The following is a 285,873-nucleotide window of genomic DNA, read 5'->3' as shown; positions in this document are numbered from 1 at the left end:
CATTTTCCTTCTCACCCCCACTGGGACTGGTGGACTTCTTCAGCTCCTCTCCATCTTTCTTAGGGGTGGACAGACAAGTCACATCTTCTTGGTTCCCAGCCACGCCATTTGTCCTTGCGGCACACCCTGTTTCCATTGTGCAGAGGGATGAATTGGCCTTTCTCTACCCTTGCTCCTTTCTCAGCCCTCTAGGCACGGAGCAGATCTTTGGCCAACTGCTCTTCTCTGTAGAGCAGGCAACCTTGCTGGTGGTTGGGTCAGCAAGGAGTGGAGGCAGAATGCAGGAAAGCCTCTGCCTAAATGACACACCTTGAGCTGCTGGGAGGTGGAGAACACCAGAACTATGCTGGGTAGAGCAAGAGAGAGAGATGTTACAAAGGGATCAGAAGCCACAGCTGTGTGATTAATTATACAAGGCAGCCCACACCCAGAACATTCTTGCCTAACCAGGTTTTGGGAAGAAGGATTGTTTATATCCTTTTTTTAAAAAAAGAAAAATAATTTTGATTAAGACGCAGCAACTGGTTCTGCAGCTTGTTTCGAAAATAATTACTTTTTTTGCCATCAGGAGCTGAGCTTACCTCCTTGCAGATGTGGGTAGGGCAAGAGAGTGTGAGGTCAATGACATCGGCTTTAACTGGGTCTCTCTTGTGCACTCGCATGTAATACTCACACACAAAATAAGGTTGAAATTAAAATGAATATGGTGAATAAAATGTGTTGTTGTTTAAGATGGGATCTCCCTAGGATTTAAGGTGATGAGTACAGGTAGGGGAGAAAATTAATGGATCATACTTGGTATAAAATGATCCTAGTATTTTTATCGATTTAGATTTTGATGTCATATAAACTTCATGCCATGGGGCATGCATCTAGAGCTTTAGGAAACTCTGCCATGCATTTAAAAAAAGAGAACAATGTGGGCGATACAACGTAAAAATCAATCAGAACCTCAGCATGACGTCTTCTCAGTTTACCGCATATTATGTGATCGCCAGTCATGTGACCAGAACAATTTTAGCCCCCTTTCCACCCCAACACACTTTCACGCTGGACAAGAATCAAACTGTCCTCTGCTGAGGCCTCTACCAGCAGCGGGCCTCAAAGCTGAATACATGACGATTTCAGAGCTTGCTTGGCAGAGCTCAGGCCGGCCAAAAATAGTGTTTTCTGTGGACATTTTTGAAAAAGATAAGAATTCTTTTCTTTTTTTTTTTTTTTCTTATTTTTTCCCTGAATTTTCCCTTAGAAACTTTGACTTTTTTGTCCAAATAAAATGAAAGAGTTGTGGCGGTTGGGGTTTTGTTTTCTTCTCTTTTTCCCCCTTGGAAAAGGGGAGAGGGGGCAGGGAAGGAGAAGAATTGGCGGAGTCCCCTACAGTTTTTCATTTTGATTCAGATCACATTGAACATTTTCAGTTTGCGTGGATGAAATATTTTGAGCAATACCAAAATTTTCCACAAAAGGGTCGTACTGGTCAACATGTCAATTTCATCTCCCTCCCCGTCCCCTTCCAGCTTTTTAATGATAAAATGTTGATGAGCTGTAGACGTGGAACAGTCCAAAGGCAAAGGCCCCTGTGCTTTGTATCACAGAAAAGTGGGGCTAGTCCATCCCCCTGCACCAAGGCAGGATTAAGTATACCTTCAGGGAGTTCCAGAGATGGAGCCGATTCTCCTCTCGCATTGATTTAATACTGATTTCACTCTGCTAACTTCAGGGGAATTACTCCGGATTTACACCCAGTAAGGGTGTCCAGCAGGCCTGTGGTCTGTGCTTAGTTTCAGTTTCAATACTAAAATGGGTTTATTCCTTTAGGATGAGAGTGTCATTTTTCCCCATAATACTTTTTATTAGAGAGGCTCCACACCAGAACCCCAAATCTAAGCACCCACACTCTGAAGGAAGTTAGGTCAAGGTCCATACTTTGCAGCTGGTCTGTAGTGGGTAGAACCGAAGCCGTGAATCTGAGCAGCCTACGCCTTGGATCTGGATTCCAGAAATTGCTCAGTCCTCAATTCTTATCTTTTTTAATTAAGGATTTTATCAGTGCGGAGAGAGACAAAGAGAAAGAAAACTTAAAAGCAACAAACTGGTAGCCTACGAGCTGAAAGGATCTCAGCAACAGCCCTGCGGAACTGAAAGTGATTAAAGAACCTTCCAGGGTGGAGTAGTCTGTTCTCACATGTACTGAGAAAAATATGCAGAGCTTTTCAAACTGGCATTAAAGCTGAAGAATGAAGACAATAGACCAGCTCAAAGAGAGGCAATTGGGTTTCTACCCCTCTGGGTCTGGTTAGGAAGTGCAAAGGGTTATGGTCCAGATTCTGATCTCCGTTCCTCTGATGTAAATTCAGAGTAACTCTGTGTCGTCTTATAAACCTGCACAATTTTAAAGCCAGTCCTATATTTTGAGAGGGCCTGGCTCCTGGTTTTTTGAATGTTTGGGGTTGGCAGCACCGGGCGATGAGGAGGGAGTGTTGAATGCCAGAACTTTGTACATGCTAATTCTGCCACAGTGGGAGCTAGACCAGTAGTAATGAAGTTGTGGAGGTTTTAGGGGGCAGAAAACCCTGCTGTGGCTAAGGGGCTGTGTATGATGAGCACAGGGGAGATGCGTTTGTTACAGCCTCAGCCAGGGAGCATTTGCTCTTTAGCTCAAGCAACAGCAGTTCATACTCGTCAGCTCCGAGGTCCCCAGTTCACTCCCTGGTGTGTCAGGCAAGATGGTGACGGTCATGCGTTTACACGCGCACGCTCTCTGTGTTCCTGCAGAATCATGCAGTGCCTCTAACTGCTACCCATGCAAGGAGGGGGAACTATTCTGATCATAGCCAATGGACTGTAGTCAAAAGCAGACAGGCCTACATTATATCTGCTTGCTAGCTTCCTGCATGCTGGGTTGTGTTTGCCTTGAGTCGGCAGAGTGTTTTGAGCCAAAAGCATTACTAGTATTGACTGGCTGCTGTACGTTAGTTCTGTGTAGTGTCAGCTTTGCCTACCCCCTTCCGGTCTCTGCTGCTTGTTGCAGAATCCCAAGCTGTCCTTGTCAGCCTGTGGGGTGCTCCAGGTTTGATAACCATAGCTATATCGTGCCCAGTGAGTGAGGGCTAAATGCAACCCCCCTGCCCTCCCCCCCGGCCCCCACGCTGCCCAGCTTCCTGGCCAGGTTGCTTCTGAAGGGCTGCCCTTGGACATGGCTGAAAGGGCTAAAGGAAAAGGCCGCCACCTTTGCTTTTCCATTGGTGCACCTCACTTTCATTGAATGACGGTCAGAAAACTCCTCGCTGACACGTGACCCGCCTCCCACTTGTTATCTTTGGCCTCTGCTGTGGATCGATCCTGTACTCACCTATCTGAAAGATGAGCCAGACACAGTCTTTCTGACCTCGTTGTTAAGCACTGCTGTAGCAGCTTGACTGCAAGGGGTGCCCGTGCCGGGGAGGATGGTGGGGAATTCTGAGGATTAATAGCAGTCCCCGGCTGGTAGCTTTTAGGGTGGGCTGTGTCTTGACTCCCAGGCTATAGCTCCCATCGGTATTCCAGTCAAGTCAGGCCAGCCTACCGACGCTGCTCCACTGGGGCACAGCTGTCTTTTTCATAGGACAGATTTGTGGTTACTACAGGCTGTATCTATGTCCTGGGGGTCATCCCAGCCCGAGGAGACAGACTCACGCTAGCTCTGCTCCAGCTAGCCTGCTAAAAATAGCTGTGTGGCCCTTGCAGCGTGGATGCCAGCTCGGGCTAGCCACCCAAGCTCAGACCTAAGGGGTCAGGCGGCCTTGGACGGGGGCGGATAGCCCACCCTGCCACCAGTGCTACAGCGTCCATTCTGCTATTTTTAGCACACTAGCTCCTCACTGCAAATAAGTAAATTCTTAACCCAGTTTAGGCAACTCTGATTAAGGTAGAAGTGAAGACGGCAAACTGGTTTTTTTTAATTCAAATTAATAGCTTGAGTTTAATCCCTGGCTTCCCTGCAATCTTTAATTTGAGCTGCTAACCTGAGTTTAAAACTGAGCTTTCATGTCCTCACTGCTATTTTAGCCTGAGTTAGCTAATTTGGGTTAGTTACCCTGAGTTAGCACACCTTTCTTTGCATAAAGACATGCCCATTTCTGTCAGATGTGTTCATATTTGTTTAGGGTCTATGTGTGTTTTGCCCAGGGCACCCCAATATTTCCTGCAGGGTGCATCTATGTCTCATGCATAGTACACCGCATTAGGGATAGTGTAAACCCATTTCTCCCACATATAAGGCAGGGCACAATCCCTGACTCACAGGCTACACCCATGTTTGGAGCTTTTAAATTGCCCTTCAGCACCTTTCATCTGAGGAACTCTGGGCCCTTTATGTATATGAACACACTCGGCTTCACAGCACCCTTGCAAAGTAGGTCAAGGTTACTAACCATGTGTAAAATTGAAGGAAACTAAGGCACAGGTCGCAGAGGTGTTTAAAAATTTTCAATTGAAAAAATGACATCAAATCAGCTTTTTTAAAAAACGGTTTTGTGAAACCAATTTGGATTTATTTATTTTTTTAAATTGTTTTAAATGTTTTCATGGACACGACTGCCAAGAAATGGAGCCTCTTAGGTTTTTTCAGTGGTTTTTTTTGGTTAGGATATTTATTCATGGGTTTCTTTCCCCCCAATTTCTTGTTGGATTTCCAGTTTTGGTTTTACTCCCTTGCACTGACTCTCACAGCAGCCCAATGCTGGGAACAGAACACCACTTGCCTGCCTGCCTGCCCTGTGCTTTAACCACTGGACTATGCACCCTCTCTTTACACACCTTCCTCTTACCGAGGATACGCCAATGTGCTTTTGTAAGGGAAGCCCCAATCTCAGGGAAGCTTGTGGTGAACAAATATATAAATAATCCATATTGCCATCAGGGTCTGTATAAATCAATCCAACGAAAAACAGAGATAGTAATGATTCATGACCATAAGAGTGCTTTTCCTAGATCCATTGTACGGTGCCTAATTTCCAACTACAGCAAGTAAAAACAAGTTCAGAGGCCTCATTCCACTCTAGTTCACATCAGTGTAAATCAGGAGTAAAGCCACTGAAGCCACTGGAGTTACACTAGCATAAAACTTGTGTGAAATAAGACTTAAGTGCAAGGCTTGTTTAAAATGTGAGTCATGATGTGGGGGTTTTAATTATAAACCTGATCTCAGAAATCTGTAACAAGCAATGGACCAGATATATCCTCATTAAAGTCAACTGTACCTTCTTGGGAGAGGCAGCTAAGCCAAAGGGATGCAGGACTAAATTAGTTGTGTGAGTTACATGATTGGTGTAAATGGTTAACTAGTGCAAAACAAGTGTGACAGTGAGGAGATGGGGCATGGGTGGTAGGAAGAGTCACTAAAAGGAGGATGAGAATGCTTAAATTAGTTACACTTGATTTTCACACTCACTGAAGGCCAAGTACCCAATTCTGAGCTCAGTTATACCAGAGTAACTCTACTGACATTGAGTAATTTACACTGATGAAACTGAGAGCCAAATCTGGGTTCCATGATAGTCATTGGGAATCTTTTCATTCATTTTAATGGGACCAGGATTGGTCCCTGAGAGCAGAATTTGGTTCTGGTTCAATGCAAGTTACGCTTACTGGCCTTCGTTCCCATTAATCATTTGTTATATTGTGGTAGCACTGGAGTGGCCCAGTCATGGGCCACAGCCCCTTTGTGCTAGGTGCTGTTCAAACACAAAAAGACCATCTTGTACTAATGCAACACTCATTTATTTCAGTAAAGTGACTCCTGGTTTACGCCAGTGTAACTGAGGGGGGCTTCCTGCCCCTTTACAGTTAACAGCAACTTAAACTCCTTGTCTGTGCAATTTATACCCCTGTAATTCAGAGCATGGCCCACCCCAAGCATTCAAAAGTCATGGGCTAGCCCCTGCCTCAAATCATGAAATTGGCTTAAAAATAATAAATGTTGCACTTTTGTAATTTGCCTTCTGGGGCTCTGAGTCTGTAGGGTGAGGTTTTGAAGCTTTTCTCTGCAGCTGTGTTTGTGTGGCTTAGCGGCAAGAGCACAGGGCTGGGAGTCAGGAGACCTCATTCTGTTCCTGGCTCTGCTGTTGACCTGCTGGGTAGCCATGGGGTAAAATGGAGATAATGATACTGACCACCGTGGTGAAGTGCTCTGAGATCTATGGATTACGAGCGAGGTGGTGGTGGTATTATTTATTAAAATGGCAGATGAGATTCTCCCGTAATCATAGGATTCCGGGAGCTGGGACTGTAAGAAAAACAATAAATATCTAAAGACTTGGTGCAAGAAATGGCTATACTGAATTTACAGTATGGAAAACCAAGGAAGCTACAGCATTTATAGCAACTAATCCTCTGGCTCCCTGTTCATATTATTTCTGAGCTGAGCTCAGGATCAATAACTGTGTCACTTGGGATCTAACTTTGTGCTCAGTTACATGGCAACTCCCGTGTGGAATTTGTAGCATGTAACCAAGAGCAGAAATTGCCCCTCATGGTCTCATTCTGCATCAGTTTGCAACCCCATACAGGATTTGAGCCTGTCATCCAGGATGTGAGCCTGTGCCGAGTTCATTCCCTAGCATTTATATCGTGGTTTACATCTTCAAAGCACTTCAGAAACATTAGCTAATTAAATAAACCTCATGACAACCCTGCAAGGGAGGGAAATATTTTCCCTGTTTTATAGATGGGGAAACAGAGTTGCTCTGAGGTGAAGTGACTTGCCCTGGGTCACAGCCAGGAACAGATCTCTGGACATCCCTGGTCCCGCAGGTCCTTTTTCTTGGAACACATACATCATCATGTCTGTTAAAAGAAGGATCCATCTAGCACAACAGAAACTGTCCCTCTCTTTCAAATGGAGCTGGAGGAAGGAGCTTCTGAGTTTGATAATAGAACATACAGTAGGGGAGGTAACAGCAAAGAACAAGTCCCCCTTACTCCCTGCCCTCCCTAGACTGATATGGGGGGATCTCCACTCTCTACAGCACCCTGCTAATTCCTTGGCACCTCTAGTCTTTCACTAAGTCGGGGAGTGAAGACAAGCGAAGCTGATGACACGGGACGTGATTCATGCTTCAGGGAGTTGGTGATGGGAAGGCGAAGTGGGGATGGCGTGAGTCAGACCAGGAGAGGCAGGCTGTAAAGAGGGGGAATGAAGGAGAGGGAGGAGTAAAGGTAGAGAGAAAGGGGAGGGCAAAAGCAGGACAGAGGGAGAAGGAGGGCAGGGACAGCCGAAAGAAGGGCAAAAGAAAGATTGGAGAGGGGAGAGAGTCCCTAGTGCAGTGAGGCCATCTGTATCCTTCTGTGTTCATCTAGCAGATGGCTGGTTTCCTTCCCGGAGATATCTGGTGCTTGGTAACAGGGCTTGATTAACTCTCCTCTGGGCCCAGGGCTACTAGATTTTGTGGGGCCCCTGGGGGTTTGGAGTGTGGGAGTGAGCTCAGGGCTGGGGTGGGGGATTGGGGTGTGGGAAGGGGTACAGCTGCGGGTGTGGGGCCAGGGATGGGCCAGGGGGTTTGGAGTGGGTTCAGAGTTGGAGCAGGGTATTGGGGTGCAGGAGGGGGTGCAGCACCAGCTGCGGGGGTGGGGCCGAGGATGGGACAGTGGGTTGGGGTGTGGCAGGAAGTTCAGGGTGCGGGCTCTGGGTGGGAGTTTGGGTGCTGGAGAGGGCTCCGGGCTGGAGTAGGGGATTAGGTGCAGGGTACAGGCTCCAGCTGGGAGGTGCTTACCTCTGGTGGCTCCTGGTTGGCAGTGCAGCGGGGCAAAGGCAGGATCCCTGCCTGCCCTGGCTCTGTGCTGCTCTGCTCCCCGGAGGGGCCAGGCCGCTCTGCGCGGTGCACGCTGCCAGTGCTTGCAGGTGCTGCCCCCGCAGCTCCCATTGGCCGTGGTTCCCAGCCAATGGGAGCTGTGGAGCCGGTGCTGTGGGTAGGGGTAGCACGCAGAGATTCCCTGAACACCCCTCGCCACAGGGGCATGCTGGCAAGCTGACGCTCATGGCTCCAGCCCCGGGGGGTGCGCTGAGGCTCAGGGTCCGGCATCCGGCCCTTGGTGCGGAGACTTGCCGCAGGCCAGATGAAAAGAAGCAGCGGGCCACATCCGGCCCATGGGCTGCAGCCCCTAAAGCCCCAGCGTTAATCTGGCCCTTCTTGGTGAGGGCAGTGCTAAGTTGCAGAGGCAACCAAGCACTTGGCAACCATTCCCTCGGCAGCGCTGGTTTTGGTGTTACAGGAGCGTGGCTTTCTCCTCCCTGAGCTGTCTGGGCCTGAGCAACGAGGGAACAGAACAGCCCGGTGTGGGGGAGGCAGTCAGGCCTGGGAGAGGCACCCCTGGCAAGTCCACAGTTGCAGGGCAGGCTGTAGGGCTGTGAGGGAGAGGGGGAAATCCTAGCGAGGCATCTGCGGTTTGTGCTCTAGGACCACGTGCAGTAGGGTGGCAAGTGCTTTGCACTGATCCAGAGCTCTGGGGGGTGACGAGCTTCTCCTGCTTGTGGAATCAGGTTCCTTCCCCCGGCCTCATCATTATGCCCATGGCTGGCACCCCTGCTGGTCCACCATCCCTTCTCCTCTAGAAGCCTCCATCTGCATCCTCCAAACTCCCTCTACTGTTCTGGACACCCTGCTTGCCATCCTTTAGCCTCATGGGACTGGATCCAGCTTGTCAGAAAGGCAGAGCAGCATGGGGCAGGTAGCAGGGGCCCTGTAGGTTGACAGAAAGCGAACTCCTGCCAAAGGCAACAGAGTTGGGGAGGCCTGGCTAATTCCAATAGACTCCTAGAAACTGAAAAGCCCCGTTAGCCCATCCAGCCCTCTGTTCTAGCTCAGCTGCTGGGTTCTGGACCTTCTCTGTTCCTCCGTCGGGGTCCCAGGCTTTGTCTGAGCGAGGGCCACCACCCCATGCTGCCATCATACATTCACTGTGCAACCACGACCACATCCTGGACTGAATACAGTGCCCCGCTCTGAGGCTGCTGCAAAGGGTGTCAGTGAGGTGGGGGCGGGGAGGGGTTCCTGGCAATCTGTGTGCAACGCCCTTGGAGAGGGGAGCCGTGAGGAACGAGTCCAACGCAAACAGTAAAGGGCTGTGAGCTCAGCTATTGCGTCTCATTGTTCAGAGGAGTTTTCAGGCTGAACCCTCCCCCCCCCCCCCCCCCGGAAGTTAAATGGGGAAAACGTGTTGAAACAGGGACACTTATTCGCTTTGTGGCTGGGCAAGACAAACATTCAGAGCCTGTTCTCCCTTCCCCCTCTGTTGCTTACAAAAATTCTGAATGCTGGAAAAATGAGGACAGCTGGGGAGAGGGGTGAAGGGGGAGAAAAAGAACAAGGGAGAGGAAAAGAAAGGAAGGAGAAAAGGGAGAGGAAAAATGAGGGGAAGATGGGAGGGGAAGAAAAGCAAAAAGATGAGGAGGCAAAAGAATAGAGCTTGGGGGCCTGATCCTTCTCTCATTTACCCAGCTGTAAATCAGGAGTAACTTAACTAAAGTCAGTGATGTTACACCAGAGGAAAACTGAGATCCAAATCCGGCCTTGTGCCTGTCTGAGAGCGAGCAGGACCCTGCTTCGCATATCGACGCCTTGCCCAGGCTTGCTTGGCTTCGATCAGCATTTTTCCTCCATGGCCATGTTTCACCCTAGTCTTTTATGAGTGTTTAGCTGGTGGTGACAAGTGCCTGTGAAGTGTCTGTGGTGAGCCAGTGAGCCAGGGATGTGGTGCCTCTCACAGCACGGCTGCATCTAGAAGAGGGGAAACGTGCTGTGCTCCCAGACCCTGGAGCACCCATTTATTCCTCCAACTGCCCTGGCTTGCTGGCAAAGTGCAGCCAAGAGCTCAGACTTTGCTGTTCTGATCCTGAGTCCACGTCCCCCTTCTCCCCCTCATCCTTTAGAGCTGGTATTTGCCACTCTCTCCCCCATCCTGCTTCTGGCCCAACAGTCAAGTTATTCACCCCATGCCCTCATCCTTTCGCTACGTCAGTAATCCTGCTATTGACCCCTGTGCACTCCTAGCCTGCTTGTAGCAATATATTCTAGTTGTTTAACTCCTGCCTCGTATAAATCTTGGAAAAAGCTGGCCACTGCCCTCACAGTCCCAGAAGAAGCTAGCTGGTGTTCTTCAGGATGGCAGACTGTAAAGTTCTCAAGCCTCGGGAATGTCCAATGGGAGCCGCTGGCACAAAGCCCACGGCAAGGGCTGACCCGTTGCCTATTACAGTAGATGGCAGGGTGCCCATAGCAATGGTAGTCAGCTGTATCCTTGCTGACAGTTGTCACATTGCCATCTCATCCCCCTGGCAGGGTTTTCTTCATAGCTAGTATCGCTACGTTCGTATCTTTGCCTATGACAGCACGGGTTCTGGGGTAACTGCTGCACAGTGCCCATGGCAAAAGTTGGTAAAGCCGTTGTGACAATGCATATGGTAGCAGTTAGTCCATGGTCCGTGGTAACAGACCACAAAGAGCCCAGGGAAGCAAGGAGTGCAGCAGCTCTGGCTTTGATGAGCACCACACATGGTGTGATGCCAGCCATCCATATAGCAGCAGCAGCAGTCAGTACCCATGCTTACTACTTGCCATGGGGGCAGCCGGCATAGTAACAGCGTGTTGGCACAAAGGCAGGAGTCGGCATCCTTGTTGGGGGCTTCACCAGATGGCACTGATCATGGCACATGTTTAAAATAAGACACAATTTTCATCCCTGGTTCAACTGAGCTACCATTGGGGATGGATTAGGCCCACTACCTATAGGAAAGCAAAGCATGGCTTCCATATGTGGCAGGCTTAACTTGGTCAGCAGCCAGAGAATCTGCCACTGGCTATAATAGTTCTGGCTTTTATCTAGACCGATCTCCTCTGCCATAATATATATGACTCAAGGGCCGAGAGGCATGATCACTTTCTCCGAACTGAAAAGGTTGGCTCCAATGTCAGGCCACTAGGTGGCTAGTACAATTGTGTCTCTGGTCTCTACATACCCATTGAGTGATGATAGGGAAGAATCATTCTTTCTGCTCTCAGAATCGCTGGCTTAAATTCTCTGGTCTGTGTTATACAGGAGGCCGGACTAGATGATCATGAAGATTCCTCCTCTTCTGAAAATCTGTGAATCCGGACTCTTGGGTTCTGTTTCCAGCTCTGACGCGGATGCGCTGGCTGACTGTCAAACCCCTTTCCCTCTCCATGCCTTGATTCCCCCACCTCCACCATGGGGTTGGGGGGATAAGAATTCCTTCCCGTCTTTGAGAGGATTTGTTCCTGAATGTTTCTATTGAGCTTCCAACTCCTCAAATGGAAGGCTCTCTAAAAGGGAGCAAAGCGTTCTCCTTATGTTGCTTGGGATGCTTGTGACAGGAAAGGCCTGGCTGAAAAATGCACCTTGCACAAGACTCAGAAAGCTAATCAACATAAGCTGAGATTTCTCAAAGCTGCCTATGGGACTTGGACATCCAGTTCCCATTAAAACGAATGGGAAAGGGGTGTCAAATCTGCTTTGGAAATCTGTCCCCCACCCCCACCCCACCTCCGTGGTGCAGACAATGTAGCCCAGGGCAGTGGCTCTCAACCCTTCCAGATTACTGTACCCCTTTCAAGAGTCTGATTTGTCCTGCGTACCCCAAGTTTTGCCTCACTTTAAAACTACTTGCTTACAAAATCAGACATAAAAATACAAAAAAAATCACAGCATACTAGTTCTGAAAAACTGCTCACTTTATCATTTTGTCTGCATGAAATTTTAGTTTGTACAGACTTTGCTAGTGCTTTTTATGTAACCTGCAGTAAAACTAGGCAAACATCTAGATAAGTTGATCTATCACTTGCAAGATCTCTGTGTACCCCCAGGGATACATGTACCCCTGGTTGAGAACCACTGGCCTAGAGAATAGAGCATGGGACTGAGACTCAGGAAACACTGGGATCTATTCTTGCCTCTTCCACTGGCGTGCGGTGACCTTGGGCAAGTCAGTTCACCTCTCTGTGTCTCAGTTTCCCCATCAGGATACTGGTACTAACCTCCTTTTGTAAAGCGCTTTGACATTTACCAGTGAAAAATGCTATATAAGAACTAGGTATTATTATTTATTATATTTGACAGCCTGGAGTGCTCATTCAGGGACCAACAGCAAAAATGTCTCCACATATCCCACCCAATGTAATAGTGCACAGAAAGAGATGGGGGTGTTTGAGCTAGCCAGGTCCCGAATCCTGTAGAACCTGAGGTTCATAGCAATACCTTGAATTGCTTGTCCAGAGAAGCAGATGGGAAACTGGAGCACAGGGGTAAGTATGTTCATGTCCAGCTGCTGCATTCTGTGCCAGCTCATCTATCCATGAGGTCTGCAAGAGTAACCAAATCCCAGAATGGAGGTTTCAAAGGAATAGAGGACTTTGTCAAGGTCCACACCAGAAGAGGTCACAGCTAGAGGTGCTCAGAAATGTTCTGCTAGAACACTTTTCCACTGGAAAATACTGAAAAGTTTTGCAGGAATCTATTGAAATTTTTGATGGGAAATTATCGAAGTGTTTCATTTCTCCTTTATTGTTTTGACTTTTGTCATTATTGAAACATTTAGACTAGTATTATATTATATATTCCATTAATTATACGTCAAAAGCATAAGGTCAGAACCAAATATTTCAGAATATTTCATTTTGTGGAAAACTTTTGAGATTTCCACTATTCGTCCCAGTTCAGACAAAACAAAATTTTGAAATCTCAGTATTTCCTGTGGGCTGGACCTTCATTTATTTAACCAGCCCTGGCCACAACCTCTTAGCTCACCATGGATAAGAAAGGTACTGCAAGCCCCTGCTGCTGCCTGGGACCTGAGTGTGATCTCCACAGGGATCTCATGCGTGCTGGCAGGTAATGCAGCTCCAGGGGAATGTGATCTCTAAGGGGCGGGGAAGGGAAAGCAGTATTGGGTGCCAGGTAGCTAAAAGCAACACCTGGCTGGATGGCCATAGCAAAGCTCGACAGTGTCATCTCCGTTGCCCCAGCGGGGATCTCACGGCTGGCTGTGAGTGCGCGCTAGCTGATGTTGTTTATTAAATTAATTGCAAATAACTTAGAGGCTTTATCAAGTCTGAACTCAGCCCAGCATAGCATCATGGGACTGGCTGACGCCCAGGAGGGAGTGCAAGCAGGATTGGCCGTGGGTGGGTTGATTCCCTAGATGAAAACAAGGTTGGGCATGCATTCCCCCACCCACTGGTTGCTGCTGCCAACCTGCCCAGTCCCCTTGTTTCCTCCCAGTGCCCATTCCTGCACAGGGAAGAGGGTGCCACCGAGGTAGGGCAGAAAAGCTGCGGGCGGAGAAGAGAGGTTTGGGGTTGAACTGTTGGTGGATGACCCTGTCAGCCACAGGATGATGTTCCCACCTGGATGTAGCCTCGGCCACCAGGAGAAAGACACGTGGATGGGGCAACCTGGGCATGCATCCGCAACCCCAATTTTCTACCCTGCCTTTGAGACCAGTAGAGTCTATCTCAGCTCCTCTCTTCCTACTTCTTGCATGGGGTTGGGATGCTGTCAAGCCACAGGAGAGAGGCAATGTGTGTGTGCGAAGAGGAGCCCTTGCAATCTAGCTGAGGTCGAGAACATCCCAGGTGTAGCTCCTGGGCAGCGAGTGAGGAGAGTGTCAGCTGGCGGAGCAGCAAGTTTAAGAAGCAGATAAGGATGGGGAGGGGGATTCCTGCGGCTCTTGCCTGGAGGGCTTTGGCCATCAATTTTCATTTCAAAGTCCTGTTCATCACTCCCTCTGCCAGCTGTGGGTGAGACTACAGCAGGAAATGCAGAGCTACCCCCGAGATGCACCCACCTTTGCAATGCTTTGTTTATAAAGCAGGGCCCATTGTGCTCCCGGAAGTAACTGTGCTAAATCTACAAACTAATATCCCACCTCAACCTCCCGTCCCACTCCACCCACTAGGGGAAAAGCCTGAAAGCCAGGTCCTCTCCCCAGGCCCAGCCTGCCTTCCATGCTCTTCACACATTCCTCGCCCAAGGCCACACCCTCAGGACTGCAGGAACGGTGCTCCAGCTTGGCCAGTGGCTCCATGGAGCTGCCTATGCACTGGCCACACCCACACTCTTCCCCACAGCCCCAGGAGACCCCCATGGTGCTGTGGAACCTGAAGGGACCGTGCGCCCTGCGTGGATTCCCTTCACACTCGTCCCCCGCCTGGCAGCGGAACCTCATCGGTTCTGCTCTCTACCTGCCCCAAGTAAACAGATGGAACATATCGTACTGCCCTGAATGTCATTAAGCTCAAGCCCTGAATGTCACCAAGCACCAAGACCTCCAGCCCCCAGATCTAGGGACCAGCGGCCAAAGGGTCCCAGCTGATCTCAATGAGACATAAGGATGCAGGGTGTCTCCCAGCTAGTAAGATCTGAGTCATCTCGGTCTTTATAGTCCAAAGCCAAGGCCTTGAATTGCAGTCAGCTGCAAACGAGGAATGAGTGCAGCCATTGGAAAATGGGTTTAATGCACTGTCTGTGGGCCAGCAGTGCAAAGCAAGTAGGGACATTGGCCATGTTCAGCATTAGCTGCGGCTTCTGGGGGATGCTCGAAGGGGCTGCACAAGGGGGTCTTGTTCTGTGGAGTGAAGTGGGTGTGACCCACACCAGGGCTGTGGGATGTCTCTCTAGATCCCGAGTGTGTGCAGGTGCCTGGGAAACCATGAACGCTGGCTAATCTTGCTAAGATGAAACGCAGTATGTGTGGTGGTGTGGGGTGAACACTGCATTATCTTGGTTGGGCAGGAGGGAGACCTTAAGGAGCACAGGAGAGTCCAGTGTTCTCAGGGTCCCTGAGAAAGCAGAAGGAACAGACAAATTCCCATCAAGTCCCTCCCAGAACCCTATGGCAAAGCCTCTGCTTTTACTACAAAGGGCTAGTGCCCCATCCTTTGGGTTCAATTGTTCACCCGCTCCACCCCAGGAACGGCCTGAGGCATATGCCTAAGGCTAGCCTTAAGGAACACAGTCCTGGGATTAGCCTAACCCGCAACCACTGTACTTCATTGTCCTTTCAACAGAGCGCTGAGCCTGGGCCATCCCTAGGGAATATACACCCTGGGATTCACCTGAGCAGCCACTAGGTGTCCCCAGCAGCCCACAGAAAGAGCTACACCACTGTTAATAAAATACCAGTGTTCTGCAAAATGCAGGATTGGTGGGGCAATGGGTTTGGAGAGTAGGGGGTGCAGATAGCTGGTTTATCCTGTTGTTTGGGCAGACTTCCTCCATGATGCCAGCAAAGAGGAAATCCTGGAGCAGTCGAGAGCTGGTCTAGAAGCACAGCACATAATTTCAGGCTTGTTGTGGCATGGCTCATGGGGTTTCGGGGTCTTGGTGGTGAATGCTGGGCAGGCTGTGTGCAATGCCACCTCCAGTGAGACTCACTGGCTTTCTGTGTAGCGTTTTCCCTTCTCTAGTGCCTGCCAGCTGAGGCTCTTGCAGCAGGGTGCAGATGTAAATGAATTCAGCCTTACACCACAGCATGCAAGGTGGGTAAATATCCTCCTGCTCTGATTGGTGGAGAACCCTGAAATATACGGAGGGGAGATGGCTTGCCCCAAGTCATAAGCAAGTCAGAGGCAGTGTTGGAGACAGACCCCAGATCTGTGCTTTAGCCACTAGAACATCATCTGGGTCTTCAAGGGCCAGGGCCCTGTTTGAAAGGTGAAAGCCCTATCTGGGTAGTGCTCCCAACAGGACTTGGAGACAGGGCTCTTTGTCCAGCTGTGGTGGCAGAGGATCCATCCATAGGCTGTTTAGTCACTTGCAAAAGCCAGATGCTCTAATGCTGTGGTGTGGTCCATTTCCCCACTCACCAGATCTAGCGCATACAGAAACCAACAAGCAGTCCCATCTGGTAGGTCTGACAGGCAGCCTCCCTCTGAGGGCCTCTCAGCCTCTGCTCAGGAGCCAACCCAGCATGGGAAAGGTCAATTACATCTAACCACAGGGGCCCCAGAGAGTCACAGGTAGGTCAGGGAGTTAGTTTCCTGATAAAATGTTGTGGCTCTTTACATTGGCTTTTATCATGTAAACAATAGCTGAGAGCTAGGATCAAATCCCAGCAACAAGATTCATTATAGACTGCCCTAGTCCCATGTGCACTGTGATTCTCTCTCACGCACACAGAGGGTTCAATATATATAATGCATTTCTATTTTACTACTACTAGCCAGACAGTGCCTTTTAGATTTCTATACCACCTTCCAACCTGAAGGATCTCAGAGCACTTGACAGGTGTAAGTAAATTTGTGCATGTGTGTTTATAAAATATATACACCACCACTGCTGTTGCAGCCAGCTCTAGGGTGGAACACCAATGCTGTTTAATGGTGCCCAGAAGAACAGCTTAGGGCAGGAAGTGAAGACAAGTCTGGTGTCTTGCTGAAGCTACAGTGCAAATATAAGTAGTCAAAACTGGAGTGGGGTATTTTTTCCCTGAGCCATATTGTCAGGGACCTGGAGATGTTTTTTGTGGGGATAGGGTCCCTTCCTCTGGTGCTCTGAGCAGAGATCCTTTCGTGGGTCCCCCATGATTAAGTAGCTATGATTGCATGGGGTTCCTCAGGTGTTTGAGGCCTTTATTCCATCTCCTACGCAGTGCTGGGCCTCACGGAGCACCCACAAACCCAAATTCTGCCACCAGTTGTCAGGGGCGGTTGGGAGGTTTACCCTGCCGCTGATAGCAGAAGTTCATCCCGCTTCTTGATCCTGTTAAACCGTCTCTGCCAGAGAAACTTTCTCCCTGTGGCTCAGAAAAACAGTGCAGCGGAAGAGAAATGTTGCCTATGCAATGAACCAGATTCCATCAGTTGTTGGGTATTTCCAAGGTACCTTGGAAGAGGTTACTGCCAGCCTCCCTACCCACCCACCCATTCACTCTCTCGCTGCACAGTGACACCAGCTGGATACTGTGATGTCTTATCAATACAAAAAGAAAAGGAGGACTTGTGGCACCTTAGAGACTAACCAATTTATTTGAGCATGAGCTTTCGTGAGCTACAGCTCACTTCATTGGATGCTGTAGCTCACAAAAGCTTATGCTCAAATAAATGTGTTAGTCTCTAAGGTACCACAAGTCCTCCTTTTCTTTTTGCGAATACAGACTAACACGGCTGCTACTCTGAAACTTATCAATACAGTACTCTCATCTCTTTCAGAAACACAATGTAAACATTTCCAATGAACTGCTCCCAATAGCTGTGTGTTTGCCAAGTCGAGTCACCTGCCTTCGGAGCTCTGGTTAAGAGAGAGTATTTTTTGTTGCTGTTTGCAGAGGGAAACGAGTAAATACCATCCCCTTTTTGTGAGAGCACATACACACGCACATACACGTCCATCCCTACCTACCTACCTGTCAGGTACTTAGTCTTACCACAGGCTGAGGTGGGAAGATATTTGTTGGAATCTCTCGTTGAATGCATGGGAGCACATTGCAGCTGGTTTGTTCACATTTTTAACTGGAATCTGGCTGAGACGCCAGGGTTAGCCCTCCTGCCCTTGCAGAAAGTTCCAGGGGAACTTTTATAGTCCATCTTCTCAGACAATGGATTTCCCTTCATCAGAAGATGGTACCTCTGGTAGTGCAGCACCACCCGAGCACCACGCTGGGGCGCTGGCTGAGAGGGAAGAGCACCTACAGTACTGCAGTGGTGTCTAGGGGCACCAGTCAAGGAGCATGACTCCATACTGTACAGACAAGCAGTAACCCAAAAATCTCACCATCTAGGTTCTCAACAGCACTGACCCCTGACTGCCATATTCACTCATTGGGGTCGCTGGTGTAATTTACAGCAGTCTTCAGACTGCTGGGGGACCCGATCAGGACGCAAAATGCGCATGATCTGGGAATCGTAAAGGGAGCTTCAAGTGTTAGTACTCTTCCCAGCCATTGTGCCGGGGGCTTCTCAATCACAGCCTAAGAGAGGGCCCTCCGTTTTCTTTGGTCTTTCCTCATCCACGTAATGACCCAACCTGACCCTTCTTTACCTGTGAGATCTGGCAGGATCAGAGTCCTAGGTAGCTTGGCTGCTTTGCGCTCCTTATAGTCAAAGGTGGGAGTGAAGGGGAGGAGGATAAAAACTCATAACTTAAATTAGCCTCCCAGCTGGTCGCTAAGCTTCCATTCACCAATTCCAAAAGCCGGTCCAATTTCTTCTCTGGTTACAAGCTTTGCTGAGAGCCCTTGAAGCCTGGTTTAAGAATGGAGTCCATCTAACTTGGCGCTGCGATAATTTATTTCACAGCCCACGCTAGATTGTTTTCTCAGATGGGTTTGTTACCACCCATCTCCGGCTGTGCATCTCTCTCTTGCTCTCAACTTACATTTTACAGATATTTTTCCAAGTCAGTAGAAATAATGCCACATACGGCCACAAGTGGTTCATTCTGCCAGCAGAATGCCTCCTGCTGTGAGCCAAAGCTAAACTAAGCAAACAGTATCACTCAGGAATCTGGCACGGCTCCCACTTCAGCAGGCTGAAGGAATAATGCTTTAAAGATGCAGAGGAGGAAGAGCAGGGAGGAGGGGTTTTAAAAGGGGCCTCAAATTCAGTGTGGTGGGGGGGGGGGAATGTCCATTTTAGACTCTTTGCTGGAGGAGTTTTGCCTTGAGGAAGCTATGCTGATGCAGGTGATGTAAGAAGGTGCTTGCACCAGTATGATTTACCCTGATAAATTATTATTGCAAACCCCATTTTGTACTGGTAATTGGATCTACATTTGCATCACTATAACTTTCCCCAGTCTAGCCAAACCCTTACCAACAGGGGCTAAAAGCAATGCCAAATAGTAAGATCCTTTACAGTTAAACGGTGATCCTTAATTTTTTACTGGTACCCACATGCCATGGAGGCTGGTTTCTAGATGGATAGACTAAATAGACCTCAGGTAAAGAGAGGAGTCGAGCAGAGAGAGACAAAATACGACTTTATCTACACTGTGTATTTGCCTTGCTTCCAATCATCGGCAAAGCTACCTCCAGTGAAAGCCTCTGCCATAGCATGTGCAAACCAGCATAAGCCAGGATTTACAGTTCATCCTGGATTCAAGTGGGGTAAATTGCACCCATACAAGTTTCACTCATCTATGCTAGGGGTGTGCAGTGGTGCAGATGGAAGGGGATGGGTCATCGATGGCTGGAATCTCGGATCTAGACAAGACCTAAAACAAAGGGGAACTCCCTCAGGCATACAGGGAAGACACCACCCCAAGTATCACAACATCATCCTGAAATACTTGACGCATCATTCTAGTCCTTTCATCTGAGCATTTGGGACCAATCAGCGCTAATCAGAATGCACCATCCCCTTGCTCCTATGCAAAAGAGAGAGAGCATGTTCTACTAGGGGACTGAACAACGGATGGGGGGCTATGACTCATGGATTCTGATCTTGGCTCTGCCACCAAACTGCTATTTGAGTGCTAACCCTGCTGATCCTATCCTGTAGCTTATCAAGTTCTCAGCTGTGGCCAGGTAGGTTCATCTCCTTGATCTTTAACTGCACTTTTTCCCAGCTCTCACTGCTTGTTGATTCTTCCATGCATTGGTTAACACCACTGGCTCACTTCATTGGAGTCAGTGGGTTTCTACCCATTGTAAATCAGAGCAGGAATTGGACTGTGCATTTTATTCACAATGATGCATTGGGTAGGAGGGTTTAAAGGGGGGTACTACTGATCAGAAAGGCGAGAGTGTGGCTGATTGATTGGAGATGTATGGCTGTAAACACTACAATTGCAGAGTTAAATGAAGAGGGAGGGAGTGGTGTTCAGTGAACAGAGATTAGGACTGGGCGTCAGGACTCCTGGATGTGGTGTATTGAAAACAGCATTGAAATTACAAGTTGTCCCTCTAAATTTGTAAGGGGTTTCCTGGTGCTGCTTGCAAGCTAGGAAGTTCTGTAGGGAAGCATGTGATCTAGCTTGTTGGCAGTCAGGCTGCCAAGAGCCAGCCTAGAACAAGATGGGGTAAGTTGTGCCCCTTTGCCTTAAGGAGCAGTCTGTTTCCCCCGCCTTGGTTCTTGTGTAGTAGGTTCTGGTTTTAAGAAATAAAGTAGGGTTGTGCTGTAAACTTCCAGAAAGATAAAAACATAAAATACTCTAACTTCTCTGGGTGTAAGCTGAATTTAACCCTGGGTTCTATTCCTGGCTCTGCCCCAGACTTCCTGTGTGATTGTCCCCTCTCTGTGCCTCAGTTTCCCCCATTAGGACATTAACCAGCGGATTGTGAGGCATAATGAATCTGGGATGCTCAGGTGAAAGGGGCAAGAGAAGGTGCCCAGTATGATTAAGGTAGTCATCATTAGGCACTGCTTCTTTCTGTCCTTAACAAACTCACTTGATCTTTCCCTTCCCCAGTGCCTCCAAATTCTCAAGCATCCAACTCCCCACCTATAGCCTACAGTAACCTAACTCTGTTCTTCTCCTGTGCCCTGAATTCCCTCCCATCACTCAAGCATTTTACTCAGTGGGGCCATGAGTTGGCGTTCACCCATTCTGACACATCCCTTTTTTCCAACCATGTGAAAGGTATGGGGTGCAGTGAGAGGAGAAAGAGAACTTCCCCTTCCCTGTGTGGGTGGGATGGGAATTCTCCTGAGATAGGTAGTTTTTTCTGGTAGCTGTCTAGGGGCCCACACCTGGAAGGAGGGGAAGATAAATGGGAAGGGGAGCGGTGAGGAGAGAAGCTAACTCTCGCTAAGAAAGCGAGATGTGAAACCCACAGAATTTCCTGTCAGCGATTTCTTGTGCCCTTTGCCATTGCCCTGCAGCGGGTTAGAATTTGTGGAAGGTGGGGAGGAGAGAGTGAGGAAAAGGAGGAAAGAGATAATGATGGAAGATGGGAAAGGGAGATAGAGTGCTCTGGTCCCTGGAGGTGTGGGAGGTGAAATTAGCTGCCAGCAGTTTCTCAGGAGTTTTATAGCAAACTTGGGGCCCAGAGGCCTGGAGAGGATTCTGTGAGAGCCCCCGTTTGCCATTGCGCACGCAGCTCTCTTGAAGCTTGGCTGATCGAGCCCTAGAATGATCCATCCTGAAGCATCTGGCCAGCAGAGAGGAACTGGAAACTGGTGGCAGAGAAGCAGGAGGAGGAAAAGATTCTCGCTCAGATGGAGGGGTTGACTGTCTTTACCTCAGTTAATGCCTGGCAGTGCCAGAGAATTTGCCCAATGCTCCGTGACAGCACACAGCCACTGCGACCATACCTGACTAAGCGAGGTCAGTCCCAATCAGCATTGGTGACTTTCCAATCACCCCTCTGGTGCAGAGAGTGGGGTGAGTGACCATATGGGAGGACTGGCTGTTTCTCTTCATTTCAGAACATAGTTCAAAATTGCCCTCTTTCTTTATACAGCCCACTCTGGACTTTCTCCAGCCTGTCTCTCTCCCCCCCTCCACTGGTCCCTTCACCACTGCTGGGATGAGACTCTTCTACTATGCAGCCTCCGCCGTCAGGAACAGCCTGCCCTGTCTCATAGATTTTCCACCTGTTTCCAGCTAGCAGCTGCAGTCTCTCTTCCCTTTCTAACCCTGAATGCTAATTCTGTGGGTACCACTGACTCCCCATATGACCTTAGCCAGTAGAGATCAGTCCCCAGGGGTGAAACCCTGGCCCCATTCAAGTCAATGGGAGTTAAATTCCATGGAGTTAGGATTCTACTGCCTGTCTTTGTAGGGTGCCTGGCACAATGGGGCTGATCCTGGTGGAGGTCTGTAGATGCTACAAATGTAACGATAATAATCATCAGCCTCACAATCCCCCTGTGTGGGGGTCAGTGTCGTCATCACCATTTTACAGGGGGAAACTGAGGCACAAAAGGGCAAAGCCACTCGACTGAGGACACTGAAGGAGTCAGGGCAGAGCTGGAATTAGAGCCCAGAAGTCCTAACTCCCACTCTCCCTCACAATTACCAGTACCACACTGCCTCCCTAGCTGTTACCATACTCCCCTGCCGTTTTGCACAGAAAAGATGGTGCTTTGTGTGCTTAGCTGGCATGTTCTGGTGGCATTCGAAGGGGGAAAGGGGAGGGTTTTGCTAGAAAGTGGGGGAATAAGCCAGGCTTGTTTGGAACTTCCTGAGCAAGGCTGCGTATATTTTTTAAGACAAGTCCCTTCTCTCCAACCCAGCCCCCCTTTCCCTATTATGAGAGGCTGGCTTCTTTCATCTGACAGCGCCTCTTTCCTGCCAGGCAAGGCTTGTTAGCTTTAGCTGGAACAATTTCCTTTGAACTCGGCTTGAATTAACATCTCCATGGCAATGGGATCAGGGCTTTGTCTCTCCTGACCTGCCCTTCACCCTCAACTTGAGGTTTTGGGGGTGGAAAGGGAATAGATGCCACCATGGCCAAATCCACCACCTCCTAGGGGAGAAAATCCTGAACTGCACCTGCCCCCCTCTGTGAGGGCGACCTGTGCGAATGCTCTGCCCTCATTCAACTCTCCAGGGGAGAGGCGGGTTGTGGTGTGTGAGGCCGTGGCAGGGTTAGGAGGGATGTCCAGGGTCAGGGAGCTCCTTCCCGGGTCTGGTTGATGTCGCTGCGGAGGTTTGGGGGTGGGGTGAAAGAGTTTTGTTTCACTAGACTGTGAATAATCATAGGAAACAAATGGCAAAGATTTTCCTGGAGTGGGAGTCCCAGGCAGTAAGCCGGTTTTGCGGGAGGAAGGCAGCGCTCGCAGCTGCCCTATCCCATCTCCCACTTCAGCCATTTTCCTAAACTTCCATCTGTTTCCTTTCTCTTCCTCACTACCCCCTGCCACCCTGCCTCTGTCTCCCCTTCCTCTCTGTCCCCCACCCCACCGTCTCCATTCCAGTGCTCTAGTCTCAGGGTGTTGTACCATGCCCATCACCATGGTATCTGAGCGCCTCCCAGCGGTGCACTGAGTGACATGACCAGCATATTCCATCCGTCTCCCTGGTCTCACCCCTACACACACAGTCTGTCGCTCCTTCCTTATCTCCACATTTCTTCCTCCATCTTTTATTTTCCTTTCTCTTTTAGCAAGGGCCCCACGTTTTAAAAAAACAATCTGTGATTCGGGTGCCAAGAACTGTGCTGGATGTACAGCCCTTGGAGAGCAGAACCCTCCATTTAGCCACCTGCCAGACCCAACATGGGCGGCTTGCCCCTTTTCCCCCAAACCACCCCTCTGCTCTGGGGTCTGATTCTCCTCTTCCAGCGGTGTAAATCAAGATGAACTCCACTCAAGTCAATGGAGTTACACTGGTGTAAAGCTGGAGTAAGTGAGAGAAGAGTTGGGTGCCCAAATTCCCTGCCCTGCCCTTCAGGGATAACATTTAGGAGGTGTCATAGTAGCAGCCGTGTTAGTCTGTGGGAGTCCACACCCATGACCCATTCGTGGCCTCTCAGTTGGGGCCCCCATTCCAGTGGGAAAAGGACTGAGAGCCACAAATCCAATGTGTCTCCCACAATCCTCTCCTCTTCCTCTCCCTGCTCCCAAAAAGAATCCCCCACTTTCTGTTCATTATGCAACGTGACCTTTATAACAGCTAACAATGTGCTGACCCCGGAGGAATCTGGGACACAGGATAAAGGGCTGCTTCATTCCCTCCCTGTCTCGCCCCCACTCCCTGCTTGGGCCCACGTAGGTCATCCACTTTGGGATTATTGCACTCTCAGAAACAACATGGGGTTTTCTTTCTGGCTGACGGAGTAGGAGCTCTTTGTAGCCAAGCCCGTAGGTGGGGAAGGGGAGGCCTTTGCTTAGCATGGCGGGTAACTTCTTTGAGAGCTGTCTCGGGGGAAGTAAAACTCAATTTCTTTTTGGGCTGTGGGTGTCCAGGACAAGACGGGGGTCAGGAGCAGCTGGACATTAGCTCATGGCCTGAGGAAATGTGGAGGGGGGGGAGGGGCAGGGGGATTCATGTGAGCGAGGGGAGTGAAAGTCAAGGCTGTTGCAGTTGCTTCCCCCACATGGGGCCAGTGAAATCAAGAAGCAAAGCAAGGTCCTTTTTTCCCTATCCTAGTCTGGGAGCCTTAGGAGGTTAGGAGAGGCCAATCTTAGGCTTGGACTTAGCCTTGCCAGTGTGGGTGGATGGTAGGGGAAGGAGAGCCCTGGTGCTCAGATTTCGAGGCAGTCCTGTCTGTTGGGTTTCCTCCTCAGCCTCCCACTGCAGCTAGATCACGGCAGGCAGTTTTCATTCTCTGTTAATGAGAAACTTCTGCACTTTGTCCCTTGAAACGGAGCCATGTTCCCCATGTGACTGTGGGGAAGGACTTCAGCTCTGGCTGCTCGCAGCAGGAGAGAGGGCAACAGCTAGCTCTTCCCATGCATGTACATGGGCGCTGGGGGGAGAATCCATGGCAAGAAAGGCCAGCCTTAGACACCAGCCTATGGCCAAGCGCTTAGGGATCCAGAGCTTACCCTGAACCGTCCCTACGGACCCGGCGCTGATGCAGCAACTCAGTCTGGCACCACCCTTCCCGTCTTCTGTGGCTGTAGGATGCAGGGGTTGGATTTCCATGTGTGCACATGTAGATATGTATACACACACCCTTTCTTTCTCTCTCTCCCCCTCCCCCGCCAGCAGCTTGGGGCCCCATAATTGATATAAACTGGCCAGATGGCATCCTGGTGCTTCAGATCTCAGGTATTGGTCCCCCAGGTATTGGTAGAGATCCAGCTCTCCCAACAGCTGGATCGTAGCTATAGTTTAGGGCAGGGGTGCTAAGCCTGAGGGTCGCAAACGGGAGTCAGGGGCATGTGACCATCTCGCCTTTCTCATATCAGTAAAGGGGACAGGGTCCCAGTATGGAAAAGGGAATTGTGTTGTGGAAAAGGTGGAGAACACCTGCTTTTCAGGAGGCTTTCGCAGACTGGGCACATGATCTGGAAGCGTCATCGCATGAGTCTCTGCATCTCTCACTGATCTGCTGTGGCCAATCTCCTGGGCTGATCACTGGGACCAGTTACTGGGACTCACTGTGGCAGAAAGAGAGAATTGTTCTTGGCAGATAGGGCCTGATTTACAGAAGTGCTGAGCCCCGAGAACCCACTCAGTCAATGGAGCTGCAGGTGCCCAGCTCCCCACCAATCAGGCCTGTAGTGTTTGATCTTTTCAGCTGGGTTGTGAAAACCCATTTCCAGTGGGCCGAGAAATCCAGCTTCCAGGGGCTGGAGTCCAAAATCCATCCCAGCTGGGCTAAGAATCTATGCTGACATTCCCCTCCCCCAGGTGCAAGCTGAGTTCACACCTGTAGGGCAGAGTAATCCGGTCCAGGCTCCACCTCGGCATCCCCAGCTCTAGGTGGGCACAAGAATCCATTCTGGCTCCTTCTTCCAAGTGACTAAACAAACTGAGAGGAGCCACTTTGGTCCTCCTGTGGGTACCCGTTTCCTTAGCCAATGGTCAGCCAGGACCCCTGCCCCTCAAGTGGCCATTTCTTCTTGTGCAATACTGAATCAGGGCCATTGACCCCACCCCCCTCCAACCCACACCTGCTGCACCCAGGGGTGAACAAACGCAGGACAGGACAACGTGTGTACAGAAAAAACAAGGTGCCAACTACAGCCGAAAGGACTCTAGCGCTGTGAGCGTCCTCTCAGCAGTGTCCTCTGGCTGCCTGCAATGTAAGCTGCTCTGCCAGCGCCCTTGGAGTGCTAGCAGGGACAGAGGTTTCCTCCCAGCAGTAGCTCCTTGAGTCTTTCCTCCCTGTTTTGTGCTCTTCTCAGGCGCTCACCATCCACTGGGGTCAGACACGTGAAGGGTCATGTTATGCATCACGTTCAGTGTAAAAGGCGTTGGTCCAACCAGAAAGGTAGGCCCCAACCCCTGCTGCTCGCTGATCTGAACCCCTTCAAACTGTGGGGTGCTTGACATCCAGATCTGGAGAATCCAGGTCTGAACTTTGGCTTCAGCCCAGTGTGGGAAGGGTGTCTCCTGCTCTAGCAGAGACGGCCTTCGCCTGGAATCAGGGACAAGATTGCTGCTTAGCTAACTTGGGCTACTCTTCTCTGCATCGAGGACAAAGCATTGTCTCTGGTGCTCTGAAGTGTTGACCAGTGACACAGTTTGTAGAGGGCCGTTGGTCTTTCCTTCCCTACACCCCTGTCCCTTGATAGAGGTTTGGAGGGGAGGGGAGGGGAAAGCAACAGCGAGTTCTCAGCCAGCTGTGAATTTTCACTGCAATCTGTGAAACTGACCCACAATCAACAGCTGCATTTAATAAAGCGTTAGAGCTGTTAGAGACACCGTGGCAGTCAGGGAGCCCTGCTGAATCACAGGGAGCATGAGATCACAAATGAAAGAGGCAGGATAAGAGCTTTGGGAGAAGCCCCTGAGCTTGAAATAATTGAGGGGAGGGGGACAAGGGTTGGGGATGCTGAAAAAGAAAGGGAACCTTGGAAAGTGACTAGAGAGAAGGAAAACATGCTTCTGAAACTCTGGCCCAGCTCCTGGCTGGCTGGTTGCCAGTGTATGGTGTGGGAGTTCGGGGGGGTGGGGGAAAACGGGACCTGGCAGCATTAGGTTTCTTTTGCTGGCCTTGTGCTTCTCTCACTTTCAGTCTCCCAGGAGCACTGGCATTAAGGCCAGCTGAATGGTGATGAAGGGATTTTTCGCTCCGGCTCCAAAATGCCACATCAGCAGCAAGCTCGGAGCTGCAGGATGACCTCAATGAGGAACAAACTGTCTCTTGTTCAGTCTCCAGCTTCCTCTGCACATGGATGGGGGTGGGACCTTGAGCTCAGAGGGAGAGAGAGATGGGCTGGGAGATGAGACACGTGGACTCAGGGACTTGGGAGCTGCAGCCAGAGTGGCAGGTCTTTGGAACAGACAAGGGCAGGGAGAGGGGTGACTGACTGCACAGACCCAGCCCGGAGGCGTTTTCTTTCTATAGTCTCCAGCTGGCTGGATTTTTGGCAGCATCCAGGAAAGTTGATAACAAAAGTTAGGCCAGAGCTGGGATCAATCAGTTAAGCAAGCCCCGAGGTCTGGAACTGACCCAGCCATGCCCTTCCCACGCCTTTGATTAACCCTGTAGCATCTGGGCTATGACCTATTTCAGCGTGGGCTCCCCTCCTCTCTCTAAAGGACTTGGGATCCTGGTTCTCCTCTCACTGACTCCAGTGTAAATCAGCGGTATCTCCACTACAGTCAGTGGTCCCCGATCCTCATTGCTCTGCTAGGTGAGTGGAGTGAAGGTGACTTGATCCCATGTATGTGCTCCCAATATTTTGGGGCTGTGCAGCCCCCAGTGTAAGATAGAGCAGCCTCGGGGTTGCTCTAGCTTACATCCTTGTGACCAGACCCTGCGCGGACTCTGAGGGGGTGCCTATACTGCAGTCACAGGGTGTGATTACAGCTCAAGTAGACATCACTGAGTTAGCTTTGGGTCCCAGAACAGTGCGAGCCTCAGCACTGGCTGTACGGACCCTCCCCGAACGCGGTGTAATTATTCACAGCGTTAGCTCACGCTGAAACTTTCGCTGCCGCAGCTTCACTGCTCTCAGACCCAAGCTACCTAAATTATGGCTAGCTCTGGGTACATTACACTGGTGGTTGCCGTCTAGACGTACCCTGAAAAGTAGAGAAGAGCTGTCGTGCAGTGTGCTCCAGCCATGCCTCTCTCCTCTCCTGACTTGCCCCTTACACCTGGGGCAGGAGCTGGGTTGATGTAGAGCCCTTATGCCAACTCCGTGTGGGCATGGCAGGCTACCATGCAGGGGTTATTCTCCTAGGGTTGTTTTCACCCACTTAAAGAGCCTTTTGCTGTGCTAAAGCAGTGAAGGGGCTTTTGCAGAAGTGAGGATCAGGCCTGCAGTTACCCCATGGGGGAAAGCACAGCTGGATGGGATCTAGAGCAGGTCAGGAATTGTTTGTTGTGTTTTGTTTTTTGCCCTGTAAACATTTTTGGTTTTGTAGAAATGTTTTTGTTTTCATCAGTGTTTTCCTTTAAAGTTTTGTTGTTTTTTGGGGAGGGGGTTGAAAAACAATATAAAAAAATAATAATCTCAGGGTTTGGCCACAGGACTTTTTTTTGTATTTTTTTTGGGGGGGGTATGAAGACCCCTAAATTTTCTACAAAAACAGAAATGTTTTCACAAAAATTCCCATTTATTCTAGAAGCTATTTTTATGCGGGGGGGGGGGGCATTTCAACAAATAATTGTCTTCCAGCTTTGGTCCCATCATGCATGCGCACAAAACTGAGCCCAGGGCTAGATTGTTCTTACAGCATAGGTCCTATTGCTTTGTCCTGTCTGGTTCGAAATGCTAGTTCGAAATGCTCCCACTCCATCTTTTGGGGAGAAACGTCCAATCTTCGGTGTTTCGCTGTGGAAACTTCTGAAATAAGAGTGAATTTATTCCACAGTAACTACTCCACCTTGAAAGCACATTATAGTTATTTTGTAACAAAGTGACTTTTATTCCAGATCATAGTGTCCACACGTGCAGCTATTCCACAGTAGCCATTTCACAGGTCTGGCCAGAAAACAAGAATTCTAGTTTGCAAAAAATGTCCAGGTTTCGACAGTTGTTTTCATTCTGCATTGAAATGAGACTAGAGCGTTTGAATTTTTTCAGTCAGCGGAGAGAGAAGGGGAGACCCACTCGAGAACCGCCAAACACCTGGTGGTTAGCATACTAACTTGGACATGGACCCTGAATCCAGCAGCACAGAGATTTGGACCTGGGTCTTCCACATCCCGCATGAGTGTCCTAATCACTGGGCTCCTGGCTGTCTTGGGGCAGCGTTTCTCGCATATATATTTTGACCAGAAATTCCATTTTGGATCTGAGAAATCTTCTCAACAAAAAATGTCCTTGACATCTGTGTGTTTCCATGACAAGTGGATTTTGGTTTGTTTTTTTTGGTGAATCCTAGAAAAGTTTTGTTGAAAAATTCCTGGTTAATTTTCCCGTGGCGCCAAGCCCGAAATGCCCCTGTCAGAAATCAGAACCAGAACCAGTCTCCAGGCAACCTGACTAGCACAGCTGGCCGGTAGTAAGCTGCCTCATTGACTATACTGCCTGATTGGTAGGAAGAATCAGCAGACCAGCTTTTAAGCCCAGCAGCAGCAGTTTAGTGGCCACTTGAAGCACTTGCCCATGGCTGTGATAGCTTCTGCCTCTGATCCAGCCCTGCTTTACTCCAGGTAACCCAGCTCTGGGCCTCAGCTCCAATTCCTCAATTTTGACTCTGGCTGCAACCCTTGGCTCTGGCAGCTGGCCTCTGACTCCAATTCTGACCCATGGTTTAGGCATCTGGCTTCTGACTCTGACCCTGGGCTTCTGTTCCTGGCCACCAACTCCTGCTCTAACCACTGGGAATGACCACCCACATCCTGGTCTCTGACAGTTCCCTTTCTCAATTGCATCCTGTTCCTCCTAATTATCTGGATCCACTCTAAGCAGTCCCGCCCCTGGGTGTGCAATCCTTCAGCTCTCATTCATGGGAGCAGTCCCCACTGGGAGCACTCAGGTGAGGCAGAGGTGCTGGATTGGACCCTTGGTGTTGTCCTTTTCAGGGTCACCTATCAGGTCCCTCCTTGATCGTCATCCTCACTGGCAGTCACCGTGCCAAGCTATAGATGTTTAATCATATTTCATTAAATCTCTCTCTCCAGCCCCTGATCGTTCTGTTTGGCCTGCAGGAGTACCAAGAAACACCAGTCCTGGCCCAGGACCCCGCTATGGTAGGTGCTGTACAAGTACAGAACAGCAAGAACCTGCCCCAAAGACCTCACGTTTTTGTGCCAAGCCCAGTTTGTCCTTGTACCAAGCACACAGCGGCTCCCACTAGCAGGACATCAGCCACATAAAGCTAAGGTGTAGCCAGTGTGCCCTTCCTCTTGGCAGTGTCCTCATTTCCCCAGTCTCCCTCCCTTCTGCTCCCCAACCAGAGTTTCCTAATTTCTTCCACTCCCAGGACCACTTCCAATGCTGGGATTCAAGCTCCCAAGTCTGAGCCACACCCACTAATACCCCAGCACCACCATTCCCACTCCCAGCCTCTAAGCACAATAGGATCCAGGCAGCAAGGGCTCAAGGACGGGGAGATGTCACTGATACAATCCCTGCTTGTGTTTACCTGCTGCTGGCACTGCTGGGCTATTGCCATTTTGCAGGTAGCCAGGCCTCCCGGGATCAATTCACGTTACCACCAGCTTGGAAAAAATGACTCAGTGCCCGGAAAAGGGGGCTGCCACACGTCTGAATTACTAGTGCATTCACAGAGGAGGTGCAGTGTGTCACAGGAGCTGGCCCCAACTGGGAGATTAGTGGGTAGAGCTGGATAGTTGTTCCCAGGCGTTTGCAGAGGAGCTGTGCTCAACACTACCTAGATTCTCTGGGAAAGGAGGCGGGCGTATACCACTCCCTGGGAGAGAAGATATGGTGGTGGGAGAACCAGTGCATGAACTTGAAGAGGGAGCCCTGGTGTAGGGCCTGGGCCATGACCTGGGCTGTGGGCTGGGGTTGGCAACACGAATGGCAATACAAAAGCGAATGGCACGGTGGCTGAGGGAACAGCTGCTGAACAGAGAGGGCTGTGTGCATATTGCCCTTTGTGTGTCTCATCGGTGGGCACATCTCAGGGTGGCGTGAATAGCTCTGGATGCAGCAGATGTGTCATGGAGTATGTCTGTTTGTGTGTCTCCTGGTGCAGTGTGTGTATCTTGGTGCATTGCAAGTGGGAGACAAGGTGTGTATCTGTGTACTTGCATGCCTCTCGAGGAGGCTGGGGGTTGCGTCTTGCAGTGTGCGTTCGTGTATGGTTTTGTGCCTTTGTGTCTGTGTGTGAGAGACTCCAGATCCTCAGCATCTCCAGCTCCTTGGTTTAGCCCTGCTCGGGTCCAACGCTGACAGATGTGCTCTTTCTGTTCCAGGGCCCTCCACAGACCTCCCAGAATTTTTCCAGAGGAAACTATTAGAAATATTTAAGTCACTGCATAGTTCAGGGGTTTATAACTGAGCAGAGTGAGCTTCACTGCCCAGCACAGGTCTGGGACTGTCAGTGAGGAAGTGGAACTGGCTAGGGCTTTGTAACTGCCAGTGAGTAGATGGCACAAGGCTTCATAACTGAGCACGTGGAATAACTGAGAGTGCAGTCCCTAGAGACCCCTTATTAAAGAACCCTAATCCTCATGTAGTCGACTGAAGAAGTTTTCATGAAGGTATAATGTTGGGTGCTTCTGGGTTTTAATTTGCTGATTATATCCCAATGACTATTTCGACACCTCTGCTTAATTCCACATGCAATGCCCCTAGCAAATGCTGGATGATTAATAGCTTTGGCTGTGAATCTTTGCGAAAGGCAATGGGCCAAATTCAGCTCTCATTTGCACTCGGGTAAATCCATAGGGTGGATATGACAGTCTTGCTCACCACGACTAGTATGAGTAATTCCTCTGATATCATTGATGGGACTAATTGTGGCATGAGATACTTTTCAGTAAATATATCAGAATCTGGTCCATCGTGGTAACTCTGACTTCCGTGATTAACACCACTCTAAAGGAGAGTGCAACTGAGCCTTTTGGCTATCTTTTGAGTGCTTGGGGTGGTTAGTTACAGCCATCGGCTAGAAAAGAAGGAAGCATTGTCTAGTGAATAGAATAGGGAGCTGGGAATTGGATCTCCTGGGTTGTGATCCTGGTTTTAACACTAATTTGCTGTGTGACTTTTTGATCAAGTAACAGCCATATTTTCACTCATGTCTTGGCTCCCCAACTAGGTGACAACCTGTGCCTAACTTTCAGAGGTGCTGAATGCCCACAGGTCACCTTGATTTCAGTTATAATTTGGAATGCTCAGCACCTTTGATAATTAAGCCTGAGGTGTGTAAAAATGAGCACTCAACAATTGAGGCTTAGCGTCGACACTTCTGAAAATGTTTGCTTAATTAAACCTTGGTGTGCCTCAATTTCCCCATCTTTAAAATGGAGCAATAGTTACAACTATCCCATGTTTCAGAGTGGTAGCCGTGTTAGTCTGTATCAGCAGAAAGAACGAGGAGTACTTGTGGCACCTTAGAGACTAACACATTTAGTTGAGCGTAAGCTTTCATGGGCTAAAGCCCACTTCATCAGATGCATGTAGTGGAAAATACAGTAGGAAGATATATATACAAAGAGAACACGAAAAAATGGGGGTTGCCATACCAACTCTTAATGAGACCAATCGATTAAGATGGGCTATTATCAGCAGGAGAGAAAAAAACGACGTTTGTAGTGATAATCAGGATGGCCCGTTGTTACTCACACCTTCTTATCACTGCAAATGTTGTTTTTTTTCTCCTGCTGATAATAGCCACACCTTAATTGATTGGTCTCGTTAAGAGTTGGTATGGCAACCCCCATTTTTTTCATGTTCTGTGTGTGTGTGTGTGTGTGTATATATATATAATATATACCTACTGTATTTTCCACTGCATGCATCCGATGAAGTGAGCTTTAGCCCACGAAAGCTTATGCTCAAATAAATTTGTTAGTCTCTAAGGTGCCACAAGTACTTCTATTCTTTCAACTATCACATGGTTTCTCTAGTAAAATTTCATTAAGGAATAGTTATAAAGCACTTTGAGACCATGTAGAATATAGGCACACAAAATGAAATGTGTGAGTCTGAAGATGACATGAATAAGATTTACTGCTTCCCTGTCTTTAAAAGGTATCTTTGAGTTTGAGGAGACATCAAATCTGATGAAGTGAGCTGTAGCTCACGAAAGCTTATGCTCAAATAAATATGTTAGTCTCTAAGGTGCCACAAGTCCTCCTTTTCTTTTATCAAATCTAACAGATTCCCTCATTTCATACGAAAGTTCCATGGAGGTGCTCGACACATTTTCACCAAAGTTTGCATGGAAAATTATTTCTTTCCAGGCTCTTTCACAATCTAGATGTTTGTTGTTGTTTTTAAAAAGTTCCCATGAATTGGGCATTTTTCCCTCTGGGGAAAATTAAATTCAAACTGTTGCAGGTTTTCCAATGAGCACTGATTTTTTTTGGGCACAAATAATTTTTGAAATGACACAAAAAACATGTGGCACTTTTTTGCTTGACAGCAGGACAGTTTCTTGGAGTGAAAGGGTCAGATTTTCAAGTTAAACACGACCACCTGGGACCATTTTTGAGCATTCAAAATAAGATGTGAAAACCTCATTTTTCTAAGAGTTTAAAACAAAGCTGGTTGAAAAATTCTGAAATTCAATTTTCTGATGAAAATCAGAAAAGCTATTTATTATTATTATTAATTATATTTGTGTTGTGATAGCACCAAAGAACCCCAGTCCTAGACTAGGACTCCCTTGTGCTAAGAGAGCTGTACAGACACAGCACAGAAAGGCAGCTCCTGCCTCAAAGAATGTACAATCTGAAACCTGGTCTTCACTGCAAACAACAACACGGTGTGAGTAACTCAGATTCAAATCCTAGTGAAGATTGATTGGGCGAGTCATCACTGCGGTGTTAACTCAAGCTGGATCTCAAGTTTTGCCCCTAACTTGGTACCCGTTCACACACGCAATCTCTCGCTTGAGTTAAGTGGGTCTTTAGTCTCGACTCCAGGGCAGAGGATGGGTTGAAGTTCAAGGTGCTGGAACTAGTAACGCAGTGGGGATGCTGCAGCTTGAGTTGCAACTCCTCAGCAGCTAATGTAATCATTCTGCTAATCCAGCCACTCTGTTGCTCATGTGAAACGCAGGTCGACGTATGAATGACACAAGTTGCGAAAAATCCACACCCCCTAGTGTCGCCACCATCCTAAACCCCGGTATACACGCAGCAAGGTCAATGAAAACATTCTTCTGTCGACCTAGCTACTGTCACGCAGGGAGGTGGAGTTACCAGTGATGGAAGAACCCTTTCCATCACTGTAGTAACTCACGCATAATGTCTATGGTACATAGCGATGCCTCTGTCACTTCCATGGTGTAGACGAACCCCGGCATTCCACGCTCAGTCGAGCTAGCCTGAGTGGAGTAACTTGAGTGTACGAAGTCAAGCTAACTGTTGCAATGAAGGCTTTGGATAGCAATGAGACATGGCTGTTGCCCTAGAATTATATGCCTTGGGTGTGTTATAGGGCATGAGGCTGAAAGCTAAATGCCTTCAGCAACCCAAACTGTGTGATTGAAGGATCTAAATACACACCCTGTTGGAGCTTATTGTGGTGATTGGGAGTGGTGATTGGTGATTGGGAGGGAGTGCTATTGTGGTGTATTGCTTATTGTGGTGGTTGGTGATTGGGAGGGAGTGCTAAAAGAGAGATCACTTTGTATTGCTTTCCCATTAGATTGCTTTTGTTAGGCTTGCAAATGCAACAGGCTATAAGGAGGTGAACAACGTTAGCGTTTCTGTAACATCGTTGGCTTTAAATATTAGAGCTAATTTGGACGGATGTGAAAACACGCTAATAATCCTCCGAGGAGTCTAGGGCTAAAAACATTGGATGGGAAGTCAGGGGGTCTGGGATCTATTAGTGGCTCTGAGGTGGAGTTCCTGGGCAAATTTCTTCATCTCTCTGGGCCTGATTTTTCTGCCCTTCCTTGCTCCTCATCATGGAGTCAATAACCTCATGAACACCTGGGCACAAGGGGTGTGAACCACGACCGTTCAGTGCTGGTAGTTTTTACGCTTATTTTGCAAAGGCATAAATGATGGCTTGGAATGTAGCTACTTGGATACCTTGGTCATAGGCATAGTAAAAGAACCGAAAGATCCAGGGCAGTGGTGAATCAGGCCCTCTTTTTTTGTTTCCATATCCATAAAACTAAGATGAAAGTACTTGGTAGTGATCACCATGAAAAGTCAACATTTGGTAAGGGATAGCAAGAAGGTATCACAGGAGGAAACTGCAGGGTCTCACTTATCCCTCAATAAATAACTCTTCCATATCACTTTTCTTCTGTAGATCTTACTTACTTTCATTTGTAAAGTACTTTATCATTATCCCTACTTTGCAGATGGCGAAACTGAGGCATAGAGGAACTGACTTGCTATGGCCCAAGGTCATATAGCTGGGCCATAGCAGAGCAAGAATAGAACCCAGGTGTCCTGACTCCCTGACCACTAGACCAGACTGCCTCCCCTGCAGGCACACCGTTTGCAATGTTGATTTTCTGATGGCAGCCACCATACCTACCCTAAAGAAGTGTCTGTCTGTTAATTTGGATTTCTAGATATGTGCCTGTCCTTTCACTCAAGGCTCAAGTGAATTCAAATTACATGTTCAAACATTACAAGAGTCAGCAGTAAACACGCACTGAACTCTCCCCATCCAAGATAAATGTATTAGGATTAAAAAAGTCCACACATACACGTCGGGTTGGGTTCTTTCCCATACACACCCATTTAATCAGGCATCCCCCGAAAGGCTAAATTTATTCGTGGCTGCAGAGATTTTTCAGAGCTTCAGGGGAAAAGCATTGGGGTTGTTTGTTCGTTATCCCTTTCCATTATGTTCATCTCCTCTGCACCCCACTGTGCTACCCATCTTAGACAAACAGAATAGAGCCTGAATTAGACAATGTTGTACAGTGGGGTGTGAGTCTTTCCTGCCCTCTACTGCAATTGGCTAATGCCCTGTAGTATGACAGATGATTAACTTCTTTCATCCTCTATAGCTGCAGATGTTGTTATTGCTAATAAACTTATCCAGCCCCTCTATCCAGCCATCCACATCCTTTGTTGGCCATGCTTTCTTTCAAAATGTCCATTTTATAAATCACTGTGATTAGGTTTATGTTGCTCTTTGTTATATTTATACCACTCACGTTAGGTTTTAGATTGCTTCCATTATATCTATATATTGCTTTCATTATATTTATGGTCCTTGTGTTGCATTCGCATTGCTTTCCTTAGATAGATGTCATTTCCTAGCATCTATCAGCCAGTCACACGGTGTACGAGGCTTAGGCCTAGATGGTCTGTAAATGAACAGGAAGACACGAAGACTTACTTTTGTTAGATTTATACGATGTAATTAGATTTATATCCCTTCTGACTCTGAGTTGCTTCACTTAGATTTATAATATCTCTTCTCTTAAGCTTTTCTTGCTTGGAATAGATTTATATCCATTTTTGTTAAATGTATATTGCTTAAGTTAACACTGATATCCCTTTCGTTAGTCTTTGGTTATTTCCAATTCGAGACTTCTTGGCTCATTTCAGCAAATACCCAGGCCTGGTTTTCCATTGATCTCCAGAGAGTTTACTCCAATGATTTCAGCAGAGTCATGCCAGATTTACACCAGCATAAATGAGAAATAGGACCAGATCCTCCAAGCACAAGGTCTCCCATTGGGTGCTCAGATACCATGATGATGAGTGCAATACTAGACAGACTTCCTGAGACTTTCCAACATTTCGCATGCTCCCATTTTGTGTTCTGTCTAAATCTAAAGGTACTTGCTGGGCAGTGCATAAAATAAACTTTATCTCAAGTGACGCTTCGGGCTGGAAGCTCAGCAGACGTAAATAGCAGATGTATAGCTTCACTGAAGTCACCAGAGCTACATCAGTTGAAGACCTGGCTTTACATATCCTGTCCCTCCACAGTTACGTGAGACAAAGAAATAAAACAGAAGGGATACAAAACCCTCATGCTTCGGGGCATATGGCAACCTCTGACTGACAAAGGTCAGTAGGAAACTTCCCCTAAGAGCTGTTGTTTCATACATTCACTGCAGGATATCTTGTACCTTCTTCTGAAGCCTCTGGTGCCAGTCACTGTTGGAGACTCATTGGTCTGATCTGGAACAGCTGTTCCTAGACCTTTTTGGTGACATCCAGTTTTATTTCTAGCTCCTTTGAGATCTGCATCATATGGAGTTACATTTCCTCCAAGGTTTTCTGTACATGGTGGATTTTGGCCATCGGCACCCAGCTGCTGGGTTAGATGCCCCTGTTCAGAACCCTGCTGTAGACATGCTAAAAGCCACAGTTCGCACCAAGGCTTCTTGCCCTGGCTTGAAACTGGGATAAGCTGCACCACTACAATTCATGGCATATCCTGTTTACATTAGGGGTTTGCACCCGTTCAGCTGCACCAAGCCTGAAACTGAAGCAAACCTCCAATGTCAACAAGACTTCCATTGCCTGTAAACTGCAAATACTGTTATGAGAATGCAGGATGTTTAAACACACAGTCTCACAGTGCCAACATCACAGGCAGTCCTAAGGTTTCTACTCAGCTTGGCACCCGCACCATTGCTGTAGAGGACTGGCATATCTTTTAGGAAGATTGTTCTGTTTCTGAGGACATTGGAACGTGTGTTTTGAACGGGACTATTTTTCCCGAGGGTAACTCAGTGTTTGTTTGGAGCATGGGAGTATTTGCCATCAAACCAGCAGACACACATTTGGGCTAAGGAGGGAGAAAGACACAGATTTCACCTGCCTAGACTCCTGACCCTCTCCCCACACACTTTACCCCTCCCTCCCCTGCACACCCCCCACCTGGTCTTTGAAGCATGGAGCCATGGGGGAGGTGGGCAGGCGGCAGTTCCACTCTTACAGAAAGACTGTTGTTTGATAGTCAGATCCAGATGTGAAAGGAGGAGTGAGTTGCCTGAGTGTAACAGAAGCAGGCTGGGGGAGGGGAGAGAAAGAGAGTCTGAGTCTTCTGTTTAAACCAGTGCAAAACCACTGAAGCCAGTAGAGTTGCCTAGGTGTAACGGATCTGAATTTGTCCCATTGGGGGCAAGTTACATTCAGTCCCCTCCCAAAAAATGGAAGTTACACCAGAAAAGAGACTAAATCCTCATCGTGAGCAAAGGGAAAGGGACGTGATGAAATGCACATGCTTTGCTCTTGTTTTCTGTTCTGTGCAGGAAAAGGGACATATCCATTTCTCAGTGACACACCTGTGCAAGGTCACTGAAAAGGCGAGTGTAGTTTGGCCTGAAGTGGTTGAACACTTTCAAAGAGGAGGCAGGAGCTATGGTCAAGGTACAAATGCTTATTCACTTTGCTCCCCTTCAAAAGCAGCTCTTACTCACACCAGGCGTCCTGACTCATGGGAATGGTCTGGTGCCACAAGTCCTCCTTTTCTTTTTGCGAATACAGACTAACACGGCTGTCACTCTGAAACCTGTCAAATAGCCCTAGGGGAATTTTACAAACATTTCCCACTATTGCTAAGCCCAGTTCAGCTGCATTGGTGTTAGTAGCACTGGGAACCCTAGTCGAGATGGGCCTCTGGGGCTCTCGGCAGTACATTGTACAATCTTGCACCATGTAGAAAAGGCGTGCTCTGAGCATCACACCCCACAGCACATCTAAAGTAGGACTCCTAATTTTGATCACACTGATGGGGATGAACCAGCTATTTGAACTTCTCACATCAGCGAGGGTTGCAGGGCTGGACTTTAAATATGTCCAGAGTTTAAACAAATGTCTAGGGTCTGCTTTTACTCCCACTGAAGTCAAACTCAGTAGCAATTAAATTCCAGTGGGGGTCCCAGGTCCTTAGCCAGTGTAAATTGGCAGGGCTTCATTGACTTGAATGGCACTACACCAGCTTACTCCAGCTGCAGATCTGACTGCAGTGGGATCAGGATTATGCCCTGGAACATTTTTGTCCTGTCCAACATGTGAGACTGCAACTTCTGAAAACAAACAGCTTTTGCACAAGCTTAGCTCAATGTCTCAATGAACCTGTGTTTAATCAGAGCCTCAGAATCGCTGTCAGAGACTCTGTACCTGAGATCTCTGGCTATGGAGGCGTAAGCACCCAGCTAGTCTTCTAACCCTCTGCTGCCAGAAAGCATTTATTTAATTGCTCCTGCTCTTTTATGCCTCTCCACCTTTTGATTCCCTGGTACACAGAGTAGATTGGTTAAAAGGTCAGAGATGCAAAGCACTGGGCACTGCTTTGAGCAAGGAAAACATTTTGAAAATACCATTCAGAACCTTGTAGGTAATGTTTAAGCAAATTGGGGGCATAGAAAAAACATTCTAAAGAAACAGTGAATTTATTTTTATTAATGAAAAGTAACTTGAACTCTGCTTCCTTCCAAAACAGGATTTGAACTGATTGCCAAATCTGCAAATCAAGCTGTGTTCTTGTCACCTCTGCCACCATCACCAGTAATAACTAGGACTTTGCTTGATGCGGCCCAGAGTCCGAGAGAATCCAGCTAACCCTCCCATTGCTCCGTCGGCTCCGCAGTGCTGCTAACCATAGCAAAATACTGATATTTTTGTCAGTAAAATCTGTGGCTGTGACTCAGAAATACGGAAGGGGCTGGATTCTGATCTCAGTCACACATTTGTGTAAGTCTGGATTCACACCAGTGTAACTGAGGTCAGAACCTGGCCCCAGGTGCACTGGTGGAATAAGGTGGTTTGTTTTTGTTTTTTACATCGACCATACAGGTAGCTTTGTAAAGTGGATGCTAAGGGATGAGCAGTGCTTAATTTGTGCTGGGGCTTGCCAGGGCTGAACCTCTAGGCTTGGTAGTTCACAGCCCCAGCACCTCTGGGCTTGCCATGTCAGTTATGAATGTAAAAAAATTACTTGAGCTCCAGCACCTCTTTCATTACAAATTAAGCACTGGGGATGAGGGAGTAGATGCTTCAGGGCAATACTACTGGAATAGAGAATTCTTCACCTTCCAGTCTCTGGTCCAACTCCTGTCCAGGTCATTAGTGTTTGGTGACCAATATGGACTGAATTTGGTGGCCTTCTACTCCCAGGCATATGGCCATGAGAATGGGCCCTTTACTTGGGTTCTATAGATAGTTCCGGCCTCACCCCTTCATTTTGTGGATGTACCAAGGACTTTCAGCCTCCAGGGCTGTCTAGCCAGCAGCTTTCAGCAATGCAAAGCACGTGCTCGGTGAAGGAACCGGGCCCAGCGATTCTCCAGCACAGTGGAATCCTGGGTCCCCTGCCCCTCATCTGCATCCTCCTGTCCTAAATCTATTGTAGCTTAGTGCAGCTATTTAGGGAAAGTGCTGGAGGAAAAAGTGATCCCAAAATCTGGTTGTCCTTGTGTGCACACTTGCTGAACTCTCCTCAAATGATGAAGGAGAAATAAACCTGATGATCCCAGAGCAGGAGAGGAAAGTGCTTCGTCAACTTAGGGCAAGGTGCCCAGCAAAGGAGGAGGAAGTGGGTGGCTAGAAATAACAGCTAAATGGATGAGCAATCAGGGCAGGGCACAAGGACTGCATGCTGCATGATAGGATGTCTCCCATGTGTCTGACAAGCTCTTGTACCTCAGAGATTAAACGGCTTTTAGACACTGCCTCCATTGGGTGAGGAAGGCATAGGAGAAAGGAGTGCACAGCAGAGGCTGCTCCCAGGGTATTAGATCTGAAGCAGACACAATGCCACCAAGAACCTTGAGGAAGTCCAGGCCTGAATAGCCCCCACTGTGCATGAAGGGGCGTATGATGCAGTCACACCCCTCTGTGGTGGCCCAGCTCAGCTAGCGAGCATGAAGGCAAGTGGGATCAGGACCCTGCTCTTTCCCCCACTCCTCTCCTTAGAAGGAGTCTAGCACCACCATTTGCAGTCCACTCCCCCAGTCTTTGTCTTCCTGTTCATTTACAGACCATCTAGGCCTAAGCCTCGTACACTGTGTGACTGGCTGATAGATGTTAGTAAACAGCCATGTGCAGAGCAAAGGCTAGGTTACTGATATATATTTTAGCATGTGAAGACCAGTAAATCAAATCTAAAGACTAAAACAAAAGCTGATATTATTTGTGCCCTGTGACTCCTATGAGAGCAGCTCTCATAAGTGCCCTTGTTATAGCCTCCTTGCCTTGACATGTGCTGTTTCCCTGCTCTCCAGAACGACCATTGGAAGAGAAAACACCCCCTGTTGTTGTTTAGTGAGGTGGAACTGGGCTCTCTTCATTGCTCTTTAACTTCACTTAGGGACAGTGATGAACCTGCTAACCTGGGTACAACCTAAAGCCTGGCTTCAAAATGAAGCCTCCCTGGAGATCCAGGCGACGGTTCATGGGTCAATGGTTCCCCCGCACTCAGTGTGATTGCATGGGCGTGACCGTGACTGAGAGCAGAAGTAAAGAAGTGCAGTGGAATTGGCAGATGCCTCTGTTCCCACCCAATTCCAAAGGTCAGCCACTCTTTCAGATTCTGTCTGGAAGTTGGAGAAAGTATACTACAGAGCCGGGGACAGGTGTGATCTTTGACAGTTAGTCCCTCCTTAGTAAGGGAAGGAATTCACCCTTCTGCAGAGGGCCAGCATGAGAACTATACACGCTCAGGCTCTGTTTTGAATGAGACTGCATTGTTGCATAGACCTGAGGCTGGCTCGCTGCATTGCTGCTGCATGCAATTCCCAGTCCACACGGCTCATACTACTGGACTAGTGGGTACCACTCTGGATTGGGACTCAGGAGACCTGGATTTTATTCCTAGCTTTGCCAAGGACATGCTGGGTAACTTTGTGCCTCAGTTTCCCCATCATAAATGAGGATAATGATGCTGATCTCCTATGTAAAGTGCTTTGAAATCTCTGATGAAGAGCTCTATGTAAGACCTAGGTGGTGTGTGTTTTGTTTGTTTAACTGATAGGGAAAAAAGAATATACATAGAGCTATGCAGCCGCTAAAAGAAAGAACGGCAAAGAGCCCTGTGCCACAGGACTCTTTGCCACTTCTACAGATTCAGGCTAACACGGCTACCCCTCTGACACTTAAAAGAAAGAAGTGATTCAGAGATGGATATTTAACTGTCGTCTGAGACCCAAAATGAGGACCAGACCCCTAAATGAAGGACATGATAGACTTAAAATGCTGGGAGATTCATTTCTTGGACATAAGTAGCATTGTCTCATAACCTTGAGTGGCGCGATCCAGCATTTCGGAGGCAAATAAGCTGACAGCAGTAAAGGCAAGGGACAGCAGGTGCATGAAAGACAACAGCCTGGCCATAAGAGAGAGGCGTGGGGCCGCATGTGTCTTCAGAGACTGGCAAACCCCTGCAGCACTAGAGCCCGTTCACACAGGACCAGCCCATTTTCTAGTTGCCTGTCTGCCGCCGAGTTGCTGCGGTGAACCCCTCCTTGCACTTAGGATAATGAGAGATACAGACTGTTACGCAAATGAGAGTGGCTGGCTAGGACTGTTAACGGGTTTGTCTACCTTGCCTCGGGAAAGTTAAGATTAATCAATTTAAGGTGTGAAATTAATGTATATAAATTCAAGTGCATTAAATCCCCACCTGGCCACGCTCACTCAGGAGCAAAGTGGGCCTTAGTTGGCTGTGATTTCTGAAGTAGGGAGCAGAAAACTTTTCTGCACTACCCAGCTCTTTGACAGCCTTGTGACTGTCTCCACAGAGTGGAAATCTTCACAGGGACCTTTTCCTGGAATAAGCAACTCAGTCATGACAAAGAACCTCACTCTGACGGTTGCCTAGTTTGTTGTTACTTCTATCTCTGAAAAGACTTTGGTTTTATGATCACTGTGGGAAACCACTGTGTCTTACTGAGCGTGAATGGGAAATGATTGCTACCCCTTCCATCGATGGATGGGATAAACATCAGACGCCAATGGTTTCTGGAATACTGATTGATCACTTACTTCAAGATGAGATTAAAAGAGAGAGAGAGAGAGAGAGAAGGCCTGATTCCGATCTGATAAACCAGTGTAAATCAGAGAAACTCATGTTTTTCTGTGGGAGAAAAGGGCACCGTTTAGGGCATGGACTGGGAAAAAGATTGCCTGTGGTAGCCTGAGAATGGGAGAGGAACAGTAATTTACAAACTCTGTCCTGCTAAATTATTTATTTCTTGTGCCTCTATTTCTGTTTGTCTTGTCTATTTAAGCTCTTCAAGGTAGAGCCAAACTTCATTTTTGCGTTTGTACAGCACCCAGCACAATGGGGCCATGATCCCTCATTGGGGTTCCTACGTGCTCCTGGAATGCAAATAATAATAATGATCATTCATAATTAAAATCCATAATGTTAATCTCTCCATTTACAGCAGTTTAAGGCCTATATATTTTATTATATATTTTTCAACTCTAATGTTAGAAGGACATTAAGGTTGGGAAGTCAAGCATTCAAAAGTTAGGAAATGCCAGAATTAAGGTTGCCTGTGCACCCTTAATTCAGCTCCCTTGAGTATGCATATGCATCATAATACAGCCTTTCATTACATGATCCCATGCTACCTTCTCAGAAATTCCATCATATGGAACACTAATGATCCCCACTTTTAGTTTTCAGCAAGGACCTTTAGAGCCACATTGCAGACATCTACCACTTGAAGTAACAGAGTAAATGGTAGCAGTAGTAGGCTGTCATCCTCTGAGGGCTATCTTTGTCTCATTCACTGCAAGAAGGCTACAGTAAGGCAAAATGGGATCTTTACTCTGAAGTTTTGTTCTGGTCTGAGATTTAAATCTTCTCCCATTTCTAGCAGTAGCTCCCTGCCTTCTGTTTGGAGTGTTGTTCATCTGAGTTTAGGCCCTGATCCTGCACTCAGATCCTCCTGGAAATCAACGGGGCTCTTCATGGACCCGAACATCTGCCCATCTGGAATTGATTGAAAAGCTGAGTGTAACCGAGTGCCAAATTGGAGGCTTACAGTGTAACCAATTCAGGGCAAGAGACCATGGGATAGATTCAAAAAGCAATGTGCAGGCTTGTGGGTTACACATTCTGGTAAGTGTGGGTGAACATAAATAAGGGACTCTAGAGAAAATCTATATTAGTGTAAAATGCACACTGCAGGGGCCAGAATATATGAAATTTGCATCAGCACAGACCTCTGAATTTGGCTCCTTTTCTACAGTAAGGGTTAGGGTGTTCAGTACATCATAGTAATTTTGTCAATTTATAATTGCTCATTTAGAAATAACTTTTTTTCTCAGTTTCTCTGCTAGATTTGTTTTTAACTGCAGCTTCTCAATTGTATTCCTGTCAGAATTAAAGGGGGAACCAGTTTCTGGCTGCAGGAAAGAAAAGAAACTTGCAGGATGGATCCTGACTTGAGGACAAAGGGAAATTTTCCCAGTCAGCGTAAATCATCATGACACCAGCATGACACCAGATGACAGGGTGAGTGGGGGTGTTTGGACGAGATAGTAATTAGGAAAGAACTGCTCCACAAAGCTGCCTTATTCTCTTTCCCTTCCAACCTCCCTCCCACCGCCCCAATTTGGCTGCAGGAGCAGCTTGGAATCCCAGCTGGGGAGCAGCTGTGGGCTTGCACTGGTCCTTTAAAGGCGGAGGTGCACTGTCTCTTTAAGTCAGGTCTCTGTGGGTTGTGTTTAGTGAAGGAAGTGACGGGGTGGATTGAATGAAAAGAGAAAAACAGAATCAAAGAGTCCCAAGTAAGGGACAGAGGGAGCTGGGGCAGCGCTGCTGGGGGAAAGGGAAAAGACAGGCTGGACATGGTGGGGTAGCAGGGCAGGAGGAGGAAAGGTGGTTGCCAAGGCTCAGGGCGCCAGCCCCCGGCACCTCGTGCGGGCTCCCGCCGGTGCACTGGGAGGTGTAAAGTGCAAGCAACAGCCCATGTGCTGTCCAGAGTCCAGGGAGAGAGGAGGAGAGGGGTAAGAGGAGAGGGCTCCGGGGGGTGGAGGAGGAGGAGGAGAGGGCAGAGGGTGCAGCGAGGGGAGCTCCCAGCCCCGGGGGCTCTCTCTGCTCTGCCAAACTTTCAGCCAAAGTTTGGAAACTTCTTGGGGAGGGTTGTCTCGGGAGCCTCCTGTGGGGGGCAGCGGGGTGCCTGGCTGGGGGAGCTCAGGCAGCTAGAGGGGGTGCCGGTGGGCGGAGTCTGGGGGTAGCAGAGGGGGCGAAGCGGGGGACTGGGGCAGGGGGTGCGCAGCCTTCGCCCTCTCTGGCTCCTGCTGCCGGGGATGCGCTCTCAGGGCTGCGGGCTCCCTGCGCTCCTGCTGCTGCTGCGGCTGCTCCCGCTGGCGCCGGGGCCGCTGCCCGGCCGGGCTGGCCCCGGGGCGCTGTCCGAGCTGCGGGTCCGGGTGCGGCTGCCCGATGGGCAGGTGACGGAGGAGAGCCTGCAGGCGGACAGCGGCGCCGACTGCATCAGCCTGGAGCTGCGCAAAGGGGACGGGACCCTCATCACCCTCACCGCCGACTTCCGACAGGTATGGGGGGCAGGACCCGGGATGGGGGGGCCTCGGACCCCCACAGAGGGGGGCAGGACCCGGGATGGGAGTGGTGTCTCGGACGGTACAGAGGGGGACAGGACCGGGGAGGTCTCAGCCTCTCCCTGCTCCTAGAAAATGATGCATCAGGTCTAGGAGGCTGGAGTGGGTCTTCAACTCTCCACTCCCAGGGTCCAGGGCGTGTCACACTGGGGAGGGATTTGGTGACCGCTGAGCCCCACATGGGGCTGGGCCACCTTTGGAGCCCTCAGTAGCTGCAGCAGAGGGTTGGGAGTGCGTGTGGGGGTGCATGGACCTTTTCCCCTCTGTGGGGCTGAGGAGCTGGCCCTGCCCCCATTACCACACCAGGGGGAGAGGAGCAGATTTTTGTTCCCTTCCAGGGGCTTGGGGAGAATCCCCCCCTGCTGAGTGTGCGTCCCTTCCTTTCCGCTAGCCCAGCAGGGAATGGAGATGGGTAGGGGTCTCACTGTTGGCAGACTGTCCTCTTCCCTTCTGGTACTTGCACATCTCCACTGCCTCTTGAGGATCTGACCCATGGACTTGACCCTTCCTCCTTCCGCAGCACCATGGGAGAACATGCTGCTAACAGCCCTCCCCCTTCCCCTGTTCCCCAACCCTATGGAGAGGAGCTATGGGATAATCCAGAGTGTATTTTGTTTATCTGGCCTCCCTGCCGGGATGGAGCAGATCAAAGGGCTTCAGCCTGGGAACGCTGGACATGACATCTCATGGGAGACCAGTGAAGTGGGCTGAGCGGGTCTGTGTTTATATAGATTCTCAGGCAAGACTGGCAGGTCAGGAGTCCGCTTTAGATGGGGGAGGTGGAGTGGGGTAGTATTTGTGAGGAAAGGCCTGCCCGCTCTGTAACAAGTTCTGTGCAAGGGTAGGTCCCAGTGTGGTTTTCATTTATACATTTCTCTGTTCTTTTAAAGGCAGATGAATGTCAGTCCCCAACTTTATAGCTGGTGGAAACTTAGGTGCAGAGCAGGGAAGGAACTCGACACTGAGGCAGGACAGCAGCAGGGCCAGGGATGGAACCTAGGCCAGTGCCCTAATCTTTCCCTGAATCTGTCCCATCTCTGTGAGTGTGGGAGTGTGTTTATCTGTGGTTGGGAGTGATGGAATCCCCCCTGCCTTTAGGAGCTGGGGGCATTTAAATCGGTGAGATGGGATCCCATCTATCTTTTGGAGCTGGGGGCGGGGGGGGGGGGGCACGGTTCTGTCTTAGTAGGATACAGCCTTCCTTATATGTTGTGGGGTAGCCTTTATAGGTTGGGTTGTCTCTGGGTAGAACAGCACTTTGTGGTGTTTCCATCCTTCTGTGGAATTGGATGAGCAATTTCTATCTCCATGTGGGGTGAATCATTGGGATGTGTTGGAGGACTGACCCAGTGAGTTGGGGGCAGAAGAGTGCTCTCCGGGATTGCGGCTGCAGTGAGGGTGAGGAGACAAACTCTGATGTTGGTTGAAGGAAAGGGTGACTTTCCCCTCCTCCCCCACCCCATCCATCTTGGTACAAGAGGGAGTCTGTGCAGGGGAGCTGCCATTCTCTCTAAGATGAAGCGTGAGAGCCCATAGCTCATTGCAGCAGAAGGGAGTGTCTATGCTAGATGGGCTTCTCTGGAGTCTTTGCTAAGCATGAGTGGATGCCATGGATTTTCCATTACACTAAATGGTGCACCGGAAAACGCATTTTCTTTACTGCTTTGTGTAGTGATCAGCTGGGGTGGTTAGTGTATTGTTTTGTCCCAGCCCTTATTTCAGGACTGTTTACTCTGGTTTCAAGTGAAAGGAAGCTAAAATCTCAAACGTAATGGGTATCGTGCCCAGATCTCCTTAGAGTCTTGCAGCTATCTGTATGGGCAGTCATGACCCCCTAAACCCCCATGCTCAGCAATGTACAAGATTTTCACCCCTCCCCCCCATCCCCAATACAACATTTGGTCACAAGTCCCTGCTTAGCCTCTTTTCCAGACTATCAAATGGTCCCAGGTGGAGGGTCTCAGCCAGTTCCTTGTTGGAGCACATGTCCGAATCTCAACCCACCTCCTTCCCCAGTTGTCACAAGTTAAACCTTCTTCTCTGCAAGGACTAAATGGACCGTGGAATCTGAAATCACATCCCATTCTAACAATGGTCACTCCATGTCAGGGATAAGGCAAATGGGCAGGGGATGGTGGTAGGAGGGAAGTTTGCTGTCCATGCTGTGGGGAAAGATCTTCACTCAGCCAGGCTGCCAAGCCAGCACCTTTCTTCAGCACTGATAAGTTACACTTATGTAAGTATCAGTGATGTGCTGGGAGCTGTATAACACACAGAAGTAAACACCCCCTAGCCCAAGGAACTTACACTGTAAAAGACACAGAGAAGATGGGATGCCCTGGGAAGCTCAGAGAAGGGAGTTAAAATCCATAATCAGTCCAAATTGTGTATCACTGCACTTTTTTTTTTTTGCCAAGGAAAATCCATGCACTTTACAGATCCTCTAGACAGACTACGGGGGCTGTGGATACCCCCATGGGAGCTCTGGATACCACGTGGTGAAGTGCCGATGCTGCTGTTCATGCTGGCATCCCTCCCCACCCCTTCATCTCTCCTGAAGATTTGCACTTGAGACTTGTCTGCAAATCTGAAACCTGCAAGAAAACCTCTCCCCATACTCAAAGCACTCAGGGGACAGTTCTTAATTTGACATCAGCTCAGAGCTGGCATGTAATTTTTTTTAAAATGGCTTCGCTGGAACATGGTTAAATGGGGGGGGAGGGGGAGAAAAAAACCCAGCCAGATGTAATGACCTGAGAAATAGAATTTACAATGCCGTGAGAGCTGCCTGCCTGCTGGGGATCCCATCAAGACCTGTTTTCCTGGCCTCTGACAGGCATTACCATATTTAACTCTGTTCTGCAGTGGTGTCCTACTCCATGGTGTTTCACAACTTCCCCTTGCCCGCAAGAAGCCCTTGCATTGTAACCCTCTGGAAGTGCAGATAGGGTTGTTGATTTGGGTTTCTCAGTGTAATTTTGTGATTGCAATGCTGCCAAAATCCTGGCTTTTCACACAAATGATTTTTCCAGTTCCCTGGCTTGTGCTGGGGAAGATTCCTGCTTTCCTTCCCACCCACCCGCCCATCTGTTGATGGAAAATGGTAGGTTGTGAAATCAAGAGGAAGGATGGCCCACTGGTTAGGGTGCCAATCTGGGACTTGGGGGACCTGGTCCTGCCATAGACTCTGTGTGCCCCAGTTCCCCATCTGTAAAATGGGGATATTTCCTGATAAAGATTGCAAGGCACACGGATACCGTGCTAATGGGAAGCCATATAAGTACCTAAGCACCATATCTAGAATCATCTCCTTAGGGATACAGTGTGAGCTTGATCCTTTGGGACTTTCAAAACTAGACTGGACCTGTGCATTGTATTGGTGGGAACAAGCCTGTACTGTCCCCGGGGAAGTTATTGCACAATCTAATCTGTTGGTTTCTGCTGTGATATGACTATCAACATGAAAACCATTTGCTCAACAATCTCTTTACCTGTGTTAATTGCATGAGGTTCACCTTGATGCAGAGGGGTTCAAGGCTTATGCAGTACTTACCTGCATTTACGCCCTGTCTTGAGGCCAGACATGGGACTTTAGCGGTGCTTGCCCGTGGCCTCTGCATGAGGTGAATTTGTCTCCAATACAGAATTGAAACTGAAAGTATTTTATAAATCCAATTGACCTTTCGCCACTTCAGTTTACTTCTTGCACTTCATTTATCCTGCCAAATGAAACCCATGATCCGATTCCCACCAACTGCGACTTTTGCCGCAGCAGCACCCCGGGAAACACCCCCAGTGTTCCCCTACTGCCCACCCCTGCTGAGAGGCATGTCAGGGATTGGAAGGATAGTAGCTGCAACACTCTTGTGCTCAAGCAATTCTGCCCCGTGGAGCAGTCTGTAGGCAGCAGTGAGTTAGAGAAGCCCTGGGGCTGCTCGGGATTTACTGGCCATTGGAGCAGCACAGAATCTGGGAGGTAAATACATGGCATTAAAGCAGACGTTCTGAGTGTGGTTAATTTCATGTTCTGGTTCTCCATGGCAGTGAGCTCTGGTTGGAAGGGCATTAGACTGCATCTCCAGACATGTGGATTCTGATCCCGGCTCTGCCACTGAGCTGCGGAGTGACCTTGAGCAAGTCACTTCACCTCTCTGTTTCCCTCTCTGTAAAATGGGGACAATAATGCATTACCCACCTTTATCAACTGCTTTGAGAGCGATGGGTGAAAAGTGCTGTAAATCCTAAGTGTGTATTTTGACAGGTTTCAGAGTAACAGCCGTATTAGTCTGTATTCGCAAAAAGAAAAAGAGTACTTGTGGCACCTTAGAGACTAACCAATTTATTTGAGCATAAGCTTTCATGAGCTACAGCTCACTTCATCCGATGAAGTGAGCTGTAGCTCACGAAAGCTTATGCTCAAATAAATTGGTTAGTCTCTAAGGTGCCAGAAGTACTCCTTTTCTTTTTAAGTGTGTATTGTTATTTATTACCAGGCACCAGAGCCTGAGATGTCTGGGTTTTTAGCACTGCAGGGGAATTGCTGAAGTAACAATACTTGGTTGCATTTTTGAAGGAATGAAACATTTCTGTTTCTGTTTTATGGCTGGTTATTTAAAAAAACCAATAACCTAAATGTTGAGTCTAAACTACTTGGCAGCCTCTCTGCAGAAGTGGTTGGGTTTTCACACTGCAGCCTGGGAATGGGGTGGGTGGCTTACACTGGAGTCAGCACAAGGATGCAAATAATTTTGTCCTTATAATTACTGGCAAATTAGTGCATGGAGCTGCATGTGGAGAGGGCAGTCGATTTTAACCCTTGCAGTGCTAGGAGCTTCAGGTTGCCAACAGGCTGCTGCTGTTGTATTCAAGACGAGTAATTATTTGGAAAAAATAAGATTCATACAAGAACCAAGACAAAAATTATGCAGTGCCAGAGTGGTACCTGTATTTATATGCTTCTGACACTTAGCAAGTGCTAGGAGCCTACAACAGGAAATTTAACACATTCCATCAGCAGTGCTTGCTGAGAACACTTGGTGTCGTCTAGTGGGATAAAGTAACTAATGCTGATGTATTACAAAGGAGTGGCCAACAAACTGTAGAGACAATGGTTTGAGAAAGAAGGCTGAAGTGGTTTGGGCATGTTGTATAGGTGTCAGGGAAAAAACCATATTCCTAGACAAGCCTTTGCCTTGATACCACGTGGTGGAAGACGGAAAAGAGAGGGACAACAAATGACATAAGAAAAAACCCATTGAGAAAGATGCCGCTGTCATGGAAGCAGACTACACTGGAGCAAGAAATGTGGCACTAGACAAATAGTGGAAATGCTGGATTGTCTCGTGTCACAAGGCACGAGAACATCGCATCTACTGTTGTCTGTGCTTAAGGTCGCTGCCACATCTGGGCTTCATTGTGCCAGGTACTGTACAAACATGGAGTAGATGATAGCCTCTGCCCCAAAAAAGTTTATGCATTCACTTTGGGAAACCTGCTCTTCCCAAATTTCCTCCCCCGTGGAGGAAACTATCCTAATTAATGCTGATAAAATCGTGGAAGGGATATTAAACCTCTTGCTTCAGGGCTTAAGCTGGCCTCTGACTTTAGAGATGAGGAGGGGCAGTTCATCCTACATCTGTTACTGCAGGGATCTTGCACCTGCACCGGAAGCAGCTGGAGCTGGCCACTGTCACTGGCAGGAGACTGGCCCGGATGGTCCTTGGGTCTGATCCAGCCTGGCGATTCCTGTATTCCCCTAGGAAACTTGTCACCTGTAGCCAGGTGTAGAATTTGGGGGATATAAAGTGGTCACACAGCTAAGGATTGGGGCAGGAGGCTGTTGTTTTCTTTGGGGTGCGCTCACTCCCTTGCTTGTGTGTGTACATCTGTGACCAGCAGGCATAGGCAGGGGTGCTGGGACGGTTTTTATAGTGAGGCTGCTGAATGCCATTGAACAAAACCATACACCCTGCATATGAGGGAAGCCATGCATTTGGTTGCTATTATTACTTCAAGCTAGGGGGCACTTCCTTACCCTGAGCCTCCCTACTTTCATTTGGAGAGGGAGAATGCGTAATAATGTTATAAATCCTGCTCTTGGGTTGCTAGAATGCACAGTGTCACTGTCTGGACCCTCTCCCATTTAGCTGCACTGTACTATAATTGCCTCTGTCCTGGGATGTGATCTCCAGCTCTCTGGCTGAACCTTTTTCAACGCTTCAGAGGCATTGTTTCACAGAAATCTCTGCAGTCGGAGCCTTCAGAGGCATGATTTTCAACAGCAGAATCCAAGATGCAGAACAGTGCTGTTCCAGGGTGCACTTTTCAAAGGCTTCCTAATGGTGCTCTGGGACTCTGTCAAAGAACAGATGACACCAATTCCCTGCAAGTTACTGTGAGATAATAGGAGGCTTTTTAACTCTCTCCATAGGAGGGATGGAGCAATTTGGGAGTTGTAACCAGGCAGACTAGAAACCACGATTCAAGGTCTCCACAGGTCTCCCTCTGTGACGTTAAACATTAAAGAGTTTATGCATTATTAAAATATGTATTTTCTAGGGATTTGGTATTGGAAGGGGGCAGTTTACTAGAATTCTGAGTTGGTGGTTATCCTGGGGCGTAGTGTTGCCATCTGAAAACGCTGTATTTTAATCAAGCCGATCATTTGAACAGCAAGAATGATTGTCTCTTTTATCTGATACTGTATATTGATCTGGTAAGCTGAGCACAGGACTGGAAGGCCACAACTTCTGAGTTCTAGTTCCACTTTTGCCACTGATTGACTGCCTGTCCACCTCATTTTGTAGGTGTCTAGCATGAGATGTTTAGAGCTTGATTTTTTTTTGAGAGAGAGAGAGAGAGAGAGAGAGAGAGAGAGAGAGAGAGAGAGAGAGAGGTGCTGAGCACCCACAGCTCCCATTGACTTCACTTGGAATTCCAGGTGCTCACTACTTACCAAATCAGACCCGTTACTGGGTACCAAAAATGGAGGCATCTGAAATTCCTTACCACGCTTGCAAATGTGGCCTTAACCTCTCAACCACAAAGTCCCTATTTGTAAAGCATTGTTCTTATCTAGAGTACAGTACCTCACATGGATTTCATGACGATCCATCAGTTAATGCTTGTAAAGTGTTTTGAAAATCTAAAGCACTGTGCAAGTACTAAGCGTTGTTTGTTTATTTCAAACAACTGTGCAGTAACTGGTCCAACTTTCCGTTACAAACAAGGGACTCTGGTTGCTCTGAGTTTTACCCACACAACCCAGTTAGACCATTTCTACCTGGAGAATGTGATAGAAGAATAACACCCACTATCGCTACACTAGCCAAATTCTGCTTTTGCATCTATCTGTCTTGGGTACTTACCTGGAACCTATTACCCTGGTATCTCAGCATCTCACAACCCTTGATATATTTATCCTCCTAACCCTGCTGTGAGGCACAGCAGTGTTGTTATCCCCATGTTACAGATGGGCAACTGAGGCACAGAAAGGCTAGGTGACTTGTTCATGGTCAAACAGCGTAGAGCAAGGAATTGAAGTCAGGTATCCCAAGTCCCTGGATAGTACCCTAATCAACTTCCTTCCTCTGTGTGGACGTACGCAGTCCCCCTTTCCGCTCAATAGGAGCCAAGTATGTGAATCACTGTCCTAAAAGCTTTAGTTTCTTGAGGACTGGTTTGCTCCACTCAATGTGGAACTAAGAGGCTCCGCTCAGATCTAGCCAGCCTCGGTCCTTAGTCCCTGTTGGGACAGGTTGACAGCAATGGAGTGTGCCTTGCACCTGGAAAAGAATGTGAACCAGTCACTCCTTGATCTGCACAAGCTGGCAACTGACAAGAATGACCCTCATTTGTGTGACTTCATTGAAACCCAGTCTGAATTGCCCTCTCATCCCAGAAGATAGTCACTATAGGAGAGGGACGAGGCCAGGTTTGAGGAAGAAGGAGATGGAATGAGGAAAGAATAAGTGGAGGACAAGGGGGCTCCTCTAAACAGGATGTCCTCTAGGGGAGTATAACAGGGGTCAGTCACTGCAGGAGCACCTCCTCATGGCCAGCTGTGGCAGCTCTTTCCCTCTGGTGCCCCATGCTGACCGTCACTCCGTCACTGGGGTGGTCTCTCTTCTGTATCTCGGCTCTCCAGCCTTGTCACGATATTAACATCCACCAATTTTAAGGTAACAAAGCTCAAAAAACAAAAGTCCACCAAAGGACTCCTAAACCTTATACCAGGTCTGCAGCCCCTGACTCTGGGCCCAATGATCACCGCATCCATCCAGGCTCCGAATTATCTGTATCTCCTTAAGTCAGGGGGCTTTATGCCACCTTCCCGGTGGTTGGTAGAGGAACCCAGGCCCTCCCTCTGCTCTAGGTTCCAGCCCAGAAATCCTGTAACCAACAGCCAAAGACTGCAAATTTCTACCCCTTGTGGCAGTTTCCCTGGACTTCTTCCTACCCAGCCTTCTCAGGCTTTCTTCCCTGCAACTTCTTGCATTGACCCTTCTTTCAGGGCTAGGATCCCTGGGCTTTATTCTCCCCCTGGGTTTCCTCCTCCCAACTTCTCTGCTCCCAGGGAATGACTGCAGACTGCCTCCCTGTAGCCCCCTTCTGAGACAAACTTCCTTCTTTATCAGAACCAGCCTGCTCTTGCCCTGCTGGATTTCATGATCAGCTGAGCGTGGCTGTCCCTCCTGGTGCAGCCAGGTGGTGTAACTGGCCTCGCAGGCTCACATTAACCCATTCTTGGCCTTGGTGGGCTACATGCCCCACCATATGGCGCAAGTACGGGCAGTCTGGGCCTGGGGGACCTGCTGCACCTCTCTCATGGGGCAAAAGGGCTTCCCCCCAGGGCAGGGATGTGGCGACGGCATAGCAGTTAGGAGGAGCTCTAGGGCTGCCTGTTCTTTAGCTCTGCCAAGCAGTGTGAAACCAAATTCTAAACAATGGTAGTAACTGTACTAACCGCACCTAGGTTCAGACTCACGGGTCAGGGCCAGGGGTTGACAGCACCTCCTGAAAGGGTTAATGTGGAGAGCCCTTGAGAGAGAGTATCTGGGGAGGTTCAGGTGGCCTGTTGGAACTTGTTCCCATGCCGGGAAGTTTTACAGAAATCCCCGGCTGGTAACTATACTGTGCCCTCCATTGACTTGGCCAGAAACTCACTCAGCACTGAGTCACCTCACTCCTCTGGCAGGACCAGTAGTGAGGGGGCTGGGGTTGCAGTCAGTAGGAGGAGCAATTACCGTCACCACTCTCTGCACTTTTGTAATACTACAGAGTTTACAGTCGTGTTTCTCAGTAACCTCTACTGGGGTATATTTGCACCCAGGGCTCTGCGCCTTCTATCAGTTGGGTCTCATTGCAACAACTGGTGTCCCTTGAGAAACAGTGATGGGATTCTGGCAACTACTGGTTTTAGAGGACCAGCCGCTGTGTGACCCGTCCCTGCTCAGCAAGTCATGAAGCTCAGGGTTTAGCTGATCGCCATATTTGGGGTCGGGAAGGAATTTTCCCCCAAGGCAGATTGGCAGAGGCCCTGGGGGGGGGGGGTTCGCCTTCCTCTACAGAGTGGAGCACGGGTCACTTGCTGGAGGATTCTCTGCGCCTTGAAGTCTTTAAACCATGATTTGAGGACTTCAGTAGTTCAGACATAAGTTAGGGGTTTGTTACAGGAGTTGGTGGGTGAGATTCCTTGGTCTGCGTTGTGCAGGAGGTCAGACTAGACGATCATAATGGTCCCTTCTGACCTTAAAGTCTATGATTCTATGATTAAGCCCAGAATCCATATGAGGCCTAGAAGCTGTTTCACCTGGCTGCCGTGGGCAAGAAGCCAGCGCAGTCACCATCCGTGCGACCCCACAGGTGAGCTGTGGTTTCTCTGCTAGGCTGAACACGTGGTCTGTGGCATTGTTCTGAGAAGGGAGGTCCAAGGCAGTGACCCCAGCTGGGCTTAGGACTTAGAATCTGCTCTCATGGGGTCTGTCTACACTGCAGCTGGGGTCGAGCCTCCCAGCCCACGTAGACGGACTAAAACTAGTAGTGCAGACAGTGTAACTCAGCCCACCCAATCCCCTGCGTCTGAATTCGGGTGGCTAGCCTGAGTCTCCACTAGAGCCACGACATCCACACTGCTATTTTTAATGCTCAAGCTTGAGTCCAGCTAGCATGAGTCTGTCTACCCAGGCTGGAAGGCTCACCCCTAGCTGCACTGTAGACAATACCGCTGGAGCCTTAATCCTCCAACCACATCTCTGCCCTGGATTCTGCCCGGGTCTCCCTGCTGGCTCGCTGTAAAGACTTGGCCACTATAGGCGAGAGGCCTGAGCCCAGCAGGAGGCAGCCGCGGCTCTGAGGAAATTGGTCGCCAGTGCGGCACAAGGATCCTCTTTCTAGACTCTGAGACTTCTGGGGTGGGAGTTGGATAGTGGCAGGTGAGGACATGCAGGGCCAACGTCCTGCTGTTTCTGACGCAGTGAAGCTGGGGGCGGTGGGTGAAACATGGTTTATTGAGATCCATCTCAGGCCACCAGGCTAAGGCCTTTCCGATTCTGCTAATGGAGTATTGGAAAAGGGAAGGGCTGGCAGAGGAGCGCAGGGCCCTCGCCAAGCCTGGCCTGTAGAGTTCACAGGGAGAACTCTGGAAGGGGAATAATGCAGGTCGGTGCGGGGTGGGAGGGCACTGCTGTTGTCTCATGGACAATACAATGGAAGGGGCATTTAATCCGTGAAGACCCCCTCTGATATCCTGCCTGCATCTGCTCCCCCTCTTGTGTGATCTCCTTTCCCACTGCTCTCCTTCTCCCAACCCCTCTCTGCCCCATTTCCCTGCCCTGTTACCCCCTTCTTCTCTATCCCTCTTCCCCCTCCTTTCTCTGCTGCAGGATCTCCCTGGCCCTCCTGTATTTTCTTTCTCTTTGCCCCCACTTTTCTTTTTCTCTGCTTCATCCCTAGCCTTTTGTCCCACCTATGAGACCCTTTAATGAAGATGCTTGCAGCAATCCAGACAAGAGGCCCTCCGGTTCCCTTGGCTCTGGCCACATGGAGACTACGGTCTATAAATCACCAAGCACACACAGCTGGGTAGATAAATATTTAGATTGGCTTGGCAGCAGGGCTGGGTCACAGGCACTCTGGTGTAATGGGAACGAGCTCACAGAGGAGGGGAAATATATTGAAGATGCACACAAAAAGACCAAACAACAGCAGGAGAGGAGCCGGGAGTGTGTGTCTGAGGATGATCCAGGATGAGACAGGGTCTGAGAGAGCCGGGGGCTTTGTTAGTTTGTGGCCCCCACTCTCCTGCAACTGTACTTGGCATTCCAGCCTGTTGTGTGTCCATGTGGGGTCAAACCCACACTGATTCACCCCCCCCCCCATGCAATCCCGTTGAAACCCCTGGCATCACGGACAGGGGCATAGATTGAATCAGAATCCAGCCCTACGTGTTAAAAGTGTAATCTCACATTTCCTTCCCCTCTTCCTGGGCATCAGGGCTAAATTCGTCTGAGGTGTAAGCAGGCTCCTGCCACTGACTTCAATCCTATACCACTGGGTCGGGTGATATTGTGCCTGATTCTACCAACCCTGAACTTGCTCCTCCATCTCTTATGAAGAGATTCTCCATCTTGCCCAGGTGCACAGATTTCCAGGTGCATTTGTGTAACTGCTCCTGCTGTGGTTTCATGGCAGGGTTTGAACCTGGGATCATCAGTGCTAAAATCATGAGCTTCATCCACTTCCGCTAACGGCTTACAGCTGTTAGATGCAGCAATAGACTCATGGACCAGCCGTTAGAAAGACAAAGACCCACTTACTGATGTACACGTACCTCTGGGTAGGTAGATCCCGAAGAATTCGGCAGCTCCGCAACGTCTCCATGTCAGTCTGCAAATCTTACCTTCAACCTGGGGATTTAATTTTTTTCTAATCCCTTGCCCATGGGCAGCTAAACTTCCAGATTTCATTGTCTGGCAAATATATATAATGTGGCTGTCTCGCTGTCAGCCTTGGGTCTCATTTTTCTCGAGTAAATTAAAATGAAATCATTCTGTTTGGGACTGTTGGGATTTTCATTTTTATTTGCTGGAGCCTCACTCGGCCTTGCATGTCATGGGAGGGCAAAGCGGAAGAGATCAAATCAAAACCACTGGGCCTAAATTTAGAAGACTCTACAGTGAATCTGGGCCATACCACTGGGGCCAGGTTTAGACAAGAAAACCTTCTCATTAGAGTAATTGAAAAACAGGATGAATTATTTTCCCCACGAACATTTTTGTGCAAATTTCATCCTTTCTTTTTTTCCTAGGTTAAAATTTGAAATATTGGCAGTTTCCCTCTACCCTACTCCCCTCTGCCCCCCTCTCCCCCATTGTGCTGGTTCATCCATAGCCTCAGGCTTCTAATTCCAGATCTCAGGAAAGATCATCGTGCTATGCTTTTTATTTTGGAAATGATACTTTCAAATCTTGCTCTTGAAGACCCAAAAGACCACAGCAGCCTCTAGCTCTGAGCCTTTAAAGCGACTGTGAGTCATTTCAGGGGTATCCCCTGTGCGTGGTGGGTTGCCAGTCAAGCCTGAGGACTGAAAGCAATGATAAAAAATTATCAAGTCCATGGACTAATTAGAGGAAATTTAAAAGAAAAAAAATCCATTTCCTGCTCCTCTTGTTCAGTTTCCATTTAATAAATACACCCAGCAAAATCCCTGCTACGGCCATTGGAAGGGAGCCATATCTCTGTCTGCAGCTGTTCTTTCAGCTGTCCAGATGTGCCCTGAATTCCACATCCTTTTGTTTTCTGTACGTGGGAGAGGCGACAGTGAGTAAGTTGAGGAATGTATGAACTGGCCCGGATGGTAGCCCCAGAGAGGACATTGCTCAGAGCTTTGATTCCTGCTCTGGATGAAAGGAGGTCTCATCCAAAACCTTGTGAGCCAGGTAACGGGAATGCCCCAGAGATCCTAACGGGAAAGGTCTTCTCAGCAGCTTGGCGTGCCTCTTCCTGGTCAGTGCGGCTTCTGCCCACACTCCCATGGAGGTTGGTCTTAACCGCTGTGTTCTTTGGTGGATTCCAAAGGAAGTGAACAGTGTTCTGCTCCTCTGCTAGGGAAATGCTGCCTCTGTGACATGATCATTCCTTCTGTAAGTGAATTTAGCTCTGGAGAATGGTGCCAGATTAACAGCCAGGACACAGAGAATCTCTGTCCATAGAACAGATACAGCAAAGAAAATAATGAATGCAAGCTTTCCACCCCAGCCCATCCACACGCTGGCCTGCTAATATACCTCCATCTCGACCTGGGAGAGCCTCCTCTATGGATGAGAATTCAGTATCCGTGATCCATTCAGTCCTTGGCCTTGCTGCTGAAGTGCCCAGTGTGGGTGTTTAATTTAGTTTCCAATGTGACTGTGTGGTTTTTTGGTTTGTTTTTTGTGATGCAGACATCCGTCCCCTAGGGACTGGACTGCGGTCATTTCACACAGGCAACCATGGACTTACGCTGCTGCTCCAGCAGTGAAATGCTCCTGCATCTCCCATTACCAATCTCCCTGTGATACCAAAACATGAAAAAAGAGCCTTTTTCATGGAGAGTATCCTGTCTCTTTCCTCCTACTTCTCAGGAGCTGGCTTTTTTCTCTCTGTGTGCAATACATTCTTACTAGTGATGTTCCAAAGGAATGAGTCCCCTTTACCTCTCCCTCCTGCCAAGGACTTGAATGCCCTCAAAGCAAAGAGCCAGCTCTTCCTATGACATAAATTGGCATAGCTTCATAAAGTCAATGGAGCCTGTTCTGACTTACACCAGATGTGGCTCTGGCCCAGAGAGCTTTTTCATATAGAACGAGGTTGTTGTGAGCCCTCAGTGGAGGAGCTAAGCGCCGGTGTCCTGAGCTGAACTTTGACACATAGATGACTTCTTAACCAGATGCAGGCCCTAGCTGCAGGGATCATGGGCTGGAATTCTCTGGCCTGGGCTATGCAGGAGGTCAGATGAGATTTGTCATAATGGGTCCCGTCTCGCCTTAAAATCTATGAATTTCGTCTCTGCTCTGCCATTCGTTGGATCCAGAGATGAGCATCCTGTTGGCTGGCCCGTAGACCCACATGCCCTGAGACCAATTGCCAGAGAGTGGGTGGGGAGGAGCCTGAGTAGAATCAAGATAGCAGAGTCCACGGTAGATAGTGCGGCTTTGCCATGCTGGGAAGAGCGTGTCAAAAGTTTTTCTTGTGCACTGAGCTGACGGGGAGGGGGATTTACCTTGTTTAACAGCTTGCTGATGAGGTGAGGGCCTGTGCTGCAATGATGGCCCATGATATTTTTAGTTGTTGATGGCTAGGAGCTGTGACCAGCTGCCCCCGCAGGGCTATGATTACAGCTCAAAGATAGCAACTTGGAGGAAAAATGCGCCTCTCAGTTTGTACATAGTGTGAAGAGGCAGGATGTGGTGTCAGATGTTTGTCCTTCCTGCGAGGAATGGTCGCTCTTTGAAGCCAATGGACGGTGCGGGGAGGGAGGGAGGGAGGGAAGAGGAATCTTTCCATTGACTTTGCTGACCAGAGGGGTGAAGGTTCTGGATGCTCAAAAGCCACGGGGAGACTAAGTGGCAAACTCCCCACCTCTCCAATGTTCCTCGCTAGCACAGCTCTGCTGGAGCTACACTGCCATCAATCTTCCCCTAGCAGCAGCTGCTCCCAAGGAAAGCCCCAAGGATTCGTCAAGGGCCAGAAGATGGACCATGTGGCCAAAAAGTCCTTCCCCCCACCCCCAGTCCACCCACTCTCTGCCCCTTCCACAGGTCTAGGGTCCACACCAAGGCAAAGATCTCTTCAGATTTGGAATGTGGAAGGACAATGCTGTGCTTGTGGACCCACAAGCATGCTGTGGACAATGCTGCAAAGCAATCGGAGCCCTCATTGCAAAACAGTGAGGTGGTGACTCCAGAGATCAGTTGGCAGCTCCATGAACGTGTGAGCATTGCTGTCCTAGTCTGACAGAGTAGCAGACCGGTGGAGCTATCTTTGATTTGCCCTCTCTAGGGGCAGAAGGTCTGTGGCAGTAATAAGGCAACGAGCACATTGTCAAACCCTAGATAGAGAACACTGCCAGCTAATGAAGATTCTCCTTCAGCTTGTGTTCTTTGCCTGAGAGCCTGGGGCGGATACCCCAGTTTCTATCCCTATCTTGTGTGGTTTAGCTGGCAAGGATGATTTGTGACCCACAGGCTTGATACCATGTAGGAAAGCCTGTTTTATTTGCATACTGTAATCCGATTGGATGAGTGTCGTAAATTCTTTGAGTTTTGTATTATGTTTAAAGTGATGGGGTTGGAAATATTTCTCGGCCTGGACGCTGGCATTGAGTTGGCTGCCTTCTTTATTTTTGTTTTTGTAACGCTTTAAGAATCCCATTCCCCTGGCTGGGACACGATTTGCATCACAGGAGTGAAATATGACTTTTTACTTTGGTCCTTCCTAGCAATGAGATTTGCCCCATCCCCACCTTCTGCCTTTGCTCCATCCATGGAACAACTAATCTTTGATGCCCAGCAGAGGTTCATGTCTAGCGCTGTAACTAATGGATGCTGGGGGTCATGGGATCTGTTTAAATGTTTCCCCTTCGCTGATGCTGCTAAGACGTGACCAGGTGACTCATCCCTCTCATGGGTCTCTGGTGACGTCCCAAGGGACACTGAGCCGGATGCTTTCCTGTGAGCTATTTCTACCATAGCAACATCAGTTCCACTGTATGTGCATCCAGCAGTTCTCCTTTCCAATTTCCTCTGGGTGACTCAGAACTCCCTCCGCGCCCACTTGCTCACTGCTCTCCAGAGGAAACCTCTGTCGTCCCCCACTGCTATCCATAGGTTTTCCCACAGCCCGCTCCCCTTGCTGTCTTCTGCGATGGCATGTCCCATGCTCCTGCAGTGGGAAGGAAACCACGGCGCGTGATGGCTGAGGTGGGGTGCACTGTCACATGGGATGTAGGTGGAGGATGTACAGTAGGAAGTGAGGGAGTTCTTTCCTAGTAGATATGGGTGGGGAATTTGGGGGTGCAGGAGTGGGATATAATCTGTGGGATATTGGGGTGCAACATTGAGCAGTGACGGATGGGAAATGGGGTGTCCTCTCATGTGGTGCAGGTCTGGGATGTACCAGTGAGGTGTCTGTTCCTGGAAGAGATGGGGAGGAATGAAGCATCCCATCCCCAAAGGCGCAGGTGTGGGGTGCCCCCTATACAACAGTGGGGTATATCTAATCCCCATTGTGTCTCTCCATTTCATTCCTTGTCCTTTCTCTCTCTCACTCTCCCTTCATTTCGCTGTAGTCTCTTACTCACTTCCTTCTGGTCACACTTCACTGGCTGCTGCCAGGACCGGCTGCGTGTCAGTAACGGGAAGAAGTATGAAACCTGCTGTTAACACCATCAATAACTGTCTCAATGGAGAAGGGTGGGAGGGGAGAAGGGAATCTGTAATCCCTTGCCACCTCACTGACATTTTCTTTACAGGCACTGGAAGGAGAAGCAGCTGCAGGCATTTACCCCGGGGAGCCGTTTCTTGTCTTTAACCCACTCCTTCCCTTCCAGGCCACTGCTGCTTCTCCGAGTCAAAGCCAGGCTGCTGCACACAGCAGTAGGGTTGGGTACTCTTCAGGATAGCACCCCCTCCTGGAAGGAGATGGATCCACAGGGAGAGCTTCCCCTATCTAAGGGCCAAAACACAAGCATTCTGGGCCCAACCAAAACAGGAAAGAATGGGGCACTCGCTGGAAGGGCACCCCCTATTGGTGGGGGAAGCTGAGGATCATTGATTCATAGGAGAAACTGGCAATCCCTAGAGAGTCAGTGTCACTTCTTGGTATGGAAAAGGCATAGTATGAGACAGGTGTATGTGTAACACACCTAACTGGGGGCTCTGTCTGCCTCTAGTGGTGGCTGGTCCATAGATAGCGGTTGATAGACCTGCTACCGCCTTGGCTGAAAGTTTTTAACCCAGTTCAATTCCCCGCGTTACTGGGTGAGTTGTCGGTAGTGGGGATTGAACCTGTGATCTCTGGAGCTAAAGGCATGAGCCTCTATTGCAAAAAGAGCCAGCTCTGTTAGCTGGGGTTGCCACATACTCGTCAACCTATCTGTGGCCCCGCCACCACTAAAGGGGGACAGCGTCCCACTGAATGGGCTGCGGGTGGTTGAGTGGTTCAGGGAGGGAAGCCCATTTCTCTCTGCTCCTCCTTCGCGTAGCACCAGGGATGTTCTCACAGATGTGCAATGGAAGGAGGAAAAGGAACGGGGTGGTTGGGCATGCACATCTCCCCCGACCCAGTGAGGCATCATTGGGCACCTTCTCCCCTGAAGGAGGTTTGAACTCCCCCCGCCAGTCCCTGAGGATATGGGCCAGAGGACTCTGGTAAACCTCTGTGGTTTGTTTTTGTTTTTTTGTCAGGAGGTGAAGATTTTCCGTGCTCTGATCCTGGGGGAGCTGGAGAGGGGCCAAAGCCAGTTCCAGGCACTGTGCTTTGTCACGCGGCTTCACCGCAACGAGATCATCCCCAGCGAGTCCATGGCAAAGCTGCGGCAGGTGAGGGGCAGCCCCACATGTGATCCCTGGTCTCTTGGAGCGATGTGCTTTCCTGCAGGGATAAAAGCCAGTCAGGGCCCCTAACCTTTTCAGGTACCGGTCCCAATTTAGTAACCTCAGATCACTGGCCCAGCCAACGGTCACCATTTCCCAGTGCGTGCTGCAACCAGCAATGGCTTAACCCTAGGCTAGCACAGCCCCTATTCCATCAGCGGGGAAGAGGATAGCAACAGGGGCCAGGAGTGGCCAAGACCTCCAGTTTGCCCCCCCTCTAAATAGGCAGCACCCCCCATGCTCCTTACTGAGGTGTCTATTCAATGCCATCTCATGGAGAAGAGCGCCACCTACTGAATTGCCAACACTTCCAGCAGCCCCTGGAATTTCTCTGAAAGAAAAGGAGTACTTGTGGCACCTTAGAGACTAACCAATTTATTTGAGCATGAGCTTTCGTGAGCTACAGCTCACTTCATCGGATGCATACTGTGGAAACTGCAGCAGACTTTATATATACACAGAGAATATGAAACAATACCTCCTCCCACCCCACTGTCCTGCTGGTAATAGCTTATCTAAAGTGATCATCAGGTTGGGCCATTTCTCTGGAGTCTCATTCAAGTGCTGGGCAGGCCCAGCCCTGGCGTAGCTTGGAGGTCAGCTGGGAATCCCAGCACAAGACAGGCCAGCTGCATGCCTTTTCTTAGGTTTGCATAAAATACTGATGTCCCAAAAGAACTAATTTGGGGGGGAGGGGAAGAAGACGCTGACAATACTTGTTACCCATAATGCAGCAGGAATTAGATTCGAAGTAACTTTCTCCTCGCCAGAAAAACCCCAAGACGGTGCGGCAGGCGGAGGAGGTGCGTGGGCTGGAACATCTCAACATGGACGTAGCGGTCAACTTCAGCAAAGGGGCCCAGCTGAGCCCCCACATTCACAATGTCTGCACAGAGGCCAAAGAGGCTATTTACACCCGAGAAGAAGACGTTAAATTCTGGCTGGAGAAAGGTAAGAATCTCCTTCGGCACTGGGCCCGCTAATGCTCAAACGGCAACCTGGTCTGCAAGCCACGATGATCTCCCTCTCTGCATTGTTGGTGGATAATCTGGTTCATGTCAATCCCTTTCACGTACAGCTGGAGTCTTGGTGCACACAGATCCTTTGCATGCCAGTGGACAACTGGGTGCACACAGATCCCTTGCACACTGCCTGGAGGAGGACTAGTGGTTAATTTGCTACACATCTGTTTTTCACATGCTGCTCTTCTAATGAATCCAAGCTGAGCATGTTATTTTCTGGGGCCACATCTCCCTAGTGTGAGACCCTGCTCCTCCCACGGCCCTACCTAGTTCCACATCCTAGACCTGCCTGGGCACAGTTATCAGATCTTGTCCCCTGGGCATGAGAAGAACATTCAGTGATTTATGCCGAGGCCATAAGCCAAGTGCAGGGAAGGCAATTAGTGCTAATTAAAGGGGTAGCTTCTGTGATTTGGACACCTGTCCAATGGGAACTGGGCTGAGCCCCCACAAACCTCGTGTCATAGAGGGGCTTACTGAACAGCCTGTCTCTTTCAGTCACTACCTATAACCTGGGCCAGATCTGAACTGGTGCCTTACAGGGGAGAAGGCCTGTAGCCTATTCCCAGCCCCCTGAGCCACCTAGCCTGCCTGCTTCTGCATGGGCCAGTCTCCTAATGGTTCTCCTCCGATGCACCATAGCAGGAGGCAGCATCCTAAGCCAGGTGTGTGTGTCTCCCTTTTCTCCCCCAGGGGTGGATGGCTCCATGTTCGAGGTCTTGCCCCAGTCGGCCGACCTGCCCGACCTGCAGCGCTGCAAGCAGTGCTTGGACCGCTGGAAGCCCTGCATCTGCAGCTACTCGCTGAGCATCGAGTGGTACCCGTGCATGCTCAAATACTGCAAGAGCCGCGATGCCAGTGGCAAGGTCTCCTCCTACAAGTGCGGCATCCGCAGCTGCCAGAAGGGCTACAGCTTTGACTATTACGTGCCGCAGAAGCAGCTGTGCCTATGGGATGAGGAGACCTAGCGGGCCCCGGCCAGGCCTTTCCACGTGGCATCTCTTCTGCCTCCCGCTGTGACGCTCTGGGTGGAGCTGGCTGCCTGGAGGGGGAGTTGGGCCATGGAGGTGCCTTGTGCCATGAAGGATTTGTGTATGCCTCTTTCCTTCCCACTCCTCTGGGCCCCCTAATGCTGCCTCACACTGTGAAAACTGGCTCACCTTGCCAAGTATTAAGACTGCCCTGCCCAGCTCCTATGGGCATCACTCACCTATGGCAATATGGGCCCAGAAGGGGGCAGGGGGGAGGAGCTTTCGTGGGTGGGAAGAGGTTCGTTTTGATCTAGCAAGTTTGCCCAGCTCTGGGGAGGAGACGGACTAGCTGGGGTGTCGGTGCCAGGACGGAGCCTCTTCAAGCGGGGAGCCATTTTAACTGTAGCCTCTCAACCACCAAAATGTGACCCTGGTGCTTTGTCTTAAAAACACACCAGCCACCGGAGGGGGTGGAGCTCCGACCCCTTCCCTGCCTCTTCGACCTTCCAGCGACACCAGAGCAGTATTGGCCACCAAAGGGGGCCAGATGGTTTGTGGGGTCACACCCCAGCAAGGGGTGGTCCGAGGCCCACAAATCCGGAGCCCTGCTGTGGTCAGTCCGAGTTTCACATTGGATGTTGCCTGGGGGAGGGAATCATACGTAGCAGGAGTTGCTGTAAACCCCACCTCAGCCCCTGAAAATTGAAGGGCTCTAAGTAGTCTCTGGTTTGGCTTGTTCTCATGACCCATCCCTGCCGGGGACTAGGGTCCTGCATCCCACTCGCTTCCTATTAAGAAAGACACGTCCACACATTTCTGCCCACCCCTGCAAGACTGTGATTGTGATGGGGAGAGAAGATCCCAGGCTGGGTTTGCCCCCAGACTTTGCGGGGGGGGGGGGGCGTGGTGCTGATCTCTTGGGGATGGAGAGACTCTTGGATTCTGTTCCCACCTCTGCTGCCGAAACCACTGTGTGAGCTTGGGGTGAGTCACGCCACGGCACTGCCTTTGTTCCCCTCGCTGTAAGAGTGGGGAGGATGATGAGACTGGCTCCTATGTAACGTATTTGAAGATCTTCAGCTGAAAGGCGCTCCCTGAGTTATTCTTACTGTATTCTGCCCTCCCTAGGGCTGGAGCATGAGGGGGAAATATTGATAGGGTTCGCACGTACTCTAGAGCAGCTGCAATTTTTAACCCTAACCCCTCCTGCTCCGCACCCTCCACCATGTGCCTTTTTGCCTAAAATCCAGGCGTTTCAGACCAAAAAAAAAAGCTATTTTGAGGGGGGGTTTTCTTTTTAATTTGCTCATAGAACTATTTTTATATCAATCTCTTAATGGGAATGGGGGGGGGGTTAAAAAAAATATTGCCACAAGAAGTAAAACCAACAAAAAAAAAAAAGAGAGAGAAAGAAACTTGAAAAGATTTTTAAAGCAAATTATTTATCATTTGTAAGATAGATAAATGGATTTTTTGATGCATCTCTAGCATCAAAGTGTCTCCACAACCCACTCTCAGCCTCCTCCTGTTGTCTGGTTCCATTGGATTCAGGGCTGTTTCCTTATGGTGAAACTCCAGTGGTATCAGAGGTAGAATTAGAGCCAATTTCCATCTGTACGGTCAGCAGTCCCTTCCATGATTGCTGAATCCAGGCCAGGATTCAGGGAGACCTGGTATGATGACACTAGGCAGCTGTCTGGGTGCTAGAGAGGAACCCCAGGGTCTGCCTGGGTCCAGCAGCCTCAATAAAGAATCCTTTATATTCATTACAGCTGAGTCCAGTCTATTGTTGATATGGCCAGTGTGGGGTGAAGGCTCTGGCTTAATAGGCCTTTCCCATCTCAAAGCACCACGATCCCATGACTGGTGCAGGGAGAAATTTGGGCGGCTGCTTCCCTCTGGAGGAAGGCAGGCTAAGAACAATCCTTTATCTTCTCAGAGAGGCTGGGCAGTAGCTCAGCTGCCTGGAATCTGGGGCCTCGGGGCAAATCACTCTGTGTGTCTGCCCCATCCCTTGTCTTCCGCCACAGTCCATCTGAATGGCCAACCTTTCCCTCTTCCACCTTTAGGTTTCCATTCTCTGCTTCCTGAGGTCCTGCCCTTCATTCTACAGGGTCATCCGAGGATTGTCTCCCTCCATTCTGAAGGGAATTTAAACCATGCACTTGGCTGTGGCTGCCAGTTCCTCACCTACCACGGGTGGGCCAGGAAACCTACATGGTTCTGCTGTTCTATCCCACAGGGACACCGGGGGGATTTTCAGCCATGGTGCAATAGAGTTAAATCCCACAGGGCGGCAGGAGCACTGGGACAGTCTCTGCCGTTATGTCCCCTCCTGGGGAGCCATGGGCACCACCCTCACATCAGTGGGCACCATACCACTCTGCAGCACGGGGGTTGTCTCTCTAAGGTGTTCCTAGAACACCTATCACCAGGGTATCTAACCACACATTTCCCCAGGTGGGCATTGTGGCCCCTCTGCTGCCATCTCTTCCACCATCTTGCCCCTCACTGCTCTGAAGGGTCATGCCCCACGGGGGGGGAGGGGGGGGACGGGTGTGCTGCCTGGCCGTCACTGGATGATGGACTCACTCTCTGATCTTGCTGGAGAGAAATTCTCCCTCCTGTTGGAGATCCCTGTGCTGCTCAGTCTTTCCCTCTCCAGACCAGTGGCCCAGGCTTCGACTGATGATCCAGAGCTGCAAAGCACCCAGCCGTGCTACTGACTTGAGTGTGTGAGGGATCAGTGGGCTGCACTTACGGGTGAGTGCTTCCCCCATAACTGTGTGAGATCACAGCTCCCTGGCCAAATACAGGGACACCCCATCCACTCTGCCAGGATCTGGAAGGCCTTTATCTGCCTGAGGCTGGTGTTCAGGCCCTCAGGCTGCTGTACGACAGTCAATGACCGTCTCAATTCCTGCAGCAAGGTACACAGCTGCTTTCACCACCCTCTGGTGGGCCTTAGTGCTGGGGCTTGGTAGGTAAGTGAAGAAGGAAACTGACTTTAAACCACTTTGGTTTCTACAATGTATTTGTCTGCCCTGTGTTCTGATCTGGAATCGATGGGGTTTCAGGAATCTATGCCGTCCCCTCTGTTAACAAAAGTTTGGGCTGTCCCCTGAGGCGGGCTATGTACCCAGAGACCATTAGATCTTCCAAAAGAGCTGCTTGGAAGTCTTCCTGCACTGCTATGCTCCAGGGGGTGGAAACCAGCAGAGGCCACATCCTCAGCTCTGGTAAATTAGCATAGCTCCCCTGAAATCTGTTCACCTCCCAGCTTGGGAAGCTGACTCGCTGGTTTACCTAAAGGCTTTTGCTGTCTCCTTTAGTTAGACAAGAGGAGCAAGGGGCTTGCAGTGTGGTTTTGGAAGTCTCCACAAGAGTGTGCTGCTGGCCTGAATTTCCCCAACACTTCTTTTGCTTTGTGCATTGAGAATTAGGAAAACATTTGTGCAGCTGAAGGAAGAATCTCTTTCAGCTGGGGAGAACGTTTGTGGTAATAAATTTCCCAGTTAAGAGAATTCAGTCAGTAAACCCCATGCACTAAAGACTTTTTTTCTCTTCACTTTCCAAATTAAAAAGATACTTACCAATCTTTGCAAGATCTCTTGCTACTTCCATAAGAATGGGAATAATACATCCAGTAGAGGAATACATTTCATTTGGCACAAATATTTTCTTTACAAAGTACTGTACAGTCAACATTACTGAAAGGCAGCTGGCACACCGCAAGCTGTGTAAGAACATTTTGGCTCAGAATAATAGGATAAATCCATGCTCTCAGGAAAAGCATCAGGATATCTTTACCGTTCATGCAAATCTGACCTGGAGGCTTGGGTTTAAGGTTCTGTGTGAAAGGCCATGCTCTGTAAACCAAGTGTTATCCCAGGGGGTTTATCCAAAGGAGGTATAGATGTTGGTGGGTGGAGAGAAAAAAGCACAAGTAATGATGAGTGTGGATAGGTCGTTCACAAAGCGCTTAATTTAATGCAAATGTAATTCACCCAGTGCTTTCCCCTGCCCTGTTTTACCCAAAATCGACACATGTTCTTTTAAAGAGTGTTTTTTATTAGGGTCACGAGCGGATAATATAAACTATTAAGCACATTACATGGCAAAGGTTAGGTTGCAATAGTTTAAACTAATCCAATCCCACTTTGAAATGGGAGTAGCTTAAAACCACTAGGGGCCTTTTAGTGTGGCAGGGTCCACACAATGTGGGGTGGATTCACACCTAGCTTGCCACAAACTAAATGTTCATGCAGACAAGTTCAAGAAGGTTCCAAACTTTCCAAAGTGGCCATTGCTCTCACTTGCTCCCGCTTGGGTAGGGAGTTGAGGGCCCAGCTTGCATCTTGACTTTCAGCAGTGCTACGCATCACAACTCCACCTGAAATTAATAAGAACTACCAGTGCTCAGCAGCTCTTAAAATCAGCATCTCAAATTTGGGCCCTGGGAAACTAAGGCACCAAAAATCACTGGCTACTTCTGACAGTGTTGGCCATGGACTTTACTAAGGGTGAAACCAACTAGAAATCATTCTAACTGCCTGAATAAGGAAAAGGAATTATATCCACGCTCTTCTTCATAGAATCATATGGCTTTAAAGTCAGAGGGAACTATTATTACCATCTAGTCTGAGTATTTTTGTAATTATCCTGTAGAATTCTATAGCAGGGATATAATTCTTAATTTAATGGTGTGGAAAGGCTATGAAATACTATAGAAAAGCTATCCTTTTCTAGTAGAAAATGGAGTTTTTTCATAATGAAAAATGAAATTGGAGTAAGTCCAGCTAGAAGCATGTGGTGGTAACATTCGAGTTAGACTGTATTCTGGTGCTGCGTTCAGCTCCAGAGGTGGCTGCATGCATATGGAGTAAAGGATCGAGGAAGAGAGCGTCAGAACTGAGCCCACCCCTTAGGAGCTAATGGCTGGGTGTCCAGCAGCGGGGAGTTCCCGACAAAAACTCTTGGTATCAAGTGGGGGAAGGCTGCATGTGTAACCCATTGGTCAGCATGTGCGGTGTCCCCCTCTGTGCCCAATCCACACAGAATACAAGTCGGGAGCAACTCCCAGCTGTAGGGACTGGTGCTTTTAGTTCAGGAGGTCCCTGGTGTCGGCTGAGATGTGGGGGTGAGTCACACATGTATTGGCATCCCTGATAGCAATGGAGCAGCCTGATCTTGCCCTCTCTGATGTGGGCAAAGCTCCCATCCTAACTAATGGGAGCAGGAAGGGTTCCTCCCCTTTGAAATTGGCCCATGAGTACCTAAATATGGATTTAAGCCTCCCTTCAGCCCCCCCAGCTTTGAAAAGGTTCATAGAATTCTTCCATCCTCCTCCACCCTGACTTCCCCTCTGCTTTTCACCCTTCATCTCTCTGCCCTGTTTTTCTCTCTGTTGGCTGTTTCTCTCCTCCGCTAGGGATTCCCGCACCGTCCCATCCTTTCCCCGGTTTCTCCCAGCTGGAGAATCTGACTCAGGCTCTCAAACCCAGGGGGCTTGGCGGTTGGGCAAAATGATCCCGCCTATCCCCAGAAGAAACCTGTATTTCCAGGGAGCAGGAAGTGCGGAGTGGGAAAGCAGAGTGCTCCAGAATGTGGTCTAGGAGAGAGAAATGAATGTGTGATAGCTTGCACCTGGCAGCTCCTGAGAGCTCGTAAACACTTTTCAGGATGGATTCCCGGTATGAGGCCTGGTCAGATCTGAGCTCAGACATTCAGCTACAAAAAAGAGTGAGAGCACTTAGATCAGAAGACCTAGGTTAGGGAGTGGTGCCAGCCTGGGTGGAAAGGAGAGGAGACCACAGACAATTCTGGGAGCAAATATCACTCTGAGGGCGCTCTACACTCCAGAGTGAGATCGACATATGGCACTTTTTGTCAGCCTAACTGTAAGGGTCTATGCTAAAATGTCGCTCCCGCCAATGTCACTCGCTCTTTACACCGACTTAAGAACGCCACCTCCCCGAGAGGCGTGGTACTTAGGTCAATGTGGTTAGGTCGATGCAGCGTCCGTGTAGACACTGCGTTGCTTACATCAACTCTTGCTGCCCTTTAGAAACCATCCCACGATGCCCTGCGCTGGCAGTTAAATCTGTGCAAGCTCTCCTGGTGAGGATATGCGCCGCCGACACAAGGAGCGTAGTGTGGACGTGTAAAACCGATTCAGTGATGGCGGTGGCTGTACATTGACATAACTTAATTTTGTAGTGTAGGCTTGCCCGGAAGTGGAGTTCAGGGTGGCTTCATGGCGGGACTCCCAGCTCCCTGAAATCCCAAATTTGAGAGCTGAGCGGGTGACCCTCTAAGCCTGCTGTGGTCCTTTAACAGACACTGAGGGGAGTGTGTGAAATCTCGATGAGTGTTGTGGGCCCACCCAGGTTGCCGAGTGATTGTGTTCTGTGTGGGCTGGCACCCATCAGGGTCCTGATTCTGCTCTGTGATCCAACGTAAATGTGGAGTGACTCCGCTTGAGTCAATGGTGTCACATCAGCGGGGATCTGGTGTCGGCAAGAGAAGGATCTGGGCCTTGTGAGGTCACCCAACTAATGTGGTTCTATCTTTCCGCTCTCCTGGTGTAAGTACCTCCGTGGATGGGGGGGGGGGGGTAGGAAGAAGGGTATTGGCCTCATAGAGAGGCAGCAAGGCCTACTGGACAGAGCACAGGTCTGGCAGACAGGAATTCCTAAGTTCTGACCATGACTCCACCTCAGCTCTTTGGGAAAGTCACCTCGTCTCTCTGTGTCCCCCTTTCCCCATTGTACAGATGGGTACCATGCAGGTTCACGCGTTAATTACCCTGGTTCTGCAGGGTTAATTTAATTACCCTGGTCCGGCAATCGGGTCCGCCTGGGAGGACCCCATGGCCACATGGATCCCCATGGGGTACAGGACTGCAGCCCCCTGGATCCAATGGTGGGAGTGGGGACCAACGTCTGTTCAGGGCTTAGAAGATCAAAAACCTTATCTAAGGGCTGAGCAGCAGTATAGGCAGAATGCTGGCTCTCGGGCCTTTGATGGCTTCCATCCAGCAAGCCCAGGCAGGTGTCTTGGCCTTTCTTGTCTGCACTGAGGTATGCGGGAGCCCACCTCATTTCCTACAGGGATCTAGGGCTCTCTGATGGTGAAGTCTCAGCAAAGCCCCTTCTTTTGCAGGCTTGGCAGTGGAAAGGAGGCAGGTGCTCCGAGATGTGGACGCGGCGCTGAGCACATAGAGATGGCTGCCTCCTTTTCCCGAGCACCCCACTCCCTGTTTAGTGCTGCAGGGGTTCAACAGTTCCAGAGTTACTAATATGCAAATCCTGGCGTTTTGCATGGGCTGCATGCCAGGATCTCGGAGCAGCAGCATGCTGCCAAGCAGGAGGGCGGGGGGGGGCGTGGCCACAAGGGCACAGCATGCTCACCTGGCTCAGTGTGTCGCCGGGCAATGCAGGTGTAGGTGCTTTGGAGCTGACTTGAGCCCGGCTTCAGAGGTGGGGGCAAACTGGCAGCCCCACAGGCCAGTGTGGGGCTGGCTGCAGGAGGCTGGGCGCGCTGTGGATTCTGTCCCACCAGCAGGATGGTGAATCTGGATTCTGTGCACACGGGTAAGAGGGAGGGAGGGAGGATGGTCTCTGGGGTAACCCAGCAGGAAGCAGAGGTTTCGGAGTCAGGTTGGGGGTGGCCTGGGATTCCACTGAATCAGGTCCCCTGCCATGTTGAGGCAGGTGGTGGTGCTGAGGATAGGCATGCCATGAGTTAGCAGCTCCGAGGGGTTATAGGTGCGGCGGCCGTTGAAGGATGCGGGGGTCAGGTTTGGTTGCTGAGAGCTGGAGAGAGAAAAGGGGGCAGGTACGACAGAAGGAATGGGGGGGACTGGGGGAGAGGGAGGTGTTTGGGTGGATGGGGCTGGGGCAAATGATGACGGGAGTCATTGAGGGGAAAGGAAACTAGCAGGGATTGTCAGGCAAAAGCCTGACTGGCTGAGGTGGGCGTGCTGGGGCTCACGTGCATATCTCCACTGCAGAGCTCCTCTCCAGCTAGCCTAGCGGCAGAGAGGGTGGCTGCTCTGAGGGGTTGTCTACACTTGAAACGCTACAGCAGTGCTGCCCTCGCACCTCAGTGTGAAGACACCCGCTAGGGCAGGGGTTCTCAAACTGGGGGTCGGGACCTCTCAGGGGGTCACAAAGTTATTACATGGGGGGGGGTCGCGAGCTGTCAGCCTCCACCCCAAACCCCGCTTTGCCTCCAGCATTTATAATGGTGCTAAATATACGTGGTTAATTTATCAGGGGCGGGGGGCTGCGCTCAGAGGCTTGCTTTGTGAAAGGGGTCACCAGCACAAAAGTTTGAGAACCCGTGACCTATGGGGACAGGAGGGATTCTTCCACTGCTGTTGCTAGCACTGTCTGGGCCGTGCGGTGGGTCACTCAGGAGCGTGCGTTTTTCAGACACAGCCGGCTTGGCCTAACTTCTGAGTGTAGACCTGGGAAATAACCCTCCAGCCGCACAGCATGGCTGTGTTAGCAGCTGAGGCATTGTGCTCACTTTAGCTGCAGCCTGTCCCCCACCGACAGGCCAGCCAGCTCGCATTAGAAGCACCACTGTATTCGAGTTTAGGGGGTTTTGTGTATGGACAGGACTCGAGTTAGGGGCAAAGCTCAAGTTAAATCTACAGGGAAAACAAGCCCCTAGAGATCCGGCAGGACGTATGCCTGCTGGAGTACATGCAGGCATATGTCCGTGTCGACGTGTGTGCTGGTGTATATTATCTGGGGATGCATTTCTTTGCTGGTGTGGAGAGCTGCGTGCATCCGGGCATAGGCTAGTGTCCGCATCCGAGCGTAGGCATCTTTGGGTCAGTCCATTGTGCAGCTATCAGCATGGGGCACTTCAGTGTGTGTATCTCTGTGGGTGTAAATACACACACACATCCCTCCACCCCCCCACACACACCCCCCTGGTGACAGGAGATTGCTAAGCCCACTGCTGTGCACTGTGACACTGCTGTGAGAGTACCTGGGCTGGGGGTGTCATTTTAAACACAGGGGTTTATGAGAGCAGGAGGGAAACCGAGTTCAGTGAACCGGCTCTGCCCAGGGAGGGACAGAAGTCCTGGTAGAAGGGGGAGCAGCTCCATCAAAGTCATTTGATTTTCACCCAGGCTGGATTGGGCCTGATACGTTTGATCAGGGCAGGCTTCTCCCTCTCTAAACCCTCTCATGCTCTTGGGGTAAGGCTGAGCACCCTGCCCAGTCCTCGGGGCCAGATGTTTACAAGGTAGCCATGGATTTTTGGGATCCCATGATGGGCCCGATTTTCAAAATGTTGTCAGTGGGAGCAGACAGTGCTCAGTGGCGCCTTTGAAAATCAGGCCCAAGGTGTTCACATGCACACAAAAGTGAAGGCCCTCAAAAATCTGTGGCTTGTCTACACACACACACACATACACGCCTTCTCCATGCTATGATTAAAAACAATTTTTCTGTACATTGTGAACGTTCCACGGACCCTGTCCCAGAACTGCAATGAAATGTTGCATGCACCAGTCAGGGTTCCCAGCCTTCAGAGGGTGGCAGGAGACCCCCCCCCCCCTGCTCATTTCTCTCATCACAGAGAGCGGGGCGGATTTGGCTGCAGACAATAGAAGGTGGATTCTTTATTGAGGTGGCTGGCCACAGACCTGACCCTGTGGTTCTCTCAGGCTCCCAGACAACTATCTGAAATCTGAGTGGCTTCGTGTTACCTCACCGGAGTTCCCTAAGTCCTGGGAGTGGACGGGACTGCTGACTCCAGCTCATCACTCTGCTTTTGAATCAGGAATGCCATGGTGTCGTGGATGCTGCTGGTTGCTCAGACAGCCCCCGCTTGACCAAAAACCTTGATGGAGGAAGTTAAAAGCAAACTGCCCCAAAGCCCATTTAGGTCACTAAAAAGACTCCCATTCATTTCAATGTACTTTGAACCAGTCTCTGAGATTTCACCTCCCAAGAGCTAAAGTTTGAGGTTCTTTTTTTCTCCAGAGCAATGGATGAAGATTCAGGGACCTGAAATAAAGCAGGGACCCGTTGTCCTTACACGCTGCACTGGCCCTTGAGCTATTTGAATGTTGCAATTAAAACACCCAAATCCAGTCTCCTATGTCAGCAATAAGTGAGGGAGGAAAAGGATTTTTTTCCAAATAACAAGAGCATTGACATTCAGGCTAAATATACTGGGCCAGAACCTCAGCTGGTGTAAATCAGCAAAACTTATTGACTTCACTGATTTATACCTGTTGAGGATCTGACCCACAATCTGCGGGTGATCTAAAGATCTTTAAAAAGTATTGTTTTGATTTTAAAATCAAATCCCCAGCCACTCTCATTTAACCCAAGTAGTTAGGTTTTTGTAAGACTTTAAAAAAAAAAATCTATGATCTATAGAAATGTCTCAATGGCTTGTTAAATTCCAATGAAAACTGTTTGTTTTTGTCCAGATGGAAACCTTCCCTCTTATGGTTTGCAGCCTAAACTCTGCAAATTGTCCGGCAGGAAAGACAGCTGGTGAAAGTGGTTACATACAGAAGTAAAACTGACTAATAGAGCTGGGCAGGGAACTGGTTTCCCATCTCTCAACCATTTTTTTTAGATTTTGAAAAAATTTCCTCTCCAGAATCTGGACAAAAAAGCTGAAATCTCAAAAATATCCAGATATTGAGAAATGTTTTGGTTTCGGTTACCTGAAACGTGGATGTCAAAACGTTTTGGTTTGATTTTGACCATTTAAAAAATAATTAAAACTATTAGCTTAAATTTCAAAATGCAAAGAACGCTAAGCCTGGATTTTTTTCCATTTAGAATGCTTTGACAACTTCAAAGCTCTTCGGGGGGAAAAAAAAATTGTAATTGAAAAATTCATCAGACATGAGCCTTTCCACCAAAACGTTTTGTCAGACAATTCCCAACCAGCTCCACTGATTTGGCTAGTTTCGTTGTTCAACCAAATTCCCTGCTGGCGTAACTGCCTTGAAATCAGTAGACTTCCACCAACTGAGAAATGTCTTTTCCATTTATGATAGGAAGGGTGTTCAATGTTTTTAAATATTTTTTGCCATCTGCGGCCAATGTTTTCTCTGTGGGCGGGGGTGGAGTATGTACTAAAGGCAGGGTTCTAAAGCCACATGTAGGCACCTCAATAAATAAGGTTGGGCCAATCCTCAGTGGTACTGAACCTTTGCAAGTCCCATTGACTTTAGGGCAAGTTGTGGGTGCTCAGCACCTGCCATGCTCCCCAAGAGCACCAGAGTTGTAAGGCCCCTCACCGCTACTTGCCTCTAACATGAAGCAGTCTTATCTTTGCCCACTGTAGCTCAGCTCCCTGAAACCAGCAGCCTCTGGCCACACAAGCACTGCCTTCCAGGTCCCCGAAGGCCGCCCCCGCTCTCTTTTCAGCTCATGATTGGTGCACACCATCCCATGAGTGCTCAGAGTGCTCCCTGCGGCGGCCAGCCCCTGTCACTGGCCACTCACAGAAATTACCAGGTAAGCTGTGCTGAAGGAGCACTGTGACTGGCACAGCTCGGGATCAGGTCCTTTCTAATGTCTCAGCACTGGCCTATACTTACAGTGAAACAATCGTAAATGTATTACTAAAAGTTAAGATTTAAGAGTTCGAGTGAGTAAGGATTATAAGTGGAAATAGAAATAGTTGCACAGGCAAAATGCAATCCTAGGTCTACGCTTATGAGTGATTCCCTTTCCTGTATAACAAAGTAGATTTTTCTCCCAAGGAGCCATTCTTCGACCGAGCTGCTAGTTTTCAGCCAACACCAGGATCCAAGCATTCATGAACATCCCAGGCCCGTCGAGAGGTTTCCCCAATGCCTGAATCCCAAAACGTGTTACTTGTCGCCCAGTTCTAGCCCACTGAACCTTTGAAGTGCACCATCAGATAAGACACTTCTCCCCCTTGCCTGTCTGTTCCTGTTAGTTACACGTCTTGCTGGTCTTTATTAGCATGCAGTTCAAACTGCAATTGGCAGGCCTGTTGTGAAGTAGTACAATGCTTCATTTACGTGTCAGTGAGCTAGATGGACAAAGTCTTGGTCTGAGACCGAACCTGTCTCTGCTGGAGACACCTACCTCAATGCAGACTCTCTGGATATATTTTTCAGTACCTACACTCAACTCCTTGAATAGAAGCCGTACGCCCATCACGTAATTGATATTAATGACCAGCATAAGCTTCGCTTTCATTTAAGGTCTTACCTAACACTCTTTACGGATAAATACTCTGACAGCCATGGGTTAAGTACAGTGAGTTTGTCAGGCCTGATAGGAGTTCGTTTTATAGCCCAGTGAACCTGTTGGCATTGAGTGGTTCAGAGGATCACAACATCTTTGAAAATCAGCCTGCTATCATTTAGGTGCCTAAATATGGGAGTAGGAGCCTACCTTTAGCTCCTCGGTTTGAAAATATTGCCCTGATATATGATCAGATTTGGGAAAACGTTTGGCTTGTTTGTTTGTACGGGTTTTAATTTGCAGGGGGTGAGGGTGGGAGGTATAAGGTGTTTTTTATTTGCTTTTTGTGTTGACAATGGATGGAATTTTCAAAGGCGTCTGTGTGAATTAGAGAGGCAAGGCAGGTAAGGCAAAATATCTTTTATTGGACCAACTTCTGTTGGTGAGGTGCCTGTGTGAATTCGGTGCTTATGTGCATTGGGAAATTCCGTAGGCTCCATTTGAAAATGTCAGCCAATATAACTTTTTGCTTAATAGTGCCTCTTTAAGCCAAAGGCCAGATCTACCCTTGGTAAAATGAGCTGACAGGTTTTGGGGTTTTTTTTAAATGACATTGTGATACCAAAGAGACAAGATGGATGAGGTAATACCAGTCCAATAAAAGATATTTCCTCACCCATCTTGTGTGTCTAATATTCCGGGACCAACACGGCTGCAACGACGCTGCTTATCATTATAGAAGTAAAACTGGACTCAGTCATACCAGCAAAAAGGAGTGTTTGCTAATATAGCTTATTTTATTTGTAGAACTGATATAAACTATAACAGCAAAAGCACTATGCAGAGAAGTTGCCTCTCCACAAAGAGGATTTGCTGGGAGACCTATATCTAGTCAGCAAACCTTTTCTCATGTGGAGTATACCACAGTGACTGCCTTTAACTCAGGACATCCCAGCAGGCAAGGGCTTTAAAACAGATCCACATCGTTATTTTCCCCATTTATTTTGATTGCCCTGCTTATTCTGTGTGAAATGTCCTAGCTAGCAAAGCTGTAGTGGAAACACGAAACTGTAGGAAGATTATGAATTTAAATTGGCTTCCAGTCTAGCCACAGACTTTATCTGGAGGAATTGATTGTTTGCTGCAAGTTTATTGATGTGTCTGTTTTATCATGCAGGCTAAATGTCGCATGTTTATTGGGAGGGCTCTTAAGCTGTAAATAAACAGGTGTTTCCTTTAGCACAGAGCAGCCTGGCATCTCCTTAGCCATCTACACATGGGTTTATTTCTCGCCAGCTTTAAGGGAATCCTCCAAGGATGTCAGCAGCAGCATCATTTCCAAAAATCAGGAGCCAGCTTCCCGCAAAAATTATGAGATTGTCTTAAAAATCATAAGATTAAAGAAAAAAATTGGGGTGGGGAGGGGTTTATTTGCTTTTTGCTGTTTGAGCCTGTGGGGGGTGGGAAGGGGGTCACTTTTTCTGCTTCTCAACCACAAGGGCTAGAAATGTACTTACTTGAGTCTCGGAAAACTACCTGACTCCAGGAGCTGGGACTTTAACAGAAGCAGCAAATATCACAAAGCTGGCAAGAAAACCATGAGAGTTGCAGCCCTGCAGCTGGGACCAACCATCTCCACCCAAAAAATTACAACAGAGGGCCTGAATCCTCTCTCCTGCTGGTGTAAATAAGGAGTAACTCTCCTAAAACCAACGGAGTTATATTGCTGCAAACAAAATCCGAATCAACAGTCCAGATCAGTGGCTTTCAATCCATGGTCCACGGACCCCTGGGGTCCACAGACTGTCTAAGAGCTCCAAAGGAGTCCGCAGCTCCATTCAAAACTTTTTAGGTGTCCGCAAAAAGGTTGAACACCACTGTCCTGGATATTCAAGAAATACTAGGCATTTTGGGGTTTTTTTAACTGTTTTTTAAATGGCGTTTTTATCCAAATGGAAATTTCCATGTTGGTTTTGTATTAATGGGGGTGGGGGTGGAGATTGTTGCAAAAACCATTTTTTGCTTGTTTGTTTTTAGTTTTGGGAGCTTTTCTATTTTTGTTTTGTTGAAACCCCAAAAACTTTTGAAAAATAATTTTTTTTTTTGACAAAACAAAAATCTGTTTTTGTTTTTTTGTCAGTAGGTTTCATGGGAATAAAAATCACTTCTCAATCAGCTGTCACCTCGGTCTCAGCCTGGGATTCTAGGCAGGACGGCAGTACAATTGGTTATATTCTTATTCTTATTATTGTCTAAAGACCCCCAACCAAAATCCAGGCCCCAGTGGAGTTTTGGTAAGAAAGAAACCCTTTCCACCGACTTTTTAATTTTTATTCCGGTAGAAAACAGCTTAAAAAGTGGGGGTGTTACTTTTCTCCTCCACCAAAATGAAACCTAATTTTCCATTTTGAAACCTTTTGTTGGCCATGAAAAATGTTGACCACAATAAAAAAAAAAAAAAACAACTTTAATTTGGTCAAAAAAAGGCATTTTCTATTGAAAAACGAAAAGCTTCATTGGAATATTGCCAAGCAACGTTAGCGTTAGTAACGATGGGGATTGGATATGAAAGCAGTATTAATTTCTTCTCTTTCCTTGCTGCATGAAAATAATTGGTTTATGCTTTTAAAAAAGTTTGCCTAATTCAGGCAATGTCTCTTTAAGGGGAAGGTTTCCACCTGCTTCTTTTATCCCGGCCAAACTACTTGAGTGCACACATGTAGCTTGCACATGGTATTATTATGACCTCATGCAAATCAGCCTATCTCCTCAATGAGGATTGGCTGCTGGAAGCCTATGCAAATTAATCAGTTCTTCTTTTTTTTTTATTTGTCCAACTAGGTTGGAAAGAGTTAAAATTCTCCTGGATGGGGGGGGGGGGGGGTCCATGTGAATTTGACTATTGTATTCTTCCTTCTTCGATTGATTCTGTGCTTCGGCTCTTTAATAAGGGAGGACCTAAACGGCAAGTTTGGGCAAAGTTGACTATTTCTCCCCCTTCCCTTTCTTTCAGCTGTCCCTGAAGAAGGTTCTGACCCCAGGCGTGGTGGCAGCTGTCACTTTAAGGGTAAATGTTTGATTTATTGACATAAAAAGGGCTCCGGCAGAAACGCTGGAGTTAGGTGGCAGATTGCTCCGATTGTCTTTGGGACGTCACTATGCCATGAAGTGGTATGCTCTGTGTTTTTGGACATTAAGGAACAAGCATGGGCCTGGGGAGGATGTGGGGGGAGCCGTGATCAAGATGAGGGCGAGACGGAGAAAGGCAAATTGAATTGGGGAGGTAACTGGCAGGAGCGAGAGAGACTCACCTCTAAAGTATTCCCTCTCCTGCTCCATCTCCTCATCACTGTGCGAGCCTCTTTTAGGGCCCATCTTTACTGTATGTTTTGTACAGCACCGGACACGTTGTTGCTAAACGAACGATGGGAGAGGGGGAAAGTTGTGGAAAGAAGTCAGGAGAGTCAGTGATTGAGCCCCAAACTGAGGAGCAATGGTAGAGCCCTTTCTCCCTGGGTAACGCAGTCAAGAAACCAGTGTAATAAACTCTGGGGAAAGGCCAATAAGGAAAGGAGAGCTTGCCCCCCGATTGCCACTCTGATGCTGGAAACATACGACGCAAAAGGTGAGAAGCCCAGTGGTATATTGAGGAGGGAGAAAGGAATGAGGGACATGCGGAGAGCAACAGGAGGGAAAAGGTGTCCTCAGAGCTGATGAATATTCTATGCTGAGGAAGCAAGAATTTGAAAGTCTGATGGCTTATTGTAATTACACATTGATTTGCGTTGTTCAGTGGAAGCCACATGTGCCTGTTGCCTGGGTCTGTTATTAAAATCAGTTGTGCCTTCTTTTCAGCACTCAGGATGAGTGGCAATGTGGCAGACTCCACAGAAGCGCAGAATGAACATGACCAAGTGGAACCAGGTAAGAGACTATCCCAGGACGTGGGGTGCTCGAAGTGGGAGGCGTGCATTGTTGGACGTTGCATTCTGTGCTTTGCGTCCGACTCCTCAAACCAGCTTGTGTGTTGGTCAAGAATCCACACTGGGGTAAAGCTGAGCTCACACCCAGATGGGAATGAAAGATCTTTTCTTAATAGCTGTTAACCAGTTCAAAGCTCAGTAATGTTCAACATGATTAAGCACCAAAAGAGACGGGCGGTCAAAGGTTTAATAATGTTAATATAGTCTTGAAGTACCCAACCTTGCACAGATAGCTCTTTATTGCATTTCAGGGCCTGTTCAGGAGTCTTTACTCAGACAAAACTCCCAGGGTCACGTTCCTCCTTGGTGTATATGTCACTGGAATCAGTAAAGTTACAACAGGGATTAATCTGGCAGTCATTTTACTTCAGTGCTTTGACTTAGGGACAAAGATTCCAAAGAGCTCCGGGTCAGAGTTAAAAGTGGCTGGCACTCACAACTTGGGCCAGGTTTTCAAAAAGGCTTCGCTTCCACAAAATGTTTACCAAAATTTCAAAACATTCTCAGAACCCAGCAGCATCCGTTGTGATGTAGCCAGATACTCCAAAGATCTTGGTACAACATTACCTATCCAATGTGCCGGGCTCTTTTGCAGCTGAAATCAGTAAAGAATCCCTGTCTGCATTACAACCAAAACAGAGTTTTAAATGCGAACAAGAAAATAATCCTAAACACATTTTAATAGGACGTGAACTAGCCCTTTATTCAGATATTAGAATTTAGAAGTGGAAAAATTCTGTTGGGTTAGCCAGGAATGCCTCCTTTAGTTAGTGCAAATTTCTGTATAGACGGGCTGGGTTAGAATCCTCACTCCACTGAAGTCAATGTCAAAAGTCCCATTTCAGGATTTCACCCCAGATTTTCAGAAGAACTCAGGGCTAGATTTTTAAGTGTTCTGTGCTCACAATGTGGGCCAGATATTCAAAACAGCCCTGAACCCAATGTGCCGCCAGTCTGGCCTGTTATGGTGCCTACACGGATGTTGAACTCTTGTGAAATTCTGGCCCTATATTTCCTGGAAGATAGCAACAATCTCTTTTTAATTGTTTCAAGCCCGGGGATCTTTAGCTCATTACATGAGTCAAGCTCTCTTTCTAGTATCAGTTCTTTACATAGTGATTGGGCTTGATTTTGATCTGTTGCACTTGGTTAATTGCAGAGTAATTTCTGCTGAAGTCAGTGGAGTGCCATTGATATAAAACTTGTATAGCTGAGATCAGAATTGGGCTTACTCGATAAAATACGTTCATTTTAAATTAGCTTAGTAACTAGGTGTCTTTTAAACCTGAAAATAGATCCTCCTTGTAGTGATGAGTTGGAAGTGAAAGTGCGCAAGGTAAAGCACCTTTATTTAAAAACATGAATGAATAATCGGAGATGAATGAATACTGCTTTGAGGGCCTTGAAGCCATGCAGAGAAATACAAATCTGTAAAGATCTTCCATTCAGTCGTGGAAGAAATGCCTCTGTTCCATCAGAAGAATGAATTGGTTGGTAATTTTTCAGAGACTCTCTTAATGCAACCTCTGTAGCTGCCTGATATGTTCAGGATCTTCAGAAGTGAACAGACTAGGGGGAGATTGTGACAACATGGGAGCAGATACTGCAGTGAAATTCTAGCTTCTCAGTGTTGCCCCCAGGACCTTTGCCCAGCTACAACAAACCACCAAGCCTGGATCCTTTGAATTGCTAAGAGCTCTTGGCTCCCCTTTCCCCCCAAGACCACAATGGAATGTAAGGGTGCTCAGCGCAGGATCGGGCTTTCCGGCTGAGTTTTGTGTGTCCGATCTCTCCGCTGATGCCAATGGATCTAAGCCAATTGTAGGGATCTGGCCCTATATTTGATTTTTTAAAACCTGTTTTTAGCTCTTATTCTGTGAATTAATAAATAACCAGACAGTTTACTGAACTTCCTCAAAAAAGTTCATTTTATTTTCACTGATTCACGCTGCCAGGGGAAGACGATTGCAATTCATAATAGTAACCTATTTGGCTTATGAGCTCCAAATGGAGAAATCCTCCTTGAAAGGCTTGTTAATTGAGGGCTGGTTTTCTTCCATTTTTAAAGGATCTAGTAAGTTGGAACAAACCAAACAGCCCCCAAGGAGTCTTGCCTCCTCACAGGAAGAGTTACCAAGCTACAAATATTGTAACTATAAAGAATGGAAAATTACTAGGGCCAGATTTACAAACACCTAGAGATGCAGATAGGTACCTACTGGGAATTGCATTTATTTTCATTGACTTTTAATGGGAGTTCGGCATCTGGGATTTTCTAAAGTGCCAAAGCAGGTTAGGCACGTATCTGCCTCTTCAAGCACCCAAATACCTCGGTCGATCTGGCTCTAGTTCTAAAAAACACAGCTAAAGGCTCTGATGGGAATTGTCAACAAAATCATAACTCATGACTTTTCCCTGTGTTACCAGAATTGGCTGAAATATGATGACCTATTTTCGCAGAGGGGGGAAAAAAGTATTAACTAAGGAATTTGTTTTCATTTCGAAGTGTTCCAAATGGACCCATTTTTCGATTTTCTTTTTCAAAATTTCCTCCATATTTTCTATTCCCCGCCCCCAAAAAACAAGTTAGTGAAATGTTTCCTTTACCAAAAACCCCTCCAAAAACTGGTGCTAACTATTTAGCTATAAAAACCCTTTGCGTTTTTATTTTGTAAAAAGGCATGACATTTTTGACGCAAGAGGAACCATTCTGACAATGTCGACAGTTTGGGATGAGAAATTATTGTTTTAAAAAAAGGCCTTTCCTGCCTCCTCCGCCCCAACAACAACAAAAAAGTCTTACAAAATTTCAACCAGCTCAGTGTTACCCCCAGCCACTCGGGTGCGTCTTCAGCTCCCCTTAGTGCTAATAGGAGGTGAGTGTGCTTAGCATCTGACAGCAGTGGGTTTTTAATTGCAGTGTAGACCTACCCTCAGTGCACGAGCTCAACGAAAGGTAGTACACGCATGTCTCCTTGAGCTGTAAATTATACCTCTAGCTGCAGTGTAAGTATACTTACCTGAGTCACTCAAGAAGTCTGTGATGGAGCCAAGAGTTATGCCTGGGTCTCCCAAGACCTAGGCTAGCGCCTAGGACCATCCTCCAATGCTTACTTCCGGGAGGAATCCCTCTGACTCCTATGGAGTGCCCTATGCTAACGAGGGCTGTGCTACATGGTCAACTCACCAGGCCTGGGACTGCCTCTTTCTGCGTGTTTGAACGGCATCTAGTACAATGGAGCCCCGTTCTCCTTTGGGGCCTCTAATGGAGTAAGTGTGTGCAGCTGGGCTGGGGACTTCCCTTGTCTTTTTCTGTAAGGCACCGCTCTGTGCTGTGGGGCTGCCGAAATGCTAAATCATCATCATCCTGAAATGAGTGGGGGGGATAGATAGCTGCAAATGAAAATATGGGGGTAGGGACAGACCCCTCTGGTGTGCTGGATCTGTTGGTCTGGGCTGAGAGAGAGTGTGTGTTTTCTCTGGGAGAAAGAAGGCAGCCTGAGGGAGTGGAGCTTCTGAGGGAGTGGAGCGTCTTTCTCTCTCGTTGCCTCCTTTACTGCCTGTCCCTTGGTGCATCTCTGAGCCCAGGTCCTACAGGGGAAATTGACACAGGCCATGCCAGCAAATATTGGGTTGACTTCAGAGGGAGTGGAGGGGGGTCAGCACCAATCAGCGTCGCCCCTGCTCTCCAAGCCAGCAAGCAGAGGGCTGCGCCGTCCTGTGGTTGTCTAAACCACCAGTATATGGTGTAATGAAATGACTAGATGAGCTTCTCCTCCATTTATTCGTGTCAGGCCTTTGCTGTGCACTCTCTGCTCCGATCAGAACCGCAGGTCGCACCAAGCAGAGCTGCTGCTTTGATTTCACTAAAAGAAAAGGAGGACTTGTGGCACCTTAGAGACTAACCAATTTATTTGAGCATGAGCTTTTGTGAGCTACAGCATCCGATGCATCCGATGAAGTGAGCTGTAGCTCACGAAAGCTTATGCTCAAATAAATTGGTTAGTCTCTAAGGTGCCACAAGTCCTCCTTTTCTTTTTGCGAATACAGACTAACTCAGCTGCTACTCTGAAACCTTTGATTTCACTGGAGCTCAGTCGGGATTGTGGGGTGGGGGAAGCCAAGGTTTAAACAAAAGTGCATCAGGGAAACACTTCAAACACAGCTGTCAGCAGCTGAATGGCTGCAGGCACTGGGAACATCTTCCATCCCCACCCCGCTCCACCTGGCAAGTGGGGAGCTGCACAGCCGCGCAGGAGACCAGGGCGAGCACAGCGTGTGGGCATCCTAGAACAAGGAAGACACAGCTCTCTGCAGCCCAGCTTTGTCTGTTTGTGCTGCCAGTCGGGTGCACCCCGCAGGGCCCTCCTGGACAGCCCATGGCTCACAGGATGGCTCTGTGCCGCTGTGCTGATGCTGGGTTCCCGGGGGGGGGGGGCAAGCAAAGATCTGGCCAAGCTCCCATCAAAGGCAAATCAATTGCAAGTGCCCGATACCTCTGATAATCCCTGAGGAGCCTGTTTCCCTGGATTTGGGAACCAATCTTCTCCCTCTTGAATCCTATCCTGGCCTCATACCAACATCCTCCCACTGCCCAGGTCCTCCTCTGTGCCCATCTGCAGAAGATGTGAGTTGTCACAGCCCCAGCTAGGGAGCTTCAGCTCAGGTGGTCTCCAGGCTGTTGGCCAGGGTGGCTATCACCCAAGCTTTACTGGCAGGAGACTTGAGAGACTGGAGGCAGTTCCTGAGATGGGAGGCAATCTCTGCCACCAAAGTCACTGCACCAGGCAAAACTTCACAAGCCAAAAGCTCTCCCCTTCTCTACTGTCCACACTCAACTGCTTTTGGAAGTCCTAAGTGCATTAATCTCTATCCATTTTGCTGGGTGCTTAGGGTCTTGCAAAGAGGGCAGGGGAGCTAGGTTCAATCCCCAGCTCTGCCACAAATTCCCTTGGGAAAGGCACATAATCTCAGTGCCTCAGTTTTCCCATCTGTAAAATGGGACAATAAACTGTTTTCCCTCCTTTTGTCTAGTTAGATTGTAAACTCTCTGGGGCAGGGATTGTGTCTCCCTGTGGCAACGCCTATTTTGCCGTTGGAGGTGGAATTTCCTGCTCAGGAAGACGTACAAAGGCTAGCTTTGATCAAGCTAGTGTGCTAAAAATAGCAGTGTATCCTCTGCTAGCTGCCCACGTACAATCCTGTCCCCTGGTCCTGGGTACATACTCAGGCAGCTGTCTTGCCAGCCATGGCTACGCTGCTATTTTTACCTGGCTGGCTCAATCAAAGGTAGAGAAAGTACATCTATACAGACGCAGTGCAGACGTCCCCTGAATACCTGTATGGCACCTAGAGTAATGGGCCACTAATCGCTGTTGGGGGCCAAAGGTGCTGCTGTTCATAATAAGGGTCAATTTAAAGCTAATTGGCTCAAGACTCAATGGGGTAGGGAGTCTTTCACCTCTAGGTCAGTGGTTCAAATGCAGGCCAAGGGAACAAGTCCTCTCATACTGCTACTCCGACGACTCATGAAGTGAGTTGGTGGGTTCTCAGTCCACCATGTAGTGCAAAGGGGCTCACATCCCACCATCCCGTGCAACTCCCCTCAGCACCCCAATGAGTTCTCCTGCCTCTCCCACCCTGCACAGCCGGGGGATCAGCCCCAGGGCGGGGCCCAGATAGAGAAAGGCAGCCACAGCCAGCCATGAAACAGCTGGTTGCTATGGTGCTGGTGTCTGCTCGGGATTTGCATACGGCTGCTGATTTGCATTGTGCAGCTGTGTCTAAGGCAGGAGAAATTTCCATATGCCCAGCTCAGAGGCAGTTGGGGTGTGGGGAGCGGCATAGGAGGGGGGTTATTTGAAATTCAAATGAAGGTGATTAGGGGGTTTTACATCCTCAGGAGGGAGAGGACAAAAGCGGGGGATGGGGGACAAAGGCTGATTTTATTCTAATCAGGACGTTCTCAGAGGGGGGCGAGCGCACCCTGTGCTCTCGGAAGAGCAGGGATCTTTTGGAAGGGCGGGCCTGCTTGCCTCTTCTTCCGGACCCCTCTCCCCACGCCTGCAAACTGAAACGCTGCCCATGGAACAAGTCTGCTCGGAGGGCGGGGGGGTTCCTTCTGGAACCCGCCTGTGTCCCTCCACATCCACCTGCCTCCTCCCCTCGTGTAGAAATTGTGGGTCCATCTGGCAGGTGAGGGATGTGGAGACAAATGTTCTCCAAGGCGTTTGTCTACACAGGAGAGGTACACGGGTTTAACTTAAATCAGTTTTTAACCTAAATGGGTTCACCTCCACCAAAACAAGCCACTCTCAGCACTGGGAAAAGCTGGGGGGAGAGGGGGTGTTTGCACCAGTTACGTCACTCGATTGGAATTCGCACCTGTAGCATCTCTCCCATGGAGACCAGCCAGACTCCAGCATTGGCCATTAGATCGTTTGTTAATTGACACCTGAAGCCCTGCCCGGCTTCCTCAAGAATCCTATGGATTCCCCCCAGAAATATTGCTTAAATCTAACCTTGAAGAGGGGGCGATTCCAACCAGGGATGTGGTGATGTAAGTGCAGCATGGCCCCCCTGTAGTAGGTTTCAGAGTAACAGCTGTGTTAGTCTGTCTTTGCAAAAAGAAAAGGAGGACTTGTGGCACCTTAGAGACCAACCAATTTATTTGAGCATAAGCTTTCGTGAGCTACAGCATCCGATGCATCCGATGAAGTGAGCTGTAGCTCACGAAAGCTCATGCTCAAATAAATTGGTTCGTCTCTAAGGTGCCGCAAGTCCTCCCCCCTGTAGTAGTGGCTGCAGTATTGAATGTACCTACCTCGCTCTGGTGTCTCACTCCCCTTGCTCAGCCTATGCTGGCCCTCATTTATCCTGCTCCTCCCTGTTATCTCACTCTCCTTCTCCCATAGCCTATCCCTACCCACTCGCTGCTCACCCCTCTGCCCTCCTCTCTTCCCTGGAGGACTCCTTCAGCCTGGATAATGTGGGAGGGAAGCATCTGTCTCTCCCGCTCCTTGTCACCCTATGGCCTTGCTCCTGAGCACATCTCCATGCACTGGGTTAACTGGTCATGTAAAGGAGGAAGCTTTAAAGGCACTTCAACAGACAGACCATAAATGGGGAGTGGCTGATGCCAGTCTGACTGCTAAGCACTCCAGTCAATAAGATTATTCATAAGCAAGGCATCCACATTCCCAAAAGCAAGAGAGAGGCGCGAGGCGGTGTTTCTTTCCTGACTCCGGTGTGGTTTTTGAGAGCTAGCTACTCTGTGCGCCAACCACACAGTAAACTAATCGTGCGGGCTCTGGAAACTGTGGCCCAGGTTGCCTTTTGCACGGAGATATGCCTGGCAAAGGCAGGGGTTGAAAGGGGGCTGTTAAGTGGGAACTTATGCCTCCCTGCTTTTCCTGACATGTTTGCTCTAGCCCCGCCCCCCATCTTAATTTAGAGCATCTTAGTCACTGTTCTAACTTACACCACCGGGATGTGATCTCTAAGGGATCATATGCCAGCCGTAAATTGTATAGCCCAGGCAAACTCCATCCAGCATGCTGCCATGATGTGTGTGGGACAGCTCATGTAAGAGCGAACGATACCACTTGATGCCAGCTGATTTCTCCCCTACACTGAGGATGCTCTCTGCTGGCCATTTAGGCCCAGATTCGGCCATTTAGGAGCACCTGAGTGGTGCACAGCAGTAGTACAGGAGGAGAGGATCTGGGCTATTAATTGAAGTAACTGGAGGTAAGGTGATTTACACCAACTGAGGATCTGTCCCTTTATGTTTAGCAACGGACTAGTAAAACTGGACCATCTTTTTGCTCTGTGATTGTACAGCACCTTGCATGAGGGGCTCCTGGTCCAGGACCAGGGTCCTAGGCATTGCCACAATACACCTAATAAATAACCATAAAATAATGTAACATCCCTGATTGACATTGTTATCACTGATATAGCTGTACTGTATGACATCCGTTTCCAACCATTAGTACAGTTACTTATGTGTATTCTGCTATCATCCAGAGACATCAAGACCTGGGCCCCATTGTGCCAAGCTCTGTACAAAGGCATAGTAATAGGTCACCTCTTCCCCAGTGAGCTTACAATGTATGTTCAAGGGATGGTTGGGTCAAATTTGGCCCCATATGTTGATTATAAATAAATGAACTTTTACAAAAATGGAATATGTATTGAAATGTTTCCATGCATTTTTGTTTGTTTAAACAAGCCATTCCCTTGTGTGTATGCAATTCAAACATAGCCCCTTTGTTCTCATGCATGAGAACAGGAAAGTGAAAATGACTAGCAGCAGGCAGTGACCCGGGAGACTGTTGTCTCAGCACTTCATTGTCTTGACTTAGAGCTATGCTCTAGGGGAGGCAATGTGGCTTCATGTATAGCATAATGGGCTGAAGTGCAGCAGATCTGGGTCTGTCCCAGCTCTGTCACTGGATTGTTGGCTGAATTTGGGCAAATCCGGTCACTGCCTGGTGCCTCAGTATGCCTATCTGTAAAATAGGGATAATGCTGCTGACCTCCTCCACTGTAAAGTGCTTTGAGATCTACAGATGAACATGAGTATGGCAGCTAGGTGACGGTATTGGCTCAGCCACAAGTTGATGGTCTGGATGCAGGAATCACCGGGTAAAATCTCCTGCCTATTCAGGCATTCAGATTAGATGATGGTCGCTTCCAGCCTTAAACTCTATGAATGGTCCAAGCTGAGTGAGATGCAAAGGCAAACAATGTCACTACCCAATTCTTTTCATTTTGATCATTAAATTCATTTGTACCCTTCTATTTGTTCAATTACTTTTAACTGGATCCTTAATATAAGAGTCCATTTCAATGCAGCTAAGAGGTTTTGCTCCTTTAGAATGCCATTTATAACTCTAATGACTGCTGCTGGGGGCTTTTCCTTCCCCACTGCTGAGTGAGCATTGAATATCATATGATAGTCAACATGATGGAGCTGATGGGAGCAACAATCATGACACTAGACAATCAATGTGAGCAAGCCAATTTCCTAACAATTTGTTTCCAATTTATAAATCATCCCACTGCAATAATTTTCTTCCCACTGCCCCCTGTGTGATGCTGCCACGCCATTTTACTGGATAATAATTGCAGCTAGCATACTTAATGTCTGTCTGGCATTGTTCCTTCCTTGGCATTATTCCTCTTTCATTGTTCAACTGCACAGAATGTAATTCTCCAAAGCAGCACATGGAAAATCTCTTCCCCCCCCTGTGAATTGCCCAGCCCCTCCTTGTAAAGATTTAACTTGCCCTCTGTGTGCAGTCCAAATCTGAAATTTCCTAGTGACCAAATCCCCTTCCATTCTGTGCAGCTCATGCAAAATGTAGGGTGAATTAATTTAGGTTTTGGGGGAAGCATTCTGTCTACAACCCTGATCGTGTAATCAGTATGTGGACAATAGATTGCTTTCTTGGCAAACTGATGCCCCCTGCAGGTAACTAGCGCATGGTCTCAGAAGATGTCGTAAGACCGATTGTTGTGTCATGAGGTAACTGTAGCTTGTGTTTTCTTGACTCTTGATTCCTTCTCTCTCCATTGCCGTGAGAGCTGGCTGCCTGCCTCCTCTACTTCTCTATTTGTCACAAACAGGAAGTTTAAGAGACAGAGAAATTCTGCAAATGAAACATCCCTGCCCGCTAGCCATGTCATAGGCCTGACCCAGCTTCTTCATCATGAGGGGAAAAGGGAGAGAAGACAAACTAACCCAAGGAGTTAGCAGTAATAGATCTTGTGCTTTAACAGGGAAACAGCAACAGAATTTCCCCCCACAGGCCCATTGCCTCACATGAGAAGCTAAAATGCAAAGGGATGCAACCCAGCCACCCCAAGGGAAGCCCAGTATCCTGTCTTCCAACAGTGGCCAGTGCCACTGTATCCAATGGCTCACCCTTGTCCTATGCTTGTTGACACCCTCAAAAAATTCTAGTAGATTGGTGAGGCATGGTTTCTCTTTACAAAAGCCATGCTGACTCTTCCCCATCATATCTGTGTGTTCTGGTCATTCTGTTCTTTAATATAGTTTTAACTAGTTTGTCTGGTACTGAAGTTAGCCTTACCGGCCTGTAATTGCCAGGATTGCCTGTAGAACCTTTTTTTAAAAATTGGTGTCACATTAGCTATCCTCAAATCATCTGGTACAGAGGTTGATCCAAGCAATAGGTTACGTACCACAGTTAGTAGTTCTGCAATTTCATCTTTGAGTTCCTTCAGAACTCTTAAGTGAATACCATCTGGTCCTGGGGACTTATTTCTGTTTAATTTATCAATTTGTTCCAAAACTTCCTCTACTGATACCTCAGTCTGGGACAGTTCCTCAGATTTGCCACCAAAAAAGAATGGCTCAGGTGTGGGAATCTCCCTCACATCCTCAGCCATGAAGACCGATGCAAAGAATTTGTTTAGCTTCTCCACAATAGCCTTGTCTTCCTTTAGCGCCTCAATTGTCCAGGGGCCCCACTGATTGTTTGGCAGGCTTCCTGCTTCTGATGTACTTAACAAAATTGCTGTTAGTTTTTGTGTCTTGTGCTAGTTGCTCTTCAAATTATTTTTTGGCCTGCCTGATGATACTTTTACACTTGACTTGCCAGAGTTTAAGTTCCTTTCTATTTTCCTTAGCAGGTTTTGACTTCCAATTTTTAAAGGATGCCTTTTTGTCTCTGTTTCCTTTACTCTGTTGTTTAGCCAGGATGGAATTTTTTGTCTTATTTTTTAAAGAAAATTATTGTTTGGGGTATACGTATAGTTAGTCTGTATTATCGTGTTTTTTAAAAGTTTCCATACGGCTTGCAGCCATTTCTCTCTTGTGATTGTTCCCGTTTTTGAACTACACAAAAGTGAGGAGCCTAATAACATGTAAATTAAAAGGAAGTTAAATGCTACTGTGGTGGGTTTCTTTGGTATTTCCCCCCCTACAAGGATGTTAAATTTAATTACATCATGGTTGATATTACCGAGCAGTTCAGCTATATTCACCTCTTGGACCAGACACTGTGCGTCACTTAGGACTAAATCAAGAATTGCCTCTCCCCTTATGGATTCCAGGGAAAGCTGTTCTAAGAAGCAGCCATTATTGGTGTCTAGAAATGTTCTCTCTTTATCACATCCTGAGGTGACATGCTCATAGACAACATAGTTGAAATCCTCCCTTGTAATTGGGTTTTCTGTTTTTGTAGCCCCTCTCTTCTTCAGTTTTTCACAGTCACCATCGCCATTGTATATTCCTACTGCTACACTCTTCTTATTCAAGTGGGAAATTTCTATCCCTAGAGAGTCTATCGTACTGTTTAATTCATGTACGATTTTTACTATATTTGACTCTGCTTTCTTTCACATATAGGGCCACTCCCCCACCAGCATGATCTATTCTGTCATTCCTACATATTTTTGCACTGGTTGTGATGGTGACACTGGGGATCCAAACAGGGGTTGCGCTGGTTATGATTCTGACAGCGGGGATCCGAACAGGGGCTGCATTGGTTGTGAACTGTTTGCCTTTTCAGTTGTAAACAAAACACTCCCAGCAAAAAATCCATCCGGAACCCTGCTGCTGCTCTCCCCTCCCATCCCTAGAGAAACCTCCCCAGGCAAACTCGCACCAGAGCTGGTGCCAGCATTATGCAAAGCAGCCACATACCTGCTGGCTGCCAGGTGGACCAGGGAGAGGAGTTGGCTCTTTGCCTGAAGTGTTATTGATAGCCGACCATGATTATTCCTTCCAACCTGAGCACCCTCAAAGTGGGAGTTGGGGGAAGTACTCTGAGGGTTGGGGGAGATGTTCTCAAAGCACGACATCCCCTCATTTCAGTACCGGGAGCTTTCCCAGATTGCCACACACCCTCGTGATTAAAGAGGGCTGGACTCACTCTGCCAGTTCAGACCTTGCTTGGAAATGAAAGGTTCCAGCTTCAGAGCAGAACTCCAGGCTTGGGAGGTTTAGGTTCCTTCTGAATCTGGCAGAGCACCAAGAGCCAGGTTCTGAGCTGATCTGAACCAGGGGAGCACCGCTGAAGCTGATGGAGCAGTGTTTTACAGCAGTTGAGGATCTGACTCGTTCATGTGGTTTCTTTCTGGGTGCCTAATGCGGGGCAAGATTAGCTTTCAAACAAGGATCCTTACTGCTTGTGCAGCATGTTCCTCTAGTGAGATTAAAGAGGATACTACAATCATGCAAGCCTGTGTACATCGAAACTAGATAGAAACATTGATTTATATTAGTTCTTGGGAAATCATTGGCTTAAATAAATGGAAGAAAGGTTTGTTTGTTTTTTTTGCCTACCCTCAGATTTGTTTCCAAAGGAGCCAAAAGGAGTTAGGCACCCAATGCTAATTGACATTCCCATTGGGTGCCTAATCCCCTTCGGCTCCTTTTGAAAATCCCAGCCCAGATGTTTTGTACAAACTAACCCCCTCCCAGCTAGTGTCTTTTATAGTGAGATAACTGAGTCCAAGAGCCTTAAAGATCTTGAAGGAGCAGAACAGAAAGGGATGGATAACGGCCAGGCAGACCCAGCTGCCTGTGTTTGGCGGGAAAGAGCAGAAGGAGGAAGGTGTGATGCTGAGAATGGCAGCACCTATGAGACATGAGCCTTTGTTGGAAAATTTGGATCCAGGATCTGAACTCTCTAAAGTTTGGGATTCTGATCTGGGAGGTTTGGCTCAAGCCATTGTAGAGACTGGCTGAAAATTCAGGTCCAGGTTTGAATTCCAGATTCCAGTGAACTCAGGGATCTGGGGGCCGGAGGTGAGGGGAGGCGGGTAATATGTTGATCATCCAAGGGAAATGAGTGAGGGCCTGTGCTGTGTCTTCGGGTTGGATCCTGTCTGATTCCCCTTGGTTTTGCCTACCTGCCCATGAATCAAGGAGTCGCCTTTTTAGCACAACCCCACAGCACCTTCCATTCCCTTAGATCTCCTGTAATTACTCAGTGCCACAAATTCCCTCAAGAATGGCAGGTGAACAGCCTCATCACCTGTTTGCCAGCCTCTCCCACAGCTTCTCTGCACTTGCTTCCTAGTTGCTGGATAGCCAGGGATTAGGGAACACCCTCCCTCGGTAATCTCTAAGGAGGCTGCTTGCTCCCAAGCCCCACCTCTGTTGAGCTCCCCTGTGACAGTGCAGTGGGAGCATCACCCGGTGAGAACTGGTTCTATTCATTTCAGTAAAGACTTGGTACCTTCGGGAACCACCGAGTTGCGCAACACCCACCTTTGTAACCGCATGATCTTATTTTCATTGCTTCCATCCTGCCCCCCGCCCATCTCCCTGCCTTTGTTTGCCACACTCACTTGTTGCATCTTGCCCTGCACTGAACTGTATGCTTGTCGGGGAAAGGAGCGGGTCTTCATGTATGTTTGTACAGGGCCGAGCACAGTGAGGCCTGGTGGGGTCTCTAGTCTCTATAGCAACACCAAGATTCATTCTTATTCTTCTCGTTGTAGGAAATGAACGAAATGGGCTGGACTTTAACAGACAGGTAAGATCTACCAAACATTCCTCTCCTTTTGCGAGGCAGGTCGTTGCATTTGCTGATCTCGTTGGGTCCCCAGAAACTGTCCCTCGTTGGTCAGGATGACTGATGCTGCTTCTCTGTATTGGCCTTTCTAGTCGATAGGCAATTGGTTGATTTAAGATTTTGTTTAAATCCATATGAACTTCTTTTTCTTTTTAATCATACTATGAAAGGGATTTTTGTTCCACTGTGGGAGAATCCAGCCTTGACTCCAGGGAGTCACAGACGTTCTATTGTGTATGACATTGTCGCCCTCCACCCAGAGGATACGTATCTGGGTGCATGGGGCCTAAGTGCGAGGGACAGGCATGGTGAGGGTGGTTTGAGTTCTGGCAGCTCCTGGGTCAACACTATGTTCCTGGGATGGGGAGCTGAAAAGCCGCAGATTCCCCTGCAGATTTCCCTTTGCAAGATAACCGAGGGCAGGAACATCCGACAAACATAGACTGCCCTGACATTTTAAAAAAGATCTGTTTCCAGATATAAGTGAATTCATCTGAACATGAGTGGGTCTCAAGAACCATCTCCTTTGCAGCCTTCCCTGGACTCTTCCCTGCCACTGTGTTCTACTCAAAGTTAGGTTCCTGGTTGTGGTATCTGCTAGGGCTGTCAAGCGATTAAAAAAATTCATTGCGCGATTAATTGCGCTGTTAAACAATAATAAAATACTATTTATTTAAATATTTTTGGATGTTTTCTACCTTTTCAAATATATAGATTTCAGTTACAACACAGAATACAAAGTGTACAGTGCTCACTTTATATTTATTTTTATTACAAATATTTGCACTGTAAAAAACAAAAGAAATAGTATTTTTCAATTCACCTAATACGAGCACTGTAGTGAAATCTCTTTGTCATGAATATTGAACTTACAAATGTAGAATTATGTACACACAAAAAACTGTATTCAAAAATAAAACAATGTCAAACTTTAGAGTGTAGAAGTCCACTCAGTCTTACTTCAGCCAGTCACTTAGACAAATAAGTTTGGTTACAATTTGCAGGAGATAATGCTGCACACTTCTTGTTCACAATGTCGCCTGAAAGTGAAAACAGGTGTTCTCATGGCACTGATGTAGCTGGCGTCGCAAGATATTTACATGCCAGATGCACGAAAGATTCGTATGTCCCTTCATGCTTCAACCACCATTCCAGAGGACATGCGTCCAAGCTGATGATGGGTTCTGCTCAATAACGATCCAAAGCAGAGTGGACCGACACATGTTCATTTTCATCATCTGAGTCAGATGCCACCAGCAGAAGGTTGATTTTCTTTTTTGGTGGTTCAGGTTCTGTAGTTTCCACATTGGAGTGTTGCTCTTTTAAGACCTCTGAAAGCATGCGCCACACCTCGTCCCTCTCAGATTTTGGAAGGCACTTCAGGTTCTTAAACCTTGGGTCGAGTGCCGTAGCTATCTTGAGAAATCTCACATTGGTGCCTTCTTTCTGTTTAGTCAAGCCTGCGGTGCAAGTGTTCTTAAAACATCCAACATGTGCTGGGTCATCACCCAAGACTGCTATAACATAAAATAAATGGCAGAATGCAGGTAAAACAGAACAGGAGACACACAATTCTCCCCTAAGGAGTTCAGTCACAAACTTAATTAATGCCATGTGCGGTGGGTATAAGAAGCAAGGGGAGGCGGTGCCTCTCCGAGTGCAGCCATCCCTGCCGCCCAACACCTGGGCTGTGGTGACCCCCCTCCCTGCTCTGACCCTTCCCCGAGGCTCCCAGGGGCTGCTGCTATCTTCTCAGTCTTATCATAGAACCATAGAATATCAGGGTTGGAAGGGAGCTCAGGAGGTCATCTAGTCCAACCCCCTGCTCAAAGCAGGACCAATCCCCGACTAAATCATCCCAGCCAGGGCTTTGTCAAGCCTGACCTTAAGGAAGGAGATTCCACCACCTCCCTCGGCAACGCATTCCAGTGTTTCACCACCCTCCTAGTGAAAAAGTTTTTCCTAATATCCAACCTAAACCTCCCCCACTGCAACTTGAGACCATTACTCCTTGTTCTGTCATCAGCTACCACTGAGAACAGTCTAGCTCCATCCTCTTTGGAACCCCCTTTCAGGTAGTTGAAAGCAGCTATCAAATCCCCCCTCATTCTTCTCTTCCGCAGACTAAACAATCCCAGTTCCCTCAGCCTCTCCTCATAAGTCATGTGTTCCAGGCCCCTAATCATTTTTGTTGCCCTCCGCTGGACGCTTTCCAATTTTTCCACATCCTTCTTGTAGTGTGGGGCCCAAAACTGGACACAGTACTCCAGATGAGGCCTCACCAATGTCAAATAGAGGGGAACCATCACGTCCCTCGATCTGCTGGCAATGCCCCTACGTATACATCCCAAAATGCCATTGGCATTCTTGGCAAAAAGGGCACACTGTTGACTCATATCCAGCTTCTTGTCCACTGTAACCCCTGGGTCCTTTTCTGCAGAACTGCTGCCGAGCCATTCGGTCCCTAGTCTGTAGCGGTGCATGGGATTCTTCCGTCCTAAGTGCAGGACTCTGCACTTGTCCTTGTTGAACCTCATCAGATTTTTTTGGCCCAATCCTCCAATTTGTCTAGGTCCCTCTGTATCCTATCCCTACCCTCCCGCGTATCTACCTCTCCTCTCAGTTTAGTGTCATTTGCAAACTTGCTGAGGGTGCAATCCATGCCATCCTCCAGATCATTTATGAAGATATTGAACAAAACCGGCCGCAGGACCGACCCTTGGGGCACTTCCCTTGATACCGGCTGCCAACTAGATATGGAGCCATTGATCACTACCCTTTGAGCCAGACTATCTAGCCAGGTTTCTATCCAGCTTATAGTCCATTCATCCAGCCCAAACTACTTCAACTTGCTGGCAAGAATACTGTGGGAGACTGTGTCAAAAGCTTTGCTAAAGTAAAGGAATAACACGTCCACCGCTTTCCCCTCAGCCACAGAGCCAGTTATCTCGTCGTAGAAGACCATTAGATTAGTCAGGCATGACTTGCCTTTGGTGAATCCATGCTGACTGTTCCTGATCACTTTCCTCTCCTCTAAGTGCTTCAAAATTGATTCCTTGAGAAGCTGCTCCATGATTTTTCCAGGGACTGAGGTGAGGCTGACTAGCCTGTAGTTCCCAGGATCCTCCTCCTTCCCTTTTTTAAAGATGGGCACTACATTAGCCTTTTTCCTGTCATCCGGGACCTCCCCTGATCGCCATGAGTTTTCAAAGATAATGGCCAATGGCTCTGCAATCACATCTGCCAACTCTTCTTCCTCTCTCTCCTCCTCCACCATACCCCCCTTCCCTTTCAGAGGTCCCCGCAGCTGCCGGCCTCGTCTCTCCACCTCACTCTCCCTCCCCGTGGCGAATGGGGGTGGGATGTGTGTGTGAGGATGTGAGTGGCAGGCAGGGAAGAGAGGAGGTGATCCCTGAATAACTTTACACAGTTGAAAAAGCCTTCCAGAGACCTTGTAGCAGATCACTGAAACTGTTAAAGGGCCATTAAAATGGTAATCTCTGGTCACGCAATCACAGACATGAAGGTCGCTATCTTAAAACAAAAAAACTTCAAATCCAGACTCCAGCGAGAAACTGCTGAATTGGAATTCATTTGCAAATTGGATACTATTAATTTAGGCTTAAATAGAGACTGGGAGTGGCTAAGTCATTATGCAAGGTAGCCTGTTTCCTCTTGTTTTTTCCTACCCCCCCCCCCCCCGATGTTCTGGTTTAACTTGGATTTAAACTTGGAGAGTGGTCAGTTTGGATGAGCTATTACCAGCAGGAGAGTGAGTTTGTGTGTGTATGGGGGTGGGGGGGATGTGAGAAAACCTGGATTTGTGCAGGAAATAGCCAGACTTGATTATCATGCACATTGTGTAAAGAGTTGTCACTTTGGATGGGCTATCACCAGCAGGAGAGTGAATTTGTGGGGGTGGAGGGTGAGAAAACCTGGATTTGTGCTGGAAATGGCCCACCTGATGATCACTTTAGATAAGCTATTACCAGCAGGACAGTGGGGTGGGAGGAGGTATTGTTTCATATTCTCTGTGTATATATAAAGTCTGCTGCAGTTTCCACGGTATGCATCCGATGAAGTGAGCTGTAGCTCACGAAAGCTCATTCTCAAATAAATTGGTTAGTCTCTAAGGTGCCACAAGTACTCCTTTTCTTTTTGTAAAATGGTAATGAAGCCATTTAACAGGCATTTGCCAACTCCCAGGAAGCCTTTCCCTTTGGCCACATTCAGCTGGCTTTTATACTGTAGGAAAATGTATGATTTGGGGTTAAAAACAGTTTCCAAATTCTTGATCTAGTCATTTTATTCAAACCCAGCTTAAGTAAAAGAGTCTGTCGGGAATTCTGTGTAAGAAAGGTGATTAAACTACTGCCCTAATGCAGGCTGTCAATGACTGACTTTTTCAAAAGGAGAGATTAGGCTTCAGTTTGGCGCAGGTAGCGTGAAAAGCCATGTCTCTCTCTCTACAATATACACTGGTCAAATTCCCTGCCATGCCGAGGAGAATCCATCTGGCAATTGATCTATAGCTGTTGTCTGTTCCGTTCCCTTAGAGAATGTTCTTAGTGCTTTAAGGTGAAAAGGGGGCAGGGTCTCACAGCGGGGAGTGGGGGCATCAGCAGGGTGAGGAGGCAAGGGGCTAGCCAGCTGCACGGCAGGTGGGTGGGGGTCTTGTGGCAGGCGGGGAGGTGAGGAGGCTCGCAGCAGGTGGACTAGCAGCAGGTGGGTGCAGGAGGAGGTGAGTGGAGGGAGGTCTTTACTGGAGGGGTGAAGAGGTGAGTGGAGAATCAGCGGTGGGCGGGAGCAGGGGCAGGGCCTGGGGCGGAGAAGGGATGGAGCGTGGGTGGGGCCATGGGCAGAAGAGGCAGGACAAGGAGCTCGCCTCCCCCAGGGGAAGTTTCACCCACCGTCCATGATTAACACATTACTTTTTTAACGAGTATCATCAGCATTGAAGCATGTCTTCTGGAATGGTGGCCAAAGCATGAAGAGGCATACGAATGTTTAACATATCTGGCATGTAAATACCTTACAACGCCAGCTACAAAAGAGCCACGCGAACGCCTGTTCTCACTTTCAGGTGACATTGTAAATAAGAAGCAGGCAGAAGTATCTCCCATAAATGTAAACAAAGTTATTTGCCTTAGCGATTGGCTGAACAAGAAGTAGGGCTGAGTGGACTTTAGGCTCTACATGGTTTTGTCTTTACATGGTTTTGTTTTTGAGTGCAGTTATGTAACAAAAATATCTACATTTGCAAGCTATACTTTCACGATAAAGAGACAGCACTACAGTAATTATATGAAGTGAACTGAAAAATACTATTTCTTTTGTTTATCATTTTTACAGTGCAAATATTTGTAATAAAAATAAGATAAAGTGAGCCCTGTACACTTTATATTCTGTGTTGTAATAGAAATCAATATATTTGAAAATGTAGAAAAACATCAAAAATATTAAATAAGTTTCAGTTGGCATTCTATTGTTTAACAGTGCGATTAGTAGCGATTACTTTTTTTGAGTTAATCACGTGAGTTAACTGCGATTAATTGACAGCCCTAGCATCTGCAGCCATGGCACCTGCAGCACCCTCTGATTGTCTGGAGATTTTTGGAGACCGTATTGAGAAATCCTCCCGAAACTGAGTCCCAGATCAAAACCCTCAGGTGAGGCAGGTGGAGTCAGTACTTCTTACACCGTAGATCCCAGCTCCTAAAATGCTGTAGGGCCTTCTCCAAAGCTCACTGAAGTCAATGGGAAAGACTCCAACACTGACTTCTGTGGACTCTGGATCAGATCCTCAGAGCCCAAAGGAGGAGGAGGTCTAGAGACAGATGTGGGAGGCGGCAGATATATGGGTTAGCTTTGGCCTCTAGCCATAGGATTGGGAAGGGGAAAGCCATAAGAGGCTGTGGCTATCTCAGGGCTGTCGTTAGGGATCTGAGCAGATTTTGCATACATGCAGCTGTGATGCACTTGTCTCTGAGTTTCATGTTCTTCAGCTTTTAGGGCCATAATCACTTGCAAATTCATTGCCTTGGTGGTGGACGGGCTGTTCTGCCCCTTCCCCTTTCCCGGTGCACACTCTGCCCCTCAGGGTTTGCCCTTGTGGTTTCCATCTGAGAAGGTGTGAGTGGGCCATTATCTGTTTGTTGGATTTGGCTCATCTGGGCTGGGGTGGATCAATGGAGGGAGGGATAGCTCAATGGTTTGAGCTTTGGCCTGCTAAACCCAGGGTGGTGAGTTCAATCCTTGAGGAGGCCATTTAGGGATCTGGGCCAAAAATTGGGGATTGGCCCTGCTTTGAGCAGGGGGTTGGACTAGATGACCTCCTGAGGTCTCTTCCAACCCTAGTATTCTATGATTCTGTGAATCCCTCCTTTGATGGTGTCTTAACATGCTCAGTTGCCTTCCATTGGAAAACCACACTAAAAACAAAAAAGCCTTGTGACTCCGACTCTGTGGACTCCAGAACTGACAGCAGGGAACTTCCATGAGCCAAAGGATCACCTGAGTGACTCAGAACTAGTCATAAGGGAAATTTCCCTCGAGATAGAAATAGGCAGTGAAAATACAATATTGTGCTGGATCTAAAGCCACTTGAAGTCAATGGAAAGAGTGCCATTGATTTCACTAGACTTTGGCTCAGACCCAGAGCAGGATTGGGGCCTACTACGTTGAGTGATTTACACCAGAAATGCAGACTCAGCAATGGGCTGTTTCCCCATAGACTCCCCAGTGCTGGCCAACACATCTAGGCAGGATTTCTTCGCAATGACTAGAGGGGGGAATTAAACATCAGGTCATCACTTTCCATGTATACGCCTTCTATTTATCAGACTGTCAGACAGGTATACATCATCAATGCTTTCATTAATTTCTCCATCCCATTTTATTGTGTAACAGTTAGTTGGTTGACTACTTCATCTCCCAGAGAAACACAAACCCTTGCCAAAATAATATACAGTAGGAAAAAAGCCCACAACAGCAAAATGTCTGGCATAATAGGTTTGATCCTTCCCCAATAGAAGTCCGTTGCAAACAGGGGTGCTGGAACAATTTGGATAGTGGGGGTGCTGAGTCGTTGAATCAAACTGCAAACCCTGTATGTGATGGAAACCACTTCAAGACAGGGGGTGCGGTAGCATGTCTAATTCCAGCACCTGTGGTAAGTGTTGACATTAGTCATGTCTGCTAACATGGTACAGTCCAGTGTGGTAACAACCAGCTATCTATATATGAATAGCAGATGTGAGTAACCCATGCTAACAAAGCGTGGCTCTCTGTCCCCCCACATAGAGCATGTGCAGAATTAGTAAGTCCTTTATCTCACTAGGTAGAGGCTTGTGCTTTTAGAACCTGAGTTCAATCCTAGTGACAGCCCAGCCAACAGCATTGTTACATGTAGATGTGCTGGTTTGTGTTAGCCATAATTGTTATATACAGTTGAAATACCTCTCTGGTACAGACGAACCCAATGAGAGCAAGGGCAAGTGTTGTTTGATCTGTATATTCTGTGATTCTTTCTGTTCAGGCTTGTAACGATGCTGGTTCTGGCAGGACCCAACTGAGAGTGCCAATTCAGGACAAATTGCTTCAAGCAGGGCAGTTACAGCCCAAGGCTGGGGTTTCTATGCACACCAAGGCAAACCAAACCAGCCAGATGGAGAAGACTTTGGTTTTACCCCACTGGCTAACCACAAGTCACACAAGCAATTCCCTTAGACACTCCAGTTTCCCGGTATCATCACCGGTGCCACTCGTTATGGGGACAGATGGTTATGAAAACCAATACCGCAGTAAAAGAAAAAAGGTTCTCTCAATCCCAAAGGACCAAGCCCCAGACCCAGGTCAACATACAAATCAGATCTTACCCACAAATCACGCTGTTGCCAGTCCTTTAGAATCTAAATTCTAAAGGTTTATTCATAAAAGGAAAAAGATACAGATGAGAGCTAGAATTGGTTACATGGAATCAATGACATAGAGTAATGGCAAAGTTCTTGGTTCAGGCTTGCAGCAGTGATAGGTGAAACTGCAGGTTCAAATCAAGTCTCTGGAGAACATCCCCAGCTGGGATGGGTCTATCAGTCCTTTGTTCAATGCTTCTGTGTAGCAAAATCCCTCCAGAGGTAGGAAGCAGGATTGAAGACAAGATGGAGATGAGGCATCAGCCTTTTATAGTCTCTTGCCATGTGGTGTTTCTTTCTTTGTCCCAAAGACAAGCTGTCCATCCCATGGCCTGGAAAAACCTCAGAGTTGTGTCCATAGGCAGGTCCCTGCACACCTTGCTGAGTCGCAAGGCATGTCTGCCTCCTCTCAATGGGTCAGTTGTACAGCTGATGGTCCTTAATGGGCCATCAAGCAGGCTAGGCAGAGCTGACACCAACTTGTCTGGGGTGTCACCCAGAAGCAGAGCATAAGTTTGAAATACAGACAGTATAGAGCCAATACTTACATCTTTAAATACAAAAATGATGCATGCACACATAGCATAATCATAACCAGCAAACCATAACCTTGTCTTAGACACCTCCTTTTACTCCCTTTGTACAAGATTTGGTGCCACTACAGGACCTTGGTTGCAACAATGATCTATACGGTCCCAGATTATGTCAATAACGTCACAAGGCTCCATCCATAACTTACTCCAGTTTGGAACTGGAGGGCCAAGATTATGTGACATTTTTGTCCAGTCCCACCTAGATGTTAAGAGACTAATCCAGTGGCCCTTGAAGTCTGTGGGAGTCTTTCCATTGACTTCAATGGGCATTTGGTCAGCCCCTAAAATGGTGTCTCTGTTACAGGTATCCAAGAAAAATCAGACAGTGGGGATTTTGGAGGGAGGGGATGGTTGGTTTTGGTTTTGTTTTTACTTAAGCTCTTAGTCCATTGTTCAGGATTTTGAACTGGAGCTGAAGAAATCTGGATCTAAACACATGTTGGGGCTAACTTTAACAGCTTCTGTGCTCCTGCCTTCATCCGGAGCTCTGGGTGCTCATCATTTCTGGAGATGACAAATCTCACACCATCTAAAGCTTCTAATCTCCTCTCTTGGGCAGCCTTAATTCTGGCATCTCCTAACTTCTGAGCCCTTGACGTCACAACCTGAACACATCCTTCCAATGTAGTTTTTCATGTGAGTTTATATATGGGGTGAGGAGAGAAAGAGACAGGCAGGCAGCTCCTGCTTTGCCTGTCTGGCTTGGCTTTTTGGTTGAGTCTAACGCTGGTTTACATCCAAGGAAACAGGTAGCAATAAACCTTCTCCCCAGGGTGTGGGATGTTTCCCAAACTGTGTCAGTGAGGGAACTGGGTGATTCAGCAAACACGGCTTCTTTCTCAAACTAACTGTGTTTGGACTCAATTTGCTTGGTGAAATTCGATGCACAGCACAAAGCCAAACAGATACACCTTCAAAAGGTCTGATCCAAAGCCCATGGACACTTGGGGGAGTTTTTCCATGCATATGTTGTGGCGGGAGTCCCCAGATAGTGCTCTTACACATAGTCTTGCAAGCTCTTAGTGTGCAGGCAATGTTCAGTCTTTAAATAAATGCTGTATTGTTAATTTTGTGATGGAGACTCTGCTGGGGGAGCTGTTTCAAACAGCAAGAGAATTTTCTCTCTGACTTAATCTTTCTGACCAGAGTCAATTCTTGGGACAAAATTGCTTTCTGGGAACAGGGCACAGGGGTGTACACTGAGAGCTCTGGAAGAGGGGATTGCCTGATTGCCATTTTGGCCCACCTCTGTTCAAGGACTGGTATGGATCGTGTAAATGTGGTATATAGTGTTAGGCTATACAAATATATAACCCACTCTGTCGATATTGTGTTACATGAGGAATGTACCAGACTCCACATCACTGATTTCTCATTCACTGGGAAGCTGCCCTGTGGGACCCCAATATCTGCTTGGCAGAGGGGTGACACATAGGTCCCTGAACAGAAAGGAGACTCGGTTTCCAACCTTCTCCCAGCAGAGGGAGCCAAGGGACCTTTCAAGGCAAGTTTAGGGTTTATTGATGGGGTGGCAGGAGACTGAATTGATCTAGGGTTGGAAGGTCTATTGACACAGCAGTGTGGCAGGGGCATAGAAGTATCAGGGAGTGTGATGTTGGTTTCCTTTCATCTGAGTAGGCAATTCCTGCAGATAAGATGTCATATGTTTAGTGCTAATGATGGGTTTGATGCTGTACAAATATAAAGAATATCCCTGCCCAAGGAGATTACAGTGTAGGTTACAGACATTCCGGCACCAGAATGCACTGGAAACCCGGGGCTGGGAATAACTAGGAGTTCTGCTGTCGGTTCTCTCCTGCAATGTTGATGATACACTCGTGATTTCAGGATGGATGAGCCTGGAGGGAGGTGATAGCTTGGAAAGTGGCATTGGGAGGGTAGCATCCACTGACAGCTAAAGAGATGTGACCAAAGGGTAATAAGACCTACTAATAATAATAATCTCATACTTAGCACTTTTCATTAGTAGATATCAAAGCACTTTACAAAGGGAGGTCAGTGTCACCAGCCCCATTTTACAGATGGGGAAACTAAGGCGTGGGGAAGGGAAGTGACTTGCCCAAAGTCGCCGAGCAGGACAGTGGTAGGGCAGAGAATAGATCCCAGGTCTCCTGAATCCCAGTCCCATGCTCTTGTCCACTAGGCCTCGCTGACTGAGGCCATTATGATGGGTTGCCTTTTCCAAAGCACTCAGCATTGGCCTAACTCTGCTCCTAATGGAAGACCATGGTAAAACATCCCATGACATCAGCAGGAGCAGAGAGAGGCTAGCACAGAGAGACTGATTTTTTCAGAGGTGCTGAGCACCTATGGCTGCCATTGAAACTAGTTTCAGAGTAGCAGCCGTGTTAGTCTGTATCTGCAAAAAGAACGAGGAGTACTTGTGGCACCTTAGAAACTAACACATTTATTTGAGCATAAGCTTTCGTGAGCTACAGCTCACTTCATTGGACGCACGCAGTGGAAAATACAGTCGGAAGATCGATAGATACACACATAGAGAAGGTGAAACAATGGGTGTTGCCATACCCACTATAACGAGAGTGATCAGTTAAGGTGAGCTTTTTTTTTTTTTTCTCCTGCTGGTAATAGCTCACCTTAACTGATCACTCTCCTTATAGTGGGTATGGCAACACCCATTGTTTCATGTTTGCTATGTGTGTATATATCTCTTCCTACTGTATTTTCCACTGCGTGCGTCCGATGAAGTGGGCTGTAGACCACGGAAGCTTATGCTCAAATAAATTTGTTAGTCTGTAAGATGCCACAAGTCCTCCTTTTCTTTTTATTGAAACTAGTGGCAGTCATGAATATCAGGCCTAAGGTTATACAGACAGTCTGTGGCAAAGCTGGGAAATGAATTTAGCACTTTGCTCCTTCAAAGAGATTTATGGGAGGAAGGAGATTCATCTGGTTAGATAGCAGGGCTCTGAGTCAGAAGATCTAAGCATTTTATTATTAATAATTTTGTTAGACCTGCGCTTTCCTCCCTTAGGGAGCAGTTCTCATCCTGTTTCATTTCACTTTATCTGCCTCCCCCTCCACCGCCCAATACCATGTGCTCCCCACATGCCATTTCAGTTCCTGCTTTGCTCTCCTGCGGGTATCAGCTGAGCTCAGGTTTCACTGGGCCCTCCAGACTTCCACCCCACTCCCTGATTTGCCCTCCTGTCTGGTGTCAGTTTGCATCCTGCTTCCCTCTTTCCTCCAGGTGTCAGCTCAGATTTCACTTTCTCTTCTCTCTCCTTGCCCTGCAGTATCACCCCCGTCTTAGTTTTGCTTTGCATCCCTTGGGACCACTTTGGAAAAGAACCTCATTGGCTCGAAACCAGCTGTACTCTCCACATCTGTATCAACAGACAGAATATGAGCTGAACGCCAGGCTGTCCCTTCCCCTTTGAAGTTTCCCCCACCTTTCCCTGCACTTGTGCATCTAGCACTGACCTGTATCTGTTTGCTGGTTCTCCTACAAAATGCAACCCACTGGGGAAAGGATCCAGAGAAAGATCTGGCTTTAGGTATTGTCCTTTTCCATTTCTATACATGACAGGGTTTGGGCTAGGTCACGTGTGCAGAGGGACCTTTTTGCCAAACCACCGTTGGTCTTTCATGTTGGTAGAAGAAGTGCTAGAATCACCTTTTTGCTTCTTTCTCAACCCATTTCTCCCCCCTCACCCCCCCGACAAGAGGGTCTCGCTGCTCCTTCTGGCTGCCCAAGGAGTGCCTACTGCTCACTCCTTCCATATTCTTTCTTGCCACCACTCCCATACACATCTGTGGGTGTTCTGCTTGGAGAGAAAGCATAGGACAAAGAGGCACCATGTGTCATCACATGGCTCATCCTTGCCCACGAGTGATTCTGGCCCAAGCTCAACCACCAGGATGCAACAAAGTGCTGATCCTCTTGTGCTCAAGGTGTCCTTTATGGTGAACTTCCAACGATCTGTGTCAGCCCCTAAAATTTAAGTTGTTTGTTGAAACTCCCCATGCCACAAACAAGTCTTCAAAATTGGACCATCCATGTCATGGGTGCAGGGTTTTTAGCCAGGCTAGAATCCCCAAGTGAGTAGCCTTTTCTCACTGCAGCTGTTCCCAGCATAGTCACCAAGTCTCTGCCTTCAGGGTGCAAGCCGTCTGCTGAAGCTGGTGGTAGCTACTCCTCACCTCTGATTGGTCCCTTGGCCAGAACCAGAGGCACAAAAGCAAATGCCAAATGCTCTTTTGAAATCTGAATCTAATTTATAACATCATTGGCGTGTGAGAGGCAGAACTGTAGAACTGGTCTAGGTGGTCTAGACATTGGTCTAGGTGGCCCCTCTTTCTTCTTGGTGCCTCTGCTGAGACAGCCAAGAAGGACATTAACTGTGGAAGTGGTTTGGGGGATGTGGACATATCGTCCACTTGTGGCTGGAATGAGACCCACCAAACAGCTGGTAACAACGTATGGTCCTTTTTGACCTGAAGACCCAGTATCCCACTGACCAAACCCTTAAACCTTCAGAAAGCTTCAAGTTACTTCTTACTCTATCCACACCCATTCAGTGGCACCTAGTCTGACTGCCCCAGAGAAGGCTAAGTTTCTGGGTATTTTCTATACTGCCACTCCTGTCCCAGGTACTCTGAGCAGGACCCAGCTTTTCAGGAGCTGCTGCTACACACAGAAACACAAAAGCAAGAGTCCAATCACTCTCCATTCACCAGTAGGTGAATTTGCAGAGTGCATGCAAATTCCTTTCTCCAAGTGGACTCCTGTAATCCTTGAGTAAATATTTCCCAAGCTTGTAGTGGGCTGCCCTGGCTTTAGAAAGTTGTTTGTAGGGACATACCAGTTGTTTGCACAGTAAAAGCTAAGCTCAGAGACAGAGATGACACTTATCTAGGGGCCAGGCTCTTTCTAAAGCCCTGAGTTGGATAAACCAAAATGTACAGAAATAGCTCTGCTGGCTCTTAACATGATCGTTACCAGTAATAACACAACTTTGCATTTCTCTAGGGCCTTTTATCTGAAGATCTGTACAGATCGGCAAGTGTTTAATTAATTAAAGGCCTCTCGGCACCCTGGAAAGGAGGGGGTGCTACACCCATTTTTCAGAAGGCAAGTCAAGGCACAAAGGGGGCAGGTGCCAGTTTTCAAACAAGGCCTCTAATTTGGGATGCCCGACAATAGACCTGATATTTCAGAGGTGCCAGGCAGCCGGAACTCCCTGTGAAATCAGTGGGAGCTGCATGTATTTAGCACCTTTGGAAATCAGGCCGCGGGATTGGCTCCAGTCAGGCAGCCAGACCAATTAAAGCAACACGCTTCCATGGAAAATTTGTCCCATGGTGATTTCGCCAAGGCCATAAATGAAGTTAGTGGCAGATTTGGAAGTAGGTCCCAGGAACACTGGCTCCAAGCCCCCTCCTCTAAGCATTAGGCTGCCCCTGAAATGGAAAGAGAAATGACATTGTACAGTAGAGCTGATCTTGCTTTACTTATTTTGCTTGTATGTATTTAACACAGCCCCTTTGGCTGCTGTTGCTGTGTCCCAATTCCTTCTGGCGTTGGGACAGAATTCCTCCCAGGGATGCCAAAACTAGCCTGAGCCAATCAAGGAACACTGTTGAACTGGGTCTAGGCCATCTGCAGTCACAAGTTCTTGCTGATGCCAAGATAATTTCCTTCTAATGTGGGACACGGCGCGAGGTGCCTTGCAGCGTGGGGGTGGCTAAACCTGGTTCTCACAGCTCATTACACAGATGCCAAGCAGGCACCTCTTTGCCCGCGGCCTGGATGATAGGTCTGGGGACATCAGTACTGCACAGCAGACGGCACTTTAGATGGTCCCAGCCCTGACTGGCAGCTCTCGGGCTCAGGAGGCATTATACAGAACAGAGGAGGGTCATCCCAGCCAGAATGGTCCCTGGAATGAGGACTCTCTCGGGGAATGTTAAAGCACCAGGCCTGGCCCCATTGAGATCAATGAGGGAGTTTTGCCACTGACTTCAATGGGAGCAGGACTGAACCAGAGGAGCCCTTTCAAGTGTGCAGCGTAGCATGGAAGAGGTCTGTAGTGGGTGAAATAGACCCAAGGGATTCCTTAGGAGAGAGTCAGGGACACTGCCCAGGAAGGGGGCAGAGGAGAGAAAAGCAAAGATGTGGGCAGGGGTGGAGTTCTGGAGAGCTTTGAAGATGGAGAGCCTGAATTTGAGAGAGGAAAGGGAGTGGAGGGGGGAGGGCAGTGCTGCACTGTGGAAAGAGACCAGGGCAGCAGGGCAAGAAATGAAGATAAGCTTGGCTCATGGCAGCTGGATTTTGGATGAATGGGGAGAGGGGAAGGCCAGGAAAGAATGCGTTGCCAGGGTTCTGTGATGAGTACACGGTTTAAATCAAAATGTAATATTTCAGCGTACGGTTTTCTACACGTCTCTCCGAATCTCTCCTGCTGCTCATTCAACTCAAATGGCTTCATTTTATAAACCGCTAGCTTAGCAGGTCTGTGGATTTTGGTGGAGAAAGCAGCTTGGCCAACTCCGAGCAATATTGGCCAAGACAAAAAAATAACTTAGAATCAGTTGGAAAGAATATCCTGGCTGACCGCAGTTCATCCTTTGCCAAATCTGTGCTCGGCAAATACACATCTCCAGATAAAGGCACTCACAAGCCTCTGTGTGTCTGGGGATACAGTACACTGAAATAAACACAACACCCGTTAATTTAATGATGCGCACAATTACAATTTATCTGAACACATCTGCCTGAGCAGCTATTTTAGTCAACGCACTCATTCAAACTGTTCGTTTTTCATTTGCTCTTTTTTGTTTATTTTTCTCCTTCCTTTTTGTTTTTTTTCCTTTCCTTCCTTCTGCCTCTTCCCCATTTGTATTGCCCTGTTCTACACATGTTCGTTCTGATGTATGTAATTCATTGCTTTGAGGGGACAACTTCTTTTCCTTATTTTTTCCCTGTTCAAAAACAAAACAACACGAAAGAAATTCCATACAAAAATGTGTTAATGTAAAGTTACAGGTGACACATTTTAAGGTGTAACTGTTGTGTATTTAAAGCTTTGATTCCCACAGCCCCATAAGAATAGCTACATATTAAGGCATAACTATTAACAGCGTGGGTTTGATCGTGCAATGTAAGATTAGGCCCGGCTTAATAAAACAAAAATAACACAGAGGTGCAATGTGGGTGCATTATGTTTGAGAAGGAAACTATAACTTATAAATGTCCTGACTTCTGTACCTTTTAGGATGGGGTTTTTCCAAAGCATTCAGTAATGGCCTAACTCTGAATGCTGCGTTGTGCTGAAAGCCTTTGCAAATCCTGCTCCTAAACTTCCTACCAACACATAATATTGCCACATGTAGAGTTTTAGAGTGGGGGGTTTGCATTAAATTTATGTTATGTTCCTGACATCTTGACATCTGTTAATTGAGGATAGTACATGGGGAAATGGTAACTGAAAACCTATAAATATTGTTGCTATTATTTATTATTATTTTTACTTCATAGTGCCCATAAGGGTGCTAGGTACTTCACAGATAAACACATAACAGGCAAGAAATGAAGGGTGGTCTTGTGGTTAAAGCAGCACCCTGGGCATTGTGTGTTCGATTCCTGTCTCTGTCACAAGTTCCCTGTGTGACCATAGCCAACTCACTCACCCTTACTCAGGTTTAGTAGCACTTTACTCTGTGAGTGATTTCAGTGAGACCATCTGTGGAGTGAGGTACTACTCAGTGTGACGGAGGGAATTAAAATCTTCCCCTTCAACTCCTTGTCCCTCAGTTCACCATCTGTTAAATCGGAATAATAATGCAACTTTACCTCAACTGGAGTGTTATGAGGATACATTTATTAATGATTGGGAGCTGCTGAGATGCAACAGCATTGTGAGCTAGATAACTAGGAGAGGTCTGTGTCTCGGAGAGCTTACAGTCTAAATTCAAGCTACGTAATAAATGTGTGATCATTCACAGCACCCTGAGGTGGATCCTCCCATAACATACCATTTTGCCTAATGTGTAGTGTATGTAATATGCGGTGAGGGTGGCGACATGCATGCAGTCTAGGGTGAAACTCTAGTCTGGATGGTTAGAAGAAGCATCCAGATTTGGGGGTGCTATGTCAAACCCATCCCTTTAAGGGTTCCTCACTATTGGTAAATACAAACCCGCCTTGCCAAGAGAGGGATGGGAGGGCAATCATGTTGCATCAGAAATGTTGAGGAAGAGGAGGTGACTTTGTGTCTTACAAGAAGGAGGACAGAGTAGGTGTTGAGGTCACCCCATGGAAATGCAACCTGCAGTTTATAGGACCAAATGTGGGGCCAGTCTGCCTGCCTAGCTATCTAGCCATCTACCTGTTACTGACATGGCCTTCATCACTGTAACATCTGAGCTGCGAGCATGCTTTTTTCTAACCGCCTTGCGTGAGCCTGGACTTTCACAGCTTGCAGGATGTCTCCAGGATGTTTTCATGAGGTAAGCCTTTGCCAAATGTTTATAGATCTGTTACAAAACAGATGTGCTCTCTTTTTCTTCTTTTTTTTAACCTTCTCTCTGTTGGTAAGGAAGAGTTTTTGTGTAGTAATTGCAGGCAGGTTGGGAGATGTTCTCTCCATAATTCTCTGTCTTATGAAATGTTTATGTAACATCTTCCACCAATGGATTACGCAAGAGAGCCGAATAGCTTTGATAATTTTCCATTACCCACAATTTGTTTTTTGTTTTGTTTATGCAGGTTTTTTTCCCACCAGGATTGGGTAAGAAACCCATCAATTGGCTGTCAGAGTGAGCAGACCCACCAGCCAACTAGTGAAGGGACCAACCAGTCAATGAGGGAAGGGACTTCCTTTAAACTAGCTTGCTCTCCATTTGCTTTTTATTTGGGGTCAGAGGCCCCAAAACAAACTATGTCAAGATAGGGAGAACATCTAGATTAGATTTGCCGGAACAATTCCTTTTCTGCACCCCAGTAATCCTTTAATGCAGTAGCTTCATGTGATGTATTTATGTCACCCTCTAATGGATCACCAAGAGGATAATTTGCCTACTATTTTACTAGTCTTAGAAGATCCCCTTTAGCTCAGTTGGTAGATACCTATGGTTTTGCAGATGAAGGTCTAGAGTTCTAGTCCCTCCTCCCGGTGTATATGATCTGTGTATCAATAGTATTTGTTGTTTGTGGCACATCATTTTGCTTCATCCCCCTGCAGAAATTTCTCCCTAGGTTGGGGCACAGTGAGTATATTCCTAATAGTTTGCTGTGCAATCTGCAATTGCATTTTTACTGAGGCAGATTGCATAATTTCCCTGAATTTAACATAGAAGAGAAGGAAACCTACCGTCTCCCTGCTGCCCTTCTGTTCACTTGTACCAGTCTACCTTGACCTCCGTACAGAGACCCCAGAGAAACTCAGCACAATCTGACCTTCATTTTGCTCTCTAGCTTCAAATCACAAGAGCTGAGACACTAACTTTTATCATGGGTCTCCTTTATAGTTGCTGATTTTTCAGAAAGTCCTAGCTTCTGGAGTCAGGTGATTATGTGAGAATCTCTGCTTTCTTTTTTAAAAAGGTAAAATTCTGTCCCTCTTGGTCTGGTGAAAAGGCTTGAAAACATGGCCTAGGTGCACTCAGAAACCAGAAGGGAAAACAATATTATTTTAAAAAATCTCATGATAGCAGCCTGACTCATAGTTGTTGAATGCTTGGGATTGGAAATCCTGTAAAGCTTTCTCTGGATGAACCAAAGATGGAAGGATCTGCATAAACACCCCAAACTTTGTGATTTGGATACATCCCAAACATATAGTAGTAAACAGATAAGAAGCAGCCGTTACGCAGGGGAGGGATGGAGTAAATTTGAGTCTAACACTAATGAAATAAGGTGCAATGGAGAAGAGTTGGTTAATTACACCCAGAGTTCCTCCCATCTTCTCTGGAGAAAACTGGCAAATTCCAGGAAGTGGGGGACAAGCTGTTGGAGATGTTGTTTTCTAAATTGGGAACCAGGTGGGGTGTTTTTTTTTTGGTTTTTTGTTTTTTTTTGACCAAACCCACCTCTGGATCTGATGTGTTGTGATGTAGCTACACACCCTTTTCTTCCTGGAACGCTTCCAAATCATTCCGTTTAGCAGCTGTAAAAATTGATTTCAGTTTGGAAATGGCTTGTGGTTCTTGAATGCTCAGCTCCAATTAGGTTCAGGCAGAAGAAAGCACCTCTGTCTTGGTGTGGGCACGGTCACTTTTCTGTCGGTGGCTGTTTGGATTCGGATTCCTGAGTCACGTGAGCCACAGACACATGAATCCCTTGGCAATTTGCTGGATCTTTAATTGTAATGATTGCAAGTAGGGGTAACTTTTTTTTTTTAAATGTGGTTGTTTCTGGTAAATCTATCTTCAGAAGGGAAAGAACTTGGTGATGATGAAAGGGTTGAAGTGGAGTGATGGGCTCAGAGGAGAGGAAATGATGTATTCCATAGGGCCTTTCATTTAATGGTCACCAACTCAAACACTGCCTAGATCAATAGTGATCAAAAGGTTTTACCATCTGTCAAGTAGAAGAGCACTCCCTCCTGAGAGGTGGGGAAGAATTAGAATTCTCAGCCGTCTTTGGAAGGGGTTAATATTGCACAGTAAGCTTATGCAGTGTATATAGCTACAGCATGTTGCCAAAACGAGTTGTCATAATTCTGGTTTTTGTGTACTACACCTTTAAATGTGTAAATTAATCTTCACAGGGGCAGCTTTGTTTCTGTGCTTCAGTTCAGAGTGAGAAAGAGAGATTGTGTTCTCTCTCTTTCTCTTGGAGACTCTTATATTTGTTCTTTCTTAGTTGTTTTTCCTCAATCTGTAACAAAAGCCCTCTTGACTGAAAAATGCATGCTTTTTGCTCATTGTTTGTGGGAAAACCTAAGTTTCTTGTCTCTCTCTGCTGGTAGGAAGCTATATATTACTCACTCTGCTCTAGCATCTCAGGACACTGGAGAATTAAAAGGTTTTGTCTCTTCAGCGATCTTGGATTCTGTCATTAACTACCCCTCGTAGCAAAAGCCATCCCAGATTCTAAGAGAGAGTCCACAACCCCGAGCCAAAGCATAGGGTTTTCATGACACTGGGAAAAATTAGACCTGGATCAGGACTGTCACTTGAAAGGACCCAAACTAGAACCCCAGAACCAAACCCTCAAAGATTTGGCTTTGGATCAGAATTTTGCCACTTTGATCCGTTTCAAGAAAAGACCTATTCGATTAGGCCAAAAAGTTCTCTCTGCTCCCTACAGATGCAGGATACAGTCCTCCCAGTTGAGGATGAGCAAGACCCTAACCTGGTGTTGCACTGATTCCACTCAGCCTGCCATGGTTACGTGTGAGCATTCCTTTGTTCTCCAAAATCTATTGTCCATCCCACGGGGGCGCCATATCCCAGTGACAAATTACACCTGATGCAACAAGAAGCAATGGGTTTTGCCTTGTTTCGGAGCAGAAAGAATAAAAAGTAACTGGGAGACCAATGAACCGGACAAACTCAAAGCTCCAGTTCTGATCCCTGGTGAATTTTTCCTGTCCTAGAAATCTGGATTTGAATCTTGCCTGAACTTCAAAGTAGGGCAAGCGGTTCCGGGGCTGACTCCAATACAGTGTGCAAAATGCTGCTCGCCCGCTTGGCTCTGGGCAAATAACTTTGTTTTCCTTTGCTAGGCAAGTCAAATAGCATTTGTTTGCCCATTATCACAAGTGGTGAAGTAGATTTAGTGCCCGGACAAGTGAACTTTCAAGGCTGGCAGCCACTCATAAATGGTACTGGTTTTCATGTGCTTTAATCTTACCACCGCCTGTTCTTCTCCTCTCTGTTCTCCGCACCCTCATGGCCACCGCTGCCAGAGCAGGGAGATGCCCTGTAGCCAGAAATGCAGTGGAGTGCACCTGAAGCAGGTCCTAGAAAGGGGACTAGTGACTTAGCCACCCCACCAATTTCCATGCATTACCTGTTGTTATAATACTTTGCTTTTCTTCCAAGATCCACAAAATGTTTCAGAGCCTTGATTGAGCAGACCACTTAAGCACGTGCTTGACTCGAAGCAGCATTGAAGTCAGCGGGACTTAAGTGCTTTAATTAGAGTGCCTTTAATTAAGGACACCTCACCTCCTCCCCTTGGTGAAGTGGGTCAGTAGACTTATGCCATTTTGCAGGTGGGGACACTGAAGCAGAGTGGGGAAGTGACTTGTCCAAATTCACAGATGTTGCTGCAGAGCTGGGGATGGAACCCAGGAGTCCTGACTCTCATTACTAGACTTTACTGTTGGTGTGATGCCGAGCACAGGTACAATAGAGAGGATCTTCCCCAGGTGCCCCAAACGCCAAGCCTGCTAACTTCCTGAGCCTTCCACCTTGCTCTGGCTCCTCATAATCTGTGCATGCTTCCTGCTGATGCAGCTAGTCTCCTCTCCCCTGCAGATTAAAACAGAAGACCTCGGTGATTCCTTGCAATCTCCGGTACAGCCTAGATCAGGCCACCTAGGACAAGGATCATCAATGATGCCTGGAAGCCAAATCACCGGGGTAAGTGGCTTAGCAGCCTCAAGAACTCCAGGAGTCCTTCGTGGCACCAGTTCTGGAGCATTCATTGCTTGAAAGCCACTTTAAAGAGGTGCTGGAATGGCAATGGAGAAGGCTTCCAGAGTCAGAAACTGTGAATCCTGATTCAATTTGCTTTGCAAAGGTTAGGTTCACCCCTAGAGTCACTCAACTGACTTGGGCCGAGTTAGATCAGAGACGAAATATATTCCTTGGGGGAGATTTTTCAAAGGCCCAAAGAGCAGTTAGGTGTCTAACTCCCATTAACTTCCAATGGGAGTTAGATGCCCAAATGTTGTTTGTGCCTTTTAAAATCTCCTCCCTTATGCTTGCACCTAAGATGAAAGGAAGAAATTCACTCTTGAGCAGAGCCCTTGCCCAAGGCGTAGGCACCACTTAAGGTCCCACAATGCTCAAAACAGGGGCCAGATTTTAGAGCTCATCACATTGGCTGCTGAGCTCCTTTGAAATTCTGATCCCAATGTGAGTGCCAAGGACTTGGTTATCTGACCCTTATGGGCTGAGCTGGTGCATAGACCTTGTGAATTTCACCCCAAGTCCAGCCTCCAGGCTGTAAAGTCACACAAGGAGTCAGAGCTGGGACCCATGGTGGTATAATCGGGAAATGTTGTGCTTGCGACAGTCAGGAAATGGGGGTTTGGTTTCCATGCAAAATTGAATTTTTTGGTTTGTTTATTTTTCTTTAATTTTTTTCTGACATTTTCTGAGTTGTTGTCAAAACCCTGAAATGCCCTCCTCCCCCAGTGATTTTTTTAATTGTTTTTTTTTTGTTTTTGTTTTTGTTGTTTTGGAGGGGGGGCAACTGAAAACCAAAATGTTTCACTTTTAAACTGAAAAATGTCAATCGACAAAAAAGAGAGAAATGGACAGTTTGGGGGTTTGCTTTTTTGACAAAAAAGGAAAAATTCCATTTAAGCAAAAAGCCAGTGCTGGAAAAGGTTTGGGTGAAAAATGTGGGAGCAGCTCTAGTTCTGTAGCGTTCGGGGAGGGGCGGGGGGGCAGGGGCGAGGTTACCCGAGTTGCAGTCGATTGCAGTTGAAGGCGGAAGTGGAGGCAGGGAGGGTGGAGGGGGTGTCTAAGTGCTACTTACAGAGGGGAGGGAATTGGGGAAAGGTTCGGGTGCTGTGTGCGTGGCAGATGCATCTGACCTGCATTGTTTCTTCGTTAGGATATGAGTTCTCTTCACACGCTGCAGCAGCTTGTACTGGTGCCCGGTCCTATGCAATCAGTTCCTCAGTTCCTGCTCTCTCAGGCCCAGGCTGGGCAACAAGGTAATAGCCATAGAGTGCTCACTAAAACAATTAATACAGTGCCCTTGGTACAGGTGGAGTCACAGGCAGGTACGCGGAGTGATTCAAGAACCAACCCACCCCGGAGCCTGGAGTAGATGAGCTGGTGATATCCAGGGCCAGGCATTGATCTCTGTGGCATCGATCCACTGACGTCAGGAGAGTCACTCCAGATCAAGGCCATGGTGACCAAGAGTGGAAACTGGGGTTCACTGTCTTGCTCCCGTTGTTACGGATCATGCCCTTCTGTATTGCCAAAGCTTTTCCCTTTGCCCTCTCTCCTGCATGATCGCTCTCTCGCCTGTTGTGCCTGAAGCCAGGCAGCTGCTCCAACCAAAATGCAAACTAAACTAAACCACTGGGTGACCAAATTCTCCCCTCTCGGGTTTGCTCCCACAGCTGTACTTCTGTGCAGCAGCAGCGCCGCCAAGGGGTTGTGTGCACTGATCTCAGGCGTGCCTCAGAGAAATGCCTCTCTCAGTTGAAATGCAGCACTGCATCTGGTTGGATTAGTCTCAGGTCGGATGACATGGAAACACCCAGGAGCCCCGTCTTTATGGGGAACCCGCTCTAGCTTCTAACTTCAGTATATTCTTTTTGGAGGTAAACTTTTAAAAAATACATGTGCATTACACATGGCTTAGGCCAGAGTTGGTCATGGAAGGACAAATGTAGATCCCAAGGCTACAATCTGATCTACATAGATGGAGCCTCATACCCATGCTGAGTAACCTTTTGACTTCAGCGGTCTTAAAGGTCCCCTTGTATGAACCAGATTGCAGGATTTGGGCCACGGATACTTTAAAACACACGATCCTGAGTGAATAATCCGTCTAGCGCAGATGGCTTTTAAGTGCTGCCAAGTGCTACTGAGTAATATATCAAAAAACGACTTGCTGTACATGTAACAATAATCTACTAAACTAATTATCCTGAACGGGTAGGATCAGAATCATCTATCACTGAACCGCTGGCTGTCAGTACCAATGCACTCATGTGCGACAGGAAAAGCATCGTGCTGGAAAGCAGCACTCTGAGTGTAAATGTGAGAAAAGTATGGAAGATTTCTTGGGTCCTGATATGTTGGACTCATAGGTTCATACAACTGAAGGCCAGAAGGGACCATTATGATTATCTTTTCGGATCTCCTCCATAATACAGGCCAGAGGATTTCACCCAATGATTTCTGAATCAAGGCCATAACTTTAACTCCCTGACAAGCCTGCATCTCTGGTACAATTTCCCTCCTCATTACAAGTTTTTATTTTTCTGGGTGGTGGAGGGAAGGAATGTGTTTTGCTTTCACAACAATCGTGAATAAACCTCGACCAGCATGTGATTATTCTGGAGACTTGCACAATCTGAGCCAATCAGATTATTCTTTCTATGGTGTACATTTTATAAATCTAAATGTTAAGCACCTGATTTAAATTCCAGGAAGACAGTCAATGCAGTGAGTCTCCTCCAGTTTCCGGAAGCCACGGAGCTTTGTTTTATGAATTAGTTAAGGTTGTTACAGCACCATGGAGGTAATAAGCATGGTAAAAGAGCTAAGTATGGCTATCCTGATCATCTGATTTCTGCAAGACAGTATTATGATTTATGCAGAGCCCAAAATGAGCCGGGTGCTTTAATGGTCAAAGAAAAGGACTAAGTCTCTGTCTGAAGGAGCTATTATATAATCTCAAGAGTCAAAAGAGTTAAAGGTGTCCTCAACTCTTTCACTGTCTGACATTTAAAAGAGTGATACAAAGGTTCGGGGGATTTTCTACAGAGGCCCTGGTTTACTCCGTTTCTTGGCAAGCACCCAAAAGCTTTCATTGTAAAAGATTCTTTTGAAAGTTTACTGACCAAACACAAGAAAGAACAAAAAATCAAAACAAGCGTTTGTACTGACACTGAAATTAAGTAATTCTGTGAAACAAACTTAATCAAAACGTGTTGGTCGCTCTCCTTCGGAGGGCAGTGTCTCTCATTTTTATTAACGACCTTTGATGAAAAAGAGAGTCCAAAGTCTCCTTTGAAGAACCCCGAAAAGGGCGGAAAGTGGGAGGCATAATTCATCCCCTCATTATTGTGTCCACCAATTAGACCTAGTGTCTGCCACTCCAATTTTGATCCATTAATTTCCAGACCCACGTCATCTTGTTTAAGTCCAACCTCAACCTTGAATCTTATCAGTAGACATTTTTCTGTTTGGACTAATTGGGTCTCTGCGTCTTGTTTCCTTGCACCTGTTCAAAACATTCTTTCTTGACCTACTTTTCATGGTTAATTCCCAAGCGGGCAAAAAAAAATAAGTTATTGCGACACCTTTTAAACTTTTTACAGTTGAGCTTACAGTTAAGGTAAATATTTAGGCCCAATAACCGTAACAGAGCTCAGTCAGATTTTAGATGTGATGTGATGAGTCAGAATAATTAACAGGAGGGAAATGGGCCTGGTAGGTTAAAATACCAAGATCCAGCAATGATTCAACTGTGGTGTGCTCATGTAACAACCGCCCAACACATACCCCAAAGTTTGAAAGCACAGAAATCTACTGCTAACTAACTAACAGTACTAGGTTTCCCACCCCTGTAGTACCTAAGCACAGATACCAAAAAGCTATGCACACCTATGATGCTATGCAGTTCCCCCATCTGTGAAATGGAGATGATGATGTTTACTTTGGAGATCTATGGATTAAAAAGCTCTATATAACAGGTCGGTTGCGTTGTTCTACAAATATCACAGGACTGTTGTGCCCATCAGAATAAGAAAATGTCTCTCTGCACTAGTACAAAGAATTAGGCCCCAGTTCACTAAAGTGCTCAAGCACGTGCATAAGCCCCATTGATTTCAGTGGGACTTAAGCACATTCTTTCACTGCTTAAGTGCTTTGCTGTCTCTGGAAACAGTGTATGTCTTGCCTGCCAGACAGTGTGCCATGTCCCATAGAAGGTTCAGCATATCCCCTCTTTTGGCACTGTAGGCTCCAAGGCCCAGCAGTGCTGTGTGACATAGAGTTGTCTAGATATTTAAGGCGAGGCCAGTCTAATCGAATCTCTCTCTCTTCCTCTCTCCTCAGCTTTGCAACCAAACATTCTCTCCTTTCCCCAGCAACAGAGCAGCCTCATCCTCTCGCAGCCTGGACCCAGCCTAGCATCACAGGTAAACTACCTTCTGGCTACCTCCGCTGGAAGCGGGATCAAATTGATTCTTGGCATCACGTCAACAGCTAGCCAGGTTCCGCAGCCGATTTGCGCCAAGGAAGTGGACTGCAGCCCAGGCTGCGGGGATTCACACTCATCTGTGAACCTGCCTCCCCCTGCGAGAGAGGAGAGGCAAGAAAGGGGTTCCATCTCCATAGCTCATTCCAGCCTTGATTGAGGCTGCTTGCAAGGGGGAAGATCCGTGTCACTTGGTGGGTGCTCGTTTGTGATTGTGGACTTATTGTTCCACCCAAGCTTCCCGTCTTTCCATCTCCTTCTCCGACCCCTTCCAAACCGCTCCCTAGGCCAGGAAGCCCTTGGCTTGCCTTTGCCTCAGTGAGATGTCATTCTTCAAAGAAGCCAACAAGTTCCTATTCCCCACCACCACCCGCACCCAATCCACAGTGCTTGTAACGCCCCTGTCCAATCACAATTGCAGCTGCAGCTTCATAACTCATTCCCACCGCATTGTGTTGCCTCCCTTCCTTGCCCCTGCATGTGTTTGATTCCTGCATAGATCATAAAGCTCCTCAGGGCAAGGCCAGTATCTTTTACAGCCTTGTAAAGCACCTGGCCCCATGCAAGTGCTTGTAAACAATAGTGGTAACCTCGGAAGCCTTTCCGATCTGCATCTGCTTTTGATGATTTGTTTGCCTTTGTGGCGGCCTCTGTTCATTCCCGCTTGTTGGCTCTTGGCACCTGTGCCCTGAGTTTCTGGCACCGTTTGGAGAGAGCCACTTGCCCCTCCCAGCTGCTCTTTCAGATCCTTCAAGTCCTATGTCCTTCAGTGGGATCACGCAGAGACAGTGCTCTTGAGGAGGTACAGGTTCTGGTTGGTCACTTCTCTGTGCAGGCAATGGAATTTCATAGGTGCCAATTTCAATTTCCATGGGGTGCCAAAAACCTTCCTCTGCTCATCAGGCAAACTGAATACTTTCCAGGCCTGCACCCCACATGTGTCAAGCAGAACCCTGATGTAGAAACCTTTTTATCTTCCTTTTTCCCCATGCCACGCCGGGCTTTGGGGGGCTCAGGTGGGACGCAAAGTTAGACCAGCCAGGAGTTGGAAATTCACAAGCCAAACCACAAGGCTGTGCAGAGACACCCCCAGCTTTGCCCTTCTTAGTAACTCAAACAGCTGCTCTCTTGATTTTTTGAGGCTGATAAGATGAGTCAACGGTTCATCCATTCGTTTTTAAATACCCACCCTTCGCTCCACGTATTTGCTGTTATTTTATCGCTGTTACCCCCAATGAATGCCAGCTCCCCGTTACTGACCTAGGTTTTGTGTTACAGCCTTTTTCTAGCAGCCCAAGCTACATCCTGAACGTTGAGCCCACCTCCCCTAAAACAACTTATTAACCCTTCTCATCCCACACTCCTCTGGAAGGATCATTTTGCCCACCATTGACATGCCCACTCCTCAGCAGTGGGATGTGGCAGCTGTTTAACGGCACACAGCCACGCCAAGCAACGTTTGTTATGGCAGGCCAGTGCAGAAAATCCAGTGGCTTTTCCGTGGTTGTGACTCTGGTTTTGTTTTTAACAGGCAGTGGGACGATCAGGGCTCCCTGGGCCGTCTTTAGAGCCACAGCACTTGCAAGTTTCAAAACACATGCCGTCTTCAGCCGTATCAGATGAACCCAGTGACCTGGAGGAGCTGGAGAAGTTTGCTAAGACTTTCAAACAGAGGCGAATCAAACTAGGGTTCACCCAGGTGAGGGGTAAAAGGCAATCTCATGATGAGTGGTTTAATAGTGAGATACACAAGGTGGGGGGGATTGGGTATGGATGTGGGCATGGAGAGGAGGGACAGGGTTGGGTGCAGATGTGGGTATAGAAGGGAGGGGTTGATGCAGATATGGGCGGGGCGGGGAGTTGTACAGATGTGCACTTTATGGGAACACCACCTTGAAAGCACAGATGAACAAACCCTTCTTGAAGATGCATCGCCTGTAACCTCAAACCAAGCATAATGATTTACCTGCAGCCTCTTTGGTGCATACTGGGGTGTAGGAAGGCTCTGGGAGTCTATCCCTAGTGGTAGAAGAGACTGGGTGAGGAAGCTGGTTTGCTGTTACAGTAGAAGTTACGTGGGAGTGAATTACACGGTGGGGAGCTGCAAGTGGGTTTTCTCAGCTAATCTTTTCATTCTGATCCCCCCGGCAGGGTGACGTTGGACTGGCCATGGGTAAGCTGTATGGCAACGATTTCAGCCAGACCACCATTTCCCGCTTCGAAGCTCTCAATCTGAGCTTTAAAAACATGTGCAAGCTCAAGCCCCTGCTGGAGAAGTGGCTGAGTGATGCAGGTAGGGCACAATGCCGTGCTTGTGTGAAGGCTGCCTCTTGGCCAACAAAGCGGGGATTGAACCGGGGCCTCCACAGCTAAAAGCACAAGCTGCTACAGCTCAAGTTAAAGCTCCCAGACTGGGGCAGTGACAGGCTACTATTCTCTGGGAATTGGGCACCAAGGGGGACTTGTAACACACACTCACCGGGGATACACTTGCAGGAACAAGGGCAGGGTCACAGAACCCATCGCTGGTTATCATGGGGTTGCAAGCTACACAAACAGGGCGTCCCATTATTCCAGAAACACATGGCTCAGCCACTTGAGAAGTAGTTTTGCTTTTTGGACAGCATGTAGCCTTCAGACTCAAGAGATTTTCAGTTCTTTTCCTGGCTATTCTGCTGGGTAACCTTGGGCAAGTCACTTTGCTACTTTCTGCCTCAGTTTCCACATATCTAAATGGGGGATATTGAGACGTATCTCCTTTATAAAGTGCCCTGAGATCTGCTGATGAACCATGATTATGAGAGCTAGATATTTATTATTGAGAGACACCCTTATTACCTGTAGCCCAGCAGTCCTATGGTATGTATCCTTTATAGACTGCAAAGCCACTAAGGGACACTGTAGCCACATATACTTGAGCAATTTGACATCCCATCCAGTGGTGACCTGGACACATTCAGCTGATTTTATTGCAACAGGGACTGTCTCAGCAATATGAGGCGAAACACCCAGCCCGATCCCCAGCTGGTGTCAATTAGCATAGTGCCATTGAAGTCACTGGAGCGACACCAGTTTGCGACAGTTGAAAACTTGGCGCTCAATGTGGCTGGGTGGGAAACTTCATCAAAAAGGTGGAAAACAATATTTGGGGGAAACGTTCACTCCACCTTTTCTGACCAGCCCCAATTGAAGCTGGGATTTGGGGCTATTTTGGGCAATGTTAAAAGTGTTACCGCTGGGGAAGGAGGGGTTCCTATATAGTATTCTGAACCAGGATCTTTTACGTGTTTAGGGAGGGGCAGCGGTTCCAAGCCAGCTTTCAGGAGCAAAACTCAATCAATCAATAAATCATGAGTAAATCTTCATGATCATTGTGGCAAACCCCAAGGGGACCTAGCACCACGCGGAGTGATCTCTAGCTAGGTCCTTAAGACTATCTGGCGTACGTTCAGTACATTTGCTGCCAACAAATGTTGGATTCTGGAATGGCCCTTTCACAGCCTTTAATTGGTCATTTTTGCCCCATGGGCATGGACAAACTCTTGACCTTTTCAGTTATAAGGACAGCAGGTTGTCACTGGTGGTCAGCTTCAGAGAAAACACCCTCTCAACATGAACATATCTGCTGCCAAATCGTCCTTTGTTCCTTCTTTTCCCCCAGAATCCACTCCTTTGGACTCCTCCGTGAGTACCCCTAATTCCTATCCTTCAGTGAGCGAGATGTTCGGGCGGAAGAGAAAGAAACGCACCAGTATTGAGACCAACATTCGTTCCACGCTGGAGAAGAGATTTCAAGATGTGAGGGGAAAATCTTACCACATGTTGTGAGCTCTATTTCCCACCCAGAAAGTCCTGCTAGTTCTTAAGCTAAGAGCCATTGGCTTTTTTCTTTTGTTTTGTTTTTTTTTCTTGGAAACTTTTCTTCGTGAAAAAGGCAGGTTTGGGAACACCAAAATATTTCACAAATGCCTATCAATTTCAGCAGATTGTTTGGGTTTGGTTGGGTTAGAACATTCAGATTTTCAAAGAAAGATCAGAATTTGGCACAGAAAGCAGACACGTCTTGCTGACAAACATATTCAGTCAAAAACGCCATTTTCCTCCAAAAAAACAATTTAGATGGAAAATTTTCAACGGGCTCCAGTTTTTACCCTCCTCCTGCCCTAAATCTGATTGTATCAAACTTATCCTTCTAGGGCTGGTGAAAAAACAATAGACAGCCTCTTTCAAATTATCAGGAACATGCCCACTTTGGCCAGCATGGAGTTTCCTGTTCTAGGCGTCCTTTAGAATGGGGAAACTTGCTCAATATCCTAGTGTTAAGCTCTTGTTTTATTATTTAGAGATCCTAATTGAGATTGGAGCCCCTTTGTGCTAGGTGCTGTCTAAACATATAGAGAGCATCTCTGCACCAGAGAGTTTAACCTCCACAAAATGAGGGGGCAGGCGGAAGGAGGTTTCGTTATCCCTGTTGTATAAATGAGGATCAGAGAGATTAAGTGACTTACCCAAGATCACACAGGAAGTCTGGGGGAGATCTAGAGAGTAGAACCCAGATTTTTTGAATCCCTGTTCGGTGCCTTCACCGCAAGACTATCCTTCCTAGCTTTTCTTTAGGTGGTAGCTTCTCCTTCAATACTGATCTGAGGCTCTTAGAATGGGGTGCTCAGCGCTCTATATGCATAGAGCGTACACCTGTGCATCCTCACTGACTCAACTAGACACCAGTGTGACTCAAAATGTGGACCTTCCACCAGGTCTCTACCCTTTCCCATAGAGAGAGCCAAATCTTCTCCCCTCCCCAGTTAAAAGCTAACTCCAGATTTCTCTCCTCTTGCCACTCAAACAGCGGGAGATCATATAGCCCACTAATGATTTTAGATTAGTTCTATGGGGTTTTCTTTGTTCACTTAATGCCCTCTCTTACCAGAACCCCAAGCCCAGCTCGGAAGAGATCTCCATGATAGCAGAGCAGCTCTCCATGGAAAAGGAAGTGGTTCGGGTTTGGTTCTGTAACCGGCGCCAGAAGGAGAAGCGGATCAGCTGTCCAGTGCCATCCCCCATAAAATCACCTATCTACAACTCCAGACTGGTGAGCCCTGGTGGACCCAGGGGGTACTGGTTGCTTTCCATAAGGCAGCAAGCGTAGCAGGGTGCTAGGGAAGCACATGGTTTGCAGGAAAAGGAGGCAGCAACAGAAGATCATCTCGTACATTTGCATGGCACGGAAGCGTACCTGGCCCCAAACTCTTTACAGATGAAACAGAAAGCGGGAGGGTTAGGTAATCAGAATGCCATTACCCAAATGCTCCTGGAGCTAATACCCTTAGAGCAAGTGGGCCTGACCTTTTTTCGTTTTAAGTTGCACACAAAATACGGCACTTTCAACAGCACCCTGGAGGCTTCTAGCAGGCATTGGCTCAGCACTGACTCAGTGGAAGGAGCACTATCGACTGAATCATCAGCTGCACTTCCTGCAGTGCAGTTCCCTCTAGCTGGGGCTTTGGTTACCACTGACTCAGTGGGAAGAGCACTGTTAATGGAATTGACAACACCTGATTCCCCAGCACCTCCAGGGGAAAGGGATGGAGATGCTGCTGTGCAGGGGACGGATTGAGCTGGTATTCAGCATGCCAGGCTGCACTTGTCTGATGGCCTCATCCCTCTCCGCAGAATGTAATTGTTTAGTCTCTTTTTTAAAATAAGGACCAGACCCCCAGCTGCTGTAAATCAGTAAAGTGATAGGCTGATTTACACCAGCTAAAAATCCGGCCCTATGTTTCTGGGTCCTTACAGTTGCAAAGAAAAGCTTTCAAATGCTTATAGAGACTGAGTTTTCAATAATAGCTCTGACAGGTGAGAACTGCCTTCATTCAGCTCAGTGGGCTGTTAACTCTGAAGCCTACTAATGGTGGTTTACATCTCAATGCAGAACATTTGAGAAAAAACACTGAACTGCTCTGGAACAGTGGGTGGAGTACAAGACTGCCAGTTTATCCCTTTTCCCCTCTTGCTGTGGAATTAGGTGGTGGTGGCTGGAGAATTTATAGGGATGGGAGACTGGAAGGGGCCCCCTAGAAGCAAGACACAAAGGATTAGAAAATGAGGATGTGTTAGAGCATGGCCTTGAGGAAGTCGTGCCAACTAACATGATGTTAAATGTGACTTTGCAGTCATTTAAACAGAGCCAAGTCTTGTTCAAGGCGCCAGCTGGTACTGGGTAAACCCAGCTGGAAAACATAGAGTAAACCATGACCGGCTGACAGGATGTTAAACAAAGCTCTTCCCTGACTACATGACACTGCCCATTAAGTCGTGTTTAATGTCATGTTAGTTAACACAACTGCTCCAGGACCTGTTCTCATCCAACCAGGAAGTGAAGCCACAACTAACGAACCAGGTTCGAGTGATATTTCTCCCCTTTGGACCCAGTTCAGCCAAGCATTTAAGCAAGTGCTGAGCTTCAGCCACTTCCATGCGACTTGAGCACGTGTGTAAGTGCGCTGCTGAGTCAGGATATCTGAGACCAGAAGGAAGCATCGCTGCAGCTTCCTTCGCCCCTCGCCAAGCCTGGTGGTGCAGCGTTATAACCACTAACAGCCTAACGTGCAGACAGGGCTCTCTGCTTTTCAGAGTACATGGCAGTGCCAGGGGGAGGTGGCACAATCCTTTGTGGCCTCGCTACAGAGCATGAGCTGCTCTCAAGTATGGGAGGCACTGCATATACAAGACACTCCCTGTTTCTTCGCCCACCTCAGTAACTGCGGACTTTGACTTGGCACACAGGGATTTCCTATTAAGGCAGGTCTGGAACTTGTCGACAGTCTAATAGGCCTGGCTACAGTACAAGGTGAATCCTGCTGCAGAAGTGTCTGCAAACACTCATTCAGTGACTTCGCTTTGACTGTATCACTGGCCTCTTTTATTCACTGTCCTTGAATGTTTTCATGAGTGAATTTTTGTTGGAAAGGGTGATTGCGTAAAGAGAAAGCGTCACAAATATTCGTTCAGTAGTGTATTTGTAATCTGCTGGTGAGTGGGTGTTGTGGATAACAGCCAAATACTGCTGCCAGTTAATGAGCTGAGCTCAAGTGGCAGGAGTCTGTTTTGCAGTGCTGAAGGCTGCTAGGGATTCATATGGGGGCAGGGCAGTCATTATGTATTCACAAGGGATTGTCTCATCTTGAAATCTCGGTGGGTTTGGGAGTCACCCAGTCAGGGAGCAGCAAAATAAAACCATGCACAGCAGGACAAGCTACTTGCAAGCAATAAATATTCAAAGCAATAGTTTTTGTGAGTAGATTTGCCATGAACTTGTTAGCTGAAGTATGATCACATGAGCTATTCACTCATCATAGAATATCAGGGTTGGAAGGGACCTCAAGAGGTCATCTAGTCCAACCCCCTGCTCAAACTAGGACCAATCCCCAGTTTTTGCCCCAGATCCCTAAATGGGCCCCCTCAAGGATTGAAATCACAACCCTGGGTTTAGCAGGCCAATGCTCAAACCACTGAGCTATCCCTCCCAGCTCTCCCCCAACCCAGGCGAGTATCCTAACCACTGGACTAGAGAGTGAGAGTAGCCATGAGGCTGGCCCAAAGCACATTTAACTAAAGTGGAACAGCTTCAACAGGCAAGGAGGAGGAGGGCGGCACCCCTTTTGCTATTGCAGAAAGGTCCGGAGACGCACACCAGGCGACATTCGAACCCAGGTTGCCGGCACCGCACGCACATGGTGTGACCATCAGCCCACAGAGGGTATTGGGGGGAAGGATAGCTCAGTGGTTTGGTCCTGCTTTGAGCAGGGGGTTGGACTAGATGACCTCCTGAGGTCCCTTCCAACCCTGGTATTCTATGATGACTCCAGATGGTGTGATATTAGAAATCAGGATTCCCTATATTCTATTCTGATCATGCCAAACAATTTGTTATATTTGTTTTATTAGATTTATACAAATAAAAACAATAGGTGTAGATCACCCCTTCACCCCCAAAGCTAACTACAGCCACAAAAATCTTAATTGGCAGCTAGCCCCAGACCAGGAATTAAAACTCAGCCCCCTGAAAAGAAAAAAATTCACTGAAGTCATTAAGAACGAGGCCACGATTTTCAAAAGTGACTAGTGGTTAAAGATGCCTCTGATTTTGTGTCCAACTTGAGAGACTTGGAAGGGCCCTGATTTTCAAAGGTTGTGCTCAGTGCTTTTGAAAATCTTGGTCTAGGTTTATAAACCTCCAAGTCTCTTCACAAATAATTTAACAGAACTTGAAAATAAGGGCATGTCTACAAAATTTAGTCACTCTAACTTATGTCTGCGTACAATTGCCGCAGTAATTACATCACTTGTGTGTGTGTCCACTTTGCTCCTTGTGTCAACAGCACGCATCTTCACCTGGAGCGCTTGCACCGATTGAATTGTCAGTTTCTGAAAGCCAGCAACAGTCGGTGTAAGCAATGCAGTGTCTACATTGACACTGCGTTGACCTAACTATATGTTCCATTCTATGCCTCCGATGAAGTGGGCTGTAGGCCACGAAAGCTTCTGCTCAAATAAATTGGTTAGTGTCTAAGGTGCCACAAGTACTCCTGTTCTCTTTGCGGATACAAACTAACACGGCTGCTACTCTGAAACCTGTCAGAATACAGCAACATTGACTCTATGCCTCCCAGGGAGGTGAAGTTATTAAGTTTGTGTAGCGGGCAAGTTACTTAGGCGGGAGCAAAATTTTAGTGTAGACACTTCCATAGTTAGGTTGACGTAAGCTGCCTTTTTTCAACCTAACTGTAGTGTAGACCAGACTTAAGACCCATGTTGAGATCCTCAGCAGCACTTCTAGGCATCATGCTCGTCCCTCTGCACTGGGATGAATTTTGCCCAAACAGAAAAATGGAACAAGCTTTGCCAGTCAGAGGCAGGGAGCAAAGCTGGTCAAAAACCATGAAAAAATGTTGGCAATTTTTACCTGAAAATGTTTTTCATTGGAAGATATTTTTGATGAAAAAATTCTCCAGTGAGCTGTGGAGCCAGTCAGAGAATGCCTCCCCCCATCACCCCCCCCAAAAAAAATCACAAGTGTTTGCAAAAACTTGTGCACATTGTTTTTTGTTTGAAAATAAACAAGCAAACAGCCCAATTCCAAAGCTTATAACACCCTCATGCTTCAGGACATAAACCAACTTTTAAATATTAGGGATCAGGAAAAAAATTTTCCTGGGGACAGATGATCCCATAACTGCAGGGTTTCTTGCATCTTCCTCGAATGCATCTGGTGCTGGCCACTATTGGAGACTGTCTAGATGCCTCCCTTGTCTGATTTTTTTATGGCTGGGAGTGGGAATCCTAGTACAGTGGCAGTGTGTAGATTCTGCAGAACGTAGCGGCTTAGATAGGGCTCTCTTGTCATCCTTTGGTGAAGGAGGCTGCCCTCTCTCCGTCTTTCCCTTAGATTAGAGGTTCCCAACCTGTGGTTGGCAAAGGGTCCCAGGATCAATTGCTGGAGATCCATGGCGAGCTGCCTGGTTATATGGTGCTGGTTCTCTGCCTGGTTTCCAGCTGAGACAAACAGAAGCAGTGGGAGTGGGAGATGGACCGAAGAGGAGAGGGGCCTGTGGGCCTGATTCTCTTCTCACTTATGCGGGTGTGACTCCAGAGTAACTCCAGTGAAGCCAACTTCACCAAAGGTACATCGCTGTGAATAACACCGGTGTGTCAATGGTGTTACACCAGTGTAAGTGGCAGAGACTCAGGCCCGGAGCTTGTAGCCTTTTGCAAAAGAAGAGAATGTTTATCATGCGAAAGGCGGCTTAAAATACATGAACGTTTTCCAACCATAACGTGTCCATGCAAGCAACCACTCTAGTACCACTGCAACATTCTGTGTGTGGGGAGCCGCCCCGTGGGATGGCTGATGGGAGAGGACATGTCTGAGATCTGCTCCGCGCTGTGGAAAAAGCTTGAGAGCCCCGGCCCTGGAGTGAGCATGTGTGTGTTTGTGTCTGGGACGAAGGGATTGGCATCTACACATGCACGGTCCAGTCTGCTGCCCAGGGGGAATGGTGCGCCTCTATCATAATACCCATGGAACCATGTGTGGGAATCTGAACTGTATCTGGATAAGAAATCTGTGTGGGTGTGTGCAGAGTAGACTAAGGGATTCCTGTGGGAATGGGAGGCTAGTGCGTGACAGTGTGTACTACTAAGGGAATGGTTTCAGAGTAGCAGCCGTGTTAGTCTGTATTCGCAAAAAGAACAGGAGGACTTGTGGCACCTTACAGACTAACCAATTTATTTGAGCATGAGCTTTCGTGAGCTACAGCCCACTTCATCGGATGAGCTGTAGCTCACGAAAGCTTATGCTCAAATAAATTGGTTAGTCTCTAAGGTGCCACAAGTACTCCTTTTCTTTTTACTAAGGGAATGGCACTCCGGGATCTATGTTCTTATTAATAACTGTGTGTCACTAATTCACTGTTGGCTTCTGTTCCCTTCCAGGTCTCTACCTCAGGGTCCCTGGGCCCCCTCTCAGTGAATCCGATGCACAGCACCATGCCTGGGACAGGTAAGCCTGGCTCAAGAATTGATGCCTCTCTCCTTTCCTTCACTGATAGCAAATTCCCTCTTGCTCTGCGGCCGATCAGTACTTAGACCTTATATTTGATCCAAAGGCTGCTTTTGTTTCCACATTTGCAGCCCATCCTAGATGGGCTCTTGGACTGACTGTAATTAGCTGCCTGACATGGCCAGTTCAGCAGCGACGGGCGCAGATGGCAGGCAAATGCCATTTAGGGATGGAAGGGACCAGAGCAAAACCCTGGATCCAAACACTCCTGAACTTTGAGAGGAGCTGGCTCTGGATCTATCTATTTCTCCTCTTATATTTAGATTGTCAGCTCTTTGGGGGCAGGGACTGTTTGTCTGTTCTGCATCTGTGCAGCACCTGGCGCAGTGGGGTCCTGTTCAATGACTAGGGCTCCCAGGCATGATGAGGATGATTATCACAGGGGCTCAAGTCTCTCTGTGCTAATGTGAAGGGCTTTGGAACAAGACTCAACTTCCCAGCCTGGGATTTATTTATCTTTTTAAACTCCTCCACCTGCTCTCTTCCAATCTCTCCCCATTCCTTCTGCTGTCTTCCTTCCTTCCTTCCTTCCTTCCATTCTATCCCCAAAAGCAGCTGCCTCCCTCCCACCTGCCTTGCCACTGCCTTCAAGTTCTGGCAGAGGGTTTGCGGCTGGGAACATGCTCCACGGGGTGTGTCCTTGGAGGAAGATTCTGGCATCTCTTCAGCAGAGACCTGGCGGATCTCACACTGGAGGAACCGTGTGCTCCAGTCACTGTGCTTTGCTGCAGGGAGAATGCCCCCTGACCTCTTGTGTAGGGGTGTCTAGTTTGTCAGATCAGGGCACAGTTAACATGCATTTGCCGTTGCAGCAAGCCAAGGGATAAGGAGAGTAGTGGGACAGATGCACCTGCTCCCCAGTAGGAAAGAAGAGGTGAGCCTCATTCTTGTCTCTCTTCTCGTGCAGTAACATCATCATGTTCCCCTGGGAACACCAGCAGGCCCTCGTCCCCCAGTACAGGGCTCCATGCCAGCAGCCCCAGTGCATCCCAGAGCAACTCTAAAGCCACAATGAACTCGTCCAACTTCAATCCTTCTGGGTAAGGCGATGGGAAGCACCTGGCATTAATGCCCAGGGCGTGGGGGAGCAAAAGGGACCCTCAAGAAGAACATTCAGAGCTCGCTGCATACTATAGTGATGGGCTTTAGAAAAACAAAGTTAGATGAGGCCATTCCATTGTGGTGGTTTCATGCTCACTCTGAGGGTCCATGAGGAATGGCTGGTTTCTGCTTCCAAACTTATAGAAAAGGCCACATTTGTTTGAAATGTCCTGCTAGCAAAGACTCAGCGTGTGAGCAGGTATAGGGGCTGTGATGCTTTCCTTCTGTATGTAGTAGGTACAGTGGGGGAAAGGAGAGAGGAAGAGGAGAAGATTTAGTTGACTGTTGCTCCTACTTAGACCCCGTCCTCCGCATCCCAGTTGCCCTCCCAGGGACTGACCCACTGTGTCCGCTCACAGTAGCGGTGCTGGGTGGCAGATAGAGGAAAAGTATCCCCGGGGCTTTGTCTGTTCTGTCCCCAGCAGATTCCCCATGCTCTGGGGCAAAGCCCTTCTAGCTGTTTCTCATCACGTGCCCCGCTGCTAAGTTCAGTGCTGCTGCTGGTGTCCCTCTCCTCCCCCCCGGCCACTGCTGCTCCTGCTCCCAACCAGCATTGCTCATGACATCAGCGACAAGTTAGCAGAAAGCAAACCCAGAGCATGGAGGGTGTGTCAGCAGCTGCTGGGCCTCCTGCATCGTGGAGGAACTTGTTCGGCCCCAGTACACCTGCGACGAGGCAGGATCTGATCTTACGTTGCCCCTGTGACTCCGCACACGTGAAATCTGAGCAAGGTGGATGCTTCTTGGTCATTCAGAGAAGACTGGCTTGGTTATAGTGCAACCCACCCTGAGTTTTGCTCTGAGCTTAGAGGATCAGTTGCCGGCTACATAGGGCTACAGATGAAATAACGATGGGCTCCCAATTCAGGGGAAAGGAAAATAACGGTGCATTTGTGTCGTTTCCTTTTTTTCAGATCTTGGTACCGATGGAATCAACCCTCTTATCTCCATTGAGGCTGCTGCTCCATCATGCACAAAGGGAGCCCTGATTTCTAGCCATGGACCAACTTCTGGGGCAAAGTTTGGAGTGAGGGTGCCTTCAAAGTGCAGCAGAAGGAAGGTCTTGCTTATGGGAGCCCAGCACAGCTGGACTGTTTAGAGACTCGGGCTGTAACTGAACCTCCCACAGGAGATTCTCAACTCCAGCAGTGAAATTTAACACCCCTCCAGGTGTTAACCAGAATAATCCCCCACTTAGCCACAGCAGCACCAAACACTGTCCAATGCGTGTGGATCTCCGCGATGCTCTACCTTGCCTGGCAAGAGCCAGTCTGGAAGGATTTCCATATCACACTCCTCCTTCTCCTAGCTCATTTCAGAGCTTGCTGTGAGAAGGGTCTGCAGTGCCGTCTCTGACCACACCCACATCCCAGAAACCCCGGAACTGAACCCAGGTGACCACGTTCATTTCACCGAAGACCTGCATCTAGATGTGAGCTTTGGTACCCTGTCGACTTCCCAAGTTAATGTTATTGTACTTTATTCCCTACTCAACGGTTCTCCCCTTTTCTAAAGCTCTTTTCTTGCTTTCTTTAAATGTTTAGAGCCAGGAGCCTCTTTACCTTCCCCCCCCCCCCGCCCTTAAAAGAAATGCACCTTATTTGTAAAGACACTGCTCTGGTCATTGCTCAGCTCCGATCCTCGCCCCACTGCTCCCTGGGTGGCTGTCATTTTTAAGCATCATGAGTGAAATTCTGGCTCCTTTGAAGCCAACAGGAGTTTTGCCCCAGGATTTTGCCTCGTGTTTATTTTACTTCCCTGTTATTTATCCATTGGGGCTTCATCAGCTACCAAACAACAAGACCTGCCTAAGGTTGTGTCTGTGTGTCTCCATACTGAGCATTTTTGCTGAATTATTAACATGTAAATAGCTTTCACCATTCTTTGTGCTCTGTCCGTCTGTCCCTGGGAGGACAGTTTGTAGAACTCAGGTGTGAATTCTGAGGATTTTATTTTCCTGTGTGTGTATTGTTTAATTTCATTTAAAACCAAAGTATAGAAAATCTAACAAATTTCACAGAGTATCAACAGGGAAATAATGCTTATTTCACAGCTCGTTTATCTTAAAGGAGCAGATATTTCATTTTGTAGAGTAGAACTGAGACATGAAATAGGTTACAAAGTGAAGGGTATGCGTGTGTTCATTTTAAACAAAAAGTGATTTAGAAGGTACTTACGCATAAAGAAGCATGCTGTGGCTCACCACCTGAGGAACATTCTAGAAAAGGCCAAGGGGACGGGGCTGAGCTCAACATGTAGAGTGGAGAAGTATAAGCATGTGAGGAACAAATCCATACATAGAAAGGTAAAATATGATTGGTTAGCGGGTTGTGTTATGTAACTGCCATGTGCTATAAAATAGCAATGGCAGGGGCTCCCTGCTGGAGGGACTCTGGCTGATTTTTGTACCAGGGGCTCTCCCTTTGTGCACACTGAATAAAGTCTTGTTGAATCGAATCGAACTGAAGACCCTTGATTCTGCCCGGCATCTGATTCATTTGGTTGTTATTGGGAACCACAAAATCCCAACAAAAGTCCTGAGCAAGCTCCTCAGTTGGTGTCAGTTGTCGTCATTGCAATGACATCAGTAGAACGTCAGTGATCTACACCCGCTGAAGATCTGGTTCATAAAGTGTAAGTGTAAGTTCATAAAGTGTAGTTCATAAGCTATTACCAGCAGGACAGTGGGGTGGGAGGAGGTATTGTTTCATGATTTCTGTGTGTATATAAAGTCTGCTGCAGTTTCCACGGTAAACATCTGATGAAGTGAGCTGTAGCTCACGAAAGCTCATGCTCAAATAAATTGGTTAGTCTCTAAGGTGCCACAAGTACTCCTTTTCTTTTTGCGAAAGTGTAAATCGACATTCTGGTTTGCAATATTGATTCTATTTCTTTTTCTAATGTCTGATGGTTATTTTCAGGCAAACACTAGCTCCATTTTTACGGGTAAAAATCCTGTTTTATTAGTGGTTTGAACAATTGTTTTCCTTGATTCAATGCTGTTTTAAAAAGCCCCCCAAAAGGCTCTTCATTCTGGGGTTGTACCCCACAATGAATTAATGGATCTTTCTCTGTCGCTTCCTCACACAGGTCTCAATCCTGCAAACATTGTAAATTTCAGTTGTGTATATTTTGTAGAACCTTATTCTGTAATTTTCTGCTTCATTGGGGTTTTTATCCTAAAACCAGAAATAACTAATAATAACTACAGCTGATTGAAAAATGGTTTCATTCAAACTTTTCTGTGAATGGTTTCATTTTTTTTTCAACAAAATATTTTGAAGTAAAAAGGGGATAAAGAGTGGAGAGTTTTCCCCCTCCAATGAAATTTTTTCCCCAAAATGTCCATCTGTAATTTTTTAATAAAAAAAAAAAAATCAAACGTGAAATTTTTTTTTTTTTTTTTTTTTTTTTGCAAAATTGTTCATTTTGGTCAAAAAGGCATCTTCTGTCAGGGGAAAAAAGTTTCACTGGAAAATTTTCAACCAGCTCTAATAATAATAATAATAATTAATAAAAGTCCAGATCTCATACATTAACTTGAATGGAGCTATATTTATTTACAAATAAATCTTTGGGTCTGATTCTCTAGTGCCTTCTAACTATATGACTCCATTAATTTCAGTAACCTGTATACAACTGGTAAAAAGGCAGAAGAGAAATCCAGGTCAATGTGTCTAGAAAACTTTCCTCTTATGGCCCATTGCATAATATGACTAGAATTTTCTTAGTGGCTCTTGCTAGTGGAGTCCTTGTATAGTTTCCTTTACCAGTATGGAAAGAGATTCCCCCCCCCCCCGAACCTTACTAGACACAGCCCTGGTCTACACTAGGACTTTAGCAACGTTAAATCGATTTAAACCTGCACCCGTCCACACAGTGAAGCCCTTTATTTCGACTTAAAGGGCTCTTAAAATCGATTTCCTTACTCCACCCCTGACAAGTGGATTAGCGCTTAAATCGACGTTCCCAGCTCGAATTTGGGGTACTGTGGACACAATTCGATGGTATTGGCCTCCGGGAGCTATCCCAGAGTGCTCCATTCTGACCGCTCTGGACAGCACTCTCAACTCAGATGCACTGGCCAGGTAGACAGGAAAAGAACCGCGAACTTTTGAATCTCATTTCCTGTTTGGCCAGCGTGGCAAGCTGCAGGTGACCATGCAGAGCTCATCAGCACAGGTGACCATGATGGAGTCCCAGAATCGCAAAAGAGCTCCAGCATGGACCGAACGGGAGGTACGGGATCTGATCGCTGTTTGGGGAGAGGAATCCGTGCTATCAGAACTCCGTTCCAGTTTTCGAAATGCCAAAACCTTTGTCAAAATCTCCCAGGGCATGAAGGACAGAGGCCATAACAGGGACCCGAAGCAGTGCCGCGTGAAACTGAAGGAGCTGAGGCAAGCCTACCAGAAAACCAGAGAGGCGAACAGCCGCTCTGGGTCAGAGCCCCAAACATGCCGCTTCTATGATGAGCTGCATGCCATTTTAGGGGGTTCAGCCACCACTACCCCAGCCGTGTTGTTTGACTCCTTCAATGGAGATGGAGGCAATACGGAAGCAGGTTTTGGGGACGAAGAAGATGAGGAGGAGGAGGAGGAGGTTGTAGATAGCTCACAGCAAGCAAGCGGAGAAACCGGTTTTCCCGACAGCCAGGAACTGTTTCTCACCCTAGACCTGGAGCCAGTACCCCCCGAACCCACCCAAGGCTGCCTCCTGGACCCAGCAGGCGGAGAAGGGACCTCTGGTGAGTGTACCTTTTAAAATGCTATACATGGTTTAAAAGCAAGCATGTGAAAGGATTACTTTGCCCTGGCATTTCCGGTTCTCCTAGATGTAGTCCTAAAGCCTTTGCAAAAGGTTTCTGGGGAGGGCAGCCTTATTTCGTCCTTCATGGTAGGACACTTTATCACTCCAGGCCAGTAACACATACTCGGGAATCACTGTAGAACAAAGCATTGCAGTGTATGTTTGCTGGCATTCAACCAAAATCCGTTCTTTCTCTCTCTGTGTTATCCTCAGGAGAGTGAGATATAATTCATGGTCACCTGGTTGAAATAGGGTGCTTTTCTTCAGGGACACTCAGTATAGCCCATTCCTGCTGGGCTGTTTGCCTGTGGCTGAACAGAAATGTTCCCCGCTGTTAGCCACAGGGAGGGGGGAAGTTTGAGGGGGTAGTCACGCGGTGGGAGGAGGCAAAATGCGACCTTGTAACAAAAGCACATGTGCTATGTATGTAATGTTAACAGCAAGGTTTACCCTGAAAGAGTGTAGCGACTGTTTTATAAAATGTGTCTTTTTAAATACCGCTGTCCCTTTTTTTTTCTCCACCAGCTGGATGTGTTTCAATGATCACAGGATCTTCTCCTTCCCAGAGGCTAGTGAAGCTTAGAAAGAAAAAAAAATGCACTCGAGATGAAATGTTCTCCGAGCTAATGCTGTCCTCCCACACTGACAGAGCACAGACGAATGCGTGGAGACAAATAATGTCAGAGTGCAGGAAAGCACAAAATGACCGGGAGGAGAGGTGGCGGGCTGAAGAGAGTAAGTGGCGGGCTGAAGACAGGGCTGAAGCTCAAATGTGGCGGCAACGTGATGAGAGGAGGCAGGATTCAATGCTGAGGCTGCTGCAGGACCAAACAAGAATGCTCCAGTGTATGGTTGAGCTGCAGCAAAGGCAGCTGGAGCACAGACTGCCACTGCTGCCCCTCTGTAACCAACCGCCCTCCTCCCCAAGTTCCATAGCCTCCACACCCAGACGCCCAAGAACGCGGTGGGGGGGCCTCCGGCCAACCAGCCACTCCACAACAGAGGATTGCCCAAAAAAAAGAAGGCTGTCATTCAATAAATTTTAAAGTTGTAAACTTTTAAAGTGCTGTGCTTAAAGTGCTGGGTGGCATTTTCCTTCCCTCCTCCACCACCCCTCCTGGGATACCTTGGTAGTCATCTCCCTATTTGTGTGATGAATGAATAATGAATGCATGACTGTGAAGCAGCAATGACTTTATTGCCTCTGCAAGCGGTGATTAAAGGGAGGAGGGGAGGGTGGTTAGCTTACAGGGAAGTAGAGTGAACCAAGGGGCGGGGGGTTTCATCAAGGAGAAACAAACAGAACTTTCACACTGTAGCCTGGCCAGTCATGAAACTGGTTTTCAAAGCTTCTCTGATGCGTACCGCGCCCTCCTGAGCTCTTCTAACCGCCCTGGTGTCTGGCTGCGTGTAACCAGCAGCCAGGCGATTTGCCTCAATCTCCCACCCCGCCATAAACGTCTCCCCCTTACTCTCACAGATATTGTGGAGCACACAGCAAGCAGTAATAACAGTGGGAATATTGGTTTCGCTGAGGTCTAAGCGAGTCAGTAAACTGCGCCAGCGCGCCTTTAAACGTCCAAATGCACATTCTACCACCATTCTGCACTTGCTCAGCCTGTAGTTGAACAGCTCCTGACCACTGTCCAGGCTGCCTGTGTACGGCTTCATGAGCCATGGCATTAAGGGGTAGGCTGGGTCCCCAAGGATACATATAGGCATTTCAACATCCCCAACAGTTATTTTCTGGTCTGGGAAGAAAGTCCCTTCCTGCAGCTTTTGAAACAGACCAGAGTTCCTGAAGATGCGAGCATCATGCACCTTTCCCGGCCATCCCACGTTGATGTTGGTGAAACGTCCCTTGTGATCCACCAGAGCTTGCAGCACTATCGAAAAGTACCCCTTGCGGTTTATGTACTCGGCGGCTTGGTGCTCCGGTGCCAAGATAGGGATATGGGTTCCGTCTATAGCCCCACCACAGTTAGGGAATCCCATTGCAGCAAAGCCATCCACTATGACCTGCACATTTCCCAGGGTCACTACCCTTGATATCAGCAGATCTTTGATTGCGTGAGCTACTTGCATCACAGCAGCCCCCACAGTAGATTTGCCCACTCCAAATTGATTCCCAACTGACCGGTAGCTGTCTGGCGTTGCAAGCTTCCACAGGGCTATCGCCACTCGCTTCTCAACTGTGAGGGCTGCTCTCATCCTGGTATTCATGCGCTTCAGGGCAGGGGAAAGCAAGTCACAAAGTTCCATGAAAGTGCCCTTACGCATGCGAAAGTTTCGCAGCCACTGGGAATCGTCCCAGACCTGCAACACTATGCGGTCCCACCAGTCTGTGCTTGTTTCCCGAGCCCAGAATCGGCGTTCCACAGCATGAACCTGCCCCATTAGCACCATGATGCATGCATTGGCAGGGCCCATGCTTTCAGAGAAATCTGTGTCCATGTCCTGATCACTCACGGGACCGCGCTGACGTCGCCTCCTCGCCCGGTATCGCGTTGCCATGTTCTGGTGCTGCATATACTGCTGGATAATGCGTGTGGTGGTTGATGTGCTCCTAATTGCCAAAATGAGCTCAGCGGCCTCCATGCTTGCCTTGGTATGGCGTCCGCACAGAAAGAAGGAGCGGAACGATTGTCTGCCGTTGCTCTGACGGAGGGAGGGGCGACTGACGACACGGCTTACAGGGTTGGCTTCAGGGAGCTAAAATCAACAAAGGGTGTGCCTGTACATCAAGGAGTATTTCAGGCAGGACTGCACGGAGGGTTCCAATAAGAAATGGTGCACCAAAGTTATCGTTGTTATTGGAACAAGGAGGTTAGCCTGGCCTCTGATTGATACATGGCTAGATTAACCTCACTGCGCCTTCTCTGTGACTGACTGCAGTGTGATCTAGACAGGGGAGGAGGAAAATGAGTACAAAACAAATCTGGTCTATTTCTTGTTCTGACCCACTCCATCTATCCTTTACATCTTTGGCTGGCAGCAGACAAAAAAGGCGCGAAATGATTGTCTGCCCTTGCTTTCACGGGGGGAGGGAGGGTGGGAACGGGGTCCTGACGATATGTACCCAGAACCACCCGCGACAATGTTTTAGCCCCATCAGGCATTGGGATATCAACCCAGAATTCCAATGGGCAGCGGAGACTGCGGGAACTGTGGGATAGCTACCCACAGTGCAACGCTCCAGAAGTCGACGCGTGCCTCGGTACTGTGGAAGCGCTCCGCCGAGTTAATGCACTTAATGCACTTAGAGCATTTTCTGTGGGGACACACACACTCGAATATATAAAACCGATTTCAAAAAAACCGACTTCTATAAATTCGACCTAATTTCGTAGTGTAGACATACCCACATGGAGCTATAAGAGACAAAGGGGACATTTATGTAATCAATGGATTCTCTTGGGAAAAACAACCTCTGCACTGGTCAAGGAAACCACACTCTAACTATGCTCTAACAATTGCATTAAAACCCTGCTGTGGCCTGCATGGCTCAACCTCAGAGGATTATCCTGCAAACGCTCCCTATCCTTACTGCTGTCAATTGTCCCATTAGCGTCAATGGGATTTCTCGCAATAGCGTGCTCTAGGCCTGAACATAAGGCCCCCACAGTGCACTACAGAACCCCTGTGTGGAAACACATTACCTTCACTAGGTGCAGCAGTTGCCCAGCCCGCCTTGATGGTGCAGGATTAGTGCCTAAGGGTTTACGGGTATAAGACCACAATGTGGACAATAAGTACTCGTAAAGGTGACACCTAACAATTTAAAATCCTACAGAATTCTACAGGACACACTGTTGTCAACTTGTGTATTTTGAGGCCATAACTAAAATACCCCAGTATATTTTTATACGGGGAAATTGGTCCTATGACTGATAAAAATGAGCCCCCTGCTTTGCATGTGGGACTCTGTTAAAGAGACACTCTATGGTGTTCTAGGCCTAACATTTTGATTGTTTTCATTGCAAACCTAATAGGAACAGAAATATTTTCAGTCTTTTATAAAACGTCAATGAAAACCGCTGTTTGTTTGTATTCAAATAGTTATCCTGGCAAGAATCTGCCACCTGAATAGTGCAGCCTTGTGCTAATTCATGAGAACTGGGCAGTAAAACTGACCAGAAGCAAAAGTGAAATAGACTAGCCTAGTGTCACTGCCCAAGATAAGGGAGCTACAAAAGGTAACAAACAGCACTGACATTGAAAAACCAACTTCAATAAATTTTTCAATGGGACTTGTGCTCCTAAATCATGCAGGCACTTTTGAAATTCCCACCTTTAACACATTATTAGTAACATGGCGGATTAGCTAGTGGGCTTAAATAGACGTTTTTGAATCTGAATGTGTCTCCAAGTACATTTAGATAGCAGCTGGAAACCTGAGTATTTTTACCTCCAGCATTAAAATGCATGATCCTTCAACCCTGGAGTGGGGTTGCCACTTGGAGAAATGAATAAAGATTACGTGGACAGATAATGCAGAAGTTATGAGCTGGATCCTGCTGGATTCTTAGTGCCTTAGTGCCAGGGAGCTTAGAACCTTGGTTCAGCAGATCTTCCATACACATTTTTACCGGTGGAATTTACCCACATCCATCCTGTACTAATGCTGCCCCCAATGGAGACTTTGCAAAATCTCTGGCTGAGACTAGTTTTGGAAGATATATAGATATAGATGTAATATAAATGTGGATACATACACCACCGGGTGTGCTCACTGCTTTTGTTCACATACAGAAACTTTGTTTTCTTTCCTACATAATTAGATTACATACAACATTATAATTAAGTGGTTGACCTGATTCATTTCCATCGGCTTCACATAAACAATTTAGTCAATCCAGGCTGGGCTGTCGGTAGCTGTTTTGGCTGCAGAATTATTTATTATTATTATTTTATTGTATTATCCTAGCACCTAGGAGTCCCAGACATGGACCGTGACCCCATTCTGCTAAGTGTTGTACAAATTCAGAACAAAACCACAATCCCGAGGAAGAGAGTTAATACAAATCCAACTAGTTATTAAATGTTTATATTGTAGTAGTGCCTAACGGTTAACAGGTAAGCATCTTCTGGCATTAGGCACTGTACAAATATGTAGAAAATGAAAGCCCTAAAAACATTACATCACATGCCTTTTCTGAGATGGAATGTGAGGGAGGATGGGATGGTTGCATGGTGTTAATGAGAGAATGAGGCAATGTCAGAAATTTCATCAGGGTGCTCCCCATGCAGCAGTCTGACCCCTACTTACCGCAGAGCTGGGGTGGGTCTGCTGTGTTTAGGAAGATAGGACCAGCAGATGCAACACTAGAGCTGGTCAGAAAATGGGGTTTTAGTCCAGCAGAAAATTGAGACTTTTTGTAAAAAGAACAGACAAGCAAACAAATGCTAATGGTCTACTTGAAAGCCAACAATTTTTGGCTGAAAACTGAAAACTGTTTGGGTTTACAGTTGTCAGCTTACAAAAAAAAAATCTAAGAAAGCAGACGCCTTCCATGAAAATGTTCAAAAACCCAGCTTTCCATCACGGGGGAAAAAAATGTCAGTGGAAAAGTTTCACCAAACCCTACAGTATATAGAATGTTTGCACCCCTGCATGTTACTACAGCTCCGCGGGGCTCCTGGCACTGCAGTCTTGGGAGGAGTTCTGGGATAGAGAAGTGATGGACCAGAGATGAGGCTGATGGATCTGTGACTACAATAATCCACCTACATTATGTCCTGGAGGCCCGATCCTGCAAGGTAGGTTCACACCTCACAGGCTCAGGCCCTAGGAGAGGAGGAATTGCACCAGGAGACATTAGGAGGATATCAGAGCTTGGGAACAAGGCTCCTCCCCCTCACCCAAAGGGGACACACTCACAGAACTATATACTAGGAAGAATTATGGCCTTTAATTCTTAGGCTCTTCATGAATGCCTGTGACGATCCAGGCAACAAAATATGGGCATATGATAAAAGGCAGAAACATCTAGGTAACTTCTTTAATGACAAAATTAAACGTGATCTGCAGACGTCCATCTGCACTGAGTATGCTGCAGACTCAAGTAAAGACAACAGGACTGTAGCCTGGGCCAAGTTTACCACTGATTTCAGGCTGCAGTTGTGCCCATGTAAAATGTAGCAAAGGTGACTCGATACTGCTCTGTAATTTGAAAGAGGTGACTTGGCCGAACAGGTCTTCCTGTCTGCAAAGGTGATGACTGTTTTATGATCATATCAAGAAAAGGCACCAGATGTTAGAGTCACTCAGCTGATCTATGGGGAGCTGGACAAACTCCTCGCACTGTAGGATGCGTGGCCTTTTCAAAATTCATTTCACTCTACTACACAATGGAAGCAAGTATGTCATGGGAATGGGATTTGAGTATTTCTCTAAAAGACAAACAAAGACTTAAAAGATTACTATTGTTATGAAAGTGATAGAATTTAAAGGCTAACAGGCAGGAAGAAGTGTCTTGTCTTTACCCATTGGACCATGTTCTGGAGATCTGGGTTCAGTTTGTGACTCTGCCACTTCCTGGGTGACCTTGGGCAAGTCACTTAATCTCTTGAGGCCTCAATTTGCCACCTGTAAAACGGAGGCCATAATGCTTCCTTTCTCTCACTCTTTGTTTGTCTTGTCTGCTTAGGCTCCAAGCTTTTCAGGGCACCGGTTGTCCCTTACTGTGTGTATGTACGGTCCCTAGCACAACGAAGCCCCAACCTCAGTTGTAATAATAACAATATGTTCAGCGTTTTATAGCACAGAAATCCACACAATCCCTGCCCTGGAGAACTTACAGTCTACAAGACGGATTGTAAGGTCCTTGGGGCAGATATCTTTTTGTTCTATGTCTGTACAGCATCTAGCACAATGGGGTATTGGTCCATGACTACGGCTCCAGGGCACTATAGTAATATAAATAATAATAAAGACAGACAAATCCTAGTGCCATTGAAGTCAATGGGACTTCTACTGCCTTGGTATATGGGAAAAAAATTCTTTTAACATGGCCAAGATTGTCAAGAGTGACACGTGAGTTTGAGTACCTCGATTTTTGGTGTCCAGCTTCAGACATTTTAAAGAGGACATTTTCAAATGGTGTGCAGTCAGCATATGTGTCTATTTATCTATTGTTTGTGTGTGCAAAGGAGAAATTAAGGGCTTGTCTATGACCTGAAAGTTATTTCCGATTAAGCACATTAAGTGAATTTAAAGCACAATAGCTACTCCAGAATAGCTCCCCATGTGGCCACTCTTATTCTGGAATAAAAGGGGGAGCTATTCTGGATAATTTCCCCATTTAGAGAAGTCTAAATTCTGCTCTCATTTATACAGTTGTAAATCTGGAGTGACTTCACTGAAGTCAGTAGAATTTCCAGAATATAGGACCCTTTACCTAGTTTAGGTCTCCAAGTCTACAACATCCTTACAAAAAACGCTTTAAACTACTACATTCCACTCCCAGTGTTCTAACCTGTGTCAGCTACTCTCTCAATGTAGGGCCAGATCCTCACCTGGGATCAATCAGCATCGCTCTGTTGAAGTCAATTGAGTGTGCTGATTTACACCGGTTAAGGAGCTGAGCCTTAGCCTGATGAATTTCCCATATATTTGGAACTGCTACGATTACAGAAAGCAAGCTTCTTGAACAGACCCTAAACGAAGCACCAGCTTTCAGTCTCATTTACATCTGTGAAAATCTAGAACAAATCTATAGATTCATATATTTTAAGGCCGGAAGGGGCCCTTATTGTTATCTAGTCTGATCTCCTGCATCACACAGGACACAGATTTCACCCCATAATGTCTGCATCAAGCCCATATCTTGTAGTCGAGCTAGGGCACATTTTTTTTTGAAAGACTCTTGATTTAACTAAGTCATTGAGGGAATCCATCATATTCCGAAGTAAATTGTTTCTGCGATTAATGACCCTCACAGTGAAGTTAAGGTGAGTTGCTCTGAGTTTTCGCAGCTATAACTAAGATCAATATCGGACTCCAAACTAACAAGCAGTGCTTACATATCACCTCCAAAAATTATTCTAAATAATTTAGTCTGTTCCAAGTTCCAACAATTAGTACATTTTGGAGTGTGGGCTCTGAGAGCTAAGGAGAAAACTTACAAACGTATTGTATGAAAATGAAATACATGCAAATATTTTGTTCCCCGTTTTTATGTTCACGATTTAATACTATGACCATTCAAGTACAGACAGAAGTAAAATCTTCATAGAGAGCTGGCTAATAGTATTTCTATACTATGATTTGTTTATACTAGTGTTTACTGCCCTCACTAAGGTCAAGACCCCAGTGCGCTAGGTGCTGTACATACATATAGTAAGATGCAGTCTCTGCTCTGAAAAGCTCACAGCATAAAACTGGTCATTTATGTTTATGGACACACACTATCTAAGGGAATCTTTTAGGTGCCTTGGAACTGACTGGGGAAAACACGCATTTCCTGTTATTTAATAAGCAGTCCTATGGAGAGAGGTTTTTATTCCCAAGCTGTCTACGAACAATTCTAAGCACTCACCGTCAGCAAGGTCCAGGTTCTATTCCATTCTCTATAGGGTCTGTCTTGAGTTATCAGTGCAGTGTATCTGAGCACCCTCCGTTAATGTTAAGCAACATTAGTACACATTGGTCCTGTGTTGTTTGCTTTTATGCGCTCCCCAGAGGGAGAAGTGTGTGCAGTGGACTGTCTTGTATTGGTAGGTTGTTGTTTTTTTAATTGAATAAATATACCCCTGTGTGTTTATACTGGAGAAGGCAAAGTCAAAGAAACGCACCTTACACGTGGAATGAAGGGCGGTAAGGTTTGGGGTGGTCCTTAATTCCTGGGAGAGGTCATTCCACTGTCTCGGGCCACCCTTGGGGCAGGGTCCGTCTACCGCACAGATAAGCTTTACTCTTATTATTGAGACTTCTATTGTGCCAGAGGAACAAACTTGCCCTTCGGGGTCTTTGGATGATCTTTTAGGTATCCTGGAACCAGACTACAGAGCATGGGGCAGGAAATTCCAGCTTGACAAGCCTGACTGTCGCCACCTACAATACCATTTAAAAAATGCAGAGGACAAACGTCCACAAACAGACCTGCTCAGGGTGCAGAGGCTAGGAGAGCTCAGATAACCATCTCCTGAACTAGCTGAGTGGAGAAACCTATATGCCTGAAACTGGTCTTGGCAATAGCCTCTGTCCCAGCACCTCTCTCCAAGGAGAGAAGAGAGAAAGATTCATTGTCCATCTACCTCTCAGGACGGATGCATCAGAAACCTGAATCCCAGAAGGCGGGGAAGAGTGAACTATCTCCTATACTCTGAGGCTCTGCTTCAAAGACATCGGGGTAAGCCCCATCAGTCTTGTGTTTGGGAGTGCCTGGGTGTGCTGCCACTCCAAACTTAAACACACATGTGTAGTCAGCTGTTGTTTAAAGAGCCCTCTGAGGAAAAGACCACTGAGATGGGGCAGCCCTGTACATCAGTCAACACAGAGCTGCTTTGTGTGAAATGTTTTTCTGTAGTAAGCTCTCCTCCTGATCCTGCTGTTGCCTCAGACAGGTCCCCAAACTGTGGTCTGCAGAGCTCTGTTGGGTGCTCTGTAGGGAGTTACCTGTCACATGCTGCTGGCCCTTCTCCTTGCTTCCAGCTGCTAAGTTGCATGAAAAGAAGCTAAAAACTACATTTAAACTCTTATGGCCTACCGTCGCTTTCACTTTGACGCAGTTGCTGTGGTGGCCACGGGGATGTTCACGTGACTGCAAAAGGGAGGGAAGGTGCCCAGGACCCTTGTCCAACTTTGAAGAAGTCTTGAGAATCTCTGGTCTCGGGGTACGTCTACATGGTTAGCTCAGGTACCGGAGCAGTGAGGCTGTGCAAGCCCAGCCAACAGCCTGGGGAATTCCTCAGGCAGTAAAACTTCATGGCTTCATTGCTCCCATACCAAAGCTAACTTGATTAAAGCACGCTCAGGTGGGTGTACACCAGCTGCACTCACTCCCTGTGACTGAGTATATTGACATACCCTAGAGGACCTGTCTCACTCGCACAGCCCCAGGGGTGAGGCTGCAGACTCTCCACATGAAGACCCAAGCAGCTCCTAGCAGGTAGCTGTTTACCTAATAACTAATAAGATGGTCCCCTCCTGCAGCCCACCTCTTTCAGCATTGCCATGGCTGAGCAGGCTTGCGATAGATGTGGGAACTTTGCTTAAGTTCTGTTATTTTGTTTTCTTTATTGATAGTTCCCTTGTTTTCTTTTCCCCTAGTAAGCATTCCCCCTTGAGTTTACACCAGGATCCCTTAAAAGTCCTGATGAGAAGGGGGAGGATGGTCCCGGAATTAGGGTATTTGTCTGGGACTTGTGGGGTTCAATTCACTGCTCTGCCACAGACTTTCTCTATGATCTTGGGCAAGTCTCTTAGGGCTTATCCTTACTGCAGGGTTAACTCAGGCTCTTACTCACCTGTTGCCCCTCGCCTCCTCCTGTCCACACACAAAACCTCTTCCCCAAGCGTGGTGGGGCTGCCAAAGCCGGAGTGCTGTTCATACTCTGGCTTGTAACCTACCCATGCGGCAGTGAGGACCCAGGTTCAATCACTTGAGTGTTGCTAGTTCTCCAAAGCCTTCCCATGCTTCCTCCCCTGCACCCAGGACAGACAAGATTTCCCACAACTCACTGGAAAAGAATCAGAGTAGTGGCCCTGGGAACTTAGGCTGTGCCCCCCAAACACATCCTCATGAAAGCTGGAGGGATGCTGTGGAAAATACTTATGGATCCAGGCATCTGTTCACATTGCCTGTGAGCTACCCAGGCCCAGGTCAGTATGAAAGCCAGTCAGATAATAGTAATGTGAGGGAGGTTAACAAAATTAATGACTAGCTCTAACCAGTGCCTGTCCAGCTGATGGGCCCAGTTCCTCCCCCCCCCCCCCCCCCCGCAGACCAAACTAGTGATTACATCTGTTTTTCTCCTGGAACATATTAAAATAACAATAGATCCCACCCCTCCACCAGGAGCAGATAAATTCTCACTCCTCCCTCCCTGCATTCTTCCCCCTGTCTCTCCTTCCCCACCTCCTTTTCCTTCCACTTCCTATGCCCCCCCTTTTCTGAACCCCGTGAGCAGTGTGTTTCACCCCCCCCTTTTCTAAACTGAGATGGGGGGAGCTGCAGAGAGATGGGGGGCAGAGGACAAGGGCAACGTCACTTTCCTTTTCCCGACACCGGCCCAGTTCCTGCCCCACATGTAGGCCGGTACACGACACACCCCAAAGCCCTGCCCCTGGCAGCAAGGAGAAACACGCCACCAAATAAAGCCAGATCAAAAGGGGTATTAGCTGGTAATCCCATCGCAGCTGCGGGGGCAGGGAGGGGAGCTCCCCCTCTGAGCTGTGAAGGGGGGGGGTGTCTCCGACTGCCAAGCCCTGCACCCCTGGATCTGAACATGATGGGGAAGGGGGGTAGAGATTAGTACTTCTCCCCTCCCCAATATCCATACGTGGGGGGGGGGGCGCGGTCTTGCCCCTCGCTCTCCAGATCTGGGCACCCTTTGGGGGTGTAACTAATCCGCTCCCTGATCTAGCCCCCGAGCCCCCATTCCGACTGGGCGGGAGGGGACCGCCCCTCTCCCTGCCCCCTTCGCTGCCCCGCTGGGTCCTCCCTGCCAGCAGCAGCTGACCCGAGTGGGGAAAACCTGCGTCTGCACCAGCTCCGCCCCTGCTGCCGCCTTCCGCCCAGCTGCGCGCCCCGGCGGGGCTTATGGAGGCCGGCGGCGTCTGGACGCGCAGCGCTGGAGAGGGCGGCCCGGAGCTGCAGCGGGGCAGCTGGACCAGGCGGGTAACTCTCGGAGCCGTGCCTGGGGCCGGGGACGCACAGAACAGCCTGTATAGGGGAGGTGCCGAGGGACATTAAACCAAACTGTAAAGCCTGTGTATGATGGGAGCCGCTTCCAGCCTGGGGCTGCCTGGAAGAGCCTCCTGCTCTCTCCCGGAGGGCTGAGGCTCCCAGCGGCTGCTCCCTCTGTCCTTGCTGGGGGCTCAGACCCTCCTGGGGCTCTCTAGGGAGTGCTGCCCCCACAGAGCCCCCCACCTGTCCTAGGCAAGAGCTTTCCTGTGTCCCCCGGTGGGGAGAAGCTATGCTGGGTTCCTGGCACACCCGGGCACTTGATAAGTTAACTAGGGCATGCTGCTGCCATATATTGGATCGGGTCCCCCATGTGCCTTCCTCCCCCGCCCCCCCGCCCCAAACAGGACGTGGAATGGGGGTGGTGGTGGGTAGGGGGATGGCATCCACCTCACTGCGCTGTGCCCTGTCCCAGGGATGGGGCTGGCATGGTGGCTGGGGAGTTTTGAATGCCCGATTAAGCAGGTGGTGTGTCTCGCTTGTGGCCGTGTGCTCGCTCTAGAGGGCGAAAGCCCGAAGAATTGCCTCTCCCCCTAAGCTATCTACTCCCTAGCGTAGCTCTGCACCCAGCCATGCACCGACTTCCCCTCTCCTCCCTTTGTGCCCCCATCGCCCTACACACCTTTCCGCTTTCCTAAGCCTTTTCCGTGGCTTGTGCCGATATTAGATTACTATCGCGCAGGTGCTAGTTATCTCATTGTCACGCTCAAACCTTTTCTTTCTTCTCCAAACCATCCCCACACCCCCACCCAGCTACTTTTCATGCAGCATGCTGGCTGATTCACAGAGGATACCGCTCTGCTAGAGCAGCCAGCTAATGGACTTTAAGGCAAAGTGGTGGAGGTCTAGGCATTGGATGTAGAGGATCTGGCTTTGCCTCCTGTTGATGAGATAAGGTGTGTCTCATGGGATCAATTAAAAAAAAAAAAAGTAATTTCCTTGTGCTCTCCCTGTCAGTGGTAGGCACCCGTAGTCTCTAGTCTTGGAGTGTAAGCTCTTTGGGGCCGGGACCATCTTTGTGGGTTGGTGCGGAACCTAGCACAATGGCTTCCAGGCGCCATTCCCATACACGTGATGGTCTCTCAAATAGACCCGCAGCCATATGTTGAGCACTTGGCTCCACCATGACAAAATGGGGCAGCAACACAGTCAAGATGTGATGCAAGCAGGGATGGGGATTTTGTGTCCCCCCCCCCCCCGTGCCTCTCTTTGCCAGCTTGAAATGGGTGAAGTGGCTGTTTGTGAAACCTCTTCAAATTTCAGTACCGGAACAGGCCTGTGGAGAAGCTGATTGGCAAACGTGCCTATGTGGGGGGCAAAAAGGTTTGGTATGATGACGAAAGTACAGGGTTGAGGATGGTTCTGTGTGTCTTTTGCATCTGAGTCCTTGGGTGTAGCAGCTGGCGCTGATCGGTGTTAACTTTGGGGGTGGGGATCTTTTTAGATGGATTACTTCACCAGTAACGTTCTTTCTCTGTCCATTCTAGGATGATGCTCTCCGTCATTTTCCAGGTGACCTGCAGCCTGACTGCCTGGCTCTCCCTTTATGCCTGTTTCTGCTATTGGAATAAGCACCGTACTTACGAGTGGAGTTGCCGTCTGGTCACTCTGATGCATGGGGTCATTGTCACCTGCCTCTCTGGCTACGTTGCTCTTATCGATGGCCCCTGGCCTCTAACTCACCCAGGTATGTTTGGTGGAGTTTTGCCCTGGGACGAGTGATCTTCTCACTGAAAAAAGGCAGTGTCTCTGTCCTACTGCACCTGTGATCAGTGCAGGAGGATTAGTTCTCTCTCTTTAGAGCTCCCTTTGCTATCTCTTGATGTCTACACCAGGTCTCCCTCTTTCATGCTCCCATCTACGCTTGGAGCCGTGTTTTCTTTGCCTGCCTGTAGGCCAAGCTCATATGACCTCCTTGAGACCTATCTCCCTTTCTTTCAATCCCTGACTGCCGATCCCCACCCTCAGGCTTTCTTTCTTTTTCTTTTCTTTTCTTTTCTTTTCTTTTTTTTTTTTTTTTTTTTTTTTACTGTTTTCTCCCAGTTGTACTTAACAGTATGCTGAAATTCCTTGGGGCAGGGCCTTGGCTAAGCTATTGGGCAAAGTGCTGGGCACATTTCTAGACTTCATCCAGAATAAAGAAACTCTTTTCTTTACTCCCATCTCTGACTTCATCCCATATCCTGCATGTCTTGCTCATCCTCTGGAAGTCAGTGGGATTCCTGCTGTTGGTGTGAGGACAATGCCTGACTGTAACTTCCAGTATCAGGCCCCTAAACTGAGAGATCTCTCTAGTGGTGATAGACTCTCCCGCACGCACAACCCTGCTGCTTTGGTGGCTTATAAATAGGCTTGGTAGAATTCAGTGTTTCTTAACTTTGGTGGATAATATCAATTGTTCATTTTAAAACTTTTTATTTTGTATTTTTATAAATTTAAATGTTCACAGTTGTGGGAAACTATGTGGGGAGGTCAGATAATTATTTAATGACAGTAGAAGTTGAGATTCAAAGAGTTCAAGCTTTAAAGTTGTGAAAACACAAACTGAGAGAGACAAGGTGGGTGAGGTAATATCGTTTTTCGGGCCAACTTTGGTTGGTGAACGAGCCGAGCTTCTGAGCTCCACAGAGCTCATGGGCCCACAGACCTGGAGAAGAGCTCTGTGGAGCTCGAAAGCTTGGCTCTTTCACCAACAGAAGTTGGTGCAATAAAAGATATCCCCTCACCACCCTTGTGGCTGTCATATCCTGGGACCAACGTGACTACAACACTACTGCAAAACCCACCAAGTGTCAATGGCCCATGTCAAGATATAAAAAACAAATATCCTACGTGCAGAAATGATTTGTTGATAGAACTATTCATTCCCTTGTCCATCTGTAACCAGCCTAATTCAGAAGCCTAAATCACTGGATTTTGACTCTAACAAGTTCTCAAACAGCATTTTTCTTGCTTTCCTTATCTGTAAATTTCAATTGTTATTGATAGAAATATTTTGATGGGTTTGTGTGTGTGCAGTGAAATCAACATTTAAGGATTAAAAATCTGATCTTTCCAAGCCTGCTTCTAGAGGCCATTCATATCCCTCACCTCACCAGGGATGAATTCCCCTGCACAGACATAGCATAGGGCTGTCATAAGCAGCCATCTGTTGCCCCGTCACAAACTCTGGCACGGTGGGTGTGCCAGGGATGGGAGGAGTTGGGTCCATAGCGTATGGCACTACAAGAGTTCTGTCTGGTAGTCCATTAGAAGAGCCTATCCTGGGCTGCTAAGCAGCCTAAAGGAACCTGTGGGCTACCACACTCCTTCATTCCCCCTCTTCAAGCTTTGCCTTCTCAATTTGACCCAGAAGCATCTGCTACCATTAGTGCATGCAGCACTATAGAGTTTTAAGGGTATACACTTCGGATCGTAGAAATGGGGGAAGAGGACTGTGTGGGAGAGAGGGCTCTTGCTGGACAAAATCCCTCCCACCCAACAAGCCCGAGATGTAGAGGATGGTTTGTTTGGGTCCTTCGCTTGGTTTTGTCTTGCTTTACCTATTTAAGGTCATTGTCTCTGCCTGCAGACTTAACCTGAGATCTGAGAGTCAAGCTGGGTTCTTTCTGACTTGTGCATCGCCATGGAGATTTTTGCCTTCAGTGACACCTATGCTGTTCCATTGGTAGAATATACCCTCGCTCCAGTTGCAAAACTAACCGTTCTACTAACGACGCACAAGGCAGAGCCGACTTCAGCTCTCTTTGAGCTGTGTAGGCTCTGCTGTGCTAATGGAATTCAGAAGTAGTAAAACTGGGGGAGGGTGTCTTCTGCACTCAAGTTGGCACCTCGGACTCTGCATACACCCAGAGAGCAGATCTACTGAGTGAGCAGCCATTGTTTTTCATAGTCTGGTGAACTGTATTACTAGGTGTCCACTGTGTAGCTTTCCTCTTAGAATGGAGCCCTTAGGAGCATCCTTTCTCAGTTTAATGTGCATGTCTTTCCTTTCAGGGACGCCAAACACGCCTCTCCAGGTACGCGTGCTGTGCCTTACCTTGGGTTACTTTATCTTTGACCTGAGCTGGTGCATGTACTTCAAGACAGAAGGAGATCTCATGCTGTCTCATCACACATTGAGTATTTGTGGCATGGTGCTCGTGCTGGGGCTCGGCAAGTCAGCCACCGAAATCAATGCCATTGTCTTCGTCAGCGAGATCACCAACCCGCTGCTGCAGGCCCGCTGGTTCCTGCGGGAAACTGGGTGCTACCACAGCTTCGTCGGGGAAGTGGTGGATTTCTCCTTTGTGGCTCTCTTTATGGTGCTGCGGATTGGGGTGGGAGGCCAGATCATGTATTCCGTGATCGTCTCATCCAGGCCCATATGGCTAATCAAGGCTGGAGGCCTGGCTATGTACATCGTGTCCCTGGGGTTCATGATCGCAATCTGCAGCTTCGCTAGGAGAAAAGTGTTGAAAAAGTACCATGCCTGGAGGAGTGCGAGTGGTGGGGACGTGCCCCTGAAAACCAATGGGCATCTGACATCTCATTAGCCTTGTGCTGAATGGACTAATGTGTCTAACCTGGCACTAAGGGGCTGGAAATCCTGGCCTGGACAGTTGAGTCCTGTGAGAGAGAGAACCGTTCAACACTGGCAATAATGTGAAATGGACCATTTAACACTGGTTATCATGAGCTAGGCCTGGATGAGCCGGAATGAGATGGTTCTGTGGGTGTCTAGCAAATGCTGATGGGGAAGGGAATCCTACAGAAGGGTGTGAAGGTACTAACTTCTCCAGCACTGTTACGGACTCAAAAGGGAGGCTAGCTACCACTCGAGCTGTTCAGTCTGCTCCAGGCAAACTGCACAGTCCAGGCACACTCTGTAACTCCAACTTACTTCTCGGAGATAGTAGGTCTGTGGGGAGTCTGATCTTCCCAGCTCTGTTGGCTGTGTGAAGTCGCTTGCTCTCTGCCTCGCTTTTCCAAGCTGCATAATAACATCATGCACACTTGGACGAGAGGCACCACACAAATGCCAAGTATTTATTGTGGTTAAGCTTGGTATCTTTAGAAGAAAAGTTGTTTTTTGAAGGGATGGGACTGTAGTTGGGCTAATAACTGAGGCAATGTCTTTGCCTGGTTGTTTCTAATGAAATGCCTCTTTCTCCCTTAGTCCTGCCTCTGCTATTGGTATTTATACTCACACAACCCAATTCTGGTCTTATTTGTGGCACTGTAACTTCAGTGGAGTTACTCTGGTGTCTCACTAGCAAAAGTGGGATCAGAATTGGGCCCATCTGCTTAGCACACTTCTTTTTAGAGAGGTCTTCCCATGGAGTGGTTCTTGTTGGCATTCTTGGCAATGCAAGACAATGGACTGAAGGGGCTATGGAGACCGAAGCCCACCCCTCACCCTGCTGCTAAAGGGATCCTTCCAGGGGAAGGATAGAGGAGAATCTTGTCCTGATTCCATACCTGCTCTGCATATGAACCATCTCCAGAGGTGTGAAGCCAGACGCTTTTGTTAGTGCTAAAGTCACATGAAAACCAGACACTGTTTTGCAGACGTGACCGTTCAATGTCTGTGCGCAGGTGTGTAGGCTTCAATGCAGTGCCCCTTCCCGGGCCTTGTTGCCCTGGATCTGACGCAATGGGTACCAGTTCTCAGGGGCACGTGTGTTTTCATCTCCCTGCACTTGCATTTGATATCCCTCTGGCTTTACTGTGTGGATTGCATTGTGCTGGAGACAGCCGCTCACCTTTCAGCTCTGCTGTAAAACCTCTCCTGTTACAGCTGAGGAACGAATGGCCATGGGTTGGCCTCAGGCTACCTAGGTTGAATTCCCCACCCCTTCTGAAAGTTCATCACGCTGGGAAGGGTGAGCCTTCCCCCTGCTCTATCAAAGCCATGGTGTCACTGCTACTGGGGGAGTTTGAAGATGGGATGAATGACTTTAGTGGGGAATACGGCTCCCGTGGTGATCGAGGGTCTTCTATTCCCCACCCCCTTATTCGGAACCTATTGTTGCTGCCCGGCTTTGCGCTGTTATCTGCCTTGGGGTTGAGGGTGGGGGAAGCGGTGCACTCAGGTGAATGAGGAATGCAACAGTGTGTGAGAGGTGGGGTAGTGAAGGGGAGTAAGTGGGGGGAGAGAATCTCATGTGGGGACAGGAAAGGAAGCCGCAGTTGCAAGGAGCAAGTCGAAAAATGAAGGGGAATTGGAAGAAAAAGAGAGACGATGCAGCCTCAAAGGTGGTTAAATTTATTCTGAATGCGTTATGGCTGGCAATACAAATGGAGTCTTTATGGAAATACACGTGCAAATCAGCTGGAGCCCTTGGCTATGCTAAGGTTGTGTGACGGGACTAGCATGAGGCATGAACTCCTTGCCCAAGTTTGATTATTAATGCTCCAAGCTGATAAGATTTCTAATAAAGTGACAGTCTTTTGTAACATACATTTGCTGTGCACCGTCTCTCTTTAAACGCAGGATGGTAGGACCCAGTATGGTTGTGGCTTGCTTGCTGACCTCTCTCCTAAAGCAAATGCATTGCCTTCACCTGCTAGCTGCTGTACTCCAGAACCTTTTTGGGTCCAGTTCTGTTGGCCAAAGCATCTGCTTGACAGAGCAAGGAGCCAAGAGATGACCCAGAAGTCTGACCCAGAAGTACTTGCTTTTCTCTCTCCCCCCCTGCACGGCTGTGGACTTGATTGGGAGATGGGTGCTCAATGGCTTAATTAGGCAGGAGGCTGATTAGCTGTTCCCAGCTGATGGATTGATGGTTCTGAATAGCTCAAGGAGAAGAAGGAAGTGCAAGAGGAAAAGGTAGGTGGGTCCAAGGGATCAGGATCTCAGGCAAGGAAACCTTTGTGTCAAAGACTCCAGAGAGTGGGCTAAAGCGTCCACTTGTATGTCGCTGCACAAGGCTGTACTGATGAACTGGTGGAAGGGACCAAACAGGTGGTTATAAAACTACAAAGCATCAGCCTGTTTTTGGTTGCCCAAAGGACAGAGAAGGTAGTCCTCTTACAATCAGCTTTGGGACACCTAGACTCACTTCTCAGAAGGGCCAATATGGTTCTGATAGCAAGTACTATGCAGTATGTGTATAGGTTTTAGGGGGAATCTTAGATGAGACCCTTTTAAACCAAGGTAGTGTCCGCTCTTGCTGGGCAGGAAAGGTCCTATGGCTCTTTGCTTAAAACAGAGGTCTTCTAAAATGACCTTGTCTAAAATTCCCTTCTTGTTCTGGCTGTACCCTGTCGTCCACTGCTGACGTCCAACCCAGAGGTGGCTGTGTTTTTTAGGAAAACCTTTATATAGTAAGCAGCTGGTAAAATGCTTCGGCAGGGACACTCAATTAACATTAAAAAGAGGGACTATGTGAGAGGCCTTTATGTCCCAGTCTCCCAGTGCTAGCAGCCCTTTATAGTTCTCCATCTTCTCTTCCAGGTGTAAGAAGATGAAGTCTCTTTATGCACCATCCCCTTCCCAAACTAGAGACAGCTGATGGATCTGAGTTAGAAATCACTGTTAAATCTGCTATTGTTTTGGATGATTTGATCCTTAATAAAAACAAGCAGGTCCCCGGAATGATGGGATAGTTGGCAGATAAAACTACAGGAAAATCACTTATCAAAATACACTTATCAAAAGGAAGTGCCCAGAAATCTTCAACTAACTCCGCTTGTAATTTGAGGGGAGCTACTGGGGCTCCCCTCAAATTACACAACTCACTGTTTGACAAGAAATATCTTTGAGATTTGTAAGTCATGCAGCCTAACAAATCTAGCGTTCTATTACTGTGCACGTTACGCCCCTCGTGCTAACTGGAATGGAAAAAGGAAAAAATGTAGGTTGAAGGATAGCCTACAGATGAAATGACTGTCCTGGGACTCCGGAGATCTGGGTTCAAATCCTGGCTCTGCCCCATACTTTCCCCTGGGACACTGGGCAAGTCACTTGTTCTCTGTACCTGGGTTTCCCCATCTATAAAATGGGTATAATTAGACCTGGAAGAGCTAGATTTTTATTGGCGAATTTCAGTTTCACTGACCACACCAAAACTGACATTTCCATCCATAATAATCAATTTATAGATCGGCAAAGTAAGAGAGATGCTGCTTGAGAACTTTTCAGAGCTTAATTTAAGGATGTTTACTTTGTATGTTTTGATGTGATATTGACCATTTATGTTTTAACTGTTGTAAAGTGGTCACTCGTTGAATCTCATTATCGACTATTAAAAAATTGTCTGGTCCCTCCTAATTTCCTGCAACTGTGAAAATTTGATAAACATAAACTTAATCATCACTTTGTACAACTGAAAATGTAAATTGATGCTTAAAAATAAATGTGTTGAAATTATTTTAAAAAATCAAAAATTGAATTCTCCCAGGTGTAGGTATAAAATTTCCTGTGTCTGTCCTGTCTAATAAGACTTTATCTAGAGCACCTGGGCTGATGGGGGCCCTGATCTCAGTTGGGCCCTTAACACTGCTGTATTACTGCCAGTCACAGTGCTGGTTGTTCCTCCCTGAGTCCTTCAAAGCAATGCACTACCTCCGACTTCCTAGGCTGTGGCTGTCAACACTGATTCTTGCAATCTATGGTACTGGCAGCAGCAGATCAAATGCCATGACTCTGCCGGTTTCTCAAACAGGATTTGAGCCTGGGGTCTCTACAAGCCTGGCCTACCTCAGCAAAGGCTCAGGCATGTAGAAATGGGGAAAAAGCTGTGTGGGAAAAGTAGGGTTGTTCCCTTACAGGAGAGGTTTAGTTTCATCACCCCTAAACTATGAGCTGCTTGAAATAATAGGAGCCTATACCTGATCTACCAGAAAGCCAAGTTTGAGTGATACATAATGCACGGCACAGTGCATATGGGAACTGAGCCATGCTCTACAGCACAAACCACACCCGGCCAGCCTTAAATGTCTCATTAGTTAAAGCGTGATAAATGTTTCTCTTGTTGCAGATGTGGGGGACTGCTTTCATCTCTCTCTCTCTCCTCCGTGAATCTGAGAAACATACACCCTACCCTGAGGAGGATTTTGTGGGTGCAGTGATGAGCCTGGGTTGGATGAGCAGAGGCCACTGAGTGCTTCAGTGTGGTTTAAAAAAAAAACCATCAAAACGCTCACCATTTTCACTAGCTAACACAAGAAGGCCCTTTAGTACAGCAGCCTTCATTGTCGCATCCCCTGAAGAGGCAGATGATCTACATAATTTACATGTATTGTAGTAGCATCTACTGCCCCCTCCCCTCCGTGTTCAGGGCTCTAAAGGGTACGTCTACACTGCACACTAAGTCTGGGATCTGATATGACTGAGCCCAAGTCTTCCTTTCACCACACACAGATCAGGCTGATTCAGATCAGCAAGCCCCCCAGGACCCAGGTTGAGGAAGGAGGGGGGGAGGGTATCCGACCCTGAGTCCTGCTGTGATGTAGGTCCAAGCCCTCTTATTTTGCAGCGTGGATGCAGTTAAAGCTGCAGAACTACAGCAGCGGATCTGTCGAGGGCCGTAGGGACTTGTTTGCAAGGCTGTGAGTTCCAGGTCCAGCCGCTCTAAGCCTAAGTTTACGATGCAGTATAGACGTGGGCTTGGAAACACTGAATCTGTGGCCCAGGATCCCAGGGACAGTGTCAACACGCCCTGTGGGGCTAGGTTCTGTTCACACATCAAGGAGAAAAGGAGTCCCTGCCACAAGACTTTCCAATCAAAGCAAAGCTCTAGGTTTTATAACCACTGGATGGATCTCTGTGGGAAGGAAGGTTGAGAAAGGGGGTTATGCTTTGCTGCCCCAGATCTGGGCATGTGAAGTTGTGCTTAGGGTGTATGGCTCTTTTCCCCCCTCTTGCCTCAATCTTTACGTAAGGAACAGTGGCTGTATATTGATTTAATGGGACTGAACTACCAGAATGGACATACTGGGTCAGACCAAAGGTCCATCCAGCCCACTATCCTGTCTTCCAACAGCGGCCTAGGCCAGGTGCCCCAGAGGCAATGAACAGAGCAGGGAATCACCAAGCGATCCATCCCCTGCCGCCCATTCCCAGCATCTGGCAAACATCAGCTGTCTGAGCTGATGCAGAGTTGCCCCACCAGTGAGTCAGTAATGCAGCCATTCACTAGGTCAGTGTCTATTGCCTCCAGGCGGGAGTTAGTGGTCCCTCCTTCCCCATGCTCTGGATCAGCACACAGGGTGGAGTGGGTGAAGTAGTTCTCTTTCCCTACCTCTGTTTGTGCCTGGGGATGTCCTTCTCCCTGGCCAAGCACCGCAAGGCCCTGATTCGGCTGGGGGGTGTCTTTGGGGGTGCTAATACTGTAATGCACATCATGCCACTGTAAGTCACAGCCTCTTCTCCTGTGCGCTGGGAGAGACTGCGGGCGAGGGCAGAGGGGGGGGGTTGTGTTTCTTGCCCCTCCCGCGCCAAAATAAATAAATAAACAAACAAATCTCTTCCCCCCCCCCGTACGTAGGGGTCTGGGGGGAGTTTGTTCTCTTCTCCCCGGCAGCTTTCTGCTCCGCTGGCCCCGTGCTGCCGTCCGTCCTCCGCGCCAGCAGGCGACTCTAAGCCGAGATCCTCCCCGGCTGCCGGAGCCTCCTGCGCGGCGCTCTCTGGTTCCTGTGGCCGAGAGACCGGCGGGGTCCCGGCGGAGGCCTGGCGCTCTGGGCAGGTAACCTCGCCAGGCGCGCCCGGGGGGGCCCCCTCTCTCCGGGCCCCGGGGGCGCACGGGGGGGGCGCATCTCTCCGGGCCAAGAGGGTGCATTGGAAACCCCATTCCTCTAGACTAAAGGGGGGACACGGGGGGTCCCCCCCTCTCTCCGGGCCCCGGGGGCGCACGGGGGGTCCCCCCCTCTCCAAACCCAGGGGGCGCACGAGGGGGGCCCCATCTCTCCAGGCCAAGAGGGTGCATTGCAAGCCCCATTCCTCTAGACTAAAGAGGGCGCACGGGGGGTGCCCCTCTCTCCAAACCCAGGGGGCGCACGGGGGGTCCCCCTCTCTCCGGGCCCCGGGGGCGCACGGGGGGTCCCCCCCTCTTTCCGGACCCAGGGGATGCATTGGAAGCCCTATTCCTCTAGACTAAAGAGGGCGCACGGGGGGTCCCCCTCTCTCCGGACCCAGGGGATGCATTGGAAGCCCTATTCCTCTAGACTAAAGAGGGCGCACGGGGGGTCCCCCTCTCTCCAAACCCAGGGGGCGCACGGGGGGTCCCCCTCTCTCCGGGCCCCGGGGGCGCACGGGGGGTCCCCCTCTCTCCGGACCCAGGGGATGCATTGGAAGCCCTATTCCTCTAGACTAAAGAGGGCGCACGGGGGGTCCCCCTCTCTCCAAACCCAGGGGGCGCACGGGGGGTCCCCCTCTCTCCGGGCCCCGGGGGCGCACGGGGGGTCCCCCTCTCTCCGGACCCAGGGGATGCATTGGAAGCCCTATTCCTCTAGACTAAAGAGGGCTCGCGGGGTCCCCCATCTCTCCGGCTCAAGGAGGCGCACGGGGAGGGGGTCCCATCTGTCTAGATCAAAAGGGGCCCACGGGGGGGGCCCATCCCTCTAGACCCAAGGGGGCACACGGGGGGGGGTCCCCATCCCTCTTGACCAAAGGAGGCGCATGGGGATCCCTGTCTCTTCGGACCCAGGGGGTCCATGGGTACCCCATCTCTGCAGGCCAAGAGGGTGCATTGGAGCCCCATCCCTCTAGACTAAAGAAGGTGCACGAGGGGGGGTTCCCCATCTCTCCGGCTCAAGGAGGCGCACGGGGAGGGGGTCCCATCCGTCTAGATCAAAAGGGGCGCATGGGGGGTTCCCATCTCTCCAGGCCAAGAGGGTGCATTGGAAGCCCCATTCCTCTAGACTAAAGGGGGCACACGGGGGGTGGCATCTCTCTGGACCAAGGGGGGCGTACACCAGTTCATCCTGCCCGGGCTCAGGGTGGCGATAAGGGGTTCACCATCTCTCGCCGCACTGGTTAGTACAGGATGGGGGAAGAGACCCTCGGCATTGGGGGCTGCTTCCTTATTAGACTGGGCAGCCTCCCCCCCACCCCCCGTGGAGAAAGGCGATCCAGCTCTGCTCCTCCTTGCATCATGGCAGGATACAGCGATCAGCTGCTCCTAAACTCCCTCCTAGCTCAGCAGGTCAGGGAGAGATGTTATTTCAAAGTCCTACTCGTGCTGTGTTCCCTTCCTGATGTATTATTTTGGCTGCATCCTTCCTCTGGCGCAGCCTGGTGCTAGGACGAGCCGAATGGCATTCGCCAGCTTCCAGCATGACAGGCTGCCTCTGGGAGTGATCTTTATTTCGTTATGTTCAGTGCTGGTCTTTACACGGGCTCAGGGCTGGACCCAAAGGCGATTCAGGCCCTAAAGATTCCTTCCTGCAGCTCAACTTTCTGTTTCAGAGTAACAGCCGTGTTAGTCTGTATTCGCAAAAAGAAAAGGAGTACTTGTGGCACCTTAGAGACTAACCAATTTATTTGAGCATGAGCTTTCGTGAGCTACAGCTCACTTCATCGGATGCATGCCGTGGAAACTGCAGCAGACTTTATTTATACACAGAGAATATGAAAAAATACCTCCTCCCACCCCACTGTCCTGCTGGTAATAGCTTATCTAAAGTGATCATCAGGTGGGCCATTTCCAGCACAAATCCAGGTTTCTCACCCTCCACCCCCTCACACAAATTCACTCTCCTGCTGGTGATAGCCCATCCAAAGTGACAACTCTTTACACAATGTGCATGATAATAAAGTTGGGCCATTTCCTGCACAAATCCAGGTTCTCTCACCCCCTCACCCCCCTCCCAAAAACCACACACACAAACTCACTTCCTCTCTTGCTCCCTCTGCTGTTTCCTGTGTCATGTAGGGAAAGCGTGAGCCCTGGTATCTGAGCTAGGATTCAGACTCAAACTAGATGGACAAGTCCTGCCTTGTACCATTAGAGTTGGCTTTTTCGGCCCCCACTAGTCCCAGCTCTCTATACCCTTTCCCTCAGCGATAACTTGGAGTACCAGTTACCTGCCCTATTCAAAAGAAACAGGAGCATCCATTTATTCCCAAGATTTTGGATCAGACATTTGTGCCTGCTATAACAGATGGAGAGACAAAAACAGTGACCAGCACATGTGCTGTGCACTCGCCTTCACCCTGCAACATTTTGAGTTTAGACTGAATATAAAGTAAATTGGAGGATATTGTGGTGAGGCGGGAGAGCGGCAGTAGGGAGGTGGAGCCCTGGTGTGATATGTTTTATCCTGGAGAGGAGGGAGTTACAGTACTGGGCTGGGATTCAGGAGATCTGGTGTCAATTCCTGACTCCTCCACGCAGTCTCTGTGACACTTTGGCCAAGTCAAGGATGATTTAGTTGGGGTTGGTCCTGCTTTGAGCAGGGAGTTGAACTAGATGACCTCCTGAGGTCTCTTCCAAACCTAATCTTCTTTGAATCTAAGTCACTTAGGCCTGGATTGTCAATGGGAGAAATCCCAGCTTGCTGTCATCTGTAAATTTTGTAAGTGTACTCTCCGCTCTGTTATTTAAGGCATTAATGAAAATATTGAATGGTACTGGACCTAATTCTGACCCCTGTAGAGCCCCACTTTGGTTCCTTCTCCCAGTTTGACAGCGAACAGTTGATCTGCTTTTTGAGTGTGGTCTTTCAACCAATTGTGTACTTCCCTGACAATTGTTTCATCTAGACCACATTTATCTAGTTTGCTAATGAGAATTTCATGTGGCACTTTGTCAAACCCCTAAGTAAAATCTGGATACATCCCATCTAAAGCTTTCTGCCATCTACTGCACTTGGCCAGTAACTCTGTCAAAGAGGGACATTAGGTTGGTTTGTCATGATTTGTTCTTGACAAATCCATGTTGGCTATTCCTTATATCCATATTATTCTCTCAGTCCTTTAATGTTTGTGACAGGCTTCGCTCCTCGGGTGGCAAGTCCTGTAGGAGTGCAAAATATTTCTCTTGTTCCGGCAGAGGTAGAATTGAGACGCTGCCCTCCATGAGCAATGTTACAAAGCAGGGCAGGTGATGCGACTGGCAGACCTTTCAGAGGCAGAAGGCACGGGAGGAGAGGGAACCTTGAGGCCCAGGGATGACTCTCTTATTTGGAGCGCAGTCTTAAAACTTTCTGAAAATGCAGCAGCCTGCCACTTAGGTAGAGTAGATGGCTGAGAACACATTCCACCTGTGCTCTGCCCTCTACTCTGGCTGCCAGTCTGATAATGGGTCTATTTCCAAGTCCTGGTCTTTAAGGACCCAACTGGGCTAGGACCTAGTGGCCTAGAAGACCGTCTCTCTCAACACACCTCCTCACAACAGGTAAGACTGGTGAGGTTGCTTCAGCTGGCACTCCCCATGGGCTGCTTTCTCAATACTGGGCCAGCCACTGGAATTCACTCCTAGTGGGTCTAATTCTCATCACCTTCAGAGTGTTCCGCAGGATGCACTGCTTTCAGACAGGCTTTCTCCTAACAGAGTCATGGAGGGTTCCCTGGCAGTAAGGGTTAGCCTGTTCCAGAATTGAGAGGCAAGAGACCTTACATTCCAAACCTTGCGGATGAGTCCCAGTGTGACCAGGGAGAATTCATATCGCCTCTCTGTAGCTCAGGGTCCCCATCTGAAAAATGGAGATTATGATGCTGATCCCTCTTTTGGGAAGCGATTTGAGAGCTGGTGAGGCTGCTACTTATTGTATTCTATCCCATTGCCTGCAATGGTTCCCTACCCAAGTAAAATGGCTCTGTCAGAGGCAGGGGAAGAGAGAAGGTGGCAGCTGTAATAGGATTTGCTGCATGCTCATGTGCTATGGCAGCAGGTGCCTTCAAAATAATTTGTTATAACAAGCAGCAGCAGCAGAAAATACTAATTTATATAGGGGAGGAGTCAGAGCAATTTAGTGGTAAGTCTGGAAATGCTGTGATGAAGCCAACTGACTTTGCATGTGACTAGATTAACTAATCTTTCTCTGTCTCCCTGCCCTGTCCTAGGATGATGGCCTCTATGCCCCTCCGGGTGACCTGCAGTCTGATCTCCTGGCTGTCTCTCTACACCTGGTTCTGCCATCGGTATAAGCACCGTAGCTACGAGTGGAGCTGCCGGCTGGTCACTCTGACCCACGGTGTCCTCGCCACCTGCCTCTCTGCTTACATTGGTTTTATCGATGGCCCCTGGCCTTTGACTCACCCAGGTGTGTTATGGGAGTTTTGCCCCAGGTGACTGATCTCATGGCAGAGAGTAGTGTCTTCTGAGCAGCAGGAGCGCACCCATCTTCCTCAGTGGATCTTGCTGGCTGTTCCCTTCTTGGGCTCCAGCTCCAGCCAAAATGTAATTGGTTCCAGGAAGGGGGGATTCTAATTAGTGTTGTTAGTGCTCCCTTTGTCGCCTTCTTCTGGTCTCACTCTGAGTCTCTTTGCAGCCTGCTCCCTCTGGAACGGCTTCATTCAAACCCGCTTCTCTCCCCTGCCCTGCCATCAGATTGGCTATGGCTAACTCTCCCTGCTTCTTTGTCTGCACTGTATCTGTGCATTTTGCTGGGGATTTTAAACTCCTCAAGGCTGGGATCTCTCATTTATGCCCCAAAAGCAGACTGAAGTAAGTAGGTGCTAATCCCATGGAAGCCTCTGGGGCAAGTTCAGCATGTAACTGGTGTACACTGCTTATGAAATGGGTGTGAGGGCAAAGTAATATTATTGCACTAAAGCTGTCACTCACCAAGCATGTAAGGAATATGAGAAACCTGCTAGTGAGTAGGAAACTGAGCCTGATTTGTTTGTACAGGGAGGGGGATTATTTCATATACTTCTGAAGAATATGAGCCTCCATTTAAAGAAAAAATCTTCCAAGTCTTATGGTTGCAAAGACAGCATTCCAAATGTGACCCGATGCAGTGCTGCCTTCCTGAGTGCAGGCAGACAGACAGCCCAAGTGCCTCTGTTGCTGCTCATAGCTTTGTCTAGGCAACAGCAGTGTGAAATTGACAGAATTCTTGACACTCCTCACCCCTGCCCTCAAGATTCTGAGCAGCTGCAGTGAAACTTAACAACCTCTTGTTAATTTCACGCTGCTACTTGGAAAAGTGCTGAGTGGTGATAGAGGAGGCTCCAGAGCTATTCACAAAGGACGAGGAGGAGGACACAAACATAGGCTGATTGATCATGGTGAGAAAGTACTCAGCCCCTCCCCAACATGGGAAGAGAGAGGGAAGGTCCGGCTAGATTCCAGCAGCCTGAAGGGGGCTTCCAATGTGAACCAGCAGCTGATATGCCCTAGTAGGAATCCCAGGACTTAGAGGATTTCGGGTAGTGATTTGCAGGGGAAAGGGCCTCTCCCCAGGCTTCTGCCTCTGACCATAGCTGTTGTGGTTCCACCTTCATCTCTCCTATCAGCCTCTGGCCAGTAGCGCTCTGGTAAGCATTTATAAGCATGATGACCATGACCGAGGGGACGGCCTAGAGTTATAAGCATCCGTTTCCAAATCACAGGGGCAGCTTCATGCACCAGTGCAAGGGCAGAGTTGGGCACAGTTTGTGCCTCCCCTGTTGAGAGGCTGCCAGGGGCCAGTAGGGGCTGGTGCAGCACTGAGGGCTGCCTTAATTTGTGCTCTTTCTTAAAAGACCCCTGTGAGATTTTTGCAGGGATGCAGAATAATGGGGACATAAGAATCCCACCTCCCGTTCCCCCCCCTCTGCCCCTGCCCGTCCACCCCAGAACAGCCCCATACCTGGCACTCCTGTGGAGGGGGAGCTAGTAGCTCTGTTCTGGTCATAGGAGGCCCCTGCACTGGAGATATTCCCAGGGTTTGGGGAGGGGGGGGGTTTACCTCTGTCCTGCAACCCCTTTCTGCCAACCGAACTGGCATAGAGGCTTTAGTGCTGTGAGGAATCGGGCCTGTGACCCTCTGGAACCACAGGTTTGAATTCTGGTAGGGTGGCCCCTCTCTTAGAAGCTGCGGTCCTGTCTGCTGTGAACGTCATAGCTCCCCATGATGGAGGAGCGCTGTGCCTTACAGGGAGGATTTTCCTCCCCACAGTCTTATGTGCCAGCGTGCATCCGAGTTCTGCCCTCCACAGGAGGCCTTGCTACATTTGGGAGAGAAGTGACTCACGGTGTGTTGGGGGGAGGCGCGTGTTTCTGTAATGCTCTCTGGGCTCCTTTTGGGACGGGAGGTGTTTTGCAAGCATAGAGGCCATTATTGTGACTTCCTCAGCTTTCCCTTGCTCAGTGCCAGGCAAAGCGGCCATTGCTGGAAGAGAACACCTTGCCCCTTCCGCAGATCCTGCCTGCCTGGTGTCTCCTCTCTTTAATGCACCAGCTGGTGTCTTTCCTTTCCAGGGTCACCGAACACAACCCTCCAGGTGCACGGGCTGTGCCTTAGCTTGGGCTACTTCCTCTTCGACCTGGCCTGGTGTGTATACTTCCAGGCAGAGGGCGCTCTGATGCTTGCCCATCACATGGTGAGCATCTTGGGAATCACGGTGTCTCTGGCCCTGGGTGAGTCGGCTGCCGAAGTCAACGCTGTCATCTTTGGCAGTGAGATCACCAACCCGCTGCTGCAGGCCCGCTGGTTCCTGCGGGAGATGGGGCTCTACCACAGCTTCACGGGGGATGTGGTGGATTTCTTCTTCGTGGGCCTCTTCACGGGCGTGCGGATCGGGGTCGGGGCCTGGCTCATGTACTGCGAGCTTGTGTCACCCAAGCCCAGGTGGTTCATTAAGGTGGGGGGGGTAATTATGTACGCGGTCTCCTGGGTTTTCATGGTTAGCATTTGCCGCTTCGCTAGGAGGAAAAGCATGAAGAAGTACCATGCCTGGAGGAGCAGGAAGAATGAGGAGCTGTACTCGGAAACAAATGGGCATCTGAAGAGTCATTAACCCTGGGGACACCAAGTTCACGATCTTGCAAGAAGGGGCTCGAGCCCCTGGACAGGAAGGTCATTGTTGGGAGATGAGCCATTTAACATTAGAGAGAACTGAGCCAAGTTCATCCCTGGTGTAACACCATTGAAGTCAGTGGAGTTACACCATAGATGCATTGGGTTTGGGGGGTGTTACCTGGATGAGAATGGATTAGAGGTGTGCTGTGTGTATGTAGACATATAGCAAACTGCGTGAGTGGGGAAAGGGCTTAATTTACAATTAAAGCAGTTGCCAGGGCAGAGGTGTAAATAGCAGTGTTAGTGGCTGACTCCTTCAGCACTGATACAATCTTGAAGGAGATCAGATCCAGCACTAGGTCTCTGTGTTCAATGTACTGCACAGTGCAGGCACCTAGTGTGGCTCTGATTTCCTGTTCAGAAGAGGTGTGGTATAGTGGTTGGTGTGGGGAAACTGGGAGTCAGGATTCCTGGCTCTGTCACCAACTCGCAAGGTGAGCTGCTTAGCTCTCTTTGTGCCTCAATTTCCCCATCTGTAAAGTGGGGATAATGAGGCTGACCTACCTCTGTGAAGCGCTTTCAGATCCTTGAATAAAAGGGGGACTGTACATGCAAATGTGGTAGATATTTATTATTCTCTAGGCATTTCCTTTGGAAGAGAGAAGCTTGGTGGTAGAGCCAGAATGCAAGTGCAGGTTAAATAGCAGTTGAGTCAGTATTATTTTTCTTCTGGTCGCTTGTAATTCTTTATTTATTGTTTGTTTTATTTCTGTTACAGTAGCGCCCAATCAGAATTGAGGCCTCAGCGTGGTAGGTGCTGTACAAACACACACAATGAGGCAGTCTCTGACGTGAAGAGCTTACAATGGCTTTTCCCCCCTAGCTCACTCCTTCCCACACTGATCATTAAAAACCAGACCCACAATGTCGTTCTGGGTTCCCTTTCTAGTAGTCAGGTGTCTAACCACTCCCATCACAAAAAGCCACATCAGCAAGTGGCTATAACTGGCCCCCTTGCTGACGGTCTCCGGAGGTGGGCTGCTCTGCCCATGGAGACTGCAATTCCCATTTGCAATGCTTCCCATCTGTCCAGGGACAGGGAATAGCACAGAGGAAGCTTGCTTTGCTGCTTCCTGTGCTCTGACCTGTGGATAAATGACATACTTCAGGCTTGTCAAACCAACATCTCTCACCAGCAGTAAATGTATGTAAAAACTAAATCCTTTAAGTAGGATGGGACTGGCAGCTCGCAGAGTAACAACCAGATCCTGACCTTGGTTAACCTAGTGTAAAGCCAATGCATTCCCACTGTGGATTTAAACCAGTGTATCTGAAACCAGAATCTGGCCCAGTGTTGCCTTTACGAAAGCCAGCTGACCTGGACATAGGAAAGCTGTGTTACTGACACTGGCCCCATGTACAGATTCCGCTGTGTTGGGGAAACTGCGTTCTTTCGGATGCTGTTGTATTTATCTCGCTGCAGTCTCTTAAGCACAATTTGGTTTTGATCCTGGCCCTTTAACGTGTGGATTCCGCCACAAACTAATCTACAGTTCATATTTCAGTTCTGCTGTAGACGTCGCCTGTTGCAACCAAAGAACTGACCTGCAAATTGCCACATGCCAGCTTCAGGTGAAAATAACTGACAGAAGGTCAGGCCAGTCCTCAAAGGGAAACTCCACCTATTTTGCTTGGTGCAGTGATACAAATGTTCACTCTTGAAGGGAGAAAGGAGGTTAGCAGAGGTAAGTGGTAATCAGGACTTCTGGGTTCTATTCCTGGCCCTGCTGCTGACATGTTTGTCATGTGACCTCTTTGCTTCAGTGTACCCATCTATGAAATGGGTATAATATTGACCTACCTCACAGGGGTGTCTTGAGGTTTATCAATAGGAAAGCACTTTACTTACCTATGGTGGGTATTTTCAGGTCTCTGGTGAGCAGTGCTGTATAAATGTAGAGTGTCACTGCTGTGATTTGAGAACTTTCCCCCATGGTATAAACTGTGAACTATAACTGGGACTAAACTTTCTAACTCAAACATGGCACTTCTCAGTCCCTGGCTTACTCAAATCACAAAACCCCAGAGGGATGCGATGCTTTTCAACAGTGATCACAGGCAGGTTTCTGAGAGATACCGATTGATACTGTGAACTGGAAATATATTTAGGGGCCAGTCCTGCAAACTTTTCTCAGGTAAAGTTCCTGTTTGATTAAAGCGAGGGTGCTGGGGTTGTTTGCCCACGTGGGGACTACAGGAGTACCTCTGGAGTCTCAACCACTTCCTGCAGTGGGCCTGAACCTGAAAATCTTTTTGGTGTGGAACTCTCATCAGTCAATAAAGGCTTTGTGCAGGGAAGGCTTGCAGGTTGGAGTCTCAAGTATGCTTAGAAGACAGCTGAGCCTGGTATGTTCTCAGTACAGTTTCTAACTACCGGCCAGGAATGGTTCCACATGCAGACCTAATGGTCTGGATTGAGACCTAGATCTTCAGAGAAGTTTGGTGTGCAGTTGCACTCACAGCTGATGCACAAATGGTCGAGTAGCCATGGTGGGTGAGTGCAGTGGAAGTAACAGCACATGCAAATTAGATATGCACTTTGCACAAGCCATTGTGCGCTTAGATAAATATGAGCTGTAATGGCCAAGGAGTTCCTTTATTTGTGCTTCCGAGAGTAGAAAGGGGACCTTGTTGCAGAGCCTCTGATCAATATCATGACTGTTTAGCATGGTATACAAGGGTGCCAGAAGGAGTAATTGGCAATGGCTTTGCAGAAAAGAGAGGGCAAGGATGCTTCTAGCAAAGGCCTTGTAGTGGCTGCAGTGGGCACAAGTACAGAAGCATGAGCCCAGGGAGAGGGAAGATACCTTGCCATCTGAGTGAAGCACAGGGTGTGAGGGAATGTCCTAAATTACACTGAGTAGAAGGGCTAACCCATGGTGTCTGGAACAGATGTGTGGGACTAGTGTGAAATACTAACTTGTGTTTGAATTACTGTGTAATAATTACTGATGTTCCACCGGTGGATGGTGTTGAAGCTTTCTATGACATTTTATAAAATAAAGACACTTTAACTATACAAGGAACCGAGTATCTCTCTCTCTAATGCAGTTTCTTCTTTTGAAGGTAAAATGCTGGCTGCCAGATGAGTCAGCGTGGCCTAGATCCGGGGTTCTCAACCTTTTCCTTTCTGAGGCCCCCTCAACGTGCGATTAAAAACTCCCTGGCACACCTGTGCCACAACAACTGGTTTTCTGCATATAAAAGCCAGGGCCGGCGTTAGCAAGCAGGGCAATTGCCTGGGGCCTCATCCCATGGAGCGCCTCTGAAACTATATTGCTCAGGCTTTGGCTTTAGCCCCGGGTGGTGGGGCTCAGGGCACAGGCTTCAACCCCATGTGGTGGGGCTTTGGCTTTCTACCTTGGGCCCCAGTGAGTCTAATGCTGGCCCTGCTTGGCGGCCCTCCTGAAACCTGCTCATGGGCCCCCCAGGGTGGGCTCGGACCCCTGGTTGAGAACCGCTGGCCTAGATGAATGGGTAAAGCATTTGGGATCCATACCCACCAATCAATGAATAAAGTATTTGGATGTGCAATCCCTCCTCTGCCAGTTTCTCATTAAGGGGCTGTGAGCAAGTCCCTTTACCTCCATGTCTTTCAGTGTCTCCATCTGTAAAAGGAGGCTGGAGTCTACGTCACAGGAGTGTTGTGGAGAGAAAACAAGGAGTGAGAATGGATCATCTCAGGAAGAGAATAAAGGTCCCAAAGCCGGTCAGAACAAATGAGGCCATCTATAGGTATTTGGGCCCACTTGGGAGGTTTTCCACAGCAGCATATAGAGGGGAGGATTCTGGCCCTCATGCTGCCCCAGCAGTGTAGAGCTGTAGAAGAGTCCCAGCCTCGGGGATGGGAGGGAGAGCGTATTTGTGGCATTCAGCACTCTGGGAATTCTGGGCTTCCTGCTGCATGGCCCATAGACAGCCCTGAGGAAGCTGCTGTATGTTTGAGCAGTCCTCGGGGCTCTTCTAACTTATGCTGGGTGCCACTGCAGTCCCCACAGCGTCCCAGAATCTGGAGGGTGCAAAGATGGTGTGAAGACCTATACCCGGGCTTTATTATCTGTGGGGCACCTCTTACGTGGCACATTGCAGAATCTAGCCCTGAGCTGGGGGGGAAACATGGAAGCAAGTGGTGGGTGTGACAGTTTTCAGGGTATCCAGGTTTGAGAGTCACCTTGTAACCTCCCCCGCCCCCATCACCAGCATGAGAAAAACTTGCTTGTGCTTAACTGGGTGTCAGCTCCCTGAGGCCACCAGCCTGTCAGCTACCCACACATTCACCTCTGGGCTAGGCCAGTCCTTACTGTGCCATGCAGGCTAGTCATCAGAGCACCTCAGTCCCCGAGCCCCTTTGGAACTGTATGTCCCATCTGTTACCCACAGAAACACCACTTCTGCTTGTCTCCACCAAGGGAACAGTGTGCACCCCGATTTGTGTGATTCAGCTCAGGAACAGCCCCTGACTTAACATCACAGCACTCAGATATATTTATAGTAAAAACAACAAGTTTAATATCAACTATTTGAGAGAGTGTGTATAGATAATGGAAGGAAACAGTTACATATAAAACAAAACTGTAACACGCTTTCTAGAGCCTAAACTCACCAGTCTAACCTCCTTGTGGCTCATTCTCCAGTGTCCTGCCTCCCCGTTGACTTCACATGTCAATAACTTGCCGTCGTGTTGGCTTACAATGCTTACTTTACCTGCTGACAGAGAGACAGGTCAAAGAACCTCTTTTATCTGGCAGAAAAAATCCTGTTTGTCAAGTCTGCCTTGATACGGACTTTAAAGCACATTTTCAGTAGACGTATGTAACTCCTGACCTGGTATCTATATGTACATTTCACAATGATATGAACAATCAGTGTGACCCTGGCTTTCATTTAAGACTTCACCTGTTGCTCTTTGGTGAACCAGAATGTATATTCCAGAATCAGGATATTCTTGCAACCCCCTTCCCAGTTGGCATTTGGGGGTTCATGGATAACAGTGGGTTTTCCAATGCCATTGAAACCCATCTCATTTTATATCTCCCCATTCTCCTTAAAAAGCTTTTTTTTTTTTCCCCAAATGACCACTGTTGGCCCTAGAATACATATATATAACCTTCCCTTTCAATCCTCTGCCATTCTTCTGTAACTGATCCCCATATTTATGTTTTAAGAGGCTGGTATTTTATAAGATTCAGAGCTTTATTCCTTTGCAACAGTGGCCCAGGCACTGATGAAAAAGCCGAATGTTTTAAGACATTAGAGTCTAGACTTAATACCAGCACTGTCAGTAGGTCTGTTTCTTGGATATGAAAGATGAGAGAATGTTTTAAGCCTCATGAAAGTCCTGTATGCATTTCTGATCCTTCCAGACCTTGTGTAGCTTGGCTGGAAAGAAAATTGCAAAGTCTGCTGCCATTTCCAAAGAAATCAAATTGCAGAGAGAAATTGTCTGCATTGGCCTTGAGTTGCATGAGCAATTTCTGGGCAAGGAGGGACTCTTTTGATTATCCCAATATACCGTCACTTTTCTCCTTCCAAAACGTAGTGTGCACGTGTTCTAGTGAATTAGCATAGAAGGAATTCGCTTTTTATGGGCCTGATCCTCTTCCCATTTTAGGAGTGGTTTGCTTTTGATGAGCATGAGCCTGACTCTGCTCCTGTCACACTACAATCAGAGTTTTGGAGTTGATTTGGTGGGAACAGAATTAAAGACCTTGAAATAAGCAACTTGAGCTGGTCTGTATTTAAGATTACTACAAAATGCTTTAATTAAAAGGAGAGTATAGATGCTGGAACTGGGGGTGCTGTTGCACCCCCTGGCTTGAAGTGGTTTCCATCATATCCAGGGTTTATAGTTTGGTTCAATGGCTCTCAGCATCCCTACTATACAAATTGTTCCAGCATCCCTGAAGGAAAGGAACTTTTTATTCAGAATTAATTCAGGAGAAGTGGAGAAATTGTCAATTTTTATGGCATCCCCAATACCTCAAGCTTTTGGGATAACCTTCCTGACAAGTATAGTGTTATCTTTAATTGAAACTCCTGTCAAAAGGTTTCAACTCCTCCAGCACAACTGACTGTCCCGGTACATGATTGGAAATAGTATTATTTTCCAGCTCTGCAGGAACAACACAAGCCAACTCACACTTCTAGTCAGAAGGATGCTGATTTCAGGGCTTGTCTATACAGGGACACTTAGCAAAGTTTGGAAATTAAAACCAAAGGAAGGCCATTTTAATTCTGAATCATTGTGTTCACATAAGGGTTTAATGTGGTTTAGCTAATCCACTTTAAAAGTTAATTCAGGTTAATTTTCCTGAGTACACGAGCCCTTAGAAGACCATAAAAAGAACGGCTCCATGACAGAAAGCACAGTGTGTGGAGACTTGTGTATACTTAAAATGTTTTGCTGCTTTAATTATGACAGTACAGTTAAAGCAGCAAAACCCTTCTAGTGTAGACACAGCTATATCCATATACAAGAGTGTGTGAACTAGTACAGTTTATTTTAGTTTGGGGCCTATAATAAGCTATACTATTATGTCACATTTAGACCATCACAACAGCATCTATAGTAGGGCTTTTTCCACTATAGTCATGTGATTGAAAAAACCACACTCCTAACCAACATCGTCTGCTGATAAAGTGTTTAAGCACAGACCACTCCTGGGTATGTCTCAGCTAGCAGTGTGTGCTGAAATGAACACAGAATTGCTCCCTGCTGACAGCAGAGCCATTGGCTCTTTAAAGGTGCAGCATACAAAAAAGCATCCCAGTTACATAGCTCTATGCACAACAGCAAGAACGCTCCCACTCACCCCCTTCCCCAAATTCCTGATTGCATCAAAATGACCTTTAATAGTGACTGATCAGGCATCATATCAGCTTCTAAAACAGATCCTGTCTAGGTCAACGTGAGGATAAAAGCAACAGCCAAATGTCTGACTGTAGAATCTCCCCTTTTGAGTTGTGGATGGCTCAATGGTTAGGTTCATAAGATACATGGCTGTCTTGCTTCTGGTCATGGCATCGGAGCCAGCTTAAAGCAGACTCAGAAGGTAAATCTCAGCAAAAGGCCAAGTTCAAAGTAAATTCCCAACTGGCTCAGAAGGATATAACCCCAAGTAAGTTCCCTGGGATCAAAGAATACTGAACCAAGCCCTAGCCCAGAGCAGATTAGATAATGCACAGGTGAACTCGATTTAATCGAAGCTCAGACAGTTACCAAAATCAATAAGGCAGGAAGATTTAAACTGTGCTAAGCATGAGAGCAAAACCAGCCTTAACCTACTCCCAACAGAGGGGCAACTAGCGAGCTGTATGGAAAATTAATATAATCAATTGCATTTTGGAGCCAGCGAAAGGCAATGCTTAGTGCTCTATGCCACAAAGCCAGGCTGTGGTGAGAGCTTCCACTTACAGTCAGGGGACTGCTTTCCATGTTTTAAAACATAATAAGTGGGTTGGTAAGACCCAGCATTGTGATTTGTGGGGAGCAGTTGGCTTGGCAGCAGATGCTTCAGCTATGATGGATTCGTGCATTGCAAAGTGAAAATAGCTGAAAAGCTGCTGATAGATCTGTTTGCAAGTTGAAACAAATGGATTAACTTCACCGCCTAGCTGCTCTGTTTCAGATCCTCATGCTTTGTTCCCTCTGGGCGCAGTTCTGTAGCCAGAGAGAGTGCTGGGGACGGTCTAAGCAACCAGTCTGTGTTAGGTAAACTTCATGGCATAGCAGGTTGCAATGCTAGCAGCATTACCTCAGCCTTTCATCCTTCCTCGACAACTTAAGGTCAGTGTGTGGGAGACTCTTACAGGAGACTGTTAAAAAGTCAAGGATGAGGCCTTAGAAACCAAGGCCCTCTCTGTTCGTTTTATGTGTTAAAAGCTTAAGGCACATTTTGTAACATTAGGTGTTTCCGCCGGTGTCCAGAGGCAGAATTTCCCGTTCACACCCTGTTGTGGTAGGTCCCAAAGAGCTGTCACCGCCCAGAGATGGCTGCACTTAACTGGTGCAGTGTATAGTTTGCAATGAAAGGTGTCATTTAAATGTAAAATATTAGTGTTTTCTATCACCAATTCTAAATCCATCACCTAACGGCAGCTGAGGTTGAGAGGGAGGCCTTAATCCCACAGATTACTGGGGATGGTAGAAATCTCACACATGCTTCTACCCTTAAATGGAATTAGGATTAATAGAGTTTAAGGCCAAAGGGACCCATATGATTATGTAGTCTGTTCTCCTGTAGTTGCAGGCCAAAGGAACCTCATCCATGATTTCTCCTTGAAGGCAATAACTTCTGTTTGAGCTAGAACATATTTTAGAGAGATACCTGGTCTTGAATTAAATACTGCAAGTGATGGAGAAACCATCATATCTGTAGGTAAATTGTATTCATGGTCAATTACTCTCTCTGTTTAAAAATGTACAGAATGTAAGTATATAGATTCCTCATAAACAGAATCTCTTTAATTAAACTTCTTGCTCTGTTTATACCTAGGCCAAGGTTAAAGCTTGAAATGCTTCCTAATGCTGATTTTGGTTTGGTTTTTTTTTAAATTTAATGCTTTCTTCATATTTTTGAAAATAATACAAATGAAAACAACCAAACAGACCTACAAAAGAAAGAGATGTTTATATTTAATCTACAATGAAACATGGAAAGGAACTGACCAGAAATGCTATACATACCTCAGCCAAATGGACTGCAGCATATACTGGCTACCAAAAATAAGGAAAAGACAACTGGTCAAAAATTTTCAATATCTGAAATGCTCTGGAGAAATAATTCTTCAAAAGTAGAATTTTGGCGGCACATAAAAATAGCGTTGTGCACATTTTTCCTGTTTGTTTTCCCCAATTAGCTAGAGAGCTATTATTTTTTTAAAAAACTTCAAAAAATGAAATTTTTGTCCAAATTTGAATTTTTGGGGGAAAATTTTTGCAAAATGTTACTTTTCTGACTTTTTTACCACTTCCAAAAAAAAGTTTCTAACTTACTGATCCAGATTCACTACTCACGTAAGCAGTTCCGGCTCAAATAATTCTCCCGGAGTTGCTCTTGTGGTTGGTTTGGATCATTGTGTGTAGAAGCAGTTAGCATCTTTCAGGCTTAAAAGTCACAGTAAACCCAGGCACACCAAACAAACCACAATGGACCAGATCCTCAACTTGTGTAAATTGCTTTTGCTCGGTTGAAGTCAATGGAATCATGACAATTTAAACCAGCTGAGGACCTGGCCCAGTGAATCCAGAGCTGAACCCTAGAGTGTCAGCAAACTGGTCTGACTAGATCGCCCATAAATTCCATAATCTGAAGTTTGATTAAAAGACTTATTGCAAAAGTGTGGATTTCCTTTTAAAATGGGTCCCCTGGCCAGATGGGTGGTTTTCCGGTGGGAAGTGTGATGCTGGGATGTTCCAGCAGATGGCAACAGGTTCCTGGTGTGAGCTATAGGAGTAAGGTAGATTGGATCTCTTTCTTTTCTTTTCAGAAATAAACACTGTGTAACCATTTTGACTTGGGTTTGTATTTCCAGGAGTCCAATGTAAGAGACCTCAGAGGAGTTGTCCTTCTTATACCATCCTTTACTGCAACACCACCTGAGGAGTTCTGATCCATGGGACAAACATCCTTCAATGAAAGAAGTTCCCAGTGCTTTGACACACTTACTTCTGGTCTGGACACTGGAGAATATGCTATAGAGAACAACCTTGCATTGCCCTGGAGAAACGGATTAGATCACTTTATAGCCCTTTTCCATTTCTAATATATGTTTCTATGAAGGTTCTAACTGTAAATTGCAGGCTAAATGCAATTTAGAACAAAAAAAAATCTATTTTAATTAGTAGTGCACAGTTTAATTGCTTATTGATTTTAGCTGCTGGATTTCACATTGTTAAACTGCACAAGCAGCAGAAATCTCATAAATACCCACAGATATTAAATTAATAAATGTTACATTTGGAGGCACACACCATTGGTTCCTAACAAAATCAACATTTGCTGAAAAGATAAACAGTACTTGCATAAGGGCTTGTTTTGATTAGCTGTTTCCCTTTTTAATTGTTGAATTAAAAATTAAAATGTCTATGTGACCCATGAGGAGAGAAAGTTAATCTCCACAACAGTGTCTTACATGGACATTTGTACTTCTTCTTGAGTAGGGGGGGTGTTTTTGTAGAATGATTCTTTTAAACATTGAGGCAAGTCCTTAGCAGGGTGTAAATCAATTTAGCTTCATTGATTTTGATGGAGCTATGCAGATTTATTCCAGCTGAGGATCAGGCCCATTCTCTTTACTGTATTTGTGTTTACACTTTCTTGTTACAGCCATATTAAGATAGAAGATCAGCAGGAATGCTGCTACCCAGCCAGCAACTGTGGTTGCCAAAAGCTTTGGTGGCATGATATGATCGCCAATGATGGGCCAAAAATGAAAATCCAGCCTGACCAACTTAAGGACCTAGCGAGTGATTGATCTGGGTGTGGATTGATCTGCAAGGAGGCTATGTCCCTCTGAGATTGGTGATGATGCTGGTGATGTCTTCCTCTTGCTAATTGTTATTGTAATGTGATTATTTTGTCATGCACAATAAAATACATTAAAGAAATAAAATAAAAGGACAACACCACCTGATATGCAATTACCAGCCCTGACAAAAAGCACAGGGTCTCCCAGAAACCCACCTTCCGTAAGATCAAGACATCAGCATCATCAGCTGAAAGGAAACCACAAGGAATATATAGATCTTCTACGCACCTATGCAAATGCCATGCATCATCTAGAGAATGGTTTCATTCCCCACTTCCCCTCTTACAATGAATCATTTCGAAAGAAGAAGTTAATTAGATACTAATACTGTCTCTTGGCTCACGCTAACCAGATCCCTGGTGAAAAATGTTATACCACAAGGTAAAACAGTACTGTCGCTTATTTACAGTAGGGCACTGTGCCGTATCCCTAGTGATCTGGTCACGGGCCAGTGTCCTAAGTCGCTTTGGCCTTGCCACGAGCATTTGATGCTTGGCAAGAGCAGCGTGTACCACAATTCTATGGCATTTGGTAAGAAAAGACTGATAGGCACTCCTGGTCGTAGAATATTGCTGCTAAGCTCTTGGGTTTGGGAGACTAGACGCTGTCACCAAACTTTGCTAATGGAGCTGTGCCATGCACCCATGGCATAGTGCATGAACTCTTGCCACTTAATAACATGGTAATAACTTGAATCCTTGGCACTATGCCACATGGTAATGGAATTTCATGAACTCGTAGTATAGGGGTAATAATCTTTGGCACTTACTAACATGGCACTTGGGTGGACGCTTGGTACCAACGGGGTGGGGATGAGGAGGAATGGTGGGCACGTGGGGTTAGGTGATACAGAACTCAGCTGCTGGGTTTATCGTTATTATTTATACAGTCTGTGCTACCAGACATTAACAATAGAGTTTAGCCACAAACAGGACCAGGTGGGCAAACTGATGCGCAAATTTTAAACCTCTCCCCAAGCCTAGTATAGTCTATAAATGGTGGGGGGGACCATACAAAGGTATGGCTGGGAAGCGGTAGTTTTAGGGATTCAAGAGATGGAGATGGTTTGGGGAACAAGCGAGGGACAGCCATGTCAATGGAAGTTTAAATGTGGGAATGGGCATTAGGGTTAATTTATGGCTTGATCCTGTTCCCTTTGATGTCAATGGGAGCAGGGTGAGGCCCTTAACTGGAATATTTGGTAGGGGGTGAGGGTGCATGGCGCCCTTCTGGTCTATCAGCAGCAGTAGGTTTTCTCCCCACCCACAGGAATAACTCCCAGTGAAACAATTGGAAAACCAAGCATCAAAGCAAGACCAGAGGGTACCACTCGAGCGCATCCAGTTTGCCCTCCTGTTTATCACAGGCCACTACCAGCCCCTGCACCTCCCCGCCCAGCAAGCCTGCAAACCAAAATTAGCCCAAAGTATTACACCACTCAGGCAACAATATTATTAGGTGCCATCTGCAGAAAACAGGAGGGCTCAAGGTGCAACCAAATCCCCTGCAAAGGCAGGGAATTGATTAAGTGAGATATACCCAGATGAGGGGTATTTGCACTGTGATGTGAAGCCACAAAAAGCTCTGGTCATTCCAGCATCCTATTACTGACATTCCCATTGTTACTTTGGTACTGTGGGTACCCTCTTATTTTAGTTTATTTATTTACTTATCACACAACGGTTCTCCACTGCCACAGTTTCACACTTTACAGAGCATCAGCTACAGCAATAGACCCTCCCTGTCCCAAAGAGCTAATGAGCTGCATAAGACATGACAAGACAAAGCACAGGGTAGCTGCACAGAAAAGGAAGGGTGTAGGTGGAGAGAGATGGGGAAAGGAGGAGATATAGATGAGGAGATGTAGCTTATGGGGGTGCTTTGAAGGCAGTAAGAGAAATATTTTTAGCAAATGGTAATGCAGCTCACTGGAAGGAAATAGCTATTAATACTTAGCTTTTAGAAAAGGACAGAAAATCCATGTACTAGCTGAGAAGCCATCAAGGCTGCAATTTCCAATGGGGTAATTGATTCAGGGTTCTCCAGTTTTGGAAACTCCCCCCCTCCACCCCCCGCCTTGAGACACCTTGGGGCCTGATTCTTCAGAGGTGCTGGGGACCTGCAGTGCCAACTCAACTCAGTGGGAGCAACATTAGAAATGGAGATTGAGAGCCTAACTTTAGGCATCTTTGCCTGAAAACTTTTCCCAACAGTGGGAGGTGAAGGAGTTTTCCTAGGCACCCATCTCTCCCTCCCCACCCTGAAATTTTTTTACCAGGGAGTCAATCTTTTTGCCTTTATTAGGGATAAGGTGGGGCTGTCTGCAGTGAATTAGAATGGTAAGATCCCAGCTCTTCAGTGGATGGGGGGCGGAGGAGAGGGAATCTCCTCTCTTCAGTGCATTTGGGAGGGGTGTGGAGAGGTTCTGGCTCTACAGGGCTTGGGTGGGGGGGGGGGGAATCCCTTTGCTTCAGTGCATTTGGATGGGGGGGTCCATATCTGCATATCATTGAGGTGGGGGATCCCCTCTCTTCAGTGCATTCAGTGCTAGCGGTACCTTCTGGTCTTGCATGCTATGCCTCAGTCTCCCATCCTTTCATTGGGCGTGCATTTAGGGGAGACGTTTCCTTCACTCCAGGGGTAGTCAATAGGTGGACCACGGCCCAAATCAGGACCGCCAGATGCTTTTGAATGGACCACGACATCTTTTATTTACTTATTAGCATTATTGGTGGGTTTTTTTATTATTATTATTATTTTCTCTGGAGTCTGGACCTTGACTCTACCTTGACCAGGAAATCTGCACCTTTGAGGACCCCTGCTTTATTGCATTGCGCTGGGGTGGAGGCATTACTTCTCTTCAGCGCCCTGGGCTGGCCGGTGGGTTTCCCTATGGGCACTGCCTTGCCGAGGGGGTCCCTTCCCTTCAGTGCTTTAGGGATGGGGCAGGTCCTTTCAGACCCTTCCAGTATTGTGCACTGGGGGCCCCCTCCTCCCTAGTCTGCTGGGGGGGGGGCTTGGTATCCCCTGCAGTGTGTCTAAGGAGAAGCTCTTCTCTGCAGGGTACAGGGGGGGGGTATTCCCGGTCGTGTGCCGGGAGGGGGTCCCCTCTGCTCTCTGGGGCGGTGTGTAGCTGGGGACTCCTTTTCGGGTCGCTTCACTCCCGGCGGAGGCGCCGCGCAGGGATCCACAAGGGGGGGGGGTGTGATGCGGTCCCAGAAGTAACACACACACACACACACACACACGCAAGGAGCCGCCGCAGCCCGGGAGGGGGGATCGGAACCGGCGTCGAACCGGACCCGAGCCGGGCCGGCTGCCGCGCGCCACCCGCCGGGCTCTGAGCGGGGCCGGGACCCCTGGAGCCGAGCCGAGCCGGGCGGAGCCGCGCCGCGCCGCCAGGACCGGGCTGCCGGAGCCCCCCGGCCGGCGGCACCGAGCTGGGACCGGGAGCAGAGGCCCCGCCGGGCCGAAGCGGGCCGGGACCGCGCAGGCCGCGGGGACAGACCCCGCTGGGGCCGGGCGCCGGGCCCCCCGGGAGCGGACGGAGCCCCCCGCCCGAGGCCGGGAGGAGAGCGCCGAGCGGGCCAGGACCCCGGCGAGCGGCCCTGACCCGGGCAGGGCTCCGGCGGCCCCCGCCCCGCAGGGGAAGCGGAGCGAGCCGGGCCCGGCTGGCGGGGATGGAGCCCTGAGAGCCGCGGCGGGGGCCCCAGGCAGCCGCGGCCCGGGGGGGGGGCATGGGCCCCGCTCTGCGCCCCCCAGGAGGAGAGGGAGCCGCGGGCGCGGGGGGCCTGTGAGCCGCACCCCGGCGCCCCCCGCTAGGGCACCCCGGCGCCCGGAGGGGGCCCCCCGAGAGCGTGACGGGCCGCGGGGGCACCGCCTGAAATCCCGTAAAGGGGGGCTTCCCCACAGGGGAGGGTGTGTATAGGTACCCGCCCCCCAAATCCATAGGGTTGCACACCCTGGTGTTCTGGGAGTGGAGCCCCGTCACCCCAAAGTAAACAGAGGAACTGTACCCCTGTTGGGCCCAGTTAACAAAGCCCACTTAGGCTCAGAGCAGGATCTCCCCGTAACCACGCTTTCCCCAGCGTTTAAAGGTTTGGACGCTCTGAGGATTTATCACGTTTGAAGATTTCTCTCTTCCTTTTGGGACATTTTTGCCCCCGGGAGAACTTGTGTGTGTTGTTGGATTGATTTTTTTTTTTTTTTTTGGGTAAGAGTCCCTTTGATCTGGATATTCTGACTGAGCTAAGGTGTTTTTGAACTGAATTTGCCTTCTGTGAGTCTCTCTTCTGGAGCAAGGCTGGATCTTGAACACTGGTTTATGTGTGGGGGCAATGCATCTGGGGAGATCCCTGCAAGAATAGTAAAATGCAAATTGGATAAAAAGACGACTCCTTGCCCAGGGCTCCAATGAGTGGCACACAGTCCACAATCACGGACAGGTTAGTATGAAACAGGATTTTGTTAAACAGAAAACCCATTTCCCTGCTCCAAAGTTGGTTGCCTTCTTTTTGGATTTAGTGACAGCCTGAAAGGTTGGGGGAAGAGGGGTGGCAGGATCAGGAAAGTGGGGGTAAATTGATTTTGGAATTGATAAATATTCTTGAGCAATTGAAATTAATTCATCTGGGTTAAGTTTGAGATCAAAATATTTAAAACAGCTAATCCATATCTGTAGGAATTAGGGCATCTTCTTTCAGCCTCAGAGCTAGAGGGTTGAAGTACCCAAGGAAATCAGGTAAAATTAAGGGTTGGGGCTTCCTGGGAAGGGGATGTAATTTAGGCTACAAACATTTTGTGTATTAGGTGGGACTGTATACATATTTGTTCTTTATTGGGTCAGCAAGTTAGTCATTCAGGGAAAGGTCACTTCAGGTGAGGACAAGATCCATACCTGATTAACAGGTATGTCTGCCATATCATAGTGGTGTTTTCCAATTGTCTGCGTCAGGTGACTTCTTCATTCTCTTGGCTTCTGTGTAAAACACCATTTTCCCTTCTGGCAGTTTTTGTACCTTTTCATTTTTATTGGGTTCTTCAGGGATGGGGACTGGAATGTTGCTCTCTGCTAGGAGAGCTTTGGATGATATAAAAGCCATCAGATAATTCCACACAAACTTTCCATATGCGTTTGAGACAGTAGCATGATGTGAAGGAAGGAGTGCATTTAAGTTGTATTTCCATTTCTAGGCAACCAGGGAAAATGTCTTCTGAGGTTTTCAGGCAAGATCATTTATTTTAGGGCATAGGGGTGTGTGTGTGTGTTTGGAAGCGATGCCATACGATGATAGCGGAACTGTGTGAGGTTTGGACCACTTGGGCCTTATGTGGGCTGTACATCAGCAGCTGAGACAGGAGCATGATTCACTGTTTCCAGTACCTGTGAGTAGCCTTGTAGATTCCAAAGGTGAGCAGAAGAGAGACTGAGCCTCATTCTCATGTACATTAATCCCTTTTACACTATTCTGGGAGTGTAAAGGGGCCTTAATGGGTGTTAAACTGCCTGAGTAGCATAAAGGGGCCTTGGTGTAAACAAGAATCAGGTCCACTATGTTCTGTTTATCGTGTTTCTTTTCAGAATATTGAGGATTTGCAATGAATTCTGCAATATTCATTTTTCTGGTATGATGGGTGGGACTGTAACCACTATACTCTGAATGCTGGCTTGTTTTTCTTTTACAGAGCATGTGCATTAACACTGACATTTGTATGAGTGCTGTAATATACCATTTTCATACACAGCAAGGAGAGTTCTTTCATATTTAAAAGAAATGCGTTCCCTAAAACAACTTAAAAGACATCATAGGGACAACTAGGTACTGGAACTAGAGTTTCCATCATATACAGGATTTACGGTTTGGTTCAATGACTCTAAGCACCCCCACTATTTATTTAAAAAAAAAAAATTGTTCCAGCACGTCTGTAAGGACAGTAGGCTGTATTCAGTTGCTGTATGTGAAGGGGATATATGAAGGCAGTGGATTTGGTTGTTAATAAAACACAAAATATTTTCCCTTATTGCATTAGAACTGCCAGTAGAAAAACATAAGCACTTCCACTTCCTGCTGTTTTGTAATGTCACAGGCATGTTTGTGTGCAGTGTTTAATTAAAAGCTTTGAATAAAAATATTAATGCTGGGAAAAGATACTGGCTTGACAGCCCTGGAAACTAAAGCTTTCTGTAATGACAGAGTACAGCATGGGCAATGACAGGTGTGGGGAGGCTTGTCCTTTGCCTTGCCACTGTGCCTCACCTCTGACCTGGAGGAACCCTTGATCTAATGGTGAGAGGGTAATTCAGTCTTCATGGCCCATTTGTTCCTTGGCTGAGACAGTTGACAAAGTGCCAGATGTGACGGTGTGTTCTCGTGATGTGAACATCCGCTCACTAGGAATTGGAATGAGGCCACGCATTCATTCATGTATGGCACCAAACACCCTCAAATAGTGGCGTCTTTTTGGCCACCCCTGTCCTGGCAACCTAGCAGTGAAAGGCTCTCTGTCCCATTAGGCTAAAGAAATTTATATTTCCTTTTTATGTCTTGCTACTAATCGTGGGAGTATAAAGCAGGTGCAACCTAAATGCAGGTCACTAGGCCTAAAGAATATAAAAACATATTCCAGGTTCAACTCTCTCTGGTTGCCAGTGATGTATGTTAGCCTGGCTTTTTCACTCTTTCATGGAGTGCCTTTTTAAAAGTTTAGACATCCACACGTGTGCCAAATAGAAACATGAACATAGCAGGGTGGGCAGTATGAGCCAACATCCTTCTCAGTTTGTGTCATGGGCCTTTTGCATAATGGTAGATTCTTAAATACCTATTCGGGAAAAGATCTGCTGTCCATATGCATAATCTTTTTCACTCCCCCGCCCTCCCCAACCTATTTAGCAGAGACCACCTTGAACTTTATTTGTGATATCTGATTGACGTTCCTTTTGTGCAGGGTTACACCGGCTGTCCTGCTCATAGCTGTTGCTGTTGATCTCATTTCTGGCACTAGTTTACAAGTTAGGACAAAGATAGGAATAGTCTGTTCCAGTGCTGCTCCAGTGACAACAGGCCAAATCACAAAAAAGACAGCCCTCTCATTTTTCTCTTTGTCTCATAGCTCCTTCTGTTTAAGACGCTCAGAGGATTCTAGGTATCCCTGCAACTGAATCTGGGTCCGCCCAGGTATGCAATGCAGCCAATTCGTGTTGGCCCAGTTTGAGATGTTGGTCTCTCAAAATGCATCAAGCAGTCAGCCCAGCTCTGTTTAATCAAAGGTGTTTTGCATCTTCAAGGTCTACTGTTATCTAGCCCACCAAAGTAGGAGTGTTTCCTACAGGACATTTTCTAGCATCTTTTCCCCCAGTGTGTAAATATCTCAAAACACTAGGTGTTGAGTTAAATGAATTTATAACAAATGCTGAGATTGGTCAGAGAGTTAACTCCTTATTTTCAAAGCTATCCCAAAAAGAAGATGGAAATATCTGGGTCATGTTAAGAATGAAGCGGGAGCATCTGTGCTATTGGACTACTGGGGAAGGAGGCAGCTGAAAGAATCCCTGTGTCAAACAGTACTTGGAGAGAGAATTTTGGGGACTTAATGACACAGAGCAGTGGTTTTCAAACTTTTTTTTCTGGCGACCCAGTTGAAGAAAATTGTTGATGCCCACTGCCCAGTGGAGCTGGGGCTGAGGGTTGGGGTGAGAGCTGTGGGGTGGGGCTGGGCATGAGGGGTTCTGGGTGTGGGAGGGGGTCAGGGCTCTGATTTGGGGGTGCGGGCTCTGGTGTGGGGCCAGGGATGAGAGTTTTGGGGTGCAGGAGTGGGCTCTGGGTTGCGGGGGCTCAGGGCTGGGGCAGGAGGTTGGGGGTGTGTGGCTCTGGGCTGGAGGTGCAGAATCTGGGGTGGGGCCCAGGTTGAGGGGTTTGCAGTACAGGAAGGGGCTCTGGGTTTGGGGGGACTTAGGGCTGGGGCAGGGGATTGGGGCATGGACTTACCTCGGGCGGCTCCTGGTCAGCGGCACAGCAAGGGTGCTAAGGCAGGCTTCCTGCTTGTCCTGGCACCGCGGACCATGCTGAGCCCCGGAAGCGACCAGCAGCAGGTCTGGCTTCTAGGCGGAGGCATACAAGCAGCTCCATGCGGCTCTCACCCACAGGCACCGCCCCCCACAGCTCCATGAGAGTGCGGAGCCAGTGCTCGGGGTGGGGGCGCCCCCCTCCTCCCCCCTGCCTAGGAGCTGGACCTGCTGCTGGCTGATTCTGGGGCGCAGTGCGGTGTCAGAACAGGTAGGGACTAACCTGCCTTAGCTGGGCAGTACTGCCAATGGGACTTTTAATGGCCCATTCGGCAGTGCTGACCAGAGTCACCACGACCAAGTGCGTGACATTCCGTGACCCAGTACTGGGTCGTGATCTCCAGTTTGAAAACCACTCACAGAGAGGACATGCAAAGAGTGTTCAAAGATAGATCAGGGTAATGGAACCTTGTTTGTGCCCTAAATGACATCTCTTGGTGTGAGAAGGATTCAGATTCAGAAGCTTAAATACACCAAACAGCAAGGCTTCCCTCCCCTTCTTCTTTTGGGAGACGATTAAACAGCCTAGATCTTCTGTCTTTGTGATTGAATCCTGCCACCCGTTGGACTACAGGAAACAATTTCCCTTCACCCTTGGTGTTCACACCCTTCATCCTTGTAAATGATCATGCACCCTTCACTTAATAATCTCTTAACAAGGCTATACATATTTAGCTCTTTTAATGCTTTCCAGTCTTTCACTCTTTATTCAGTTCCTTGCTAATTGCCACAGTTTTTCTGGTATTGAATGGTTTTTGGCTTGGTGATGTTCTGTTAGTGTTTCCAGCTGTCAGGTCTATCCTAGACTAAGATTAGCTGGTTACGCTGGCTTTAGACCTGTGGGTGTGTGTTTTGGGTTTCTTCCTTCTGTTTCTATCAGGACTGCACATGAGCATGCTTTCTCTCTTCAGAGTCCTCTGACCCCGGCTAAACTCAAACAGGCTGGCTTTGGGCGTAGCTCTCTTGCCGTTTGTGGCTGGCGACACATGGCTGAGCAAGATAAGGGTTTTATTCTCCCTTGCTGGGACTGGGTTGAAACTCCGCAACTTGCAGGCTGTGATTGGTCACCTAACGATTATCAGAACCTGGTTGTATCCTCTTATAAGGCTGCAGAAACGTTTGGATGCAGTAGTTTTTCCTTTTTTGTAACCCAGTTACTGTATTTTTCTTCCTGCAGCCGCTCCAGCCATATTGGAGCAAGGAGATTGCATGGTTACATGGACTGTGCAGGTTTGTGTGGTTATTCAAGTAATGTAGCGAATGTAGATATTGTGTAAGATGTGAGTGTCTGTCTTCCTAGGCAGTTGCAGTCAAGTGAGTTTTATTTATAATTGAGCCATAGCCTGTGCTACCATAATTGTAAAATAAGGTGGGGAGGGGGTAGAATTTACACATAATTACCCTTTTGAGGCTTTTAATTGCTGATTTTTTTTCTCGTCGCTTGATATTAAAGTAAACCTTAATTGTTTCTAATCTGCTTAAATGTGCTTCCCCTCTCTGAGTATTTCAATGTCCCCTTGGTAATTGGGACATCTCTTTTAGCCGAATCATGGCTAAATAACCCCTCCTCCTCTTTCTCTATGAAATTCAAGGCTTTCTCTGCAACAGTGTTACTGAATAGCTAGCTACACTTACAATTTGAGCAGTGTGTTCATTTCATTTTTTTTCCCAACTTTCTCCTTTAAATCTAGTACTCCCGTAAGATAGGTGTCATTGAAGACTTCCTTCTTAGTTGTAGAGTGGCCAGTTGCATACAGGCATCAGTGCAAGCTTTCTTGAGTTGTCCAGTATTGTCTCCGTTTCATTTTGAGTATGAGGTGACAGTCTCTGTGCTTGCTTATTGTATTCTGTAGTTTTATTGAAGCTGTCGGGATAGGGTGCCGGTCGCAATGTGTACTGTTGGCTTGGGGGTAGACAGGAACCACAATGTCTCTTGATAAAGAGACTGAAAGTGAGGTGAGCTTGACTCTTCCTTCCCCCCCCCTCCCCAGTTTTAATAGAGCTGGGAACATCTATTGTGGTTATTTGTCTGGAGGCAGGAATAGCAGGCAGTGTGTTTGCCAAAGATGTGTAATTCTCTCTGTGAGTAACTCCTATTGTGACATAAATTAATGCTGCTTAGGGAGGTCTGAATGGCTCTGGACCTGCAAAGTGATGTAAAGCTTTCCCCTTCTTGATCTCCTCCTCTTTGCATCCAGTCCAGGTCTGCAGGAAGCAGGACCTGGAACACTGACCAGACCCCTTCTGGCCCGAGGTAGATATGAAAGACTTGAAGGGTGATAGAACTATCATTCATGTCCAGAGAAGCCCAGCCCCTCACCTGGCTGCTGTGATTCCTGCCAGGTGAAGTCCTTGGACCCTGCTAGGGGGCTCTAGCTAATAGTGTGGAATAAATGTGAAACTCCTCATGGCCTCTGGAAGACAGAGGAACTCTTTCACTTTTCCACACCCATCTCATCTAAAAAGATTTGTATGCTGCTTTTATCACTGTAGTATTTGAGTGCCTTCCAGCAGTGCATCAGATGACATGACTTATCATGTATGGTTCATTTTCTCTCTCCCTCAGAATTCTTCCCCTGGGGAGAGGATATGTGCAGTGGAGTGTTTTGTTTTGTTAAGGGTTTTTTTTTTTTTTTTAAATGTCCGCTCTGCTCAGACTGTATTAGAGAAGCAGGAAGGAGGAGTGTACCTTGCACTTGGAGCAGAAGGTGGTGAGGTTTTGTGAGAGTCCTCAACTCTTGTGGGATTTCATTCTACAATGGCAGACCAGCCCCCAAGAAAGCTCTTTCTCGTGCACAGATGAACTTTACCCATATGGTATAATGTTCCATTGTGCCTGCGGGTGGAGTTGTTGACCATGGTCTTCATTCCAGAACTTTTAGTCATGCTGGGCTCAATCTTTTAGTTATGCTGGGCTCAAGCCATTGAGCACTTTGAAGGTAAGAACTAGACCTTGAACTTGACTCAATGTTCTGTGAGAAGCCAGTGGAGAAACTGGTGGGCAGGTTTGATGTTCTTGCAATAGCTTAAATTGCTGGGGAGGTTTGCTGCAGATTTCTTTGCTAGCTGGAGTTTCCTAAGGGCTGATGGCTTCATGCCCATCTGTGTCCTCGAGTCTTCTGAATCTTTCGGGATGTGGGGTCCACAACTCTACCCTCACTTCAGCCTACTTTTTATGGGTCCTTCTGTTCAGTGAGGTGCTCTGGTGCCTGTTTCTGCAGCTGCTCATAGCATTCCCAAACAGAATTAGAGTGGGACTGACATGATTCTGGACCGTTTCACTGCTATCAACAATGTTCATAGTAGCATCGTTGGAGCTGTGACAGGCGTCCACGTCGCAAAAAACCAAAACCATCAGCACAGTTGGCACTAAATGGACACTCTACTAATAGCATCAGGAGAAAGGCCATGGTTTACCTTGGTAATAGGGACTGATTTCCCCACTCATACCTTAAGGTGTGGCTCTTTCGAGTTAGAGGGGAAATACATGGGCAGGGCTGTTTCAAGAATAAGTTTGAACTTCTGCTGCAGATGGTGTTAGTGCTCTGTGCATAAAAAGACTTCACTCTCAAGGGCTGTCAAGTCATTACCTTTCACCAGCACTAAATTCTTAACATCAAGAAGGATTATACTGGTGTATCCTCCTTGCGCTTCTAGGTTCGGGAACATAATGCAGTTGACATATATTGCATGGTGATATGTAACTTAAGTTTGTTACGTTGATCATTTTCTCATCCGTGAGTTTCTTGTAGCAGCCTCTCATTAGTATTGCTAAAAATTAGGGAGCTTTACTCCTAGTTAAGGCCGCGTAAGAAAGCCATTGTATAGACATGTCTACACTAGGACTGTAGTGTCCTTGTATAGACACTCACTACAGTGACGGAGGGCATTTTTCTGTTGCTGTAGGGATTCCACCTTCCACGGCAATGGTAGCTAGGTTGATGGAAGCTGCATCTGCACTGGGGGTTAGGTCGGCATAGCTATGGTGCACTGGGATATGGATATTTCACATCCTTGAGCGCTGCGGTTGTGTTGACCTAACTCTTACAAGTAGACCAGGCCAAAGAGCACCCCCACATTATCTATTTTGTAAGGTCTGGGTTTATGTATGTAAGAGAGGCCAGTAAGAATTCAGAGAGACAAACCCTTTCTTCAAGCCAGGCCCGCAATTCTGCATGTATTGACGCTCTACAATCATGCCATGGAAATAACCCTTAGGCTTTAAAAATGTATATCTAATTTAAAATCTCACTTTAACAAAACTAAGGCCCTTAATTATTCCGAAGACTGAATGCAGATATTGTCTCCGCACAGAAATAGCGGGCTGAAAACGAGGAGGAGAGGGAAGGGATGCAAGGCTTTTTATAAGTGAAACAAGAAAGGGGTATAAAGCATATAGAGCTGTAATAAATAATTACAGGGGGGGGGTGGGAAGGCATAAAATGCAAAACAGGCCATCAAGAAGTATAGAAATCAAGCAACAGGCTTAAAACAGAAGAGCAAATAAAGAAAAAGGCAGGAAGAGACAGTTTGTTTTAATTTTGTTTGTGTTTAAACAAAAAAAAACCAAAAACATGTATATTTTTAAAACAAGCATGGTAGGAAAAGGCATTGTCTTTAGTTTACATTAAAATGTCAACACAATTATAAATAGTGAAACCAAAACAAACAGTATTGAACACAAACTGTGGAGTAAACAAAATGTGTGCCAAACATCCCCACTTCTGTCCTTTCCTTTTGTGCTGCATCCCTTTCCCCCACCCTTTGCCTGTCTGTATTTTGTCTGTTTGGTCTATACACCCATTTGGCAGGAACCTGGTCGTCTTGCATATCTGTGCAGCTCATCTAGCAATGTTTGACCCTATGTACATGATGTTACTTCTTTCGTTTGTTGGCAAACTCTTAGAAATTGTCCACTGAGCTACTTTGAGCTTTGCTTTGGGATCCTTTAACTTTTGGGTTCATCAGTGTAAATTAGACTGAATTAAGAAAGGTTTCAGAGTAACAGCCGTGTTAGTCTGTATTCGCAAAAAGAAAAGGAGTACTTGTGGCACCTTAGAGACTAACCAATTTATTTGAGCATAAGCTTTCGTGAGCTACAGCTCACTTCATCGGATGCATACCGTGGAAACTGCAGCAGACTTTATATACACACAGAGAATATGAAACAATACCTCCTCCCACCCCACTGTCCTGCTGGTAATAGCTTATCTAAAGTGATCGTCAGGTGGGCCATTTCCAGCACAAATCCAGGTTTTCTCAACCTCCACCCCCAAGAAAACCTGGATTTGTGCTGGAAATGGCCCACCTGACGATCACTTTAGATAAGCTATTACCAGCAGGACAGTGGGGTGGGAGGAGGTATTGTTTCATATTCTCTGTGTATATATAAAGTCTGCTGCAGTTTCCACGGTATGCATCCGATGAAGTGAGCTGTAGCTCACGAAAGCTTATGCTCAAATAAATTGGTTAGTCTCTAAGGTGCCACAAGTACTCCTTTGAATTAAGAAAGTCACTCTCCAAATCTGAGACCGCGAATGACCAGTGTTGTCCCTGCGCTGAGTACCCAAGCTGGAAGATTTCAGAGTCGCAGCCATGTTAGTCTGTATCCGTAAAAAGAAAAGGAGGACTTGTGGCACCTTAAAGACTAACAAATTTATTTGAGCATAAGCTTTCGTGAGCTACAGCTCACTTCATCAGATGCATACCTGGAAGAAGCATTGATTTATTGCAGGTGGGCTCCCACACATTAGCGACAGTTCAAGTTCTAATCTAGCTCTGGGTAATCTCATCTATCAGGATCATTATTGCTTGTTAATTATGTGTTGTCAAGTGTCCTGCTGATGATGACTGAAGTATTGCTCTGTCTGTCAGAAACAGTGTCCGCTGTGTGAGACTGTGGATTGCAACAGGATGCAGTGACTTGGGAGATGCACTTTGAGCCTCTACATTTGTTTAAACAATTCAGCAGAATTATGGCTTCTATGGTCTGAACTCTCTGGCAATGTAGAAGATGTGGCATGAAGTGTGAGGTGTGAACTAACAAAAAGGGCCTGCCTTGGTGCAGATAATGAGGCTGCAGGATTTGTGCTAGCTGCCAAAGGGAGAATCTCAGGACGATGGAGTGTCTAGCCTGCTTAAACCCACATGAACAAAGTGTAGTTTTGCTGGGGCTGGACATTTGAGTTGGTTCAATTGGCTTCTGAGCTCTTCAAGCGTGTGCTTCAGACTTTAAGAAATAGATGGGGGAAATTTGACTCTTCTTATCTGAGTAATGTTTCTCTTTGAAGCTCTGTGCACCAGTCCAGCTAACAAAGTTCCTGTTTATCTATGAAACTGATCTCAAGTTCGTCTGTAGGCGCCGAGTCCTGTGATACTTGTGATATTGCAGGCAGTCACATGCCAGAGCACTTGGGTGACTTCCCAGTGTAGAGAGACAGAAGCCTGTGGCCTGTGAGGAGTTAGGTATGCTTTCATGGAATTTTGAATAATTCCATAGTGGCTGGAAGGGGGTTGGAAGGCATGAACTGACCTAAGGCAGTGTTTCCCAGCCTCGAGGGAGGTGGCCAGATCTCACTGATGGAGCACTAGACCGATTCAAGAGGGGCACGTTGCAAGGTAAAAACCCTGAGGAGTCCTTGTGGCACCTTAGAGATGAACAGATTTATTTGGGCATTAGCTTTCTTGGGCTAGAACCCACTTAAGGTGCAGGATCTTCAATCTGGTGGCACCCACCTGCAGGCATATGCTGCAACCTGCTGGTCCATATAAAGTGTCAGGTGGCTCCTTGCAAGTCTTCTCTTCCTGCTGTGATTGTGCTCCCTAATGTAGCTGGTTGGCAACTGCTCCTGCATGTTCCGGGATGAAGGCTCAGACCAAGTGTCTTTTCTCTGCGCTCCTGTAGTGCAGAGGCACCAGTAGATGTCCTGTCCCATGCCCAACAACACGTAACCTTCTGATGAATGGGGAAGGAGATTGAAGCCACCAGAGAGGGGGAAAGGAGAAGGGTTAGTGCAAAGGGAAAAAAAAAAGAAAAGCAAAAGAAGAACAAGAAAAAGCTGGAGTAGGTGAGATAACAATGAAAACAGATAGGAAATGAGTGAGAGAGAACTTAAACAGGAGACAACCACAGAATATCGGAGGGGCTGCCCTTATGCCATTCCCAACAGCAGGCTCTAACTAAAAAAGGTGAGAACCATTAATCTAAGGTAAGGGAGAATTTGCTGGAGCATGACATTCCTTTCAGGTTCAGAACATTCAGCTATGCTTTTCAGCAACACCATGGCAGTATATGGATGCCTGTTTGAAAAGTGGGGGTAGATATTCATGCCCAAAGGGGCTGCATGGCGGTGTTGAGAACAGTCAGTCCCTTCTGGGAGTGGTTGTATTTTGTGTTTTTCTGTTTGCCCTGGCTTAAGCGGGTGCATGGGGATACTTAGGCATTGTTGGTATTAAATACTTTCTTGTGTTGTACAATGGTTTTCAAGGTCAGTCCGTTTAGTAACATGGTCCTGACTGGCCTGTGTAGACAGGGGAAAACTTGTTGGAGATTTTTGTTGGCTCCAGAGATCAACTTCACCAATGGCTTCTTTAGGATTTACACCTACTTATACCTGGGCTGAATTGTTGCTTAACTCAAAACATTGTCAGCCATTCTCTTCCCTCCTTCTGCTCCAAGCTGGGCAGCCATGTTACCAGGAATTTTTCTGTGTAGATGGGGCCTTAATGGAAGAAAAGTGGTGAGAGAAGGATATGTTTCACTGGAAACTGAAGGAGGTGTATGGGGGAACCAATGTGATGTCAATTGTGAACAGGACAATGAGAGAGCTCATCTGCTGAAGCATCTGTGAGAGAAACAGCGCATTCTGTATCCCAAAGATAAGAGTGACGAATCCTGTAATGGTGATCTGTAACTCTCAAATTGGTGATCTGCCCCTGCAGTCTGCTGAGACACACAGGATGATAGGTTGTGGTTCGCCATGTGTCGTCGCTGTGGTTTCTACAGCGGAAGTGGTTCTTGTGGGTGACGATCTGATTTTAGAGATTGTTGGTAGTACGTGTACTATCATTTTGTTTCCATTTTTGTTGGCTGGTGGAATAAGGTGCCCTTGGGATGCTGCTGAAAGAGCCTTTTATAGTCTTAGCTATTTATAATTAGGTTTTCTTTAATTCTGTCACTCCATGCTGCAATGAAGGTGTCGAAGTGCAGAGAGACTCGAAGCTAACAGAACTGTCAGAGGCTTCTTCTCTACCACTGAGCTTCAGACCTCTTTGTAGTGGGAGGCAGCATTCTTGTAGTAGTTAGAAACTAGGTATTCTGACCCCTGTTCCTAGTTCTGACCTTGATTTGCTGTGTGATAAAAGCTGCTTCAATTTCGGTTCCTCAGTACTCCATTTTAAAATGGGGATAGCCTTGTACCCCACAGGAGTGTGAAGCATAATGTCGAGTGCTTTGAGCTCCTCTGAATGATGTGATAGAAGTGTGTGGTTATTAGTTAATCTCTGTGTAAGTTCTTTGCTCAGGTGGGTTAAATCTATACATTGGATTTTCAGGAAGACGTCAGCCCGCTGTTCGTGGTTGGTTCACCCAATAACTTCCCTAACTTCTGACTTGAGAAAGCAAGCATGCCAGTCTGTCCTTCAAAATAGGGAAGGTTGAATTTAAAAATCATTGTAATCATTTTAAAATGGTAAGATTGTTAGCTTTGGCCCTTCACCAATGTTGTTGCAGCCATGTATGTTATACGACATATCTTTACCTTTCTCTTTTTTCGGTAGGCTTTATCATCAGGTTTTGGGCTCAGTGAAGGTATATTTATAACTAGATTTTTATCTAGGGCCGTTTACACAAGGCAATCAATCCCATTTTATAGAAAGAAACCAATTGGACATGGAATAGAAGCCAGAAGTCCTGACTCCCAGTCCTTCTGTTCTAAGCACTAAACACTCCCTGGGAGTCTAAAATGCCCTTAGCAATTGGCTACAACTCCTTTTGCAGTTGTGGGTTGTAGTAATACTGGCTGGCAGGTGCCAAGAGAACGGGGAATAGTCAGTGTGTTCTGATCAGTGTTTATTTTGACAGTCAGGAAGAGGTCGTTCTGGAGGAGGCTGTGTGTTTCTCCCAGCAGTGTTCCTAGGTCATTGCTGAAGCAGAAGCAGGCAATTAAGCATTGGGGGTGGAAATAACCTCGCAACAGGTCTGTGTTGTAGGCAGTCCTCAATTCTCAGTGATCTTGTTGTCTGGAATTCAGCCAGTTGAAAGGAATCCCATTTTGTCATTAATTGCACCATGGCTGCTGGGAGACCGCTTATTTATCAAGGCTGCTTATTTATTCCACTGACAAGAACGTCACGGTGCTTGTGAAGCACTTTTAAGTTCCTGCTCCACCTATTGCTGTTTGTGTTATGAGGAAACCACTCCTTCAGATCTACCCTGTGCTTCCTGAGATATTAAACGTTGTGAGTCTGGATCAGCTGTAGAGGAATTGCAGAGGATCACCCCATTGACTTAAAACTCAAGTCTCTCTTCCCCCCCCCCGCCCCCCCCCCCCCCGCCCGCTGAAGCTTCTGGTGGATGTCAGTGGAAAAGTTTTCCACCAAGGTGGACTTTTTATTGTAAAACTCTCTTCTGGAACTCTGTGTGTGGGGGGTTTTTTTTTGTATTTTTTTTATACAAAAACCTAATTTTAAATCAAAATTGAGGTGAACCCCAGTACAACTGTCTGTCAAGTGGGCAAGGAGGGAAATAATCGCAAAGGAACAAGCAGTCAAGGAAGTAAATATAGTAACAGATGTACAGTGAAGTCTTGCAATGAACGCTGAAGAGAGCCACAACAGAACTCTGGTGTACATCTTCAGACAAGACGTTCTGTGTTCAGGGACCTCATCTATGGAAGTCCCTATCCCTAAACTGATTGAAGCAGGACTTTGGAATGGAGAACAGAAACCATTTAGTCAACCTCAGTTTGCCTTGGAGGTAGATAGAAGAAGAGGTTAGGTAATGCGGTGATAAACTCCATACAGATGTCTGTAGATATGAAGGGCTTGCTCAAATACCTGGGGCCTACAGTGGTAGCAGTTTGTTCTGTGGATTTCTTTAAACTCTGTAGTAACCATTTCGAGGTATGTCGTCATTCAGAGGTTTCTCCTTCATTCGCCCCTTGTCTCTGTCCTTTCTCTAGCTGTGTGTGTGCGCAGAATCTCAGTGGCTAAATCTGTGGGCTGTCCTCTTCCAGTGACGAGGACTCCAGCCGCCACCAGGGCCCCCGGATCCGTTTCTTAATGACAGTCAGCTCAGTTCAGAGGAATGATGATGTGCAGAAACAAACTCCCACTGGCAAATTAATTTTATCTTCTAAGGCTGCCTTCCCATCTCCCTTCTCTTCCATTAGGTTTGGAGATGCTTGCTTTAGATTACTGCACTTTTACTTAATAACCAAGTGGCTCCAACTTCCATACTGCAGTTAGAATAAATAATTTAATCAGACTATTTCAGAAGTCTGAGCCAGAAATACAGTAGGGAAATTGCCCGAATGCAGGCTATTTATAAATGGTTCCTTTCTTCCTTGTCAGTAAATTAGTGGCTGATTTTTCTGACCTGTGTTTGATACCCTGTATGTGGAAATCTGGATTGTCTCAATAACCTATTCTGTGAAGAATGTGATCAGCTGTTTGCACATTACAGTGGAACACAACATTCTTAATCCTTTGAAGAGGTTTGATTGTGGGCAACTTCCCCTGGTTGTATAATGTGTATGTTTTGCGCCTGGAGCAGATTGGGAATTTGAGAGCTAGGTTTATTTGCTGGCATTTGAATAATGCAGCCATACAGTGTTTGGAGAGTTGTGACTTCTAGCAAATATGCAGGTATCCTGAGACCTATGGCATAAGAGCAGGCAGTGCCCTTGAGAGTATTTCAGCAGATAAGGTGGGTTTATGTCCTGGCATGACACAGGATGCAATCACAAATCTAAAGTTAATGTTGAAGTATATGGAAAATCTTATAGTTAACCATATAAATTTAATTATCAAGTACTAGCTGACAGATCTCAGTTATTGGTCTAAACTTCACTCAGTGGTTGAGGTTTGAGGACTGCTCCTCCTCCCAAGCTTAAAATAGGAAAAACTTGCAAAGGGGAGGGGAGAATGCAATTCTCTGCTAGTGAGCAAAGATTAAAAATACAGATGAATCATCTACCAGGAACTATTAAACTAGGGGCTTGTCTCACCAGTATAATTATTGTGGTGTATAACTCCCTGTATGTACACTCTGTCTCTTTTTCTGGACTAAGCTTGTCCACATAGGTATATACCAGTATAATTATAGAGGTAGCATAGTAAAATATGCCAGTAAATTTTCCCACGTAGACCAGCCCCAACATCATGTTTCTCTCCCCTCCCCCCTCCCCCATTTCTTTTCCCTGCCTATCCCCCTGACTGCTTGCCATGGCATCATTTCTGTGCTAGAGAAAAGTTACTGTTTCCCACTGCTGTGGTGGGGGGACTGGAGAGCCCTGGAAAAGACTATTTATTGTCTGGGTGCAAAAGGGGAATTGTCAGTGCAGGAAAAAAAAACTCTAATCATTGCAGCATCAGGAGTGACAAAAGAATTAAATTAGTTCTAGGGCATCTATCTCCTGATCCTATATTGTCTGGAGACACTGGAAACTTGGAATGTCAGCACTGGTGTTTTGGTTCTTGTCACATTGTGGGGTGACAAATCTCACAAATCTTGGGAGACAGGCCAGTCCTTGCCTACAGACAGCCCCGCAACCTGAAGCAAATACTCACCAACAACCACATACCACACAACAGAACCACTAACCCAGGAACTTATCCTTGCAACAAAGCCCGTTGCCAACTGTGCCCACATATCTATTCAGGGGACACCATCACAGGGCCTAATAACATCAGCCACACTATCAGAGGCTCGTTCACCTGCACATCCACCAATGTGATATATGCCATCATGTGCCAGCAATGCCCCTCTGCCATGTACATTGGTCAAACTGGACAGTCTCTACGTAAAAGAATAAATGGACACAAATCAGATGTCAAGAATTATAACATTCATAAACCGGTCGGAGAACACTTCAATCTCTCTGGTCACGCGATCACAGACATGAAGGTCGCTATCTTAAAACAAAAAAACTTCAAATCCAGACTCCAGCGAGAAACTGCTGAATTGGAATTCATTTGCAAATTGGATACTATTAATTTAGGCTTAAATAGAGACTTGGAGTGGCTAAGTCATTATGCAAGGTAGCCTGTTTCCTCTTGTTTTTTCCTAACCCCCCCCCCCCCCGATGTTCTGGTTTAACTTGGATTTTAACTTGAAGAGTGGTCAGTTTGGATGAGCTATTACCAGCAGGAGAGTGAGTTTGTGTGTGTATGGGGGTGGGGGGGATGTGAGAACCTGGATTTATGCAGGAAATAGCCCAGCTTAATTGTCATGCACATTGTGTAAAGAGTTATCACTTTGGATGGGCTATCACCAGCAGGAGAGTGAATTTGTGTGGGGGGGTGGAGGGTGAGAAAACCTGGATTTGTGCTGGAAATCACTTTAGATAAGCTATTACCAGCAGGACAGTGGGGTGGGAATAGGTATTGTTTCATATTCTCTGTGTATATATAAAGCCTGCTGCAGTTTCCACGATATGCATCTGAAGAAGTGAGCTGTAGCTCACGAAAGCTTATGCTCTAATAAATTGGTTAGTCTCTAAGGTGCCACAAGTCCTCCTTTTCTTATTGTGGGGTAAGCGGGTGAATGCAGCCACTAATGCCCTGAGGGATGGATCTCTGTGTTTTCAGCATCTGGGAGTACAAATACAGATATTGCTGCCTTGGGATGTTGATTTTGCTGCATTCTGAAGTTGGGAGTGTGAATCTACGCTTTAGTGACCTAGGCGGTAGATTGTAATGACATTTGGGAAAATACTTACTCTTGCTTATGGAGTCAAAATTCCAGTGCCTCTAAAGTTCTCTCTCCAGTATTGATTTATACTGTGGGGTGGAGACTGAGACAGGAGAGATTTCATAATAGGTTGAGAAAATCCTTGAAAAATCTTATCAGAACAAGGATCCACCATTTTTTCTTTCTGACCTTGGCCCATAACTAGTGTTGGGGCAAGTTTACTCGCTTTGAAAGCATTCATATTTGTCTGCTGAAGAGCTTCTAATGCTGGCTGGTGCTGTAGCGAGGTTCTGGATCTTAAAACCATGCCATTGTCTGTCTTGCTTCCTATTCTCTCTTTATTCTGACATGATTTTTGCTGCTATTGGGTAACTTGCTCTGGATGAGGGGATGTTACCATTGGGGTAACTGGGCATTTCAGCATTTCTTTCTGTCTCTGGTTGTTTCATGAGACATCGATCTATAAAATGGTCGCTAGTTCCTTTAGTTTAGCATGCTGCTTCGGCAGTGGTCCCAGCTTGAATTTAGCAAGTACCAACCCTTGATCTGGTATAATTTTCTATTCCTAGAACAGCTGGTTGGTCTTTCTTGTAGCAGGCTTGCTGGAACCAATCAAACTTGGGGTAAGCAGAAATTTGCATACCAGATGGTTTTAAAATATTTAATACCTCTTTGAAATTGGTCAAGATAAAAGATCAAGGAAGGCAATGTGACCATTTTTTTTAAATGGCACCCTGCATATACCAGTGTTCTGCATCAGAAGCCAGCCCAGACAGGTGAAGGCTGCAATCAAGTTAGATCTCTCATGCAGGAGGGAAGTCCTTTGCTTTGTGCTTCTCCAGACTGTGTTTTCTGTTGGTTTGTCACTGACTTTGTATAATTTTTCAGCTCCTTTCTTTTCATGGACTAATAAACTTCCATTTTTGTAACAAAACTTAAAGATGTTGTTGTTGTTGTTGTTGTTAGGAAATCCAAAGAGTTGACCTAAAGCAGCCTGCTGTGTGACTCATAACTTCAGAGGTTGAAGGTTAGTACTCTTGGGCACTTCCCCAATTTCCTCAGATCAGCAGATTCTGTTTAATATCTATTAGTACTAAGTTTTAAGCACAGTTATTGTTAGTACAGTTTCAGCCACAGCATGGACACCGCTTCAAGGTTTCCACTACATGAAAGGAAATGTCTGAGCACTGCAGGTTTTGTTCAGTGTTAACACAGCCATGCATAAGAAAGACAGATGTAGCTCAGTCTTGTAATGACTGGCTCTGTAGACTCTTTCCAGTCTAATCCTAACTTGGCTGATATGTGCTCGTCTCAGTGGAGCCCAGAAAGTGGGTTTTACTGAGTAGAGCTAGTGGATTTGTCTGGTGAATCACTCAGTGAGGTGAATGATAAATAGGGTCCTTTTGTGAGCTCTCACACGGAGACGGGCTTTCTTCCCCCCCCCCTTATTTTTTTTCCCCTCACCCAGCCCTGTTTCCAACATCTCTGACCTTTGAGTTCTTACTGAGTTCCCTTGAAGTTGTTTTAGCTGTGTAGCGCTTACCCTGCATCCGATTGCTCTTCTCTCATTGCCTCTTTGGCCGTTGGTCATTTGAGATGAATTGCGTTCTACAGACACACTCCTCCATTGCATGTATTGAATCGTGAAGCTGGATCCTCACCGAAACACCTGGGCACTCTGGACCCTTGAAGGGCCTCATTCCACACTTGGACCCTAAATGCTGTCCAGATACCTCTCCTGTATCTGAAACCTGGAGACTTCTACATCTTTCCCCATACTCCCCTGCTCAATGCTAGCATACAAGTGAGACATCCTTTTGTTTTTCCTCCCTCAGTCTGAACATTCTGAGAGTTTATTTTCTGTATCCATAGGCTACAGCACTGGTTGTCTTAGGTATCCTTGCTAAGAGTACAGTACTGATTTAAGACAGTGTGGGGACTGATTATAGCACTGGACAGAATCTGGATTCTGTTCCCACATCAGCCACTCACTTGCACTATGATGGGCAAGTTGCTTCCCCCTTCTGGACCTCAGTTTCCCAATCGGTGAAGTGAAGCTAGAAACTTGCCTTTTAGAAATTGTTTGAGGTTTTTTTTGATGAAAGGCCACGTAAGCGCTCAGTAATAGCATTTTAATGTTATGTTTCTACCTGACCTGCTCTAGAAACTGTATACTGTAAACTTGCAGAAGTTTCTGTAAGGAGGAGGCCTCTGTCTTGAACTTCCTCAGGTGGATAGACTAGTACCATGTAATGCAAGAACTTTCAAATCCCTAAATAGAATGTTTGACTGTCACTCGTTCGTTAAGCAAGGCATTTGTTGCTGTCTTTGAAAAGCATGGCAAAAGTGGCTGAGCCACAGTGCTTTAGACCCAGAAAAGGTTTGCTTTCTCTGTAGTGTGGATTATCGGATACTGCAGCAGGGTGCAGCTTTCTTGAAGAAAGTGATGGATACCCTCCTTGGGGCAGGGGGAGGGCATGGCACAGAGGACACATTAGCCCCACATTTCACTCTCTATGCTTAAAATGTGCACAGCTCTACAAGTGGCATGAAGGAAGTGACTCGAAGGTGGTGGAACAAGTGTGTTGGATGACAGGTGCAATGCCAGCAGCATTTGTGTGTCCTTTGGAGGAGGATTAGTTGCAGTGCTATGAGGTGGGAGGGACAAAGGCATAGACACATCTGAAGCAAAACTAAGGCTCTGAGTTACAAACAGGACAGCACTGGCAAGGGGGGGGAAAAGTGGTTGTAATGTTTATGCGTTTTGTAACAGATGAAAATTACAGTTCTGAATGCAGTATGCGGACTTCTTTTGTTTAAAAACTCTCTATTGCGTCTTGTGTAACGCTGAGTGTGTGGAAAAATAAGGATAATTTAGTGAACCAAGAACTCTTCTATACTGTCTGATAACCCAACAGTATTTAACAAAAAGGAGTGGGAATCAGCCTCTAATATTTACTGAGGGTGCTCATCAGTAGCATTTTGAATGTAGAGGAATTATTCCATCTCTTCATATTTAAAAGCATACTAGCTCTCGGGTATGTCAAAAAGATTGAATTGGGCTTGTGGACTATGTGACATTGCTTAGCATCCTGCTGAGACTTATAGTATATCAGCCTGCAGCCTGTGTTAAAGTTACTGCATATTTTTTAAAAAGTATGCAAAACCAGTGTTATTTGAGGCCTTCTTTACTGTTGTCAATCAGTTGCTCCCAGAATATTCAAAATAAAGGACACTGATTTGTTGGCCATTGATGCAAGAGTTGCTATTAACAGGCCAGCTTTTAGCACCCTGTGTGGAGCCACTGTGCATTATATAATAAGAAAAAACAAGGACTAGGGCATAGACCTGGAATAATATCTGTTACCTTATAAATTTTATTCCATTCCTACTGTGATCAGGAAATACAGGTGTCTAATTCCCACATCATATGTGATATAACTAAAGGAGATGGTGCCATAAAGGTAAATGTTTTACACATTAATGAGACGACCATGCAATAACAGTCTAGTGTTAAGGCTTTTTATAGACTTAAAAAAATGATTTCCTATCGTTCCATAATTTTTAAACAACTCTGTTTACTTGTAGGTTTTTCTTCGTCGCAACCACTTTGAACTTCTCAGTCTTCCACATCTGTAATGTCCATTTTTATTTCTTAAGAAATTGCTGACTACTTGACTCCTGGTATCTCTACAAGCACATGCTGTGATAACTTGCAAGTTCTGTCGTTTTAAATCTCTGAATGAGCTTTAAAGATACAAGTTTAAGCCACAGTCCCAAGTGGTGGTAGAGAATATGGGAGTTAGATGGGCTTTTGCAAAAATGTTGTTGTTACTTTAGCAATCTTAGAATCTTAATCATTTATTCAGCTGGAGATTTTCTAACAGACACAACGTTTTAAAATCAAATACTTGACTCTCTTTCAGTCCTATTTCAGTATCTCACTGCTGAGCACATTAGTGCTGTTATCGTCTCTCCATTTTTTTTAAATGAGCTGATCATGATAATTATCTCGTGGTGGTGACTTGTTACCAAATAGAGTTCTGTTGTTGGCAGCCCCAATAGATTTCCTTTTTTATATTATTATTATTTATTATTAAGGCCAGAACGGACCATTAGATCATCTACACTGACGTCCCGTATATCAGAAGCCATTGAATTCCATCCGCTTACCCCTATATTTAGCCCAATAACTTGTCTTTGACTGAAACGTAACTTTTGTTTTAGCTAAAACAGATCTTCCAGTCAGTCATCCACTCTCGATCTGAAGACATTGCGAATCCACCACTTCCTTTGGTAGTTCGTTCCTGTGGTTCATCTCCCTCGGTGTTAAAAATCAGTGGCTAGTTTCTAACTTGAATTTGTCGGGCTTCAGCTTCCAGCCATTGGTTCTTGTTCCATCTTTCTGTGCTAGATTAAAGAGCCCTTTAGTACCCAATATTTTCTCCCTGCTAAGGTCCCTATATACTGCAATCAAGTCACTTCTCAGTTGTCTTTTCGATCAACTAAACAGATTGAACTCTTTAAGTATCTCACTGCAGGTCTTCAAATAATATTTGGGTGTATTTTCTGCATGCTCTCAAATTTTTCAGTCTTTTTTTTTATATAAATCCGACACCAGAACTGGATGCAGTATTCCAGTGTCTCTCACCAATGCCCTATAAAGGAGTAAAATCGGCTCCCTACGCTTGCTCGCTATTTGCCTGTTTATACGCCCAAGGATCACCCTCTTTTTGTCACAGCCAGAGCTCATATTTAGCTGCTTATCCACTGTGGACCCTAAGCCCTTTGCAGAGTTGCTGTTCTCCAGGATACGGCCTGCATTTCTTGTTCCAAGATAAATAATGTTGCAATTGGCTGTATCAAAATTCCATTTTGTTAGAATGGGCACAGGTGACCAAGTGATCCAGATCGCTCTGTATGACTACGTGGTCCTCATTATTTACTACTCCACCAGCCTGTCATCTGCAAATGTTATCCAAGGTGATTTGAAGTATGGGTATCTGCCCTAAGTTTGTTTTGTTTTCTCTGTCTCCTAACAGTTGCTTTGCAGTACAGATGGTAATTGTCCTCTTTCATTGTGACACTGGAGAAACGGGATAGTGAAGCTAGTTGAAGCAGCACTGTCTGGCAGTGCGCATGGACTTCACGTGGCTTGAGGGGTCCTTATGGAAACCTACATTTGTACATATTCGGTCTGGGGGGGTGGGGTGGAAGGGTTGTCATACAACTGACTGAACCTTGGATGTTCCTTCAGCACTGGCCTGATTCTGGGATGTGTGCTTTGCCCTCTCCAGTGGCATGGAAGCTGAAGACGCTCAGTACCATGCAGACTCAAGCCTTATGTGCTATAATATTGGTAGAATCCAGCAGACAGTTGTAAAAGGCAAGCTAGAGGCATTAGTGATCAGAACTGGAACTCTCAGTTGCTGCCCTGCAGCTTTTCGCTCAGATGTGGAGTCCGTTCCTTGGGGACCTCTCCACATCCGCTGTGTGGAGCTCTGGGAAGCTGCTCTTTTCCCATGCTTGGCTCCTTATTGGGGTAAAGGTCTGTGAATTCCGCATAAATATTTACCATATCCTATCCTAACCAGCAGAGAGCTGCTAACGCTGTTTCTTAGCAAAACAGGCAGAGTTCTGCTTGTTGTTTGCAGGCTTTGTGTCTCATGTGTGCTGAGCAGGAAAGCCTCTCATCAGTAAAGGATGCGATGGGAGAAATGAAGGCCAATATGAAAGTTATTGAACGTTGAATAACGTACAAAGGGAGGGGTGGTCTATGGAAAATGGGTACTGATCCACAGAGACTACTGACCCCATTCTTTAGAAACACATGCGTAACTGCCAGGAAGATACAAAAAGGGAAAATAGAATTTGGCTAACCTATAAGGGTTATAAGCAACGTCTACTTTGGATTTTAGGGGGGAGTGTTCCTTTTTCCCTCACTCTCTCTCCTTTCCCTCCCTCCCTCCCTCAGGGGTCTAGAAACCATTAGCTAGATTGTAGAGAACAGCCCTGCAAAAGTTGCAGACATGGACTAAATGGTCTAATAAATCATAGCCATAGCTAATTTCTGTTATCACCCAGTTACACTGAACCTCTTTGCTCCATGGCATCATGGGCTGCTGAATCAGATTTTTGCATGATTGGGAGGTTTAATTTGGCACAGAGGGCACCAGTGGATGGAGCTATTGCGGAGTAGGGTTGTTGGATAAGATGAAGTGTATGAATGTTCATTCTTGGATCCCCTCATTTTACACCGTATCCTGGCATCTGCATTAATGCCCTGAAGCAGCAATAATGTGAAAAGAACACTCTGGACTCCTTTTTTTCCCCCTGAAAGTTTTTAATCACTTTATCTTTTGATTTATAACAGTATATTAGCTTTCATCACAAGTTGTGGGTACTGCTTGCCAATGTCAGCCAGAAATAAAGGGGTCAGCTACTCCCTATCCCTAAAATGAATATAACCGATCACAATAAAAATCAAGCCGGACAATGCTGCCCTTCCCCACAGAAACATTAGCTCCGACTTTGCCTTTTCCTACAGTGAGTAAATGGGGGAACCTCACATCATGTCCTGAAGGTCGTCAAATTTGGGCTGTTTCAGATGGGGTAGGAACTAGGGTCCAACAATTGTCCGGGGTACAGTAGCTTTAGGTAGCAACTTGGTTCTGGTAATCCTAGTATTTCAGAATGTGTTGAATACACTTGGTCTGATTCTTACTTATGCTTAGGCCCTTTACTCCACTCGGGAAGTGTAAAATAAGCCTTAGTGTAAATGAGAATTGGGCATGTTGAATTTTGAGTTCAAAAATTGCAGGTGTCATCTCTCTTTTTAAACCCAGTGCTTGCTCTCTCTTGTAATAACCCTCCAAGAAGCTGTCACTTTATCCTGTACTCAAATCCCCCGGAAGCTTCTACCTGCTCCCAGGATAGACCCTTTTTTGGGTGCTTGTACAGCACCATGACCTACTCCCATGCTCCTTGCCACTTTTTCTGAGGGACAGCACTGTACTTCATCTAACTTTTTCAAATAAGGAGGTATTTTGGGGGGTTTCAGTTTTGATGGGCTACAGATTACGATGTGTAGTTTTGAAGCATTTAGGGTTCATGGTTCAGACTGAAAAGACAATTCAATATTTTCCTGTGTCCTGGTACCATCACAGGCTTTTTGATTTGAGGGGCCCGAAAATGTAACCACTGAGGTTATAGTAATGATAGATAGCAAGATTTTACAAGTTTAGAAATAAGATCTACTTATTGACCCTTACACTAATGAAGTAAAATTACATAATTTTAAAAAAATCAAGATTTCCCCCTCCCCCTCCGAGTGAATGGGCAAGTAGAGCTTTGTAAGGTTGTAATAATACTTCCCGGTGTTGCTGCACTTTTTTTAGGATTGCAAACACATTTTGAACCTCAAATATACCTCAGAAGTACATATCCCCATTTTAAAGTTAGGCAAACAGAGGTGAAATGATTTGATCAGAGTTGCACAGAGTGGAATAGATCCAGGAATAAATCTCGAGTTCTGACTTGCCGTTTTAGGCTCTTAACTGCTAAACCACATTGCTGCTTCTACTGTAGGCTGTGACTGTTTCCACCGGTTAACTCTTTAGTGAAGTCAGAGATGCTGAATATCAGCATCAGTGTTTTAAGAAAAAGTATTTGTGGTAAATTTTGCTCTTACTGCAGTGTTACTATTACTGCATAGATTTTATCCAAATGCCAATGGGTGTGGCAGGAGGAGGGGGGGGAAATTTAGGAATCCTTGACTTTAAAACAACCAGTGTTAAAAATAGCTTGCCTTTTGACACCCTGCTCCAGTTCTGAAGGGAAGGGTGGCTCTCTGGCACAAGTGATGCATGAATAAAGTAGATGTGCAGGCTCTGCTTTGGGATTTTAATTTTTTTTTGTTTGTTTTTTCTCATTTCATTGCATCTTAGGACACTTGTGTTTTGAAGAGCACAGGTTAAACATCGCTGGCTGTTTCAATTCTGCTCTCTAGGATAGACTGGATTGTGTGCAATGAGAGGTGCTGGCCAGTGAATTTCTGAGCATCTGGCCAGCTCTAACAAAAGGGAAAAAACAAAAAATGGAGTCCTTTGTTTTTGTGAAATCCCTCAAAAATGAGAGAGACATGTGTTTCAGAGCTGAAGACCCTGCTAAATACAGCCACTACTATTTAGAAACAGATAATGAAAACCACAGGAAAAAAATCTAGAGGCATAGAAAATACATTCCCTGGGAATGTATGGGTGGGAATTTTTTGCATATTTAGAGCTGTGGAACAGATAGATTTAGAGGTAGGAGTGGATTCTTTTGGCTCTGTGCCTCCTACATTAATTCCTTCTGTAGCCATGATGAGATCATGGTTTTGTCAGATTGTAATTGGTCAGTGCAATTTTGGTATTGACACAAACTGGGCTGAGGAGCACTGAAGTTGCGATGAATGGGTCGTTTTGGTGAGATTGCTCACCACTGTTCTAGCCAGTTCCATTGTTTTGACAACTGCAGCGACACGGGAAATACGTGGAGTTGAGTTAGGAACAGTGTTCAGAGCAAATGATTGTAACCTCTTTAGGTGACATTAGACGGTTTCAAGGGAAAGGCTTTAAATGCACGTTTCCCTTTCCTTCTCTCCTCTTGCTATCTGCAGTGGCATAGATGCTTTGTTAATGGAGTGCTGGCCATCACATTGCCTACGGCATGGTTAGAGCCCTGAGAAGATTTACATTAATCAAACACAAGCAGGCAGTGTAGCGTGAAGAAATTTCTATCCTGCTAGCGCTGCTCAGGAACCTAATTAGGTTATTGGGGCAGAAAAAGAAAACAACCCCTCCATCCCACTACTACCTTCTTTCCCTAGGGCTGAGCCTGTCATATAGCCAAAAAGGCAGCGAGCTTGTTGCCCTCTGTGTGGACCTGCTGATCTCTTTCCAGAAAAGAGAGAGGATTTTATTCCCCTTCTTCTCTTGAAAACAATAGGGAAGGTCCATTCTTCCGAGAAGAATTCTGTGCTTTCAGGTATCATTGTGTGTGGGTGCCTTTAAAAATGTCTGTAAACAAAATAAACCATGTGATATGCGTGTGGGGGAAGGCAGGGCTGTGTGTGATAAGACCCCGCAGCCCTATTTGGGTTTTTTTAATGAAATGATGCACTTGTACATTTCATTCAGTTACCATGCTCCATAGAGTGATCTGATGCTTCCTTTTTTATATCCCTCTTGGTCCCAGGACATGCTGAGTTTTAAACCCCAGCTCTCCTCCTTTGTTGCCCTGCTGCATGCATTCTCCCAGAGAAGTATATAGATGCTGTTCTCTGCCTGTCCATTAGTAGCGCAGTGTTGGGTCTCTGTTGATGATGGGGGGAGATGGGAGAGAAGAGGTGGAGTTTATTCCCATCCCTCAGATGGTTAGTAAAATAATCAAATGCCTTTCCAGGAATGTCAGATGAGCATTTTTTTTAAAAAAAAGGCAAAAACCAGAGGTAGCTTGGAGAGGACTTGGGCCTGATATTCTATTCCATGATAACGAGCCTTTCGAGATCTCGCTTGTCTGCTGTTTTGTCCTGTGATCCAGGTAATGTCTGGAAGCCTTTGTTCCCTCTTGCTCTGTTATATGAATGTGGTGAGAGACTAGAAAATAGCATTTCTGAGTGCTGGGGCAGGGTGGGGAAGGAATGTTCCTGTAATATTGATGAGAATTAACTGTGCATGAAATAACCCTTTCCCCTTTATGTTGTGATCCTGCAGTTGCTCTTTTTGTGTGTGTTGGTTTTTAATTTACCATTTAAATACACTAATTTTGAAAATGCACACCTTAGTCTCTGCTTGAGAACAAAGGTTTTGACAGCTAGAAAAGATGTCTTGCAAAAAATGCAGGCAGCCCTATCCTTGTCAGTCCTCAATGCTGAACGGCTTGCAAGCCCTTTTGCATGCTAGCAGCATCCTCCTTTCCAGCATTTGTGATCTACCTGAAGTGAGATTTGATGATCTAATGCTTTTGGACAGCAGTGATGAATTACTTCCCACTGAGTGCTTGCGAAACCATTTTAGAGGAGGAGGAGGTGGTGGTGGTGATATTTTGAATGTTTTCCTATAATATTTCCATTTTTGTGTCTATAATTGGGACTTTTTTTGTTGAAAACAAAAGCAGCAATGGAAGAGAGCTGAGCTGACAGTCTCTGTTCAGGGCGATGATGCTGCTACAGAATTCATACAGCATTAATCTGAATAATTTTACCACTTATTCGGTGTCTAATGTCAGCACCATCGTGCGGATGAAGACACTACTGTCTTGCTTTGTGATGGTGTTGGGAGGTTCATTGTATCCATTTGATCTTATCTGTTAATGTATGGATGTTGGGATTAGATGTGAAGATGGTGTGAAAAACACGTCACTGCATTTCCTTTGATGGAATATGCTATAAAAGAGGCACTTAGCTTCTGTCCAGAAAGGGAACTTTCCAGAAAGGCAATGTTTTAGGTGGCCCTGGCATGAAGAGGCAGCTCTGAGAAGTATTCGGACATGATCTTGAGTGTTGTTGCAAGCTCTGTTCTCTCACTGAAGTCAGTGGGAGTTGAGAGTTCTTAGCACTGCACTGGTCTGGGTTTTAAATAAGAAATGCTGAGGACGAATATACTCTGCCAAGCTGGGGCAGAAACAACTTGAAGCAGACACTGCGATTTTTTTTCAAATGGTTTGATTATCTCCATCCTGCTGACTCGAGTCTTGAGGAATGTAACTGCTCCCACCTCTCAACAGCTGGTATATTTCTTAGGAATAAGGCTTTCTTTTAAGATGGCTTCACAGGAGAACTTGGGGCAGGGCGAAGAGAATATTCACATACAAATGTCCTTAGAAGTACTGTATAATTATACTTTAGCTGTTATATAGTCATATGCTTTCTGAGCATCCCAAAGTATGTTACTATAATCTCATTGCTTTATTATAGACTGGTTTCACTATTTTCCACCCTTCCCAACTCACAACAGAAGACACTGGACTTGATCCTGCAGTGAAACCAGTACCTGTTTGGTCTAGTTTCTGACAGTAGTTTGTCGCTGTAAGAACAAATTAGGGTGACCAAGTGTCCCGATTTTATAGGGACAGTCCCGATTTTGGGGTCTTCTTATATAGGCACCTATTACCCCCCACCCCGTCCCAGTTTTTCACATCTGCTGTCGGTCACCCTAGAACAAACTGAAGGGGAATATGGAATGTAAGGGAGCAAGGCCTTGCTTAAATATACCTGGAGAATTTGCACTCTTCACGCATGCAGTATGCTGTGTCTCATTTTGCTTCTTGACCTCTAGCTCGGGCTGCATTTCAGTGGTGTGGAAGATAGAAGGGTTGCATATTATGTGCATTTGTTTTGGTTCCTTTGGGTTTGTAGGAGCTATACAAAAATATAAGATACCAGAGAGAGCCACTGTTGTCTGTATAGTTCAGACAGAAATTTAGTTTTCCAGCATAAGCTTGGGTTTTTTCCTTCACCCTACTTTACCTCCCTTTGCCAGAGCTAAGAGAATCTGTCTAAAACTTCTCATGTGATCTTGTGCCAGGGTAGAAATTTTCCTGGAAAGTTTTGAAGTAAATAGGATGAGACCTTAGTGGGATTAAAAAGAGATGTAATTCACTTCTGAAAAATGCCTTTTTTCCCCTTCTTTTATTGGTTTATATCTCAAATGTTGTGGCTTACAAATGACATTCTCATTTACACTCTCTCTCTCCCTCAGTGGTTGCATCTTTGCTAGCCAGCTTTGTAGCATCAACTCAACGCCAATGCAATTTAACCAGTAGTAGAATGGGCTGCAAATCAAGTTGTATCTGAGACTTTCTACAATTGTCAATAACTTGGACCCAGTAGAGTGGAAGCTGCAGATAGGACTGAAGTGTTACTACCCACACTGTAGGTTAGAGAGCACTGTGGTCATGATTCCCAAGACTGTCTATGCTGTAGATTCTGCTGGTGGAGCAGTATGTGTCCAGTTTCTTTCCTAGTGTAAATGAGGCCACTGTGGAGCTCTTTGCCTTGGGCTAGTTTTGGACACATGATGTGTAGATTAGTTATTGCTGCAGGCGAATGTTAGGAGTCTTGCAAAGGTCATGAAAGTGCATGCCATCCGTTCAACGCAGGCAAATGAGCATGGTTTGACAAATGGGTTAAGGCTTGGGGGGAGGGGCTTGGGCATGGTGGTTGAGGATGCTTTTTATTTTGGTTGCCCTTTGGCTGAAAAGAGACAGTCCTGGGTTGGCTGGCGCAAATTCTGATGTTCCAGCATTGAGGTGCCAAACCAATAACCTACATTAACTATTGGAACAAACGGCTAAGAGAAGTGATGGATTCTCCATCATTTGATGTCTTCAAATTCAGACTTTGATGCCTTTTTGTCAAGGCTGTGGGGCTCAATACAAGAGTAACTGGAGGAAATTCTGTGGTCTGTGTCGCACAGGAGGTCAGACAGTATGAGCTAATGGTCCCTTCTGGCCTCGAAACTTGGCTCTATGAGTTAAGGTGTCGTTGAGCTACTTCACGCTGTTTTTGTCGAAGTTCCCAAACCAAAGGAAATGTTCCAGTTGAATATTTGCATTAAGATGTAGTTAAGGTAGATGTACCTCTATAATCTCCCGAGGGGGGAACGACGACAACTTTTTAAAATGAAGTTTTCTAAAAATAAAAACAAGTATCTAAAAGACCATAAATACAAAGATAAAGTCACACTTTGAAAATGGAAAGTATATAAATATTACTATAATTTGGCAACCCTGGGAAATGGTGTTTTTCAGGTGTATAATCAGTGCCTAGATATAGGATAGAGGAAATAGAGCTGAGTCTGCTATGTCGGCAAGCTTTCTGAGCTGAAAAGTCCCTCTACAGAGGGGCCTAATCCTGCTCCCATTGAAATTCATTGCAAAACTCTCATTAATTTCAGCGAGAGCAAGCTAGGGTTGCCAGGCATCCGGTTTTCTACCGGAATGCCTGGTCGAAAAGGGACCCTGGTGGCTCTGGTCAGCATTGCTGACCAGGCTGCTAAAAGTCCAGTTGGCAGGGCTAAGGCAGGCTCCCTGTCTGCCCTGGCTCTGTGCAGTTCCTGGAAGCGGCAACATGTCCTTGTGGCCCCTAGTCACAGGGGTGGCCTGTGGGTGAGAGTCCTGCGCAGAGCCCCCATGGCCAAGCCTACACCTGTGGGCTGCAGGGACATGTCGCCGCTTCCGGCAGCCACCTGAGGCAAGTACCACCCAGAGCCCGCACCCCTGCCCCAGCCGTGAGCTCCCTCCTGCACCCCAAACTCCTCCATGTCCAGCCCCACCCCAGAGCCCGTACCCCCCAGCCGGAGCCATCAACCCCCTACCCCAGCCTGGTATAAATGAGCAAGGGTGGGGGAGAGCGAGCGATGCGGGGGCGGATAGAGTGAGTAGGGGGTGGGGCCTCGGAAAAGGGGCACGGCCGGCCACAGGGCAAGGGTGTTCGGTTTTCTGCAGCCAGAAAATTGGCAACCCTAAGCAAGACTGGTCTGTTAGTTACTGCTTTGAGTGTGCCCATCATTGGGTAACAGACCCAGATCCTCACTGGTGGCTAGAACTTTTGTGTAGGACAGATGTGATAAATGAGTCTGTTGCGTGTACTGTCTGTGTGTGGTTTTGTTCTGCCATAGGTATGTATATTTACTATACCAACTGACGAATGATGTGTTTTCAGGGACAGATTGTCAAAGGGGATTCAGACTTGCCTTTACTTTTGTGCACACAATCACAAAAGCAAAATTTGATATTTAGAGACCGTGTATAGAAAATGTGGCTTTCAAAAGATGGTGTATTACGTGTGACATGTTTTCTCCTTCCCTTCCAACCCATGTCTTTGCTGTTTTAAAAGCTGTCTTCACACTTGTTGCTAGTTTACCACAGCCACAAATAAGATACAGCATTAATAAGGAAACTCGGCTGTGTCTCTAATGAAACACGAAAGCTGCATGATACACTGGGGCAACATGACTGATCTCCAAGCCCTTGTGCATGTTGGGTGGAAGCAAATCCCATGGCATTTGAACGCTTTAGATTTCCAATGATTGGTTTAGCAGAATAAAACCCTGTGTGTAGGCTGGGTGCTGGTGGAGAAGTAGCAGAGGCGTGTCTCCCGTGAGCCAGCTTTGTATTGCAATTATTGTCAGGCAAAGCAAACCTTTCATTTCAGCAGTAATTAACCTGCCTTTCTCAACTGTAGCTAATTTTGACTGCCTGGCCCTGTCTTCTAGAGGAACTTAGTTGCGTTGTGGTCCTTGTGCAGTGGGGTCATCTGTGGTAGTAAGAATTTTTAAATTTTTTCTTATTAATGGATACTGGAGGGAGAAAAATGCAACAAAAGATACTGGTTGCGTTCCTGAGAGGTGTAAATTGGGCTTTTCCTCATGAGCAGAAACTCACGGTGCCAAGAAGTGCAAATGGAAAAAGGCTTTCTTCAGAGCCTTTCTATTAGGAACAAACCAGATACTACAGAATTCTCTTCTAGTGTCAAGAGGTAAGTAGGGGGTATGAATTCTGTAGGTCTGAGAATCTTTGCCTAAGAAAGCACAGTCTTTACTCCTGGATTTGAAGGGCTTGGCCCTCTTACCTTATTGGTGCAATATGCAATGCAATGGATGCTTGTAGCAAATGGACAAGTCTTGTGGATGCTTGACCACCAGTTCACAGTGTCATAACCTCTCTCTTGACTACAGCAATTTCTTTCAGGTAAAATAATTCTAAGAAAGTGGCTTTCCTTTTTGAAAATAATTGATCATGTGTGTTTAATTCATTTTGTCACCCCCTTCCATGTGTTCTCTCTCTCAGTTGGAAAAAAGGTGAGCCAGTAACCCATGACTGGTCACCCCTTTGCCTAATCCCAGCATGTGCTCCACAGACTGGGGTAGTCCACTGACCACAGTTTGGGAGCCTCTGCTCCAGAATGTTTTCAGAATAGAGTTTCGCTTTGGGTCTCTGATGTATCATTTTCCCTAGATGAACCTGACACTGTTGCTTGAGTCTCTTGTTTTCAGGCTTCATTTATAAAGCCGCAGGGATGAGGGAAAACTGAGCAGTTTGTTACATTACTGTCTCTTGTATTTTGTAGTTATGGGTTGTGTTCTGTATAGCTGTTCCTACCCAATAGTGCAGATACTAGACAATAGCTGTCCTTGTGCTAGTAAAGGACTGTAACTTCAAGCCCTGTAGCTGGGAAACTGTGATGCTTCTAAACCTTGGAAGTCCGGCACGAGTGGAAGAATAGTATTTGGTGCTGAAAATATTTCTGATTAAAATGTTCCCTCCCATTAACAGAATTTCTACAGTGACTAAAAGCTCTCTCGCAGGGTCCTGGCTTCAGCAGTAGAACAGTACAAAGGCCACATTGAGAATAGCTGCTGGGGAAACCCTTCTTCCTTGCCTGCCCTGTAAATGCAGTTCTTTTTCCATGAAAAGCCCTGACATCAGCTCTTGGAAAAATCCAAACGCTTGTGTCATGGAACAGAGTTGAGGCACTTGGCTGGCGTGGTACTGAATGGCTGAACTGTGGATGAAACTTCACTAGAGATGCTTTCTCCTCCCCTCCCCTAACCCGTACTGCTCTGAGAAACATTAACCCACACATTGGAAAGCTGCCCAGAAAGAAGAGACTAAGAGTGGCTGCAAAATTGCAATAACTTATCAGTATTTTCTGGACACTCACCCCCGCACTAGCCCCTCTCTCCTTCTCCACTGGTTATACACCTCTTTGAGAGCTGAATACATCTAGCTACACTGTTGTTTCTCAAAGCTGGCAAAAGACATCCCACCAGCATTGTTAGTATCTTTCATATAGCTCCTGGTGTGGAAACCAAGGCATTGTTTTCTTTTTACATGAAGTTCTTGAAGAGCACTGATGCCTCCCTTCTGTTCTTTCATGCTTTTTTTTTTTTGCTTTTTTTTTCTTTTGCGTGTTCTGTTTCTCCCCCATGCGCCCCCCCCACCCCCCCAAATCTGCTGGCAGCTGCAGAGAGAGAGCTTGCCAAGGTCTGTGGCACTGCTGCACAGCAATGGACATTCTTCCCACCCCCAGCGTGCGCCAGTTTAACCACTTTCTCAGAGTTGCCAGCAGCATTGTTTGTGAAAATCCCAAACGTTCTGCACCTAGTTATCGGAGAAGATACCTCGCTGTGGTGGTAGGGTGCTCTGACTAGTATTGCTGTCTGGACTTTTTCCTGTGGGGAGTCCCGACCTTTTGGGAATCTCTCCTTTTTGATGATCCACTGGAAACAGTCATGTAGCTTTCAAAGCTCTGGGGAGAGCGTATTTATTGCCTTTGACTTTTGATTGACTTCTGCTTATTTCGTTCCTGCCCAGTTTTGCTGCCAAAACAATACTAGCATCCATTGGTGGAGACTCTTTTTAACTTTACTCATCATGGGCATTTCAGGAAAGCTATTGGTGGATTTTTATAGTTTGCCTGTCACTATGATAGTGAGGTGCTTATTTCTGAAACTTAAAAAAATAAAAATGCATAAACTACCCTCAGTGGCATAACATGAAAAGATCGCTGCAGCAGCCCACAGGAATGTTACCATATTAAAGCAAAACACAGTGGAATCTAAAACTAAAAATATTATGAGCCAAATCCTGAGATCTTTACTGGCTTTCTACTTGGGCAAAATTCCCTTTGGAGCTGATGGGATCATGTGGGGGGAAGAGTATCATGTGGGGTCAGCACAAGGGGACCGAACTAGACAGGCTTTCCGGCCTTCTTCAGTCATTAGTTTCATATGTTCCTGCATTGAAGGTGGAGATTAGATCCATTCACAGAGCTGCCAGTAATCTAAAGCTAATAATGCCATGAGTGATTCTTCCATGAGTCACTCTGTCAGCTGTGGCTGCTGCTCTGGACTCCTACTAAAATAACATGCATGTTTTTTCTTTATCAGCCAGTTCAGTTTCCCACCCCCTTGCCGCAAGTGTACCAGATCTCTATATAGTTGCAAGGGGTCCTAGCTATGTGTACCACTTGGCCACCCTTTCTAGCTCAGTTTCTTCTCTGCAGCCTGCATTTGACAGCCCTTGTCCTCAAGGGCTGTCAGATTTTGTTCAAGAGAAGACTTCATGGTTCCCACAGCTCTAAGCAGAGCACAACATTTTGTTGGTGATGGTGGGAAAGGGGACACTGCGCCTAAGAAACTGATCTCTAAATGGGTACATTCTAAGCCATAGATGGTTTCTGCACTGGGTCAGTGGTGTCTAGTGAAAGTAACCTAGATAAGCTGATATGGTCACAGCAGGGGTTTGTGAGTAGTGCAGTGAAATGCCATATTACTCTCTGCATTCTCTCTTGGTTTCTAATAGCTGGCCACTTGCCACATCTGCATTTCTCTGTCCGCCTGTCATTTGCAATCTCATCAGTTCCTCTTACTCAGCCATCTCTCTCGTACAGAACATGTTCGCCCAATTTTGTTGCGACAGAGGACTGCCTTTAGCTGTATGTTAAGGTCATAATGGTGCTGCAGTAGTTCAGGTCGTATGGGCATTCTTGTATAAGCCTTGTCTTCTCAGGGCTTTGACATTCAGCAAACAAATGCCTTCCTCAGTTTAGAGAGAGAGACTGTGTAAAATGTGAAGAGCGCACACCCATTTTTTTAATGGAGATCTATTCTGAAAAATTACTATGAAATGGCATCACAGTCTTCCATGTTTGTTTGTAGCTCAAAGACTCCAGTTCAAATGTGCTCAGTTTACAAGTTAAAATATAGGTTTCAGAGTAGCGGCCGTGTTAGTCTGTATTCGCAAAAAGAACAGGAGGACTTGTGGCACCTTAGAGACTAACCCATTTATTTGAGCATGAGCTTTCGTGAGCTACAGCTACAGTTAGTCTCTAAGGCGCCACAAGTCCTCCTTTTCTTTTTAAGTTAAAATCTAGCTTTTTCTGACCACCAGCACTGTAAACTCAATCTGGGGTCTGAGAGTCAAATTTGAAGTGTCTGATGAAGATGGTGCAGGCTGTTCAGTGGTCTGGCATGGGTGGGGGCGTGGGTGTGAGAGAAATTTTAGTCCAGCTGTTAAATCTTAATTACCAGATCTGTTGGTGCATACATGAGCCAGAACAGAATCCAGCTACCTCTCTGAGCTACAGTTGCTCTGCAGGACGAAATGGAGGAGACAGCACTAAAAACTTACTGTTTTGTTACTAAAGTCAGCAGATTCAACTCCTAAATATCTACCAAGATCCCATTATTGACTAATAATGCCCAGTGATAACCTGCTATTGGGTAACAAGGTGCCATTTTAAATAGCCTCTTTTTAGAGCAGAACCACTCTTGGAGGTGGCTTTTTTTGTGTGTGTTTTTTTTTCCTTTCAGCACTTACTCTCATGAAAAAGTAAGATGGCTTTATGATTTTTTTTTCCTTTCCTTCCTGTTTAAGGTTCTGTAAAAAGCAGCCTCTTTTTCTAAATGACTACTATAAAGTAACCACGATGCTTTCAATACAACTATTCTTCTCCTAATTAAAGATTATTTCTGTCAAGCAAGCAGTTTTTGCTTATCCCTGTTGAGCAAATTGCATGTTATAAATTACTCATACCAGCACAAGCTGTAATAATTTTGATTGAAATCCTGCAAGCAGTAACTTTACACACAAGCTTAACTTTAACCATGTGAGTAGGCCGAGTGAAGTAAATGAGGCTAAAGTTATGCAAATGCATATGTGTTTAAGTTTGGGGCCCAAGTTCGAATAAAAATTTCTCAGTTTTTGAGAAAGCAGGTACTAAAATCTTGCTAGAAATCAAGCTGGAATAAAACCCAACATGGTTCTGTGAACAATGTGCTATTTATGGCCTGATATATTTTCAACCTTCAGGGCTAGAATGGAATGCTTTGTACTGTTGGAAAGCTGGGAATCCTTCCTAGCCCTGGTGTGTTTTGACACACAATCTTAAAACTATTATTTTTCTCTTGGCTTAGGTGGTGGTTTTTAGGCACTGGTCCAGTGCAGAGTGGGGGTGAATGTGTGAGTGAGAGAGATACTTTAGAGCAGTGTACTTTTCAGTCTCTAATATTACAGGTTGTGTATTTTTGTTCAATTTGCTTGTTACTTAACTTATTTTACTTAACATACTTATGGCTGATAAAGGCATACTTTTAATAGTCTGACATGTTAAGTCAAATAAATCAAGTGATTTTTTAAATGTCTTGCAAATGAAATTTGATATAGTTCTTAATCACTTCTGGTATTTGGGAGTCGTAGAGAGAGCAGAACGACTAGTTTGAAAATGTGCTGATGCACAACGGCACATCAGACAAAATGTCCACAAAGGTTTTTATCAGTTAGATTTGGAGTTGAATCTCCAGCTGTTAGCCTCAGCCTGCAGTGGGTTTGCAAAGGTAGGTGAAATGCACAATCTACTGTGTTGTTTGAGCACAAGGGGGTAAGTTCAAGGTGAGCTTTCAGCACTACCTCTGAACAACTTTTTGGCTTTTGTGGGGTGAAGGGTGAACATCAAATAAAGATTGAGTTAAAGCATGTGAACACTTGCTGAATACCTGCCCATTGTGGTGGGCATCTGGCAGAGAAATAAGATTATATTAATCACTCAGAGCTTTATCTTTTTCTCTCAGTTAAGCACCATTCCTCCCTTTTTCCCTGAAAGAGAAATCTTTCTGACTCTTCCTGGTGCATGCTTGAAGGTACCTCAGAGTGCAAGAAAATCCCGAGAACTGCTGGACCAGGATCCCATGCAGATATTCCAAATCGTACTGCATCACGTGGCAGCTCTGTCTGCATCATTGTGGAATCTCTTGATGTACTTTCAATATGCATCATTTCTCAGTCTAATTTTTTATACTGTGGCTGTTACCATAGTACAGAAGTGATTTGGTATTTAAGCATGGAAGGATATCTTCAGCAAACCAAGAAATGCTAGGAGTTATTCACAGGGGGAGCATGTGGGACGAGGAGAAACTTCGCCTGTGCTGAATGCTCCCCAGTCTGATTACTGAATGTCTTAAACTCCGAAGATCTCTTCCATCCCTTAATTTCTGTGGTTCTATAATTCAGTGGTCTGGAACTGCTTCAGGGCTCGTTGAGAGTTTGTTCTATAAGGAAGATTATCTCTGGTTCAGCTCTAACACATAGCTGAACAAAGACCAAGTTCCTATCCAGTCCCGTTCTGTCGGCTGGACTAGACACTTCTGAAGTAAAGTTCAGTAATTCAAGGCAGAAATGTAGTGATTGTACACTGGAGGAAAGAACCTTGAGGTCTCCTCGTCTCTCCCTGTATTTCTACAGAATTTGCTGGGTACGTACGCAGAGACTTGTGAGAGGCTTCACTGTGATCATGACCTGCTGCCTGCCCTGCTTTCCTCTCCTTCTCTTCCCCCCCCCCCCTTTTTTTTTTTTTTTTTTTTTGAGGAAAAAGAAACTCAGGAAATTGGCTTGCAGCCAGTGGCTGGGGAGCTTCCGGGAATCTATCCCAGAATCCTTCTGGAACAGTGCACCACTTGACGCATGCGGCATTGTTCTGGAGAGTGGAGTTTTCATGAGGGAAAGACAGAGGCTAAAGGTGATAAACACTGTGTGCGATCCCAGGATTAGTGCTGAAGCCCATGGAAAAGAAACCAATCTGCTTTCTTCTCGGGTAGCAATTCTGCCAGGATGAGCAGGCCCATTGTGAACATTGGATAATAATCACTTGTCATCTAGGAATGCTCTGAGGCTTGGACCCTGCCTGATTCAGCAAGGTGCTTAAACACATGCCTAACTATTAAGCACATCAGCTGTTCCATTGACTTCAAGTACGTGAACAGTCCCATGGAAGTTAAGCTTGTACTGAAGAACTTTGCTGAATCAGGGCCTTAATTATAGGAAAACCCTGAAGTCCATAAGCATGTATTCTTTTTGAAAACAAATTGTAGCATAACACTTTACATCACTAAAACTCAATTTACTTTCCTCATTTCTGCTGTTAGGTGGAGGATAGAGAAGTGCAAAAACTAAAACCATTTTATTTTGGTTTGTGATCTGTTTTGCTTTCTGGCTGCATTAGTATGATGCGGCAACGTTTTGAGTTAGAAACGCTGTAGGGCAAAACTATTTTCATTGAAATGTTTCTATTTAATGTTAGGTTTTGCAAAACACGTTATAACAATGTAAATTTGGGTGCCTCAGCTATCAGATGCCACTCAAATATTTGTGACACACCCTGTGACACTGTGTAAGTTTTTTGTAAGAGGAAATTATTGCATCTGGCTTTGGCAAGTTAATGATTTGCCCCTCCTGTTCTCCCTAGATCCACTGTCAGCTCATTTTACTCTTGAGTCAGACCCTTTGTTATTGCATCTCAGTTTATCACTGAATCTGTAGGACTAGGTTAGATTTAGCTGCCTGAAACACCTTGTCCTTTCCTCTGCACTGGGTTCAAGGCTGTCTCCTTTATCATATTCAACTAGTTCTGTGCCAGCCAGCCAGGGATGATGTACAGACTGAGAGTGGGAGGGTGAACTGTCCAGGTGGAGCAGAATGGGGAGAGGTGGGGCTGGGTAAGCATTTCTGATTTGTGTCTTTCAGATAGGACACAGTTCTTAAATTTTTAAGCAAGAGATCTCCTCCTAAACTTTTGGGGGAAGGAGAAGCCTATAATGCATTCTCCATGTTTGGATCTTCACAGCCTTTTGTTTGGATTTGTTGCTATATTTACAGCCAGTGTGTTTTGGCTTGGTGTATGCATGTCTTTTTAATGGAAAACATGCTCCTTTAGAGAGTTGTAATCTCAGTTTGTTTCCTCTCTTGTCACCCTTTTGTGGGAAGGGATGGATTTGTTTATAGCAGTGTGCTTGAGTAGAGGATTGGCACAGGTGGTGGGCATTTTGTGTGTGTACACCTTTTATGTGGGTTCCTTTTACCTGAAGAGAGGGATTAGGTGAATGATAAACTCAGGTTGAATTTAATTACCATTTTAAAGTAATTGTGCTCATGTCACAGGTGTATAAAGGCTTCACTTCTGTTCAGGCCACTGGAGATGCAGTTGGTACTGGGCAGAAAGCAGGTGGTCAACCACTTTTTCCTTGGGAAAAAGAAAACTTTAAGCATGAAGCAGCTTGTAAATTGTCATCTTGTGTGAGGAGACTCCTTGCTAGTCCAGAAAACCATTTAGGAGAGGAGGCTGATTCTGAATGTGGCCCAGTCAGTCAGTTTGATGGGCTCAGGGTTCAATTTGCTTATTGAATCTGAGGGTGGAAATGGTAGTATCAGGACTGGCCCGCTTTAATAAAATGCCTTTCCTTTTTTTAACACAACCTTTCCACAGGAGACTTAGCAGATTTTATTAAAGGAACTTGGTCCAGTTAAAATCTGTTAGATAAAAGGAAATCAGTTAAGTGTTGCCTTCCAATTTTTATTGTATTACATTTGCCTTCTTTAATTTAGTTGTCTTTTCCTTTCTTCTGTTGCTGTGTGAAAGACCCATACAAAACAGGAAAAGCCAACTCTATGTTAAGTGCTGTCAAATGCACAAAGCAAACAAACTGGGGGGGAAGAGAGAGGAAAATATTTCCCTCTAATCTTTCATTTGTGGTAATCTTAAGCGTTACTAGTAACAATAATTTAGGCCAAGATGTGACCTTAAATGATCTCAGTCAGTTTTACTATACTACTTTTCACTTCTGTACTGCTTTCCAGATACAAATCTAAGAGCGCTTGACAAACAATATTGAATTTGGCCTCCTAAAACTGCTGAGAGTTCAGGAAGTATTATTACCATTTTGCAGATAAGGAAGCTGAGGCACACAGAAGTTAAGTTACATGCTAAAGGTCACATGTGGGAATCATGTGGCAGTGCTAGGAAGAGAATTTCTAGGTCTCCTAATTGCTTTGCCTAATTGTCTAAATTGCTGATTTCCATCCTTCTCCTTTGAGAGAGGATGCTCCTGGTGTTTACTGATAAGAACATGGGCCTGGGGTATTGGATTCAAGGGTTCTAACCCCAAATCTTCCATTGGCTAGCTGTGAAACCTTGGGTGAATGTTAAACTTTCTTTAGTTCAGTTTACCCAACTGTAAAATGAAGATAGTGATAGCTCAAAGAGGGAGTGATGCTGTCCTTTTAGGAAGGTAAAGGACTTGGGGATCTTCTAACAAAAAACATCAGACATGCAGAATGTCTTTATTAACGTTAACTATGATATTAAGAAGCAACATGTATTTCATGACACTTTTTTTTTTTTCCAGGTTTCCTCTCAAAAAACCTACAAGGTAAGACAATGGGGTTTTGGTTGCCTACCTATACTGCAAGCTTCAAGATGGCGTTTTTGCACAATAAAATTACTTAAAGCATATTTGGAAGCAGTGTCCGTAGCTCACTTAAGTAAATGAAGTGCGCAAATTGATCTGTGTTATACAGAAGGTCAGACTAGATGGTCACAATGGTCCCTTCTGGTCTTGGAATCAGTGGGACTGAGTGTTCAAAATATAGCTGGTGACATTTATAGCGCATGGTTTAGTATTACCATTTGCAGTTTCTTTAGCATTTTTGCTATGCACACTAACTCAACTTATCTGGGATTTGAGATGGTCCTAGAAAGTGACTCTAGGTTTGTGCCTGATATACAAACTCTTATTGTATGAAGGCTTTTTGTTTTAAATCTTTGTCTCCATTTTGAAATGAAGTTTTAAGGCAGGGTTGGGGGGAACTGGTGATTTTGGGGATGCTCTTTTGGCCCTTTGTAAAGTATAAATTGGCTTCATTTCTAAAGTGAAATTTGGCAAATTATTACACAATCAATAAGCTTAATTGCTTTTGACACTTGGAAAGGTAAAAGGTTAAATGCACGGTTTATCTGGGGGAGAAAAAACTTTCTTCTCCCCTTCAGAATTTGGTGTCTATCTTTGTTAACTTAAATGTTGCTTAATGTCTTTTCAGTATCTTTTTTTTTTTTTTTGGTTGTTGGTTTTGTTACTGAGGCTACTTGCAGTTTCTTTGTGAAGTTTTAGCTGTAACTGATGCTCCTGCGGTGAAGTGATCCCAAATCAGTTGCTTTTGTTTGACGTAGGCACGGCAGCATTCTGAGCAGAGAGACTCCAGCTGACAAGAAACAGAAGGTTGAACGCTGCAGTAGCACACACGACTTCGATCCGACAGGTAAAGGCCTCAAAACTTCCCCGATGAGAATGCAGGATTTAAAAGTTATTGGGGGTTGGAGTAAATGAGCTCTAATCAGCATAATATTCAGGAGCCATTGTTCTCTATTTGATGCTTGCAAAGGTTGTTTTTGTTTTGTTTGTTTTTTTCTTCTTCTTCTTCTTCAATATTATACCCAGACTTTGCAGTAAAGGTGAGCAACTGATTCTGGCATGACCTTGCACGAGGTGGCTTTCATCTGTGCAAAAACAAATCTAGACCAGTAGCCCCAGTCAATGACCTAAATTGTTTGTTGTTTTTAAGAAATAAAATAAATAGCCCAAATGCTCAGGAAGCAAATATTTTAGCTTGTGGCTGGTCTTACTTGGTGGAGGAAATGTGGACATGTAAAAGGTCGTGTGGTCACAGCAGCAACTGACCTCCAGTTCCAGTGGGTTTTGAACCCTCTCTGCAGCCTTAAGGATGAAGCTGCACTTGAATTTTTAAATTAAAACTTAATTTTGATGGAGGTGGTATCCATTTTTTTTTCTCTTTCATCCTCTTCCTATGCCCTTCTGTGAAACTTGGACCATCTTTGTTAGTTTTAGAGTCTAACGCTGTCTTGGGCACTGGACTGCATGCAAAGATTCTTTCCTCTCTCCCTAACCCACTAACCCAGTGACTGTTGTGTGTTCTTAAAACTGTCTGACAGGCTCTTGCGTGTAAGCCTGCTGGCCCCATGCAGTGTGTGTTTCTCATGTTTGTGCACTCTGGTCCTGCTGTTCTCTGGGGACTGTGGAACAGGTCAGAGTAGAATCTGAAGTTTGTAGACTGGGATATGAAGGGTGTGTTGTTGCACAGAGTGGATCAAGCTACTGTTTGCAAACTGTGTTGTAACATTTCTGCCACTAGCTGCGTGGTTCCTTTCTAGTGTGCAGAACAAATACATTTAAAGTGGGCTTCTAAAACGCACTTTTCCGGAGGCAGGGGGAATTTAATGAGTATCTCCATTCTCTTTAGGGTTAGGTAAAAGTAACATATTTTTATTTGAGTTGCATCGGAGACGGTCACAGGATTTTGAACTTCAGGTTTAGAATTTGGCTGCCTGGAAAGCAAAGCAGATGATCCTGGGACCTTTTAATCCCAGTACCCATTCTCTTGCTTTTAAGGGCTGTTGGTCTGCCCTAGCATTTAAGGTATCTGTGGTCTAGTCTTGTAGATAGACTTTTTATTCTAGCCTCCATAATACTCTTGCCTTTCTAAAGGTGGATTCCAAGCATTGTGCACTTCCATATATGCAAGCTGTTTTATGGTAGAGATGAATGCCATGGCTTCTGTATGACCCCAACACTTCTATCTAGAGTAACTTCTCTAATTCACTTGTTGGCATAGGAGAGAACTTCGTTTACTGCACTTTGTCTTCTGTGATAGACCCTCTCAGTATGTGGTTACGTGTGTTCACACTAACTTATTCCAAGTGTTATCACCTATGTGTTGTTCGTACCCTATTTGTGTTTTTCACGATTTAACCTGATCATAGAAATCATTCTGTTTTTTCCTTGAAGTGTTTTTTTTCTCATGTTTGGTCTCCATATTTTCTATATCTCTCTTTCTTTCTCCTTTTCTCCTGCTCTTGTGCAGATAGCTCCTCCAAGAAGACAAAGTCTAGCTCGGAGGAGAGTAGATCCGAGACGTATGGTAAGCTGAAGCAGCCGCTGTAGCCTTGCATCTTTCCTGTCTGCTCTATGCTGTCTGCCTGTGCGCCCAAGGCCTTTGCCTTTTACTTGCTCTGCATGGCTTGCTTTGCAGTAGGAGAGGGAAGCTGGGTTTTTAATGCAGTTTAAATGTGCAAGCATGTAACTGCTGGATACTAACCCATGTGTAAGAAGTGTAGACTGTCTTCTATATTCTCCTGTCTTCTGTTACCAGTTGGGACAACTTGCTGGGCCTGCTGCGCTTGGAGAATCTCTCTACCACCAAGTAGTCAAGGCAGTTTATTAACACACTTAAGTCAGTCCAGTCTGGTGCTGATGCAGAACTGTCTACATCTTGTTTTAACCATGGTGGTTGAGCTGTCTGGGACAGTGGGTTTTTTTTTTTTTAAATGATTTGCAGTTTCAGTTTTTTCAGTTTCGTAAAATGGAGAAACAGTTCCTCATGAAACCCTTGCAGAAGATTTAACTATATAGATAGATATTCAAAATGATCACATTAATTTTATTTTGGTGAGAACGTTCACTCTATTTACTTCATTCTGGTAAGGTAGCATCCCTTGAACTCCCATCTTGCTGCACCCTTGTGTTCTCAGAGTCTTCAGGCCCATATAAATCAGCACATGATTCTGCCAGGAAAAGCTCACATCTTCTAGTTCCCATTTCACCCAAGATGTGCCATAACAGAACATCTTTCAAGGAAGACCATTTACCACATAGCCCATGGTTGCTCATCTTCCCCTTTTAGCCTCCCTCAGGAGTGCTTCTCTTTTGGCTGTCCTCTCCTCCCCCTGCACAGTACACTTGTGGCGTGCTGTGTCATTATCACTCCTAAAGAGATCCGTAGTCAAAAGGTAAGCTGGGCCTCCAGCTGGTATGAGTCTGAGACCAATAGGGATGGTAGATGATCAGTCTGTCACTGACCTAGGTGACAGGTTTCAGAGTAACAGCCATGTTAGTTTGTATTCACAAAAAGAAAAGGAGTATTTGTGGCACCTTAGCGACTAACCAATTGATTTGAGCATGAGCTTTCGTGAGCTACAGCTCACTTCATCGGATGCATACTGTGGAAAATACAGAAGATGGTTTTTATACACACAGACCATGAAAAAATGGGTGTTTATCACTACAAAAGATTTTCTCTCCCCCCACCCCACTCTCCTGCTGGTAATAGCTTATCTAAAGTGATCATTCTCCTTACAATGTGTATGATAATCAAGGTGGGCCATTTCCAGCACAAATCCAGGGTTTAACAAGAACGTCTGTGGAACAGTGCTGGGGGGCGGGGAAGGAATAAACAAGGGGAAATAGGTTACTTTTTATAATGAATCAACCATTCCCAGTCTCTATTCAAGCCTAAGTTAATTGTATCCAATTTGCAAATTAATTCCAATTTAGCAGTCTCTCGTTGGAGTCTGTTTTCGAAGTTTTTTTTGTTGAAGGATAGTCACTTTGAGATCAGAAATCGAGTGACCAGAGAGATTGAAGTGTTCTCCAACTGGTTTATGAATGTTATAATTCTTGGCATCTGATTTGTGTCCATTTATTCTTTTACGTAGAGACTGTCCAGTTTGCCCAATGTACATGGCAGAGGGGCATTGCTGGCATATATCACATTGGTAGATGTGCAGGTGAAAGAGCCTCTGATAGCGTGGCTGATGTTATTTGGCCCTGTGATGGTGTCCCCTGAATAGATATGTGGGCATAGTCATGGTCTGTGTGTATAAAAACATCTTCTGTATTTTCCACAGTATGCATCCGATGAAGTGAGCTGCAGCTCACGAAAGCTTATGCTCAAATAAATTGGTTAGTCTCTAAGGTGCCACAAGTACTCCTTTTCTTTTGACATAGCTGAGGCTCTGTACTGACAGTCACCCGACTGTAATAAGTGGACCAACCTTTGGATCCTGCATGCTTCCAAGTGAGCTGGAGCTGCCTGGGCAGAGCCCAGGCACTGTCTCTAGCTCTGAGCCTCTAGGGAATACGTCAGGGTGCAGACTCCCTACCTGAAACCCTTCCTTGGGACTTGGCTCTCTGCAGTGCAATTGCCCTAGTCCCAAGAGCAGTACAGAGACTTTCCAAACCTCAGAGTTGCTTGTGCATGCTTCCCCGGAGTTCCCCCTCCTGTGGCCGCTCTGATTTGTAGTTTAATTCTTTGGGGACATATGGTACGCAAAGTAAGGAACACAGGCTTTGCACAGGAATCTTTCAATGGACTCTTACTTCAGTCTTGGCAGGAGAGTTACAGATCTATGCAAAACAAATGCCAGAATACAATCCGTCCCTCCCACCCCCATGAGGAAAGGCATGCCCTGCCTGCCACCAACCTCCCTGTCTCTTGTTTTTGGAAGTTGATACACACACTAAGCCAAGAAGCCAGTCCCTTTAAAAGCAGTTGGAGACACCTTTTCAGTTCTTCCACTGAGGATTTTCCATGTTCTGACCCTTTCACTATTTCCTTTCAGGCAGAGGTTGCTACGTCAGTGGCTCTGCCAGTAGCAATCCTAGTGTCCCGTCCGGATAGAACTGTGCAGTGTTGATGGCCCTATTTCAGCTGCTCAGACAGTCTGTTTCTGCTACCAAAATGGGGGCTCTCATACACACTGAAAAAGTTCAAATCATAAACATTTCACAAAACAGAACGTTCATAAGCTGAGACAAACTTATTTCCCAGGTTGCCGCACCACCTTCCTTAGAGACAGGGCCCCCCAGAGGATTGAGGGGGCCTGGAGTCTTCGGCAGTGGGGGTCCTTCTGCTCTGGGTCTTGGCGGCACTTCGCCGAAGACATGGAGCGGAAGGACCCCTCGCCGCCAAATTGCTGCCGAAGCAGAAGAAACGGTGGCGGATCCTTCACTCTGGGTGTGTTGGCAGCACTAAAGGACCCGCTGCTGAAGTGCTGCTGAAAACTCTCGTGGGGGCCCCTGTGGAAAATTGCCACACTTGCACGCCCCTCCCCCCGGGGCGGTCCTGCTTAGGGATCTGAATCTGGTCTTGAGAGAGTATGGGCTGTTTCAGTGCAGCTGGAAGCTGATGTTGGGTCAGGCCTGCCCTGCTGTATATCTGTCATCTCCAGAAGGAAGGAACAAGGAAACGACTTGCCTGAAGACCAAACATAAGCATTTTACAATGTTCCTGCTGACAAACTAATACTGTGGAACCCTTTACCAATTCCTAGCTAGCCAGGGCTTCTCCATAGTGAACGCTGGCTAGTTAGTGACCCGGCAGCCATGCTGGCCATATCCAAATACCTTGAACCTCAACTAACTTTTTTCTAAAGCTGCTTAACTGTCACATAGTCAGACTGTGTTCCCTGTTAATTACAGGAAATGTTTGGTATGCCTAGTGGAATGTATCTGTGTTTATACTATTTGCTCACTCTGTGCAATGTCCTGGCTTTTCACGTCTTCATAGAGAAAGATGACTTCCTGACTTAAGCCTTCACTTCCGCCAAAATTTCCTGCAGATGCTCTGTCTGTGGCCAGGAGCTAGCCAGGAGAACAGTTTCCAGTTCTCCTTCCTTTCCAGTGGCCTTTTGCTGTGTTAGACCTCACCCTACCTTCTCACTTCTCTCTCTACCTTCCCCAGCCCTGTGATACGTGTGGAGAAGCCTGCTGTTTGCTCTGATGGGACCAAACTTTTTAAGAGCCTACAAGCAGAAATACTGCACTAATATATATATTTTTGCTAGTAACTGGATATTAATACTGTCTCTGGCTTGCCATTGGGCACTTAGTAATAGAAATATCTTGAGTGGCAACAGGAAAATGAGGTGTGTCTTTAATATATGTGTGTTCTTTGTAACTCTTGACATTTTTATTTGAAGTAGCAATAAGCCAAGGGTCCTTGAGCAACTCTTTTCAGTGGGTTGGGGATTAGGCAGGCAACACCAGTCTAATGACTAGAAATTGATTGTGATCAAGCAAACTTAAAATGTTTAACTTTCTGTTTCATCAATCTAGCTACCCTTCTCCTGTCTGTGTATTCAGTGAAGTTGTGAACATGAGAGTAAAAGTTTCCCAGTGTGGTCTGAGAACTGTATCTCAGTACTGTTTAGTGCCATTATAATGCAGCTGAATCTTTTGGCATATCTCTTATGTCTCTTTCATGGAGTGTAATTTTAGTCCGTATAAACTGCTTTTAGATCGAAAATTACCAATCAGGATCTTGGGCTCAATGCCAGCTAGCTTAGTTAATTTTTCAGTTAATTTGTGGCAAATAGTTTTAGTGATCTTGAGAATTCTCTTTACATCCTTTTTAATTTTTTTCTTCCACAAAATATCTTTTCTTGTACATTTAATGATGTGGGCATTCTTGCAGGTCATTGCTCCATAAGGCGGACTAGACCCACTGAGTATTAATTTCCTCATTCCCACTCTTAGGATGTGAAGGTTGTTTCATTTCATTTTCTTTTGAAAATAGAGTTTCTATCCTTATGTCCCTGATGGAGCCCTGGAGGATTCTTCTTTCTTCACTCTTCCTGTTTTGTTCACGTTAGTCCCTCCCATCTTTTCTGTTCTGGGTTGTTTTTTTGTTTTTTTTGGTATAGGGTTTTTATGCAATGCTTGTCACTGTGCTATCTGAGCACTTTCCAGTAGTGCATTAAGCCACGTGACTACACATCTGTCACGTCTTGTTTGTTCTTTTATCCTCTCCCCCAAGGGAGAAGGGTGTGCAGTGGAGTGTCTTGTTTTGGTGGTGTCTTTTTAAAACTTATTTATACAACCGTACGTGTTGCTTTGTTTTCATTAGAGAAGGCAAGGTCAAAGAAATGCACCTTGCACCAGGAGTGTAAATTAATGAGATTTGTGATGGTCCCTGGACAGGTTCATTCCACGGTCCTAGACCATCCCTGGAGAAAGTTCTGTCTCCTGCACAGACCAGCTTTACTCTTATCGTCGACAGTTCCATCGTGCCGGGGAGCGAAATTGTCGACCACGGTCTTTGCTTGAGATTTTTCAGATATCCTGGGGCCAAGCCATGGAGCGCTTTTGAAGTTAAGGTCTGAGACCTTGAAGCTTGATTCGATTCTATGGGATGCCAATGTAGGGAGCCATAAAGCCCTTGTGGCTTTGACACAGCTACTGTTTTTCCAGCCAGTGAGGCCTTGAAAGGACACTTGGGAACCCCTCGTCATTGCACTTAAAATGGCCAGAAATGGCTTGGAGTGTAATGAGGCACTCAGCCACAGGGGTTGAATGTGCTGTTTCCAGGGAAGCAGATGCTCCTATTTGTAATGATTAAAAGTTCCAGGCCTGTATATAGTAAGGATATCCAGGCGCAAATTGTGAATGCTCTTTAATGCCATTGATACCAAGTCTTATCAAGACATTATATATTGCACTAACCTTTCCATGTGAGTTGGAAGAATGACTTCTGTTTCCGATGAATAGAAGAATCTCTGAACAATTCTGATCTCGGAGTATTTGTGTGAAGAACCCATACATTGAAGTAATAACTAGAGTTGAGTAAAATTTGAAACTTCCATCCTGTGGGACATTCCAACATTTGTTGTCATTGCAAATTGGGACAAAAGGTTGACATTTCAAAATTTTGCGTGGAAAGGAAATGCAGAATTTGTTGCCATTTTTTGATTGAAACAAAACATTTAATAATTCTTGATCAAAATGGCTGGTTTCGGTTTGTTGAACTGACCTGGAACACTTCGTTTTAAATCTGTTCAATATAAAATTGCATTTTTCCACGGTGGTACATTGCAACATGGGAGTCGTTTTCCCTTATGGGTCAAGTTCCATAATGCACCCAGCGACATGTCACTCCCATGACCACCACTCAGTCTGAGGGAAATCTGCAATGCATTATGGAAGATGTAGTTCAGACTCCCATTCTCGCCTGTGGACTGGGCTTCCTGAAGGACTGTTACAACTCCTGTAAAGCAATGTGCTGATAGGCAAATACAGTTTAATGTTATGTAGAACCGATTCAAAATGAAACTTCTGGGGTCAGTTTAAAAAGTGAAATATTCAAAATTTGGAAAAATATTGATTTGCTGCTGACCCCTCCACCCCCTTCATTTTCCATCAGAAAATCAGACAGAAAATTCCCAACCAGCTCAAGTAATAACTAACACTTAAAGATCCCAAAGCACTTTAGAGTTTCTCTAATGGATCAGACTCACTGCTGACTGTTCCTGGGTGGTGAAATAGAGCTGTTCTGTTCATGCAGTCTTTCACATGTATAATAATGTGTAGGAGGGGAAATTAAGAATAACCTCTTCAGTCAGAAAGTAATTGTTCAAACAGTCAGAGGTCAAACACCCTTAAAAGTACCATGAAATGTCCGTCACCATGAAAAGCTAGGACCTTGACTCTTCCTGTCGTCCAGGAGACCGCACCTCCAGAATCACAGCCCTTCCTAGCATTGTGGTATTGGTCCGGTAATGAATCAGAGGGAAAAGTGCCACCTACGGAATGGCTAGTGTCTAGGCTTTCCTTGGAACTCTCCATTTCTAATATGGGTCGAGCTCAAACCTGTGTAAGTAAAATATGAATTTCTTGAGATGATATGGCCTAAGGCCAAGAGCCCAATAGGTTTTTTTGTTGTCCCCCCCCCCCCCCCCGTCTCTGTAATGGATATGAGAAGGGATTTTTTCTTAATTTTGTCCTTTTAGAACTTAAGTCCCCAAATTAAATACGGAAATCACAGTTAAGGTGACACCTCTTCATTCCCCCAGCTCAGACTAATTTTCACTTCTTGCCCCTGCTGGCTTAGAGTGGGATTAAGGTCGGTTGTTGAGGGATGCAAGGTGTTCCCTTGGTGATAAAATGTAATTATTGATCTACAGTACAACCTGGTCCTTGGCTGGAAAGATGGAGACTGCAAAGTGAGGTCTCCCACAAGAGGTCTCAAGACACCTTTACAAGCATAGACTCCTACTAAGGAAATAGAAACAGCAAGGATTGGAATGAATTCTATAAAGGCAGGAGAGATGACTGAAGGCTGCCACTTAATTATTAACTTGTTGCTCTTTCTGTGTCGCACTGAATCTACAGACTCCACATAATCAAGGTGTGCTGCTCTGATATTTCATTGCAACATTTCGATTATGATATTTCATGAATTTGTGATACTAAGTGACAAGAGTGCCAAAGCTCCTTGAAAACAACCAGCAACATGTCTTGGGTGTGGTTTTTCATAACTCCAGTCAGTCACAGTTCTCCAGATCATCAAAGTTGTATGCCACTGGATTAAGTATCCAATGCAAGATCGCATATTGTTACGAGATCCCAGTTTCATAAGAACAGAGGTGCAGGAGTCAAGAACAGAATAACAATGTTTTCTTAAAACTCCCTAGTTCAGCTGTTTAAGTTTAATGTATTTTAATTAATAGAAGTGAACAAATGACCAACTTTTACATGGTTATTCTTTCTTGCTGCCAGGGCAGAGTGAAACAATGCAGTCGAGTCTTGCTCTTGTTCCCCTCCCTGGCACAGGCATAGAAATTGATAAACTGGGTTAGACCAGGCTAGTCCAGGATCCTTTCTGACAGTGGCTAGTATGAGGTCTTTCAAAGGAACAAACAAGAAACCCCATAAAGAATGATCATGGGATCAGTTTTTTGTTTCCAGCACATGTGATATTGGTACCTTTGTCAGCTAGCTGTGGGATATCCAGTACTCAAAGCGAAGACTCGAGTTCCGGTTTAATGTCAAGCTCTACTTAAGATTAGGGAAAGGATCGGGAGCACCTTTCTCTGTGAATGGTTGTAGGGAGGAGATGGTGATTAATAAATTCTGACCGCTGTGGTCCTAATTGGACTCCTCTGCCATTCATCTGCTGGCTTGTTCTGTATCTGTAAAATCCAAAGAAGACCATCTTGGGATGTAAATTACATGTCAGGAAGAAGCTCTCAGGTAGCGTATTACACTCCCTTATGTATTACTCTGCATTTGGCACCAGGTTTAGTTGGCGAGAAAACTCCTCAGTAGAACCATCTCCAGTATTATTGATTCTAGAAATAAAAGCCAACCCATGCAAGAAATAAAGGGACAATGCATTGGCAAGATTATGCTGTGCCTTTAAACTGGGAAGGTTCTTACTCGTAGAAAGACTACCTGTTTTCATAAAACCTGAAGGTCTGGCAGCAGAGTTTAAAAAGAGCTGTTTGTTTGAAATAGCACAGGTTCCCTCTCCTACACCCTGCCCTGGGGCATCATTCTTGTGAAGTGAGGCTGAGAGAAGATTGGTCATGTAGAGAAATTGGAGGTGAGCGAAAGAAAGGGATATTCTTTCACGGAAGTAAATGTGGGGTGTAAAGCTCAGTGCTTCTCTTTAGCTCTGCTTCTCATCCCCCCTCTCTTGGTCCCATTCCATCAATTTGCTGCTTGTCACTGAGGAAAACATAAGGGCTTTGGCTTTGGGGTGGAGGGAAAGATTTGTTGCTAGATGGTGATGTGAGTAGAAGGCTGCAGTGGTTCTGGCACCACAGACAATACAGGGCGGAGCGTGTTCTGATTATACTCCTCATTTACATTAGTAACTCCCAGGGAAGTTAGTATAGCTACGCTGGTGTAAAAAGTGGCGAGAGACCAGGATCGGGTCCAAGGTTTCCTTCACACCCTACTACCACTCATCCTTTCCAACAGAATTCCTACTGGGATAATATTTTCATCGCCCTATTTATTCCTTCCTTCCCTCCCTCCCTCCCCACAAGAAATATCCACAACCTTAGGACACTGAATGATGCTGGAAAAGAAACTCCCATCTCCCCCCACTGGCTCCCTGTAGCAGAAGAGTCTTGCCTGGTGTCGCTGCGTAAATGAACAAGTAGAATGAATGTTTGGAAATAAGGATGGTCCCTTGTTTTGTTAACTGGTGGAGTGTAAAATGCTTTAAAGATGATTTGTATGACACTAAGTGCTAAAGTCCCCCATCAGAGTAGGGCCCTATTGTGCTATTCAGTGTACGAACATTCAGGGAACGCACTTTCTACCACAAAGACTATGTAGTCTAATACAAAGAGCTGCTGGTTGTTGTTTGTTAGTTTATATATTAACTAATAAGGGTGGTGGATAGCTCAGAGGATTGGCTATGGGAGGGATATGGAACCTTTGACTGCAAGCTCACAAATGTGATGAAGCTCATCTCTTTAGTAATCTAAAGTTGTTTAGTGGAGTATATAAAATGAGTTTGGGTTCAGTGGGCAGGTGTCCTTATTGGAGACTCTCACCACAATTAGCAAGAATTGGTACTCAGAGCAGAGAAAACTAGGAATGAATGGGCCGCTTCCCTCTCACCTGTGAAAGAAGTGTCTGGTTTTTCTTCATTCCATTTCCAAGAGAACACTAGACGTCCATAGCACTTTAACTCCAAAAAAATGCTGTACAAACGTAAACAAATTAATCTCAGCAGCAGTATTTATATCCCCACTCTGCCGATTTAGACATTAAGCCACAGCACAAGTAGGTGACTTGCCCTAGGTCTCGCGGCAAATTGAAGGAAGAGCAGAGATTAGAATTTCCTAGCTTTTGGCCCTTTGCTTTGATCACGGGATCACTGCCACTCAATGGGAAATGGGATATTACTAGTTTCCGAGTGCTGGCAGGCCAAAATAGACATGGCTTATGCCTTTACTGCTGTTGCCCTGTCTCTGCTCTGTTGAATAACCCCATGGGATTCTTCAGCTCCAGAGGTAGGGTAGTTGGTTTGCAGAGAGGCATGAAACAAGGAAAGAACAGGATAAAGGATATTTAGATTACTAAAATGTATTTAAATGGGCATGACCTGATGAAGTTCATGCTAGAGTACCTAAGGAACTAGGTGAAGCAATGTCAGAAGGGTTAGTAATTATCTTTGAGAATTCAAGGAGGATGTGTGAGGTCCCAAAGGACTGGAGAATGGCAAACATAGTACCTATATTTAAAAAGGGGAACAAAGAGAACCTGGAGAATTATAGACGGTCAGCCTAACTTTTGATGCCTGGAAAGATACTGGAACAAATTATTTAATAATCAGTTTGTAAATGGAGGATAATAAGGTTATAAGGAGTAGCCACCATGGATTTTGTCAAGAACAAATCATGCCAAGCCAGCCTAATTCTTTCTTTGACAGGGTTGCTGGCCTAGTGGGTGGGGGTGGGAAGCAGTAGACATGATATATCTTGATTTTTAGTAAGGCTTTTCACACAGTCCCCCCTTCTCATAAGCAAAGTAGGGAGATGTGGTCCAGATGAAATTACTATAAAGTGGACGCACAACTGCTTGAAAGACCATACTTTTGCTGTCAAACTGGTAGAGTGTATCTAGTGGGGTCCTGCAGGAGTCGGGTCTGGTACTATTCAGTATTTTCAAGAATTATTCAGACAGTGGAGTGGGGTTTGCAAATGGGGGTTACAAGCACTTTGGAGAACAAGATTAAAATTCAAAAAGACCTTGACAAATTGGAGAATTGATCTGAAATCTGCAAGATGTAACTTAATAAAGACAAGTGCAAAGGACTTCCCTTTGGAGAGAAAAATCAAATGCACAACTACAGAATGGGACGACCTGGCTGTGTGAGGGATAATACTGCTGAAAAGGATCTGGGGGTTATGGTGGATCACAAATTGAATGAGTCAACAATTAGCAAAAAGGGCCAATATTCTGGAGTGTATTAAGGGACCTCTTGTACGTAAGACATGGGAGGTAATCCTCACACTCTGCTCAGCACTGGTGAGGCCTCAGCTGGAGTACTGTGTCCAATGCTAGGCGCCATGCTTTAGAAAAGATGTGGACAAATGGGAGAGAGAGTCCAGAGGAGAGCAACAAAAATGATAAAAGGTTTCGAAAACCAAACCTGTGAGGAAAAGTTAGAAACAAAACAAAACTGAGCCTGTTGAGTCTTGAGGAAGGAAGACTGAAGGGGGGAACCTGATAAGTCTTCAAAAATGTTAAGGGCTGATAGAAAGAGGATGGTGACCAATTGTTCTCTACATCCAGTGAAGAAGGTAGGACAAGAGGTGATGGCCTTAGTCTGCGTCAAGGGAGGTTTAGATTAGACATTAGAAAAAACATTATAATTAGAAGGATAGTTAAATTCTGGAATAGGCTACCAGGGGAAGTTGTGGAATCTCCATCATTTTCAGGTTTTTAGAACTTGTTGGACAAACACTTGTCAGTGGTTTTCAACCTGTTTTCCTTTGCAGACCCCCCAAAAATGTTGAATGGAAGTGCAAACCCCTTTGGAAATTTTAGACCTAGTCTGTGGACACACAGGGGTCTGCAGACCCCAGGTTGAAAACCACTGCTCTAGGTTTACTTGCTCCTGCCTTAGCATGGAGGGAGGGATTAGATGACCTTGAAGGTTCCTGCCTGCCCTATGTTTCTATGAAGACTTGTTTTGATTTGTAAAAGTTTACAGCACAGTCTGCTGACTTTAGTTTGAGCTATCTGTGGGGGTGTCTGTGTTAATTTGGTCATATGTAAATATATTATTTGGTACTCTTTGTTATGTATGGCAGATACAGGTGGTGTACAGGGAATTATTGGGATGGGGAGGGGGCGATTGTGCACAATGATTCGTGTTCATAGTTGCTTTTCTTAAAGGTTGCTTTTACCTCCAGTCTCGTCTGATGTGCCAGAACTGTCTGCATCTCTGCTATAGATCTCTGTCGTGTAACCAATTCAGTGAGCTTGACCTGTCTTGACATACGTATCTGTTTGTTTGTTTCTGGACTGATGCCCTATTTGTTTCTTCTAGCACAGATTTCACTCAGTGTTTTGCGGTGTTCTAGCAAGATAAGTTTGTGGACTGATGCCTAGCTTGTGTCTTTTTTTTGTATTTTTCCCCTCTCTTTTCTCCCCTTTCCCCACCTTACTTGTGCAGGTCTCGTTCAGCGTTGTGTTATTATCCAGCGGGATGAAAATGGATTTGGGCTGACAGTTAGTGGAGACAATCCAGTCTTTGTGCAGTCAGTCAAAGAAGGTAAGCTAACTTGCTAAATATGCTAGCAGACAGTAGTGCACAGGGCTTCTGTCTAGGGCAGAGGAGCATGAGAGGGGTAGGGAGAAGATTCTAAAAGTAATCCTCTAGGGCAGGGAGCTGTAGTCATCACAGATGGATGATCAGATGCATGAGGACAAGAGTAGCATTGCATTGCTGCACTGCATGGGGCCTCCCCTCTCCAGTGTCTGAACTAATCAGAAGCAGTTTCATATCCTGTGCAGGCCAGGAAATAAATGAGGTCTGTGTTTATAATATTGTGGGATTGTGATAATGATGTGTCACCTGCAATCAGGTGAAACCATAACTCCTGGAATCTGGAGACTCATGAGATCGTAATCTGTGGATACCTGGGTTCTGGGGGAGTGGAGGGGGGGTGAGGGCATGTATGAGAGGAATGGTTTTTGTACGGGGTTAGAAAGAGGATGATGTTTCTCTCGTCACTGAAATGGAAAATTACTGGATATAATTGTAAATGACTAATTCTCTCCTTCTCTAGATGGAGCAGCTATGCGGGCTGGAGTGCAGACAGGTGATCGAATCATCAAGGTAAGGGTGCTTAGTGTAATCCGTTAAATGGATCATGTGCATTGGAGAAATGTGCAGTTCAGGAGTCCCCATTAAAATATCTGCATTTGTCAAAAGTTAATAGCAGTTACTACCATATTCTAGATCTGAGAAATCTATTTTCCTATTTCAATACTAGCCAGTAACCGTGTAATAACTGTGAAAGGCCAGTAAATGTGGCGAGTGGGAGAGGGAGAGCCAATGATACTTAGCTGTAAATTGGAACACACTTTTTGATTTTCCCCCCTGTATTCTAAATCCAGGCTTCCTTTTGGTCACAAACAAATAAGAAACCTAGGTATTTGGCTGTGAAATCCTCCAGGGAACCAGTGCAAAAATCCTACCTCCATTGAAGTCAATGGCAAAACTCCCACTGACTCTGGTCCAGCTGGAATTTCAACCCCAGTGAATTAACTAGTGAGTTAAATGAGCCAAGACTAGATTTTTTTTTTTTTTCTCTGCTTCCCTGCTATTTTCTTCACCAAGATTTGCTCTAGTGCACTGGGCCTCTGCTTCCCTGTGCAAGAGATTCATCAGCATAGGGGAAGCATCGTATTTCTCCTTTCAAACCAACACTGCATTTTTAACATGTTTACAGGGAGAAGGAGGGCTTATCAGATTTTCTCTGTAGCGTGACATCCAAAGGTGGGAGTAGCCTGTTAGTACATTAAAGGGCATGAAGAAAGTGAGAGCAAACATGGGTCTAGTTGCTTCTCTCCGAGTTTGTGTTGAGACATGACAGAGCAGTTTCTCCAAGGTCAGAGACCAAAAAGTTTAATGCTCTTCCTCTTCTCTTCTCCCCCCCAGGTGAATGGGACTCTTGTAACAAACTCAAACCATGGGGATGTGGTGAAGCTGATAAAGTGTAAGTTAATGCAGGCTATTGCTTATTTTCAATGTACTCCTTGAAACCATTAAAGGGATGACTGTTTAAGAGGTCAGACTACCAATTTAGCCGTCAGGTAGTTAATAGTGGAGTCTAGCTGTGCTGTTGACCATTATTCCACCTGTCTGATAGTGCTGGGTACGTTCAAAGTAGAAATAGTAAAGTGGAGTTCAAAATCTCTTTGAAGGGCGGGGAAAGGTTTAATCATACGTCAGCAGATAGAATTTTGCTCTCTTTTCTACCATTGTCCAATGGCTGAAATTACCCCCCACCGCAACCCATCTCCTGCATCTCCCCTTGTTTTGCCTTTCAAGTGTCAGTGCCTTTGTATGTGACTAATAGTTGTCATTCAAGCTGTATCTCCTGTAGATTGTCATAAAGGGATAGTGGAGTTTGGGCTGGTTCCTTCATGCAGGAAACAGATGTTATTAGTTCTTCCCAAGGTAGCCTATCTTAATTCTTTTGGTGACTACAGACATGTATCCTAAACACAGATTTGTCTAGCGGACTAAAAGTATTTTGTCACTGCTTAACTGATGTTGATAGATTTTGGCTACCTGAAGTTTTAAAAGCAATCTCTGGAGTGGAGCGAACAGCTTTTTCAGACTCTTTGGTGTGAGTAAACACCATTTGACAGATTCACAGATGAAGTGTAGTCTGCTACTTGTCTCGGGGACAGAAAGGGCCATGAATAGTCTAGTGTAAATGTATGTGAAATACGAATTGTTCTTTCTCTGCACAGCGGGTTCCTATGTAGCTCTCACTGTGCAGGGGCGCCCACCAGGGTCGTCCCAGATTCCATTAGCTGATTCTGAAGTGGATCCAGCAGTATTTGGGCATATGTCTCCCATCATGACATCTCCCCATTCGCCTGGCACATCTGGAAACACAGAGAGGATTACTAGCCCAGTGCTGATGGAGGTAAGATTCAAAGGGCCCTTGGGAGCAGGGTTGGTTGTGAAATGGGAAAATATGCTAATGTTCAGTTTCAGGAGACCTGTTTTCCATTCTTGATCAGATGGAATTTGTGTTCATAGTGGACGCTTGCCAATGGCCAAACTACCATTCAGCTAAGCATCATGTCTATGTGGAGAGAGCAGGGCTGGAATAGCAGGGAGGCACTGCCGACCACTTAGAGATTTGCTAAGAAAATTGCATGATGGATGTTTGCACTATGGCTGGCTTTAGCCATGGCTGCCATTCCATAACATTTATTAGCATCCAATTGCAAGAAACACAAGCATTTAGGGATGAGAAAATGAGTAACTGGTTTGGGTGAATAATTTTTAAGAAAGAGTTGTGGCAGCTATGTTCAGATAGAGAGGCGGGTGTACACAGTCACTGTAGGATAGTGACCTGAGGAAACTTTTATGAACCCATTTGGAAGGGTTTGTAGAGACCCTATATTTAAGATGGGGGGTGAGTGAGCATCACCATATATTCCTTTCCAAGTTCATTAACCTCTCTCCATTTTTCCCAGGAGGAGAACAATATTGTTCACAACCAGAAAGTGGAGATTCTGAGAAAGATGCTGCAGAAAGAGCAGGAGCGGCTGCAGGTACGAGGGGGCTGGGCCTGCAGAGGGAAGAGATGAAGAAAATAGAGACCAGCTATTGAATCTTTCATTAGTAAGGTCTTGATCAATTTCCATGTGGTCTGTAACGTGACTGCCTAAGAGAGTGCCTCTATCCCAGCGCAACAGCGGAGACCTGTCAAGGTGCTCATGCTTGACTGTTAAATGCTTACGAGTGGAGGAAGTCTCCTCTTTGGGAGGCATCTATGTGCCTCCCATCCCCTCTGGTCTAATCCTGAGAGATGCGAGCATCTGAGAGTCCTGTTGGAGAAAACAGGAGTTGTGGGTGCGCAGCACTTCTCAGGATTAAGCTCCGAATTTGCTGACACCTTCTACCATAGCCAGAGGTATCTCTTTAGTTGAGCAACTATGTGAATATGTCTGTCTGAATATGGCTATGACTGGGAGTTTTTTCTTAGTTAGATCAGGGAGAAGAGGGAGGAGCTCTGTATTAATAGAGGTGCTGCAGCACCCAGTTGCAACAGCAATGGGTGTACAAATAATTCCATTTAATGGCATTTGTAATTAGTATTTCATAGACATGTCGCTGGTATGAAGATGAGTCAGTGACTGCAGCTCTAGGCCTCAGTGTTGCAGGGATAGCTCACCAAATGCTCATTAAACTTTTCAGTCCTTGCAAGAAGATTACAGCCGAACACCCACCCCACGACTGCTTAAGGAGATACAGGAAACTAAGAAGCACATCCCTCAGCTGCAAGAGCAGCTGTCCAAAGCCACAGGCTCTACTCAGGTAATGGGAGTGTTGAGAATCCTATCGGTCAACTCCAGCTGGACTTGCTATAGGGACAGCTGTATGTGTGTGGGAGCAGGGTGTTCCCTCCCATGTTCTTGCCAATTTCCACAAGCAGACTTGCCACTGCCTACTTTCCGTAGCTGTCAAGATGCAGGCATAAGTGACTGCTTTTTTAAATTTGCAATTAGGCTCACAAAGTTGATAACTTACAGGTTCTGTATATGGTGAATATTACTGTATTTAATCAGAAGTTATAGTGCACAGCTCCTCTGAGTCCTAGGAGATTGAAGGAGGCTGTGTTTAAAGCAATAAGATATAATTGTATGTTCGTGATTTGATCTCTAATTTGTTTCTGTATCTTAAGTAAAAGTGAAATGAAATCTGTAAAATTTATCCTATAGACTATAACAGGGTTCAAAAAAGAACTAGATAAGTTCATGGAGAATAGGTCCATCAATGGCTATTAACCTGAATGGACAGGGATGGTGTCACTAGCCTCTGTTTGCTAGAAGCTGGGAGTGGGCGACGGGGGATGGATCACTTGATCATTATCTGCTCTGTTCATTCCCTCTGGGGCACCTGGCATTGGCCACAGTTGAAAGACAGGATATTGGGCTCGGTGGACCTTTGGTCTAACCCAGTATGGCTGTTATGTTATGTTATGTTCTTATATCCTTACAGTTAAGAATAAATTACTTGAAGCTCTAAAATAGTGTCTTTACTGAAGGGATTTTTCCCCATTGCCAGTTGACCAGTGAAGCCAATTTTTCCCCCTTGCATGTTGTAAGGCTGTACATGAACATTCTCTGCTCTTGATGTTTCTTAGAAAAGCATCCCCCGCCACTTTAGATTGGAGTTTTATGGATCAAGCAGATGACGTAAAATTTTGAACTAATTTGAGCTAATCATAGAGGCATAAAATCATAGAAGATTAGGGTTGGAAGAGACCTCAGGAGGTCATCTAGTCCAACCCCATGCTCAAAGCAAGACCAACCCCAACTAAATCATCCTAGCCAGGGCTTTGTCATCATAAGTGTTCTTCTGCTCTTTAAACATCTGGTTTTCACCTCATTGCCCTGCTTTGGGCAGTCTCTTAATATATTTTCTCTTTCTTAGGATGGAGTTTTGTCCTCCAGATCTGTGACGGAGTCACTGCAGATCAGTGAAGTAGAAGCAGAGAGTGGGGATGGGCTGAGCAAAATAGACTACAGCAGTGGTGATGGCTCCCGGCCAAACAGTGACATTGCTGATGTGAGTATAGGGTAGCTCAGAAGCTCCACCTTTGTCCCTTTGGGTTTGTTTTTCCCAACATAGGTTTTAGGTTGACAGCTTTGTCCTCTGTGTGTTATGCATATGTTCTCTCTCTCTCTCTCGCACACGTACAGTACTAGAACAGTGCTTTGAGGGATGTACCAAAGACGCTGCTGTGAGGAAGCTTGCAGTGCCAGTCTTCCCTGAGACACTGGGAAAAGAAAATACCATGTTTTTCAGGGTTGGGTTTTCCTGGCACATTCCCTGTTACCAGGCTGAGAAAGATGAATGCCAGTGTCTTACAGAAATGAGAGACAAACTACAGTATCTGGAAGAACACGTTAATGTTCCATTTGTGGTTAGAATGACTCAGACAGCCTCACAGGGCAAGTTGCCATGAGTGTGAGGAAAAGCATCACTCCTACCCGATACACACCAGTCATTAACCAGTAGTTAGAGCCTTTTCTTTTATTAATCAGTCTGCTAACTATCTAGGTACTAATAAGACCCCATTGCTATACTGTTTTAGCACTTAACCCTTAATTAATGTGTTGCCTGGATAGTACCGGGGAGTTGGGACTGGGGCTGTTATAAAACTTATGGGTCAGTTTCCTGATCTTCATATTGGGGGGGGGGGGGTATGATGATTTCTACGTCCTAGTGAGTTGTGTGGGGTTTTGATAGTTTTGTAAATTTGATTTCCATGAGAGAGAACTGCCATGCAAAATCAGGTAATCTGTGTTTCCAGTTTTAGGCTTATATTAACAAAATCTCACTGAAGTGTAAAGTTGAAAGAAGACTTGATAAAACCTCTGGACAAAAGCTCCTGAAACAGACAATCTTTGCAGAGTTGAAAATTGATTTATAGAGGGGAATGGTGAGCCTGGGGTTCTACCACCCTTACAAGGGAGCTGAGCCCAAGAAATGAAAAGCTTTGAAGGGGGCCTGTTTTTTTGGTTTGTTTTTTCTGTTTTTTTTATGACTGCCACCGGTAGTCACACCCCTTATAGTTAGGGTAGCAAATGACTTTCCATTATAGCCTTCTGTTTTCACAGGCTTCAAAATCTTCACCTATTAGGTGGAAGGCCTTTGTCATTAAGGGAACTGTGGCATGGATTTCCTTTCATTTTGCGGGTGTCAGGGAAGAGTGGGAATCGTATTGTTGTTTGATGCTTGAAAAATCTCACCTGGCCCCTCTCCTTTTTTTCTTGATTATTAGCAATGACGTAGGAGTCTAGCTGGGCGGGCTTCTACCTGCAATTGGAAATTAAAGGAACGGGGGCCAGAAAAAAGATCAAGATTGTCCATTCACTCCCTCTTGTTTTTATGCAATATAATAGTGGTTTTCAACCTGTGATGCACAGACCCCTGAGGATATGCAGACTAAGATTTCCAAAGGGGTCCGCACCTCCATTTGAAATGTTTGAGGTCTGCCAATGAAAAAAGGCTGAAAACTACTGCAATATAACATCAGTGAGACCTGCATTTTAAGGGGACTGGGCAGGGCAAAATTACCATTTGAGGTAGTAGCCTTTGTAATGAAAGAAATTCTGTCAGTATTAGCTTAATTTACTCAGTTCCTTTCATGTGTCCTAGAAACATAGTAAGTTACTGGTTTTAGATAGTGTGTATGTTGGTGTCTGTTTAGGGCTTAGCTGCCAGAAATAGGCAAGAAAAGTTATTTAGCAGTCCACTGAATTTGAGCCATGTAAAATTTGTCTGTTACTCAAGAACATACTCTACAGTTCTTATTTTTCTGGGTCTGCTGACACTCACCAGAAATTGCCCTTCCTTACTTCCCAGAGTCCCCGCAGTGGCCTGAAGGAACGGATTTACCTGGAGGAGAGTCCAGAGAAGAGTGAGATTCAAGATACTGTGAGTCCAAAACCCAAAGTGTGACGGTAGCTGCTGCTTCTGTATTGAGTCCATTAAAATCTTTTTTTTTTTTTTTTTGCCCCCTGTTGTCTAAATTGAACATAAATTGAATTTTTGCCTTAGAAAATAAAATGCAATTAAGAATTGTGCGGGAAACTTTAATTGGCCAAATAAATGTTTATGGAGTTTAAAAGTGGGTCCATTAAAGGATCAGAAGTGTATAATCCTGCTGTAAAACAGCTGTCTCTCAAATGGCAGGAGCTGTCACCTATGTCTGTACTCCTTCAGCCCCACCCTAAATGGAGGAAGGCTTTCTTGCCTTGGGACACTCAATCACTGTGTGACTGGGACCATCGGGGATGTCCTTGTGAATGGGGAAAAGAGAAGCGTTGGTCAGCAGTCGTCGTTGGTGACGCGAATGAATAATTTTCCCGAGGAAGAATTCTGAGGGGGCATGCCTCGCTCTCCCGTTAGTTCTCACTTGGGTCCCCAGTTGCGGTGCGTGGGCCGCTGGTGGTATGTCAGCTTGATGCTCCTTCAGCTCTCAACAGGCTTCTTAAGAGAGCGATACGTGAACCACTATAGTTTGGGAACTGTTGCGAGTCGAAAGCCTCCATTTGCAGAAAGAAGTTGCTAGGCGTATACCACCTCGCAGCGTGCCTCGTTGGAGGCAGTCTCGCTTTGATGGGTGACATTCAGAGAGTACAAAAACAGGCTACATAGACTATGGGTTTGAAACCTGCTAATTGTGGCTTTTGTGAGCATTCTTATCTTAAGAGGGGGAAGATCCTCATGTCACAATTCAGGAACCTGCATTTCCCCCTTGTGGTCCAGCTGTAGGCTCCAGGCTCTTCGGCTGACAGCTCTCTTGGACATGGGGGGAGACCTGCAACTCTCTCTCTCCTGACTGGGGTATTACCAGACTGAACAGCTCCCTGCTTACACTTTAAGCTCCCAGCAAAGTCAGGCTGCCTAAGCTGGACTGCTTTACTTTTCTCCTCACAGACAGTAAATTGTGTAATTGCCACAGTTAATGTGCTTGCTTATAAAGTGCTCAGTGGTACCTTTATTCTTAAGGTAAACGCATTACAGAAAAAGTCTAAACAATAAAAGAACCTACCCGCATGCTAATCAGCTTCCCAGTGATCTCCCCCTGATTCCAAGGGCTCTGACCAGTGAAATGTCCTTCAAACTCCACACTGGGGTTTTTCTGTGGTCACAAGTTCATCACAGCTTCAGCTCAGAACAAGCCCCTTCATTCATGGGCCAAAGTCCTTCCAATCCTTCCCTTAAGATTGGTGCCCTCCTTGGACCAGAGGTCCTGTTCATTAGCTGCATCAGAAAGAAGGCCTGGTCAGTTTAAACTCAGACTATTTTTACAAAAATCCTTTTTTCTGTTGGTCCTTGGAGAGTCCAGTTTGAACTAGTATAGGTGACCTTCTCTCCAAGTGATGATAGCTCTCTGGATGTGTTACAACCTGAGTGAATTTGGTTAACCACCCCTACTGTTCTTAAATCCTGAAAGGCGATGGTCCCCCCTCCACCATGGAATTACATACAAGCACTCTGTTATACATAAACCTTTTCATTTTTAATAAAATGAACTCCCAAAATATTTAAACTTAAGTCAGTAAGGTTTGTCCAGGATATTGCAGGATACTGTACTATCTGTCACACCTAAGGTGTCTGTCCATTAGCCAGCTCTAATACATCCCCACTGAGGGAGAAATATGGGACAAGGAGCTGCTAAAGACCAGATTGAGTTCCAAAAGAGTGACTGCTTGAAAATGAAAATGTTGTCGTCATCTCCTTATAGACGGTTGCCAAAGAGAAACCTTCCCTGAGACATTAATTGCTCATTGCATTTTTTTTTTTTTTCCCCACTCTCAACACCCCAGGATTCTCAATCCAGTATTGGGAGTCCCTCCTCCCGCCTGGCACCTCAGATCATCGGAGCAGAGGATGACGACTTTGACGCTGAACAGGAGCAGGTGGGTTTCGCTCTTCTGTCACACAGCCATTTCTTTGGGATGGGGCACAGCTACATCTAAACACTTTCCTTATGCCTCAGTTGTGGCCACGTCCTGCCATATTGTTAGCAGACAGTGCTAGTCTAGTAAACTTAAAAAAGAGAGAGAGAAAAGCAAGGATTCATTGTCACTGTTGGCCCTAACGAATGGGAAATGGCACTTTCAGAGTCTGTAGCTCACGAAAGCTCATGCTCAAATAAATTGGTTAGTCTCTAAGGTGCCACAAGTCCTCCTGTTCTTTTTGCGAATACAGACTAACACGGCTGTTAGTCTGAAACCTGTGCTAAAATAGTCTGTGATTTTGTTACCCCGTCTTTTTCCCCCATAACTTCAACCTCACCAGAAATTAATCTGCTTCATTGTATTGCCTAGCTTTAATTGGCTTTTTGTAAGCTGCAGTGTTGCTACAGCAGAAATCTTTTCTAATACCTTTGTACTGAAGGGTTTTAATAGTAATTTGCTCTTGATTCTATTCCATTATATGTCTTGTGTGAAAGTGTTTTAAAGTACTAAACTGTATGGAAAAGACCAGGAAGTGGGCTGATGCTGAGCCCTTCCTGAAGGCTAGAATGGCAGTCCATGAGTCGTGGAATTAGGCTGGTTCTGCTCTGTTGCTTACCAAAGAAAGGAGAAACCATTCAACTGGGATGAAGCCTTCCAGGTTTCTCACGGGCCTTTGTGTGTAGTTGAAGTGGACTGTCTGTGCCTTTACAGATCAATGGGCAATGCAGCTGTTTCCAGAACATAGAGCTGCTGAAATCTCGCCCGGCTCACTTGGCTGTGTTCCTGCATCATGTGGTGTCCCAGTTTGACCCGGCAACGCTGGTAAGATGTCACTCTGGAATGGTTCTGCTGGGCCAGATATACGGGGTTGGCCTGAGTTGTCTGGAGTCACCACTGCTTTGGCAGTGAGAAAAATGCAGCTCTCAAATGTGCATCAGGCTTTTGAGTAAATGTCAAATAAATAAAATGGCCTTTAAAAGTATTGATTCATCTTTTCAGCACAGCCATGTTGCAAGTTCTTCGCCAGTAACTGGAGTTTTGAGAGGCTTATCTCCTCTGAACATTTGAGAGGAAATTCACAGGTAGAATCTGGAGAGTTCTCACTCTCTCTCTTTTCTCCAGCTCTGCTATCTTTACACGGACTTGTACAAACAGACCAACTCCAAAGAGACTCGTCGTGTCTTCCTTGAGTTTAACCAGTTCTTCCTGGACCGAGCTGCGGTAGGTTCCAAGACAGGTGTGCCCTTTTTCTCCCCTGCAATTGCACGCAAGAAACTGATTTTTACCTTTCTCATCCTGATGTGCTGGAGAGATCTTAAAAATGCTCTAAGCACTGTGGAACCTTTGTTCGTATCCAGGCGGGGTAGACCTAGCCTTTAGTTTTCTGGGGTAAAAGCTGTTGCCTGTGGGGGTCTTAAATACCAGAATACTGTCAGTCTCTTCATGAAAGATCCCATGAGCCATTTCATAAGAGTAGGCCAAAACTTCCCTTGGTCCCCACTCTATGCAGATATTGTAAAGTATTCTGCACTCCAATTATTTGGTGATTTCCAACCTAGAGGTGCTGCATTTCATTGGTGCTGTGTGTGTGTGTGTGTAATTGGAGCTTCACAATGAAAAACACTACGGAAATGTGCTGTGTGTTGCTGTGGATTAAAGCTGATACAGCCTTCTCTCCAGTCACCTCAAACTTCTGAAGGTTTACAGAGTGTTTCATCTATTGCTCGCAGCCATTATACATTATATATGGCTTCCCTATTGGTTATCATTTGTGGTCTGTCAGGGTTGAGATTTACTTCTGCCATGTGTAAAATGTATGATCATTATTTATAGTTGAGTAAACGGAAATGACTAAATGGCTGAATTGACTGCGCTGTCATAGCGTTGCCACCAATGCTCAGAAATCTGAAAACTGAAGTAAGTTTTCAAACATAATTTTTAAAAAAAAGTTACTCCTGGTTTTCTGACCATCTCTTCTCCCCCTCTCCCTCCCCCCGCCCCGCCCCGCCAAACAAAAAAAAAACAGAAAAGAAACCCAAGGCTGTACCCAGGCAGAGGTGTTCTTCCATCTGTCTCCTATAACTACTTTAGTTCCTTGTTAAAATCGCAGCACTGAATGTAAGAGAATAAAGCTGGCCACAACCTCAGGACTCTGGAAACCCCCTGATTCACGAGCAGCGTGTTCTTTGATAGGAAATGGAATGAATTTGACATCCAAGATAATCCGGGCAGTCGTCCATTGCAGTACAGTTGGATTCTGCTGCTTAAATTGAAGTGACCGTTGCTAATGTGGGAATTTTGTGTATTTCTTTACAAAGATGAGGAACCTCTGTTTGGCCATAATGGTTAAGACCCATGGACAGGCTCATCTCATACCCTGCCTGAAGCAGGGGTCTGTACACATGCCTTGGAGGAAGGTGAAACCACTTCCATGGTGCAGTGCTATCTAAATATCTGCTGTGGGAATTTATTTTGGGGAAATTCAATGGCCTGTGTTATACAGGAGTTCAGACGCGGTGTTCACAATGGCCTTAGAATCTATATGTTCTGAGTGGAGGGAATTGCCTTTGTGACTCCTGCAAGTGCTCAGAGGTGATCAGCCTATGGGGAGAGAAGAGCCTGTCATGTATGGTCTCACTCTTACATTTACTTTTCTTTTTCAGAATCTGAAGGTTCCTGTTCCAGATGAAATCAGTATAGATCTAGGTAAGGTCCTTTTTATAAGGAGTGTCCGTTGGCATAGATCCTACTGTTTGAGACCGTCCTAACGGATCTCTTAAAGAACTCTCTCGGTGGGTGTCTCTTCGGGTGTGTGTTTGCTATTTGTACAGTGTGTGTCAAACTTGGAGAGACAGGTTGGTGGTCGTGTTGGTGTTTGATTGGGAAGAACATTCTATACGCTGTTGTATAGGACGCTAGATGGGAGGCATGGGCACCTACATCTTGTATTTCTTTAGTGTGATATTGGGTATAGCTAACACTGTGGGCGCTTTAATGCACTTTCACATAGTAGACAGCAGGAGGTAAAAGGTCACGGCTACAAAGACTGAAGCGTTTGTGAATGGCTTTCTCCTAGTACAGAGTAACTATTCTAATAGTGTTCTAAAGTGAAACCCTGCCTCTTCTTCCTCCCTTCACCTGCAGAAAAAAGAAGGCCAGAACTCATTCCAGAGGAATTGCACCGCCATTATATCCAAACTATGCAAGATAAAGTCTATCCAGATGTCCAGAGGCATCTGGAAGATTTCAGGTATGTAGATTCTTTTTTTTCCTGCAGCTCATACTGAGCACTAGATTTCATCCTGCTATATTAACAGAATATTAACATGGGGCAGGGAAGTTCAAACTTCCAGGATTTAGTAGTTCATCTTTGGCCGAGATGAATCCTCCATGTTAGCAAGTCACTGTGGGAATACTCTAGAATTTTGGAGCTTACTTGTTTCTCTGCTGTGTGTGGTCAGAGCAATTCCGTGGTAATCTAGGATTGCTTGGAAGGACAGCCCTGGCCTCTTCAAATGCCCACTTTATTGTTACAGACACTGAGTGCACAATGCTCAGAGCCGACTTCCTCTCTTCCTTGGCCATTATTGCCCGTCTCTGCCTCTCCCTGTATGGGGCACAGCTTATTGTACAGCAATCTGGCTGCCTCCCTTGACCTCAGAAGAGGCTGCAGTTTCATGAAGCTGTATTTGCAGTTTGTGAAGCTGCCTTGCTCTGTGAAATGGTATTGGCTGCTTTACTGCTTGGGCCAATGATGCACAGAGGTGAAGTGACTTTCCCAAGGCCACAAAACATTTTGGTAGGAGAGGTGGGACAGGAACCATCGAGCATTCTGAATGCTGGGAGGCCACTTATTCACATCACCCAGGTATGTTATTTCATGCGCTTATTTTCTCTCCTTATTTAGACAGAAGCGTAGCATGGGATTGACGCTGGCCGAAAATGAACTGACCAAGCTGGATGCAGAACGTGTCCGTGACCGGATCACGCTGGAGAGAGAGAGAGCGTGTGCAGAGCAGATAATTACCAAAATCGAGGAGGTGTTGTAAGTAGCAGTGTGTGTGAATGTGGGGGTAACATACAGACTGCCTTCTATCTCCTCAAGGCTTGAGGAGAGCAGAGCAAAGGAGTTAAGAACTGAAAACAGCTCAGGGTCAACACCTTTCCCCTCCTCCCTAGTTTGCTTCTGGCAGCTGTTGGATTACCCATCAGTATAATGGAGGCCACTGGAAAATGAATCCAGAGCAAATATCCCCAGATAGTCTGTGGTGGAATTGCTTATTTCTGGAATACTTATTAAACAGCAGCTCCAGGGCTTCCGTTCTTGGCATCTTGAGTGTCAGATCCAGAATTTTTTCAGTTGGCTCAAAGAAACTTGCAGCCTCAGAATTGATTTTAAAGGGGGGTGGGGGGGAAAGCTGCTGGCTTCTCCCTATGGAGTTTGGCTGGGATTTGTCAAGATTCAAGGAGGAGGCACTATACAAATAGGTACTGTCGTGCTGGATTATTTTGACTGTGAGAGTGTTTGGTTGGGATTGGTTTGTGTTCTTTAACCTGTCTCTCTCGCTTTCAGGATGACTTCTCAGCCTCTGGAAGAGGACAAGAGGTAATGTACCATTTTTGTGGAGTTGGCATGTGGAGTAAGATCACCTCACCTAAGTGCTGACTCTTGACTCCCTGTCTGACTTTTGCTGAGCAGGACAAGATAGCCCTCTGCTGGTTGTAGCAGCAAACTTCATTTTCTAGAAGTGTTCTCTGTCAGAGATCTGTCTGGATGGAGCCCTACTGTATCAGGGCAAGTTTTACTGTGGCTGACGCTTAGCTGCATTGTGGCATTAATAGTATGTTCACTGTTCTAGAACTTCTGAAAACATTTTCCGAATAATTGCCTAGATGTTGCAGAGCAGTGGTTCTCGATCTTTCCAGACTACCGTACACCTAGTAGGAGTCTGATTTTGTTTTGTGTTACCTCCCGGTTTCACTCATTTTAAAAACTACTTGCTTTCAAAATCAGACCTAAAAATACAAAAGTGTCACAGCACATTGTTACTGAAAAATGACTTACATTCTCCTTTTTACCATATATTTGTAAAATAAATCAATTGGAATATAAATATTGTACTTACATTTTGGTGTATCGTATATAGAGCAGTATAAACAAGTCATTGTCTGTATGAAATTTTAGTTTGTACTGACTTCGCTGGAGCTTTTTATGTTTGTAGTAAAACTAGGTAAGCATTTAGATGAGTTGATGTACCCCCTGAAGATGTCTAGGTACACCTGGGGGCACAGGTACCCTTGGTTGAGAACCACGGCTGCAGAGAATGTATCAGTCAGCAGGTATCGGGGACTATATTTTGCACTTGCAAGGGGACAGGTTCTATGATGGGCAAGATGTGTTCTGGTCTCTTGTGACTGAGTCATATCAAAAGGAATTGGTGCCCCAATGCCAGAGAAGGATTTTAATTTGAAAATCAGGAGTTAACCTCTGTACACAAACTTCTTAATTAAGAGGTTTCCAAACTCAGTTTTTACCAGTTTCCCTCTTTCTCTTTCGTTTTGTCTTGCAGTTCAACCATGCAGTATGTGATTCTCACCTACATGAAATATCTGGGCGTGAAAGTCAAGGAGCCCCGGAGCTTGGAGCAGAAGCGTGGGCGTATTGGTTTCCTGCCAAAGATAAAGGTAATAGCAGCACATGCAGAGTCTGTGGCCAACCTTTTTCAAACGTGAGTGCCTCCAGTAAGACTTGTGGCACCTTACAGACTAACAAATCGATCTGAGCATAAGCTTTCGGGAGCGACAGCCCACTTCATCGGATGCATTCAGTGGACTCCACTGAATGCATCTGACGAAGTGGGCTGTCGCTCCCGAAAGCTTACGCTCAGATCGATTTGTTAGTCTGTAAGGTGCCACAAGTCCTCCTTTTCTTTTTGCGAATACAGACTAACACGGCTGCTACTCTGAAACCTGTCAGCGGTGCTGGGTGCCTGCAGCTTCTAATGACTGCAGTGTGGCGCAGCCTCAGCTCCCACTGTAGGGTGTCGGGTGTCTAAAGATGGATTTAAGAGTCTATGTTTTGACATGTTAGCTTTGTTCCTCTCTCACTTGGCTGCCTGACTCCTGATCACCCTCTTCTTGTATTTTGAGTCCTGTAAAAGCTCTGGGTAAGGAAATGACTCTTAGAACCTGCTCCTCTCTCCTTTGAAATCTAAATACTGTTGTGAACTGTCCTGTGCTGACAGAGAGGGATAGGGATAGACCAACTAGTGTGAATAGGTCTCTACTATCTTGAACTTGTAGGATTCTGAGGTAGTAGCAGATATATCTATAACTGACTCCAGGAGAAATGAATTCCTCATCTGGTTTTTCTTTGGTTGTGTATTAACCGCAGCAAAGTATAAAGAAAGAGAAAGAAGGGGAGGAAAAAGTGAAGAGGAGAGGCTTCCCCAGTATCCTGGGACCCCCAAGGAGACCCAGTCGCCATGACAGCAGTGCAAGTATGTTGGACTGTGGAATGTGCGTTCTGCTTCCTAATGGTCTGTCTGAAAATCAGATGGTCTCTGTACCCATCATCACCCTGTGTCCCAATGAGACTTAAAATCTGTTTAGGCAACCTCCACAATACACAGAGTACTTCAGATGTCAGCTAAAGAAACCCTCTGAACAACATCCTTGTATCGGAGCTTGACTAGCATTCATTAACTGGAGACTCATTCGGTTTGAGATGTGATTTTAAAAAACAAAACAAGCTAATGAAATTATTCATTGAAATCTCGCTGAGGATTTCTGGAGGCAGGAAGGCCTCCGGCAATCTGTCTTGTCTGTCTCTGTTCAGTTGGCAGGGCCATGGAAATGCAGAAGCAGCGCCATCCAAAGCACTTATCCACAGTCTCTTCAGTTAGTCCAGAGCCACCAGACTCTGTCAAGATGCGCCAGAGTGGGTCCTCTAGCGATGGCACAGACATGACATGCCCTCCTGCCAATCCCATGTCTCCTTTAGCTATGGGGCCCTTTACCTCCCCGGAGGGAAGCAAGGACAGCGAGACAGGTGAGAAGATGCTGGAGAGGGGAGTGTTCAATGCTGTATTGTGGATAGGATGTGCAAATTGCCATCCCATTTTAAGAGCATGTTACTAATGTTGAGGCCCTCAGACACTCTGACTCTTCCTGTTCAGTGATCTGTGCTGAGTTATGTCACTGGGTTCTTGAATGCGGCTTGTCATTGGCTTCCAAAATACTGTATTGTTTAATCATCCTGAGGAAGAAATAGCCCCAACTTCAGTGCTCAAGTACCCAGCCCTGCAACAACAGATGAATGCAATGTTAAATGCTTCTCTGTTAAGGCTTCTTTCTTTCTAAGATCAGGAATTGTTGGTTTCCACCCCCCCACCCCCCCCCCCGAAAGCTAGTTTTGTGTTTTGATCTCTCCTGGAAACTCTTGACGGTTCTCTTTTCAGGCCCCAAGCAGTCTGGAGATGCTCCACCTCTTAGTGACTCTGTGGATGGCGCACCCCGCACACCTAACACTGTCTTTGATTTCCCATCCCCTCCTCTGGACCAGCTGCAAGAGGAGGAAGGAGAACTTGATAGGTATTTATGGGCACAAGTGATTTGGAGCTGGGAAGAGTGTAGCAAAGAGAATGAAAGCAGTTACATTGGGTCTGCAGAACAACATTGGCAGCGTGGCCTATTTTGAACATTATTCAGGGGGGAAGGGGAGAGAATGGAGACGCTGCCCTGAGATATTTTAGTTTCCTCCCACTATAATTGTACTAGAAGACTCTCTTCAGTATCAGGGCTAGAATGTCAAGTTTTTGGCTAGAACGACAAACCAGTCCTTAAAAGATTTCACTCTGGAGCTCTGCTGATGGGAATGAAATCCCATTACTCAAGCTAATTTTTGTTTTTCAGATTAGCTGACTTGGGGACACCAAAACCTTTCCGAAAGTGAGTATGGCTGTGAACTAGTTGGAAATAAGAACATTATAGTTAATACCTGATATAGCACTTCACAAAGGAGGTCAGCCTAATTATCCCCATTTCACAAATGATGGAGCCTGAAGCATGGAGAAATGAAGTGACTTGACCAGGTGCACCCAGGCTAGTGGCAGAGCTGGGAATTGAACCCAGGTCTCCTGAGAGCCAGTCGAGTGTGCTGTCCACCAGGCCACACTCTTATAAAGTAGAGCTTAGTGATATTTTAATCTGTTCCTGGTCAAAATAGTTTCAATGACCTAGATAATAGTGCGGGTGATGGGGATATTAATACCCATGCTGCGTGATGTCTGGATAAAAAGCACTAATTATTATTATCACTACTTATAATGGTTGGATTGGGAGTCAAGAATACTGGGTTCCGTTCCAGGGCAAAAAGCTGCTTTACTGTGCAGAAACTTGCCAGTGTAGACAAGCCCTAAATCTTTGTGGCAGTATCTGCAGATAGTGGAAAGGGGTGGGGGGGGAAAAAATCATAGCTTTTCTCCATCTTACTATGTGACCTTGGGCAAATGACTTCACCTCTTTGTATGTCTGTTTAGCCATGTTGTAAAATGGGGGATTATAATACTCAGTGCAGATAGTGTTGTAAGAGTGAACGCTAAGCCTTCGATAAAGGTCTCTGTAAAAGGGCTAAGTACCAAAATGCATCTTTAACCAGAAGGCTTGTGGCAGCTTCCCTGAGTATTTCTTCATAAAATTTTCAACTGTGGTTTTGTTTTGTTTTTTCTCCCTCCTTCTGCCTACACTTTGTCATTTTCTTCCCTGTGTCGGTGTTTGAATCAGAAGGCATCTGACTGGCGTGTTCTCTCTCTACAGGATGGACAGTGTGGGCTTTGGGGATATTCAGAGTGAGGATGAGCTGTTTGATTTTGACACTGAGACTGATCCTCCCAACTGGCAGCAGCTGGTGAGCCAAGAGGTGCTGCTGGGGCTGAAACCCTATGAAATCAAACGCCAAGAAGTGATTAATGGTGAGTTCATGTGTTTCTCTTTGCTGACCCACCAAATCCTGGAACCTACAGTTTCCCAACACTTAAAATGAGCACTTTCTTCATCTGAGTGGCTCACAGTTGGGAATAAGCTGTAGTTTCTGGCCTGCAAACTTCAAGAATGTGCAAACTGCTGGTATGGCGTTTATATATCAGTAGGTAACATGCAGAGATCCTAGACTGGCTCAGTCCCAAAGCAGGAGCAAGCAGTTTTAGATGGCAAAACAAGGACCAGCTTACAGCATCCTGGGAGGGAGTAAAGAGGCGGGGAGGACTATATACTGCTTTCTGGAAAAAAAGCACAATCTAAGGGAATGGCTCCTATCCCAGCACACTCATGGAGACTTCACCTTGATCTCAAATCATACAGCTCTGTGGAGCTGTGTGTGTGACTAAGTGAGGTGATAGGTGTTACAATTTACCCCAAGTAGATGGGTTAATTCAGTAACAAGTTTGCTTCCTTGCACATTCCTGTATCTAGGGTAGCTGAGCATGGTTTCTGATTCCTTAGTACACCAGAATCTGGGCTGGCAAGGAGGGCACAGATGGGGGAGAGATTTTTTGCAGGTTCAGGTTCCTGACCCCAGAGTTAATGTGTGCTCTCTCAACTGCTTAATTTATTAAGTAATGCAATTGCTGGCAGATTCTGGCTTCCGCTATAGACCGCGTTGGAATCCATGCAGGGTTACTGCATGAAATCAGTAATCATCCTGTATTTCTCTTCCTCCTCTTCAGAGCTGTTCTACACTGAGCGAGCTCATGTCCGCACTCTGAAGGTTCTGCATCAGGTCTTCTACCAGCGTGTATTCCGTGAAGGCATCCTGACCCCCTCTGACCTGCGCAAAATCTTTTCAAACCTAGAGGATATCCTTCTGCTCCACAGTAAGGGCAGATGAGGTGCCTTTCAGCTCTGCTAGCCTCCCGACAGCAGTGATGGATGCACACACCTGAGATATACATGCTTGCTGATGCAAGTATGCATAAGTTTATCCACATATAGTGGGCATCCACACACGGCACTTGAATTGCATGCACGCAATCATTTCACACTTGGTTCACAAGCATATCTGTTGCCAAGGTGCCAGATACACTCTTGTTCTCATGCACATGCCCAAGGGGTCTTAAGGTGATATACACCCCCTCTTTCATAAACAGAGCAATACTGAGATGAATACTCATGCGAAAAAACTAACCAGACAGGCGCTGGCCAGGAGGGTTCATAGGCAGAGGGCTACTAAAGGGAGCAATATGCATTTGGATGCTGATGCTTCTGAAAAGCAGGGTTTCCTAGTGGTGAGAGTAAGGGACTGTTAGGATTCCAGTTGTATCACTGTGTGACTTTGTGCAAGCCACTCGCTGTAACCTTACTGTGTCTGTTTCCCTGCATTTTAAAATTAGAATAACATTAAGCCTCTCCTCCTTGTGAAGTAGACAAAGTAATGTTGGAAAAGTTCTCGGAGTGGTTATTTATTATTCGTTGTTATTAATGATTCCTGTTTATCAATATTAGCCTACCATCTGGCACTTCTCTGTTGTTTCACTTTAATTTGCCGTGTGATTATTATTGTAAATCCAGTCTCCTTTTTGGTTTGTTCCCATTTTGAAATAAATGACCAATTGAGACCGTATTAATTATCCTTTCTCTTGCTTTTTTCCCCCCTCCTCTAGCTGGTTTGAATGATCAGATGAAAGCTGTCCGTAAACGGAATGAGACCTCTGTTATTGATCAGATTGGGGAAGACTTGCTAACCTGGGTAAACTGAATTTCTTTTTCTTCCTGTTCAGAAATGTAAATATTCCTGAAAGTAAGAGTCCAATAAAATAGTAAATAAAGCCCCAGGGAAATCGGTGTAACTCCCACCCACTAAGAACGCAATATCTGAAATTGATCATTTCTGTGGAGCTAATATGGAGGTGGGGACACAGGACTGTGAGAAGGTGGAGGGAGCTCAACATGGAGTTTGATCGCTTTATCTAGCGGCATGCTTTATTCAGTTAAAGATAAATACGTGAGTCATTTCTTTAAAGGTGACCTGCTTAGAGGGCAAAACTTGTCTGCCTTTTTTGCTTCTTTATGATGTGTGAAGGACAGAAAGTGGGGCTGGGGGGAGGTGAGAGAGAGAGAGAAGATGAATGGGCTTTGCTGGGTGGTTGGACTACTTATATTTTTACCTTGGAAATATTGAGACTATAAAGTATTGTATTCCCTGTGTGTTTGCTGGAGGATTCATAAAACTACTAGAGAATTGGAGTGGGAGTTTCCTCAGACCCAAGTGGGAGTATCTGAGTCCTTCCAAAAATGCTTGTATCCCAAGGGTCAATCTTTCTGTTGCTGTCTGGTGAAACCTATTTAATTCAGAGTTTCAGAGTTTGGCTAAAACTCCTTCACTTTTCAGTTGTTCGGTTTTCAGTCTCTTGTGATGTCTTATCCAACCAGTTCTCCATTGCCCTAGCCAAAAGAAAGTAACACAGACCTGATATTTCGGCTGAAGGGAAGCCCCAAACCTGTTGGCTCTCCTCTGTATATTGTAAAGAAGCAAAAAATTGCGCACACGTTCCTTTTTCCTTTGCAGGTCACCTTTCAAAGTATGCGGATGGAAGGCTTGGGACGTCAGCAGGCTGGGCATTGTTCACCACGCCGATGCTCTCCCCGTGCTGATGCCATGTCTACACAGCCATGTTAAAGCGCTGCCGCGACAGCAGTTTAACGTTGCTAGTGAAGACATTACCCCTAGGCTGGCTCAAGGGTGGGTGCCAAGGAGAGCAGATAAAGGGGTTTTCAGCACAGTCTCTTGCAGTCATCAGCCCGGCTCGTTTTTTGTTTTTTGTTCAACTCCACCTGCCATCTTGGTGCAGAAGTTTAGGGCGGGCAATCAGATCACATGTGAATCCTGGGAGCTTGCAGTGGATGGCCCAGCTACATGGTTTCACAGGCAACCCTGGACTTGCATGTACAGGCCAATGGTAAAGTAAAATAGGCCCAATTCATCCCTCATTATTTAAATCCATGTAGTTGTACCTGCTTACACCAAGGCGGATTGTGACTCAATGGATGAAGCAATGGCATGGTCTCCTCTTCTGAGTCAGCAGTGACCTCATGCCTCGCAGTACATTCTGCCTTTGGTAGGGATAGAAAGACAGTGACTGTGAAAAATGGGTTGTGTAAAAGCAGGCCTAACGGGAGATCTTCTCAGCTGCCAAGGGTTCCTCGGCAGTTTGGGGTGAAGAAGTCTGAAAGGCAGTCTGTATCAATTAGAGACGAGGAGGTGTAAACGTGGCTATTTTGTGGGTCTAGGCAGCCTCTTTGCCTTCTGAGAGCAATTCCAATGTGTGCCAGAGCTCATGTTGGCATGTGTCCAGTTTGTCTCTGTCTAAATTTGGCTTCCTTGGTTTCTTGACACAGTTCAGTGGAGCAGGAGAGGAGAACCTGAAACACGCAACTGCCACCTTTTGTAGTAACCAGCCTTTTGCTCTAGAGGTGATCAAATCACGGCAGAAGAAAGACTCTCGCTTCCAAACCTTTGTGCAGGTGAGTTTCACTCAAAAATTGGAACTGGTCCCAAATTTGGATGATGATCAGTGAAGGATAACCGGGGGCTGTAAGTAAGGTTAATACAATTAGCAGGATCATATCTAAGATTGCTGTTGGTTTGGCATTATTTCCAACACCAGATTGTCTCTGTTAATCACTTCTGGACAGGTGAACCTTTAATGCTGTGGATTAAAGATAATGTGCTGGTAGAGAGAAACATGTTCAGTTACAGGACTTAGATACCCATCCCTGTTACACTGTGCACATGCCTGATTGAGAACAGGTGTTCTGTGTAGCACAGCAGGGCAAAGTGGGTGTGCGCCCTGAACTCAAGAGACATGTGGTATACCTATCTCACTGGGAAGGACCTCCGCATGTGTGCCATCTGAAGAGGAGAGCATTATCTGCATTACTGCTGGATGGGAATTCTGGTAATACAAAGACTGGTGTAATTTTGAAAAATGTAGTGTCCACACAGTGTGAAAGACTAAGCTGGTGTCTTCCCTGTGTGGCAGTGACTGAGATTGATTGATTATGGAGGGTACCAGCCTGTGTGAAGTAATGAGGGAAGGAAGCCACTGCTTTTGTGATGAGCCTTTCCTATATGTAATTGCAAATGAAACCGGGCTATGTAGTCTGAGTGATAAATCTAGGCATTCCTTGTCTTGTATTTAATTACTGGAAATGTGAAGTAATAGACATTTATATGATGAATAGATGGTACATGTTCAGGTAATTATAGTCTTAATAAAAATGACAAATGCCATTATTACCCTGTTCAATTTTAGGATGCTGAGAGCAATCCACTGTGTCGCCGGTTGCAGTTGAAAGATATCATTCCCACTGAGATGCAGAGGCTGACTAAGTACCCCCTTCTGCTGGATAATATTGCTAAGTACTCAGGTACAGCATTTCCACGAGGGAGCCATTATCTTTGTGCCTGCTTCTTGGCAGTTTTGCCAAACAAATCTGACTCTTAAAAATATATGCATAATGGATCATTCACTGCCATGGGTCAGTGACTGTTCTCACCATGTGTGCTCCACCCTTTCTCACGCCTTTTCTAACATCCACTCACAATGAGAAAAGCACATGCACTTAGGAAATAAGTTTCAAAACAGATTTGATGCCCACAAGCTTAAACATTCTGTCTTAAGCATTTTTAATATATTTCTCATGTTAATATCTAGGTTCTGGAAATAGTGTGAATGTTACAGAGGTTCTCTCTTCACACTGGATGCTGATGGACTTTTAATCTAATATTGATCCTCTTACCACCCTTTAAATCTTCAAAGTAACGTTAGATACACACTGCAGAACCTGGCTCACCTGTACGTTGCTAAAATGCACGCTGTGTAATGAGAGTTGGGTGAAATTTTTTCAAATGCAGTTTTGATTGACCCAAAACTATTTGTCAGCTCACGAAGAGTTCGCTGAATAGTTTCGACCAAACCAAAAAATGTGACCAAAATGGTCATGTCGAAACAAAACCTTTTTCTTTCTGCTTGATTAGAAAAATTTCATTCCGGTTTTGGGAGGTTGACTCTCTAGCGTGATGACCGTAGCACTCTAGTCAGGATGTGGGAGACTCAAGTTCGAATCTCTGCTCCAATGACTGTTATTTGCTTTTATACAATGTGTAGAACACCTTCAGTGGGAGGAATTAAGAAAGACTCATACAGAATATCCCATAGCCCAGTGGCTAGGGGACTCTACTAGGATGTGAGACACCCAAGTTCAGATCACATCAGATAGAACCCAGGTCTCCCACATCCCAGGGAGTGGGAGACCTGACACTAGTGATATGCTTGGTTCTAAAGGAGTTACTGGCCTCGTGGATAGAGGCAAAACTGTAGATATGATGTATTTTGATTTTTAGTAAAGCTTTTGACACAGTCCCACATGATATTTTTCATAAGCAAACTAGGGAAGTTTGGTCTAGATGAAATGACTGCAAGATGGGTGCACAGCTGGTTGAAAGACTAGAACAAGAAGCAATGGTCTCAAGTTGCGGTAGGGGAATTCTAGGTTGGATATTAGGAAAAAGCTTTTTCAATAGGAGGGTGGTGAAGCACTGGAATGGGTTACCTAAGGAGGCAGTGGAATCTCCATCCTTAGAGGTTTTTAAGGCCCAGCTTAACAAAGCCCTGGCTGGGATGATTTGGTTGGTGTTGGTCCTGCTTTCAGCAGGGGGTTGGACTAGATGACCTCCTGAGGTCTCTTCCAGTCCTAATCTTCTATGATTCTATGACTATTCAGAGTAGTTATCAGTGGTTCGCTGTCTAACTGGGAGGGTGTATCTATTGGGGTGCCATCCTAGGTCCAGTACTATTCAATATTTTTATTGAGTGGGATAATGGAGTGGAAAGTATTCCTGTAAAATTTGCAGATGCCATCAAACTAAGAGGGGCTCCAAGCACTTCGGAGAACAGCATTAGAATACGAAAAGACCTTGACAAATTAGAGAATTGATTTGACATCTTGCAAGGAGAAATTCATAAAGACAAATGGAAATTACTTCACTCAAGAAAGAAAAATCAAATGCAGCACTACCAAATGGGGAGTAAGTGGCTAGGGGGTAGTACTACTGAAAAGGACCTGGGGGTTACAGTAGATCACAAATTGAATGAGTCCCCAATATGATGCAGTTATCAAAAAGGCTAATATTCTGGAGTATATTAGCAGGATTATGATATGTAAGACACATGAGGTAATTGTCCTGCTCTAATCAGTACTGGTGAGGTCTCCACAGGGGTACTGTGTCCAGTTCTGGGCACCACGCTTTAGGGAGGATATGGACAAATTGGAAAAAGTCCATGGGAGAGCAACAAAAATGATAAAAAGATTTAGAAAACCTGACCTATAAGGAAAGGTTTAAAAACTGGGCATGTTTAATCTTGAGAAAATAAGACCTACAGGGGTCCTGATAGTAGTCCTCAAATATGTTGAGGACTGCTACAAAGAGGACTGTGAAGCAGGACAAGAAGTAAGCTGTTGAGTGTACAGCAAGGAAGATTCAAGTTAGATATGAGGAAAAACTTCAACTGTAGAGGTAGTTAAGCACTGAAATAGGCTTCCAAGGGAGGTTGTGGAATCCCCGTCATTGGAGGTTTTTAAGAACAGGTTAAATGCCTGCCAGGGATGGTGTAGGTTTACTTTGGTCCTGTCTTAGCACGGGCGGGGTGGGGGGGTGGACTAGAGCAGTGGTTCCCAAACTTGTTCTGCCTCTAGTGCAGGGAAAGCTCCTGCTGAGTCGGGCCGGTTCGCTGCTCCAGGCCAATGGGAGCGGCTGCCAGTACGTCTCTCAGCCCACGCCGCTTCCCACAGCTCCCATTGGCCTGGAACAGCGAACCGCTGCCACTGGGAGCCACGATTGGCCGAACCTGCGGATGTGGCAGATAAACCGTGCAGGGGCTTTCCCTGCACAAGCAGCAGAACAAGTTTGGGAACCATTGGAAGAGAGGAAGCCTTGAGTGTCCCTTCCAGTTCTGCATTTCTCCAGTTCAGTGGTGGTTACACGAAACGTTTCCTTTAACCCTACTCAACATTTTTTTTACTAGAAAATTTCCAAAAAAACCCATTTTGGATTTGACCCGGAACAATTTTTCTTCTTTTTTTTTTTTTTTTTTTTGGGATGGCCAGCAAACAGCAAAATCTATTCTTGGCCCAGCTCAGCCTGGAAAGTACACAAAAGCTTGATGGTAATCCCACATGCACCCTTCTCAACAAAGGTTTAATAACCGATGCTGGCTGCAGTGAGACCTGCTCCTTAGGAGTACTTTCATGTTGACACATAATTATTTTTTTCTCCTTCCCATTTTTAAAATGTTTGCCTTTTCTAGCAAAGGCAGCAGTTTTTCTTTTACTCTCTAATTTTATAGTCATGGTTACTTGCCGTTAACCATTTATCACTTTTTCACGTTGATTTCAAAGTGTGAGTAGTTTGATCTGATGTTATGCATTCCCCACTGAGCCAGCTCCTCCATCTCTTTAAACATTAGACAGCACATGGGAAAAAGAGATGCATCTCTTTCCTGTGTCTTCCCCCGGCCCTCAGTCTGCCCTGACCAACCTCGCTGGGAACTAGAATGGAATTCTAACCAACTTCTCTCACAGCTCAGAATTGCCTTTGGGCAGGAATTGATGAAGTGAAGAAATTTTCTGGAAAGTCCTTATGTCCCCGTTTTGGGTGATAGAATGCCGTCTCTGCTTTTGATTGGTATCCTGGACCTGTGTCCAATGGGATCCAGACCTGGATCTCTCTGACATGAAGCTAATTTCCATCATTAATCTGTGAAGCGATGAAAGCTAATTGAATGTTTTACAAAGTCCAGCTCCCCCTTTGAACTTGGGGGGGGGGGGCGGACAATGTGTTGCATTAGATACTAGACTAGATGGACCATTGTTCTGACCCGTGATGGCCATTTTTATGGTTTTATGTTCTTAATTAATTCTCCCTTTACCCCTCCTCTGGAGCTCACCTCTTCTTTATTTCTTTGCCCTGTTGTAGAACGGCCTGAGGAGAAGGAGAAAGTGAAGAAAGCAGCAGATCACTGCCGTCAGATCCTTAACTATGTGAACCAGGCTGTCAAAGAATCAGAGAATAAGCAGGTGGGAGGGAAGGGAGTGAGGAGGGTGGAGGATGGGGAGATGAGAAACAATCCAGAATCGCTAGCACTGTGGTTGAAGGAATGAAGCGCATTTTGTGGTGTGTGCTCATACTACTCCTAGAGCTGGAATGCCAAGCCTCTATGATCTTGTTGAAGTTCTGATAGTCACCTGTTACATACTTTGACTCTTCCAAGTTGTCCCAAACCAGTATAACCATGACTTCATCATGTGTCTTCCAGCATTTGGAAGATTATCAGCGTCGCCTTGACCTGTCCTACTTGAAGCAGTCGGAGTACCCTATGCTGGATGAGATTAGGGTGAGTGACGGAGCGGAAGTGATTATTGAGCCATGATAGTGCCCCCCTCTAGTTAAGCTGGTCATACTTCCTGCTATAACTTTCTGTTGTAAAATCAAAAAAACCTCATTCCACTTGAAACTTCTCATGAAGAGTCTCTGGTGAGAGGTGAATTGATTTTATACAAAGGTTAAGTGGAACATTTATTAGATATGAAAACCTGAACCTCTGGTTGCTCTTGGAAGGTCTCCATGAATTTAGTAACTTGATTTTGCAAAACAGAGTGTCTGTGGAACTTGTAAATGTCATGGAACAAAACTGCTATGGAATACTAGGTTTTTCACTTGTATGTCACATGAGAGATAACTGGTTCACGGCATTTATATCCCCCTTCTGAAACAACCACGAGAGCATGTACACCTCATGGTGGGATAGCTCTACATTATTTCCTACTTCAGAGTACTGCTGGTAGAACGGGGAAGTCCTCTGGGAGAACCAAAGCTTAGAAATTCTCTTGGCTTCACAAGTAGAACTTGTAGCTATGCTTGATTCACATTGACAATCCACTGGTGTAGGCAGCCAAGCTTCTAAATCCAGTGCTAGAGTGCTATGCTTCATGTCCTGTTTAAACTCCAGCATGTCTCACCGTGGAGCTTGTAACTTTTCTGATACAGTTTTTTGTTTAGGGGGGGCACAGATATCTAGGGACAGGGTTTCACCTTTTGGTATAAATGTACAAACAATAGTCAGGATATACACTCTACATTCATCTTTTCATAGTAGTATATACTGTCTCTTGCACTGTTAGTGATCATGTGGAAGTTATAACATGTTATAATATCTGAAGAGGTTTTTGTGTTTCAAGGCTCATGGAGTTCACTCTAAAGTTCTTTTGTATGGTCTGCCAGCATGCTAGAAAAGGCTCACAAACTCTTTAAGTCATGAAATAAAGGACTCCTGGAAATATGAAATCTGCCATCTTGATATAAACTCTGAAACTTGGAAGGCATGGCTAATGAAAATTACTACCTCTACTAGCTTGCCTGCAGATCTGTCAGGAGCCCTGACATGAATGAATAACTCAATGACGTTATAAAGTCCAGCAGATCTTCAAAACAATTCATTCTTCAGAGAGCGTGCTGTAGGCATTCTTAACTTACAGTCCACGTTTTGAAGCACTAATGAAGTAAAATATAAATTTCCAAACATTTGTTGATGAAATACTGCTGGAAACAATCATTGTCATGATGATGCCTCAGAACTTCATTTAAAAGAAAATCCTCCCCCGAAAATTTCTAAGGTAGTGTAAGGCTGTACGCATAAATCCCTAGCCCAAACAAAACCTAATTAGAACATTCTAGCTTGAAGATACTTACGTGGCAAAGTCTCAAGTTTTTACTTTCATGCTGTATCTAATTTTCAGAACTGTAGGCCACAGGATCCAACCCAACTTTACATATAGACTTAAACTGTCCCCTCTACTAAAAATCCTATACATCCACCCACTACTTAGAGGCTAAATTCAGTCATCAAGTACCCTGGATTTTGCTGGTGACCACAGCCTCTCCCCTATTATCCTTTACCTAGACTACCCAGGAGCTTTCACTTGTCCCACTTATCCGGAACGCCATTCACCTTCCCAACGCCCTCTTGCCACAGGCAGGAGATCCCAGGTTATCACATTCACCAAGGGCACTGGAACCTGTGTAAAAGTGGGGGGCCCCACCGTTGCTGGGACTGGGGACCATGCACCCCACTCTTTAACAAAGGCATAGTTTAGGGGAAGGGGCAGTGTACCACCACCTGCCCCTCTTCTCCCCCCACCGCCCCCCAACTGCAAGCCTCAGGCAGGTGTGGAGCAGAGCTGGCTGGGGCTGCATTTTAAGGATGGAGAGCTGATAACAGTGATAAGTTCCCCTGCTGTGTAGCACTGCTCCGCACCTGCCCGAGGCTTGCCATTTGTGGGGGCGGGGGAGGCATGCTGACCCCTCAAAATATGCCCATGTTAAAAAGTAGGAGGGGGCATGGCCTTCTGGCTCCCTGGTTCCAATGCCTGCACATAAAGCTTCCATTCCCTCCCCCTTTACAGGCTTGACATCCACCTGTCCCTAGCCCTGTCCTTTCACAATCGGGAAAACAGACGTTTCTTTCAGAGGTCAAAAAGAAAAGAAGTACTACTGGCACCTTAGAGACTAACCAATTTATTTGAGCATAAAAAGTGAGTCCACTGAATGCATCCGATGAAGTGAGCTGTAGCTCACGAAATGCTCAAATAAATTGGTTAGTCTCTAAGGTGCCACAAGTCCTCTTTTTTTTTTGCGAATACAGACTAACACGGCTGCTATGCTGAAACCTTTCAGAGGTCAGTGAATGCTGAAGAGTGAAACAACCCACAGGGTCTAGGTTCACACAAATACAACAGATTCTAAATCTCATTTTACCTGCCTTTGGATTCAGCTACTGGTCTCCTGACAGGAGTGCCTTTACCTTGACTTCCAAAGTTCTCATGCAGGGAACCCCCTATAAAAGCTACTTTTTTTTTTCCCCTTCTCCCCCATATTGACAGAACTTGGATTTAACCAAGAGGAAGATGATTCACGAAGGACCTCTGACCTGGAAGGTTAATCGGGACAAGACTATTGGTGAGCCTTATCCCACCAGCTGACTTAAACTTGGGTTTGTGACCAAGGTGGAGAAAAGATGTGGCATAGCTGTGATTCCCAATTATGAGTTGTCCTGCTGCCTGTATGAATGCAGGCCTGCTCCTGAAGCGGATTCAGTTATTCTTGTCAAATCTGAAATGTGTCCGAGTAACATTAGGATCATGTTGGGGCCCCATCTGCTGTGGTTCTGATGAGAGATTTTCAAGCTTCGCTTAGGCTGGCATAGCCTCTGCATATAATAGAAAATACAGCCCTTTTTTTTTTTTTTTTTTTTTTCTTCTATGTGCCATGAGGTGTGATGTGAGGGAGTGACTCATTAACCCATTCCAGGCCTGTTTTTGCCCTTTACAGATCTCTACACGCTGCTCTTGGAGGATATTCTAGTGCTGTTGCAAAAGCAAGACGATAAACTGGTGCTGAGGTGTCACAATAAGATTCTGGCATCCACTTCTGACAGCAAACACACATTCAGTCCTGTTATCAAGCTGAACACTGTGCTGGTTCGCCAGGTGGCGACAGGTCAGTGCAACCAATGGGCAACACTTAGAGTAATCTGAATGCAAAGGGAAGGCCATTTGAGGAAGGAGGTTTTGTCTAGGAGTTGGAGCAGGACACTGGGAGTCGCGACTCCTGGATTTAATTCTCGGCTGCACTTTTGATTTGTGGTGTTACCTTGAATGAGCCATTTAACCTGCCTACACCTGTTACCCCTCTGTAAAATGGGGTAGTGTCTTTACGGAGGTGGTGTGAGCTCTAGTTAATGTTTGTAAAGTAAAGCACTGTGAGATCCCCTGAGGAAAAAGGGCTTTAGAAGGGCCAGGTGACTGAGGAAGAGGGGGAAATTTAAAGTGGCGTGAGGAGCAATAACTATTTATTTTTTGTCAGGTCTGGAAGCCAGAGTTCCATTTGTGTTAGTGAATTAAACTTCTTTGTATTTATGTAGTTTGCCTGCTGGTTTGTTTCACAAAATCTTCCTGCAGTACACCTTTATTGGGTAATAAAAACATCTGAGTATCTGCCTGGTTTCAGTGAATTTGGGATACAATTGTTCAGGACAAAGCATCCGATTAAATTACTCTCCTCTTGTGTCTCTCCAGATAACAAAGCTTTCTTCGTCATCTCCATGTCCGAAAACGGCGCCCAGATTTATGAATTGGTGGCACAGACAGTTTCTGAAAAGACTGTGTAAGTGATGGGCTCAGTCACCTCTGCTATGGTGGAGAGAGGACTCTTACGCCCCACTGCCTGAGTAGAGGTTTCACTCTAGAGGGGCTTGTGAATGATCTTGAGCTCAGCTCACACACAGAGCTAATGTCCAAAACTCTCACTTGTCACCCCGTCGGGAATTTTCCTTAATTCTTAAAAAGAACAACAATTACTCTTTGCCAGCTCAGGCTGTTTCTAGAGATTTTCCCAGTTATGTCTCGTCTCTCACTCCTAGCCCTTCTCTTGCCTTACAAGTGCTGCTTGCTTCTTTTTTTAAATCTTTGTGAGTTGGGGCTAATGAGACCCACGCGGTTTAACTGTCAGGTGAACCAATGACCAAGACCTGCATCTCTATGCAGAGTCGTAGAACCTGCCATCTGTCTTGGGTACCCTCAGGACTCTAGGACATGTTAGAGTGGCAGGAAACTCACAAGCGCTATAATTTATGAATTCCAGTCCCTGTCTGAACTGTTCTTCATTCTGCCTTTGATAGGAGTGCTTTGCCTCTGGACTGTGAACACCTTAAGTTGTGGATTTGTTTGTATGGTACTTTGTACCTATTGCACAGTGCCATGTGCATCAGCACTGTGTAATATAAAATGCATGGCAGTTGGAAAATCCAGGATTGCTAGCTTTGGTACAAAGGTGGTGATACAAACTGCTCGCGTGCATGAAAGTTTGGAACTAGCTGCATCAATAACATTCTGGTACCCCCATATTATGTCTTGTAACCATTGTAGTTCAGGAAAATACTGTCCTGGGAGACTTGATGGCTTCTTAGTGGTTGGTAATGAGATTATGTGCCTTCTGTTGCTATGTTAGGGATTTGAAACTGACCCCTCATCTCCAGTAAGCAAAACTTGCCATACAATGGCAGAGTGGCCTGCGTTATGTGAGATTAGTTAGTGGATCTCACCCGAGGTCATTGTGGACAGGTGTTGCAACATGCGAACTACCAGCAGTTTTGACAGTAACTGTCCACTGTTGTTGTCCGTTTCTGCACAGAGGCCAGAGGATAGACTGAGCCATGGGGTGAACTCACCCGGGCCCCCTAGAGAAAATCCATGCAGAACTGGGTTTATAAATGGTGCAAGTAGAGAGGTAGTTTTCACTGCTGCTGTCTGTGCTGTACTTGCTCTTTGGCAATAGAGAGAAAATTTAGGTTCCCAGGATTGTCAGTCTGGCATCTCTTAACGAGCACTGCAATTCCCTTTAAAGGTAAAACATTAATTAGAAATTTTAAATGTTCAATACGGACAAAGAAATTTGTTGGCCCTTCCTTCAAGTGAGGTGCAATTAGGATAACAAAGACTTCTTCAGCATCACCAAGCTTTTGTTCATTGAGTTGGCATCTCGAATAGAATATTAAACTCTGAAGTGCAGAAATTAGAGTTGCCTTTCAGGAATGTCTGAGTGTTCAATGCATTTTCAGTTAGTCTGGAGACAAAGCGCGCTTCTAGGGTTATATTCATAGAACTGGTTTTGTTCCAATAGAAATCCTGTAGAAGCGAACCACATCCAGACTGCAGAAATCCCTCCCCCAAATGTTCTTACTGTGTTTTGTTACCTTGAGAACTTTATGGAAAAGAATAAAAATCTCTTTTCTGATGCTCTGTGTAAAATGACAAAATCCCAGGCACTCGCCATCCACTGTGGAATAGGTTAGCTTCAGGCATTGCATACAATGTTCTACTTCTGGCTTCATTTTTTGTTGTTGGATTGAATCTCCCACTTTTGCATCTGTATGGTTTCTGCTGAGCTTGTTGCATTCGTTTGTCAGGGCTGGAGCATCTGCCTTGTATCTGGTGAGGTCACCATCTTTAACCTGTGGAATTCAACTCCTTGTCACAAGATGTTGAGGCAAAACAATGTAGCAGGATTTAAATAAAATAGAAATGTCTATTCCTTTAAGACTATCCACAGTTAGATTAGCTAGGTTAAAAAACATTACATGAGATATCATCGTTTTATGCTTCAAGTGTCTCGTGTCTCTCATTTTTGGCCTCTCGCAGATGGCAGGACCTGATCGCTCGGATGGCAGGGACAGTAAAAGTCGAGGCATCTAAAAGGCCGATTCCATTACCACAATCAGGACCTGGCGAGTAAGTAAAAATCACCTTCAGCTTTGGTTTTCCAGTGGCCTTTGTCCATTCCTGGGATCTCCAAAGCGTTGATGATGCTGTTAGAGTGGTAGAAATGCATGGGATTCACAGAATTTGGTCCCTTTTCCCCTTCCTGCAGCGAGGAGCGTGAGGAAGAGGAGCAGCAGAAGCTGAAAGACGAACAGCATGATATCCCTGTCAGTGGTATGCAGAGTCCAGGTAACTGCATAAGTCGGTGTGCTGGATGCAGTATGAGAGTGCTGGGCTTTTTCTTCCACATTATAGGGATCTTTCTGCTGCAGTGAAAGTTGGTGGGGGGGGTTGTTTTTGTTTTTGGGCTCAGAAAAGCCTTCACTAGAAGACCCGTGGGAGAGTGAAACCTGGTCCGTTGAAGTGGTGGTGGAATCTCCTTCCTTAGAAGTTTTTAAGGTCAGGCTTGACAAAGCCCTGGCTGGGATGATTTAATTGGGGATTGGTCCTGCTTTTGAGCAGGGGGTTGGACTAGATGACCTCCTGAGGTCCCTTCCAACCCTGATATTCTATGATTCTATGAAGTATACCTGCTAGTCTTTCCCAGCTATCCTTAAATTGCAGGGAAAGGAGATTCTGCAGAGTTTCAACTAATTAAAAATAATAGCCCATGCTACAGATATGCATCCTCAAATTGTCCTTGTGAAAGAGAGTGCCATGTGGTTTAGTTTTCACCCTATGGGTAGTTCAGAATATGTAGTGGGACTTCTAACTTGATTGTCTCTTCTGTTGGCTAGATAAAGATTTGGGACTTGAGTCTCCCTTGATGCTGAAGGCTCAGTCTCCTTCAGCAATCATGGCTGAGAAGTCGGAGGTGGTAGATCTTCTTGTGACTGAAAGACATTTTGAGAAAGAGCAACGGGCAGAACTGACTCTCAAAGAACCCTCTGGGCACTATGGACCAGCGATCCCTTTCCAGATCTCAGAAGAGCGGTGGGCACTGGATGCATTAAGAAACTGTAAGTATCTATGATGCTATGGACAGAAGTGGCCCTGGTGAGTCTTGATTTGGATCTGGGAATTTTCAGGGCGACAATTTGATCCCATGGGTTAAAACCGTATTTTCTGTCTGTTCGTATTAGAAGTTCTTATGTTCCCATCTGGGCTGCAAGGTAGAGTGGGCTAGAAATCAGGAATTCCTGAGAGCCACCATCTGCAATATAACTGAAGCTTTCTCTGAGCATGTCCTCCTCTGCCTTGGTGTGCCCATCTATCAGACTGGAATAATAATACTGATTTACAAAAAGAAAAGGAGTACTTGTGGCACCTTAGAGACTAACCAATTTATTTGAGCATAAGCTTTCGTGAGAGCTTATGCTCAAATATATTGGTTAGTCTCTAAGGTACCACAAGTCCTCCTTTCCTTTTTGCACATACAGACTAACACGGCTGTTACTCTGAATACTGATTTATGAGGAGTTCTTCATTCTTGTCCATGAAGTTCTTTGGGGAGATGGAGTAACACTGCAGTGCTTTATGCAGGATATGCGAAGTATTATTGTTTCAGACGCACAGAATTTTTAATACAACATACAATTAACCAGTGGGACTCATTGCCACAAGGTATTATCGAGGCCACCATTTTCAAGCAGTATTCAGAAAGGGATTGTATATTGATTTGGATAACAAGAACACCTAGAGTTATTTAATTAGTAAGGTTTGGGGGGGGGGGAGAGTGTGGAAGTCCTCTAGAACCTTATGCCTTAAGCTGTAAACCAACTTCTAGCTGAGGAATTTAGGAAGAACTTCCCCTATGGGCAGGTTATTCCATATTTTATCACTTGAAGATGTCTTGCACCTTCCTCTGAGAATCATAGAATATCAGGGTTGGAAGGGACCTCAGGAGGTCATGTAGTCCATCCCCCTGCTCAAAGCAGGACCGATCCCCCAATTAAATCATCCCAGCCAGGGCTTTGTCAAGCCTGACCTTAAAAATATCTAAGGAAGGAGATTCCACCACCTCCCTAGGTAACGCATTCCAGTGTTTCACCACCCTCCTAGTGAAAAAGTTTTTCCAAATATCCAACCTAAATCTCCCCCACTGCAACTTGAAACCATTACTCCTTGTTCTGTCACCTGCTACCACTGAGAACAGTCTAGAGCCATCCTCTTTGGAACCCCCTTTCAGGTAGTTGAAAGCAGCTATCAAATCCCCCCTCATTCTTCTCTTCCGTAGACCAAACATCCCCAGTTCCCTCCGCCTCTCCGCATAAGTCATGTGTTCCAGTCCCCTAATCATTTTTGTTGCCCTCCACTGGACTCATTCCAATTTTTCCACATCCTTCTTGTAGTGTGGGGTCCAAAACTGGACACAGTACTCCAGATGAGGCCTCACCAATGTCAAATAGAGGGGAACGATCACGTCCCTTGATCTGCTGGCAATGCCCCTACTTGTACACCCCAAAATGCCATTGGCCTTCTTGGCAACAAGGGCACACTGTTGACTCCTATCCAGCTTCTTGTCCACTGTAATCCCTGGGTCCTTTTCTGCAGAACTGCTGCCGAGCCATTTGGTCCCTAGTCTGTAACGGTGCATTGGATTCTTCCATCCTAAGTGCACGACTCTACACTTATCCTTGTTGAACCTCTTCAGATTTCTTTTGGTCCAATCCTCTAATTTGTCTAGGTCCCTCTGTATCCTATCCCTACCTCTCCTCCCAGTTTAGTGTCATTTGCAAACTTGCTGAGGGTGCAATCCACCCCATCCTCCAGATCATTTATGAAGATATTGAACAAAACCGGCCCGAGGACCGACCCTTGGGGCACTCCACTTGATACCGGCTGCCAACTAGACATGGAGCCATTGATCACTACCCGTTGAGCCCGACAATCTAGCCAGCTTTCTATCCACCTTATAGTCCATTCATCCAGCCCATACTTCTTCAACTTGCTGGCAAGAATACTGTGGGAGACGGTGTCAAAAGCTTTGCTAAAGTCAAGGAACAACACGTCCACCGCTTTCCCCTCATCCACAGAGCCAGTTAGCTCGTCATAGAAAGCAATTAGATTAATCAGGCATGACTTGCCCTTGGTGAATCCATGCTGACTGTTCCTGATCATTTTCCTCTCCTCTAAGTGCTTCAGAATTGATTCCTTGAGGACCTGCTCCATGACTTTTCCAGGGACTGAGGTGAGGCTGACTGGCCTGTAGTTCCCAGGATCCTACTTCTTCCCTTTTTTAAAGATTGGCACTACATTAGCCTTTTTCCAGTCGTCCGGGACTTCGCCCGATCGCCATGAGTTTTCAAAGATAATGGCCAATGGCTCTGCAATCACATCCGCCAACTCCTTTAGCACTCTCGGAAGCAACGCATCTGGCCCCATGGTCTTGTGCACGTCCAGGTTTTCTAAATAGTTCTGAATTACTTCTTTCTCCACAGAGGACTGGTCACCTCCTCCCCATGCTGTGCTGCCCAGTGCAGTAGTCTGGGACTTGTTCGTGAAGACAGAGGCAAAAAAAGCATTGAGTACATTAGCTTTTTCCACATCCTCTGTCACTAGGTTGCCTCCCTTATTCAGTAAGGGGCCCACATTTTCCTTGACTTTCTTCTTGTTGCTAACATACCTGAAGAAACCCTTCTTGTTACTCTTAATGTCTTTTGCTAGCTGCAACTCCAGGTGTGATTTGGCCTTCCTGATTTCACTCCTGCATGCCCGAGCAATATTTTTATACCCATCCCTAGTTGTTTGTCCAGTCTTCCACTTCTTGTAAGCTTCTTTTTTGTATTTAACATCAGCAAGGATTTCACTGTTAAGCCAAGCTGGTCGCCTGCCATATTTACTATTCTTTCTACACATTGGAATGGTTTGTCCCTGTACCTCAATAAGGATTCTTTAAAATACAGCCAGCTCTCCTGGACTCCTTTCCCCCTCATGTTGTTCTCCCAGGGGATCTTGCCCATCAGTTCCCGGAGGGAGTCAGTCTGCTTTTCTGAAATCCAGGGTCTGCATTCTGCTGCTTTCCTTTCTTCCTTGTGTCAGGATCCTGAACTTGATCATCTCATGGTCACTGCCTCCCAGATTCCCATCCACTTTTGCTTCCCCTACTAATTCTTCCCGGTTTGTGAGCAGCAGGTCAAGAAGAGCTCCGCCCCTGGTTGGTTCCTCCAGCACTTGCACCAGTCTGATATTGTCCTGTGTCAGAGACAGGACTACCCAGACCACTGATCTGATCCAGTATGGTCATTACTTTGTTCCTAAATATGATCTCCGAGCTGTCGTCTTGATGTTCAGGTGACACACAAACATGCTTCCCTAGTAACTCTGAGATAGATGTGGTGCCTCTAAATAAAACTGAACTGTGCTACTGGGAGTGGTCTATATCACTTCTTTATTGGCCCTCTTAGCTCAAGGTATACACATGGTTTGACTGAGTTCCTTGCCTCATCCCTCTCCACAGGTCTCTTCAGTCTAACAGGTTATCCTGGGTCTTTTGATCCATATTTATATCAGATTTTTACAGAATTCAAAGCATTGTTCTAGGGCTGGGGGCTTTCAAGTATTTCTAGTGCTTGGGCTCTTAGATTGTTAATGGAAGCTCATTTGGGCGGGGGGGGGTTATCTCACATCAGTGACCTAAGGTCTGTCCTGACAGCTAAGATTTAGTGAGAAGCCCTCTAGCAATAGTAATGGGTCACTTCATGTTTCTGCAAGTACCTTCCATTCAACTGAGTGGCTGCTTTGTTTTAGGAACTGATAGCATTTCTCAAAATGTGGGTGTTATGCGAATGGGAAGTTATAGCTACATGAAGCACTTGGATAGCATTATACCTGTTTGTTCTTAAGTGTTGTGGTTTGAGTAAGAACTAAAGCATCATAGGACAAAGACCAAATAAGAATCTCCCATATAATATAGAGATTCTGAATGTTTGTGTGAACTTGCAGAACTAGAAGGTTATGCCATGGAAAGGTCATTTCCCTTGAATCTGCAGCAGGATCTTTGCTTCAACCTGTGATGTTAATGTTCTGATAACTTGAACATTCCCAATACACCTTTAGCCTCAGCATTACTGGCATTATATAGCAGTTGGGACTGGAGGTCAGGGGATTTGGGTTCTCCTCATGATTTCCACTGACTTGCTGGATGATTTAGCTAAGCTACTAACCAGTCTGTGCCTTAGTTTCCCCATTGTTGAACTGGGGATAATACTACGGTACTTATTCACCTTTGTGAAATGATTTGAGATCCTGTGATATAAGGCACAAAGTAGTATAACAGTGCTCCCACCAATTCTGTGTACTTCTCTCCCCGCCTTGGCAACTGTAACCGTGAGAGAGCTGGTCATAGAGTGAACTCTTTCAGAAAGAGGCATCATAACATCCATTTCATTGAGTGTACAGCGGAGACAGCTTATACAGTTCAGTGAAGGTTCTGTGTTTCCTTTCCTTTCAGTGGGCTTGCTGAAGCAGTTGTTGGTGCAGCAGCTGGGCATGCCTGAGAAGGGGACCCTTGAAGACTGGCGATGTTTTCCCAGGTATAGGGCCATTTCCCGGGGGGCCCAGGCAGAGAGTGGGATCCAGCATGGACTACGGCATTCTGGTGACAAGATGCAGCAGCCTGGAACAGACCAGAGGCCTCCCGGAACAGGAACTAGTGAATCCGCAGCTTGTTATGGTCTCTGGACTTCAACCGAGTTTCCAGCTCCACTGGATGCTGTGCAGCTGGGGTCTAGAGACACCAGGTCTAGTAACAATTTAGTAATGGATCATGTGAGCATGAACCTGGAGACCCCTACCCCGGAGCTGGAAGGGGTGGGTGCTGATGACAGCGGAGAGCACTTCTTTGATGCTCGTGAGGCCCACAGCGATGAGAGTCCATTGGAAGGTGAAGTAATGGAGAGGAAGGAGGATGAGGAGGTGCACTTACGGATCTCAGGTGAGCATATCCCACTTTAAGTTACGGCCAGTCCAGCTCAAATGCCAGAGACTTGATTGTGTTCAGAGACCAGAAATGAATAGGAAATATGTGATTTTTAAAAAAGCACAATTATGCTTTCCTGGTAGAATCTCCCTCGCTGACTCAGTACAGGACACTTAAACGTAGCTCTTCTGGTTTTTAGAAGTCCTTTTAGCATTGGATGTATCAAAATAGCTAGTGCTCTACACTTCAAAAGTGATGTACAGACATGAACTAAATGATTACCTCAACACCCTAAAGGGTGGCTAATTAAGAGAGACTGAGATACTGCTAAGTTAATAGCTTATCGTAGGCTACAGCTGAAGAAATTGAGAATTCCTGGGTCTTGCCCATGTGCATCAAAAGGGAGAGTGTTCCATTACAGTCTGCATACAGCATCCAAGGACCTCTCCAAAGCTGTATCCTCCCAGTCTCCCACTTTAGACTCCCATCAAGTGGTGGTGCATAACTCCTCTCCCAAAAGTCTGGCAACATATCCTTGTTTCCCATTATCAACCCTCTGTCTCTCTCCAGAACACTGTGGGGACTTGACTGCATGCCCAAACTTCCAAAATAACCTTCTCCTTGGATGTATCGCTTCCTGAACTGTTTTTCCGCCATACACCCAAAGTTCTGACTCTGCTACATTCTGCCCTGCAACTGGGGATGTAATTTGTAATCTAGCTAACGCTCTACACGTACAAGTGAGGGTGCCGGCGTCAGTGTAGGCTAGCAAAGTGTGTATGTACCCAGGGGGTTAGGCTGCCTTGTACAGCTCTTGCCTGAAGCCCATGCCGCTGTGTCTTCACTGCTGTTTGTAGTGAGTTAGCTTAAAGTTATCACAGGAACGTCTACGCAAGCTGCAGATTACACCCCTGGTTGTATAGAAATAACCTATGAGGCATGATTATATGTACACAGAGATCCTTCTGGATCACCTACAGAAATCATCTGTGGACTAGAATGTCTCATTATCTGTGTCTCCTGTTGATGCATACAAATATGGAGACACAACATTTTGTTTCCAAAGTAACATAGGGATGATGGTTTGGTGCTCTACAAGGAGTCTCAACAATGCAACATATACAGTGTTGTCGCTTTAAATGTGTGATCCCTGGGGATAACTGTGTGGGGGGATTTTACAGTTGTGTGAGATGTGCCACTCTACGGCCACTGGTTTGGTTTCTCTTGAGCTTCAAAAAGGAACTTTCTCCAGTTTGGGCTTTGCTTGGTAATAGTCTCCACAGACGACCTGTCGCCAGGTCTGAAGCTCTTAAAAGCTTTTCTTGTTTACATATCAATATATAAAGTAATGGTTTCCTGAACGGCAGCTCAAAACAGATCTTTTTTTAGCCATGCAGAGAGGACGTATGCGCTTGGGCCTCGCTAGAATGGTAGTCAAAGGTGGCAGCTGCACGGGCTTTCCTGGAGCTTTTCAGGGGCTCTGATGGATGGCCCTGTGATCCTGCTGTGCAAATGAAGTAGTGGTGCTGCCCTGAATGGATGAAGATGCTGTTAATTTGTCATGTGCATGTTGCAGTGCAAGCAGCTGTCAGACTTGGAACACCTTATCCATAACTGCTTCATTTAAAAAATTGGACTTTGTGTGATAAACTTGTTTCTGACTGTCTGAATGATGCCATCCAGTTATAAATTGAAAATCATATTCCCTTCTTTTCTGTGGTGTTAAAACACTTTAAATTATTAAAAGTGATCCAACATCTTCAAAAATCTAATTTTTTTTTTTCACTTGTACTGTTTGCTTAACTAAGCAGGGACTTTGAAACTAGATTGACCTATTCTGGTCAATTTCTGCTTCTGGTTTTCATAGCTGCAACACTGCAGAGAAATTAAGGACAAAATTCCAGTGGCACATGCAAATCGTGAAAATAGTTAAGATCATAAGATTGGTCATATTGGATCAAACCAATGGCCCATCTAGCCCAGTAGCCTGGCTTCCAGCAGCAGCCGGAGCCAGATGCTTCAGAAGAAGTGAACAGAACAGGGCAATTTATCAAGTGATCCATCCCCTGTTGTCCAGTCCCAGCTTCTAGCAGCCAGATGTTTAGGGACACTGGAGCATGCATCCCTGTATTCCTGACTATCTTGGCTAATAGCCATTGATGGACCTATCCTCCATGAACTTCTGATTCTTTTTTGAACCAAGTTATACTTTTGACCTTTTAACAGCATCCCCTGGCAACGAGTTCCACAAGTTGACTGTGTTTTGTGTGAAGAAGGACTTCTCTCTGTTTGTTTAAATCTGCTGCCTCTGAATTTCATTGGATGACTGACCCTTGGTTTGTGTGTGATGTGAAGGGGTAAATAACACGTCCGTACTCACTTTCTCCCCACCAGTCATGATTTTCTAGACCTCGATCATACCCCCTTCAGTCATCTTTTCCAAGCTGAACTATCCTAGGCTTTTAAATCTCTCCTCCTGTGGAAGCTGTTTCACACCCCAATCTTTTTGTTGCCCTTGTCTGTATCTTTTCCAATTCTAATAGATCTTTTTTGAGATGGGGCACCCAGAACTGCATGCAGTATTCAAGGTGTGGGCGTACCATGGGTTTATATCATGGCATTATGATATTTACTGTCTTATTATCTATCCCTTTCCGAATGGTTCCTACACACTCTCTCTCAGCTTTTTTGACTGCTAATGCATATTGAACAGATGTTTTCAGAGAACTATCCACAATGGCTCCATGATCTCTTGAGTGGTAACAACAGCTAATTTAAACTTCATCATTTTGTATGGACAGTTGAGATTATACTTCCTAGTGTGCATTACTTAATGTGTATCTGTGTTGAATTTCATCTGTCATTTTGTTGGCCAGTCACCCAGTTTTGTGAGATCCCTTTGTAACTCTTCGCAGTCAGCCTTGGATTTAACTATCTTGAATAATTTTGTATCATCTTTAAACTTTGCCACCTCACTGCTTACCCCTTTTTCTGAATCATTGATGAATATGTTGAACAGCACAGGTCCCAGTATAGATCCTTGGTGGACCCTGCTATTTACCTCTCACCATTGTGAAAACTGACCACTTATTCCTGCCCTTTGTTTCCTATCTTTTAACCAGTTACTTGTCCATGAGAGAACCTTCCCTCTAATCCCATGGCTCCTTACTTTGCTAAAGAGCCTTGGTGAGGGATCTTATCAAAGGCTTTCTGAAAGTCCAAGCACACTATATCCAGTGGATCAATGTTTGTTGATCCCCTTAAAAATTCAGATTGGTGTGGCATGATTTCCCTTTACAAAAGGTGTTGACTCTTCCCCAGGACATTGTGTTCATTTGTGTCTGATTATTCTGTTCTTTTACTATAGTTTCAACCAATGTGCCTGATGCTGAAGTCGGGCTTACTGGCTTGTAATTGCCACAGTCAACTCTGGAGCCTTTTTAAAAAATTGATGTCCCGTTATGTCTATTAATAATACTGCCTACTTTATAGAACCTTTTATTAACAATCTAAATTTGAGTGTAACCTAGCAGAAAATATCTCTGAAACTGAATAGTGAAGGCCAGTTAAACACCCAGCAGTATGATTGCTGGCGAGCATGGATTCCATTGTTGTATTTAGTAGCATGCATATGAATATTCTGAAGATACCTTCTTATGAGAGAAACACAGAACAAGAGATAGAAAAACCCTATTGGGTTATCTAATGCTATGGTTCTCAAACAGACCCTACGTACACCTCTAGTGTTCCCCGTTCAGAACCAGTCTAGTCCAAACCAGTTCAGGGCTGGGCTCTGATGCTTTATCTAGTCTGTTTTAAAACATGACAAGAGATGAAGCTTTCATCGCTTACCTTTTTTAAAGCCCAATTAAATTGTGTCTCTAGTTCAGTGACCCTTGGCGATTTTGGTGACCTGGTGGTGCTAGTACAAAGCTGTTCTCTTAACAGGAAATTATTTGATCCTTGATGGGTATGGAACCGTGCAGGAGAGCTCTACAGATGAGGACGTGTCCTCCCTAGTTCTACAGTGCGCTGCGGGCCGCTCCTCTTTGGACTCAGCACACCAGCAGCTGATTTCCCCACGAGATGCCCAGTCTGATGAAGGGAGCTCCCCGTTTGCCGAGGAATTCATGGCCTCGCGCTGGGGGCCAGCGGACGAATTGTGCTCCGATGCACCAAGCCCCCACTTCTCCGTAGAGTCGCGTGTCCAAATGATGCAGTACATTCAGAAGATAGAGGCTGACCTTGAACACTTAAAGGTACAACACATTTTTATTTGAATTAAGATTTCACCTTCACTGTTTTTAATTTGGGGGAAGAATGCAAACCAGGAAAAGTACAGGGTTGTGAATACAGGTGCTTGTGTGATAAGAGCCGAGTGTGTATATGTATCCTTGGATGATCTCTAGTGAAGGGACAGGAGAAACCAGGAGCTCTATCTAAATATGGGCATATGTTAAATATATGTAGTTGCAGACAATTTGGAGATGCAGACAGTTCTCCAAAGTTATGAGAAGTGGAAATTAATTTTGTGGGTGTTAGAATAAGGCTGCAAAAATGGGGAGCGGGGAGGTGGACCCATCGCCTGGGGAATATGAATAACTGACCTGAAAATGCTTACCCAGTTATCACTTCTTGATGCTAATGTAAAAACAGAGTCAAAACCTCCTTTGTGCCAATAGTAAGTATTTAAAACCCACTAATTTCCAAGTCACTTTCCCTGCATTCTGGGGATTCTCTGTCCCATCTGAAGGGTTATTCTTAGTCCTCACAGCCAGAGCGTCCAAAGAAATGGGGCCTGTAGTACTGTTCATTGAGACGTGCCAGCTCATTGTGGCAATAGCAGACTGCCTTGCTTAGTTCTAATGTAACCAAGATCCAAAAGGAGTAAAGAATTGCATAGACTTTTCCCTGATGGAGGAACTTCTCACCGTGCTAGTGATGGTTTGAGAACTGGCGATGGAATGTGTTTAGTGATGTGTAATTACAATTCGATCAGCTCCACTAAAATGTTTCAAGAGAAGAGCTCTCTAGAGGTTCATTAGGAACAGAAATAAAGGGCCACATGGGTTTTGTCTTTCAGGAAGTTGAGGAAAATTACACCACTCTCCTTCGCCAAAGGCTGGCTGGCTCAGCCCCCACAGATGAGCATTCAGGTATGTGAACAGCACCTCATCCCTTCTCCCAGTGGCTCTTTCTAAATGGTAATGTATGTTAAAATATCGTTGAATTCTGGCACCAAGGACAATGAACAAAGCCGGTTATTAATCTTTCAAACAAAAGCCTTGAGAGATGTCATTATGGCTTCAGCCTTTTGGAAGCTGCTGGTTTCACATCATCATAAATCTGCTGATCATGTATTGCCCTCTCTGAGGATGTGTGAAGTTGGAGGCATCTCTCTCCCCCACTTTCCTTTTCCCCACTGCAAGCCCATGAATAAGGTGTTGGGCTTGTCTTTCAAAGGGGTTTGGATTAATTTAGGGACTGAAGTCAGATGAGTTACGGCTATTAGGATGGGCTGGGATGGTATCCCTAGCCTCTGTTTGCCAGAAGCTGGGAGTGGACGACAGTGGATGGATCACTTGGTGATTACCTGTTCTGTTCATTTCCTCTGAAGCACCTGGTATTGGCCATGGTCGGAAGACAGGATACTGGGCAAGATGGACCTTTGCTCTGACCCAGTATGGCCATTCTTGTGAGTTAGATTGTAAGAGCCCGCTTACTTTTGTGTGTAAAGCCCCATGCACACCATTGACACTGCATAAAGGAGCCATCACAGCTCCCTTTAAATTTGGTTTGAGCAGATCCCTGTGATGCCTGCAGATGTGTTCTCCAAGTCAACTGTGGCACATAAGTTATCCCTGCAGACAGTTCTGTCTGAACTGGCTGTGTGTTTTGAAGGGTTGGTGATGCTTACTTCTCTTGTGGCCTGTTTTTCCCCTTGCATCTCTTTCCTTTTCAGACAAAAGTTAGTCACGTTTTCTGGAAGTGGCTGAAAATTGGATGAGAGCATCAGCCTCACATCAGCGCCTACTAGCTTTCATGCGGACTCTGAGACAAGAGCGTTCTGTCTGTGGACCATCCAAGTGCTAACCATGCTCTAGCAGAGTGGGGATGGGGTGCTTTCTCTGTGGGGCATCTGCACTAGATTGTCAGTGGGGGAGTCTCTTCCATTCTCTCCTCCTCCTCCTCCTCTTGCTACCGGAAATTTTTGTTTTTGATTCAGAACAACAACAAAAATAACCAAACCAAATGTACAGAGCTTTGGGTGTAGGATATAAAAATGTATTTAGACATTTAAAAAATCAATGTATTTATTTGACTTCATTCCATGTATCAAAAGCACATTTTAATTTTTTTATTTGCTTTTGTTTTAATTGGGTAGTGACAGTTCTAGCCCTTGAAATCTAGTGCACTCTGGATCCCACTGCTCCAGAAGCAAAGTTCAGATCTGAGAAGGGGGGGAGGGGTGTATTTTGTGTCTTGATTTCACTGGATTGGACTCCAAGCTCCCTGCTGGCAACCCAACTGCCGCACGCAGAGTTATTTGCAAAGGTGTTCTGATGACCTTTGGTGGGAACGGGCTACATTCAACAGCCTGTGGACTGGCTCCATTTGGAGCGAATGCCTGTTCTTCGTAGCTCATGTGCAATGAGAATTCTCCATGCACTAAATAGCCAGGCACTTGAAATTAGCAAACCATTTTTCCCCTTGGTGGTCTCCTTCATTGACTGGGGGATCGGACAGGGAGAGGAGAAAGTTGGGTTTAATTTTTTTTTCTTGACTTTATGTTGGCCTTGATAATTGTCTCCTATTTAAAGCGATAAACAATATTTGGAGCTCCAGCACTTGTGTAACTGTTCACCGGATCAAGCAGGAAAAAATGCAAACCTAGAAATGTGGGGCAGGTGGGGGTGTCTCACTAAATCACTACTGAATGAATGTTGGCTGCCATTTGAGTTAGCCACAGGTACTGCTGATTATAGGGCCAGTAAATGTTAGTACCTGGAGGTGTGTCTTGCTGAGTTTCATGGGGGGTGAGGGGTGTTTGTTTTTATTGGGGGTTTTTTGCTTTTGTTTTTTGCACTGATTGTACCAAAGTGCTCTCAGATTGGAACAGATAGGTGCATTGCAGAGAAGGCAGAACTGCTGGAACCAGACCCGATTCTCTAGCACTTCCCATAGGCCAGTTCCAACAGTTTTCTGTTGGACTTCATTCCAGACTGACCCTGCAAAATGCAAGCTGATAACAGAACTAGCACTGGACATCCAGACTGGTTATTGATAGTGCCTGCTCTGAAATTGGTACTAGGATGGGCACTACCTGCTATGGGACAGTTGGTTCAGGACGTTCTCTTAGCCTCTCAAACTTCTGGAATCACAAACTGCTCATTTAAAATATGCATGACGCATTCTTTCTGCACCGGGTACCCAAGGTTTAGACTATTTTGCCAACCGGAATTGACTAGTATGCCAAACCAGTCAATCGTCTTACCCTCTTAGAACCATTACAAGAAAGGTGTGCATTACTGCATGGACCATGACGTGTGGAGAATATCTTTGGTCAGTGGAAAGGTCATTCTCCCTGCTCCATTTTCCCTGTAGCTAATGACAGAGGATCAAAAGTGCTTTTCCACTCCTGTGAAGCAAAGTCCTTTTCCTTAAGAGAAACCTTATCCAGGTTATCAGTTGAACTGAGATGATTTTGGATCCACTTTATGAGTTGGGGCCATTGGAGAGCAGGGAGGATTCCCTTGCAGAAGCCAAGTGCATGGAGCACTTCACCAGCAGGATTCCCCAAGTTCCCAACGCAAGCCCAAATGTACCTTCTGGACTGGCAGTGGCATCTCACTGGTGCCAAGCTAGGGGCTCCTGTGTTACACCTGTATGAACATATGATCAGCATCAGATAAGAGCTTCCAGTGTCAGACAGGCAGGAGCTCAGCCCCAGCCATATGGTTCTGTTAGTTTTAAACATCTAGACTTGCTCTAATGAACCCAGAAATTAAACCGTTGTAACAAATGGTGCCTGACGCTGTGTGGAGTGTCCCTTTTACCCAGTCCTGCCCCAAAGATCTCTTGGTCCATGGCCAAGCTTAGTTTTTGATGCCATTTTCGTTTTAGAGCTACTGTTTCTTCCCCCCCAGCCTCTTCTCTTTATCAGCATGTGTCTCTTCCAGGGATGGATGAAAGAGTTGATTTTCCTGCTGCATGAATTGGAGCAGTTGCTATAGCCTTTATAACACATTTCCCGAGCTGTCCAAGCCGTGCTTGAGCGTAGACCCTTCCCTACTTTGGGCTGCATTTAATAAACAGAGTTGAGCCCCGTTGTCCAAATGCAGGGCTCTAGGAGAGCATCATGGCCAAGCTCTTGGCCATTATCACTCAAGGCCAAGTCCTGAGATCTCCAGCCTCCTTACTAGGTGCAGGAAGCCTAACGTTCGTGATGAGCAGCATGCTTCATAAGCAGCGGAGAGATAAGTGTGTAATGATGGCCTAGTGGGGAATGGTCTGCAGTTCCATGTCCTGGCTTGTCTGACTCCTCTGCCTTACGTGCGCTAGCATTTGGGGAGAAATCCCCCACCACTCTATTAGCGTCAGTGCAGCTCCACCAGAGGGGGTGGTGGTGGAAGGGCTCGTGAAGGTAGAGTGTAGAAATTGACCTTAGCGTGTCATCTAGACTTGAACTCAGGTTACCATCGCCGGAGCTGCAGGGGTGAGAGAGTTCCCCTAAAACGCTAACTTAGCCATAGCCTTTAGTCCAGCGGGAGGTGGGATGGGCTATTATCTCAGCAAGCTCTCCAGAGGTATAGGGGGAAATGTTGACTGTCCCATTCTCAGCTGTGGTAGTGGTGGTGACACTTGAATCTTCGGGATGATTTGGCTGATAGGAGTGGCATCGAAGAGATACTGGGGATCTTCTTGAGCTAGCAAAGAAAGGTACACTACGTAGACCCAGCTTTATGGGAAGTGAAATGACGTGCTGTGTTGTACTTGGTCCTACTTGTTTTTCCATATTGATCAATCTCATGTTAAGGGCATTATTCCTTGGTGAGGGATAAGGGATCCTTCATTTCCCCAGCACCGTGACCGAAATCACTGGGATTCCATTTCATTCCCTAGCACATCTACTGTATCGCAGACCCCAGGCATGGTTCATTTTGAAGTGGGGTGGGGGGCTGATGTTCAGATGCACTTTTCAGTTCTCATTTTTATTTTCTTCAGTAGCCATGGGTTATCCCTTCTGTAAATTCCAGTTTCCAGTCCAGAACAAGATGACCTGGCCTGTGATTGTACGTTCCCTTGTTCAGATTGGACAGCAGGGCACTGTGTTCTCTGACATGAGCCTGCCTTTTTCTAAATAAAAAGATGACCCAGGGTTTCTCATCTTGAGAGTGAGGAAAGGTTGCTACAATGCACCCTGCAGTCCCTTCTGAGAAGTGTGTTCATCTAGTGTTATGGGATCTAGTTCGTAGGGCTAGAAAGAATTGGGTTGTGTGTGTTTGTAACAGTGTCTTGTCCCACAAAAAGGGGAGTGATACAAATGGCAATGCTATTTAGGCCACATTTGCTCAGGTTTCTCTCTCTGGCTTTCTCTGTAGGGAGAGGAGATTAAAACATCCAAGGGGCAGGATCAGAAAGGAGGATCAGGTGTGAAAACCCAAGGGCCTGAGTAGCCTAGATACCCTCGTCCGCTTTTACACCACATCCCTCTGCCTAGTTTCAGTGTTTCCAATAGAAACACATCATCTATAAAATGTAGATACTCACTGACTCTTACAGAAACTGTGCCCCTTTGGCTAGAAAAGGTGTCTCAGTTACCTGTGTAGGTGATCCTTGATTAGAGTTTCAGTGCTGAGGGTAATTGGTATTGCCTTTGCTCCCTGGGCTCCCCCAAGAAATCCCTTTTCTTTTCCAGGTGCCAGCTGATCAGCAGATGTACTGCAAAAGGGATACTGCAGCCAACACTGGTTTTATTTTGAATTAAGTCTTTTGGAACTCTCTTCCTACTAGAATATTTTTGTTTTCTTTGTACACCATACAATCATGTACTCTTAACAGAGATTTACTTTAAAGAGAAGAAGGAAAAAAAATCTGGAAATATTCTTTAAAAAAAAAATACAAAAATATCTTTATTAATAATCTTGTATTTTTACTGATCATGTTTGAATGTCTAAGAAAAGACTCTATTGTTGTATGTTTGTAAAATAGCTCTTTTATGACTTAGCGGATAAGGTTGTATGTTTTGGGAATTAAATATTGGTCATTTTAAAAGTATTTCTGTTTTCAGGAGCTGGAAAATAGAAAATTTAAGCATTCAAATATCATTAAATAAGCTTAAAGGAACCAAGTCCTTAACTGGCTGCTTTTTGTTTGGGTTTTTTTTATTGCCTGGAGCTTGGCAGGACAGACTGTTCCAAAGAGAAAACTTGATGGACAGTGCAAGCTTTTATTTGGTACAAATAACCTATCGGAGTCCATTGATGCAATTGCTTGGGGAGTGGATTCTTTCTCACAGTTAACACTATTGTTCTTATTGATTAGTAGCTCTTCCCTGCAGAGCCCCCTGTTGGTATCTGTGACAGTTTAGCGATCCTGCTCCAACTAACCTATGCCTAGACGTGGTGTGCACCCTTGCCATCTGGAGAAGGGTATGCCACTGTTCTGGTAAGAGAGAATGCTTTCAAAGCCTGGTCATGCTAAGAAGTCTGATGTGGCACTCTAGTTCCAGACAGTCCTCCTCTCCCACTGAGCTGCCAGCATGTCTGCTCCATACAGGAAGTGTCCCCTGCTGGTTCCATAGAAATAAGTGTGAATTCCATAGAAAAGTGAATTACTTTCTTGTGTTCAGTGAGTTCGCCTTCACTCCTGACGCCTTCTTTATCTCACCTTCACCCTAAACTTGTAAGCAATACAGTGTAAGTAATATTTTCAGATACCAAAATCTCTCTCCTGCTAGATCCTGTCTCAGCATCTGCCATCAGTGCACTTCATTTTGTATGTCTTCTGCTGATGTCTGTGGTCAAAGATCCTTTATTACCATGGGCCTGATCCAAACGCCTTGGAAGTGTGTCAGAATCTTTCCATTGATTCCCCTGGGCTTTGAATCCCATTTCCATTGAATCCCCTGGGCTGTCTATGGTATCTGTAGCACACTCCTCACTCTGTAAATGTTCCACAATGCCAGCAAGATCGCTTGATTCTCTCCCCCTTTTCAGAGCATATGGTTAGATTGGGTTTGTTTGCTTGTGTCCCACTTTGCTCTCAAATAATCGGTTTGGTATAAATGCCCCATAGCTTTTACTAGCAACGCTTTCTTTTTTATTCTCCACACTTCCTAACCCTTAACACTTTTTTCACTTGACACTTAGTACCCCTGAACCCTCGACCCCATACAAGTACCCCCTGCTGATAGTGACGGATATTCCAACCCCACTCTGCATTTGTATGCCTTTTTATGGCTGGGTGGTCTGTACCCCACACAGTTCCTGATAAGACTTAAACGCCAACTTGTTGTTAAGTGACCTATTTCTGTTCGTTCCAGTGAATTCTAGTCTCTGAGCCTTTAAAATTGCCTGAAGCTTTAATGGAGTGAGTATAACATTTTTCTCAGTGTGTCTTGATAAAGCAATGGAGATGACAGAGAACAATCCTATATCCGGTGGGGATGGACAAGACAATCTAACAGGTCTTTCCATTCCATTCCATTGTCTATGATTCCCCTGAAAGGTTTTCTAGATACATGCTAGTGATTTTTTTTTTTAAATACTCCTGTTTGCAGTGTCCAATGAATGCTCAGGCTTTCCCTAAAACCTGTCATGGCACCCCTCCCTCCAATGTTGGTTACTCT

The 285,873-nt window shown here is 46.4% G+C and overlaps 6 protein-coding genes across 12 annotated transcripts in view; 5 read left to right on the top strand and 1 right to left on the bottom strand.

The window, feature by feature from the left end:
* The window catches only part of TRIM29 (tripartite motif containing 29), a 25,039-nt gene extending 24,903 nt beyond the window's left edge, over window positions 1–136 (bottom strand). Inside the window, exon 1 of the mRNA XM_073320898.1 lies at window positions 1–136. This exon is cut by the window's left edge and continues 722 nt beyond it. Within this exon, the coding sequence (XP_073176999.1) occupies window positions 1–136 (136 nt within the window).
* A 44,672-nt stretch (window positions 137–44,808) lies between these two features.
* On the top strand, window positions 44,809–66,549 carry OAF (out at first homolog). The gene is made up of 4 exons (XM_073320915.2): window positions 44,809–45,091; window positions 62,599–62,733; window positions 63,558–63,738; window positions 64,503–66,549. Exons 1-4 carry the CDS (start codon window positions 44,846–44,848, stop codon window positions 64,775–64,777), a joined length of 837 nt encoding a protein of 278 aa, XP_073177016.1. The 5' UTR covers window positions 44,809–44,845; the 3' UTR covers window positions 64,778–66,549.
* A 48,972-nt stretch (window positions 66,550–115,521) lies between these two features.
* POU2F3 (POU class 2 homeobox 3) lies at window positions 115,522–134,660 on the top strand. The gene is made up of 10 exons (XM_078849860.1): window positions 115,522–115,613; window positions 116,818–116,920; window positions 120,009–120,091; window positions 121,682–121,849; window positions 122,302–122,443; window positions 123,812–123,948; window positions 125,081–125,242; window positions 130,645–130,711; window positions 131,679–131,811; window positions 132,787–134,660. The coding sequence occupies exons 1-10, from the start codon at window positions 115,587–115,589 to the stop codon at window positions 132,824–132,826; spliced, it is 1,062 nt and encodes a 353-aa protein (XP_078705986.1). The 5' UTR covers window positions 115,522–115,586; the 3' UTR covers window positions 132,827–134,660.
* A 13,828-nt stretch (window positions 134,661–148,488) lies between these two features.
* On the top strand, window positions 148,489–154,329 carry LOC140901638 (TLC domain-containing protein 5). Its single transcript, XM_073320837.2, has 3 exons — window positions 148,489–148,524; window positions 150,078–150,277; window positions 152,587–154,329. The coding sequence occupies exons 2-3, from the start codon at window positions 150,079–150,081 to the stop codon at window positions 153,123–153,125; spliced, it is 738 nt and encodes a 245-aa protein (XP_073176938.1). The 5' UTR covers window positions 148,489–148,524; window position 150,078; the 3' UTR covers window positions 153,126–154,329.
* Window positions 154,330–159,197: 4,868 nt separating this feature from the next.
* LOC140901644 (TLC domain-containing protein 5) lies at window positions 159,198–177,106 on the top strand. 5 transcript variants are annotated; one of them, XR_012155914.1, is made up of 6 exons: window positions 159,198–159,260; window positions 163,580–163,779; window positions 165,924–166,293; window positions 168,030–168,209; window positions 170,124–170,259; window positions 176,059–177,106. XR_012155914.1 is itself a non-coding variant. In XM_078849878.1 (5 exons), the coding sequence occupies exons 2-4, from the start codon at window positions 163,581–163,583 to the stop codon at window positions 168,184–168,186; spliced, it is 726 nt and encodes a 241-aa protein (XP_078706004.1). In that variant the 5' UTR covers window positions 159,198–159,260; window position 163,580; the 3' UTR covers window positions 168,187–168,209; window positions 170,124–170,784. The 5 variants fall into 5 exon arrangements, 4 of the variants coding, with proteins under 4 accessions (XP_078706004.1, XP_073176952.1, XP_073176951.1 ...); XM_078849878.1 differs by lacking the exon at window positions 176,059–177,106 and having other exon boundaries at window positions 170,124–170,784; XM_073320851.1 differs by lacking the exons at window positions 170,124–170,259; window positions 176,059–177,106 and adding an exon at window positions 169,591–170,116.
* Window positions 177,107–180,271: 3,165 nt separating this feature from the next.
* On the top strand, window positions 180,272–284,387 carry ARHGEF12 (Rho guanine nucleotide exchange factor 12). 3 transcript variants are annotated; one of them, XM_073320749.2, is made up of 41 exons: window positions 180,272–181,499; window positions 221,255–221,278; window positions 222,076–222,164; window positions 223,785–223,841; window positions 235,677–235,775; window positions 236,293–236,342; window positions 237,168–237,225; window positions 237,989–238,167; window positions 238,727–238,804; window positions 239,451–239,570; window positions 240,690–240,824; window positions 242,628–242,699; window positions 244,598–244,690; window positions 245,444–245,554; window positions 245,855–245,953; window positions 247,396–247,438; window positions 247,877–247,982; window positions 248,640–248,777; window positions 249,306–249,338; window positions 250,303–250,417; window positions 251,127–251,232; window positions 251,571–251,783; window positions 252,193–252,325; window positions 252,647–252,682; window positions 253,550–253,704; window positions 254,458–254,604; window positions 255,391–255,476; window positions 257,126–257,251; window positions 258,043–258,157; window positions 261,765–261,865; window positions 262,105–262,182; window positions 264,728–264,803; window positions 265,176–265,343; window positions 265,922–266,009; window positions 268,043–268,132; window positions 268,272–268,351; window positions 268,900–269,121; window positions 273,555–274,037; window positions 277,971–278,281; window positions 279,106–279,178; window positions 279,985–284,387. In XM_073320749.2, the coding sequence occupies exons 1-41, from the start codon at window positions 181,468–181,470 to the stop codon at window positions 279,993–279,995; spliced, it is 4,629 nt and encodes a 1,542-aa protein (XP_073176850.1). In that variant the 5' UTR covers window positions 180,272–181,467; the 3' UTR covers window positions 279,996–284,387. The 3 variants fall into 3 exon arrangements, with proteins under 3 accessions (XP_073176850.1, XP_073176853.1, XP_073176851.1); XM_073320752.2 differs by lacking the exon at window positions 180,272–181,499 and adding an exon at window positions 186,262–186,349; XM_073320750.2 differs by lacking the exons at window positions 180,272–181,499; window positions 223,785–223,841.
* The last annotated feature ends 1,486 nt before the right edge of the window (window positions 284,388–285,873 follow it).

Source organism: Lepidochelys kempii, chromosome 22, assembly GCF_965140285.1.
Source record: "Lepidochelys kempii isolate rLepKem1 chromosome 22, rLepKem1.hap1, whole genome shotgun sequence".
Lineage (NCBI taxonomy): Eukaryota > Metazoa > Chordata > Testudines > Cheloniidae > Lepidochelys > Lepidochelys kempii.
The sequence above is the reverse complement of the archived record's forward strand: the minus strand, read 5'-3'. Positions and strand labels throughout refer to the sequence as shown.

Bases quoted from the DNA above. Each gene is read 5' to 3' on its own strand.
- POU2F3 (XM_078849860.1), top strand. From the start codon at position 115,587: ATGATGCCTGGAAGCCAAATCACCGGG. The intron at 123,949-125,080 runs GTGAGGGGAAAA...CTCTCTTACCAG, and splicing joins TGGAGAAGAGATTTCAAGAT to AACCCCAAGCCCAGCTCGGA. The intron at 131,812-132,786 runs GTAAGGCGATGG...CCTTTTTTTCAG, and splicing joins TCCAACTTCAATCCTTCTGG to ATCTTGGTACCGATGGAATC.
- OAF (XM_073320915.2), top strand. From the start codon at position 44,846: ATGCGCTCTCAGGGCTGCGGGCTCCCTGCGCTCCTGCTGCTGCTGCGG. The intron at 62,734-63,557 runs GTGAGGGGCAGC...TCTCCTCGCCAG, and splicing joins CCATGGCAAAGCTGCGGCAG to AAAAACCCCAAGACGGTGCG. The intron at 63,739-64,502 runs GTAAGAATCTCC...TTTCTCCCCCAG, and splicing joins TAAATTCTGGCTGGAGAAAG to GGGTGGATGGCTCCATGTTC.
- LOC140901644 (XM_073320849.1), top strand. From the start codon at position 163,581: ATGATGGCCTCTATGCCCCTCCGGGTGACCTGCAGTCTGATCTCCTGG. The intron at 163,780-165,923 runs GTGTGTTATGGG...TTTCCTTTCCAG, and splicing joins CTGGCCTTTGACTCACCCAG to GGTCACCGAACACAACCCTC.
- ARHGEF12 (XM_073320749.2), top strand. From the start codon at position 181,468: ATGAGTGGCACACAGTCCACAATCACGGACAG. The intron at 240,825-242,627 runs GTGAGTATAGGG...CTTACTTCCCAG, and splicing joins CAAACAGTGACATTGCTGAT to AGTCCCCGCAGTGGCCTGAA. The intron at 251,784-252,192 runs GTGAGAAGATGC...TTCTCTTTTCAG, and splicing joins AAGCAAGGACAGCGAGACAG to GCCCCAAGCAGTCTGGAGAT.
- LOC140901638 (XM_073320837.2), top strand. From the start codon at position 150,079: ATGATGCTCTCCGTCATTTTCCAGGTGACCTGCAGCCTGACTGCCTGG. The intron at 150,278-152,586 runs GTATGTTTGGTG...CTTTCCTTTCAG, and splicing joins CTGGCCTCTAACTCACCCAG to GGACGCCAAACACGCCTCTC.